Source organism: Oncorhynchus clarkii, chromosome 12 (genome assembly GCF_045791955.1).
Source record: "Oncorhynchus clarkii lewisi isolate Uvic-CL-2024 chromosome 12, UVic_Ocla_1.0, whole genome shotgun sequence".
NCBI classification, from domain to species: Eukaryota; Metazoa; Chordata; class Actinopteri; order Salmoniformes; family Salmonidae; genus Oncorhynchus; species Oncorhynchus clarkii.
In genome coordinates this window covers 51,388,296-51,676,653 of record NC_092158.1, presented here as the reverse complement: position 1 = coordinate 51,676,653, position 288,358 = coordinate 51,388,296, and the positions used below count along the sequence as shown (strand labels likewise).

General features: G+C 42.1%; 1 protein-coding gene across 1 annotated transcript; it reads right to left on the bottom strand.

Moving 5' to 3' along the window:
- Positions 1–52,167: 52,167 nt before the first annotated feature.
- LOC139420788 (follistatin-like 4) lies at positions 52,168–268,507 on the bottom strand. Its single transcript, XM_071171055.1, has 16 exons — positions 268,330–268,507; positions 260,836–260,980; positions 231,562–231,595; positions 172,395–172,637; positions 113,197–113,387; positions 110,570–110,690; positions 80,701–80,867; positions 77,052–77,172; positions 75,729–75,890; positions 72,304–72,438; positions 70,918–70,944; positions 69,850–69,968; positions 67,852–68,001; positions 66,703–66,810; positions 56,710–56,819; positions 52,168–56,541 (listed from the first exon to the last, which is right to left on the bottom strand). The coding sequence occupies exons 2-16, from the start codon at positions 260,977–260,979 to the stop codon at positions 55,833–55,835; spliced, it is 2,541 nt and encodes an 846-aa protein (XP_071027156.1). The 5' UTR covers position 260,980; positions 268,330–268,507; the 3' UTR covers positions 52,168–55,832.
- Positions 268,508–288,358: the final 19,851 nt, after the last annotated feature.

Genomic DNA, 288,358 nt, shown 5'->3' with positions numbered 1-288,358 from the left:
GGCTACCCGGATAAAGCACTAAATAAACTTCAGTTAGAGCTAAATACGGCTGCTAGAATCCTGACTAGAACCAAAAAATGTGATCATATTACTCCAGTGCTAGCATCCCTACACTGGCTTCCTATTAAGGCAAGGGCTGGTTTCAAGGTTTTACTGCTACCCTACAAAGCATTACATGGGCTTGCTCCTACCGATCTTTCCAATTTGGTCCTGCCGTACATACCTACACATATGCTATGGTCACAAGACGCAGGCCTCCTAATTGTCCCTAGAATTTCTAAGCAAACAGCTGGAGGCAGGGCTTTCTTCTATAGAGCTCCATTTTTATGGAATGGTCTGCCTACCCATGTGAGAGACGCAGACTCGGTCTCAACCTTTAAGTCTTTACTGAAGACTCATCTCTTCAGTAGGTCATATGATTGAGTGTAGTCTGGCCCAGGGGTGTGAAGGTGAACGGAAATGCTCTGGAGCAATGAACCGCCCTTGTTGTCTCTGCCTGGCCGATTCCCCTCTCTCCACTGGGATTCTCTGCCTCTAACCCTATTACAGTCACTGGCTTACTGGTGCTCTTCCATGCCGTCCTTAGGATGGGTGCGTCACTTGAGTGGGTTGAGTTAGGACCATGCCTCAGGGACTACCTGGCGTGATGACTCCTTGCTGTCCCCAGTCCACCTGGCCGTGCTGCTGCTCCAGTTTCAACTGTTCTGCCTGTGGCTATGGAACCCTGACCTGTTCACCGGACGTGCTAGTTGTCTCAGACCTGCTGTTTTCAACTCTCTAGAGACAGCAGGAGCGGTAGAGATACTCTTAATGACATTTGACATTTACTCCTGAGGTGCTGACTTGCTGCACCCTCGACAACTACTGTGATTATTATTTTTTGACCATGCTGGTCATTTATGAACATTTGAACATCTTGGCCATGTTCTGTTATAATCTCCACCTGGAACAGCCTTAAGAGAACTGGCCACCCCCCCATAGCCTGGTTCCTCTCTAGGTTTCTTCCTAGGTTTTGGCCTTTCTAGGGTGTTTTTCCTAGCCACCGTGCTTCTACACCTGCATTGCTTGCTGTTTCGGGTTTTAGGCTGGATTTCTGTACAGCACTTTGAGATATCAGCTGATGTAAGAAGGGCTATATAAATACATTTGATTTGATTTGAATCCTATAGAACATTTGTGGGCAGAACTGAAGAAAGTGTGTGTGAGCAAGGAGGCCTTCATACCTGACTCAGTTACACCAGCTCTGTCAGGAGGAATCGGCCAAAACATATTGTGGGGATCTTGTGGAAGTCTACCCAAAATGTATGACCCAAGTTAAACAATTTAAAGGCAATGCTATCAAATACTAATTGATTGTATATCAACTTCTGACCCAATGGGAATGTGATGAAAGAAATAAAAGCTGAAATTAATCATTCTATCTACTATTATCCTGACATTTCACCATCTTAAAATAAAGTGGTGATCCTAACTGACCTAAGACAGGGAATTTTTACTTGGATTAAATGTCAAGAATTGTGAAATACTGAGTGTAAATGTATTTGGCTAAGGTGTATGTCAACTTCTGACTTCAACTGTACATACAGTGCATTCGGAAAGTATTCAGACCCCTTCCCCTTTTCCACATGTTGTTACGTTACAGCCTTATTCAAATCAAATCAAATCAAATTTTATTTGTCATGGCACTATGGTAAATGGCATCCAAAGGTTTGAAATTAGTAGCAGCTTCGCTTTGATAAATATTGTCACCATAATCAAGAACAGATAAATAGGTTGACTGAACAATCTGCTTCCTTTCTACTGCTAATTTATCTGAAAGGCACTTAACCAGCTCATCTATAAAACTTCAAATCCGTATCAATCCAAATGCCTCAGTATTTATATGCGGGAACACATTCGATTGGAGAACCATCTAATGATTGAACATGTAGTGCACCGGAAACATTCTTACCAAGCGTTTAAAAACATGTATTTCATTTTGCTGGTATTAAGCACCAGTTTAAAATCCGTCAGGGATTCCTGCGTACATGGTGCTGAGGGTACTGCAGCACCCCCTGAAAAATCAGAATATTTTTGGGTTTGTTTTGTTCGTAGTGTACTGGGACTTTACTGGTCCTGTATAAGCGCACCAATATAGATATAGCCATCTGTAGTGCGTATATAATCATATCATCCGCATATAGGTTCACTTTACAATATTAAACAGATTGACCAATGGCGTTTATATAAATAGTGAAGAGAACTAAAAAAATCAACTCCTTTGGTACACCTTTATGTACGTCAAGAAATTCAGACTAAAAACCCATCAATCACGATGGCTTGAGTTCTGTCACTAAGATAATCATGAACAGGTGTCAGAGCTCAGGCCTATCGAGGACAACTTATTCAATAAAATAGCATGATCAACAGTATCAAAAGCTTTTGACAGGTTCTCAAACAAAGCAGCACATTTCATTTTAGTGTCTAAGGAATTGACAAGATCATTAACAACTAGCAATCATTAACAATTAGCAACAAGTGGTTGCTGTGATAGTGCTATGCCCAGGCCTAAACTCTGACTGGTTTACATTCAAAATACATTTCTCAGATAAAAAATATCAAAGTTGTACATTTACCAAGGACTCAAGAATCTTAGCTAGATTAGGATGCCTTGAAATGAGGCGGTAATTATTTTGACCACTACTATCTACTAAAGAAAGGCTTCAACTCTCATTTATCTGATCATTCAGCAAGTTTCCCATATCAGCATCAAGCCCAATATCATTGTGAATAGGTTTAGAAGTTCTTTCAAAGTTGTTTCAATTACATATTTTTTTTCTGTAATGAGGCCAATGTCTGAATTAATTTGTTGTGGCAGAGAGGAGGAAGTAGAACCCTTCAGGCATTTGACAGTTTTCCAGAATGTAGTCATATACCCAATACAATCCGAAAGAGCAGTTACATAATAATCAGATTCAGCCTTTCTGATTTGTTTTACACGATGATTCCTCAATTGCTTAAAAGCTTACCAGTCCGGGCCTAAGCCAGTGTTCCTGGCCTTAACCCAAGCATGATCTCTTTTATGAATGACTTCTGATAATTTTGGAGTGCACCAAGGCTTTCAAACAATCTTTAACCCTTAATTTTTTGAAGGGAGCATGATTATCCACAATAGTATTGAAGACATCTGTAAAAGGGCTGAAAGCTACATCAGGTTCAGGGACAGCTGAAATACAATCAAGGTCACTAAAATAAAGATCGTGTGAAAAAGCCTGTTCACTGAAGTTTTTAAAGTTCCTCCTTGTGACGTCACTAGACTTAGATTTTTGTATTCTTACATCTCTTAACACAAAGAACTGGGCAATGGTAACTAATATCTCAGGGGGCGAAGACACTGGTAGAATAATATTTCTCTGGTGTATTCGTTAAAATAAGATCAATCAATCAGAGTTGACTTTGAAGGATAGTAGGCTTAGTCACCGGCTGGGTTAGGTTTAGATCATTACACATGGAATCATTTCTATTTATATATGTATGGTTTAAAAGCCCAACATGCGGTGGATGCTTGCTGTTGTATAATCCCTCCACCATTCACTGAGTACTTGTCCCAAATGTCACCCTACAGTATATGGGCCCTGGTCAACAGTAGTGCTCTATATAGGGAATAGGGGACCATTTGGGACGCATCCACTGTGTTTCTTACTGGGGAAGTTACTAGTCGAGTCTTTATCTGGTGATACGCTGAGGCTTCTTGTGCTGACCTAGCACTAATGGCCCACTGAGTGCATGTGTAGTCAATCTGTCAGGGTAAAACCTTATGTCGGACTGAGCTCAGCGCAAATGTCTATTTCTATCTCTATGTGTTTGCTTTAAAGCTACAGCATGCTAAGTACGCTATGAAAATGTGCATATTCAGAATACGCATGTTATCACGTCCTGATTAACAAGTGATTAACCACGTCCTAGTTTGTTTAAAAGTATAGACGAGGTGGGATATGAGGCAATATGCTGCACAACCCTGCAAGGTGCCCATGATACTGGAACTGTGAAAGTGTCTGGCTGTTGGCGAGACTAACTTCATGCTGTAACTTCCATTCTACACCGGAGGTAGGAATTACAGTACACACATTCTACATTCTAACCTTCCATTCTACACCGGAGGTATGAATTACAGTACACACATTCTACATTCTAACCTTCTATTCTACACCGGAGGTATGAACTACAGTACACACATTCTACATTCTAACCTTCCATTCTACACCGGAGGTATGAACTACAGTACACACATTCTACATTCTAACCTTCCATTCTACACCGGAGGTATGAACTACAGTACACACATTCTACATTCTAACCTTCCGTTCTACACCAGAGGTATGAATTACAGTACACACATTCTACACCGGAGGTATGAATTACAGTACACACATTCTACACCGGAGGTATGAATTACAGTACACACATTCTACACCCGAGGTATGAATTACAGTACACACATTCTACACCGGAGGTATGAATTACAGTACAAACATTCTACATTCTAACCTTCCATTCTACACTGTATGTTCCATTTATGATGATTGATGTCCAGGTTACAAGTCACTTTGAACTGATAGTTATTGTATTTCAACATGATTAGCGTTCACTAGACTTGGTAAATAGAAGTAAATAATCTTTGTTATAGCTCGACCTCTTTCCTGTCTCCACCCTACACAGTGGCCTGCAGTGTCCCTTCTGTTATTTTCGAGCTGGAGAGAGATCAGAGGTACCCGGCATCATCACAGACCCCTACTGAAAGCTAAGTGTGACTGCTGAGGCACACACCCAAATAAGACCATTACCTGGGAATCAAACCTCAATAAGATGATTGATGGCCAGAGCCTAGTGGAGAGCATGAGGCTGTAAAGCCTGCAGTTTTGGGGTCTTGTGTCATCCAGTGATTCTGGTACAGGGTTATTGAGCCCTCTGCAACAACATTAGGCTGGCACAGGCATGCATCACACACTCTCTTCTCAGCGCTGCAGGTGGAATTAGATCATGTGAATGTTTTGGAAAGGGGGAGGATTGAGGGCTCGGGGCAGTGCAGTGCAGAGATTGCCCAATACATCATATAGACTCCATCATAGGACATATGACCCATTAAAGGCTTTTATAATTGAGTTCTCCTATGTGTGTATGTGTGTGATGGTCCATCATCTCTATCTTTCATACCAAAACTATGAGGCAGTTGTTTGAAAAGAGACACATTTAAGATCAAACTAGTGCTAGGATTTCACAGTTGATCACACCGTACACACTTTCTTACACTATCAGAGAGGTTTCCAAGGTCTACTAGTGGAACAGAGTATGTACAAGCGTAAAGTAGACTTCCCCTGAATGTAAAAAAGAAAATAAATTGAATTCTATGCACAGCAGGGCCACTCCTGTAAGCACCGGTAGCGTGGCACGCTACAGCAGTTTCACACTAGGCGCTCTCAGTCTCGAATAGTTCCGCAATGGTGTCTGTCGCTCCCTCCTCCTGCTGCATATGGAGATGGAGTTCGGGAGGCAGATTGACTCCACTCCCAGGCTGCTGGAGCAGTGCGGCAGCACGGCAGATCGGCAGCAGATCTCGAAGCCTCGTCTCCCCGGAGTGTGCTGCCTGAGTGGAGGAGGTGGTGCTGTCGTCACAAATGGAAAACAATGACAGTCGCTGAGGAGTGCCAGGCTCGACTACAACACCTCACACTGCTCTAAACAGGAGAAATGGAGCAGTTTGTCAAGAGGGGCTTGAACAAATTGTAACCGATTATCTGTCTAGGAAAGGACTCAATGCATTATTTGGGGCGATGTGGTAGTGACAATTGAAGTTTCAAAGTTTCTCTCTGTCCTGCTCTAACTTGTGATCCCTAAAGAGAGGCTGTATTACTTTGAATGAACGGCAGGATTAGAGTTTTGGAGGATGCAAAAGACAACCATGTCCCTCACTCTCATCATCCATAGTCAGAATGGTCGTCGTCATGAAACCTTTTACAGGGAAGTCCAATTATGAAAGACTGTTCATTTGTATTCCTCTCGATGTAATATGTAGGCAATGCCTGAGGACAAAAACAGAGGCCTTTTGTGAAACCACGAGAGAGAGAGAGAGAGAGAGAGAGAGAGAGAGAGAGAGTGTGAGAGAAGGCTGGACAGAAGGAGTCTTTGTTTTTTCTCATCTTCCATTGCAGCCTTTCAAGTAGCCACTCCATCCACTTGGGATCTCATGGTCATTCTGCTTGTGTGTTTGATTGGCAGTCTCTGCCGCAGCAACATGAAGCCGGGCTATCTGTTCTTGACACATACCTAACAAACCAGTGACAACCAGCGTTTTAGGGATGAAAAATAGACAGCATGGGGTTCATAATGACCACTTCTACACTTGAATGACCTGAGTATGTGAAATACTGATCTAAAATGAAGACAGGAACTGAGTATACTGTATGTTTTTCTGTCTTTTCCCCTGGGACTCTCTTTCCTCTGTTTTCTCTCTGACCTGATGCGTGGGTGTTTGTTCACCTCTCGTCATTCAACACCTCCTTGATTTGAAAATCTTTTTTTTTTTCTCACCAGAAGTCGTCTTCATGTGATCATCTCCATCACCTTGAGAAAATGTACATTGGCAACATGAAAAGCTACAAATCAATACGTGTATAATGAAATGTAAATTTCACTCTCTCCCATGGTCTCGGGAGCACGGGAGGAGAAAAGTATGTTACAGTTGAAAGACCCAGAGGACTTGTCAGACAGAGATCGACCACCACCCCCTGTAAGACTATGCTTGGCTGAATAAAGTCTCAATGTACAATGTGTGGCTAACACAGTGATGATTGACAGAGCTTTCCCTGGTTTCATACTGCACATTTCATACAGGCAATAACCTTGGGCGTCAAACACATGACTGTTACGCTGGCTGCTGAGGTAAAACCAGTCATATAAAATGGGAGATTATGTTAATGTGAGGTGCTTGGATGATATGGTTTAGTTTATGGTGCATAAAATTGCTGTCAAAATATACTGGGGGCATTCTCAGCCTCAAAATCCTCATCAGCCAATTCAAATCGTTGGTGTAGTTCCCGTGATAAAACGCCACTTGTTCGCTTTTCCCATCAGATAACCTGGTAAACTTAACCCTATGCTAACAACACGGTTAGACGAAAAAACCTGCTTCATTTCTCATGTGGGCTAAACTTACACTGAGTACACCAAACATTAGGAACACCTTCCTACTACTGAGTTGCACCCCACCCTCTCGCTTGCCCTCAAAACAGTCGCAATTCGTCAGGGCATGAACTCTACAAGGTGTCGAAAGCGTTCCACAGGGATGCTGGCCCAGGTCGTCTACAATGCTTCCCACAGTTGTATCAAGTTGGCTGGATGTATCAAGCAACGCTGAATGGCTGGATGTCCATTTTTGGCTGGTGGCTGATGGCGGACCATTCTTGATACACACAGGAAACGGTTGAGCATGAACAACCCAGCAACGTTGCTGTTCTTGGCACAAACCAGTACGCCTGGCACCTACTACCATACTCTATTCAAAGGCGCTTCCAATTTTTTCTTGCACATTCCACTTTCTAAATGGCACACATACACAGTCTGTCTCAATTGTTTCAAGGCTTAGAAATCCCCCTTCAACCTGTCTCCTCCCCTTCATCTACACTGATTGAAGTGGATTTAACAAGTGACATCAATAGCTTTCACCTGGATTCACTTGGTCAGACTATGTAATGGAAAGAGCAGGTGTTCTTGATGTTTTGAAAACTCAGTGTAGATGTGCAACTCTTAGCATGCGTTATTATAATCATTCACTTTGTCACATATGCGTTTTGAATCGAGCATCAAGTACCAGCAGTGAACGCTTGATGCAAGGGGGCTCAAACCCAAGTCAACCACTTTAGCAGTGTGTGCCACCTTGAAGCAATGGTTATGACAAGTCCATAAGGCTCTTGATCTTTATAATAAATGTAATGACCTCATTTATATTTTTTTTACGGAAAAGCACATGGATGTGGGTGAAACAGATGAGCAAAAACGTGGGATTTTGTTATATATGCGAAAACGTGAACATTTTGTCTAATGTTAGTACTAGTAGCTCGTAGCTTAGTCAAGGATGTATCAATGCAATATTGGCACACAATGTTTTGTTATAGACCCACGGAACAAAAGTAAACCTTTGTTTAAAATATCCCTCTTGCGGCCAGGGTTGACCTATTTTAAATCTGCTGTATGTAATTTTGTGTGTGACCTGACCAAATTCACATAGTAATGTGAGTTGTAGATCTGTAATTCTCATTGAAAGCAAGTCTAAGAAGTGGCAGATATGTTCTATGTGTGCTATTTCTGTGCTTCCCATTCTTAAGTTTCATTTTTTTTCTTCTTTCAGCAACCAGGAAATGGCAGAACGATTTCTGCATATTGCACCTTTAAGAAATGCCATTGTTTGGTGGATATAAAGACTTTTTGATAGGCTGAGGCAAAAATCAATTGGTGAGGTTAAGTCTAATGTGCCAGGTTATCTGATGAGACCAGCTATAATGTAGCGTTCTATCACGTGCAGGTAAATTGATTGCGGAGACTGGAGCAGTGACTCTAAATCCTGTGATCTATTTTGTCTTACCTTATAATTCTATTTCTCTTTCCTCAGGACATTACATGGAATTCTCTACCCATATCAATCAAATGAACAGTAATCTGAGTCAAATGCTCCAGACCAGACAAGCATCAAACAAGCTCATCCCAGTGGACTGGGTCGATACCTGCCTTGTAAACATGCTGTTCATTCCACTCTGACAGAAAGGGTGTGTGAATCATGCTCCAAATCCACTTTGCCAACAACTAAATCACTCCCTTGACATCTTAACTGGAAAACAATGCTACGTTGTTACATGTTGCCATGTAAAGGCTTTGTCCGGATTCAACGTGACATTTAGGAAAAAAGGATTTTATAGAAAAGCTGGATTACACGGTTTTCTTCTTGGGCCTTATTTTCGACCAGGCACCAGCCTTCCCTCCCTGGATGCCCCCAGACTACTTTGTGTGCTCTGGGAAGGCATTAACATTCATAAAAAAAACGTGGGCTGTTGTGCGCCGGACGAAAATGGCTCTTTCTCCTAACTCCATTTCAAATGGAACAATGGGCTAAACAAGGTGAAACACACTGTGCTGTACATTCTCTTAGCCCCCAGAGCTACATACATCAACACAATTGCCTTCATTAGTCAAGGTCTCAGAATTTGTTGTTTTGCTTGTATTGCTTTGTTTCGTGTGTGTGTGTGTGATTGTGTCTCGCATTGGGGGGAATGGTGGGTATATGTCAAGCCTTCTTAAGCGACTCAAAGTCAATAGAAAATCCCAATCTCAAAGTCACAGACAATAAAACTTGAGAGCATGATAGGAGACGTGAAACAAATCCCTACAGGCCCGGGCCTCTTTAAATCTATCTGTTGCCACTAGGGTGCAGTCATAATCCCTATCAGGGCTTTCTTTCTCCACCCAGGGCCTGCTCTGCTCATTCTTCCCCTGGCCTGTAATGACTTAATCAGAGGAAAGGCTCAGTCTGCCTCCGCGTCTTTCAACAATGCCATCCAGAGAAGCTCCACACTGGCACAGGGACTTATTGCACCATGAGGAGAGGAGGGCGATAGCTGTGTGAGAGAGGCGAAGCCGGCTGAAGGCGAGCTGCTGGATGCTGGAGCGGTTGACTCAAGGCTTATAGGCTGCCTGCTTCCCTGATGCCGTGTTTCTCTTTATTTTGAGGGGAGTGATTGGCTGCAGATTTGATTCCCGAGCGCAGCCATGTGTTGAGAGAGATAAGGCTCACAATGTGACTCATACAACGGGCTACTGGGACAGGTAACGCTCAATTATGGCACATTTAGATCACGTTTACCATGAACGCCCAGCTCTTTTCTAATGCCGGGCCATCCTCCCGGCCCCTGCCATCCCAGCCTGTCCCTCCCATGTTTGTGCCTGTGAACTCTATCACCTGATCTGATCTCCTCATCGGCGGGCCTTTGTCTGCCCCCCCCTCGCCCCTCTGATTACTGGACTGAACTCCAACCAAAGAAGAACCCTGCAGATAAGCTATCAGGCGGTGGCATCACACAGGGAAGCCATCAAACCATGAAATGTGTGTCTGTCTGGGCTCTGTGTTAAGGAGGGAAGAAGGGGAGAAAGGAGAGAGGACGGCAGAGGAGAGGGGAGAGGAGAGAGGAAGGCTGTATGGGCAACACACTCAGTCTTCTGCTCTCTCTCTTTCCACAGGAGGATGCAATACCCTCTGAAGCCAGCTCTATTAGGAATACATGATGCCCCACAACCCCTCTGCTCCCTCTACCGCCTTTTCTCTCTCTCTCTCTCTCCCTCATCTTCTCTCTCTCTCTCTCCTCTCCCTCTTCCCCCACCCTATCCTCTCCTCTTTTCTTCTCCCGCTCCTCCTCCCTCTCACTTTGCAGAGCTTCTGAAATATGTTGAAAGCAGCCCTTGGAGGCTTTTAGAATTGGAAAACAAATGGCATAATTCAGGAGAAAGCTCTACAACTCCTGGCTGTTGGCCATCACAACATTTATTTATTTATTTAAAAAAAAAATGGGACGAGTTCTAAAACTTACCCTTTTGCCACTAGCTGAAAATGCCACTTACCACCAGCTGAAAATGAAAAGTTTTGATTGAGTTTTGTTTAATTAGATGTAGGTAGTTGTTGACTCTCTTTTTAATATATGTCTTTCTCCAAAGGCACCCGTGATAAACGACTTTCAAATGCTATTGCTTGTTTCTTCTTTCATATTGAAGTAGAGGGAGCGATTCAGGTCAATATGGGAATATACAGTGCCTTCAGAAAGTATGAATACCCACTCAGGAACATTCACTGTCACCTGTTGTATTCGGCGCACGTGACAGATAAACTTTGATATGACTTGGTAAGCAACTCCAGCGTAGATTTGGCCTCGTGTTTTAGGTTATTGTCCTGCTGAAAAGTGAATTAATCTCCCAGTGTCTGGTGCAAAGCAGAACGGACCAGGTTTTCCTCTAGGATTTTGTGTGTGCTTAGCTCAATTCCATTTCTTCTTCTTTTTTTTTATCTTGAAAAACTCCCCAGTCCAAATGATTACACGTATACCCATAACATGATGCAGCCAACGCTATTTGAAAATATGGAGAGTGGTACTCAGCAATGTGTTGTATTGGATTTGCACTTTGTATTCAAGACAAAAGTTAATTGCTTTGCCAATTTTCTTTGCAGTATTACTTTAGTTCATTGTTGCAAACAGGAGGCATGTTTTGGGAATATTTGCATTCTGAACAGATGTCCTTCTTTTCACTCTGTCAATTAGGTTAGTATTGTGGAGTAACTACAATGTTATTGATCCATCTTCAGTTTTCTCCTATCACAGCTATTCATCTTTAAGTGTTTTAAAGTCACTATTGGCCTCATAGTGAAATTCCTAAGCGGTTTCCTTTCTGTTTCCGGACAGAGGTTAGGAAGGATGCTTGCATCTTTGTAGTGAATGAGTGTATTGATACACCATCCAATGTGAAATTAATAACTTCACCGTGCTCAAAGGGATATTCAGTATTATGCGACTTGTTAAGTATATTTTCACTCCTGAGCTTATTTAGGCTTGCCATAACCAAGGGGTTGAATACTTAATGATTCAAGGTATTTCATCTTTCAATTTTGTATTAATTTGTAAAAAAAAAATATAATAAAAAAAAAAAAACATAATTCCACTTTGACATTATAGGGTGTTGTGTTTTAGCCAGTGACAAAGCATCTAAATTGAATACATTTTAAATTCAGGTTGGAACACAACAAAATTAGGACAAAGTAAGGAATCAGTATTTAATACCTTGCAGTCCAACCCATGTGCAATAATTGAGAAAATATTTGTTACGTGAGAGGTAGGCTATGTAGCCACTCTTGGAGTGATGATAGCTCACACATTAAAGTTATAGGTTGTCATTCCATTTCATTTTCTAATGTTTATGTTGGTAATTAACTGTCTTATCTGCACACGGACCTGGCATGTAAAAGCTACATCGAATTTGTTTGACAGCCTGCTGCCATAGCAACAGTTCTTTATATCCGTAATTTGTGAATCAAACCACGAATCGGTTTAATCTCTGTGCACCACTGTTTCCTGATCATCAAAATGCATAATAGAGTAACAGTATGTACTGTATTTTTTAAATATACTGCAGTCACAATGCTCCTCACATCTGGCTCTCATAATTGAGTTATGTCTGAATCTGTGTTTAGACAGTATAGTAGATGGTACTTGACTTGTATGTAAGCGGTGTTCTGCCTCGCCACTTCATAGGAAAGGAGAACTGGTAATTGTTTGTCAGTATGCTGAATTGCCCATCGACTGCTCTGCTCGTCGGACCCTACCCTCCTTCCTTCCTTCCTTCCTTCCTTCCTTCCTTCCTTCCTTCCTTCCTTCCTTCCTTCCTTCCTTCCTTCCTTCCTTCCTTCCTTCCTTCCTTCCTTCCTTCCTTCCTTCCTTCCTTCCTTCCTTCCTCCCTCCCTCCCTCCCTCCCTCCCTCCCTCCCTCCCTCCCTCCCGCCCTCCCTCTGTTGATCTGGCATTTCCCTCCAAAAGGCCATAGATGGAACGTCTGTTGGTTGACACTGGGTGTGGGAAGATTCCACAATTGATGGTATTTCAATCAATCGTAAAATGAGACTTCTATAGGGTCGCTCTGTTTTCCACTCTGTGTTTTGGTTTTAGTGTACTCCAAAAAATGATTTATTAGTGTCCGCAGATTATCTGAGATGACCAGGTCTTATATTGATTCACATAAACTGCAGAGGAAATGATTCATTTACACTCTTTTTCATGGTCCTTTGAGAAAGAAGTGGGGGAAAAAAACATTCTCAAAAACAAATCGTTGCGAAATACAATTGGGATTCAAGATAGAATAGGGATCCAATATTCAATAGGGATTCAAGATAGAATAGGGATCCAATATTCAATAGGGATCCAAGATAGAATAGGGATCCAAGATAGAATTTGGATCCAAGATAGAATAGGGCTTCTGAGGGTTAGCAAGTTTGTTTACATTTTCTATACTTTTGACCATTTCTGTTTAGTTTGAAAGAAGCTCACAACTCAATATGTGTGGGGAATATCATCTCAATATCCCATGAGTGTTATTTATCCCCCGACCTAAAATCTGTGTCAATACAATTTCATCTGAGACCAATCCCATTCTCTGGGATGAAAGTGCATCTGCTCTGTGCTCTGGCCTGGTCTTCACTGTCTTCCCTCAGTCAGAGACTAATGTCCAGAGATACCCAGGTGGACCTGGGCAGAGGGAGACCAGGGCAGTGTCCCAAATGGCACCCTATTCCCTATGTAGTGCAATACTTTGGTCAAAAGTAGAGCACAATATAGGGAATAGGGTGCCATTTGGGGGACGGCCCAGGACAATGCTAGCCGGGGCCTCGTGTCTCCCCATTCCTCTGTCTCTGTCAGTCTGGACCTTAGCTGCCTGGCTGGGAGACTGGCACAAAGCAGAGGGCATGGCTGCGGCCTGCCTGCCTGTGGGTTTAGATCAGCTTCTCCATCCTTCACCACTAATCTCCTGGAGGCGGGACAATTGGCCACAGAGCGATGACATCTTACACAGAGTGGGTGCCTGACTCAGTTTGGCGACGAGTCGCATTTGGAGGGATGCGAGTGCTGCACACACTGCACATGATCTGGCTTTTGCGTCAGATCGCTCAATCCCGTTGCCACTCGTTGTTGTTTTCGGGAACACTGACTGAACAGACTGACCTAGAAAAAGGTCTCATTTTTATCCATGCACTTCTCATATGCTTGTTCTCTATACCTGAGGAGAAAATCACCATATACTTTAGCACAGCAGTAGAAACAATAACCAAGCAATTCCCCGCCGCTGTTTTGGTCAAAAGTTGAGGGATGGGGCTGGAGAAATCTGATCCATCTCAAATCCATAAACAGAGCTATCGATGCAAGGTCTGAGCATCCATGATCTCAAAATTATAGTTTTAACCATGTCTTGAGGCTATACAGTGTTTGTCAGAACAGCCTCAATTCGTTAGGGCATGGACTCTACAAGGTTGTAGCAACTGCTGATTGCCCCTTTGAGTATCACTCTATGCCTGTGGCTTTGGGATAGTGAAAGAGTAAAAATTCAAAAAGGCACTCGCACATCTGAGCTCTCTTTGTTGCAGGTGCATGGTAACAGTTGAATAAGATAAGAAAGAAAGAAGAAACCCGCACACTGCTCTTGCGAGTATCACTGCTCATTTTTAAGCTTTTACGTGTCGGCCTCAAGGCCTTCGTCAGAGCTTTTGTGAGTGTTCACAACCTGTGCCCTTATGTAGACACTGAGTACCAGAAGAAAGATAGCAAGTTCTTAATTGGCATAAGATGTTAACTGAACAGACGTCAAGCAATAAGGATCAGGAAGCTAACTGACACGACAGAGATCATACAGTGCAGAAGATCAAGGATGACATCCTCTCATTGAAACCTCAGAGTAGCAAAACAAACGGAAGATGCCTTCTGGCTAAATCTTTACAGATGTTTCCCTCACTCTCTTCAGAGTATTGTAGTTTCTGATCCTGCTCATTAATCCAAGCAAGGTTTTTCTTACAGTCTAAAACTAGAAAATCGACAGATGGGTGCTATCAGTGACGCTGTTCAATGTACTCGCTATTGTTGTAGTCACCATTGTGCCCCTGAACGGTGGAAAGACAATACAACCTGTTCCATTTCCTCTTGAGTTGAGGGAAGTGTGACTGTTTCATTAGTGGGAGGTAGTAGAGCAGGATCTACAGCTGACTGCTCATGCTTCAACAGATATGTCAGATCCAGAGAGATGTGTCAAGCTACACAGACAAGTTGGGAGGGAAGGTGAGAGTGTGTGTTCTCTCTCTCTCTCTCTCTCTCTCTCTCTCTCTCTCTCTCTCTCTCTCTCTCTCTCCTACTTTTACCCTATGATTTTGCTGTTAGATGTTCAACGTTCCTTTTGAAAAAAGGTATAAAGCAATTATAGTTTCACCATATTAAAATGAGAGTTCTGTTCATGTAACAGGGTTGACCTTAATAAAATGAGGGACAGGTTTTTTATTACCTTAAAATGAATCACTAATCACATGAAATAAATAATAATCTCTAGGAAATTACTTTGTCGAAGGAACAAAATATCCAAGGCTTTACAATGATGGTGAAAACTGTTTGGGGTTAAGTGGGTTAAAATCCTCCTATAAGTCACAGAGAATGCTTAATTTTCGCACTTTAGCAAATCCTTATTCATATTAAAAAGGCTGATTGAATTTTACATGTGATCTTTATTAAAGGGCACTTTTTTAAAAAATATAACAGGCTTTTAAAATTCCATATTGGTGCACAATTTCTACTTAAAATATCAAAGGGACACAAAAAGGACTCATTTTGTGGATGACCCATTAGCTTCCCGCTTGGGACACACACACTGGTTGAATCAACATTGTTTCCACATCATTTCAATGAAATCCCCCTGAACCAACGTAGAATAGATGTTAAATCGACGTCTGTGTCCAGTTCGTTGTCTTCGCAACATTTTAAGAATACAGAGATTGCTGAGAAGCAGCCTTGGCATACATCATTCAGAAGCCATATTAAAGCCCAAAGAAGCCATCACCGAAATGAAATCAGATAACAGGCAGAAAGGTCTGTATATCATGTTCCCCCAGGCAAGCCAGATGACACCCATATTCATCCTTGGTAGTGGATTAGCTCTTGCTACTTATAATTCATGGGCTCAAACACATTTCTTCAACAAAGACAAAATAAATTGTTGATGAAAATGTGCGTTAGGAAGACTTATTTTCGCCATATTTTTATATACAGGTAAATGCAAACAAGTGCCTCATCTTCAAACACTGCAAAGGAAGCAAGCACTTTCAAATGTTAGCGATTATTTCAATGCAAAGTTTTTTTGTCACATGAAGTAAGCAGTACTAGCACACTGATTCTGTTTGTACTTCACTCAGACACCTGTGATTCTCTCCTACTCCGGTGTGTGTTTGGTTTCTCTTAAGAGCAGGATGTGAGAGGCTTAAGGGTAAGGCCTCAAATACAGATGAAAGAGTAGTCCCTCTCTACTCTCTGCACTAGCCTGAGTGCTTCCTGTACTGACTGTGGGCTATGAGGATTTCAAAGCAATACAGTCTAAGTTATATAACAGAATTCTGTGAGTCAGACAATGATCAACATAACTCCATGTAATTTACATTTTTGCAAACATATTAAAAATAAAAAACAGAAATACCTTATTTACATAAGTATTCAGACCATTTGATATGAGACTCAAAATTGAGCTCTGGTGCATCCTGTTTCCATTGATCATCCTTGATTGGACTCCACCAGTGGTAAATTCAATTGATTGGACATGATTTGGAAAGGCACACACCTGTCTATATAATGTCCCACAGTTGACATTGGATGTCAGAGCAAAAACCAAGCCATGAGGTCGAAGGAATTGTCCGTAGAGCTCCGAGACAGGATTGTGTCGAGGCGCAGATCTGGGGAATGGTACCAAAACATTTCTGCAGCATTGAAGGTCCCCAAGAACAAAGTGGTCTCCATCATTCTTAAATGGAAGAGGTATTTATGGTAGAGTGGCCAGACGGAAGCCACTCCTCAGTAAAGGCACATGACAGCCCGCTTGAAGTTTGCCAAAAGGCACCTAAACGACTTTCAGACCATGAGAAACAAGATTCTCTGGTCTGATGAAACCAAGATTGAGCACTTTGGCCTGAATGCTACACGTCACGTTTGGAAGAAACCTGGCACCATCTCTACGGTGAAGCATGGTGGTGGCAGAATCATGCTGTGGGGATGTTTTTTAGCTGCAGGGACTGAGAGACTAGTCTAGATCAAGGGAAAGATGAACAGAGCAAAATCCTTGAAAACCTGCTCCAGAGTGCTCAGGACCTCAGGACAACAACCCTAAACACACAGCCAAGACAAGTGGCTTCGGGACAAGTCTCTGAATGTCCTTGAGTGGCCCAGCCAGAGCCCGGACTTGAACCCGATTGAACATCTCTGGAGAGACCTGAAAATAGTTGTACAGCAATGCTCCCAATCCAAACTAACAGAGCTTGAGAGGATCTGAAGAGAAGAATGGGAGAAACTCCTCAAATACAGGTGTGCCAAGCTTGTAGCGTCATACCCAAGAAGACTGGAGGCTGTAATCCCTGCCAAAGGTACTTCAACAAAGTACTGAGTAAGGGGTCTGAATACTTATGTAAATGTGATATTTCATTTTTTTTTTGTATATACATTTGCTAAAATAAAAAACAAACAGTTTTTTGCATCATCATTATGGGGTATTGTGTGTAGATTGAGGGTGAAAAACTATTTCATCCATTTTAGTATAATGCTGTAAAGTAAAAGAAATGTGGAAAAGGTGAAGGGGTCTGAGTACTTGCCGAATGCACTTTGTGTGTATTGAGCGATCAGAGAAGTTCTCAGTCCTGTGGTTGCACAGCCAGACTGGTAATTGGAAAATCAACGAGGAAAATGAGAAATTAACATAATGTGGCGATGTGATAAAGTCAGACATTTTGGAAGGTGACTGATGAAGCAGCTTAATTTATAGCAATGTATAAATTAAGAGTTCTTCTGAGGACAGTTCCTGTAAGTCTATTTCTGAATACTTTTTACATGTATTTCTATCTATCTATCTATCTATCTATCTATCTATCTATCTATCTATCTATCTATCTATCTATCTATCTATCTATCTATCTATCAAAATCTTTATTTTTGTCAGTGGGATCATATTATAGAGTATGTACATAGTTATGTGTACAATGCCCCATACATTGGGTCTGTTATGTTAACTGTAAGATAACTATTATGCTTCTTTACTCTGCAGGTCCCATTTGAACAACATCTTCCAGGATTGTCCCAAGGCTGCCAATGTCACTAGCCACTGTGGCCAGCTAATCCTAAAGTCTGAGACACACCTGGCGGTCTGAGGTAAGTTTCTGGTTTCCGTGGTTACAGATGCATAAGTATCTTTTTGTTGAGTAAAACGAAGGTACAGCACTGCGTACAGACCCCTCTGCGCACTCAGTGCATGCGTTGTGTAGTACTTTGAATTTCCCTGTATTTGGGTGGGAAACAGCTGTGAAGGAGCTGTAGCCTATTGCGTGTTTGTGTTTGAGTCTGTTGTTAAAGAATGTGATGTGAAACAATGTTATGTCTATTTGGTGCTTTTCATTAAATCATGCTGTTTCTTAGGCTATGGGATAGGAAAAAAAATGTGTTCATTTTTGCAGAATATTATGCTTAGATATAGGCCAATAGCCTGCAGAAATTTGATCAGTTAAGGAAACATACAGTTCATGTGAAAATATTCTTATCTGGTAAAAGGCTGACATTTTTTCTATAAGAATGTGACTATTTGTCAGACGACTATGTAAATGGCGGCATTGTGATTTTAGAGACACAAAGTAACAATAGCCTATCATTAAAGGGGCTGCAGTCAATTTGTTACTGGGCTCACATCCTCATCATCATCATCATTAGGCTATTCACATAATTCTAATTCAATCAAGTCACATGCACAATTCGATCGCCTACCATTTTCCCCATTTACATCAGTGAGGAGAGACACATTGGGTCTAACAACATATATCTAGGGCTATAATTGAATGTTTCTTTTTCATGAAATGGCATTCTAAATGTCCAGAATGAATATTAGAAAATATTGTTGGGTGTTGTGCGATAGCCCATACACAATTGCGCACAGTGGATGTTAACTCATTACTTAGAATTTTTCTCACAAGATCCTTCTATACATAAAGCAGACAATAGCACTTTTAATCACTTGACTGTCATTCAGAAAATGATTTACTGAATCAGCTGATGACTAAACAGCTGGCCACCAACTGAATAATTATTATAAGAACCACATGCATGGGAAGTTGGTTTTAGTAAGATGTACTGACCGAAAAAAAATTACCTTTATAATAAAGCATTTCATGCCTCTATGCAGACTAACAATACAATTCCTAATGTGATAAGTATCCTAAGCATAGGACACGATCCGGTAACAGTATTACTGCAGCCTAATTTAATTTAACTCATGGCTGTTTGCAAAAAAGGTCTTAATACACAGCGTGCACATTTCTTTGTAGCCTACTGCATATTACAAAGGGTGTGTGAGAGAGAGTGTGAGAGAGAGTGTGTGAGAGAGAGTGTGAGAGAGAGAGTGTGAGAGAGAGAGTGTGAGAGAGAGAGTGTGAGAGAGAGAGTGTGAGAGAGAGTGTGTGAGAGAGAGAGTGTGAGAGAGAGAGTGTGAGAGAGAGTGCGAGAGAGTGCGAGAGAGAGTGCGAGAGAAAACGAGAGGGGTGTTGTAACTAAATAAGTAAAGAAGAGAAGTACAGAAGATGAAACTGAGCACAAAAATAAATGGTTTGAGGACCTTGGACAGCGATGGTAGCCATCGCAGAGAAAAGAGTTCACCTCTATTCAGCAGCGGCAGGGCCACGCCCTGTGTTGCGTGCTAGTGGGCTAGCTACAACTAGCTCTCACAGTCTCACATCAGAATTAGGTGTTTATCTTTGACACTCAAATGTAAAATTTCTAAGTTGTACCAAACGTCAAATTTCAAAGTGTTTAAGGTTAAATTTAAGCATTATCTCCAAACTTTTCGGAGTTATTACCTAACCTTAAGATTTTTGCGTTTTAACCCTTTTAAAGTTTGGGTTAAAACCCCAAAATCTTAAGGTTAGGTAATAACTCCGAATGGTTACGGTAAGGGTTAAGATTTGGGAAAGGCTTAAAAACAAAAATCTCAAAAACAACTTTGTATGGCTGGATTCAAACACGCAAAAGTCAAGAGCATTCGCTGTCATAAGCATCCAATAAATTGGTCTGCACCGCACCACTCGTAGTGATTTAGGGCTGATCTCTACAGCCGTCTAGTTACAAGCAACTGGCTAAACGAAAAGACAAGACCTTACCTCCCTGAGATTATGGAGTCTGTTTCCCGGTGCTTGACATAGGAGCTCAGCCAAGATAGCATGAAGTAAAAAGACTACACCGTTTTCCCACCTGCATCTCCATCCCAAATCTCCCCATTGCCCCCCAGAAAAAATGTACCTACATTTAGGCTATTGTTTATATGAGTATTCCACAATATGTTGAGGTGCTCTGAATTTGCATGTGCAAGCCAAGCGCCATGTTCAGTAGCATTGTCAAAGCCCTAAAAAAAAGTCTACAAACAATGGCCATGATGTGTTTACAGTACTGCGTTGTTAATAAACCGTCATTTGTTTGACTGAATGGTGATCCTGTTGCTTCTGCCAGCCAGCCACATCCCAGGCAATTTCACCTGATTCATTCTAGCTAGTAAAAACACAGAATAATAATCAAGAATTTTGTCAACATCCATGACAGCTTGGAATCTGGAGGTAAGCTGTCTCCACATATTAAGTTGACTTTGGTTTGCAGAATGACAGCTTTGTTACAGATGATATTAGCAGCTTCTGGGGTATCTAGCTAGGTTTAGCTTGGTACCTACAGTAGCTAGCCTAGCACCAATGCAACCAGCCTGAAAACCATGACCAGAAACTGCAATCATTATCAATATTCTTTGCACTAATTTAGGAATCCATGTGACTGAGTATGATCTAGGCAGACACTTGTTGTTCTCCTATTGAAATGGAACTTCAGTTCATGAAAATAACTAGCTACCTACGTAGGTAGGTAGCATAGTTAAAGATTAAGATTAAAAAATATATATACAAAATTGTGACCTATCCCTGTTGCCCCCAGCTAGCTTCATCTGGCTAGTATGGCTTGACCGAACCGGTCAACCATCATCCAATACATTAACAATGCATTAATATGACATTTTGTAACACAGAAAAAACTATTAATACGTCCCCAAAATGCATTGAATAAAGAATATGAAATAAATCTTATTAAACCATTGGTCTTACCGCATGCTGCAGGGCCAGGTGCACCGGCAGTCATAAAACAATAAAAGTGACCTTGTGCTCCAGGATGCCGCTGATGAAGGACCTCATCAGGGCATGTAGGTCCTATGTGTCCAGAATTTCTCAGTGAACTTGGATAAGGGTCAGGTGTTTCAGCCTTTTCTGACTCATTGTGCTGTGTATCCACGTATTTAGGGTTGCAAAAGTCCTCTCCTAGGACATGACAGAGATCGGAAGACAGAGGCACAGTTTGATTAGGGTTTCTCCTTCTCTGATGAGACCTCTCGTTTGTGGGTGAACTTTGGCCAGAGTTGAAGTAACCTCTGGGACAGCTGCATGGGGTATTTTTTGTGATGTCTCCCAACATGTGGAGTTGGCGCAGCAGGCGGCTTGTGTCTAGCTACATGGGGAGGTGGAGGAAGTCAAGGGAATGCATCCAGTTGAAATGTGCTTCCTTTTGCTGCATCTTGCTGATATCCTCGAATCGTCTCTCCCCTTCTAATTGCACTGGCAGCTTCATTAAATAGTACCCGCAAAACACCAGTCTCAACGTCAACAGTGAACTCCGGGATGCTGGCCTTCTTGGCAGAGTTGCAAAAAGCCATATCTCATACTGGTCAATAAAAATAAACGATTAAGATGGGCAACATAGCAAAGACACTGGAGAGAGGAACTCTGCCTTGAAGGGCAGCATCCCAGAGTCGCCCTTCATTGTTGACATTGAGACGGGTGTTTTGCGAGTACTATTTAATGAAGCTCCCAGTTGAGGAATGGTGAGGCGTCTGTTTCTCAAACTAGACACTCTAATGTACTATTCTGGTTAGAGCCAGTTTGCGCTGTTCTGTGAAGGAAGTAGTACACAGCATTGTACGAGATCTTCAGTTTCTTGGCAATTTCTCGCATGGAATAGCCTTCATTTCTCAGAAAAATAATAAACTGATGAGTTTCAGAAGAAAGTTAATTGTTTCTGGCCATTTTGAGTATGTAATCTAACCCACAAATGCTGATGCTCCAGATACTCAACTAGTCCAAAGAAGGCCAGTTTTATTGCTTCAGCTTTCAGCTGAGCTTACATACAGTTGAAGTCAGAAGTTTATGTACACCTTAGCCAAATACATAAAACTAACTATACATTAAACTCGGTTTGTCACAAGTCCTGACATTTAATCCTAGTAAATATTCCCTGAATTAAGTCAGTTAGGATCACCACTTTAGTTTAAGAATGTGAAATGTCAGAATAATAGTAGAGATAATGATTTATTTCAGCTTTTATTTCTTTCATCACATTCCCAGTGGGTCAGAAGTTTACATATACTCAATTAGTGTTTGGTAGCATTGCCTTTAAATTGTTTAACTTGGGTCAAACGTTTTGGGAAGCCTTCCACAAGCTTCCCACGATAAGTTGGGTGAATTTTGGCCCATTCCTCCTGACAGAGATGGTGTAACTGAGTCAGATTTGTACAAGCACAAGCTTTTTCAGTTCTGCCCACACATTTTCTATGGGATTGAGGTTAGTGCTTTGTGATGGCCACTCCAATACCTTGCCTTTGTTGTCCTTAAGCAATTTTGCCTCAACTTTGGAAGTAGGCTTGAAGTCATTGTCCATTTGGAAGACCCATTTGCGACCAAGCTTTAACTTCCTGACTGATGTCTTGAGATGTTGCTTCAATATATCCACATCATTTTCCATCCTCATGATGTCATCTATTTTGTGAAGTGCACCAGTCCATCCTACAGCAAAGCACCCCCACAACATGATGCAGCCACCCCCGTGCTTTACGGTTAGGATGGTGTCCTTTGGCTTGCAAGCCTCCCCCTTTTTCCTCCGAACATAACGATGGTCATTATGGCCAAACAGTTCTATTTTTGTTTCATCAGACCAGAGGACATTTCTCCCAAAAGTATGATCTTTGTCCCCATGTGCAGTTGCAAACCGTTGTCTGGCTTTTTTATGGCGGTTTTGGAGCAGTGGCTTCTTCCTTGCTGAGCGGCCTTTCAGGTTATGTCGATATAGGACTCGTGGATATAGATCATTTTGTACCTGTTTCCTCCAACATCTTCACGAGGTCCTTTGCTGTTGTTCTGGGATTGATTTGCACTTTTCGCACCATCTCTAGGAGATAGAATGCATCTCCTTCTTGAGCGCTATAATGGCTGCGTGGTCCCATGGTGTTTATACTTGCGTACTATTGTTTGTACAGATGAACGTGGTACTTTCAGGCATTTGCCCCCAAGGATGAACCAGACTTGTGGAGGACTACAATTTTTTTCTGAGGTCTTGGTTGATTTCTTTTTAGTTTCCCATGATGTCAAGCAAAGAGGTACTGAGTTTGAAGGTAGCCCTTGAAATACATCAACAGGTACACCTCCAATTGACTCAAATGATGTCAATTAGCCTATCAGAAGCTTCTAAAGCAATAACATCATTTTCTGGAATTTTCCAAGCTGTTAAAAGGCACAGTCAACTTAGTGTTTGTTATCTTCTGACGCACTGGAATTGTGAATTAGAAGTTAAATAATCTGTCTGTAAACAATTGTTGGAAAAATTACTCGTGTCACGCACAAAGTAGATGTCCTAACCGACTTGCCAAAACTATAGTTTGTCAACAAGAAATTTGTGGAGTGGTTGAAAAACTAGTTTTAATGACTCCAACCTAAGTGTATGTAAACTTCTGACTTCGGCTGTAATTGCAAAAGGGGTTTCCAATGATCATTTAGCCTTTTAAAATGATAAACTTGGATTAGCTAACACAACGTGCCATTGGAACAAAGGAGTGATGGTTGCTGACAATGGGCCTCTGTACGCCTATGTAGATATTCCATAAACAATCTGCCATTTCCGGCTACAATAGTCATTTACAACATTAACAATGTCTACACTCTATTTATGATCAATTTGATGTTATTTTAATGAACAAACAATGAGCTTTTCTTTTGAAAACAAGGACGTTTCTAAGTGACCCCAAACTTTTGAACGGTAGTGTTTGTCTTGAACGTTTTTTAACCTTGTGTGGTGTATGTGTGTCATTCGTTTAATGAAATTGTTTTTATTACGAACGTTGGCCATTATCTCCTCCACAACGTGGTCATCTCTCAATGCCCTGACCCGTTCCCTAAGCACATTGGCACATTCGAGGGCGCCGTGGGCACTCGCCTTGGTGCTCTGTAGGGTCTTGGCCACTGTCTCACAGGGCCCGAACAGTGTGCCGAAGTTGGTTCTTCCATTGAGTGCATATTTGTGCAGTCCCCTGGTTTTTGCTCTTGTTTTCTACATGACACTCTTTTCACCCTTCAGGTCCTAGATGCAGCAGGCCCAGGGTTTTCAACCGTTTGGGCTGCTGTTCCCCCTCCCCCTTAATCCTTATATTAAGCCAGCCAGACAGCACAATGTTCTTTAAAAAAAAAAATATGGATAGCCAGGGGCACACTCCAACACTCAGACATAATTTACAAACAAAGCCTCTGTGTCTAGTGAGTCCGCCAGTTTAGATGCAGTAGAGATGACCTAGGATTTTCTCTTTAAGTCTGTGAACATTTTTCCTGTCCTGCTAAGCATTCAAAAAGTAATCAGCACTTTTGGGTGTCAGGGGAAATGTATGGAGTAGAAAGTACATTATTTTCTTTAGGAATGTAGTGGAGTAAAAGTAAATGTAGTCAAAAATATAATTAGTAAAGTAAAGTACAAATAATCCAACAAACTATTGAAGTTGTACTTCCAAGTATTTTTAAGTACTTACACCCCTGCCGATGGGCTTCTTATTGTGTTCTGATGATTGATTAGAATTAAGCTTACAGAACATTCACTTCTATTTTTAGAAAGTAGATATGGCCTTTACATACAGTGCGTTCGAAAAGTATTCAGACCCCTTGACTTTTTCCACATTAGATCATTATTCTAAAATGAATAAAACAACTGAAATATCACATTTACAAAAGTATTCAGAACCTTTGCTCAGTACTTTGTTGAAGCACCTTTGGTAGCGATTACAGCCTCAAGTATTCTTGGGTGTGACGCTACAAGCTTGGCACACCTACTTGGGGAGTATCTCCTGTTCTTCTCTGCAGATCCTCTCAAGCTCTGTCAGGTAGGATGGGGAGCGTCGCTGCACAGCTACTTTCAGTTCCCTTCAGAGATGTTAGATTGGGTTCAAGTCTGGGCTCTGGCTGGGCCATTCAAGGACATTCAGAAACTCCTGCGTTGTCTTGGCTGTGTGCTTAGGGTTGTTGTCCTGTTGGAAGGTGAACCTTCACCCCAGTCTAAGGTCCTGAGCACTCTGGAGCAGGTTTTCATCAAGGATCTCTCTGAACTATGCTCTGTTCTTTTTTCCTTGCTACAAACTAGTCTCCAAGTCCCTGCCGCTGAAAAACATCCCCACAGCATGATGCTGTCACCACCATGCCTTACCGTAGGGATGGTGCCAGGTTTCCTCCCAACATGGAACTTGGTATTCAGGCCAGAAAGTTCAATCTTGATTTCATCAGACCAGAGAATCTTGTTTCTCATGGTCTGAGAGTCCTTTAGGTGCCGTTTGGCAAACTCCAAGCTGGCTGTCATGTGCCTTTTACTGAGGAGTGGCTTCCGTCTGGCCACTATACCATAAAGGCCTGATTGGGCGAGTGCTGCAGAGATGTGAGAACCTTCCAGAAGGAAAACCATCTCCACAGAGGAACTCTGGAGCTCTGTCATAGTGACCATCGGGTTCTTTGTCACCTCCTGACCAAGGCCCTTCTTCCCCTATTGCTCAGTTGTACGGGTGGCCAGCTCTTGGAGGAGTCTTGGTGGTTCCAAACTTCTTCCATTTAATTATGGAATGCTCGACACAATCCTGTCTCAGAGCTCTACGGACAATTCCTTCGACCTCATGGCTTGGTTTTCGCTCTGATATGCACTGTCAACTGTGGGAGTCTGTGGTGGTGAGTCTTTCCAAGTCATGTCCAATCAATTGAATTTACCACAGGTGGACTCCAATCAAGGGTCTGAATACTTCTAAAAACCTGTTTTCACATTTTCATTATGTAGATTGATGAGGAAATGTTTTTATTTAATCCATTTAAGAACAAGGTTGTAATGTAACAACACGTGGAAAAAGTCAAGTGGTCTGTTTTTGTTGATAAAATGAAAATACATTATCATAATAAAGCCAGCAGCCATTTCACCAAAACAAAAATACATCTTAGAATGTTTGTATTTTACTAGATCGCCTTTTACTGGATAGCTTTCATATAGCCAACAGATGTTTCTCGGCGTTTTCACACGCGGTGGTGAGAGTGCGCACTGGATGAGATTGTTGTGGCAGTAGAGTTCTTGCAGAAAATGTAGCGCTGCGCTGTACTGCTTCATTTACAGATGATTGCCTCTTTGTTTTTGTGCGCTGCTGTAGCTGATGACTTATTGATCACAGCCTCGGTGGTGAATGGCCTAAAAAGTGCTACAACGTTTAGTCTGGAAACTCCAAGTCTCAGCGCCGTCTCTAATTGAAAAGTAAAATGCACAGCCATATTGTCTCAGCTTTAATTCATTTCCACAGGGAAAAAAGGGGTGAAAAGGCATCCTAGACAGGTTTCCTATGTGGGTGCCATCACTCAATATTATCTGTGCACTCAAGTTCTCAGGGTGTATTGTCTTGTTTTCCAATCCTTTCACCTTCTCTCCCCGACTATTTGTCCTAGCATTGATAAACCGATATCGGAGAGTCGTTTCTCATTTTTTTTCCACTCAGCCTTGGACTGAATATGGTGCATGTCCCTTGTCAAACTAGTGACAGCGTCATGTGAGAGAATTTAAAGGATTAAGCATATTATGTTTTTGTCCAGACAAGGAATACCATGAGAGAATACATGTAGTACTTTTATATTCATTTGAAAAAACAAGGGTATCTCTCTGAAATGTTAAATGTATTTTATAGCTAAGGACGCGAAATTTCATCACTCTGGTCAGAGTGGTTGAACAACCTACGTGAACGTGTCTGGCAGGCAAATAGATAGCCTAGATGATAAATGGAGAAAAGTCAGAGACAAGAAATCACGAGCTTGCATCACAGAACACTTTCTGCGATTTCCTAACAGAACACAAGAGTATCTTAAGTGTGAGGGACAAGTTGTTTCTGTCAATGAGCAAACAAATACCTGCCTGTCTGACTGCCCTGATAATGAACAGGCTGAGGAGCCTTTTCATAACATATTCACTGAGACACGATCCATTCTGCCTGCATGCTGTCAACAAGGCTGTATCCTGCACCTATTAGCACCTTCGACTTAACATGCCCGATTACATTTGGCTTTCTAAATGCGACCTGTGAAAGCACCCGTGTTAACACCTTGTATAGGGTACTCAGGTGTTAATGTGTCTCCATATGAGATACGTTGACATCATTTGGAAAGCGGGTAACTGCCAAAATAAAGGAAACACTTGAGTAAATGAGGGACACAAAGTATATTGAATGCAGGTGTTTCCACACAGGTGTGGTTCCTGAGTTAATTAAGCAATTAAAACATCCCATCATGCTTAGGGTCATGAATAAAAATGCCCAGTTGCACATTATTTTGGCTATAGGGTGTGTCTGTGTGTCTCAGTCACCAGATCTCAACCCAGTTGATTCTGGAGTGGCACCTGAGACCGTGTTTCCATCCCCATCAACAAAACACCAAATGGTGGAATTTCTCGTGGAAGAATGGTGTCGCATCATTCCAAAAGAGATCCAGACACTTGTAGAATCTATGGAAGGTGCATTGAAAATGTTCTGGCAGCTCGTGGTGGCCCAACGCCCTATTAAGACCCGTTATGTTGGTGCTTCCTTTGTTTTGGCAGTTACTTGTAGGTCTAAATGGGTTTAGAATAACAATTAAGTACAATTGATCTCATAACACTGTTTTCATATAAATGCTCACGTTTGCTGTATTTCTGACGGCTACATTTAATCTGGACCGTGGAAGATCTGCATTAGAGCGCAATATACATTTAAAGATATTTTCTGATTAAGCCGATATATGCAGCATTCGCAGTGAATGCGGTCTCCGCGAATGTGGGAACCTTCCCTTGAAATGTTGATTGAGCTACGACGCCGATCATCCGTGGTCCCGATTGAATCTAGGCCTACGTGTCTTTGTTTTAAGATCTGCAGGGACAGATCCTCGAATCCCTTCGGCTCCGCGCTTTCCCCATATGGAAGACCCAGCACCGTTCAAAATGCTCTGCTCCATGCCATCCTAGCTACCCTGTCGTGACCATTTTTAGAGTCGAGCAGAGAGTTCCTGCCTCTTTTTGATACTTTCAAGGAAACATAGTTAGCTGATGAACTTTGTGGTTGTCTCTGTTTCCCCTTTCCCGTTACTTTCAAGTCCTACCCGGCATTCCAAAGAAGACTGGCTGCCAGCTCTGAGGGGTAATTGGGGGAGGATTTTCTTTGAAGATGACACCTGCTCATGCAGCATTGTCTGTCGAGCTGAAATACACGGTTGAACCGCGAGCCGATCCGGACGCACAAAAGCAGCTGCCGCAGCCGCAGCGCCGCAGCGGAGAGATGGAATTAAGTTTTCAACGATTTGGCAGGTGCTTTTGTAGGAACACATCTGACAAACTCTGCGGCACTTTAACACCTCTTTATCCCCGTTTTAGAGCAGGTTGTTCCAGCTGCACGAGAGCTACCCTGTCAGAAAACAAGAGCCCTCATCAATTATCTACAGCTTCTCAGAAAATATTTCGGTGAGGATTTTTAGCTTCAGAGTACAGTAGCTTCTTGGGTTTTTTTTCCAACTCCTTTGAGGAATTACTCACATAGTTGTACTTTTGACTGTATTATGATTAACCACAGCGTGAAAAGGATAATATGTCAGTCCTTCAAAGGATTTGTGATTCAATGGATTTATTTCAAATTGTGAGAATACAATTAACTCCTGACCTGGAATGCACTAATCCAGAAAAGTCTGATATCCAGAACAAATATAACCGCATTTTCCAGTTTACTCTTTCACACAATTGTATCAGGTCAATTAGATGAGGAAAGAAAGGAAATAGGGAACAATGACTTCATTACGTACATTTATATCACCCACTGGTGTAATTAACATGCAATTACATATCTATTACACTTCTATTACACTGTACTCACTTACCTCCAGCTTTATTGTGTCCTCATTTGCTCCCTTTCTTCCTCCCCCAATACCCAAATGAATTGGTGATGACAATAAGTGGCTGTCAGTTCAAAGTCCATCCACTTTAGCTTAAACTTCCCTTTCATTTTCTCTTTTGGCGGCATTCATGCATCAAGTCAATGCACTGTGACTCGGCACTGGCAGAGTGGAATCAAGGGTCAAGGTTTTCAATCTTTGGCTGCCCCCTTCGGGATGACTCAATGCAACACCTCAGCAGCTCCAAAATGGGATTCTGTTCACTAAATCCATCAATGAACCCCCCCTCCTATTAGTGCCTCTACCCTCCTGCTCGCTCAACACCCCTCCCCTTCCCTTTATTCACCAGGCCAGGCACAGCTGGGTAAATGCCATGCTGTCAGCGCTGCGGCAAAACATTATTTTCATTAGGCCCCATTATATTACCACAGCCAGCCTTGTTAAAATTTGATTTACAAATTTCTCTCAATACTAATTTCCGTTCCGTCTCTCCTTCATAAGGATTAACGTGGTGTTTATTGGGGAGTGTCAGATAATGAGCTCTGACTTGATTAGCGTATGACAGCCGGTGAAGGAGGGGCCAGGAGAGAATCCTTCTCTGCTCATTGATCACTTACCCCATGGCAGCCATATCTGACAGTTGCATCAATAAAACATATGCAGGGGAAAACAACAACGGAAATTAAGTTTGTTGATATTACAGTGTTCATTCTCGGCTCAGCCTCACTCAACTGAAGAATGAAGTCTTCTCGAACTTAGTCACTTTAGAACTCATTTACACAAACCGATTTGAATAGCAATATGCAACGGGGGCTGTAATACTTATTAAATTCTATAACTCAAAGATATAATTGAGTAGAAAAGAGAACATGAATCTGTTCATTAAACATTTAAGCCATCTGTTAAAAAATAAAGTCATAATATAGTTCTTGATGATGACATTAGCAGCAAGACCATGGATTAAAACGTCATAATATCTAGAATTGCATGTTTTATGTGGGGTACATTGACGGGGACGGGGACGGGGACGGGGACGGGGACGGGGACGGGTTAGTACCCCTTTTGGCCTCTAGCCATGCTATAGCCCAGAGAAACGCATTGAATAACACATTCATAAATGGCAAAAAGACAGTCATAAGAAACTTTTAGGAATATATATATATATATATATATATATATATATATATATATATACTAAACAAAAATATAAGTGCAGCATGCAACAATTTCAACAATATTACTGAGTTACAGTTCATATAAGGAAATCCGTCAGTTGAAGTAAATTAAATAGACCCCCATCTATGGATTTCACATGACTGGGCAACAAAGACCCACCCACTGTGGAGCCAGGCCCAGCCAATCAGAATGAGTTTTTCCCCACAAAAGGGCAATATTACAGACACCTGTCCGGGTGGCTGATCTCAGCTTCTTAATATGCTACTCCTGTCAGGTGGATTGATGATCTTTGCAAAGGAGAAACGTGAACTAACATGGAGGTAAACAAATTTGTGCACAAATTGTAACATTTCTCAGATCTTTTATTTCAGCTCATGTAACATGGGACCAGCACTTTACATGTTGTGTTTATCTTTTTGCTCAGCATACTGTATATATTTTTTTTTTGTGTAGCATGTGTAGCTTTAAAAAAAGAAGTAATTTGTAAAAATGTCAAAAAACATAATTCCATTTTGACATTATGGGGTATTGTGTGTAGGCCAGTGACCAAACATCTCAATTTAGTAAATGTTAAATTCATGCTGTATTACAAAAAAAATGGAAACAGTCAAGGGTTATGAATACATTCTGAAGGCCCTGTATACCTAATACTCTGGCTGAATACAATCTAATGTCTAAGCAGTTGTAATTAGACAGTTTTAGCTCCTCCAATCCCACATGCAGAGCGGTGCTGGTTTGTAATGGCTAGTCCCTGGATGATTGCCTGTTGAAGGGGAAGAAGCCAAACCGCTCAGCAACTCACAATGATTCTGTATCAGAGCCACAGCTAAGGACATCGCTGGGGCTGCTATACTGTCTGTTTTAATATGGCTGCTCTTTTACTGGTTTGAACTGATATTTCCAGTATTGGTTAAAATATGACCTTATGTTCTTTTTATGGTCTACACCACAGGGGTATTCAATTCTTACCCTACGAGGTCCGGAACCTGCTGGTTTTCTGTTCTACCTGATAATAAATTGCACATACCTGGTGTAACAGGTCTAAATCAGCCCTGGTTAGTGGGGAACCATGAAAAAAGGCAGTAGAATGGGCTTTGAGGTCCAGAGTTGAGATCGAACATTGCTTGTTGATTAACATTGAGCCTTTTTGTGGCCAACTTATTGACAGCTACAGTAGCGTAGCACATTGCAATCTGATTTTGTTGCTTGCTCTAAGAGATTAGGTGACTTGTTTTGTTATCACAGTCATTTACCACGTATAATGGCATTAGTGTTAATACATCGATTGGTCCTCCTCTATTTCCTTTTAAGAATAACATAAGAGTAATGCTGTCTGCAGAACTACTTAGAGGGCTTGAGCTTATGTTGATGTTAGTCCTGGTTGTCTATGGAAATGGGGACATCCATATACTCTTCTATGGTCCTAATGAAGATATAATATGTCATTAGGTAGCATGCTGCTTTACTGCTGCTCGGAAGCCTACAGCTAGCACTCGTTCCTTAGTTCTCTGATATTTCCAGGAAAATGCGTCCATTGTCCTTCAGAAACAGAGCATGATTCCAAACAAATAAAACCAGTGGACTCAGTGGAGAAGAAAACAAATCTTGAGGATGCGTTTGCTCTGATGTTTTGAGCAATACTCCATGTCAACGTCACAGGTTTAGTCTTCATCCAATTCACTTGACCTCAGCATGAAATAGTTACCTTAGAATGAAGTATGGTTGGTGTCTTCAAAAGCCAGATCAAGGGTCCTTCAGCAGACTTGGAGAGGAATACAGGCACACTGTTCTAACGCTGCCCAGCTGGGTGTTTCTAAACTCAGAAGTATATGACATATACAACATACACATTAAAGAGGACCTTGCTTGTCCTGAATATAATGGAGAGGCAGCATCATTCTCATTCTGACTTGTTTGTGATTGCTGTCTGCTTATTGTCAGAAAGAGACACAGAGAGAGAGACAGAGAAAGACAGCGACAGAGACAGACAGAGAGAGACAGAGAGACAGACAGAAAGAAAGAGAGCGAGATACAGAGAGACACCGAAATACAGAGAGTGAGACCGAGAGGGACAGAGAGAAAGACATAGACAGAGAGAGACAGAGAGTGAGACAAAGACAGACACAGACAGCGAAAGACAGAGAGAGACCGAGAGGGACAGAGAGAGAGAGACATAGACAGACAGAGAGAGAGACCACTGTTGCTGCCTGCTATCGACCCCCCTCCGCTCCCAGCTGTGCCCTGGACACCATTTGTGAATTGATCGCCCCCCATCTAGCTTCAGAATTCGTTCTGTTAGGTGACCTAAACTGGGATATGCTAACACCCCGGCAGTCCTACAATCTAATCTAGATGCCCTCAATCTCACACAAATCATCAAGGAACCCACCAGGTACAACCCTAAATCCGTAAACATGGGCACCCTCATAGACCTGATCCTGACCAACTTGCCCTCCAAATACACCTCCGCTGTTTTCAATCAAGATCTCAGCGATCACTGCCTCATTGCCTGTATCCGCTATGGTTCCGCGGTCAAACGACCACCCCTCATCCTTGTCAAACGCTCCCTAAAACACTTCTGTGAGCAGGCCTTTCTAATCGACCTGGCCCGGGTATCCTGGAAGGATATTGACCTCATCCCGTCAGTCGAGGATGCCTGGTCAATCTTTAAAGGTAATTTCCTCACCATCTTAGATAAGCATGCCCCTTTCAAAAAATGCAGAACTAAGAACAGCCCTTGGTTCACTCCATATCTGACTGCCATTGATCAGCAGCACAAAAACATCCTGTGGCGGACTGCAATAGCATCGAATAGTCCCCGCGATATGCAACTGTTCAGGGAAGTCAGGAACCAATACACACAGTCAGTCAGGAAAGCAAAGGCTAGCTTTTTCAAGCAGAAATTCGCATCCTGTAGCTCTAACTCCAAAAAGTTTTGGGACACTGTAAAGTCCATGGAGAACAAGAGCACCTCCTTCCAGCTTCCCACTGCACTGAGGCTAGCTAACACGGTCACCACTGATAAATCCATGATAATCGAAAATTTCAATAATCATTTCTCAACGGCTGGCCCCCTGCAGCTACTCGCCCAAGCCTCCCCAGCTTCTCCTTCACCCAAATCCAGACAGCAAATGTTCTGAAACAGCTGCAAAACCTGGACCTGTACAAACCAGCTGGGCTAGACAATCTGGACCCTCTCTTTCTAAAACTATCCACCGCCATTGTTGCAACCCCTATTACCAGCCTGTTCAAACTCTCTTTTGTATCGCCCGAGATCCCTAAAGATTGGAAAGCTGCCGCAGTCATCCCCATCTGCAAAGGGGGCGACACCCTAGACCCAAACTGTTACAGACCTATATCCTTTCTGCCCTGCCTATCTAAAGTCTTCGAAAGCCAAGTTAATAAACAGATCACTGACCATTTTCAATCCCACCGGACCTTCTCCGCTGTGCAATCCGGTTTCCGAGCCGGTCACGGTGCACCTCATCCACGCTCAAGGTACTGAATGATATCATAACCGCCATCAATAAAAGACAGTACTGTGCAGCCGTCTTCATCGACCTGGCCAAGGCTTTTGACTCTGTCAATCACCGTATTCTTATCGGCAGACTCAATAGCCTTGGTTTTTTCTAATGACTGCCTCACCTGGTTCACCAACTACTTTGCAGACAGAGTTCAGTATGTCATCGGAGGGCATGTTGTCCGGACCTCTGGCAGTCTCTATGGGGGTACCACAGGGTTCAATTCTCGGGCCGACTCTTTTCTCTGTATATATCAAGGATGTCGCTCTTGCTGTGAGCGATTCCCTGATCCACCTCTACATTGATGACACCATTCTGTACACTTCTGGCCCTTCCTTGGACACTGTGCTAACTAACCTTAAAACGATATTCAATGCCATACAACGTTCCTTCCGTGGCCTCCAACTGCTCTTAAACGCTAGTAAAACCAAATGCATGCTTTTCAACCGTTCGCTGCCCGCACCCGCCCGCCGGACTAGCATCACCACCCTGGACGGTTCCTAAAATATGTGGACAACTACAAATACCTAGGTGTCTGGTTAGACTGTAGGCCGTCATTGAAAATAAGAATTTGTTCTTAACTGACTTGCCTAGTTAAATAAAGACTCTCCTAAACTCTCCTTCCAGACTCATATTAAACATCTCCAATCCAAAATCAAATCTAGAATCGGCTTTCTATTTCGCAACAAAGCCTCTTTCACTCACGCCGCCAAACTTACCCTCGTAAAACGGACTATCCTACCGATCCTCGACTTTGGCTATCTCATCTACAAAATAGATTCCAATACTCTATTCAGCAAACTGGATGCAGTCTATCACAGTGCCATCCGTTTTGTTACCAAAGCACCTTATACCACCCACCACTTCCACCTTTATGCTTTAGTCGGCTGGCCCTCGCTACATATTCGTCACCAGACCCACTGGTTCCAGGTCATCTATAAGTCTATGCTAGGTAAAGCTCCGCCTTATCTCAGTTCACTGTGTCACTGACTTGTTTATTGTGTTATTGGCTTGTTTATTGTTTACTCCAGGTGTAACTCTGTGTTGTCTGTCACACTGCTTTGCTTTATCTTGGCCAGGTCGCAGTTGTAAATGAGAAATTGTTCTCAACTAGCCTACCTGGTTAAATAAAGGTAAAATAAAAATGAACAATAAAAATTAATTAAGAGAGAGAGACCGAGAGAGATAAACAGAGAGGCAGAGAAAGATAGAGACAGACAAAGACAAAGACCGAGAGAGACAGAGAAAGACAGAGAGACAGACAGAAAGGGAGACCTATTTAATTCTGGCTGTATTCTCAGAAAACATGGCCGTCTAATCTTATCCCTCACCATGACCCGAAAGCAAGAGAGAGAGGCAACAACGGCCGCAGTAATGATCAGATCCGAACTAGGTGCAGCTCTAGGTTTCTCCTCTAATAAGCACAATTTGTTTTCAGCCACACGAGAGCAGAGAGGTTGCTGGAATCAAACCATTTTATGTCATGGAACATAACGTACCGTTATGATTATACCGTTCCCTGAAAAACGTACCTCGGTGGAAGCCTTGCCTTTCAAGGTCATAACCCTGAGGATTGGATTCATTCCTTAAATTCAGTACCGCTCTTCACCAAGCCCAGAACCGAGCAGCGCGGGTCCAAACAGGTGTTGTACCTCGTTTTCCTCTTTCAGGGAACTTTAGTTATACTCATACCAGTATGTTCCCTTTCAGTCGGTACTCTCGGTTAAACACATCACTCTTGGCCCAAAGCCGACCCCAACAGATACCAAATGAAATGGTCCATGGCAGACTGCCCAGACCTCCAACCCGCAAAAAAGGGGTAGCATTGGTATTGCGCAAACTGCGTGATGCCTAATGACAGTCTCCTGTTACTTGTCCGCCTGCCGCTAACTCTAGCAGGCTTGTAACCGCTCATGCATGTCACACGTGGCTAGTTGAACAGGGCAAACTCTTCATTGAGGCAATGCTGAAACATCAATCCTTGGGCAAGTCAGTGCCAGATTTTCATTTCTGTCGAAATCCAAATAAAAGCTAATGATCTGATGGACATAGCCAGGACTTTTGGGGCATAAGGTTGCCATAAGACGCAATGTCAACTATGGGTCTCCAGGGGTGAACTGAGTGGAGGAAGGGTGTTACGGATAATGAGTGGAGGTCCCCAACATGTTTAGCCATGGCCAAAGCCACGAGCAGGGATGTCTTGTAGGAGAGGATCTTCAGATCCACAGCCTCCAGTGTTTCAAAGGGGGCCTCACACAGAACATCCAAAACCAAAGCTAAATCGCAAGAGGGAGCAATAGAGTTAGAAACTGGCTCATGAGGCCCTGGAGTGGTGCCTTAAATTCCCCCTCTGAAATAGCCGCCATGTACACTTTCAAAGTGGAGAATGAATGTCCCTGCTCGAAAAGCTCCTGTAGGAACATGAAAATGTCTCCCAGAGAACCTATTTTGGCACCACAACTTGCATGCCTGCCACTTATGTGCCCTTGTGGACTGAGTAGTAGCAATCCCCTCGAGCCATCAGATTGGACCTTCCAGGGCTAAGCCCACTGATCCCAAATCTCTGGCCGAGGGTGCCAAACCATGCCTGGGACAACAGATCCCAGCGCAGTGGGAGTTGGCTCCAGGATCCATCTGTATGTTGCCTGCAGCTATGATATATAATAGGAAGGAGATGGTGGAGCGATGGAATTCGTATTTCTCTGCTTTGACGAACAGCTGGTTCTCCAGAAGAAGCTGGAGGACTTGTCGGACATGTCGGACATGTTCTTGAGCGAGGATGTCATCGAGGTAGACGAACACGAACCGGTTCAACATGTCACAGAGAATGTCTTTAACCAGGGCCTGGAACACACCAGGAGTTTCAGTCTGAATGGCATCAGCAAGTATTCGTAGTTCCGTCTAGCCGTCTCAATGGCGGTCTTCCACTTGTCCCCTTCCCGTATCTGTACAAGATGGTAGGCGTTCCAGAGGTCCAACTTGGAGAAGATGGTAGCCCACTGGAGAGGCTCAAAAGCCGAGGCGATGAGTGGAAGCGGGTAACGGTTTTTAACCGTAATGTCATTCAGGCCCTGGTAGTTGACACACGGGCACAGGGTTTTGTCCTTCACCCCCGCTGGCAGATAGATACCCAAATGCAGTCAGGGAGTCTCCATCGTCTTGGTCTCCGGACCCGACAGGGAATAAAGCCGCCCCCGCGGTAGTGTAGTTCCCGGGAGAAGGTCGATGGCGCAGTCGTAGGACCGATGCGGAGGAAGCGAGGTGACACAGACCTTGCTGAAAACCTCACAGAGGTCCTAGTATTCTGCGGGGACGGTGGAGAGGCTTTTCCCAAGCCCGCAAGAAGACGTCCCGGGCAGGCTGTGCCGACTTCAGGCAATGAGCGTGGTAGAACGTGCTCCAGGCCTTGAAACTCACAGTCCAGTCAATAAGGGGATTGTGTGTCTGGAGACATGAAAACACCACGTGTAACTGAGGGGATTCGATAAGTAGAAACTGGATCGACTCGCTGTGGTTGTCTGACACTCGCAGATTGATACGAACCGTATTGTAGACTCTGCCAAATGATCGCCCATCCAGCACTCTGACGTCCATGGGAATGGAGAGGGGTTGAGTGGGGATTCCCAGCTCAGCCACAGGGTAGCGTCCATAAAACTCTTGTCGGCCCCAGAGTCAATGAGCACCCGGAGAGATTTGGACCAGTCACCCCACAGCAGGATGACATGGAGAGGGGTACGGGTACATTCTCTGTAATGCCCATCAGCGTACTCGCAGCTCCTGATGAACCAGGTCTTTTTACAGGACAGGTAGAAATGTAATGACCTGTAGTCCCACAATACACACAGCTGTTGGTGTTCAGTCTGTGTAACTGTTCGACAGGAGGCAATCTAGTTCTGCCAAGTTGCATAGGCTCCGGAGGTGGTGAGTCAGCAGACCTCTGTGATTCCCGGGGGAACTCGGGTAACCTTGGATTCTCTCGGCAATATAGACACCGAGGACTTCCGGGATTCCTCGGAAGGTGATTTGGGATCCATGGACGAGCGAGGGGGAGTGGGAACAGACCTCTTCTCTCTCCTATGTTCCTGTAGTCGCCCATCGATCCGAATTGTCAAAGCGATGAGAGAGTCGAGATCGAAGGACAGCTCCTGAGCTGCGAGCTCGTCTTTCACCTCCTCCGATAACCTGTGAAGGAATGTGTCGAGCAGGGCTTCCGGGTTCCAGGCACTCTCGGCGGCCAACGTGAGGAAATCGACCGCATAGTCTTCCACACTACGGGAGTCTTGGCGTAGCCGGAGTAGCTTTCCGAGCAGCCTCTCTCTCTGACAACAGATAATTAAGCACTTTCTTCACCACCGCCATAAACTCCTCTAGACTGAAACACATGGTGGCTTGTTGCTGCCACACCGCCATAGCCCAGACAAGAGCCCTCCTGGACATCAGTGTTATAAGTTACGCTACCTTAGAGCAGTCCGAGGGAAAAGAAGAGGACTGTAGCTCAAAGATGAGGGAGCACTGGTCGAAAAATGCCCGACAGGTCCCTGAATCTCTAGCAAAGTATTCCGGAGGAGGTAAGCAGGGTTCTCGGGAAGCCGGGGTGGGTTATGGGGATACGCTGCTGACAGTGGGGTTACTGAGAGGCTGGGAGGTTACGATAGTGGCTGGCTGTCTAATAGACAATCCGCGGACTCGCTCCAGCAATGTATTTAAAGCACAGTCGTGGCATTCCGTAAAGGTCTGGAATCCTTCCATAAGACCTCAAAGTAACTCGCTGTGTCTCTCAATGGTGGCTACTTGGGAGGAGACTGCGTTGCCGAGCTGGTCTGAGTCTGCTTGGTACTTATGGCTAGTTCGTACTATCACGACTCATGATAAGACCCAGATGCAGACAGTTCGAATTACAGATGTTTATTGTCCAAACGGCGGGGCGGACAAAAGACAGGTCAAGGGCAGTCAGAGGTCCGTAATCCAGGGCAGAGTCAGTAAGGTACAGAACGGCAGTCAGGCTCAGGGTCAGAGCAGGCAAAGGTCAGTAATCCAGGGCAGTGTCAGACAGGTACAGAACGGCTGGAAAAACACTGGAAAAACTAGAAAACAAGCGCTAGAGCGAAACAGTACGGGAAAAACACGCTGGTAGGCTTTACGAGACAACTCGAACTAGCAACAGACAAACAGAAAACACAGGTATAAATGCACATGGGATAATGGGGAAAATGGATGACACCTGGAGGGGGGTGGAGACAAGCACAAGACAGGTGAAACAGATCAGAGAATATGACTTGGTGAAAAACAGTTTTTTGGATCTAAGATGCTTACCACTTTTTCCATGTGGTTTCTTCCTTCACAGAAATGATGACCTCTTCCTAAATATTTGGTCAAATTATTAATTTTGTGTATGGTTTCCTCAAAACAAGGGGTGACTCAACTAACCCTTTGGCTCAACTTACCCCACTCTCCCCTACCAAGAGTAGGAACGACTGAAAGGGAACTTCAAATAGCCTGGGCGCCCTGTCTGTTTTTGCTTTAGAAAACAAATATATTGTTTGTTGTCAGTCCATATAGTCACAAATGCTATAGATATGGTGACCAGGCTACAAATGTATAGGAGTGATGATGTGTAGGAGTGATGGATACTGTGGTTTAGAGAGGCAACATAATGATCTACCCAATCAAAACTGTATGTGAAGATATGAGGGTGAGTGAAATTGCATTTCAATCATAAGTGAAGAGACTTGAAGTGAGGTGCATACCTCTCATTTGGAAAGAATTCTATGTACTGTACAGTGTGTCTTTGTACATTGTCAGAATTACATCACACCATATTATCATGTTCTCAAACAACTCATTATAATGAAGTATATTAAGTATATTAATATGAAACTACTGTACAAAATGCCATGCAGACAAAAACATATTGAAAATGTTCTGCATAACTATCCCTACCTACCACTCACACATAATTGGAGCTTTGCCAATCATCCACTACAAATCCAGTATTTCCACATATTTTCTTCACACCATCTCAAAGTTCTTATTGTGATGAAACATTTACTTATTTTTCCCTGGGACCATCACAATCTCATTGCCAACTTTTCCCAGGAGAGCCTGGAAGACTGCATGATGGATCGAAGAGTTCTATCCTGGTGATGTTTGGAATCCTGGGAGATGGTGGCGGGATGCGCCCCAAATGGAACCCTATTTCCTATATAGTGCACGACTTCGACCCTGCCCTTGTCAAATGTACTGCACTATATTGGGAGTAGGGTGCTATTTGGGACGCTAGGGATGTGAATAGGGTGGTAATTGGCCGTGTGATCAGATTCACATGCTCTGTGGTTTGAGCCGACACACTGATCCGGTCGGCTCTGCCTGGGAAGGGAATGAGTGTCCTGGGAAACCTGATGCTGACGGAGAGGATATTGACAGCGTCCCTCACAAGCACATTGGTATGAGTAATGGACATGGATCGGAGACCATGTTGAGCACTGAAGCCTATATATAATGTGAACTTCCACAGGAGTGAAGGCCATCTGCCAGCCAGCCACCTCAGCAGTGGTCTGAAACTATGAATGACCGAGAGGGACAGAGAGGGACAGAGAGAAAGACATAGACAGAGAGAGACAGAGAGTGAGACAAAGACAGACACAGACAGCGAAAGAGAAAGAGAAATTGTTCTCAACTAGCCTACCTGGTTAAATAAAGGTAAAATAAAAATGAACAATAAAAATTAATTAAGAGAGAGAGACCGAGAGAGATAAACAGAGAGGCAGAGAAAGATAGAGACAGACAAAGACAAAGACCGAGAGAGACAGAGAAAGACAGAGAGACAGACAGAAAGGGAGACCTATTTAATTCTGGCTGTATTCTCAGAAAACATGGCCGTCTAATCTTATCCCTCACCATGACCCGAAAGCAAGAGAGAGAGGCAACAACGGCCGCAGTAATGATCAGATCCGAACTAGGTGCAGCTCTAGGTTTCTCCTCTAATAAGCACAATTTGTTTTCAGCCACACGAGAGCAGAGAGGTTGCTGGAATCAAACCATTTTATGTCATGGAACATAACGTACCGTTATGATTATACCGTTCCCTGAAAAACGTACCTCGGTGGAAGCCTTGCCTTTCAAGGTCATAACCCTGAGGATTGGATTCATTCCTTAAATTCAGTACCGCTCTTCACCAAGCCCAGAACCGAGCAGCGCGGGTCCAAACAGGTGTTGTACCTCGTTTTCCTCTTTCAGGGAACTTTAGTTATACTCATACCAGTATGTTCCCTTTCAGTCGGTACTCTCGGTTAAACACATCACTCTTGGCCCAAAGCCGACCCCAACAGATACCAAATGAAATGGTCCATGGCAGACTGCCCAGACCTCCAACCCGCAAAAAAGGGGTAGCATTGGTATTGCGCAAACTGCGTGATGCCTAATGACAGTCTCCTGTTACTTGTCCGCCTGCCGCTAACTCTAGCAGGCTTGTAACCGCTCATGCATGTCACACGTGGCTAGTTGAACAGGGCAAACTCTTCATTGAGGCAATGCTGAAACATCAATCCTTGGGCAAGTCAGTGCCAGATTTTCATTTCTGTCGAAATCCAAATAAAAGCTAATGATCTGATGGACATAGCCAGGACTTTTGGGGCATAAGGTTGCCATAAGACGCAATGTCAACTATGGGTCTCCAGGGGTGAACTGAGTGGAGGAAGGGTGTTACGGATAATGAGTGGAGGTCCCCAACATGTTTAGCCATGGCCAAAGCCACGAGCAGGGATGTCTTGTAGGAGAGGATCTTCAGATCCACAGCCTCCAGTGTTTCAAAGGGGGCCTCACACAGAACATCCAAAACCAAAGCTAAATCGCAAGAGGGAGCAATAGAGTTAGAAACTGGCTCATGAGGCCCTGGAGTGGTGCCTTAAATTCCCCCTCTGAAATAGCCGCCATGTACACTTTCAAAGTGGAGAATGAATGTCCCTGCTCGAAAAGCTCCTGTAGGAACATGAAAATGTCTCCCAGAGAACCTATTTTGGCACCACAACTTGCATGCCTGCCACTTATGTGCCCTTGTGGACTGAGTAGTAGCAATCCCCTCGAGCCATCAGATTGGACCTTCCAGGGCTAAGCCCACTGATCCCAAATCTCTGGCCGAGGGTGCCAAACCATGCCTGGGACAACAGATCCCAGCGCAGTGGGAGTTGGCTCCAGGATCCATCTGTATGTTGCCTGCAGCTATGATATATAATAGGAAGGAGATGGTGGAGCGATGGAATTCGTATTTCTCTGCTTTGACGAACAGCTGGTTCTCCAGAAGAAGCTGGAGGACTTGTCGGACATGTCGGACATGTTCTTGAGCGAGGATGTCATCGAGGTAGACGAACACGAACCGGTTCAACATGTCACAGAGAATGTCTTTAACCAGGGCCTGGAACACACCAGGAGTTTCAGTCTGAATGGCATCAGCAAGTATTCGTAGTTCCGTCTAGCCGTCTCAATGGCGGTCTTCCACTTGTCCCCTTCCCGTATCTGTACAAGATGGTAGGCGTTCCAGAGGTCCAACTTGGAGAAGATGGTAGCCCACTGGAGAGGCTCAAAAGCCGAGGCGATGAGTGGAAGCGGGTAACGGTTTTTAACCGTGATGTCATTCAGGCCCTGGTAGTTGACACACGGGCACAGGGTTTTGTCCTTCACCCCCGCTGGCAGATAGATACCCAAATGCAGTCAGGGAGTCTCCATCGTCTTGGTCTCCGGACCCGACAGGGAATAAAGCCGCCCCCGCGGTAGTGTAGTTCCCGGGAGAAGGTCGATGGCGCAGTCGTAGGACCGATGCGGAGGAAGCGAGGTGACACAGACCTTGCTGAAAACCTCACAGAGGTCCTAGTATTCTGCGGGGACGGTGGAGAGGCTTTTCCCAAGCCCGCAAGAAGACGTCCCGGGCAGGCTGTGCCGACTTCAGGCAATGAGCGTGGTAGAACGTGCTCCAGGCCTTGAAACTCACAGTCCAGTCAATAAGGGGATTGTGTGTCTGGAGACATGAAAACACCACGTGTAACTGAGGGGATTCGATAAGTAGAAACTGGATCGACTCGCTGTGGTTGTCTGACACTCGCAGATTGATACGAACCGTATTGTAGACTCTGCCAAATGATCGCCCATCCAGCACTCTGACGTCCATGGGAATGGAGAGGGGTTGAGTGGGGATTCCCAGCTCAGCCACAGGGTAGCGTCCATAAAACTCTTGTCGGCCCCAGAGTCAATGAGCACCCGGAGAGATTTGGACCAGTCACCCCACAGCAGGATGACATGGAGAGGGGTACGGGTACATTCTCTGTAATGCCCATCAGCGTACTCGCAGCTCCTGATGAACCAGGTCTTTTTACAGGACAGGTAGAAATGTAATGACCTGTAGTCCCACAATACACACAGCTGTTGGTGTTCAGTCTGTGTAACTGTTCGACAGGAGGCAATCTAGTTCTGCCAAGTTGCATAGGCTCCGGAGGTGGTGAGTCAGCAGACCTCTGTGATTCCCGGGGGAACTCGGGTAACCTTGGATTCTCTCGGCAATATAGACACCGAGGACTTCCGGGATTCCTCGGAAGGTGATTTGGGATCCATGGACGAGCGAGGGGGAGTGGGAACAGACCTCTTCTCTCTCCTATGTTCCTGTAGTCGCCCATCGATCCGAATTGTCAAAGCGATGAGAGAGTCGAGATCGAAGGACAGCTCCTGAGCTGCGAGCTCGTCTTTCACCTCCTCCGATAACCTGTGAAGGAATGTGTCGAGCAGGGCTTCCGGGTTCCAGGCACTCTCGGCGGCCAACGTGAGGAAATCGACCGCATAGTCTTCCACACTACGGGAGTCTTGGCGTAGCCGGAGTAGCTTTCCGAGCAGCCTCTCTCTCTGACAACAGATAATTAAGCACTTTCTTCACCACCGCCATAAACTCCTCTAGACTGAAACACATGGTGGCTTGTTGCTGCCACACCGCCATAGCCCAGACAAGAGCCCTCCTGGACATCAGTGTTATAAGTTACGCTACCTTAGAGCAGTCCGAGGGAAAAGAAGAGGACTGTAGCTCAAAGATGAGGGAGCACTGGTCGAAAAATGCCCGACAGGTCCCTGAATCTCTAGCAAAGTATTCCGGAGGAGGTAAGCAGGGTTCTCGGGAAGCCGGGGTGGGTTATGGGGATACGCTGCTGACAGTGGGGTTACTGAGAGGCTGGGAGGTTACGATAGTGGCTGGCTGTCTAATAGACAATCCGCGGACTCGCTCCAGCAATGTATTTAAAGCACAGTCGTGGCATTCCGTAAAGGTCTGGAATCCTTCCATAAGACCTCAAAGTAACTCGCTGTGTCTCTCAATGGTGGCTACTTGGGAGGAGACTGCGTTGCCGAGCTGGTCTGAGTCTGCTTGGTACTTATGGCTAGTTCGTACTATCACGACTCATGATAAGACCCAGATGCAGACAGTTCGAATTACAGATGTTTATTGTCCAAACGGCGGGGCGGACAAAAGACAGGTCAAGGGCAGTCAGAGGTCCGTAATCCAGGGCAGAGTCAGTAAGGTACAGAACGGCAGTCAGGCTCAGGGTCAGAGCAGGCAAAGGTCAGTAATCCAGGGCAGTGTCAGACAGGTACAGAACGGCTGGAAAAACACTGGAAAAACTAGAAAACAAGCGCTAGAGCGAAACAGTACGGGAAAAACACGCTGGTAGGCTTTACGAGACAACTCGAACTAGCAACAGACAAACAGAAAACACAGGTATAAATGCACATGGGATAATGGGGAAAATGGATGACACCTGGAGGGGGGTGGAGACAAGCACAAGACAGGTGAAACAGATCAGAGAATATGACTTGGTGAAAAACAGTTTTTTGGATCTAAGATGCTTACCACTTTTTCCATGTGGTTTCTTCCTTCACAGAAATGATGACCTCTTCCTAAATATTTGGTCAAATTATGAATTTTGTGTATGGTTTCCTCAAAACAAGGGGTGACTCAACTAACCCTTTGGCTCAACTTACCCCACTCTCCCCTACCAAGAGTAGGAACGACTGAAAGGGAACTTCAAATAGCCTGGGCGCCCTGTCTGTTTTTGCTTTAGAAAACAAATATATTGTTTGTTGTCAGTCCATATAGTCACAAATGCTATAGATATGGTGACCAGGCTACAAATGTATAGGAGTGATGATGTGTAGGAGTGATGGATACTGTGGTTTAGAGAGGCAACATAATGATCTACCCAATCAAAACTGTATGTGAAGATATGAGGGTGAGTGAAATTGCATTTCAATCATAAGTGAAGAGACTTGAAGTGAGGTGCATACCTCTCATTTGGAAAGAATTCTATGTACTGTACAGTGTGTCTTTGTACATTGTCAGAATTACATCACACCATATTATCATGTTCTCAAACAACTCATTATAATGAAGTATATTAAGTATATTAATATGAAACTACTGTACAAAATGCCATGCAGACAAAAACATATTGAAAATGTTCTGCATAACTATCCCTACCTACCACTCACACATAATTGGAGCTTTGCCAATCATCCACTACAAATCCAGTATTTCCACATATTTTCTTCACACCATCTCAAAGTTCTTATTGTGATGAAACATTTACTTATTTTTCCCTGGGACCATCACAATCTCATTGCCAACTTTTCCCAGGAGAGCCTGGAAGACTGCATGATGGATCGAAGAGTTCTATCCTGGTGATGTTTGGAATCCTGGGAGATGGTGGCGGGATGCGCCCCAAATGGAACCCTATTTCCTATATAGTGCACGACTTCGACCCTGCCCTTGTCAAATGTACTGCACTATATTGGGAGTAGGGTGCTATTTGGGACGCTAGGGATGTGAATAGGGTGGTAATTGGCCGTGTGATCAGATTCACATGCTCTGTGGTTTGAGCCGACACACTGATCCGGTCGGCTCTGCCTGGGAAGGGAATGAGTGTCCTGGGAAACCTGATGCTGACGGAGAGGATATTGACAGCGTCCCTCACAAGCACATTGGTATGAGTAATGGACATGGATCGGAGACCATGTTGAGCACTGAAGCCTATATATAATGTGAACTTCCACAGGAGTGAAGGCCATCTGCCAGCCAGCCACCTCAGCAGTGGTCTGAAACTATGAATGACAATGGCCTAGAGAGGGACAGGGACGGAGCTTCTGCAGAAGGGGTCATCAGGTAATTGACTAGTGGCCTGTGATTCATCAAGATTGTCACATACTCAGAGTGTGAGTTAGACCATTACATTCGGGTGGTCTCTATTGAGTGAATGTGTTCATGCAAATTCTTTTAAAGACCTAATTTAACTTCTTATGGCTGAGATCCCGCTAACGGGATCGATATGACAACAGCCAGTGAAAGTGCAGGGCGCCAAATTCAAAACACCAGAAATTCCATAATTAATATTCCTCAAACATACAAGTATTTCACACCATTTTAAAGATACACGTCTTGTTAATCCCACCACAGTGTCCGATTTCAAATAGGCTTTACGGCAAAAGCACCACAAACGATTATGTTAGGTCAGAGCCAAGTCACAGAAAAACACAGCCATTTTTACAGCCAAAGAGAGGAGTCACACAAATCAGAAATAGAGATAGAATTAATCACTAACCTTTGATGATCTTCATCAGATGACACTCATAGGACTTAATGTTACACAATACATGTATGTTTTGTTGAATAAAGTTAATATTTATATAAAAAAATCTCTGTATACATTGGCGCGTTATGTTCAGTAGTTCCAAAAACATCTGGTGATTTTGCAGAGAGCCACATCAATTTACAGAAATACTCATAAATGTTGATGAAAATTCAAGTGTTATACATGAAACATTAGATACACTTCTCCTTAATGCAACCGCTGTGTCAGATTTCAAAAAAGCTTTACGGAAAAAGCAAACCATGCAATAATCTGAGTACGGCGCTCAGAGACCAAAACAGCCAAACAGATATCCGCCATATTGTGCAGTCAACAGAAGTCAGAAATAACATTATAAATATTTACTTACATTTGATGATCTTCATCAGAATGCACTCCCAGGAATCCCAGTTCCACAATAAATGTTTGTTTTGTTCAATAATGTCCATAATTTATGTCCAAATACCTCCTTTTGTTAGCACGTTCAGTTCACAAATCAAAATTCATGATGCGCGTTCACTAGGAGCAGACGAAAAGTGAAAAAGTTACGTTACAGTCCGTAGAAACATGTCAAACGAAGTATAGAATCAATCTTTAGGATGTTTTTAACATAAATCTTCAATAATGTTCCAACCTTTGTCTTTAGAAATGCAATGGAACAGAGCCCCCCTCTCACGTGAACGAGCGTCACGAGCTAATGGCATTCTGGCAGACCTCTGACTCATTCCCCTCTCATTCGCCCCCACTTCACAGTAGAAGCATCAAACAAGGTTCTAAAGACTGTTGACATCCAGTGGAATCCTTAGGAAGTGCAACATGACCAATATCCCACTGTATCATCGATAGGGGCTGAGTTGAAAATCGACCAACCTCAGATTTCCCACTTCCAGGTTGGATTTTTTTCTCAGGGACTGAGTAGCAGGCAGTTTACTCTTGGCACCTCTGGGCACCTTATTCATCCAAGCTACTCAATATTGCCCCCAGCCATAAGAAGTTTTAAAAGGTAAAAATGTATTACCTTTAACGTAGCATGAACACAACCAGTAATAATATTTCCATCTGATTGTCAAACAAATCACATCAAAAGTCGGCTACCTGTGCATGTTCGTCCACTCCAAGTAATTCCAGCCTACAAACTGTATATATACTCGCGTCACTTGATTAATGGGAATAGACATCTGCTACAAAATACCAGAAGGTGTGCCTAATAACATTCAGTGATTGCCATTGATTAGGCCTCTATTAATTGATGTATCTTGCTGACAAATGTACCATTTTTGTACCCTAAAAAGTTGGGACACCTGAAATGGGGCTGAAACTGTCCCAGGAAAAACGGGATGGTCACCCTAACACACACAGTCAAGTTACTAGACTAGGCCACAATGCGTATTTCAATTATCTTCAAATAGGCCAACCGGTATTTGTATTTATTACAGAATCCCATTACTCGGATCCCCAGCTACTGTTCCTGGGGTCCACCAAAATGAACCCTCCTGTTGTGTTCGTTTCATGTTAATTAATTCTGTGTTCCCGGTCCAAAATGATCACCCCCATTATAGCGGACTATAAATCCATAATAATACATATACAGTGCCTTGCGAAAGTATTCGGCCCCCTTGAACTTTGCGACCTTTTGCCACATTTCAGGCTTCAATCATAAAGATATAAAACTGTATTTTTTTGTGAAGAATCAACAACAAGTGGGACACAATCATAAAGTGGAATGACATTTATTGGATATTTCAAACTTTTTTAACAAATCAAAAACTGAAAAATTGGGCGTGCAAAATTATTCAGCCCCTTTACTTTCAGTGCAGCAAACTCTCTCCAGAAGTTCAGTGAGGATCTCTGAATGATCCAATGTTGACCTAAATGACTAATGATGATAAATACAATCCACCTGTGTGTAATCAAGTCTCCGTATAAATGCACCTGCACTGTGATAGTCTCAGAGGTCCGTTAAAAGCGCAGAGAGCATCATGAAGAACATGGAACACACCAGGCAGGTCCGAGATACTGTTGTGAAGAAGTTTAAAGCCGGATTTGGATACAAAAATATTTCCCAAGCTTTAAACATCCCAAGGAGCACTGTGCAAGCGATAATATTGAAATGGAAGGAGTATCAGACCACAGCAAATCTACCAAGACCTGGCCGTCCCTCTAAACTTTCAGCTCATACAAGGAGAAGACTGATCAGAGATGCAGCCAAGAGGCCCATGATCACTCTGGATGAACTGCAGAGATCTACAGCTGAGGTGGGAGACTCTGTCCATAGGACAACAATCAGTCGTATATTGCACAAATCTGGCCTTTATGGAAGAGTGGCAAGAAGAAAGCTATTTCTTAAAGATATCCATTTAAAGTTTGCCACAAGCCACCTGGGAGACACACCAAACATGTGGAAGAAGGTGCTCTGGTCAGATGAAACCAAAATTGAACTTTTTGGCAACAATGCAAAATGTTATGTTTGGCGTAAAAGCAACACAGCTGAACACACCATCCCCACTGTCAATCATGGTGGTGGCAGCATCATGGTTTGGGCCTGCTTTTCTTCAGCAGGGACAGGGAAGATGGTTAAAATTGATGGGAAGATGGATGGAGCCAAATACAGGACCATTCTGGAAGAAAACCTGATGGAGTCTGCAAAAGACCTGAGACTGGGACGGAGATTTGTCTTCCAACAAGACAATGATCCAAAACATAAAGCAAAATCTACAATGGAATGGTTCAAAAATAAACATATCCAGGTGTTAGAATGGCCAAGTCAAAGTCCAGACCTGAATCCAATCGAGAATCTGTGGAAAGAACTGAAAACTGCTGTTCACAAATGCTCTCCATCCAACCTCACTGAGCTCAAGCTGTTTTGCAAGGAGGAATGGGAAAAAATGTCAGTCTCTCGATGTGCAAAACTGATATAGACATACCCCAAGCGACTTACAGCTGTAATCGCAGCAAAAGGTGGCGCTACAAAGTATTAACTTAAGGGGGCTGAATAATTTTGCACGCCCAATTTTTCAGTTTTTGATTTGTTAAAAAGGTTTGAAATATCCAATAAATGTCGTTCCACTTCATGATTGTGTCCCACTTGTTGTTGATTCTTCACAAAAAAATACAGTTTTATATCTTTATGTTTGAAGCCTGAAATGTGGCAAAAGGTCGCAAAGTTCAAGGGGGCCGAATACTTTCGCAAGGCACTGTAGGTGGGTATACTCTGATTGCCGGTCACGGTGAAAAAGTAACGCTCATTAAACTTTCAGTACATTTTTCAGAAAAAGGTGGGTAAACCCAGAACAGGTAGCTTACCTTCAGTATAATGCATGAGTTGAATCAAAACATGTTTAACACGAGTTATCCATAATTCATGAGTTAATGCTTGGAGTCTTCACAGATTGTGTGACATAAAACACTACCTTTCCTTACGTTAATGATATTTATGACAGTGTTATTTGTAATTATTAAGCATTTAACATTTGTGTAATTCAATTGTTGAATGCTTACAGTAATAATGACAAATAACACATTGAACTTAACCCTGTACGAATCATGGATCTTGGAGATCTCTGAAAATTCACTGTCATTGTAACTATACCTACGTAACATTTCACTATGTTTTACCGTGAAAACAGTTCTCATGGGCACACAAATCCAAATAACGTAGGCATATTACATTGCGAAATCGAATGCTTCTAATCGAAAGGGTCAACTATAGGCCTACTGTCAATAACGTACTTGTGGGATGGATTGGATGTGCATTCGTGTCTAGCTGTAGGCTAGTTGTCTGGTGATATTGTCGACCATCATCAGCTGATCCAGGAAAGAAAACAGGCATTGATAGAAAATCATAAAGCTAAATAAATGGTCTACTACTTCGCGCCACAGACGAAACGGAGAACACCAGCGCACCTGAAAAACAAAGCACTGAGTGCTCTAATCAGCTGACTGACAAAAGAAAACAATGACAAATCAACAGATAAACATAAGGCATTGGAATAAAGGCATAGGCTATTTCTATCAAGGGCTCATGGCAAACAACTGTCGAAAATGAGGAAGTACAAAGGGAAATCGATGAGTAAAGGAGCTCAGCTTAGGCCAAAATGATGCACTACTGAGTGGACTGCTCAGCCACATAGAAATACATGGTTTACATCATGATAGAGCAACCTGTTCTCAGAGCATTTCATACTATTCTGTATGTACATCCGAGATACTCCATCAGTATGATATGTTAGGTTTTATATGGTATGTATTCATTTGTGGATGTCCATTACCCATTTTGTATGATATGTTATGAATGACATTTCTAAGCTAGCTACAAAATATGTTGACACTTGCTCGTTGAACAGCTCATTCCAAAATCATGGGCATTAATATGGAGTTGGTCCCCCATTTGCTGCTATAACAGCCAAGGACAGTAAGGATTTCCACTAGAGGTTAGAACATTGCTGCAGGGACTTGCTTCCATTCAGCCACAAAAGCATTAGTGAGGTTGGGCGTTTAGGCCTGGCTCGCAGTCGACATTCCAATTCATCCCAAAGCTGCTCGATGGGGTTGAGGTCAGCGCACTGTGCAGGTCAGTCAAGTTTTTCCTCACCTATCTCAACAAACCATTTCTGTATGGACCTCGCTGTGTGCATGGGGGCATTATCATGCTGAAACAAGAAAGGGCCTTCCCCAAACTGTTGCCACAAAGTTGGAAGCAGAGAATCGTCTAGACTGTTATTGTATGCTTTAGTGTTAAGATGTCCCTTCACTGGAATTAAGGGGCCTAGCCCGAACCATGAAAAACAGCCCAGACCAGTATTCCTCCTCCACCAGACTTTACAGTTGGCACTTTGCATTGGGGCAGGTAGTGTTCTCCTGGCATCCGCCAAACCTAGATTAGTCCGTCGGACTGCCAGATGGTGAATCGTGATTCATTGCTGCAGAGAATGTGTTTCCTCTGCTCCAGAGTCCAATGGCGGTGTTGATGGGCAACCTTTGGGTTTCTAGACGTTTGCGTTATACACCCACCCATCCACTTAGAGCAACCACCTTTCGTTTCTGCCTTAAGTAACCATCTGTCTTATATAACCATACTAAACGTAACATATCATCCTAAATGGAGTGTCCCAGATTTATATACAGAATAATACAAAATGCTCTGAGATGGTTACTGGTTGGACAGAGGTTTAATATTGAAGCTTTTATTTTAATATTTACCACTGTAAAACATATCTGCCACTGCATTTTAAAGACATAGAAGAATGGTTAAATGAGCATTTAGTGACCACCTAAAGTTTGAGTTTTGTTGCATTTAGGGGAGCTGAGCCCCCCCGACTCCCCCGCAATTCACACCTTGCACAGACTCCTTGTCGTCCATGCAATTTAAAGGCAAAGTGATGTGAGATTGTGGAATCAGGTTACCTTTGGTCAACCATGTTTCATATTCAAATTTTTACTTAAGAGGCAATGCATCTTCACAACCGAAACAATCTTTGCGTGTTCTCTTTTGTCCTCTGTTTTGGCATCCATAGATTGGGTGATGAAATAAATAGCATCTAATGAGAATTTGGTTCCATTATCATTATTTGCCAATTCTGTAGCATGTTCCTAAAAAAACGGAATGGTTAGAAGAAAATAGGCGTCTTAGTAAATAGTCCATTTTATATTTTATTGAAAAACTGGGGGGAAAGAAAAATTACATCCCAGGCAACACAATACAGTATACAGTACAGTATGTCACATCCTTACAGTCAATGCTAATTCAAATACATCACTGGTGAGCTGGGTCTTGTCTGTGGGTAGATAATATGAGGTATAGACACTAGTTCCATACATTTCAGTTCAGATGAAGCAACTCAAAAATATATTAAAAAAATCTCAGAATATTTTAATATATTATTGTACAGAGGCAATTGTTAGGTGGGGGGAAAAAAGCATAGGAGTCATTAAAGGGAGACTCCACTCAAATTATATTTTGGTGTTTTTGTTCATTAATCCACTGTCGATACAGTCCCAAAATGTTTTGCATGCCAGCAGTCAAGTTTTCAAGATAAAGGATTTTCAAGAAGCAAAGTGTCACATGTCACATCATCATGATGTTTCGAAACGCATCACCAAGTGGACAAATGAAAAAAAAAAAGTTTTGTGTGAAGTTTCCCTTTAACAATTGGAGGAGAAGTAATACATTTATACACCCAGACTGTTTTAACATCTTAGGAAAAATCTACTCACAAAACACATACATCATACAACAGTTATTGCCTTAACAATGAGAATGTGTTGCATAGAGATAAACCAGCATGGATACAGCTACAAGCCTTTAAGGTGGCCAAAGATCTTAGAACAGCACACATTTATCCTCTAATTTAGGCCTCTTGTGTTGTTGATATTTATATAACATTTGACATATCTGCTGATTTGAATACTCTTAGTTGAGCCTATATGAATTCATATCTGATAACTACGTGGTTTTTAGTGCTTAAAGAACTGTGTAGCTCTGTTAACAATGTGAGATTTAGAGGCAGGCGTATCTTGCCGTTACTTAGCCAGTTACTGAGAGATGGTTAACACAAGCCCCATTTATACCTGGTGCTAACATGCATCATTTGTCCTGTTCACATTCTGATTGAGCCCACAATTTTAGGCAGCAGTAGACGATTAAAAGATGCTTTGTGATCTGATTGTTATCAGATCTTATAAATGTAAACAGACAAGATAAGGACAAGATCAGGACAAGATCAGAACGAAGGATGCATGTTAGAGCAAAGTGTAAACAGTGATAAAAATGTACGTTTCAGCCACGTATCAGCACAATGCTAATATATTGTTAGTGTTTAGTCAAAGTCATAGTTTCGTCCTAATAGTAAAGAATGTCTGCTGACTGGATGGGTTCTTTTCTCAGTCATAATACTGTCGCTCTAGTTAGCAAGAAGTCCCCCGTTGAGACTGGTCATTGTCGTAACTGCTGAAGAAGAGCTAGTATGTTGTCCTGGGGCAACCCAAAACCCATTACCACTGGACACATCCTGACTCAACCCAACAGAAAAAAAACTAAGTGATGCTGTGTTCGCCATTGGCGGGTCTGGGCCACTCTTCTGAGCATTACAAATGGTACTCCTCCTTTTAGAAACTACTCTTGCCTGGTTTCAGACAGAAAGCTACACTGGATCGATTGGGCTTTGGATGGAAGAAGAGTATTGTAAAGAGAGTCAGGTGTGACAAAGGGATGTCTGCAACGTTTTCAGACCTGTGCTGTCCAGATGTCAGGATGACGTACTGTATGAGAAACTGCTGCACAAAAGAGCCAAATCCAGAGGCCCAGATATCAACAAACTCATAACAATTTGATGTAACTGTAGCTCTAACAACTTGATGTAATGAACGTTGAAATACATATACAGCATCAGTTTGGGGTTATATACCATAGTTTGTCCTCACGTTGGCAACAAACATATGTGTTTGGTGAAATTTGTCCCTGAATATTCACATATTTTATGTTCAAAGTAATTTATAATGTGACACAGCTGCACGTTTTTTTTTTTGTTGTCATTTTATTAGATATTATTTTACAAACCATTTCCCTCATAAACAAGAACACACCAAATGCATAAAGAAAACTGGACTCGTTTGAATGTGTTCTAAACAAGAACAATTTATATCTACAACAGTGTCTCTAATGTCAATATCATACCAAGAGGTTCAGGTTTGCAGCCATGGTCTTGGTTAGAGACCAGGTATGTAATATATGTGACATTTTCACCAGCAACTGTACTGTTTGTGATCCTGTGTACTTGAAGGCCGGGATTCAATCAGAGGCACATTGATGATAAGCACATTGCACTAGTGGCAATGTACCTTTTAAAGGCAATTTTCCTGACGATTGTGGATGTTGCATTCACTGTAAATGCTGCAGAAATTACCTTGTCGACAAGCAGAAATGACCTTGTTGATAACGCGCCTTTGATTGAATCCCAGCCGAAATGCTCTTAAACAATATTAGTGAGATGAGCCTCAACTCTCAGTGCATGCATATGGAACACTCAGTTCTGATGATGCCTTTGGTGGTGACTCACATGAATTATTCTGAAGTTACTCTGTAATGGTGGCAAAATAAGTACTTTGGTCTGAGTGCCTGATGCTTTTTGATGGCAATTACGGAAACGTTTTTTTTTTCCGTGACCGCAAAATAATTGGGCTTCAAATTGGGCTTTTTGAATATATATTACACATCTCTGCCTCACTCCTGGAACACACACATATTTCTCTCTCGATACAACAGTGTTCTAAGAAATGTCATCAAGCCTTTGCTTCTGTGTCAGATTGAGCCAAGGCAGTTACCGTAGCAACACATATCTAAATCGCAAACATGAGCAACACATCTGTTCATCTTGGTTTGTGTCTTTTTTTTAATAACAGGCGTGTTTTGCTATTACTTGCTCGTCACATACAGTACTAGCCAACATTAGGGTAACAGGCACAGCTACTCCTTATGAGGGGAAGCTGTATTTCAGTTGTGGAGCAGTTGAAGAATGGAAACTAAGCTATAGGGAAACTGGATACACAGGACTTACAATACCTCCATGCTGATGAACAAGACCCTTACAATGCTAGACTTAGTGGACAGAGGACTAGGAGGTCACTGGATCAAAACTGGAAGTAGGCTTACTGTGTGAGAGAGGGTGGGGGACATACTATACCATATATATTCTTTGTACAATAACATGTTATCCAATGATGGGTTTTCTACTGTATGCTATTAGATACTGTTCTTAGCTAATCGATGGGAAAGTATTCTCTTTGGAAAGTAACAGGTCTTGACTAATACGGTACAACATGTTTCAAGCCAACCTGCATGTTGTTGGTCAGCATGAGAGCTTTTACAGAAAGCGTACAATAACATGGACGAGGACAAAGGCGAGTAACAGGGTGCTGTGGTTTTGAAAAGGACCGCTAACACATGTATACACTAGAGGCAGACAGACATCTTGTTGGGACTATTTGCAGTACTGGTGAACGACAAACATCTCGAAACCAAAAAGCGTTAGTTTAAAAAAAAGTGAGCGTTGTGCATAGTTACATTTTCAAAATGTCATCATTATATCCCTCCTGTTATCTGCAGTGTTACAAGGAAGTGCAATGTACAACTCCTCTTTAGTTAAGTACACATAGATCACAGTTGCACTAAAGGAACTCACCACCCACCTTCTCCCCGTAAAAATACCATAATATGATTTTCTAAATATTTTTTTAAATTATTATTTTTTGTGTACTTTTGTTACAATAACCCAGGCGTGTGTTCCTCGCACTCAGTCCCATGGTTGAGTCCACTTATGTCCATATATATCTTAATTAAGTGTTTTGGCCTGATCTCTCCCTCTCTTTCTCTCCCTCTCCCCTTCTTCCCACTCTCTCATACCTCTCCCACCCACACCACTGTGTTCCCTCTCTTGATGTCTGACACCTCACAGTGGGGTGTGTTCAGTTTGCCGTTCAACACAAAGAGAGATTCCGCTGAGGGAGTGACCAAGTACTGGCCAAACAGTCCGCTGGACACCACCACCCTGTTGGGCCCCCCCCAGGGCCAGGTGTGGTGTGACAGGGGCTCCTTGAGGCTTCTGAGGACCTCAATGTGCCCTGTTGCCAGGTCAGAGAAGAGCAGGTCTGTGCCTGAGCCAGAGGCAGCTACCACAGTGTACTGGTTGGACTTAGTGAATGAGGGCTGGAAGATCAGGTCGGACACAACGAGAGAGGTGTCCAGCTCCCGGCTCAAACCCAGCACCCCTTGGAAGGACACTGTTTGAACTCTGACCTTGCCGCGCTGCTGGTCAGGGGTGATGATGTAGCGGCCATCCGGGGACACATAGGGCTGGCCCGTGATGTTGAGGTTGGGACCAATGACAGTGTCGGTGACACTGTCGATGAGGAGCTGTGGCTGGGCTGACGAGGGGTCCCTGCTCTGAGACTGGCACTGAATGAAGTAAAAGCCACTCAGGTGTGTGTAGGCCATGCTGACGGGCACACAGCTGTAGTTCTTCAGGCTGATGGTTTTGACTCGGTGGAAGGTCTCCAAGTCAATCTTATGCACCGCAGGTTCAGATTTGAGGAAGACGAAGCCAAACCTAAGACGACAAAGTTCAAGGGAAAGGTTAATGGTCTTTTTTGGGTGATTACGGTGTGGTTAGGATTCTCATTAAATTATAATTTGCTCTTTTCTCCTCCATTTGAGAGAGATCATGAAGATGAGGTGGTGAGGTCACCAGTGTTAAAGGTTAACGGGCCTTCTGTACCTGACGTGTGTGATAATGAGGTTGGTTGGGGGGATGAAGAAGTCATCAACCCTCTGGAAGGGGGTGCGGATGGTGTGGTGCACCTCTCCAACACTGGCCTGGGGAATCACCTAGAACAGAGCAGTCAAAGGAGAACATGAGAACAGGAATTATACAAATACAAGTGTCACTTATCTGGCAAGAGAACATAAAAAGAGAGCATGGGTTGGAGCGTTTACTTAAACATAGCAGCGAAACACTTCGAAGGCAATGTTGCCATATACTCTGAACTCCAAAAGTACTGGGAAAGTGACAGACTGTCAGCTTTAATTTGAAGGTATTTTCATCCATATCAGGTGAACCATTTAGAAATGACAGTACTTTTTGTACATTTTAGGGGACCAAAGATATTGGGACAGATTCACTTATACAGTGCCAGTCAAAAGTTTAGACACACCTACTCCTTCCAGGGCTGTTATTTATTTTTACTATTTTCTACATTTTTGAATAATAGTGAAGACATCAACAATATGAAATAACACATACAGTTGAAGTCGGAAGTTTACATACACCTTAGCCAAATACATTTAAACTCAGTTTTTCACAATTCCTGACATTTAATCCTAGTACAAATTCCCCGTTTTAGGTCAGTTAGGATCACCACTGTATGTTAAGAATGTGAAATGTCAGAATAATGGTACAGAGAATGATTTATTTCAGCTTTTATTTCTTCCATCACATTCCCAGTGGGTCAGAAGTAAACATACATTAATTTAGTATTTGGTAGCATTGCCTTTAAATTGTATTACTTTGGTCAAACGTTTCGGGTAGCCTTCCACAAGCTTCCCACAATAAGTTGGGTGAATTTTGGCCCATTCCTCCTGACAGAGCTGGTGTAACTGAGTCAGGTTTGTAAGGCACCTTGCTCGCACACACTTCTTCAGTTCTGCCCACACATTTTCTATAGGATTGAGGTCAGGGCTTTGTGATGGCCACTCCAATACCTTAGCTTTGTTGTCTTTAAGCCAAAGTACATTCATCTCTAGGAGACAGAATGCGTCTCACTTTCCTGAGCGGTATGACGGCTGCGTGGTCCCATGGTGTTTATACTTGCGTACTATTGTTGGTACAGAAGGACGTGGTACCTGCAGGCGTTTGGAAATTGCTCCCAAGGATGAACCAGACTTGTGGGGGTCTACATTTTCTTTTCTGCGGTATCGGCTGATTCCTTTTGATTTTCCCATGATGTCAAGCAAAGAGGCATTGAAGGTAGGCCTTGAAATACATCCACAGGTACACCTCCAATTGACTCAAATGATGTCAATTAGCCTATCAGAAGCTTCTAAAGCCATGACATAATAAGCTGTTTGATGGCACAGTCAACTTACTGTATGTAAACTTCTGACCCACTGGAATTGTGATACAGTGAATTATAAGTGAAAAAATCTGTCTGTAAACAATTGTTGGAAAAATGACTTGTGTCATGCACAAAGTAGATGTCCTAACCGACTTGCCAAAACTATAGTTTGTTAACAGGACATTTGTGGAGTGGTTGAAAAATGAGTTTTAATGACTCCGACCTAAATGTATGTAAACTTCTGACTTCAACTGTATGGAATCATGTAGTATCCCAAAAAATTTTAAACAAATGAAAATATATTTTATATTTGAGATTCTTCAAAGTAGCCACCCTTTCTTTGCCTTGATGACAGCTTTGCACACTATTAGCATTCTCTCAACCAGCTTCATGAGGTAGTCACCAGGAATGCATTTCAATTAACAGGTATGCTTTGTTAAAAGTACATTTCTGGAACTTCTTCTTGAATCTATGGTAGCATTATTTCATTATTGGATAAAAAAACGTGCCCGTTTTAAGCACAATATTTTGTCACGAAAAGATGCTTGACTATGCATATAATAAGAAAACACTCTAACGTTTCCAAATCTGCAAAGATATTGCCTGTGAGTGTCCCAGAACTGATGCTACAGGCGAAACCAAGATGAAACTTCAAACAGGAAGTGAACAACATTTCTGAGGCGCTGTTTTCCATTGTCTCCTTATATGGCTGTGAATGCGCCAGGAACGAGCCTACACTTTCTGCCGTTTCCCTAAGGTGTCTGCAGCATTGTGACGTATTTGTAGGCATATCATTGGAAGATTGGCCATAAGAGACTACATTTACCAGGTGTCCGCCCGGTGTCCTTTGTCGAAATTGGTGCGTAACCTTAGCTGCAAGCATTCTTCCATGGGATTCAGAGGAGAGAGCAGACTTCCACGAACGTTATATCATCGAAGAGATATGTGAAAAACACCTTGAGGATTGATTCTAAACAACGTTTGCCATGTTTCAGTCGATATTATGGAGTTAATTTGGAAAAAAGTTCGGCGTTTTGATGACTGAACTTTCATTTTTTTTTTTTTTTCCGTTTTTGAACAAAACGGAGCGATTTCTCATACACAAAGAATATTTTTGGAAAAACTGAACATTTGCTATCTAACTGAGAGTCTCCTCATTGAAAACATCTGAAGTTCTTCAAAGGTAAATTATTTTATTTGAATGCTTTTCTTGTTTTTGTGAAAATGTTGCCCGCTCAATGCTACGCTAAATGCTACGCTAGCTATCAACACTTACACAAATGCTTGTTTTGCTATGGTTGAAAAGCATATTTTGAAAATCTGAGATGACAGTGTTGTTAACAAAAGGCTAAGCTTGAGAGCTAGCATATTTATTTCATTTCATTTGCGATTTTCATGAATAGTTAACGTTGCGTTATGGTAATGAGCTTGATCCCGGATCCGGGATGGCTAGTATCAAGAGGTTTTAATTAATGCATTTCAGCCAATCAGTTGTGTTGTGAGAAGGTAGGGGTGGTATACAGATAATAGCCCTATTTGGTAAAAGACCAAGTCAATATTATGGCCAGAACAGCTCAAATAAGCAAAGAGAAATTACAGTACATCATTACTTTAAGACATGAAGGTCAGTCAATGTGGAATATTTCAAGATCTTTGAAAGTTTCTTCACGTGCAGTCGCAAAAACCATCAAGCGCTACCACAAAACTGGCACTCGTGAGGAACGCCACAGGAAAGGAAGACCCAGAGTTACCTCTGCTGCAGAGTATAAGTACATTAGAGTTAACTGCACCTCAGATTGCAGCCCAAATAAATGCTTTTCAGAATTCCAGTAACACACATCTCAACATCAACTGTTCAGAGGAGACTTCATGAATCAGGCCTTCATGGTCGAATTGCTGCAAAGAAACCACTACTCAAGGACACCAATAATAAGAAGAGACTTGTTTGGGACAAGAAACAGGAGCAATGGACATTAGACCGTCCTTTGCTCTGATGAGTCCAAATTTGAGATATTTGGTTTCAACCGTTGTGTCTGTGTGAGACACAGAGTAGGTGAACGGATGATCTCAGCATGTGTGGTTCCCACCGTGAAGCATGGAGGAGGAGGTGTGATGATGCTTTGCTGGTGACACTCTCTGTGATTTATTTAGAATTTAAGGCACATTTAACCAGCATGGCTACCACAGCATTCTGCAGCGATACGCCATCCCATCTGGTTTGCACTTAGTGGTACTATAATTTTTTTTTTAACAGGATAATGACCCAAAACACACCTCAAGGCTGTGCAAGGGCTTTTTGACCAAGAAGGAGAGTTATGGAGTGCGGCATCAGATGACCTGGCCTCCAAAATCACCCAACCTCAATCCAATTGAAATGGTTTGGGATGAGTTAGACGGCAAAGGGAAGGAAAAGCAGTGAACAAGTGCTCAGAATATGTGGGAACTCCTTCAAGGCTATTGGAAAATCATTCCTTAAGAAGCTGGTTGAGAGAATGCCAAGAGTGTGCAAAGCTGTAATCAAGGCTACTTCAAGCTTCAAGTAATCAAGCTGTAAAGGGTGGCTACTTAGAAGAATCTGAAATCTAAAATATATTTTCATTTGTTTAACACTTTTTTGGTTATTACATGATTCCATATGTATTATTTCATAGTGTTGATGTCTTCACTATTATTCTACAATGTAGAAATTAGTAAAAAATAATGAAAAACCCTTGAATGAGTAGGTGTGTCCAAACATTTAACTGGTACTGTATCTGTATTAAAGTAGTCAAAAGTTCAGTATTTGGTCCCATATGCCTAACACGCAATGATTACATCAGGTTTGTGACTCTGCAAACTTGTTGGATGCATTTGCTGTTTGCCCAATAGAAATGAATGGTAAATATTGTATTGTGTCGATTATTTCATCATATATTTAAAGTAAAAAATCTAAAACAAAATTGAAAACCATAATTTATCGAACCGAAACCGAACTGACTTCAAAAAGCACTAATCGCTCCGCAATAGCTTACAGTCTCCACTTTATCCTCATTGTATCATTTCAAATCCAAGGTGCTGGAGTACAGAGCCAAAACAAAAACAAATGTGTCAGTGTGCATTGGGAAGTATAGTTAAACTGATGATATACGGCCTCACCTCATGACATGATAGACGAATGTATTGGCTAATGGTTGCTTGAGAAGATACAAGTCACAAGTCAAAGGTGGTCGTCTGACTCATCCATTTCTCATTGGACGATCTATCCATCCACTTTATTGGCCCCACCCAGTATGTACATGACAAATGCTTCATCAGGTACCCTACATTAATCAGGTCACTGTCAAGGACTTGTGGGCTGTTTATGTGACCACTGCATAGCTTGGCTTGTTTAAGGAACCCCAGTAAATATTTCATGTAGAAGCTATTTGAATAAAATAGACACTAATAGACACTAAAGACACTGATCTGAAGTCTGTGCCATCCCTACTAAAGCTCTAAAGCCATCACATTGTCAGTGGGGGACCTGATTTTGTATTTTGCAGTCTTCCTATGAGCGAACTATACTGACAAATTAAAAAAATGTTTTAATGCAGCGCCCTTTGCCATTGCAGTCAACAGAGCTACAGAGCCCCGGATGTAACAAAACAGTTTTTTTTTTTAGAGAGAGAAACCTTGTTAATAAAGAAGGTCATTAGAAATGTTACATTGTTACAATGGTGAAGAGTTAATGAGATCACACGTCATATAAGTCGTGTCTAATTAGGAAGTTATGCTCTCACAGGCTCACATCATAGAAGTCATGTCTAATTAAGAAGTTATGCTCTCACAGGCTCACTTCTTAGAAGTCATGTCTAATTAGGAAGTTATGCTCTCACAGGCTCACATCATAGAAGTCGTGTCTAATTAGGAAGTTATGCTCTCACAGGCTCACATCATAGAAGTCATGTCTAATTAGGAAGTTATGCTCTCACAGGCTCACATAATAGAAGTCATGTCTAATTAGGAAGTTATGATCTCACAGGCTCACATCATAGAAGTCATGTCTAATTAGGAAGTTATGCTCTCACAGGCTCACATAATAGAAGTCATGTCTAATTAGGAAGTTATGATCTCACAGGCTCACATCATAGAAGTCATGTCTAATTAGGAAGTTATGATCTCACAGGCTCACATCATAGAAGTCATGTCTAATTAAGAAGTAATGCGCTCACATCATAGAAGTCATGTCTAATTAGGAAGTTATGATCTCACAGGCTCACATAATAGAAGTCATGTCTAATTACGAAGTTATGCTCTCACAGGCTCACATAATAGAAGTCATGTCTAATTAGGAAGTTATGATCTCACAGGCTCACATAATAGATGTCATGTCTAATTGGGAAGTAATGCTCTCACAGGCTCAGGATGCTGTAAACTTCACACCACCAACCTGGCACATATTGGTCATATGCACCATGTTACTGTATTTTACCTCAGCTATTATTTTCTCTCCTGTATTACACCTATTGGGTAGGTTTAACACTGAAGGGAAATTGGTTTGTACTGACTGAGTACCTTTTATATTGAACTGTACTTCCTTCAAGGCAGACTGGTGGATCTCAATGTTATTAAGAAATGCTTTATATATTCTATAATTGTAGGTCCCCACTTTACAAGAATATTACACTGTTCTTACACTATATTATGAGGGTAAAGTAATGTGAAATTGTACTATAAATCCAAGTTTATACTAATATCCAACTCCTGAGATAGACCTGTGTCCTCTCTAGGGGGTGTACTTGTACATCAAGCTTCCGAAACAGGAGATAGGATCGTACTTCTATGAGCCGTTCCGGCTCACACAAGCCAAGGCTCGTGCAAACCTACTTACTAATATCCAACTAGCCAATTCCATTATCCAAGTATCTATTACAGTTGCATCTTTTGATCATGCTGAGGTTTCAACATATTCCAGCGTCTTGCCACTGTTATATGTTGTAAGCTCAGGTCAACATGTTTCTAAACCCTAGTTTCATAGGCAATTATCTAATGATCCTGTAGCCAAATTTCAACATATATACTGAACAAAAATATAAATGCAAAATACAACAATTTCAACGATTTTACTGAGTTACAGCTCATATAAGGAAATCAGTCAATTGAAATAAATGAATTAGGCCCTAATCTATGGATTTCACATGACTGGGCAGGGGCACATTGAGTTTTTCTCAACAAAAGGTCTTTATTACAGACAGAAATATTCTTCATTTTCATCAGCTGTCCAGGTAGCTGGTCTCAGGTAATCCCACAGGTGAAGAAGCCGGATGTGGAGGTCCTGGGCTGGCGTGGTTACACATGGTCTGTGGTTGTGAGGCCGGTTGGACATACTGCCAAATTCTCTAAAACGAGGTTGGGGGAGGCTTATGGTAGAGAAATTAACATTACATTCTCTGACAACAGCTCAGGTGGACATTCCTTCAGTCAGAATGCCAATTGCACACTCCCTCAAAAATTCAGACATCTGTGGCATTGTGTTGAGTGGCAAAACTGCACATTTTAGAGTGGCCTTTTATTGTCCCCCAGTACAAGGTGCACCTGTGTAATGATCATGCTGTTTAATCAGCTGCTTGAGAGGCCACACCTGTCAGGTGTATGGATTATCTTGGCAAAGGAGAAAGGTTTACTAACAAGGATGTAAACAAATTTGTGCACAACATTTGAGAGAAATAAGCTTTTTGTGCGTATGGAAAAATTCTGGGATCTTTTATTTCAGCTCATGAAACATGTTGCGTTTATATTTTTGTTCAGTATATATTGTAGCCTAGGCCTTTATTTCCTGCAAAATCACACTCATCCCACTGTAAGCAAGCTTATAGCCTACTGCTGAAACAGAAGGCAAAGAGGGGTGGGCTGATCAGCTGATCATAGCGAATGTAGATGATGTAAATCAGCTAGTTAGCTATGCTGTTGAAACAATCTAACTAGTATTAATCTGTGGTTGGAGTTTGTTCGAGAAGGGTGCAGCTGCAGACCAATATGGCGACCGAAGTACGGGCGAGTGGGTGTGTCAAAAGGAAAGTAGTGGCCGTGAGGAAAGGAGTGGGTGTGTCAAAAGGAAAGTAGTGGGTGTGTGGAAATGAGTGGGTGTGTCAAAAGGAAAGTAGTGGGTGTGTGGAAAGGGGTGGGTGTGTCAAAAGGAAAGTAGTGGGTGTGTGGAAATGAGTGGGTGTGTCAAAAGGAAAGTAGTGGGCGTGTCAAAAGGAAAGTAGTGGGTGTGTCAAAAGGAAAGTAGTGGGTGTGTCAAAAGGAAAGTAGTGGGTGTGTGGAAATGAGTGGGTGTGTCAAAAGGAAAGTAGTGGGCGTGTGGAAAGGAAAGTAGTGGGTGTGTGGAAATGAGTGGGTGTGTCAAAAGGAAAGTAGTGGGCGTGTGGAAAGGAGTGGGTGTGTCAAAAATAAAGTAGTGGGTGTGTGGAAATGAGTGGGTGTGTCAAAAGGAAAGTAGTGGGCGTGTGGAAATGAGTGGGTGTGTCAAAAGCTACAGGTTAGACGGTTTTGACTGAGCTGTGTTTTTTTCTTACTGCGCAATTACTGTACATTGAGCTTCCCCGTACCACGAGAGTTTGGACTTCTGGTTTGAAGCCAGAGGATGAGTCTGAGTCGTATTTCACTGTTAGTTTTACACAAATAATTGTACATTTTCAGATATAAAACAGACCATTTTGTTTTTAATTAAAAGTACTGATGATGGATGTACCATTGTTTGTATGCCCGTGCTTACTGTGACTGCCACCCATGCCGTTGCTTGGCAAACGGTGTTGTTGTCATTCATGCCCTCCCAATTGAGTAGTAGACTGTATGTGTGTATCAAGGTGACACCTAGATGGTTATCAATATGAGTTATTTCTTGTGTAGGCTGTTATCCTAATTGAAATAAAATCATGGGAGGAGAAAAATGACCGTGTTAGCTGCCCAGTGGGAAGCAACTCTGTAAGGCATGCACATCGATACAACACTGATGCACTAGTCATTCGCACTGGCTTATCGACTTGTCGCGCATACCAATCAGCCACGCAAAACAGTCTTGATTGGCAACAAATCTGTCCATATTGGGCCTCAGCTACCCATACTTGGTTTGTTCTGCTGCTGACATCTACCTCTTAGGCCTACGAACAAACACTCAAATTGAAGCCTTTCCTGTTCCTGACAGTGAGATGACACATACAACTAGCTACTACACTAAACGTTTAGCACAGGTAGCTTCTGCCAGCAGGAATGAGTGCAATATGTGCTCGCATGGGGCCATTTTCCAAGATAGTTGTTTTGAAATGAGCTAGTTTGATGGGCAACTCCTTTTTTTTTTAAAAAACAAGAGAAAATAGACTTAAAGTGAAATAAAAATGTAACAACGAAACAAAGCCACCAATCTGAAAGGGGACTTTTCTCATAGGATGGGGGGGAAGAAAGAGCAGGTGCTCAGACACTCTTAGACCTCTATCGGTGCATCTGCTTGATACCGCACATTTCTCTCTCTGTGGTCCTCTGTGGCTTTAGTTGGTGGATCGTGGTGCTTGTGATGCCAGGACAGTGGGTTTGATTCCTTGGACCACCCATACGTAAGACGTAGGCACGCAGGACTGTAAGCCGCTTTGGATAAAAGCATCTGCTAATGCATTATTATATTACCTCTGCCTCAATCGCTGTCTCTGAATAGCCAGCATTGGCACATGCATACGTCGACAGTGAGACCCATCAGACAGTTGGAAAGGCTTTCCCTCCCGTTTCAACATCCCTGCGCCTTCATTTGTTTTTATCTAATAAATTGACAATCTCACTTGGACGTTTGCTTAGAGATATTGAGCTAGTAAAAAAAAGAGGTGTTTAAATGTTGAATTGGAGAACGGAGTACTGCCGGTGCTCAGGTCAATTACTTGCATTCCGAGTAATAATGACATTATCAAGCCATTTATCTGCCGTGTGATCCATATGCCCCACAGTCAGTTATGCAGATTGCCTGAAATTGAATTTTGGACCGAATGATTCAAGCCTCATTTTGTAATTATTCATTACTATTGAGCGACAACAGAACGCCAGGCGTGTTTGAGTAGTTCTGACAATTCACCTGAATGCTTATGCAGAGCCGTTTGAGAATTTACAACACTTTGAAGAATGAACGGAAAATCACTTTGTTTGAGATAGAAAAGTGCCTTTCAAAACTGCCTCGCCTCCTCTTTATTTGAGACCCATTGGGTCTCGGTTGGTAGTGAGAACATATTAGGATTTCACAATGAGCTCAAACTGACAAGTGCTCACATACTCTCCCTTGCTAATAAGGCTGTTAGCAAGGGAGAGTATTGGCTACTGACAGACAGACCACCTCACAAGATTTTAATAGAATTCCAAAGGAAGAGGAAAATAACAATAAACATTGCAAAATGACAATGTAGTCCCTCAGCAGTTGAAGTAAGCTGTGCTGCTGTCCTCAGTTACCTCAGCCCTATAAATACTACCCCTAGAGGGGGGCTGTAATCATCCCTGAAGGCACTGTCTACAGTGCCACAGCTGTAAATTGTAGTTTGCGAACATTGCGAAACATACATAGATTAAATACTCACACAAATAAGATACTTGCTCATACACACATGCACACACACACACACGAATGGACAAAAATACACAAGTGCACACCAATAACTCCTTACCTTTAAGGTTGGGTGGGACTTCTGCATGCTGCCCCAGCTTAGCACCCAGACCTGGTCATGTGACTTGTCATAGAGCAGCTTCACTGGGAAAGGATCTGTCTCTACCGTCTTGAGAGAGAGAGAGAGGGAGAGAGAGAGACACACAGAAGCGTGATCTGTTTCACCTGTCCTTGTGATTGTTTCTACCCCCTCCAGGTGTCGCTGATTTTCCCTTGTGCATTTACGCCCGTGTTTCCCGTCTCTTTGTGTCAGTTCGTCTCGTATGTTGAAGTCAACCAGCGTGTTTTATCCCGTGCTCCTGCTTTTCTATTCTCTTCGACTAGTCCTCCCGACCCCCCTCCCTTCCCCATCGCCACCCCCAGTGAAGCGCGACAGAGGCATGTGTTCAGTAATGGGAAGCCAGCCTATTTATTTTCCACTGGTCAGCTATGTGTCAACAGCACTCCCACTCCGAGACCCCTCAGAGGAGGAGGGGGACGCTGACGCTGCCACTCACATGTCAGAGAAGGGGAATGGAGGGGGGGGGGGGGGGAGCAGAGTGCACCAAACAATGAGACATACAGGCAAATGACCGCTCGCCACATCCCCCCGTATACTCCTAGTTTGTTACAGACACAGCTCACTGTTCTTTTACAGCCATTTTATTTTTACAGCATTTCTCCAGCTAAAGAGTTATATTACATTTTTTTTATAATGTTCAGTATCTAATATCATGCAGCGTGACAGTAAACGAAAATGACTTTGCTGTTGTTGCTGTTGTCGAGTCAACATATGAGCACAAGAAGGGTGCTCTTTCTGTCTCTTTCAAAAGACTCCCAGAAACGTCTCCGTAAAGAGTGGAGACGGCTGAGATAGAGGGTGAGGTACAGTAGGCAGAGAGAGATGGAGGGAGAGAGGAAAGGGATGATGCATTAACCCCCTGCCCTCACACACACCCGTGAGGGTATGGCGAAGTGTGACAAGAGTTTGGCGATTGGGAAAGCACTAGCTTGTCTGTTTTCAGCCCTCTTCTTTTTTCTCTCTCTCTACCTCTCTCTCTCTACCTCTCTCTCTCTACCTCTACCTATTGGTGACCTGTGTAAAAGCCTCAGGGGGGGGGGGGCGTGTTCTCTAAACAGCTCATAGAGAAGATTAATAATACCAACCAACCTGCACCACATTCTGGGCCTGGGTGTCGATGACCAGCAGGCGTTTCTGAAGGGGCTGGGTGACGTAGATGTATTTATCCCTCACACTGACCGCTGAGGACCACACACAGTGTTCCGGAGACACACCTTCACCTTTCGGGCACATCTCCTCCTGGAGAAAGAACGGGATGGAAGAAGAGATCGAATGGAGGAACGAAAGACGGGAAGAAGGGAGGAAGCAGAAGAAGACGATGACGAAGAAGAAGCAGAATAGAAGGGAGCGCGGCGAATCCACGGTTAATCACACACGGAATAGGGCCATCATGCAGCAGAGAAAATGCTGTTTACAGCAGCAATGGACTAACACATGCCTTATTACGTTTGTATTGATCTGTAATACAATTACCGCAATCTGTACAACTTAAATCCCTCAGAAAAACAAGCAACTCTCTCTCTAACTACCATTACTTTGGAAGAGCAATGTTCTCTAGTACAGTATATTACAGACGTGCAGGGTTACTGTGAGCTATTGACTTGGGGTCTTTGACTAATGGACATTCGTAATCCCATAACATTTAGTGAACGGAGGGCACAGATACTGGCAATGGGCTGTAGTGGAGTGTGTGTGTGTGTGTGTGGGGGGGGGGGGGGGGTACATCTATACAGTGCATTCGGGAAGTATTCAGACCCCTTCCCTTTTTCCACATTTTGTTACGTTACATCCTTTAAATGTGTTAAATTCCTTTCCCCCTCAATCTACACACAATACCCCATAATGTCAATGCGCGAAAACACGTTTTCCAGAAAGTTTTGTCTATGTATTAAAGTAAAAAACAGAAAAACCTTATTTACATAAGTATTCAGACCCTTTGCTATGAGACTCGAAAATGAGCTCAGGTGCATCCTGTTTCCATTGATCATCCTTGAGATGTTTCTACAACTTGATTGGAGTCCACCTGTGGTAAATTCAATTACTTGGACATGATTTGGAAAGGCACACACCTGTCTATTTAAGGTCCCACAGTTGACAGTCTATGTCAGAGCAAAAACCATAGAGCTTAGAGACAGGAGAGGGTACCAAAACATTTCTGCAGCACTGAAGGTCCCCAAGAACACAGTGGCCTCCAACATTCTTAAATGGAAGAAGTGTGGAACCACCAACACTCTTCCGAGAGCTGGCCACTCTTTGCCTGAATGCTAAGCATCAATTCTGGAGGAAACCTAGCACCATCCCTACGGTGAAGCATGGTGGTGGCAGCATTATGCTGTGGGGATGTTTTTCAGCGGCAGGGACTGGGAGACTAGTCAGGATTGAGGGAAAGATGAACGTAGCAAAGTACAGAGAGATCATTGATAAAAACCACCTCCAGAGTGCTCAGGACCTCAGACTGGGATGAAGGTTCACCTTCCAGCAGTACAACGACCCTAAGCACACAGCCAAGACAATGCAGGAGTGGCTTCGGGACAAATCTTTGAATGTCCTTGAGTGCCCAGCCAGAGCCTGGACTTGAACCCGATTGAACATCTGACATGAAAATAGCTGTGCATCAACGCTCCCCATCCAACCTGAGAGGATCTGCGGAGAAGAATGGGAGAAACTCCCCAAATACAGGTGTGCCAAGTTTGTAGCGTCATACCCAAGAAGACTCCAGGCTGTGTTCGCTGCCAAAGGTGCTTCAACAAAGTACTGAGTAAAGGGTCTGACTACCTATGTAAATATGATATTTCATTATTCTATATTTTTTTTAAACCTGTTTTTGCTTTGTCATTATGGGGTGTTGTGTGTAGATTGCGGAGGATTTCTATTTATTTAATACATTTTAGAATAAGGCTGTAACGTAACAAAATGTGGAAAAGTCAAGGGGTCTGAATACTTTCTGAATGAACTGTATATCTGTAAGAGTGAGGCTTATTCCCTCTGGATTAGTGTATATTTAATATCATCTCAAGTCATAAAAAGTCCACAAATACAAAGTCCAAAAAATCATTATCCTCTAAAACATGTACAGTATGTACTCACATAGCTGGCCATGATCCTCTCGGTGCACTTGATGTGTCTGCGTATCTCACACTTGCTGGGCTGCAGCACTGTGATGCCCTCATCAGAAAACACATAGAACATGTTCCCTACGCTCAACCCTGGGGAGATGGGACGTAAAAATTGGTTCAGCTAACATTCAAGAGCCTACCAGAGCCTACAGACCCTGTTAGCAACGCCTGAGCTGTTGAATGACTGGTGGTGTTGTCAGGCATTTTGACAGCACAGTCAGTCTCTGTAAACAGCATGTCTAGCGAGTGAATTGTGAGACTGTCTTCTCAAACTTGATAGCTGCTATGAGCGCAACAACATTTTGCGGGCCAGTTACCTGACCCTAAACAACAGCTGTTAACTAGACAACGGCTATTCATGCTTTGGAAAAGCACATTGAGTGGGGATGGATGGCAGGTTACATCATATTGAATGACGAGGTGAAATCAACACCGTGAGTGCTGCTGACACAGTCATGTTGTGACGTGCAGGCCAGTGGTGCAGTCTGCATCAGGATTCAAACGGGTGGGCCTCTCTCGTACTCTCTAATCAGCCAAAAGAGTTATTCTCATACACACGTTTTGGTGTCACAACTAGATTATACTGTTCTGAGGAAGAGTTACGTGTGCTGAAGTGTTGAGGCAGGCCTGTAACAAAACTGTTTTAATTGTGTGTATATTTTCATGGTTAAGTCTTTGTGAAATAATGTTTTCAGCAAGAACGCACACACACCAATCATTATTCAGGAAGATATCGTAAAACGATGGAAATTAGCGGTAAAGCTGCTAATTAGTAGCGTTACGTGGTGTTTTACAAATTATGTGTTACCCTTGTGGATTTGTATTCTACACAAGCATTTCGCTACACCCACAATAACATCTGCTAAACATATGTATGTGACAAACACAATTTGATTTGACATATACTAGCATATAATGAACCTATTCACCCTACAAGACATGGGCATTCAGAAGACTGTTGGTCAATTATAGAAGTTCATTTAAAAGAACAGAAAATAAGACATGGTGACAAGTGTTATACAACAGTAGATTTTAGTACCTTCCTCCCGCCACAGTATGTTTGCAACTGCAGCATCAGCATGACAGAAGAGCGACGGAGAGAGAGAGAGAGAGAGAGAGAGACCATGTCATATCAAGTCATTTCAGAAAAAGTGGGACAGAAACACATTTAGCAAGAGTGTTTCTTTACAGAGGCAGAGATTCTGTATTATCACAACATAAATGTGTTCTAGATTTTTTTAATTGCATTTGAGGTCTATCTAAATCCCAAAGGCTGTACAAATGTTATATATAGATATACTGTACATACAGATACCATCAGATACAAAGCATTATAATTTATTTGTTACAACTTCTGTTTCTGACACTTTCTACCAGAGGTGTGGACTCGAGTCACATGACCTGGACTCGAGTCAGAATCAAGTCGGTCACAAATATGATGACTTGCAACTCGACTTTGACTTTAACACCAATGACTCGTGATTTAACTTGGACTTGAGCCTTTTGACTCAAACTGACTTGATACCCTCCCCAAGCCCAAATATATAAAATTGTGCAGCGCATCAACTCTTCATTTAACGGATTACAGTTTGAATCGGACAGCAGCCAATCAAATTGTGCCAGCTGATAAAAAGTTGTGCGTGGCAGTGCAGAGGAACGTCGGTGGGTGAATTCAGACGGAGCCCTTGGAAAGATGATACCCCAAATTATTATTTTCGGATATAAAGACTACGATGTAGTCAACAACAAAAAACGGATTGCAACTTGCAAAACATGTGGGAAGAAAATTATAGATTGTGGCCCATAGCGGCCCATAGTCGATTGATATGCGGGGGGGACTTTCTCATGGCTACCCATGTATTTCCATGGAAATATAAAGTTTATTTGGAAAATAAAAAAATATATATACTTTTTAAATGCCTTCATGATTTGTGTAAATGTAATATACTAAGTATTATTATTGTTAAAAATATGAAATGGTATTACATTGAAGAGCACATTATGACTTGTGTAGGACTCGAAACTCAAAGTTTAGGACTTGAGATTTATTGGTCTGGACTTGAGACTTGATTCGGACTTTAAAAAAAAAAGATATATATATATATTTCACCTTTATTTAGCCAGGTAGGCCAGTTAAGAACAAGTTCTCATTTACAACTGCGACCTGGCCAAGATGAATCAAAGCAGTGCGGCAAAAAGAACAACAGAGTTGCCTGTCTTGACTTGGGACTTGAGTGATAAGACTTGAGACTTACTTGTGACTTGTGAAACAATGACTTGGTCCCACCTCTGCTTTCTACAGCCTACTATTTTCGTTAATTGTATTGTAATTGTAATTGCTAATTACTGTCTACATTTTCATTGCCAAAATTGGCTTTTGAAAATCCCAGAGACATTTTTCCATGTTCTACTCTCAGCCACTTACGTGTCTTTCTGGCTGAGTCCTCCACAAACAGAGACGATATGTCCTCGTCCACCCCCACCTCGTTCTTAGCAATGCAGGTGTAGGCGCCTGTGTCCTCATAGCGTACACTGCCAATGTGGAGCTCGCTCCCATTCGCTGTGTAAGAGATGAGCAGAAAAGGCAAGTGTTAGCTCAGCCCCACGTTTCTACACTGATACACATTTTCCATGGCTGTTTCATCCTCCCACCTAAAAATGCACACTCTGTCCTTTTCGAAAATGAATAAACAAAGATAATAAAAGTAGCCACCTACCTGCGCACCTACTTCTTACTAACAGAAGCCATTGACGCCAGAACCCTTTTGACGACATCACAACAACACTTTATCAAAATATACTTTGACTGAATCCTCTCTGTTCTGTTCACAGAGATCTAGAGTGTCAGGAGAAAAGGGATGTATCCCAGGACACAGTGAGTGCTATCATCAGAGCCATCCCTCTCTGACGGCATCACTAGTGTGTGTGTGTGTGTGTGTGTGTGTTAGATGTATCAGGTAAACGTGATGTATCCCAGGGCACAGTGCTATCATGAGAGGCAGCAGAGGGATTCCTAGCTCTCTGACACTAGTACTCAGCCTTTTTTGGATCTACGGCATGCTCTCACACTCACATCCCTCCCTCCCTCCTCATCCTCACGCTGCTGCTGTTGCTGCATTGATCACAAGGCAATCTTCTCAACGCCGCAGAAGGAGTGAAGGACGCCTGTGTCAGACAGCTGCTTTCGACACGCCGTGTCAAAGATCGTGTGCCAGTCTCTTTTCCACCTTCCTCCCCTCCCTCTCTGCCTCCCTCTTGCTGTCCTCTTTGATCACCCTCTCTTGAGCTCTCTCCATGTGTCTCCTAAATGTGGAGTGGCAGTGCAGAGGCAGTGGAGAACTTCTCAGTGCTACAAAAGACCTGACTGAGCCATGGCCTGAGACTAAAACCCTGGACTAATATAAACAAACAACTTCCACAGGACCCAATGCACAGATAATGCAATATACATGTATTTAACTAGGCAACTCAGTTAAAAACGCATTCTTATTTTCAATGGTGGCCTAGGAATAGTGGGTTAACTGTCTTGTTCAGAACGACATATTTTTACCTCGGGGGAATCGACCTTTCGGTTTCTAGTCCAACGCTCTAACCACTAGACTACATGGCGCCCCATTTAGAGCAACGTAGATAACAGAAGTTATACCACCTTATAAACAGTCATTTTTGTTACACTATACCTCACGTTATTGAAATGCACAGTTAAATGGATTATGTTTTTACAGTAGTTAGTGTTCAAATTCACTTTTCTATCTACTCTTTAGGGAGGAGAAACGTAATGATGTAAAGTGTGGGCCTCCCAACATTAAACACCAGACAGTGTCGTAATTGCCTGTTATCCATAATTATGCTTTGATCAATTTTAATGCATAACCACTCAATTAATCATTTGCCTATAGTTAGACATTGATTTCTCACTTAAAATGTTGTTTTTGTGTTGAATTAATAACAAGGGAACAGAGATATTATACTGTGATTTCAGACTTGTAGAACTGTGTGGCGCCAGGGGGTAAATGGAAGGTTTTAGTGAGTTGAGATGTTGAGAATGTGTCAGATAGAAATCAAATATACAGAGATGATATGTGTATATATATATATATATATATATATATATATATGTATCAATATTCCAAATGACAGAGGATGATGTTGGTTCTACATAATGCATTTCTATCTGATTTCAGCAGTGTTATGCCTTCCTAAATAACCCCCATGCAGCTGTCCATTCAGCACCATCAGTAGCACTAAGCAGTCATGAACCTTGGAGAGCACCTATTCCTAACAGCTGAGCCTCTTGAACACTCCCATTGTAAATGGAGGGGATCCTGGCAGCATAGTTAGGCAGTTAACCGAAAAAAGCTATGTAAAAAAAAAAAAAAAAATACACACAATTTTATTTTGTGTCGTGTAATGGACACTGCAGCTATAGGAGAAATGTTTTGTAAAGATCGACAGCATTTTTATCAGTTCAGTAAGGGGTGGATTTTTCTTTTGTCTAACTTTTCTTTTGTCTAACTTTCTTTATTGCGACAAACAGTGCTTGTCGAATAAATGATGATTGCCGAATCATTTTGAAGGGACGCGGGGCACGTGAACCTCCACTCCACATTTGTTTCTAAATGCATACTGCTCGTTAAATCTACTGTTCAACTATAAAAAAATAAAAATAAACGTTGCATTCTATCCATATTTGCCTTTTGCAGGCTACCTGATACATGACACAGATAGGTGGGAGGGCATACAGTCTATCGACAATTTATTCATGCGGAATTTACCTAAACTAATGAAGGAAACACTTCAACTACTTCATTTTTATTTGACATTCTAGATTTTTGGGATGTCATTAGCTCCAGCTGTTTTTATCGACACAAACGCACCGCAGCAGTCAATTGCCGCATCTATTTTCTTTGCAAACCTTCTAAATGTCAAGAAAAAAAATCACTGGACAACTTAATGGGAACGTAGCTAGTGAGCACTGTAGCCTCACCTTTACATTGGCAAGAAAGATTGCGAGCTCTAACATTAGCCTCCGAGTTGGAAATCAATTTACTGATGCAATGTTGAAAAAAAATCACGTGTAGAGTATCACTCTCTAAAACCACCGTGCTCTGTAGACTTTTGAGCACTCTGTTAAACCTTTACTAGGTATAAGACTACCACCAGATCTGATAACAATTAAATGGACATCCTAGAACCCAGCTCTAGACTGAGCTGTGAGAGTTGGCCGATCCGTGAAGCTGGGTTGCAGGACGTTAACGTATGTGTGAAGCTTTCAGAACCTCCCCTGTTTAAGCTGCAGCTGAAGCCTGAAAACAGGCTATTATCACAGGTAATGACCCACACACAGCCTATAAACTGCCATCTAACGAGGACGACTCCGTAAAAGACGATCACTTCTGTCCCCTCGGAAATTTAAACTTCCGTTTAACTCCCCCCCCCACATGGATGGCTGCTGTTGGATTTCATTTTCACACACTGTTGTTCCATCTATTTCTTTCATCTTCTAGGAATGGATATTTACTCTTCTGAAATCAGTGGCCTAAGCAATCAACCGACAAACTAACAATAGTCAAAACGGTCACCATAATCTTAGATTTGGCAACACAGGAAGGTGTGACACAGATTGGCACCTAGTATAGCAACACCTCCATGGTTCCCTGCATAGTGGTGTGTCTGGTAAACAGCAGCTGCTATGACGGTAATAACAGGGTGCGTCTCAAGTGGCACCCTGACCCTTATACGTTACCTATGGGCCCTAGTCAAAAGTAGTTCTCTATATAGGCAATAGGGTGTCATTTGGGATGCACTCCGTCTTGCCAGTGTGGGCAGGAAGGCAGCCTGGTGCCTTACCGATGAGGGAGAGCTGCTTGGAGGGTCTAGGCTGCAGGTCCATGCCGTTCTTCAGCCACATGATCTTAGGGTCTGGGATGCCGTCGGCGTGGCAGTGCAGGCTGGCAGACACACCAGGCTCCTGTGCCTGCGTCTCTGGGTAGACCAGGATCACTGGGGGAACTAGATACACAGAAACACGCACACATGCACAGACACACACGTGAAAAGAGAGAGACACACGCACACAGCCACAAGAGAGAGGAGTTAGGGAGGTATACTTACAAAGAAACATTGATAGGAGTGGCAGGATGGTATAGAAACACACACACACCAGGCACATCGGGCACACCAGGCAGAAAGGATTTAGTTTCACACCAGTACCACACGCATAGCTACATGCACTGCATTTACAACAGAGTCCAGCATGAGACATGCTTATAAGAGGCATGTTTATAAGACCAAATAAGATCACAATTGTGTACAAGGTAATTGTCTTCCAAGATAACCTGCCTTTCCAGGAAGAAAACTTTTTCAGCTTTTTCAGCTTTTCTCAGCTGAAGCCAGGTCTTAGATGCAGCTGTATCGTTTTTCAATTAGCCTAAATCCTGCCGTCCAACACAACACAATCACGCCCATTGTCCCTGTTAATTGAAAATCATTTCAGGCTATTTTTCCTCTGTTCATATCTGCGCATGCAATGAATCAAAGCTCCGAGAACGGCGATTATTATCTTTGATTTGATACGGCACAGACGGCTCTCCCAAGGTCCTCAATGAAGAGGCAGGCCCGGTAATCACACGTCATCTCAGCGAGAGAGAGGAAAAAAAAGACTTATGCAAACGAGTTTGTCGAGCAGTGTGCTTTGATAAATGCCTGCAGCATCTGCGCTGCTTGCTGCTGGCTAGTTGATGTACTGTAGCTACACACGGTTTACATGCTCAGGGTGGAATCAACTGAGTATGGTGAATAGAACGCCATGGTTACGGGCCTCATTGGCTTTCGATGATAGAACGTTGGACATGTTGGGATCAATGCCATTTTTTGCCGATGTGAACGCTGTTGCTGTCATTGGAGTCTGAGGCAGGGGTTACCACTCCTGACCCCGGAAGGCAACTCTGAAGGTCCCTCCTCCACAAAAGCATCTAACTTTATCAAAATGTTTGTTGTCGATTCAACAACAAAGCAACAACAGAAAAACGGAAACGTAACGTTGAACGCAGCAATGATCGCAAACTGCAACTACTACACGTTAAGTCAGGTCAACATTCTGGTGACCACGTGCCGAAACTCAAATCTGACCCTGAAAGGACAGTGAAATGTCAAGTATGTGCCATTACTAACCATTCACCTGCAGTACATGGGTCTGGTAGAGCTCTTCATATCCATACGCATGACAGCTGTAGTTCCCCATATGAATGGTTGTCACCTTGGTGATGTAGAGGGAGCCGTCATCACCAAAGTCCTATTGGGAGAAGAGGAAGGTGGCAGTGGAGGATGGTGAGGAAGGGAATAAGGGAGGGGAGTGAGGTGAGGGGGGGGCACACAACAGGGGAGCATGGAGTGATGGGAAGCATATTAGACAATGAATCAACGTGGTCCCTGGGTGTTGGGAGGGGCGTGGGGATTTGAGCCCCGTCGTCACGCTCACTCAGTCTGATAAATAGGAAGGGTTAAAAATACAAAGAACATTAGTGTGATTAATGGAGCCAGTTGTTGTTTTTCCGGATGCACAACTCACCTGGGGTTTTAGCAGGGGCTTAGGGAGGATTAAGAAACTAAATAGTGGTGTCCCGTATGTGGCGGACAGACTGTGTGCAAAGCTACCTACCTGGAAACAAATCTCTCTCTGGACACAGACTAAAGCCTTGGAGTTTCTTGCCACAAGCTATTGCCCACTACGTGATTTTAGATGGAAAATATTGCTTCTCTCTTAGCTAACGAGGTGGGAGTGGATGAGGACATATCATCTCTAGCGATGCTTTTAGGTGAGGAAAGGCAGAGGAAATACTTAGGACAGACTTAGCAAAACAGTAGAAACTGCTTTAGAAATAAATTACTGTATAGTACAGTACCTGTAGATCACAGGAGGTTGGTGGCACCTTTATTGGGGAGGGCATACTCATGGAAAAAGCTGGAGTGGAGTGAGTGGAATGGTATCAAATACATTGAACCCCTGGTTTCCATGTGTTTGATGCCATTCCATTTGCTCCGCCATTCTTACGAGCCGTCCTCCCCTCAGCAGCCTCCCCCTGTGAGGTAGATATTAAACAGTAGACATGTCTTTTCTATAGTATGTAGCCCTATAGAGGATATACTTAAACCAGTACAGGTTTATCTGAGATGCTTTGAATTACCTAGACATGTGTGTACAGTATGTGGGTGGACCTGAGACTATAAATGCAATACAATCCTCTCAAAGTTAAATTAAACAAGAGATGCTGAACACCTTGTTCACACCGCCATTTGGGTCTCAAATGATGGACCTTGTACAGGGAAATGTCTTATAATAAAAAAATGTAAAGATTTAATACAGTGAGCGGAATTGCTTTACACTTACACATAATTCATTAGTTCCGCCTTATTTTATAAAGAAGCTAAATCTTGTCTGATAAATGTTTCCTTTTGCTTTGTCTTTGAAATGCTAAACCAACCCCGATGCTTCCGTCTATCTCCCCTCCCCCTTTATAATACACTAATATTTGTCTATTGTAGCCATAATAGCGTTTGTGGATTTTTCACAGCATTCCCAAACGGGTGAGTTTGACATGCTAATTAACATATGATATAGCATAATTGTTTGAATAGAGAAAGCGCACTACTTCATTTCGTTGCCGAATGATCCCCTTGTGTTTCAGTAAAGGTTGGTCTGTCTGGAACTACTGGAGGTGATGAGTGAAACAAATTGTTTTCTTTCTCCGCAGTACATAGGCTGCTTTGACACAGGCAGTCCAATTCTGATCCTTTTCCACAAATTATTTGACCAATCAGATCAGCTCTTTTGCCAATAATTGGCCACAGGACCAGAACTGCGTAGCCTGTGTAAATGCAGCCGCATAGTGCCGCCCTCTCCTTGAAGACAATCAAAGCAGAGGGGAACAGATTTTATCTTTCCCAAAACACAACTCAATTACTTTGGAGAAAAGTAGCCATTCAATATGTAAAATGTCCCATTTACTAGTGGGGGGGTGGGGGAGGGGGGGAGAGAGAGAGAGCGAGAGACAGAGAGACAGAGAGACAGAGAGACAGAGAGAGAGAGACAGAGAGACAGAGAGAGAGAATAATACTGCTGTAGCAGAGTGCAGACAAATGGGTCTGACTCCAGCATGGGCAAATTGCCACTCAGCCAGCGAAACGTTTCATATGTCAGAGTGCCTTTTGGGTTGGAATTTCAATCACAGCTAAATGTAATATTTGTTTATTGATTGCAAAATGAGATCATTTTCATAGTACAACACGAACAACTCAAGTTGGCCTGTAAATGAATCTACTTTACGCTGACCCGAAGCGACAAGTCACACGGCAACCCAACGTAGCAGGCGTAGAAAGACGCCTGAACGGAGTTCCCGCTTCTGTTTTTTTTTTTCCCGGGGGGGAAACAGAAGTTGGGTTGAAAATACTGGATCCCTGAGAACCGGCAACATCCGCTCTCTGTCAACGCCGCTAGAGGGGCACACGCGGAGACCAAAGGCCTTCAATCAGTATGAATAATTTCCTTTGTTCTGAATTGAAATGCGGCGGTAGTGCCCAATAGGAGGTAACTCTTTCCCTTGCGGACTGTGTGCATTGTAAGAGCATAAAGCCGCCTAAGAATTACGTGGGAACACATGATGCGGAGTGGCACATTGCTTATTGTGCACACCTGCATGTTCTTGCGCATCAGACATTACTTTGTGAACATGAAGGCATGAAAAATAACCTCAAAGTGGTAACTGACAACTGTAATTATCGTCACACACTATTTACCACTGAATACTCCATGGCAACAGTAGCAGTAGCATGTAGCATGTTGCACAGAGGACCTTTTTTTCTCTCACTTCCTTGTCCTCCCCGTGACCCCGCTTATACACATGGCAGTTGACCTGCATGCCATTGTCTATTGTATCTCCATGGCAGCATATAACAAGGCCAATTCGTTAACATGCAAGTAGAGAATACTAATCAGCTGGTGGATTAACAGAGTCCCACACTGTCAGCTGTGAGCTAAACAACTCGCCGGCGCCGCCACTCCATAGTTCATTAACCGCATGTAGCCAATTCCCATGCTATGCTATGTTGGGATTTGCTAATATTTATTTTGAACATGGTTTGTGCTCTTTCAGATCAGCACGACGCCTGGCAGAGTGCCAATGAGACCCAAATCATTACATAATTTCTAATTTGAATAAATGTTAGCTAAAAAGTGAGGAAAAACACAGACCTGTTTTTAATTGGAAATGTAAAAAAACAAGCTGGGAAAATAAAATGAATTAATGGTGAATTAGTGGGAATTAGCATTTCTCATTTATTTTCCGTGAACCTTTATCTAAAGTTATTGATTATTCTTTGATTTCTTTCAACGTGAAGAGCCCCTGTTGAGAGACATTCTGAGGATAATAAAATATTAACCAACGCTCCAATTATATATATTTTTCCTAAAAACACACCACATCAAAGTTTACAATGTTGGACACTGGTTCAGTGTTTCACCTTGAAAGGCCCATAATGTTTAAAGACACTCTTACTCACATCGACAGTCTTGGAGTGAAAGCCTATGCAGTTTTGGGCTGTAGGACTAACCTGTTTCAACCCTGTTCCCTTAGACTCTGGCTCATACTAGCATGACTTACTTCATGTCGAAACATGATTTTTACAGGGTCCTATAACTTCCCAGAAATTCCCTGGTTTCCAGAAATCCTGGCTGGAGACGACTGGATTTCCTGCTTATTCCCTTCTTATTCTGGGAATCCTCCAACCAGGACAACTGAAACCCTCTGACTCAGCCGACACTCACATTGATGTCCTCCAGGTCCAGGAAGTTGAGTATGATTCCGTTCCTCTTCCAGATGATTGGCGGCCGCAGCGTTCCCTGGATGGCACAAGACAGCACGGTGCTGAGGCCCACTGTTACCGTGGAGACACTCACTCTCTGGTCCTCAGCCAGGCTCAGCTGAACAACCTCTGTAGTCGGGGTGCGGCGAGAGAGAGAGAGAGAGAGAGATAGATAGAGAGAGAGAGAAAGAAAGAAAGAAAGACAATAAAAGAGATGAGCTGGTGGAACTGAACCAAAGACAGACTTTATTCATCACAGAACACACAGTAGGGGATACAAACACAGCTGTGTGAGAGGGAACGGTGTCTGATCTGAGAACGAGAGCAGGACATTGTGGAAATATAATTTCTCTCATTAAGGAAGATTTACATTCAGCTGACTAGCAAGTCCAATTTGTTTCACCTTTAAGGAAAATCAAGAAGCACTGTTCCAGAGTGTCCCCGGGGCCCATATACAGGAAGGAAGAGAGAGGGATGAGAGAGGGATGGAAGAATGAGGGATGACAGGTAAGAATAATAAATACACTGAGTGTTCAAAACATTAGGAACACCTTCTCTTTCCATGACATAGACTGACCAGGTGATTCCAGGTGAAAACTATGATCCCTTATTGATGTCACTTGTTAAATCCACTTCAATCAGTGTAGATGAAGGGGAGGAGACCGGTTAAAGAATACTTTTTAAGCCTTGAGACAATTGAGACATGGCTTGTGTATGTGTGCCATTCAGAGGGTGAATGGGCAGACAAAAGGTTTAAGTGCATTTGAACGGGATATGGTAGTAGGTGCCAGGTGCACCGGTTTGAGTGTGTCAAAAACTGCCATGCGGCTGGGTTTTTCACACTCAACAGTTTCTCGTGTGTATCAAAAATGGTCCGCCACCCAAAGGACATCCAGCCGACTTTACACAACTGTGGGAAGCATTGGAGTCAACATGGGCCAGCATCCCTGTGGAACGCTTTCGACACCTTGCAGAGTCCATACCCAGACAAATTGAGCATGTTCTGAGGGCAAAAGAGGTTGCAACTCAATATTAGGAAAGTGTTCCTAATGTTTTGTACACTCAGTGTATGTCTGAATGACCCTGGGTCAAAATTGGTTGGGGTCTTTAGGAAGAGTATAAGTCATTCAATAAAACAAAGATTCCCAGACACCTAACAGATATCTAAACCGAGCCGACCATGCATGAACTCCTGAGCTGTTCCCCTGTTCCCTTGCCACTCTGAAATGGATTGGATGGAAACAGTTGGCTCTCTTCCCCCGTGTGACCTATATGAAATTACAATGTGCCATCCTCTACTGCTGGTCTATACTTTCCTTACAGTCGGTATTGCTACAGTACATGACTGTAACAAACACTACTGGATATGTAGGGGAATCCAATGGTGAGCAAATCCAGGTGATACAAATCAAATAGGTTTGACAGGTTTGAGACACACAATGTTGCTTCCTCTAGTCGACTCGCCCTGGTTCATGTTCAGACTAGAATACCTTGCATTTCGAAGGAGCTTGGCGAAGAGCTGCTCTGCTAGGCTAGTACATGCTTGTGACAAATCTCCCCTGCTTTTCTCGCAGAAGCAATTCACGATGTTCTGATCCACCTCTTATAAAGGCTTACGTAAACCCAATTCATCAGGCTCTGAAAGCAGAGAGCTAGCGGAGCACCGAACACAAACTGCTTGAGAGGGAAACATTTACTGTTGCCGTCTAATGATATCATTAAGTCAAGAACTACTTAGATTGCTACACTGCTTGCTGTTCCTTCGTTCAGTTACAAAACATACCAAAAAAGGCGAAACACTGAATTTATAGTAAAGTAACCAAGGGTTACTTATAGGATTAGTGAAACACTGAATTTATAGTAAAATAACCAAGGGTTACTTATAGGATTAGTGAAACACTGAATTTATAGTAAAATAACCAAGGGTTACTTATAGGATTAGTGAAACACTGAATTTATAGTAAAATAACCAAGGGTTACTTATAGGATTAGTGAAACACTGAATTTATAGTAAAATAACCAAGGGTAACTTATAGGATTAGTGAAACACTGAATTTATAGTAAAATAACCAAGGGTTACTTATAGGATTAGTGAAACACTGAATTTATAGTAAAATAACCAAGGGTTACTTATAGGATTAGTGAAACACTGAATTTATAGTAAAATAACCAAGGGTTACTTATAGGATTAGTGAAACACTGAATTTATAGTAAAATAAATAATAGATTTCGGCCTTCTAACTTCCATAATGTATACACTTTGACACGTATGAGCTGAATCAAATGTAAAATTCAGAGTGCACTAAGATGGAGGTTATTGCAGAGTCAACCTGGCAACTTTTCAAACACACTCCGTATAGAAATTCAGCCTACACTGTTTTGTCTGGCACAAAAGCAATACAAAAACACCCACACAAAAAAATGTCCATGTTAGAACGGTGGTGGTTTCATCTTTTGTTGGCTCTGAGCAATTCGATGTGAAATAAATCCTGATGCCAAATGGAGATTTTGACTCCAGCTTTGGAGATTGTTGTTCCCTGAGGAGAAGCCTCTCTCCGTCCAATTTTTTACCAGCCGACTACACAGGCAAAAGCTTCGTCTTCTGAAGAGCAGAGCGTGTGTGACAAAGGCAGACAAATTACATATCCACTGGCCATGCCTGCACGGTTCTCCCTGCTGGATAGGGTTGACATGACATTATCTCCTTAATGATTCCTAGGCTTTTAACCCATCCAAAAATTGCATGTGTACGAGTAACTTTCCTGCAATTCACAAACTATTGATCCATCAGTGGTAACTGCTAGCGCCTGCTATATGCGGTATAGCCATCATGGAGGATGCTCGTTTCTGGCCTCTGCTCCAAAAAACACACGCATAAATGTAAATGCAAAGTAGGAATGAGCTCTCCCTGGGAATAACTAATGTGGGCCTCTGAATGCAGCCCAGAAATCTTGTCCCCTTTCTCCTATACTACCTGAGGCCTCATGAGCTTTAATAAGACATCCCTGGAAACAAAACAGGGAGAAGAGAGCTTGGCTGTCTGCGAGGTGGGGGTACACAGGAATGAGAGTCGAGGAAGGAGCATTAGACTCGGTAAGAATTCGGCCTACATGTTTGATTGGTCTCCATAGCTCCACCTCCCAAGCTCTCTGATGCCTATGGCATTCTGATGAAGTTGTCAGTGTTGTGGCTAAGGCCATTTGTGACCAAGCTTTAATAACTTACTGACTGATGTCTTGAACTGTTGCTTCAATATATCCACATAATCTTCCTCCTCATGATGCCATCTATTTTGTGAAGTGCACCAGTCCCTCCTGCAGAAAAGCACCCCCACAACATGATGCTGCTACCCCCGTGCTTCACGGTTGGGATGGTGTTCTTTGGCTTGCAAGCCTGCCCCTATTCCTCCAAACATAACAATGGTCATTATGGCCAAACAGTTCTATTCTTGTTTCATCAGACCAGAGGACATTTCTCCAGAAGGTATGATCTTTGTCCCCATGTGCAGTTGCAAACCGTTGTCTGGCTTTTTATGGCATTTATGGAGCAGTGGCTTCATCCTTGCTGAGCAGCCTTTCAAGTTATGTCGATATAGGACTCGTTTTACTGTGGATATAGATACTTTTGGACCTGTTTCCTCCAGCATCTTCACAAGGTCCTTTGCTGTTGTTCTGGGATTGATTTGCACTTTTCGCACCAAAATATGTTAATCTCTAGGAGACAGAATGCATCTCCTTCCTGATCGGTATGATGGCTGCGTGGTCCTGTGGTCTTTATACTTGCGTACTATTGTTTGTACAGATGAACATGGTACCTTCAGGCATTTGGAAATTGCTCCAAAGGATGAATCAGACTTGTGGAGGTCTACAATTTTTCTGAGGTATTGGCGGATTTCTTTTGATTTTCCCATGATGTCAAGCAAAGAGGCACTGAGTTTGAAGGTAGGCCTTGAAATACATCCACAGGTACACCTTCAATTGACTCAAATTATGTCAATTAGCCTATCAGAAGCTTCTAAAGCCATGTCATAATTTTCTGTAATTTTCCGAGCTGTTTAAAGGCACAGTCAACTTAGTGTATGTAAACTTCTGACCCACTGGAATTGTGATACAGTGAATTATAAGTGAAATAATCTGTCTGTAAACAATTTTTGGAAAATTACTTGTGTCATGCACAAAGTAGATGTTCTAACCAACTTGCCAACACTATAGTTTGCTAACAAGAAATTTGTGGAGCGGCTGTAAAACGAGTTTTAATGACTCCAAACTAAGTGTATGTAAACTTGCGACTTCAACTGTATATACACTGCTCAAAAAAATTAAGGGAACACTTAAACAACACAATGTAACTCCAAGTCAATCACACTACTGTGAAATCAAACTGTCCACTTAGGAAGCAACACTGATTGACAATAAATGTCACATGCTGTTGTGCAAATGGAATAGACAACAGGTGGAAATTATAGGCAATTAGCAAGACACACCCGATAAAGGAGTGGTTCTGCAGGTGGGGACCACAGACCACTTCTCAGTTCCTATGCTTCCTGGCTGATGTTTTGGTCACTTTTGAATGCTGGTGGTGCTTTCACTCTAGTGGTAGCATGAGACGGAGTCTACAACCCACACAAGTGGCTCAGGTAGTGCAGCTCATCCAGGATGGCACATCAATGCGAGCTGTGGCAAGAAGGTTTGCTGTGTCTGTCAGCGTAGTGTCCAGAGCATGGAGGCGCTACCAGGAGACAGGCCAGTACATCAGGAGACGTGGAGGAGGCCGTAGGAGGGCAACAACCCAGCAGCAGGACCGCTACCTCCGCCTTTGTGCAAGGAGGAGCAGGAGGAGCACTGCCAGAGCCCTGCAAAATGACCTCCAGCAGGCCACAAATGTGCATGTGTCTGCTCAAACGGTCAGAAACAGACTACATGAGGGTGGTATGAGGGCCCGACGTCCACAGGTGGGGGTTGTGCTTACAGCCCAACACCATGCAGGACGTTTGGCATTTGCCAGAGAACACCAAGATTGGCAAATTCGCCAATGGCGCCCTGTGCTCTTCACAGATGAAAGCCGGTTGACACTGAGCACATGTGACAGACGTGACAGAGTCTGGAGACGCCGTGGAGAACGTTCTGCTGCCTGCAACATCCTCCAGCATGACCGGTTTAGCGGTGGGTCAGTCATAGTGTGGGGTGGCATTTCTTTGGGGGGCCGCACAGCCCTCCATGTGCTCTCCAGAGGTAGCCTGACTGCCATTAGGTACCGAGAAGAGATCCTCAGACCCTCTGTGAGACCATATGCTGGTGCGGTTGGCCCTGGGTTCCTCCTAATGCAAGACAATGCTAGACCTCATGTGGCTGGAGTGTGTCAGCAGTTCCTGCAAGAGGAAGGCATTGATGCTATGGACTGGCCCGCCCGTTCCCCAGACCTGAATCCAATTGAGCACATCTGGGACATCATGTCTCGCTCCATCCACCACAGACTGTCCAGGAGTTGGCGGATGCTTTAGTCCAGGTCTGGGAGGAGATCCCTCAGGAGACCATCCGCCACCTCATCAGGAGCATGCCCAGGCGTTGTAGGGAGGTCATACAGGCACGTGGAGGCCACACACACTACTGAGCTTCATTTTGACTTGTTTTAAGGACATTACATCAAAGTTGGATCTGGTTTTCCACTTTAATTATGAGTGTGACTCCAAATCCAGACCTCTATGGGTTGATACATTTGATTTCCATTGATAATTTTTGTGTGATTTTGTTGTCAGCACATTCAACTATGTAAAGAAAAAAATATTTCATAAGAATATTTCATTCATTCAGATCTAGGATGTGTTATTTTAGTGTTCCCTTTATTTTTTTGAGCAGTGTATATTGTAACGACCCTGGGTTTATAAGCGTGGATATTGACTCTGACGCTCGAGCATGCTTTTGCGGCACAGTTGATAGCGCGCTAGACTTCGGGCTAGAAGGTTGAGGGTTCGAGACCTGCTCCCTGCTGTTTCCTTACATTGGTGTCAGAAGTGATCGGACCCTGCATCCACGACAGTGCGTGTGCTTGGCCGGTGAGCGCGTTCCTATAAGACATTGAGTTGCGAGGACGTGCTCTTTGAAAGGAGGGAGTAGTGTAACGACCCTGGGTTTATAAGCGCGGATATCGACTCTGCCGCTCGAGCATGCTTTTGCAGCACAGTCGATAGCGAGCTGGACTTCGGGCTAGAAGGTCGAGGGTTCGAGACCTGCTCCATGCCTGTTTCATTCCAATTTACAGTGGGGCAAAAAAGTATTTAATCAGCCACCAATTGTGCAAGTCCTCCCACATAAAAAGATGAGAGAGGCCTGTAATTTTCATCATAGGTACACTTCAAATGTGCCAGACAAAATAAGGAAAAAAAATCCAGAAAATCACATTTTAGGATTTTTAATGTATTTATTTGCAAATTATGGTGGAAAATAAGTATTTGGTTACCTACAAACAAGCAAGATTTCTGGCTCTCACAGACCTGTAACTTCTTCTTTAAGAGGCTCCTCTGTCCTCCACTCGTTACCTGTATTAATGGCACCTGTTTGAACTTGTTATCAGTATAAAAGACACCTGTCCACAACCTCAAACAGTCACAGTTCAAACTCCACTATGGCCAATACCAAGGAGTTGTCAAAAGACACCAGAAACAAAATTGTAGACCTGCACCAGGCTGGGAAGACTGAATCTGCAATAGGTAAGCAGCTTGGTTTGAAGAAATCAACTGTGGGAGCAATTATTAGGAAATGGAAGACATACAAGACCACTGATAATCACAAGAACGGTGAGCAAAAATCCCAGAACCACACAGAGGGACCTAGTGAATGACCTGCAGAGAGCTGGGACCAAAGTAACAAAGCCTATCATCAGTAACACACTACGCTGCGAGGGACTCAAATCCTGCAGCGCCAGACGTGTCCCCTTGCTTAAGCCAGTACATGCCCAGGCCCGTCTGAAGTTTGCTAGAGAGCATTTGGATGATCCAGAAGAAGATTGGGGGAATGTCATATGGTCAGATGAAACTAAAATATAATTTTTTGGTAAAAACGCAACTTGTTGTGTTTGGAGGACAAAGAATGCTGAGTTGCATCCAAAGAACACCATACCTACTGTGAAGCATGGGGGTGAGCCTGTAATCGACCCCACAAATGCTGATGCTCCAGATAGTCAACTAGTCTAAAGAAGGCCAGTTGTGTTGCTTCTTTAATCAGTATAACAGTTTTCAGCTGTGCTAACATAATTGTAAAAGGGTTTTCTAATGATCAATTAGCCTTTTAAATTGATAAACTTGGATTAGCTAACACAATGTGCCATTGGAACTCAGGAGTGATGCTTGCGGATAATGGGCCTCTGTACGCCTACAGTATGTAGATATTCCATTAATAATCAGCTGTTTCCAGTTACAAAAGTAATTTACAACATTAAACATTAAACACTGTATTTCTGATCAATTTGATGTTATTTTAATGCACAAAATATGTGCTTTTCTTTAAGGTTACCCCAAACTTTTGAACGGTGGTGTATATCTTATTTTAACCTTTATTTAACTAGGCAAGTCAGTTAGGAACACATTATTATTTACAATGACTGCCTACCCCGGCCAAACCCTAACCCGGACAACGCTGGGCTTTTTGTGCGCCACCCTGTGGGACTCCCAATCACGGCCAGGGTCTGTAGTGACGCCTCTAGCACTGAGATGCTGTACCTTAGACCGCTGCACCACTCGGGAGCCCCACAATATTTATAGAGAGTCAGGATAGATCATTTCAGGTTATACAGAGTCAAGCTAGATCAGTTCAAGTTGTATAGAGTCAGGATAGATCATTTCAGGTTATAAAGTGTCAAGCTAGATCATTTCAGCTTGTATAGAGTCAAGATAGATCATTTCAGGTTATACAGTGTCAAGCTAGATCATTTCAGGTTATATAGAGTCAGGATAGATCATTTCAGGTTAGGTAGATAGATTAATTAATAGATTCAGGATATCAACACCTGAAAAGGAATTTGTTTATTTTGCCATTCTTGATACTTGCTACCTATTCTCCAATGTTGCCAAAGCTGCTTAGCAATGGGCTTTAAAGCAATTAGGTTTAAAACAGCTCTTAATTGGTGCTCTGTTTCCTCTTGCTGGGCCACATTCTTGTGACTGCATGGTTCCCTCAGTCCAATCCCTAACTGATAGCAATGTGCCACTACTGCAATATAACATCTGAAGAAAAGCAGCCACATTGGACCTAAAGTACAAACATGCATGCACACACACAAGCACGTGCACACACACACTTTAATGTGTCTTTTCAAAGCGGGGAGAGGCTCTATGCAGATATGCCTCCCCTGAGATCCCTCGGTGACTACAAACAATCCCTGATGTGTTGCTGTACATATAAGCCTGGGCTGTGCAGGTGGGAACTGATACATATGGTTGTTCTATTATCAATTAAAAACAGACCATATTTGCCACGTCCAGTAAAAGGACTTGCAAGGACTTATAAGGTCTTGTAATTTCACAACCAAGGCAAAGTGATAAAGTACATAAATACACCAGCTAATACATTTTTGGTTCCAGGAACGGTTGGGTTAGGTAGAATTTGTATTTATTAAGAATCCCCATTAGCTGCTGCCATGGCAGCTGCTACTCAGACCTGGGGTCCAGCAACATTACCTCTTATTCTGAGAGTGTTGCACACCGAAGCATCCCAGGAACAGTCTAACAAATTGTTAACTCCAACAAGTTCTAAAACGTTCTATGGAACATTAATTTATCTTAAAGCCATAGACATTAAAACCAGTAGATAGTGATAGTGCCGACGTCATCCACGTGTTCCCATGGAAAACTTGGCTCGTGAAGCCAGAAGTATTAGAATTTGAAGTGTGCCATATTGCTGAATGGGGCTGAATGGCACCCCCCAAAAATTGCTAAGGATCATGGTGAAAGTGTTCGTAACTAGAAAATGATGGTGGTCGATGTAGTCGTTTTCATCCTGCCTGAGAGAGTCAACCTTAATGTCTATGGAACCTCCTCGTAGCCTGCCGGGCCTGTGATTGGTCTATGTCAGCACGTGGTCCTGTGTGACGACAAATGTCATAATAATAATTTACATAGGCTCTCTAGGGCACTGCTAGGTTGCTACATGGTAGCTGACCAGCAAAGCTTGTGACTACACGCTCCAGACCGGACATTGGGGGCCTGCTTGAAACCCAATGGGACCCAGTAGAAAGAGGTCTCCACCTGTTCTGGTATGATATGTGAATAAAAATGTTTCCAGCACAACAACCTGAAGTTATTACCATTGGAATAAAACATTCACTTCTGTCTCTCTCGGTTTTTCTTTAGTGCTCTCCCTCTCTTTCATTCATTCTCTCTTTTTCTTTCATTCTCTTTCTCTCTCTCTCGTTCTTGAGTTCTCTCTCTCTTTCATTCTCATCTCTTATTCCCCTCTCTCATTCTCTATCTCTCTTTCTTTAGTTCTCTCTCTCTCATTTTATCTTTCTCTCTTTCTTTAGTTCTCTCTCTTTTATTCTCATCTCTTTAATTCCTTTCTCTCTTTCTCTCTCTCTCTTCAATTTGAGGGATCTGAATGTGTCAATTTGCGAGTGTGCTGGTAATTCATGGAGGGAAAGAGAAGATGAGCAATCAGCAGCCCACTCATTAATCACACACAATCCAGACCCTGAATCTCCTCCACAGGTAAAGATGAATCCCTCCATTGCCTCTCGCTCTACTTCTCCTGTCTCACTTTTATTCTACTTCTGTCTCTCTCTCTCTCTTTTGTATTTTTCTATCTTTCTCTCACCACTTCTCTCTTTGCCTCTCTCTTTACCTCTCCTCCTGTCTCTCCCTCTCTTTCTCTCTCTCTCTCTACCACTTTCTCTTTAAATGAGCCCCAGTGGCTCTAACAAAGCCAAGGTGGAGAGACTGACTGCGGCTCCCTGGCAGCCCTGAACTACAAGGAGAATGAAGCTTTTTATAATCACTAAGAATAGGAAAGGTCTGGATGATGAGAACAATCACATTGTTAAACTACATTTAAAAGTTTAGAAATAAGAAAAGATTTCATTGATTGGGCAGGACCTATATCTCTAAGTGAGCTCTGTAATATAGGCACAGGAGAATCTGCAATGTAAGGTCAATAACCTACTACATCGCTGCTAGTCTGCTTAGTGGTTTATTAATAAAAATATAAATGTACATTTACTTGTAAATCGGTATCTAAATGATAGCATGATGTTACTAGGTACTAATCTCTCACTTCGAATGCTCTCACTAGATTTCATGGAAAAATATAATTGTATGGAAAAATATGATACAGAATGTTCAGGCACATGCAATTTGACATTTACATTTTTCAGTCCATTATGCTGCTTGTGAAACGGAGATAAGAAAAGCTTTGTAATTTAGGGAACAGTATAAGTTACTGAGGATAACTGAGGAGAAATGCTATGTCACAGCCAATTGCCATTATTTGCTAAAGAAATCCATAAATCCTTATGGAACTCAATTTCCTGAACATTAAAAAAAAGCAATAGTTTCCAGTCACATATTGTTGAATGGACTGAACGTTTGACTGCGAATGGGTGTCTTTCTCATGTCATGTCATGTCACAATCTATAGTTAATGTAAAACTTACTCTATTACGTTATAGTAACCGAAAGATTGCAAGTTCAAACCCCCAAGCTGACATGGTACAAATCTGTCGTTCTGCCCCTGAACAGGCAGTTAACCCACTGTTCCTAGGCCGTCATTGAAAATAAGAATTTGTTCTTAACTGACTTGCCTAGTTAAATAAAGGTAAAATAAAGTATGTGATGGCAAATATTCAGCGGTCTAGAAACAAAAATAGGTTCAGATAATGCACTGAACAGTTGGCAAATTAATCCACTTGATAAACAGTACAGTTTTGTACCATTGGAATTTGCTTGTAGTGTGAAGGATACGTTTAACCTTGGACACAATGTCTTCATCTTACAATAGTTGAGGATAGGCTTGTTTCCTAAAATGGAATCTGAAATTCCATTGTAGGTCTTTTTTAGGGAGCTGGTCCATCTCAAGGCGTCCTTCTCAAGTTAGAAATATTTTCACGAGACCTTCTCCTTGTAAGGTACAAAAAAAAAAAAAATGTCCCCCTCATATACTTAACAAAAAATGACCACAAATAACGAACTGTAGCGACCCTGTGTTTATAAGCGTGGATATTGAATTTGCCACTTCAGCATGCTTTTGGGGCACAGTCGATGCCACGCAGGACTACGCGACAGAAAGTTGAGGGTTCGCCGAGCACCACGGATGAGCTAACTCTCCCTGACAGTTTCGTTAGACCTACTCTACGATCAGAGCCATCTGTAGACAATGATCAACTAGGTGAAAATCTGATTTTCAACATGTTTATGCAATATTTATAATTATCTAAAATATATGCAACAAATGTTCCACCAACAGGTTTCTGTGCCAATGCACCATAACCAATAAACAAAGCATACAGACTTTGGGCGCTTCAACACGGTTTGCGTTTTCAACGCTACAATCTGCACAGTTTGGCTGCTGGAATTATATTTTGGACGAATGTGCGCAGGTAGCCTACAGGATACGTTTGAAGTAGCCTATAATCAGATGAAAACTTTATGACTGGTTGTGTTAATGCCACAAATAAAAGATAATACATTGTAAAAGTGAAATGACAAAAGTTTAGGCTATAGGATATTGAAGCGTTATGAATTCTAGGTGCGCGAGGAATAGCCACTCGGATTGGAGAGAAGGCAGAGCTCATCATCCTGAATAACTGGGCTTGCTGGAAGCATATGTGGCCACATTATTATAGGATGACTTGGTGAGCGACAACTGACAGCGCATCTCAGCATCAGAACTTAAAATACAGTCAGACTGGCATGCTACTTTCTATACCGAATAAATTGTTAAGAGTAGAATGGAATGAAACATTCAAATCATGTTTGCGCTGTGATTCAAGTGACATTTTCGCTGAAGTTTACGGCCTAGAGTAGAACGTAGAAAACAATGCAATTATTCATTGCAATGGGGTGTTGGAGGCTAGTCTAGGTAGGATCATTGTAGTGTCCCTAAACAAGTTCAATAGGGCAACTTTTTGAGCTGCCTGTCTCATGTCTTCACTGTTCTTTCATGCACAATGATGCACCATGTCCTCTCCACTTATAATGAAAATTGGTGCAGCTTTGAATGATTTTATGTGTGGTATGATCGCTACTTAGGATATTGCAGATCTGGACAAACGATCCACCTACCGCTATTGTCACTATGAATGATGGATAGAAAGCAGGATAGACTGGTAGACTGGTAGACTATATATATAGACCTGTGTGGTATAGTTAGTGTGTGGAAAAACTTAGTGCATAAGGGAAGTACCAAAACACCCCGGTATAGGGAAGGTGCATGCAAGCAGAAGAGGACATTTGGCTAGGATGGAAGTAATGGTATAGTAAAACCTGCAAAAGGGCTAAAGTAAACCCTGGAGAAAAAACTCTACCCTCCCCTATGCCAAATAAAAACCACAGAACTCTCCCCAAAGCAACAAAAAAAAGATAGACAACCTTCACTTAATACTGACCTCCAAGCCTTTAGTGAGGAGCGACACATTCTCTGAAACTAATCTCCAACTTAATTTGGCTAGATCAAGTCTGATACATTAAAGGCCAACATGCAATCTGGATATTCTTTAATCTGTAAAGCAGACGCATTGCTGATTCTGTGATGTAAATGTAAAGGTAATTTACGATTGAGCCGACATGCAGCATTTACTGTGAATGCAGTCTTCACCAACACATGACATTGCCTTTAAATTTCAATCACGATGTAATGCTGAATTTCCACGATAACGGATTGAATAGAGCCTAAATCTTTTAAAAACAGCCAGCCAGAGGCATTTTCTTATTAAACAATGCTAAAGCCTTTGACAGGGGTAAATAGCTTTTCTTGTTTTAAAGCCTTAAGGGGGAGGTAAGAGGGATTAATTGCCTGCAGCATAAATCTTTTTTTATGGGTGCCACTGACTGACCTGACCTAGAGATGTTATTGGCACACACACACACACACACACACACACACACACACACACACACACAGCATCTCTTCTGCAGCTCATTAAATGGGGTGTGTTTGAAATGTCTTCCAAAGCATCAATGTTAGGCCTTGGTTCTTCTCAGAGTGTAGGAATCACCTTGCGCTAGACAGTGTTTGGGTTTCAACATGATTTGCAACTTTTGAATTGAATTTCATTCTGCGTGTTATTCATAAAGCTAGGGGCCCGATTCAGTCAGATCCGCTTTAGCCGACATCTTCATAGCTGATGATTTGATGTGTCGGAGGTGGAACTGCGTTAGAGCTGTCAAATCCACAATCGACTCACAGTATCATACCTAAAGCGGACATTGCCATTGGCTGCACAAAGACGCAATAAGAGAAATCCCATGCAGCCTTGTTTACACGTTCAAAAACTGAAATGTGAGATGTAATCTACACCTTGTTTAGGATGATTGAAATTCTCATTATTTTCATTTAATGAATTTCATTTGAATGTCATTATTTCTATATAGCCTACACTTTCTGGTTCTGAACTTCTAACACGAGTGGGACGGGTCTGGCTTCGTGACAAAGATCGCTTGAAAGCTCCAACGCAATTCCACCTCCGACACAGCCAAAACATCAGCAATGCGGGTGTCTGCTATCACCCGTTAACACCTGATCTGATTGAATCTAGGCCTAGAAAGGAGGATGGTGAAAGCGAAGTATGTGCAGTGAAATGGCTAAGTAAGCGTTGTGCAGTAATGTCACCATGAGCCTTGAAGTACTGTTGTTCTGCCTTGGCTTTTAACTGACAATGAATGGTATTGATGAGGACGTTATAGTGTGTTATAGTACTGGGAATACTGGTTCAAATTTGTGGTCCACTGTAACAGACTGTGGTAAAAGCCTAGTAAGAACGCACTACCATAATCACCAGACATCGATCTCCGATCAACATAAAAGAGTTACTCGTTTTTAAGGTCTGTTGCATTCAGGTGTAATACATGCTGTGCATGGCCAGCCCATAGATCTGTACACAGATACAATAATATACTTCTATGGGAGCTAGTGAATGCAGTATCACACTGTGACAAAGTGAGAGCACTTATCTTGCTTTAGGCTCAGGCAGCTTAACTTTTTTTTTTCAACGAAATACTGAGGGAGTTTAAGCAGTTTTGCTATAGGTAACAGAAAAAGAACAAACATGTGACACTGATATTGCTGTAAAAGGTGGTGTTTCAAATGAGCTGTTGCTACGCTAGCACATTAGCTAGCAAGTGTAAACATTACTTAGCATGTGTGAGAACATTCCATTCAATAGCACAACATGTGTGTCACTGCTTGCAATAACCTCAACCATTAGTGTAAGTCAGTAACCAACATAGGTGTCAGGCCCGAGTTCTTGTCATGTAGTAGGATGTCAGATCCCAGTGAGCTCGATAGAGACTTGGAGAGAGGCTGCGGTCACATGTCACTGGCCTTGGGGCAATTGTCACCCTCACCGCTCCATGGCGACACTTATCGTAGATGGCAGGGCAAGGGGGCAGACGGTGGGTGAATACACAGTCATAGGGACTCAGATTGGAGACAGTAAATGCGGGCTGACAATGCTCAGCTGTCCCAGTCCATGTGACTATGACTTTCCTCACCAATGGACATTTCTGTAATGCATGTCACTGCCATGGTCTGTGTGACACACTGATGGGGAGTCAGGTTGGATTTACGTGACAATTAATAATCAGTCATCCTACTGATATGACAGGAAGCCTGCATCCTGTCCCTAGCTGTTTCCTCTGTTGGAGGACAGAATGGAAGGAACAGAACATTCCATTTCCTCTCAAGCAATAATCGCAAAGTGCAGTTTGACCTTGTCTGAAGTGTTTTTTCAAGCGAAAAATGTTGGTAACATCCTTATTACAGTGTAATTACATATGTTATTACACTTTAATTACATATGCAATTACACTGTAACAATCATTGTAATTAATTGTAATAATTCATAGTTACACTGTAATAACTGGTGGTAATTGCAGTCTGTAATTACAGTGGTACGAACGCTAGTTACCATGCTTGTTACAAATGTTAAAGTTTCCAATAACATCCCAACACGCCATATTTCGGCCTGCACAAACCACGTGATAAGTGTTAGCCAATTGAAAACCGATCACTTCTGCAATAAATAGCTCTGGAGTATGATGCCCAGGACCAGTAGCAAAAACGAGTTCACAAACAGTTTACATCAAAAAATACTTTCAAATGTTAAACCATTTCACTTATTTTAATCATCAATTAAACATTTGTAAACACATTAATAAACAACTACGTTTAAAATTAGGATAGTCATTTGTGATTGCCAAGTTGTAAGCCTATTATTAAGCTTGGTTGAATAATGGTTTATAAATGCACTTAAAATGGTCATAAGACAAACTCTTATTCCATCATGTAACCTTGCAAGTGTTTCACCGTTGAGGAGCATTCTCACTTTTGGCTGGGCTGCATTGGTGCAATTATTTATTTATCGCAGGAAATTAAGGCCTCATGTCAAGCTCTGCCCATCTGCGCAAAAACCTAGAAATAATGGTGACCGCAAACGTGCCCAGATGTTGACATCGATATAATGTGAAAGTGTGCAAAGAACGCTTTCACATGAGGAAGGTTAGTGTGCAAGTCCAAACATGAAAGATTGCTACGAAAAAACAGTGTTGTAGGTCAAAAACATCAACACTGGAGAGCAAAAGTATGTTTTCCATGCAATTTATTTGCATTTTTGGATACATTAATTCTGCTGGATGATTTCGCATAGGTATCTAGCTAGCTATTCACTAGCTAAATAGCTAGCTAACATTAGCTGGGCTCGATGGTTGTATGTTCTCTTAACCTTTTCAGGGTATCCGTACTCAAGGGTATTACGTGAGACACACCCAGCATGTTAACGTTAGCTAGCTAGCTAGGGTAATTTACAGTGTCTATGCTACATTTTCATACATTCTTCTTTTCTACCAGAGATTCTCACAAGGTCACCGACACCAGGATGGGAAATGCTTACAAGAAAGAAACAGATGGAGACAGAGACAGTTGTCAATTTCCATTGCTTAAAGTGGAAAAAAAGACCATCTCAATTAGCTATCTAGGCTATTAACCATACTTTAGGCTACAGGTTTGAGTCACCACTTAAGGTTGAAGTCGGAAGTTTACATACACCTTAGCCAAATACATTTAAACTCAGTTTTTCACAATTCCTGACATTTAATCCTAGTAAAAATTCCCAGTCAGTTAGGATCACCACTTTATTTTAAGAATGTGAAATGTCAGAATAATAGTAGAGAGGATGATTTATTTCAGCTTTTATTTCTTCCATCACATTCCCAGTGGGTCAGAAGTTTACATGCACTCAATTAGTATTTGGTAGCATTGCCTTTAAAATGTTTTACTTGGGTCAAACGTTTCGGGTAGCCTTCCACAAGCTTCCCACAATAGGTTGGGTCAATTTTGGCCCATTCCTCCTGACAGAGCTGGTGTAACTGAGTCAGGTTTGCAAGGCCTCCTTGCTCGCACACACTTTTTCAGTGGGTTTATCCTCTCACTTGAATGGCAAAGAGGTTCAGGTTGTCATAATCGGTAAGCGGGCAAGTATTTTGTTTATATATCATATATTATATTATAAACTGGGATGTCATCTGTATGATTGACCCCAGTCAGTGAGGTTGACCTATATCTGTTGACCTGATCTGTTTTTGTAAACTCAACCAAGTTAACCCAGATGGTACACTTTTTAGGGGACAAGTGCTAGCAACAACATTGAATGGAGGTAATTGAGGGTAGCTAATTAGAGCCTATTATGCATCCAACCATTGTAATCTGGGACCTCCAGCACATCTGTCTACAAGAGATTACAACCTTGTGGTAGTTATTACTGAATTGGATGCAGCTGAGAAGAAACAAAACACTACATTTGTGAATTTTGTGGAAACTTGCCTACTTGCAACAAGCATGGAAACAATAATTTTTGCTACAGACTGCAATTTCCACCAGTCACGTGTTGTTAGTAGAGTGACTTGTTATAGTGTAATTACACATGTAGGACCCCTTAAGATGAAGTGTTACCGAAACGTTGTTTGTATTTCGGTAACATGTATTTGTATTTATTTTGTCATATAAAGTGATGCGATACATCTCTTTCTCTTCTCATGTTTTCTCTCTGTATTGGTGGGCAAGTGTATTTGAAAGTGGTATGGTAAGAGTTGCCAGGCGCACCAGTTTGAGTGTGTCAAGAACTGCAAAGCTGCTGGTTTTTTCACAATCAACAGTTTCCCGTGTGGATGTCCTTTGGTCCACCACCCAAAGGACATCCAGCCAACTTGACACAACTGTGGGAAGCATTGGAGTCAACATGGGCCAGCATCCCTGTGGAATGCTTTCGACACCTTGTAGAGTCCATGTCCACGAATTGAGGCTATTCTGAAGGCAAAAGGGGGAGCAAATCAATATTAGGAAGGTTTTCCAAGTGTTTTGTACACTCAGTGTACAAGTCTCTTTTAAATTTTGATATTTGGTTGTGTGGACAACCAAACACAATTCAATATCACTAATTATTATTACATTTGAAATCAACCAGAGCTTGGACTATTGTATTGTCTATTTTTAGTGTAATTCTGGATTGAATTGAAACAATAGCTGTTAATTACACGGGGCTTGATTAAAACCCTGAATGGGAGACCAAAGTGTATCTGTACATGAATCAATTCTCCAGTAGGAGGTGCTGCCCAGGCTATTGTTACTTTTTCTGATAGTTGATATAACATTGAAGATCTGACGTTGTTTTAAATGAACAAATTCAACTCTATTTTATACAACGTTGTCTATGTTGAAATTTGATTACCATGATGACATCATCCTGTGGTTGAAATTTCATCCTCAAAACAATAGTTTATATGCAGACTATTTTCAAATCCAATGCATTTTCCATGTAGATTCCACGTCACACTACATTGACAAATTATGTTAAAAAAAGTTGATTCAACCAGTTTGTGCCTAGTGGGATGGTTCTCCTTTTCAGAGCATTGTGGTACAGTGCAAAGAAGCTCAATTAGAGAACAATTGTCACGTACTGCAACTGTGTGACATGAAATAATAGCTTTAGTAATTAACCAAGCCATGAGAGCAAAGAGCAACATTCTGTCACGATGGGAAAGAAAGATAGTCAAAGGTTTCTAGAAAGATACTGATGAGTTGATTAAGTTGATTAATTGCTTTGGGATCTCTCCTTGGAGTCTTGGCTCCCACAGAAGGAAATCACGGGAGAAAAGGTCTAGAAGTCACAAGCCTGCCACGTTATTACATTGGTTCCGTCTGCTGGTGTATGCTAATTATCTGACCTAAACATTCTTAATATTCCTCTTATTTGAAAAATTATATTATTTTGACTTGAAAATGTGGAATTAATTTAAAAAAAAAAAAAAAATCTGTAATACCTGATTGTACCGTATAGAGATACCAACATTACCACTTTATCTCAAATAAAAATCAGTACACTGCCTTGCTGTTTCCACAGTTCACATAGAGGTAAGGACAACATTACAGCATGGGCTATGTTTAAACATTGGGAGTTCTGCAGGACTGCCTTGATGAACCACACAGCATTGGAAAGCTTGTCTCTTTGAGCTCTACCATTGAGCAAGCTAAATGCATGATTTCCTCAAGGCAAAACTATGTTGCTGGTAGTCTCTTAGCCAAGCAGGGATATACTGACATTGTCTCTGGAGGCCTGAGGATTTCAGCTGAGTTAGAGAAACAGCCAATTCTCTGGAGAATCCACCCAGACATTTTCTTTCTCTTTTTCCACCTGCATATTATACCCAGAGCGAGAACCAATGCGCTACAAAGAGTCTACAGTCTGTAAACAGGAAGCAACATCAGGTTAACATTCTGCTCTCTTTTCATTATGGTACCCTCCAGAACGGAGGCTGAGGCCCAAATGGCACCCTATTTCCTATATATAATGTACTACTATTGACCAGGGCCCATAGGGCTCTAGTCAAAAGTACTGCACTATAAAGGGAACAAGATGCCATTTGGGACGCAGACATTGACAGATCAGTGTTGTTTCCAGCAGATTACCGGTGCGTTGTGCAGGTCTGAGGCTGATCGATACACTGTTTAGCTCTGTAGACCTGGGAAACTCAACAACATGCAGCTGGGAGAGAGAGAGCTACAGTAGGCCTATGTACATGTGGATAGGACAAGCTGTGTAGGCTGCTGGCTAATGGCAGCAGAAACCATCTTTTGTTCCATTACCTCCATCCTGTTAAATTGCTACCAGCAGCAAATATCTATCTATCTATCTATCTATCTATCTATCTCTCGATATGAGCCAGGTGTAATGCGTTTGTCTGTTCAGCTCCTCATGCTCAGCCAAGGACACCAGGCAGTGAGGTTTCTCTGCAGAGTTGTAACAGACAGCCATTGTTTGATAGCTGGATCGGATCTTCCGGGATAGATGGAGGCCTGCCAGACGGCTAGTGACCAGTCTCCCAAAGGCAGCGATGTTAAGCTTATCATCTGTCCAGTGGAGGAACAGATCAATGCCGCCCGACTCATCGAGAACGAGATGTGATTCGCCTGGGATGCAGATAGGTTGCTGAAGTTTGATAGCAGGTCCTGCTTCTGCTGCAGCTGAGCTAACCACCAGAGAATCTCTTCCCGAGGCTGCTAGATTGTGCAGCCTGGGCTCATAGACTAGACGTAACATAATATGCAAAAATCTGCGACACTCAAATGTGTATGATATGTTATGTTTCGTATGGTTATTTAAGACGGAAGGTTAAGTAAGGCAAAAATGAAAGGAAGGAGGCTGGTCAGGGTGGATGGGTAGGTGTATAACAAAAATGTCTAGCAGCCCAAAGATTTCAATCAATCAATCAAATGTATTTATAAAGCCCTTTTTACATCAGCCGATGTCACATAGTGCTATACAGAAACCCAGCCTAAAACCCCAAACAGCAAGCAATGCAGATGTAGAAGCACGGTGGCTAGGGAAAACTCCCTAGAAAGGAAGGAACCTAGGAAGAAACCTAGAGAGGAACCTGGCTCTAAGGGGTGGCCAGTTCTTTTCTGGCTGTGCCGGGTGGAGATTATAACAGTACATGGCCAAGATGTTCAAACGTTCATAGATGACCAGCAAGGTCAAATGATAATAATCACATACCTTGTTCAAAGGCATTTACATATTTTGTCTTGCACATTCAGCCTCTGAATGGCACACATACACAATCCATGTCTCAATTGTCTCCGGGCTTAAAAATCTTTTTTTTTTAACCAGTCTCCCTCCCCTTACATGTTTGAGTCTCATCACGGACAACGTTAGCATTTTAGCTAATTAGCAGCTTTGCAACCACTACTTTTTAGCTACTTTACAACTACTTAACATGTCAGCTAACCCTAACCTTAACCCTAACATTAACCCCTAACCCTATCCCCTAGCCTAGCTAAAGTTAGCCATCTAGTTAACGTTAGCCACAACAAATTGCAATTCGTAACATATCATATGGTATAGTTACATAAGACAGAAAGTTACGCAAGGAAAATGTAAACGTCTAGTAACCCAAAGGTTGTGTGTTCAAATCTAATCATGGACAATTTTAGCTAATTAGCAACTTTGCAACTACTTACTACTTTACAACTACTTAGCATGTTAGCTAAACCTAACCGTAACCCCTAAACCCTAGCCTAGCTAACGTTAGCCACCTAGCTAACATTAGCATTAGCCAGATAGCCACCTTACTAACATTAGCCACAACAAATTGGAATTCATAACATATCATGCGTATTGCAAATTTGTAACTTATTGTATGAATTGCAATTTATAAAATCTAATGTGCATTGTAATTCAAAACATTTCATATGAATTGTAATTTGTAACATATCATACGAAATGAATGATGGACATCCACAAATCTTGCACCTATCGCATTTGGGCCCAGCCATAAATAAAAACACTGCTAGCCTTCTAGCCAGTAGGATCCAAGCTTGGGTCAGGTTGGAGAGGTCCCAGCCACAGGGGCTAATCGCGACATTCGCTTGTAAAATGGTGTGGATAAAAATGCTAATCCAAACTCTAATTTCTTTGTATAGTTTGGGATAAATTGCAGAAGATTACGCTGAAAACAGACAACAAAAAAAACAAAGAATTGACACGCTAAAGAAATGAAAAACACCTATACCACATTCCACAAAGAAAGTCCTGCAGGCTCTATTTTTATCTTAACCTGCAGCTGGCCCAGAACAGAGCAGCATGTCTTGTTCTTCATTGTAAATAGAGGGCTAATATTAATACTATCCAGTCTCTCTTCCGACACATGTTTTTATGAGAAACATTAATGTGTTGGAAATTCCAAATTGTTTGCATAGTCAACTTACACACAGCACTGACATACACACTTACCCCACCAGACATGCCACCAGGGGTATTTTCACAGTCTCCAGGTCCAGAACAAATTCAAGGAAACGTACAGTATTCTACAGAGCCATGAGTGCATGGAACTCCTTCCATCTTATGTAGTGAAAGTGAACAGAAAACCTGGTTTCAAAAAACAAATAAAGCAACACCTCACGGCACAACGCCTCTCTGCCATGTGACCTACTTTTTGTGTGTACACACTGCCATGTATGTGTAACTGATAGATGTGCGCGCACACACACACACACACTATCTGTTAATGTTTTTACATGTATGTAAAGTGTAAAGTATTTAATTTTGAATGTATTTTTTGTTACGTGTCGGACCCCTGTAAAACTAGCTGTCACCATTGGCGTTGGCTGATGGGGATCCTAATAAATAAAAATGTAACTGGACGTGACTTGTGAATGGATGAGTATTAGTATGAATAAGAAAAGTGTAATCACTCAGTGGAATTGGTTTTCTATCATAAGAGATTTTCCCTAATGAAAACAAGTCTTCATTGCAGTATCAAATACCAGGCCTGTGTTTTTGCCATCAAAAACTATTCCGATTCCAATTTAGGAAATTCCGTTTGTCTTAACCTCTACAGGATCCTGGGCTTGCACCTGGGCTGGAATGATACATTATGGCCTTTCTCTTGCATTTCAAAGATGATGGTACAAAAGAAATACAAAAAAATGATGTTTTTTTTTAAATTATCTTTTACCAGATCTACTGTGTTATATTGTCCTACATTCATTTCACATTTCCTCAAACTTCAAAGTGTTTCCTTTCAACATGGCCATTACTTTACTCAGTACTTTGTTGAAGCACCTTTGGCACTGATTACAGTTGCGAGTATTCTTAGGTATGATGCTACAAGCTACTCCTGCGTTGTCTTGGCCGTGTGCTTAATGTCCTGTTGGAAGGTGAACCTTTGACCCAGTCTGAGGTCCTGAGTGCTCTGGAGCAGGTTTTGATCAAGGATCTCACTGTACTTTGCCCCGTTCATCTTTCCCTTGATCCTGACACCCAGACTAGTCTCCCAGTCCCTGAAAAACATCCCCACAGCATGATGCTGCCACCACCATGCTTCACCGTAGGGATGGTGCCAGGTTTCCTCCAGACGTGATGCTTGGCATTCAGGCCAAAGAGTTCAATCTTGGTTTCATCAGACCAGAGAATTTTGTGTGGGCTGTCTTACTGAGGAGTGGCTTCCGTCTGGTCAATCTACCATAAAGGCCTGATTGGTGGATTGCTACAGCGATGGTTGTCCTTCTTGAAGGTTCTCCCATTTCCACAGAGGAACTCCAGAACCCTGTCAGAGTGACCATCGGGTTCTTGGTCACCTCATGGCTTGGTTTTTGCAACGAACGGGACCTTATATATAGTGTGTGCCTTTCCAAATCATGTCCAATCAATTGAATTGACCACAGGTGGACTCCAAACAAGTTGTAGAGACATCTCAAGGATGATTAATGGAAACAGGATGCACCTGAGCTCAATTTCGAGTCTGAATACTTATGTAAACAAAAAAATATTATTGAAATTTTTTTTTTGCAAACATTTCTATAAACCTGTTTTTTGCTTTGTCGTTATGGGGTATTGTTTGTAGATTGCTGAGGATTTAAAAAAATGTAATCCATTTCAAAATAAGGCTGTAACGTGAAATGTTTTGGAAAAAGTAATATTTTCCTCAGTATGTGAGGTCATTAGGCCTACTGACGGCCAATACTGATGGTGGATAATATTTAACATGATACAAATATGAAACAGAGAAAGTAGCCTATAAGTAAGATATTCGAGAGTGCCCATCCCTGCAAGTTAAAGGGCTGTACAATTCATATTTGGCATAATGGCACAGCATTTGATAAACTTTGATGTGGGAAAGTTGATATGCTGATATGCTTAAGTTGGCTGCCATATGATTGGTTTCACATTTGTCTACAGCAATATACAGTTGAAGTCGAAAGTTTACATATACCTTAGCCAACTACATTTAATCTCAGTTTTTCACAATTCCTGACATTTAATCCTCGTAAAGATTCCCTGAATTAAGTCAGTTAGGATCACCACTTTATTTTATGAATGTGCAATGTCAGAATAATAGTAGAGAGAATTATTTATTTCAGCTTTTATTTCTTTCATCACATTCCCAGTGGGTCAGAAGTTTACATACACTGAATTAGTATTTGGTAGAATAGCCTTTAAATTGTTTAACTTGGGTCAAATGTTTTGGGATACCTTCCACAAGCTTCCCACAATAAGTTGGGTGAATTTTGGCCCAATCCTCCTGACAGAGCTGGTGTAACTGAGTCAGGTTTGTAGGCCTCTTTGCTCGCACACGCTTTTTCAGCTCTGCCCACAGTCCCTCCCGCAGCAAAGCAACCCCAGAACATGATGCTGCCACCCCCGTGCTTCATGGTTGGGATGGTGTTCTTCGGCTTGCAAGCCTCCCCCTTTTCCCTCCACTCATAACGATGGACATTCTGGCTAAACAGTTATATTTTTGTTTCATCAGACCAGAGGACATTTCTCCAAAAAGTACCATCTTTGTCCCCATGTGCAGTTGCAAACCATAGGCTGGCTTTTTTTATGGCGATTTTGGAGCAGTGGCTTCTCCTTGCTGAGCAGCCTTTCAGGTTATGTCGATATAGGACTAATTTTACTGTGGATATAGATACTTTTGTACCTGTTTCCTCCAGCATCTTCACAAATCCTTTGCTGTTGTTCTGGGATTGATTTGCAATTTTCGCACCAAAGTACTTTCATCTCTCCTTCCTGAGCGTTATGACAGCTGCGTGGTCCCATGGTGTTTATACTTGGTACTATTGTTGGTACAGATGAACGTGGTACCTTCAGGCGTTTGGAAATTTATCCCAAGGCTGAACCTGACTTGTGGAGGTCCACAATTCTTTTTCTGAGGTATTGGCTGATTTATTTTTGATTTTCCCATGATGTCAAGCAAAGAGGCACTTAGTTTGAAGGTTGGCCTTGAAATACATCCACAGGTACACCTCCAATTGACTCAAATTATGTCAGTTAGCCTATCAGAAACTTCTAAAGCCATGACATCATTTTCTGGAATTTTCCAAGCTGTTTAAAGGCACAGTTTAAAGGCACAGTCACTGGAATTGTGATACAGTGAATTATAAGTGAAATAATCTGTCTGTAAACAATTGTTGGAAAAATTACTTGTGTCATGCACAAAGTAGATGTCCTAACTGACTTGACAAAACTATAGTTTGTTCACAAGAAATTTGTGGAGTGGTTAAAAAACTTCAACTGTATGTAAAACAAGTGTCATTTATATTTATAATTCCCTCTTCCAAATGGATTACTCATTTACCTAGCTCTTATCAATAGCTCTTATCAAGTTGTAAAGTACAGTGCATGAAGAATGGTGTTATTTCTATCGGAAAAAATAAAGTAGATGTTTTTTCCACTTGGAATCGGTAGGTTCGCTAGGTCTTATTCATTGTTCCCTCACATATAAAGGTGGTGGAATAATTCGGGAATTCAGTCAAGGTCAGAATACGGCGTTTCTGTAGACACACCTCCGCCACACCTTCATTTATTTGATCTCCACCTAAAACGAATAGCATGCTATTCTCATCCTTAAAAATTCAAGTGTAGAATACACCTAGAGGAAAAAAGTGCATAAAAAGGAAATTACAATCCAATTACCCGCTTAACTCAGTTCGGAATTGGGCCCTTACAGCGAACCCAGTGAAGCAGTAGAAGTACGATGAACACACTGCATCTTTGTTGTAGTCTTTGTTATCATACTCTTTCAAAAGGTGTTTTTTTCTAAGCTGTTTTTATGTTTCTTTGAGGCCCAGCTCTCCACAACAGTTTGGGCTGATCAGAGGAACACTCTTTCTGGGACAGACTCTCTTCTCCAGGGGAGGGGGGGGGGCTGGGGGACACACGCACTTGTTTTAAAGTTGCAGAGGGAGCAATGAGGCTCACAAAATGAATCAATCAATGGAGGCATGATAATGAATTATTTCCTTGCTGTAGCGAGAGTTGGAGGGAGAGATAAAAGAAGACCCCGTGCTGTGCTGCTAACAGCCGGGGGGCCTCAGTGTGTGAAAAACGGTGTGCCGGAGCCTGAGGACTGCTAGCGAAAATGTGATGGTGGAAAAACAACGAGGCGTTGTTGGAGAGGAGGATGGAGGAGTAGTGGAGTCTGTGTGTTCAGGGGTTAGAGGTCAGGCCGTGCTATTCCTGGGACACGACTCCGATAAATTAGAGAATAACTATTAAAGGGGTAAAATTAAAATTGATATTAGATGACTGGTAGCACAACGGCTCTCCAGCAAATGTTCACCTTTTAAATGATCAACTCACTGATGATTATGGAGATAGGAAATATTAGAGTTTTACATTAAGTTACAAGTGTTCTTTTATCACATCTTGTATTACATTTCCCCCGGTTAAGAGAGTCTTCTATTCAAACTCAAGGATTGGAGTTTGGATTGGAGAATATTAAGACTTTCAATTAAATAGTAAGTTCTCACGTATAAGAAAAGAAAGACAAACATCCTTTCTGTGAACTCTGCGGAAGTCGTTGTATTTCACAATTCTTTTGGCTGGCAAACAATGAGTTTCCAACATTTGCCTTTAATTGGTTACAGGCTGACAGGCAACTGCTGTAACACTAATGCGCTACTTTTTCATCCCATTTATAGATTTATATCACTGTCTATGTAAACAAGTGGATAAAGATTCTGTCAGCCTAACAGGGATATTGATTTTGTTAGCATTATACTGCTCTGCAATATCATTTGACATATGCTTGGATGTTTCTACTGTACAAAGAAAAAACCCTGTGGTATTTCACAATGTTGAAGATGTTGGCTCATATTTCTTATTTGGAATTTGATACTTATTGAAGTCTCTGGGTACGGAGATATTTTGCTTCGTCTTCCAGACACACATTGTACCTGTGCATTTTAGGCTCAGTGTATCAGGCAACTTAATGAGCGTAGACACATTCTTTCTGTACTGTCCTCCTCTTCTCTTCTCGCCTCTCTATAGGGAGATGGCGGCATTGTTAAATGTCTCACAAAATAGATTATTCCAAGATCAGAGGTACCTACAGTTGCCATGGAGACTCACTTTGCTTGTCTCACTGCGTTATGCAGAACAGAGGAATCCTCTGGCTTCTTGCCGTTCGCTGTCTTACCGTTGGCCATATTTAAGGGGCTGCCGAGGGAAACTGTAAAACGGTGGATGTGTGGAGGAAGAGATGTGATGACAGGACATCCTCTGTTTCTGTCACACTCAGGGACAGAGACGGTTATTAAGGGCTAACACAGCAAGCTGACAGAATGTAATTACCCCAGCACACAGCTGACACAACGAATGTGCCGGAAACCATACAAATACGGTATTGGCAATTAGCCGTGAAGGCCATGGCGTCGTCTAATGAGCCTTCAAAAAAAAAACACCAACGTGGAACAGAGAGGAGCTGGAAGAGAGGAGCCAACCTGAGGGGGAGGCAGGTGGAATAGACTTCAAGTACAGTTATCTTAAGTCACTCTCTACTATGTGCTTAACTACGGATATTTCACCACTCACTGCAGGCTACAACTTCATGGTTACTTGTTGGACAATGACATGCAGATATGATCGAGGTTGTCCACAGTGTCAGCTCATGATCTAAATTTAGGCTGTTTTTCACTTACTGGGAAAGTCAGAAAACCATGAAAAATGTGCTGCGACAGCTTTACGGTGACGGACAGAAGCTTTGTCTTTCAATGAGTGGGATTAATTGACTATGCCGTTGCTAATGTAGTAATTTGCATCCCTTGAAAAGCGGTGATCTCCTTGTGATAAGCATACCCTTCTGATGGCCTGTGTAATCTCCACCTGTGGAGGATAAGCATCACAGGCAGACAGGGGACTGGCGCGTGCCTCTCTTCCTGACCTACACCCAACACGGTCATTCATGCCCCTCCACCGCAAAGCCTGCCCCTCAGTACATTCCACCACACGCACACACGCACGCACACACACCGACCCCTTTTCCTAGTCAATTACACTTGTCTCCCTTTCTTTCCCTCTTTCTTCCTTCCCTCCTTCCCCCCTGACCACTCTCTCCCCCCTCTCTGCCACCACACTCTGTTTCAGCCACTTGATTAATTAAGCAGATCTGCTGACTGTGCCTGCCAGCTCAGCTCACCATGTCCTTATAATTCCACTATTAACGGCAGCCATGAAATACAAATAGACTCCCAGCGAAGGGAGCTCTGGGCACAATGCCCCCAACTCCAGCATTCCCCCTCTCCTCTCCCTTCCCTTATCCTCTTCACTCCGTCCCATATGGATGCCTCTTTTCCACTCCCCCGGGGCACTACAATGCATCCCTCCTGCAGTAGAAAAGGTTTACAATGTTAAAGGGAGTACTACCACAGTATGTACGTATCTGCAAGTCTGGACAAGCATCTGCTTCAATGGCTAAAACACATGTGGTCCATGAGGTTAATGTATCAGTTCCCTCTAATAACAGCCCATGTGTACCAGCCATTCTCTAGCACGATCTACCTTCACATTGGGTATTTTTTTGTATTTTTTATTGAACACGGTCATTCATGCCCCTCAGTAAATTCCACCACACGCACGCACACACACGGACCCCTTTTCCTAGCCAATTACACTTGTCTCCCTTTCTTTCCCTCTTTCTTCCTTTCCCTTCTTCCCCCTGACCACTCTGGGATAGATAAATACTACACTCTACCGACTGGGAACACATCGGTTGAGTCACTGTTGTTTCCATGTCTTCTCGACAAAATGACGCTGAAACAACGTGGAATAGACGTTGAATTGACATCTGTGCCCAGTGGGTAGGGCACACACAGAGCACATCTTAGAGTCATTATACCTTTATCTCAGCACCTCCGTAGGCACTGCGGCAGGGATGTGCGTTATTCAACGGCCATCACTTATTCTCCTTTGTGAAGAACGAGAGGTCTCTTCTTCCTTTGACTGAGTTGAGCTCTCCAAACTTTTCATCATTAGTCACGAATACTACTTTCCAACATTTCGTTAAATACTCATTAGGCAAAGATTCAAGTAGATCTTTTTTTCGGACTGTGATTACAGCTGTACAGTTAAGCCCTCCTGTACAGCAAAGCCATCCTGACAGACCAGGGCAAAGGATCAAGCAAGAAGATGTTGGAGAGAGAGCGAGAGAGAGAGAAAGGAAACAACAACGCTGTGCTGAACTGCCACTGTCAGACACCTAAGTAGATCACTGCAAATACTATCACTTCCTGAAGGGGGGTGTCTAGAGCCAAACTGAACTCCCAGCTTCGGAATGGAATTTGTCTGCCTGCTATGGAACAGAACACTCTCTCTACGCAACAGCATCTGCAGAACGGGGCTTAACATTGAGTATTGCTGCCCAGTGTATCTACCAAGCACGGCATCTACAGGGGGAGGTTGTGTAGAAACACCTGAGCTTCCTGGCATCTCAACTTCCATTTCCCTCAAGGGAGAACAACTCATCTCAGGAACATCCATCCATAGCACATAAGCCATAAACCTCCTCTTAATAAAACATTCCCCCTCCTTGTTTTAGTCTTATGCAGCACAACAGTTAACCTTGAACAATGTCTGATCAATCACATGTTTTATTAGTCCCAACCCTCTCCTTCACCTCCCTGTTAAACCCCTTACACCTTCCTCAAAACAGACCCACCGCCAGCCATTCTCACAGCCCATCTGGATGCTAAAAGGAAAGTAACTGTATAATGACAACAATGATTCCACTAAAACCCAGTCATTACTATGGTTAATGACTGTTGAGGCTTAATGGACCTGTGTTTTTGCCCCGATTGTGAAAGCCTTCAAAATGGTGCCATGCCGCCTACTGGTAATGGCCTGATTTATCGGCTTTGTCCAATTGGATGGACTGGCAATATAGGTCTGGGCTGTGCATTTTGGTGCGCAGGTCGCATATTGTGTTTCTAATCACAATGGCTGAAATGGATGGTGTATAGATATCCTCTCAAAGGTAAAGCAACCTCAGTGATAGGGGTTGCTCTGTCATCTTCCGTTCCAGCCCAAATCCAGTCTGCCATATTGGCTGTGCGATTATTCTTTATTAGGCCTGATGACCAGGTGCTCTCAACCATGGCTCACAGCTCAGAGGCCCATAATGATGCCTGGCCTGGCAAACAGGGCAGAGGATTGCAGGATTACTGGATTGCAGCGCAGCCTGAGTCAGGTTGATCTGGTCTGATCCGGTCTTATCCTGATGGGATGGGCTGAGAGAGGGAGGGAGGGAGAGAGGGAGAGAGAGAGAGACTGAGAGGGAGGTGGGGATTTTCAAGTAGGACTTACGAAAAGCGGTGTAGAACTCGTGCAGAGTGAGGTGTCCGTCGTTGTTGTAATCATCGTAGCGGAGCAGGTCCTGCATGGTACACTCCAGCAGACTGTCTTCTAGGTGCTCCTTCATAGAGATCTGGACAAGAGGATGGAAACCATAGACTGTATTACAATTACTGTATTACATTCTATGATTCACATTCTAGTTCTATGGATATAAACCATAGGACTAAGTCAGATAAAGTACAGCATAACAACTGTCTTCCTTCATTCACTTAACTGTCTTACATATTCTCTTAACCCTTATTTTAGCCTTGTTCTATCCTATATTTAATTCCCTTTGGAAAAAGCACAGGTGCAAACTATGCTTCTGGTGAGACTGGCCCCATTCTGTACATCTATAGAGGGAAGGAGAACCAATGTGTAGAGCTGGTCAAATACTGCTTAATTAACATATATATATATATATATATATATATATATATATATATATATATATATAACTGATCATGACATTTAGTGACATCTTATTTCTATTTCTTTGATTTCTCTGATCTTGGATCGATTTTTCTCCCTTAAAAAAATGTAAATGTCTCTTTAAAGATTTATTGGCTACGTGTCAACATTAATAATTGCGAACCATGATTTGATCAGATCTTCAATCAAATCTTCTAAACTGCTGAGATGTGAGAAATAGTTCATAATGTATTTCACATCGGTCCTGTCTCCTCAAAGTAGAAAGGTGCAAATTGTCTGTCCCAAATGACACTCTATTCCATATATAGATTTAAAAGTAGTGTATAGCGAATAGGGTGCCATTTGGATGTAGGCAAAGTATTTTATTTTAGTTTCATGAGACAAAGAGTTATGTCATTTAGCAACCTGTTCTGTAAGCTAATAAAACACGACAGCTATTTGTCACAACACTGCAAATAAATAATTGGAAGTATCTACATTCTAAAAAAAGATCACAAACCTAAACAGTGCTTTAATGCAGAAACAACACATTCCCAAGTTCTCGCATGTCACCCCACTCCTCCGCACACTCCCCTGGCTTCCATTTGGAGCTTGCATCCACAACAACACCGTGGTGCTTGCCTACGGAGCAACATGAGGAACTGTGCCTCTCTACCTTCAGACTGCCAGTGGAGGCTCCTAAGAGGAAGAAGGGGAGGACCATCCCCCTCAGTAAATTTCATAAACATTTTAATTATAAAACATTTAAAAAGTTTTCCTAAATATAATCACGTCACCAAATAAATGATTAAAACACACTATATTGCTAAGAAGGTCTACAGTAGCCTCAACAGCACTCTATAGGGAAGCACAACGGTGTAGCCGGAGGACAACTAGCTTCCGCCCTCCTCTGGGTACATTGACTTCAATACAAAACCGAGGAGGCTCATGGTTCTCACCCCTTCCATAGACTTACACAGTAATCATGACAACTTCTGGAGGACGTCCTCCAGACTATCAGAGCTCTTTCAGCATGAACTGACATGTTGTCCACCCAATCAAAGGATCAGAGAATGATCTAGTACTGAAAGCATAAGCTACAGCTAGCTAGAACTGCAGTGTATAAAATATGGTGATTAGTTGACTCAAAGAGAGAGAAAGAAAATTATTGAACATTGTTGAACAAAGATTGTCATTTTTTTTTCACTTAGCTAGCAAATTCAACTAGCTAGTTTAGCCTACTGAAACACCCTGCTCAAACACAGGGATGCTATGTTAGCTAGCTGGCTATGACTATCGAACACAACACTGGAACACTTCCAAGTCAAGGAAATATTTTGGTAATTACACATTTATTGTCACCGGGGCCCGCTGTTGTAACTGCTTACTGACTGTACACTGTAACTTTACTGCATGATTGTAGCGGGTTTACTAACACGTTAGTTATATTAGCTATGTTATCTATGGTGCCCATGATGTAGGCTGTGTGTAGCGGTTTGGCTTTGAAAGTTTTTTTTTTTCCGCCTGGTCACATACAGCTGATGTGTTGCGTTGAAGTCCACAAGTGAAGGGAAGAGCTGAGAGGAGGAGAGAGCATAGATGCAACAAGGAATTCTGTTGAAAAAGGTTTCTTAAATGGAAGCAAATGGAACAAAACAGGGATAAACATACCTGAATTTGTCCAATAGAAACTCTTGTTGGACTAATGATTACACCCTATATCAGCTAGATGTAGGCAAGAGTGTGCAAGGAGGTATTGAATGTCACTGTCAGTCCATGTGTCACTGTCTGTGACCTCAAATGTGCCTCTCGACCTGTGTGCACCTACGTTGTAAACTTTCATTCATAGGATAGGTTGTAGCAACCTCATGATGGGTATAGGGAGTATCATGTAGTAGCCTAAACCTATCGCTGTTACATTGATCTGGGTGAATGGAATATGAAAGAGTCATCCAAAACGCTGCAATAGAAATAAGGCCATGGCTCATGAACAATTTTTTTGTTGGCCCCCCCTCATCTTAAACGGCACTGACCGCCACTGAACCCTACACCCCAACCCCGAGCCCCTTCTGGCATAGGGCTAGTAGAAGTAGATCACCCATGGATGGAGATGCATCCAATTAACACCAGTTAGTGTGGCTCTGATGCCCACCTTAATCCAATTCTCGCCCCAGAGAAGTACCCACCTGTTCCAGCTCGTCGCTGCACAGACGGCCATCCCCGTCCATGTCCAGGTACTTAAACATGGTGTCCACCAGGGCTCTCTTCTGGTCCATGTCTCTCTTAATGTTCCTGTCCCCGCCATTCAGGCCTTTAGGCTGCATATCCAGCAGCATACTCTTCAGCTTGTTGTAATCTGCCATGGTGCACGTGTCTCCTATAACAACACAATACAGACTTTAAATTAACCTCAATTAGGTTATAATGACCTTACCGCTGCAGGACTAAATGATTTTGAAGGATGGTTAAGTGTGTAAGAGTGAGTGTATTAAATGTGTGTGTTTTTGTTTGCGTGTGTGCGTGCATGGGTTCTTGCTTGCTTGAGTGCGTGTGGCAGTGTGCGTATGTGTGTGCTTGCATAATGTGTTTTCGCGCAGGGGGTCCAATTAATTATGTATAATCCTCCAATCCACATGAAAACAAAAAGGTAAACAACCTCATTGAGATGCTTTAGACAGTTTTGTCCTCTTTCACTTGCTGAGGGATTAACACCCCATGTTTCAAACACAGCATCACATCCTGCCTGACTGCTCAGCACTCTGTCTCCCAGCCCGCTGATAAATATGTGCAGAGGAATGGAGGAGCCATGATTAATCAAGTGCAGCTGAGAGTGTGTTTATTCCTTACTTGAAATAAAATTGTGCAAACACAGGCCACCCGCTGTGGGCATCTTTAGGACTTGATGTGAATGGAGAGCATTGCTCCACTCCCCCTTCCTCCCCCTTCCTTCCACCAGCTGCCTGTGAGAGTTGACAGGAGGTGGGAGGGGTGCCTGTGTATCTCCGCCAAGTGATGAGCGCACCAAATATTAAAAGCTCATTGATATGAATAAGTCATTAGAAAATGTCTCCCGATCGCTGCGAAGAGCCATACCCCCTCCTGCGAGGACCGGGGCCTGATTGCAATGCCTAATTCAGAATAGACATCAACATCAATTACAGCAAATAAATAACACATAAAGACAACGTTGTACAAGATGCAGGCATCCAAAGCGTCCAACCTGCATCCCCCCCTGGTTCCCCCACCCCACTGTAGCACTGATGCCTCAATGTCCTATCCGTTCATCCTCATGTCACTCCTAAACTCAACAAGAGTTCTGTTAAGCCTCTAAAAGGGAGAAATGTCTCCTACATTACGTCACGTTTCGTTGCTTTTTGGTGAAGCATGCGGGCTTCCTGATGACTAAATTGGGTTCCTTTCTCTTCAGTGACAGGAGGGTTAACTGACATGCTACTTGAATTGTTAGCACCTCTCTTTGCAACACACGACCGAATCAAACAAACCAAACTTGAAAACACATTTACCAGCTCTATTTTGCCTACCCGCTGCATTGTCTGTATGCGCGAAACTTGTGTCGTTGCAAAGACCTGCCGCTGGCACTGCTCTATGTGTCATCCATTAGCATGACAAGGGGTCATTTCAATGCTCCAGCCCTTTCTCTCTGACTACATTCAGTGGCTGATCAATCATTGATCAACCTGCCACGAAGAAGGGGAGGGATTCAATTTTCGACTTTTCAAATCGGGTAATGAAGTACATCTATCAAGGCGACTTTGTGAGGAGAAAGGTCGACGGTGATATGGGTTAAGTTCTTATGACACGCTATTAATCCAAGATCCTGGCTTTTTTCGGGGTAAAGATCTTATGACCTTTCACAGACACACCCCACCATCCGCATCAGTCCGAGGCAATGTTATTCCTTCTGGGGGGACTGGAGTGTACCACTTGTTGAAATTAATGTCCTTATTTTCCCTCAATGATGTCCAACCACCAGTAAGTCTTTCTTATTCTGCTGAAGACAGCAGCTGAGCGGCTGAAATTCACAGTACTCCCTGTTTGAAATGTTAGCTGCTTAAAGATGCACTCCAGAGCTTTTGTAGTTTTGAAAGTGGTGCTCACTTTCAAAAGGGAGTAATGAATGATCTACCCGCCAACCTTTTGATACAGGATGCAGTGATGCGTATTAAAACTGTCACCTGTGATCAAGCGAAGAGCGCTATGGTAGACGGCATCCAAAGGTTTAAGAGTAGGGGCTGCTGCATTCAGATAAATGGTGTCACCATAGTCAAGACCTGGCAGGAAAGTTGACTGTACAATCTGCTTCCTGCTGTTTAGGGAGAGGCATGATCTATTTCTATAAAAGAAGCCTACTTTAAATCTCGAGCTTATGTTTTTTAAACATCAAATTATTGTTAAACCAAAAGCCCATAAAAATATAGGCGGGAACCTAACTGATTAAAGAATCATCCAATGCATAAAGGTGTAAGCCATCTGAAATACTTCTATGAGAATAACAAAATGGCATACATTTAGTATTTCCAGCATTATAAGTAACAATTTTACCCATGCGGGACACCTTTAGTAATATCAACATAACTTAACTGTTTACAGATATATTTTAGGGAACTAGTGAATTTTTTTTATTTTTTCTCCAACCTTTATTTAACTAGGTAAGTCAGATAAAACACAATAAATGTTCAAAGACATAACCCAAACTAAAGAATGGACTAACTATTAAAAAAAACGACTAAAAATAATCCAATTTAATTGAAAGAGTCGGTGTCTGAAAGCCTCTCATGAGCGGTTCTTAGCATCAGATCCAAGAGAGTAAAAGCTTGATCTAATACATCAAGTGTTGAAACCTTACTACAATCCCTCAAGGGTGTGAGCAGTGCTCCTGTTTGATTTATGATGGCTTGACCTCCATGGGCTGAGATGATTGGGTTATTTAAGCCATGCCATCTGTGTCCTGCTAATGGAAAAAGATTGACTTGCCTCTTAGGTAATTATGGAGATGATAGATCCTTTCCTCATACGTGAGGGACATCAGGTCGAAAGTAACTGTGAATCAAAGCATGGACCAGGGGTCCTTTGAGGGTTATCTGTTGCATGGACATTACCCTCATTGAGACATGAGCACATTAAATACTTGCCTGTTTAATTTAGACATAAGTCTTCACAGTGACAGCCTATAACTATGGCCCAGAGCTAACTAAAGTATCCTGCGATGCAGCAAATAACGGGAGCCACATACTGCATGAGAGAACTCTACTTCTGTTCTCAATCTGGCTGGGTAAATAAAGTGTACGCAGACAAAAGACAATCAACAACAGAGAGGCCATTTCAAAATCTCATCTCTCTTTTCAGCCCAACTCAGCAAATCGTAAATCTATGCTGTTACAAAGCTGCAAGAATTTGACTGTAGTGAAACTGGAATGTTTGTCGTAAGAGCTTTGCCAAGGGAACACTATAACATTTGTTTTGTGAAAATTGTTCTGATGGACAAAAAAAGACAATGGGTGTTTATCAGAAGAGCAAGCCAAAAGGAAAGGCAAGCTACATAAGAGAAGCAATCAATGTTCCAAACACGTTTTGAGATCCCAATGTTTGGTGGTGCCATGGTGTCATGCCTTAAGTATTGCTATTTGCAGAATAGCAATACTTAATTATATATGTTTACTTCTATTGGCATTTGTTTGATTAATCAATTCTCTGAAAAATCTATAATCTCCCAATAGCAATGCCATGTTGCGTAGCAAGTTGCACAGAAACTCTCAATTGGGACAGTTTGAGCTTTTGACAGAGCTCAGGAAAGTGTATTCCCAGCTAGCACATAACATTCTGGAAACCATATGTTTCTTAAAGCTTGGTGAGAGCGTGCTTGTCCTATGGTTATTTTGCATACAACCTTTCCACAACTTTCTGGAAATGGTGTAGGATAGTTGCTTGGCTTTGGAACATTCTCAGCACATTGAAAAATAATATTCATTACTTTAACACAGGCCTGCCCAACCCTATTCCTGGAGGTCTACTGTCCTGTAGGTGTTCAGCCCAACCCTAATTTAGCATATCTGATTCAGCTAGTTAAGGTCTTGTTGAGCAGCTATAAGTAGAATAGGTGTGTAAAATTAGGATGGGATTGAAAACTCACAGGACGGTAGAGCTCCAGGAAGAGGGTTGGGCAGCCCTGCTTTAACAGAAAGTTCAAACACGGTTACATTTAATTTCAATGTTGGTAATGTTCTAGGAATTTGTTCTGGTTTGACATTGGAAATGTTCTCAAATAGTTCAGAGAATGTAAAGAAACAAAAAAAATTGTGAAAATTTCAGTACTTCAGCATAACGTTTCCTACAGGTTCTCATGATTCTATTTAAAGTCATGTTCTCAAATTGTTCAGAGAACGTTAAGAAAACTTCCATATAAAAACACAAGAAAACTTTAATAACATTCAGAGAATATTCTAAGAATTGTATTTAAAAACACACATTTGTTCTCAGAACGAAAGAAAATGTCCATAAAAAAAACACAAGAACATTTTCAGAACGTTCAGAGAATGTTCTAAGAATGCTATTTAAAAACATATACATTCAGTTATAAGAATGAACAAAACGCCCTCTAAATGTTCACTTCTGTTCTCAGAACTTTAAAAAATGTAATCTGTTTTACCGGTCAGGAAACGTATGGCTTCGTTTCCACAACCAATGTGAAACCAAAAACTTAGGTACCCACAACTTCCAAGGAACCAAATGTGCTAGCTGGGTTATATCATATTATAATGTTTTCAGATCAATGCCATTGATTCGGAGGACAGTAGTTTGACAGCCATTGAGTAATCTCAAGTAAATCTCAATTGCTCTCCCAACATTTTAGTCATGTCTTACATTTCCAAATGATGCCATTAGATTAGCTGAGTAAAGACATCCAGTCTTCCCCCATATGTTCTGCCGTCAGGATGTGTGTGTGCTTGGCAAACCTTATCTGACTCACTGCACCTTGGGACAGGCTAAATGAGAACTCATTGCAACATGAGAGTTATTGGCAGAGCAGTGAAGGAGAAATACTATAGAGGACTGACTGCTGTGGAAACCTAAAGTGCTCAAACCGTGCATCGGTACTATATGTGACTCGTTTCAGGAAACTAGGCATATGTCACACATCACTACTTCACAGGAGAGGCATTTGAACGTAAACATTTTCTAAAATCAAAATGCCTTCTGGAACATGTGAACTTTCATGTGTCTTAATAACAAATTTGTATGCCATCTGTAAATACAAATAAAATGGTTAAATTGCGAGCCCAGTTGGTTTAGCCACGGAAAAAGACAGGAACCATCCCGATTGCCATGATTGGCTGAGATAATGGAAGAACTGGACATGCCGAGAGATGAGTTTGGATTGGTCTGCCATGAAGCACACTTCTGTCTACAACATGAACAGCTGAGTATGTGTAGGTACTCCTTTCTAACACCGTTTTTTTAAGAGATCGCGAAGAACTGCAAAAGTGTTGCTTATGCTCTCCATTTTCTGGAAGACTGAGTTTTGAATTCAGTGGAATGCCCGGTGGAAGCAGAGTACAATAACTAAGAGATAGAGACTGTTGAAGTGTTTGATTGCAAAAGCGGAGGGAGTCCAAAAGAGAACACAGAAGGTCTGTTGTATAAAACACCTGTCTCTGGATTACATCTTAAATCTAAGGGCAACCATGGCATCCATGACAGGGAGGGAGAAGCATTTATCCATGTATACGGGTAATAGAGTCTAGCTAGCTACATTTTCAGATATTATACATTTAGAATTTTGTCAAAAGTCATTTTCATTGCAAGTTAAAGCGTACTGAAGATGGCTAGCTAACGTTAGCTGGTTGGCTGGCTCACTAGCTCACATTATGTGTATGATCTGTGTAGTAATATTATTTGTATCTCAGAGCAATTTGTATTTCTAGTTATAGCATAATGTTAGCTAGCTAAAATTGAACCTAGTTGGTTTGCTACCTGTATCAAACCAACTAACATTGGGATCTCATGCAGGGTAGTAACATTATGAGTTGGGATTATGGTTCATTGTTTAGCTAGCTACTTCTATGAAAGCAACTATTTCACTGTACCATTTACACCTTCTGTATCCTGTGCATGTGACAAATAAACTTAGATTTTATTTGATATGGTGTGTGTTTACCAGAGATGGTAATGTGAGGAACAACATGACATGCACCAAAATCAAATTAGGATATAACATTAGGTCAACGAGACAGTGTCCAAGTTCTAATATTGTCTGGTAGAATGCTCTTTTTTATTTTGTCACACTCACAACCGCAAGCTATTTTCTGTAATTAGCTTGCAATTAATCTGTAAATAATGATCTTGTTGTGAGTTTAATTGTTAATTAATTTTTAAAACTAGATATAAAGTTTAGACATTGTCAGCTATATGATATCATCATTACTTGAACTGGCTAGCTAGCAAGTTGGAAACAAACCAAAACATTGTTTAGAAAGTTGCTTTTAGTTGCCTGGTTTGCTAGATTGACATGCACTTAGTTTTTAAATGGATGGGTTTATTGGTCTTAAAATACACTAGTTGTGCTATTTTGGACCACCAGGCTGCTGATGTCATGCAGCCTGTCGCTTTTGTGTTTATATTTTTCATAACGACAATGACAAGTTTGATGTCGGGTGACAATATAATGTTCATGATGTCCCTGTGACAATTGCGTACAGACATGTCGATCGAAGTAGCTTTTATTCTTGCAATCTTTGGTTGTTTGGTACACTACTGTACTCACTGTTTAGCACATGACCTCACATGTGAATCCTTAAAGAGATGGGTGGGGCTAAGACTTAAGATGGTGTGAACAACGCTGAATAGGTGTAGACAAAGAAGAGCTCTCCAGAAGGTGTACCAAAACATTCAAGGGCCATTTTCTCAAAAGTGGGGTAAGTTTATCAACTTTGAAACCAGAATTACTTTCCCATTGTTCCTCAACTATAATATATGATGTACCATTTTCTAGCTGAGTCTTTACTTTTGTGCAATGTAAAAAACACAATTTCAAATTTTGCTACATTGCTACATAGGACCGAATCGAGCCAGTCGGTCACATATGCTAGCTGCACCTCCCTCTCCGTCTCTACATTCTCCCAGTTTAAAATCCCAAGTATAAAATATTTTGTGGAGTCTGGATCAAATAGTTATCCAAGTAATAGCGCAGTTCAACTTCAAAGTACAAAACAAGGCTTTAGTGATATAAGACAGGGATACGTCTCAATTTCCAAATGGCTGAACACCAACACTTGGCAATCCTTAACATTTTTTTAAAATAAAATGAAATTAAAAAATTAAAAATACTTGGTAATCCTGAATTGGGCTGATCTAAAATGGAATGTGTAAACAAACACCTTACAGACAGACGTAAGTTAATAGCATTCAAAAGTAATCAAATGTACGCTGTTATGCAGGATGGCCCACATGAGAGGAAGGAGAAGAAAACATCTTGTGAAAAATGAAAAATATGGGCATTAGATTGTGTTTGCAGGTACAGAGTTAGAGAAGCAATTTAAAAAGGATCGCTTCACTAGCGTCATAACTGCACTGATTCCAACCTAAACAAATCCTTCTACTGTAATGAGATTGAATTCTTGAACTTGTTGTAGAAATCAGAACAGGAAAGTAGCCATCCCGATATACACATTACATTGCTACTTTCCCACAGGGCAGAAAAGTACAGTAATCACAAACTATTAAACACCTTTTTTCTACTTCACAGTCAAGTTCAATCATGGTCCATCGCGCCCCCCTTTGTGAGTGTTTATGACGCACTGCAGGTGTAATGTACAGTCTGGTAACTTTCACAGTCATTACTCCTTCCATGACCCCCTACACGACCTTACACTTTACCAATATGTTTCTCAAACCAGTTAAATCACCAACACAATCAAACCCAGAAATAAACCTGACCTGACGGTCCTTAAAAAGAGTTGCACTTGCCCCTGCCATCACTCCGCTTTTAGATTAGGAGTACAAGTGTAGGGTGTATATTAGATTTTTAGCATACTTTTTTTCCCCCACCATACCTTCAGTGTAAACTACAGTAATCTCCTGGCTTGTCCTGTCTGTTAGCTGAGCTGGGGCTGCAGACTGCCGTCTCAGGGGGAAAGAGGGTTTAAAATGCCTGGCTAGCTGCTTAGGACCGCAGCCTCAGCGAGACCCATCCACACTGAGACCGAGCACAAACAGCCATCATTAGCCTGCTCCGTCACACTGGTGACCTTCAGAGGCTTGAAAGGGAGATGGTAAAATGACTTGGGGAAAGGTACAGAAACTGTACTGTGTGCACTGTTGCTACTGTAAGCTGTATGTAAACAATCAAGGAGTGTAAAATCACATGTTTGAAATTAATATGGAAACCTAGCAACAAGATGAAAGATACAGAATTAACTGCAGAGGTGCTCATCAACTTGTGCCTGATTGCTTAGACTTGCTCAGTGTATAGCAGGGAGAGCGAGAAAGTTAATAACCAGTTGAGCTGACAGCCATTCTACAATATTTTGCTATGGTTTTTGTCATCAATCTAGCAAGAGGGCAATATTTTATTAATGTTGTATTTATACACGTTTAGGACGTTGTCATGGTCATAGGTAGGTCTGGATGGCTATCTTCTGCTTCTAAAATGGTGAAAAATCAATAAAATCTCTAATCTAAACACATACATATTTATTTAAGCAATTCTAGGGCCCGATTTCGGGGACTGTCAGCTTAAGAGGATCCATTGAATAAGAGACATTTACAGTACTTGGATGATACAGTTTAACTTTGGACAACAGAAAATAATTTTTGACTTTCAATAAATGAGTGCTAAAAAAAAAATGACAGTATAGGCTAACAAAACTACTCTTCAGCTGTTGACCAGGAGGTAAAATAACAAGGACAATGGGTTCCTCTCTCTTTGCTACAGCATGAGCAGGTACCTGACTCTGGAAAAGCATTATGTTCATTCACAATACAGTGGAATGGCAAAGCAGGAAGAAGACAAAATGAAGAAAAGAAAGTGAGATGGCAAAGAAAACATAAGGGAACAGCCCTTTCATTCTCTCACGACTTCCATAGTCAGAAAGAGAAATGGAGATGCTATGTCTCCCTTTCATCTCCGAGTTTTGTCTTTCAACTAAATTTTTATCTTTGACTGTTTCCCTTAAAGAGGAGTTTTCATCTTCTTTCTCCCTCGCTGCTGCACTGAGAGGACATTTTTCTCATGTAATTGTGGCAGCTTCAACAGCTAAGTAACTACCCCCATGCATATCCACCTGCCCGGAATGTGCAATGATGACACTTAAATGCAAAATCATTAATATACTTCAGTCATATGAGATTGATTTAAGACAGGGCTCTTTTTTAAAGGTGTGAGAAAAAAAATCTGGAAAACTTTTTTAACAGATGCTTAGATAACTTGCTTTAACACTTGAAAAGAGAATAATCACATTTCCATATATTTTTCGGGAAAGGAGGGTATGGGGATTAGGTGAGGCAATTGTCATAGCATCCATTTGTTTTACTTTTGTGAATAACTTTGTATAGATAGATATGCTTTGTTTAAAACACATTTGAGCTTCATTCAATTCAATTATGTAAGGGCCAAGATCAATGCTTGATCTGCAGTATAGTTCAAGCCAGTTGTTTATACTATATTATGTTTCAGCTCTAGGTTTGTTTCTTTGATTCAATTTTCCAAAGAAGGCAAAGTAGTTTGCTGTTTGATTTCCATGTTTCAATCCCCATATCTACACAATCATGTTCACTTTTACCACATTAAGTCATTATTGGAAGCTCATTTCAATTTGTGCTTTATGAAAAGCTGTACCTGTTCCTCTATTGCAGATCCATGCAATCATTGTTGTTCCAATTTACAGATGAACAATTACAGTGTGATAACGTTTGCTACAGAATAACTGCAATGTTTGGTAGCGACTTTAACAAAAAATACATTGTATAATTCTCATTCTACTTTTGATACTTCTTAACCTACCATGTCAGTATTTCATAAATACAATTTGTTCTCAGTTATCTACTTCAGTGAATGAAGGATACTGAAATACCCAATGATGGCATATCTATTTTTAACAACAAAGTCAATGTTGGAAAAGATAATGAAAAAGCATGCCAACTTTGTTTTATCAAAAACAGATCAACACAGTTAAATTGTGTGCTAATATGTCTACTCTTCACTTTCTGAAATAACCATACAGTACTTACCAAACTCAGACGCAGGGCCAAGTGCTATGCGAGTTTTCAGTGACCACCAGAGCTTCCATTAGACTAAAACATCTGCCAGTGAGCACCAACTCTCACTAATGCCATGGACTGCTATTGACCCATGAAACCATTACTCTCTGATGCAACCTTCAGGGGCAATTTTAGAATAAGCTGTTTGTATGACAGGATATATAAGTTGACTGCACAAACACCGCTGGGGAGGAGGTGCAATCTTTCCTCGAGCACAGTAGGCCTACACAGGTTACTGCATTCACACTGCTGGCTGATATGCAAGAATCCTTGTTTTAAATGGAACAAAAATGCCAGAATTTAGAAAAAAATTGCAATCACATCTCCTTCTGGCACTACATTAATAAGCAATATTTCCCTTGTCATAGATTGTCTCTATTTATTTGACGAGGAAAGACACCACCACCACCCCCAACTCCTATTGGTTGCCTGGAGGTGCGTTGCATTGGTACGCCGTGGATTGATGTCGAGTCATTAGTGGTTTACACTCGGAGCTCCTCAACCTCCTCCCTCTCTCTGCCAGCAGGTAGAAATAGTGTGAGGGAAAGTCATTAACCAGGGAACAGAACTAATGAAGGGATAAATTAACAAAACAACAAAGAAATACAGCATGGTTTACCTTGCCTGGCTCCTACCTGGCTGCAGGTTCGTTATACTATCTGGGTCAGAAATGTCTGCAATGGGGAAGAAATGCAAGAAACACATTTTTGCCGATGTCTCATTGACTATTAATAATGAGCTGACCTGGTTGAACACAGTGAGTGATTCAGACCACACCACCTCATCTATATATAGAAATGTGTGAATGTTGAACAGGCAAATGTATCATTGGCCTGGCCAGTTAAGCATGCACCACTTCAACCACAGTCCGTCCCTTCAGAGAATTGCCTCTAAAACTCTGTGACTTTTTAGTGGCTATGTGAAATTCTCTTTCACCCCCATGTTGTGAATCTATACCAGAATATGGATTCCCGCTGCTGGATGGATTTCCAACATTATAATCTCATAACTGTGAGAGTCACTCTTTTAGCGTGAGGTTGTCAGATAGAATGGCATGTTTCAAAGCAGGGGTCTGAAGTTATTAAAATACCCATTGGCTCCCTGTCCCCTCAAGATCACCAGTCGAGCCTCTATCCCACAAGCCTGTCACTCACACCAACACATTTAAGAGGGGGTAATCTCAGAGGTCCATGGAATTGACTTCTAAATGGAAGTAACACGATTCATTCTCTTATTTCTTTCCCTTTCCCCCACCTTTTCAGGGGCTTCGTCATTAGGCCCGGGCTTGACAACGCAGGCTAAATGAACAGGAGACTCAGACAGGGAGGAATGTGGGTCAGGATGATAATATGCAACACACAATGGCAGCAGAAGCACCGTTTCCCCCGGAGCTACAGCCTCTCCATCCCACAGCCCCCCTGATCATCCAAGTGACTAATTTGAGAACATGGAGCAAGAGGAGTCCAACGACAGATACCCTAATTAAAAAACCTGACAAAAGTGTGTAGGTCCTCTGCGCCCGTAATATATCTAGATTAAAGACTGTGTCTGTAATGAAAACAAACAGACACACTCCTTGGGGAAACAGCAGAGCAGAATGCAGTCTGATATTATTAGAGATTGTTGCAGTGTGGAAAGGCCTCATACTCAGCAGAAAAACAAGAATTGGCCTTCTATTCAATGTTCCCTTCAATGCTGAAATGTGATGGCCGATTCCTGTCCTTAAGAGACGATTAAAAGGCTCAGACCTGTGTTCAAATACTATTTAGGAGATGTCAATTATTTTCACAAACATTTTTTATTATGTTTTTGGATATTTTTCTTTAAAAATACCAGAGGTTGAATATTGGAATGTATTTCAAAATACACTAGGAAAGTATTGGCATGTATTTTCAAATACAAATATTTAAATACTCCATAAATATGAAATACTCCCAGGTCTGTTTGGTCCTAGGGGTATTTGAAATACTGTATTTGTAAATAAGTATTTGAAAATAGTTTCATAAAATTCAAAAAGAAGTAGCTGATTTGGCCTCATTAAGTGGAAATACTCAAATTCACAGAAAGTACATATTTAAATAAAAAAAATACTTAAATATGCATGGATTTGAACCCACATCTGTCTAGGCTACCCACAATATACTATTTTGATGTTTTGGGTCTTTTCAAAATGTGTTTGTGACGGGTTAAATGGGACATAGAATTCTAAGAAAGCTTATGAGAATTCTCATTAAAAACCATTAGCATCCTCATCATCAACCCATACTACTGTGTCCAGTCTTTGTTTGACCAACTTGTCATCATTCTGAGCAAGAAACCTTATCCCCTTCCAGCACTTGAGCTATGTTGTCTCTCTTGAGCCTTTTGATATTCTAAAATAATGAATCATTAGGGAAACGAACACGTTTAAAAAACAAAACCAATTACCAGCCCAAACATAGGATTAAGGCTACACTATCACTCAGCCTCTCTGGGGTACAGGGAGGTGGTACAAATTACTAGTTGTCAGATTAATAATTAATTAAAGCCAAGCAAAATAATCCACAGAGTCCCTGACCACAAGAGGGACTTTGATTAAAAAAGAAACCGTGGTAGTAGTCTAGTTTGACGTTTTGTAATACCTTACGCTGTAAAATCATGTCAGGTTGAATAAATCGCTTTGCTGCTTTGGTAAAAACATAAAATTACACTCAACACATGTATTAATTTGTTGTTGAACAAAAATGTGCTACCATTTGGAAATCCTTATCGGTTTCTGTAAAATACTGAAACAACGTGTACATCCAACCTGTAATGCAAATGTTTTATGTCTGTAAGGACTTTCTATTTAATGTCAGCCATCTTGATGATATTTTAATTAAGGAGAGATAATCGTATTAAGCCTGCCAGCCCAATTCTCTGATTAAATCTAGTCTGTCTCCTTTGTAGATAGACTCTAATAGATTGTATTCATCCAACAGTGGACTGCACTCATGTTCTCAAGAGTGTTCAAGATACCATTAGAGAAAGTGTTATCAGATAGTGTTCTATTGTTGGCGACAAGCCAACACATTTATCTTTGTTAGCATGACATGCATCATTCATTCCTTATGTATATGTACAGCACCAGTCAAACGTTTGGACACACCTACTCATTCAAGGGTTTTTCTTTATTTTTTACTATTTTCTACATTGTAGAATGATAGTGAAGACATCAAAACTATGAAATAACACATATGGAATCATGTAGTAACCAACAAAGTGTTAAACAAATCAAAATATATTTTATATTTGAGATTCTTCAAAGAAGCCACCCTGTGCCTTGATGAGAGCTTTGCACACTCTTGGCATTCTCTCAACCAGCATCATGAGGTAGTCATCTGGAATGAATTTAAATTAACAGGTGTGCCTTGTTAAAAGTTCATTTGTGGAATTTCTTTCCTTCTTAATGCATTTGAGACAATCAGTTGTGTTGTGACAAGGTAGGGGTATACAGACCAAGTCCATGTAGCTCAAATAAGCAAAGAGAAATGACAGACCATCAGACCATCATTAGTTTAAGACATGAAGGTCAATTAACCCAGAAAATGTCAAGAACCATGAAGCACTATGATGAAACTTGCTCTCATGAGGACTGCCACAGGAAAGGAAGACCCAGAGTTACCTTTGCTGCAGAGGATAAGTTCATTATCCTCAGATATCTGCAAACAACTGCACCTCAGATTGCACCTCATAGAGTTCAAGTAACAGACACATCTTAACATCAACTCTTCAGAGGTGACTGTGTAAATCAGGCCTTCATGGTTGAATTGCTGCAAAGAAACCACTACTAGAGGATACCAATAATAAGAAGAGACTTGCTTGGGCCAAGAAACACGAGCAATGGACATTAGACCGGTGGAAATCTGTCCTTTGTCTGATGAGTCCAAATTTGAGATTTTTGGTTCCAACCACAGTGTCTTTGTGAGATGCAGACTAGGTGAACGGATGATCTCCGCATCTGTGGTTCCCACCGTGAAGCATGGAGGAGGAGATGTGATGGTGTGGGGTGCTTTGCTGGTTGCACTGTCATGATTTCTTTTGAATTCAAGGTACACTTAACCAGCATGGCTACCACAGCATTCTGCAGCAATACACCATCCCATCTGGTTTGCGCTTAGTGGTACTATCATTTGTTTTTCAACAGGAAAATGACCCAACACACCTCCAGGCTGTGTAAGGGCTATTTGACCAAGAAGGAGAGTGATGGAGTGCTGCATCAGATTACCTGGCCTCCACAATCACCCAACCATAACCCTATTGAGTTGGTTCGGGATGAGTTGGACGGCAGAGGGAAGGAAAAGCCGCCAATGTGGGAACTCCTTCAAGATAACCTCCTTCAAAATAACCTTCATTACTGCTAGACGATTGCTGTTTATAACTCCAGACTGTTTGCATGATGAGAGTTTGCTGTCCTGAGGCACATCTCTGCCTGTTTAGATGCTGGCCGAAGAGAAAAAGGAGCAGGAGAGAGAAAAAGGAGAAAAGTTGTCAAGTTCAACTAAGTGAGAAAAGATTACTGCTTAAGACTGCTACAAATCTTGCTGATGCAGTCAAATTGTAATTGGCTGTACCAGAGCCATATTTTACATGAAATGTAATGTCAGATGTGTAATTTTGCTGTGAGGTCCCATTGGTGATACTCTCATCTGCTAAGTGAAGCGATGTGCAACATTAGGGGCTTAAATTAAAGAACAGTAAAGATAATTGAGGTTGTAGCATGGCATGACCGTATTAGATATGACATACTTTGGCCACAGATCAAAGACACTTCATATTGTCCCTGCCAACGAACAGGTGTTTCTAGGTAGGGGAGGTCAGGTCGGGACAACGGGTATGTGTCCCAAATGGCACCCTATTCCCTGTATACTGCACTACTTTTTGACAAGAACCCTATGGGGGCTTTGGTCAAAATTAGTGCACTAAATCGGGAATAGGGTGCAATTTGGTTAGCACACCTGCTCTTCTTCCTACAGTATCACAGGTGAACACAGATGTGCACACTCAAAGCTAGCATTTCAGATTAGTTATGGATTTTGAAGAGAATAAGACATTACCATGAGGAATTCACACCGTTCACACACATACACATGAATTCACATAAAGAGGCGAGCGTAAACATATGTTTTGTTAATACGGTAGACACCGGCTAGGACAGATTATGTATAGCTGCAATGTTATGCAGTACGGAAGAAATGACTTATTATGGCATCGGTGGCAGAGTATCACCTTATTATTAATAAACATAATAATAATAATAATAATAGCAATAATAATAGTCATATTAATATCACCACCATGCAGCAGAGTCAGAGACGTGAAGTGAAAACATCATGGCGCGTTGACCAGGAGGGAAGGAAGGGATACTGTAACTTTGGGTGTGTCCCAAATGGCACCCTATTCCCTGGTCAAAAGTAGTGTACCACATAAGGAATAGGGTACCATTTGGGACGTAGACACTGTGATCTGAGCGCCCCTGTTCCCCTGCTCTCCTTTCAGTACCACGACAAAGCTCATTCCCTTCTGCTCCAACAGCTGCAGCTCTCGGCCGTGACTCGGTACATGCCAGGGATCAGTCACTTCATGATTTAATAAGTCAAAAGACACTTTGACTTTGCCATTGTTTCTCAAAGCACCCCTCCGCCTCCTTCGCCCCCCACCCCCGCTCCTGCCCGTCATCGATGTGTGTAGTGAGTAAAGTAGGATGGCAGTCTTAACCTGGCCTGTAAATAATGCACATCTCACAAAGCCCTGGTTCGAACCTGCCGGGGGAATTACCCAGATGTCTGGGCACCTGGTAATAGAATTTAAATGCTGCCAGTTGTCATGCTTGCTCGCTTCAATTTACTGTTGAAGTAAACAGGTTTCAATTCCACTTTATTTTGGCCGTGTGTGAAATCAATCTTTGTTTAATTGTTCCCTGTTACTTCAGGGGCTCGTGCCATTTTGACTAATAGCCTTGTAGTGAAAACATTGAGGGACACAGGAAGAGGGCCAGTGTTGATAGGGTGAACTAGCCTTATGTTACTAGCTAGCTATAGCTCCTCTATGCCATGGCCATCACATGTTCTTATATGTCACATCTAAATTTCAAATGTGGTATATTGATTGATGAATGATGTTCATGAAGGTTCCCAGATGTGTCTGGAATTATCATAAAAGTGTGCTGAATATATGCAGATTGTTCTAACGCGACATCTTGAATCAGATACATAGCCAGACACAATAATAGCAAGTGTCATTAAACGGTGCTTTTGAAGCTAATTTCCATACACACTTACGCACATTTGGGCCCTTATTTGTCAGCTATTGCAGAAATTGGGATACCTTCCTTCTATTTTGAGGATCATAGGGATAAAGGTGAGGTTTTTAATCATTTCCGAGATGGTTGAAGTTGAACACTCTCTCCTCCTAATCTAATGTATTAGTCTCATGTAGTCAGTCTAAATGAAAAAGACAGCAGCAGCTGACATCTCAGTGAGACAGCTCCCCATCTCCATCCAGAAGACACCCACTCAACCAACCTGGGTCCCAGGGACACCCACCGAAGACACAAGTTGCATCACAAATGGCACCCTATTCCCTATATCGTGCACTGTTTTGACCAGAGCCCAGCGGCCCTACTTTAACTAGAGCTCTACTCAAAAGTAGTGCATTATATAGGGACTAGGTTGCCATTTGGTATGCACACAAACTCTCCACTCACCACCACCTGATCCAGGACGAACCAGATGACGGCAGCGTGTCTGACACCACAGGTGCTTTTGATGTTGTACAGATGCTCTGCTGAGCAAGAGGCACGTGAGTGACTGACAAGCTGACCACACGTCAGACGCTGCTGCCTGGGCTACGAGAGAAAACATGGCTGGCCTGACTGATGACGGGCGGCAGGAGAACTACAAGGAACCCTAATATGTAGGCCTGCGTCCTAAATGGCACTCTATTCCCTATTCCCTATTCCCTATTGACCAGGGCCCACAGGGATCCCTGGTCAAAAGTAGTGCACTATGTAGGGAAGAGGGTGGCATTTGGGACATGCCCAATAATACACTCACAGTGCTACACACAGAAAGGATACTGACATCAAAGCCATCCCGGCAGCTACTCTCAAAACAACCATGTCAGAAGTTCACATATAGTTGGTGATGGAGTAAATGACTGTATCTTCCTGGGGGAGAGAGTTGATGAATCAACGACGACACTCTTTAGATCCCTTTGTTGGTGTGTGTGCTGTATTGTGTGCTGTAGCCTTCTTCATGGTAGGCCAACCCCATGTTGAAATGATGACTGAAAGTCTAAACTCATCAGGCTACTCATTAAATGAAATTACAGGCGTGTTCTAATAATTATGACTGGTATTGTAGGGCAATGTTGAGCGTAAAGACCATATAACGCTGATGAGAAATCATTTCAACTGATTATGTAGTATCACATGCAATGGTTAACTACACATTTTTACAATCGCCTGATACCGCTACCATAGCAGAACAAGAATATCGCTTGGCAAACATTTCCAAAGTACACACTGGGTGTGCTGCTGCCAGCGGCCCTGATATGATGAACTGTGTTTGCATAGGGCAATATTTTGCTACCTGGAATGCCGTTGCTCTTTTACACAGCTCTGTCCTGGAGCCTGTCTTGCTCTTTGGAGGGATCATCATGCAATCTCTACCATATTGTCCTCGGGCACCTCCACTCAAGTGGAATCCTATTCATCAGCGCCCTTAATGAGCTCACAGCACTGTCCCTCCCCAGAACACACCCAGGCTGCATCCCGAATTGCACTCTATTCCCATTATAGAGCACTGCTTTTGACCACATTCCTATGAGTCCTGGTCAAAAGTAGTGCTCTATAAAAGGGAATACAGTGCCATTTGGGATGCAAACATTGTCCCTCCACACATACCCAGACCAGGGTAATGGAGACAGCAGCTCATCCTTAAATGATGCTTAGATGATGCCATCTGAACCCAGTAAGCTTAAAATAGGCTATACACTCCTTCGCGGGACATGGTGGCACCACAACAAAATGGATACAAAATGTATATTGTAACTAAATAATTAGGGACCCTTAACAGCAAGTAGGGAATGAAGTTCCTATACAGAATGTTTCCTGCACAGTTTCGTGGAATAGGTTATGATACATTGGCAAGTTAAGTGACTAATAAAGCTTTGACTTCAGGGAGCAGTTGAAATGACGCAATTGGTACCCAGGGAAAATGGGGGAGAGTCATGTTTTTTAATTACATGTTTCATTTAGTCCAGGGGAGGATCCTGTAATTGTAATCGATTTAAATGTCATATTGCTCAAAGTTTGATAATGAGTTGCTTATTTTATCTCGGTGTGCCTATACTATAGGCTACAGGCCTAGGCTTATACGACGAGCATGCTCGGAGAAGCACAGGGCAAAGTTATATTTCAAAGAAAATGTACCTCCTACTTGAGTTTTTGCACTGCTGGGATGGTGTATGTAAAACATTACACACTGCAATGGATAGCCTATCCCAATCATGAGCCCCGGCCTGCCCTGCTCTTGCTGATGTAAACCCTTTTGTGCTGCCTAACCAATGGCTGTTCTGTGTACGGTGGCACTTCAGGAGGCGAGTCAAAGACTTCTTCCGAAAATATTTGTTTTATTGGTCAAAAAACAAAATCAATATCTTTGCGTGCAGACTAGGACTACTGGTGTTCAGTTTGAGAGGGAGAGCGTGAAGATAAGGAAGACTACTTGCTAGTGCTATACTTGATTTTAATAAAAAACAATATGTTTCATTGACCATATTGAAGCTATTTATCAGAGTAATTGACCTTTTTTTATTTAACTTGTATTTAACTAGGCAAGTCAGTTAAGAACAAATTCTTGTTTACAATGACGACCTACTGGGGAAAAGTGGGTTAACTGCCTTGTTCAGGGGCAGAACAGGTTTTCACCTTGTCAGCTCGGGGATTCGATCCAGAAACCTTTCATTTACTGGTCCAATACTCTAACTACAAGGCTACCTGCCGCCCCAAAGAGCCATATTTGAGTAATTTACATAACGTACATTACTATAAAGAGGCAGCCATGGAGATAGACAGTGCATGGGTGCTGAAAGTAGGCTAAATCGAGAAGGCTTAATTTATTTAAACAGTTGTCATTTTAATTTTACTTCAGGCTACAATACAATAACAATAGGGCTTTGCCTATTTCTTCCTATTCAAGAAATAAGAGGTAGGCCCACCTGTTGACAGACTAAATTATAGTCTACTATCCAGGGCTCGAATTGAGGGGATATGTAAGGGTATGTGAGGGTATTGTGTTTTACGCTCAAGAAAATGGCTAAAAGCATAGGCCTACCACTTGTTAGCTTAAGATTTCGCAAAGAAAGGTAATAGACCCAATTATTTAAAGTGATCTATAACAACGTTTTATTCCTGAATAATTTATGCTAGAAAACAAGCTGTAAAATGCCGGGAAAACACGTGACTCACGTCACGTTGGCATAAATGATTCGGGAGACAGGCGCAGGAATGTGTAACAGGGTTTTTATCGCATCCAAATTACGACGTGCTGTGTAAAGGCACGGGGGCGAAGACCAAACAAACACGTAACAAAACACAGAGTTGAACCCCAAACAAGAGTGAGAAGTACATTGAATAAATAACACACGCGCACAAACATTAACACACGGGATGAGACCTGTAATCATCTGTGCAATCAACAATGGCACGAAAGCCAAAAACACACAGCACAGGTACTCACACGCACTAATGGACAGAGTAACAATAATCGACCGCCCAATGGAAACCAAAGGGCACATATACAAATACTAATCCGTGGGAATAGGGAATGTGTAATGAAAGTTCTGGAGGGATCCCCCCTGACGCTTAGCAGCGCAACGACACCGGCCTCGAGGGCGATCCCAGGAACGCAGTGGGGTTGATCAGGACCCGATGCAACTGCCGAAATTGCATCATTGTCGGACGGGCCAGTTGCCACTGCCGCAGTTGCGACGGCGTCGGATGGACCAGTTGCAGTGGCGTCGGACGGACCCATTGTGGCGGCGCCGGATGGACCAGTCGAGGTGTCGTCGGACGGGCCCCACTGTCTCTCTTAATGGTCGATTATTCTGTCACGTTGGCAGGAATGCGTAAAACGTTTTTTTTTTATTGCACCCAAATTATGGCGTGTCGTGTAAAGGCACGGAGACGAAGACCAAACAAACTGTATACAAAACACAGGGTTGAAACCAAAAATAAAAGAGCGAGGAGTACCTCGAATAAGTAACACAGGCGCACAATGATTAACACATGGGACGAGACCTGTAATCATCTGCGCAATCCACAATGGCACGAGAGCCAAAAACACACAGCACAGGTACTCACACGCACCAACGGACATAGTAACAATAATCGACCGCCCAATGGAAACCAAAGGACACATATATACAAATACTAATCAGTGGGAATAGGGGACAGGTGTGCATAATGAAAGTTCCGGAGGGATCCGTGACAGACTATGCATGTGGGATATCTTTGGTTTGGCTCTATGACATTCAGAGGCTGCGCTACAACTTTCTATAGCCGAGGAGAATGTGCAATTCTGTCACTATGAATTCACTTTCAACATTTCAACAGGCTATTAGTAAACAACAAACTAACTCTAAATAAGTCAGGAGCAAGCCAGGTAGCATAAGAATTATTTATTAATATATGTGACTTGTTTCAGGAAACTAGGCATGTCGCCCATCACTACTTCACAGGAGAGACATTTGAACGTACAGTAAACATACATTTTTTATTGTTTGGCAGAAATGCCTTTTGGAACATGTGAACTTTCATGTGCCTTAATAACAAAAGTGTATGCCATCTCTAAATACGTATAACATTTGTAAATTACGAGCCTAGTTGGTTTAGCCAAGATAATGGATGGGCTGGACATGTCGAGAGATTAGTTTGGATTGGTCTGTCTATAACATGAGCTGCTCAGTATGTGTAGGTAATCCTTTCTAACGCAGCTATTTCTGGAGGACTAACTTTTGAAATCAGTGGGAAGCCCACTGGAAGCAGAGTATGATATTTAAGGAGATGGAGGAAATTCTGGCGTTTGATTGCAAATATGTGGAGAGAGACGAAAAGAGAACACACAAAAGGCTGTTGTATAAAACACCTGCCTCCGCATTTCATCTTCAAATGAAGGGAAACAATGGCATCCGTATACATATATACATACACACATACACACAATGTACACTGAGTGTACAAAGCATTAGGAACACCTGAACTAATTTAGGCTTGCCTAAACATACTAAGCATACTTATGCAACAACTATATTTTATTTATTAACTCTCACATTTTTCATCCAAAATAAATGACCATTTTAATCGCACTTTGTAACACAATAAAATGTGAAGAAATCCAAGGGGTCTGAATAATTTTTGCAAGGCACTGTAAATGTATTCTATGCTCGCTTTGAGGCAAGCAACACCACAACCATGCACGAGAGCACCAGCAGTTCCGGACGACTTGCGACTAGCCGATTTGAGCAAGACCTTGAAAAAGGTTAACATTCACAAGGCCTCGGTGCCAGAAGGATTATCAGGACACGTAATCAGAGTATGCGCTGACCAGCTGGCAAGTGTCTTCACTGACATTTTCAAACTCTCCCAGGCCTAGTCTGTAATACTTACTGTGCATGTTTCAAACAGACCACCATAGTTCCTGTGTCCAATAACAACAAGGTAATATATTTAAATGGCTATCACTATGTAGCACTTACATCTGTTGCCATACAATGCTTTGAAAGGCTGGTCAGGGCTCACATCAACACGATCATGGACACCCTGGACCCACTCCAATTCACACACCTCCCTTTATTTTTTTATTTAACCTTTATCTAACCAGGAAAAGCCCATTGAGACCCAGAGTCTTTTTCTCAAGGGAGACCTGGCCAAGAAGGCAGCAACAATCAATACATACAGAATTAAAACATACAGCAATACAATACAACAACATGATCCAGCCTAAAAAAAAGCCCTAACAGATCCACAGATGATGCAATCTCTATTGCACTCCATACAGTGCTTTCCCACTTGAACAAGAGGAACACCTACGTGAGAATGCTGTTCATTAACTACAGCTAAATTCTTGGATATAGGGGGCGCTATTTACATTTTTGGATGAAAAACGTTCCCTTTTTAAACAAGATATTTTGTCAGGAAAAGATGCTCGACTATGCATATAATTGACAGCTTTGGAAAGAAAACACTCTGACGTTTCCAAAACTGCAAAGATATTGTCTGTGAGTGCCACAGAACTGATGTTACAGGCGAAACCCAGATAAAAATCAGGAAGTGCCGCATTTTTTGAAACCGCCTCATGCCAATGACTCCTTATATGGCTGTGAATGGGCCACGAATGAGCTTAGGCTTTCTGTCGCTTCCCCAAGGTGTCGACAGCATTGTGACGTATTTGTAGGCATATCATTGGAAGACTGACCATTAGAGACTACATCTACCAGGTGGTCGCTTGGTGTCCTCCGTTGCAATTATTGCGTAATCTCCAGCTGCAGTATTTTTCCGTTCGCTTCTGATGAGAAACCCACTGTCAGGACTGATATATTATCGAATAGATATGTGAAAAACACATTGAGGATTGATTCTAAACAATGTTTGCCATGTTTCTGTCGATATTATAGAGCTAATTTGGAAAAAAGTTTGGCGTTGTAGTGACTGCATTTTCCGGTCTTTTTCTTAGCCAAACGTGATGAACAAAACGCAGCTATTTCGCCAACACAAATAATATTTTGGGAAAAAATGAACATTTGCTATCTAACTGAGAGTCTCATCATTGAAATCATCCGAAGTTCTTCAAAGGTAAATGATTTTATTTGAATGCTTTTCTTGTTTTTGTGAAAATGTTGCCTGCTGAATGCTAGGCTTAATGCTATGCTAGGCTATCAATACTCTTACACAAATGCTTGTGTAGCTTTGGTTGAAAAGCATATTTTGAAAATCTGAGATGACAGTGTTGTTAACAAAAGGCTAAGCTTGTGTTTCAATATATTTATTTCATTTCATTTGCGATTTTCATGAATAGGAAACGTTGCGTTATGGTAATGCGCTTGAGGCTATGATTACGCTCCCGGATACGGGACTGCTCGTCGCTAGAGGTTAAGTTTACTGATGATACGACAGTGGTTGGCCTGGTCACTGACGACGATGAGACAGCCTATAAGGAGGAGGTCAGAGACCTGGCAGAGTGGTGCCAGGACAACAACATCTCACTCAACGTCAGCAAGACAAATGAGATTCATGGACTATAGGAAAAGGAGGGCTGAGTACGCACCCATCCACATTTTTTCTATTTTTGCTAATCACATATGCTGCTGCTACTGTTAATTATCTATCCTGTTGCTTAGTTACTTTATCCCTAGCTATATGTACATACAGTTGATGTCAGAAGTTTACATATACTTAGGTTGGTGTCATTAAAACTCCTTTTTCAACCACTCCACAAATTTATTGTTAACAAACTATAGTTTGACATCTAATTTGTGGATGACACAAGTCATTTTTCCAACAATTGATTACAGACAGATTATTTCACTTATCATTCTCTGTATCACAATTCCAGTGGGTCTGAAGTTTACATACACTATGTTGACTGTGCCTTTAAACAGCTTGGAAAATGATATCATAGCTTAAGAAGCTTCTGATAGGCTAGTTGACCTAATTTGAGTCAATTGGAGGTGTACCTGTGGATGTATTTCATGGCCTACCTTCAAACTCAGTGGCTCTTTGCTTGACATCATGAGAAAATCAAAAGAAATCAGTTTTAATTGTAGACCTCCACAAGTCTGATTCATCCTTGGGAGCAATTTCCAAATGCCTGAAGGTACAACATTCATCTGTACCAATAATAGTACGCAAGTATAAACACCATGGGACCACGCAGCCATCATACCGCTCAGGAAGGAGACGCGTTCTGTCTCCTAGAGATGAACGTACTTAGGTGCGAGAAGTGCAAATCTATCCCAGAACAACAGCAAAGGACCTTGTGAAGATGTTGGAGGAAACCGGTACAAAAGTATCTATATCCACAGTAAAACGAGTCCTATATCGACATAACCTGAAATGCCTCTCAGCAAGGAATAAGCCACTGCTCCAAAACCACCATAAAGAAGCCAGACTACGGTTTGCAACTGCACATGGGGACAAAGATCATACTTTTTGGAGAAATGTCCTCTGGTCTGATGAAACAAAAATAGAACTGTTTGGCCATAATGACCATCGTTATGTTTTGAGGAAAAAGGAGGAGGCTTGCAGCCGAAGGACACCATCCCAACCATGAAGCACAGGGGTGGCAGCATCATGTTGTGGGGGTGACTGGTGCACTTCACAAAATATATGGCTCATGAGGAAGGAAAATTACGTGGATATATTGAAGCAACATGTCAAGACATTAGTCAGGAAGTTAAAGCTTAGTCAGAAATGGGACTTCCAAATGGACAATGACCTCAAGCATACTTCCAAAGTTGTGGCAAAATGGCTTAAGGACAACAAAGTCAAGGTATTGGAGTGGCCATCACAAAGCCCTGACCTCAATTCTATAGAGAATCTGTGGGCAGAACTGAAAAAGCATGTGCGAGCAAGGAGGCCTACAAACCTGACTCAGTTACACCAGCTCTGTCAGGAGGAATGGGCCAAAATTCACCCAACTTATTGTGGGAAGGCTACCCGAAACGTTTGACCCAAGTGAAACAATTTAAAGGCAATGCTACCAAATACTAATTGAGTGTATGTAAACTTCTGTCCCACTGGGAATGTGATGAAAGAAATAAAAGCTGAAATAAATCATTCTCTCTACTATTATTCTGACATTTCACATTCTTAAAATAGAGTGGTGATCTTAACTGACCTAAAACAGGGCATTTTTACTAGGATTAAATGTCAGGAATGTCAGGAATTGTGAAAAACTGAGTTGAAATGTATTTGGCTAAGGTGTATGTAAACTTCAGACTTCAACTGTATCTACCTAAATTACCACGTACCCCTGCACATCGACCTGGTAATGGTATCCTGTGTACATAGTCAAGTTATCATTACTCATTGTGTATTTATTTTATTTATTTATGTCTTTACTATTTTTCTACTATTGATACTTTTTTCGCATTGTTGGGAAGGGCCGTCAGTAAGCATGTCACTGTTAGTCTACACCTGTTGTTTAAGAAGCATGAGACATATACAATTTCATTTGATCATCAATTCTTGATTTCTCTCGCTTTCCATGTTTTCATGGGCAGTTAGGAATACCTTCACTTGCACTGCTAAATGCAGTGCTAAATATAGTCTATTTGATCTACCGTTATTAGCGCAAGGCGTTTGCATGTCTTTCAAGCGGTTGCCTGGCTCCCAGTCCTCTGGTGGTCTTAATAAATCAGCCTTTTAAATGCAATCTTTCATACAATAATTTCCAGATTCAGAAATGATCATTCGTAAAGTAATGAATGACAAGGTTGGACTTAAGCAGTAATAGAGGCTTTGAGAAGAGCGTTTTCTCAAAATCAGACATATGGAGAAAAAAATTACTGGATATTAAAGTTGTGCATTACAGCATTAGGGAAAAGCGGACACATTGTTTATTTAAAAAGTGAGTTTGTAGCTGTTCATTTTGAGTTAAGTATCATGAAAAGGGAAATGTAAGCGCTGGTGAAACAAACACCTCTAAAGCAGTCGTATTGTGTAATCTAAACAAAGTGCTGAAATCGCAATCACTTTTATCACATGACCAGTAGACAATATATTTTCAAACCCGTAGCTATTCTTCTCTCTATTACAAAGCCCGAAAAGCAATAAGGTCTGCCATTGATTTATAGTATGTTGAGGCCTTGGGAGGCACCTGATTTATATTACAGTGATTTGTGTCGTTACTTGAGCTTTACTCTGCGTTTACTCCACATAGATTGATAAATAACTGTGAAATATCAGAAAGATTATGTTGACATAACACTACCTGGTGTGATCAATGAACTCTGCCAATGTCCTTTATTTCCCATGGAACTACACTTATTTAAATGTAGCATGCTAAACTGGTGGTATGAAGTGTACAAAGAAACCAAAGCCTACCATCTATAATTGAGGTGTCACCTAGCAAATGCGTAGAACTATAATACTACTATGCACAATATGCTTTACAATCTCACACAACTTCCTGGCAATCCAAGACTCATCCCCAAAAATGCTCATTGTGTGTAATGACTTCCATGACGTTGTCCTTACTTGCTCCTTGGCATTCCCCAAGCCCTACTCTGTGTTTAACCGATTCACAAATACAACTCCGAGTCTCCAAGGAATGCGCCCAGAACTATATCAGCTGGTACAAGCTCTCTTTCAAATGCAATTTCATCTCTGACAACATTTTACCACATTGTCTACAAATGCTGATGAAATTGTCTCTATTCATGCGTGAAACAATCAGAAAACGGCTGATGTCTGTCTCACCCCCGACTGGCACAATATTTGTGAACGGCAGCCCAAAATAACACTCTCGTCAAGACTCATGCCAAGTGTCTTTCCTTTCTGCTCTAGCTGTACCATATGGGGTGGAATGTGTGAATAGTTCTCAGTGAATCACTTTATAGTAATTAACATCTGTTCCCAAGGAAACTAAGCTGTTGTAGTAAAAGTGTAAAGGTTGAAAACGACAACCTGTTTGAACAGGTTGCTATTATCTTCTGTCTCGCTGTATAATAGAAATGCAAATACTGTGTCATATAACACGTAAGGTAAAAAAAATATATAATAATACTTGAACGCGAATTAGTCGAGGAAATACACTGTCTAACTGTCGAATCAAGCATACATTAGATGGGAGTAATGGGTTGCTCTTTAGGCGAGCCGATCAGCTATGTGCTTGAGTGTGAGCCGTGGTGGGTAGGGCACTAGACTGCTGTGAGGTGGGGATATGGCACTGCTACAGTATGCCTGTATCTCAAATGGCACCATACTCCCTGTATAGTGCACTACTTTTGACCAAGGCACATAGGGCTCTGGTTAAAAGTAGTGCATCTTACAGGGAATACGGTGCCATTTGAGAGGCAGACCATGTATCCTCCCTAAACCCAGTAGTCTTAATTCACCGGTGAGAAACGTGAAAGGTGAAAGGTGAAGAGGGGCAAACCCTTTGAAATTACAGTTGTTTGATTAGCGTTCATTGTGCAATAAGGTAAGCAGAGTGGTTACAATATGAAGTAAAACATTCACGTTTCGAACAGTTAAGTATACATTTTCAAAATGCATACTGCCACCGGCTCACATTGCAAGGTGGCGGGAGACATTCAAGTGCATAGCCTGCCTGCCGTTGCCTATGCACTTGAATGGCGAATGGGAGGCGCGCTTCGATTACCAGTTGAGAAATAAAAATAGTAGCTGATTTTAACACGCGATTGTATTCAGGATTGTTGCGCAACGGCAGGGCTTATAAAAGCACGTTTGACTCCAGCAGCAAAGAGCTGAGGAGCTGCAGCAGCAGCAGCTCTAGCATTGTCTGGCGAGATACTCCACTCAAAATAGGCTGTAGCTTGTCTGACAAGTATACACACGCCCCAATTGAATTAACCCACAGACGGATAAGCATGACGGTAAAAATGTTTTTCCATTGACTGATATTTCCATCAATTAATAAATAGCATTATTTTGCAAAGGGGATTGTTTTTTCTCCTGGTCAAATTGAACGGCAACATTTTTGCTTTCTTTTATTACAGGCTAACAGAAACCCTGGTATTTTGCGTGTTTGTGTTTTGTGTGCATGTGTGTGTGTGTATGTATGTATGTGTCAGTCCACAAGAACACATGGCAGCGTGTAGCAACTAGTTGGCTACATGCAACACTCCATCAATGTGAAAACCCTGGCTCACGTCTTTACATCCATTTCCCAAGTCATGTCGATCTCCTGCGATTTCTCAAGAGGCTCATAAAATATATTAGTCCGTAATGTGTTATGAATTGCTTTACGGCGGTCATTTATACCTCAACCACTGCCATAATGACAAAATGTCCTACGGAGTGATTCAGAATGGATAATTTATTAAGCTTGTCAGCTGTTGACATTTACTTCTGATGCCCTTACCTGCTTGTAAATTTGTAATTAACATTGTTGATCCTTGTGTGTTGCTAAATTCAATCACGGCGATCTAAGGGACGACTTGCTGCCGTTACTGATAATGGCCCTCAATTTACTGTGAACTCTTAAAGCGTCAAACTTGGCTCAGTGCGATGCACCTGTTAGACGAATTAAGCACTCAGACAATGTGCAGTGACATACACAATTATTCCACGGACTACAACCAGGAACAGGAGATCTTATTTACTCTGCTCATGATATAGTACTGTAGCTTATTTCAGCCGCAAAAAAAAAAAAAGAAAACTCGCTCTCAAACAAGCGTTGAATTCCATCAAGCACGAGACTATGTTCTATTATCGTGCCATATTCTCAGACACCTTTCTCATTTCTCTTTGAAGAACATCCGAGAACCTATTGTATGAGTGATTTTGGAATCATGTTGATCGTTTTTCCATTCTTTGCAGGAGTGGGCAAAGTCATGCAGTGGCCTGCTTCAACCGACTCACCAGGGATGGAAAATGACTCACTGTATTATACAGATTATTGCAGGCTCATTGAAGGGAAGATTGGGGTGTACCCGTGGGATAGTATTTCAGGTTGGTACATGGAGTCAGGGTACACTCTGTGCATCAAGAGGCCTGGGCCCTGAGGCCTGGAGGAGGGTAGGAGAGTGGAGAGAGCTAGCTGGGGCTCCAGGGACCAAGGAGGGAAGTGGCTCAGACGGTTTTGCCGCAGGGATCTCTGGTCCATTGCTCGATGTATGAGCACAGAGACGGGAGTCACCTCTGTCATCTCATGTCTAATGCGGGGAGAGGGGGGGGGGGGGGGGGGGAGTGTACCTCCTCTCATTGTACCTCCTCTCATTGTACCTCCTCTCTAATGACCAGTGCAGTGTTCCGTAGCAAATGACTCACTGGGCAAAAGAATGCTGTTGTTATTGTGTGTGTTCTTGACCCTATTTTCAAAAGCAATTTCTACTAATGCTATGAGTATTTTGTGAAAGTGACCCATGGCTATTAATGGTTTCATTTATAATGCTCATTGCACAGGTTTAGAGTGTGGCAAAAAAATGAATACAGAGAGAGAGCGAGAGGATGAGGTACACCTCATAAGTCAACCGCTGATAAGGCCAGTCCAGGCAGCAGCAGCACCAGCCTCAGCTCCCACAGCTACAACCACATCTGAGTATAGATAAGAGAATCATTAAAACAATACAAATGTTTGTGTAGAATCACTGTCACGTGCTGCTATTGCTATCCTTACCACAGGTAATAATGAACAAGGAAGAGGGAGGTGGAGAGGGGGAGGAAGGTATCTGTTATTCCACTCAATCATGCAAATGGGAAAGTTGTGCAATTTACTTCCAAATGAACTCAACACTCTTTCCACTAATAAGAATTGCAGATGAAGTAAAGCGGTCAAGATAATAATCAACTTCACAATCAGCACTCTATCGTGAGAGGGGATTATTATAGCTGAATAAAAAGACACGCAGGGGAAAGAAACCGTTAGATTGTTAATCACAGTAATATGTTTAACAAAAGGTCATTGGGTTGGCTGTGCAATTTTAAAAAAATCTTTCTTTAAAGTAAGTACTCATGTTTTATTGTATTATTGCATTTCTGGTAGGAATGTAGTACCTATGTTATATTAGAACTCCCATCAAGAAACTGAGTTGCAGTCCTGCCCTGGCACTTCTCTGAATATAGCCTTTATCAACATACCACTGCTATACATTATTGCTTCAATAGCGTGAGTAATACATAGGGTTGCTAAGGTAGGTTATATTACTGGAAACTTTAGAAGTTTACCAGTGAACTACCAGAATTTTGGTGTCTTTCAAAGATTTTATGTTCATGGTCTGTTGATATCTCTCTAGTGGTGTGGGGACTGTTCTTTGGCAAAATGTTTTTGGGTTATATCCTGCCTGGTTGGCCCTGTCTGGGGGTATCGTTGGACGGGGCCACAGTGTCCCCCCGACCCACCCCTGTCTCAGTCTCCAGTATCTATGCTGCAATAGTCTATGTACCGGGGGGCTAGGGTCAGTCTGTTACATCTGGTGTAATTCTCCTGTCTTATCTGGTGTCCTGTGTGAATTTAAGTATGCTCCCTCCCCTCCCAGAGGACCTGAGCCCTAGGATCATGCCTCAGGACTACTTGGCCTGATGACTCCTGGCTGTCCCCAGTCCACCTGGCCGTGCTGCTGCTCCAGTTTCAACTGTTCTGCCTGTGGCTAGGGAACCCTGACCTGTTCACAGGACACGCTACCTTGTCCCGGACCTGCTGTTTTCGATATCTCTCTCTACCGCACCTGCTGTCTCGACCTCTGAATGCTTGGCTATGAAAAGACAAATTACATTTACTCCTGAGGTACTGAACTGTTGCACCCACTACAACCATTGTGCTTATTATTTGACCCTGCTGGTCATCTATGAACGTTTGAACATCTTGAAGAACAATCTGGTCTTAAATGGCCATGTACTCTTATAATCTCCACCTGGCACAGCCAGAAGAGGACTGGCACCACTCAGAGCCTGGTCCCTCTAGGTTTATTTCTAGGTTCCTGCCTTTCAAGGGAATTTTTCCTAGCCACCGTTTTTCAACATCTGCATTGCTTGCTGTTTGGGATTTTAGGCTGAGTTTCTGTATAGCACTATGTGACATCTGCTGATGTAAAAAGGACTTTATAAATACATTTGACTGATTGACATGTAATCTATCACAAGACATCAAGTGGCCCTTTTGGATAATTCAGATTATCACAGACATCTGTATTTATCACTGGCCCTCTGTGATGCCTTATCAAAACAAATAGAATGACAAAGCTGATAAATATTATTCTAAATAGAAACCATTGACTTAGCTAATACCAATGGTGTTCAATATGAGGGTTTCTGCATGAAATATCCTTTATGAACATGGACACCATATACAGTGCCTTCGGAAAGTATTCAGACCTCTTGACTTTTTCCACATTTTGTTACGTTACACCCTTATTCTAAAATTTATAAAATAAAACCCTCAGCCATCTACACACATTACCCCATAAGGACAAAGCAAAAACAGCTTTTTAGAAAACAGAAATTAAAAAATTACTTATTTACTCTAATTATTTAGACCCTTTGCTATGAGACTCGAAATTGAGCTCAGATGCATTCAGTTTCCAATGATCATCCTTGAGATGTTTCTACAACTTCACTGAAGTCCACCTGTGGTAAATTCAATTAAGTGGACATTTGGAAAGGCACACACCTGTCTATATAAGGTCCCACAGTTGACAGTGCATGTCAGAGCAAAAACCAAGCCATGAGGTCAAAGGAATTGTTCGTAGAGATCCGAGACAGGATTGTGTCAGCACAGATCTGGGGAAGGGTACCAAACAATGTATGCAACATTTAAGGTCCCAAAGAACACAGTGGCCACCATCATTCTTAAATGGAAGACATTTGAAACTACCAAGACACTTCCTATAGTTGACCACCAGGCCCAAATGAGCAATCAGGGGAGAAGGGCCTTTGTGAGGGAGATAACCAAGAACCCGATGGTCATTCTGACAGAGCTCCAGAGTTCCTCTGTGGAGATGGGAGAAACTTCCAAAAGGACAACCATCTTTTCATCAGGCCTTTATGGTACAGTGGCCAGATGGAAGCCACTCCTCAGTAAAAGGCACATGACAGCCAGCTTGGAGTTTACCAAAAGGCACCTAAAGACTCTCAGACCATAAGGAACAAGATTATCTGGTCTGATGAAACGAACATTGAACTCTTTGGTCTGAATGCCAAGCGTCACGTTTGGAGAAAACCTGGCAGCATCCATACGGTGAAGCATGGTGGTGGCAGCATCATGCATTGAGGTTGTTTCTCAGTGGCAGGGACTACAAGACTAGTCAGGATCAAGGCAAAGATGAACAAGGCAAAGTACAGCGAGATCCTTGATGAAAACCTGCTCCAGAGCGCTCAGGATCTCAGACTGGGGCGAAGGTTCACCTTCCAACGGCCCTAAGCACACAGCCAAGACAATGCAGGAGTGGCTTTGGGACAAGTCTTTGAATATCTTTGAGTTGACCAGCCAGAGCCCGGACTTGAACCTGACCGAACATCTCTGGAGAGACCTGAAAATAGCTGTGCAGCGACGTTCTCCATTCAACCTGACAGAGCTTGAGAGGATCTGCAGAGAAGAATGGGAGAAACTCCCCAAATAGAGGTGTGACAAGCTTGTAGCGTCATACCCAAGAAGACTCAATGCTGTAATCACTGCCAAAGGTGCTTCAACAAAGTACTGAGTAGAGGGTCTAAATACTTCTATAAATGTGATATTTCAGTTAGTATTTATTTATATAAATCAGCAAAATTTCTAAACCTGTTTTTGCTTCATCATTATGGGGTATTGTGTGTAGATTGACAAGGGGGAAAAAACTATTTTATACATTTTCGAATAAGGCTGAAATGTAACAAAATGTGGAAAAAGTCAAAGGGTCTGAATACATTACGAAGGCACTGTATGTGGACACCCCTTCAAATTTGTGGATTTAGCTATTTAAGACACACCCATTGCTGACAGGTGTATAAAAATTAGCACACACGCATCTCCATAGTGATATTTCTGCACTGTCAGAGCTGCCCCGGTCCTCGGTTGCAACACTCACTACACTGAGTTCCAAACTGTCTCGGGAAGCAACCACAATAACTGTTCGTCGGGAGCTTCAGGACATGGGTTTCCAAGGCCAAACAGCTGCACACAAGCCTAAGAACACCATGCGCAATGCCAAGCGTCAGCTGGAGTGGTGTAAAGCTTGCCGCCATTGGACTCTGGAACAGTGGAAACGCATTCTCTGGAGTGATGAATCATGCTTCACAATCTGGCAGTCCAACGGATGCCAGGAGAACAATCTCTGCCCGAATGCATAGTGCCAACTGTAAGGTTTGGTGGAGGAGGAACAATGGTCTGGGGCTGTTTATGTCACGGGAAGTCTCAGTGAAAGGAAGTCTTAACGCTACAGCATACAATGACATTCTAGACAATTCTGTGCTTCTAACTTAGTGGCAGCAGTTTGGGTAAGGCCATTTCCTGTTTCAGCATGACAATGCCCCCTTCAACAAAGCGAGATCCATACAGAAATTGTTTGTTGAGATCGGTGTGGAGGAACTTGACTGGCCTGCACAGAGCCTTGAACTCATCCCCATCGAATGCCTTTGGGATGAACTGGAACGCTGATTTCGAGCCAAGCCTAATCGCCCAACCTCACTGATGCTCTTATGGCTGAATGTGAGCAAGTCCCCACAGCAATGTTCCAATATCTAGTGGAAAGCCTTTCCAGAACAGTGGAGGCTGTTATAGCAGCAAAGGTGGGACCAACTCCATTTTAATGCCCATTATTTTGGAATAAGATGTTCAATGAGCATGTGTCCATATACTTTTGTCCATGTAGTGTATATACCAATATGTATTTATGATACATTTTTTGGCATCAATCTGGTGGCAGTTGTGAAAAAAGTTAATAGTTGGAAGAGTAAATATAATGCCATTGCTGATTAGATTATTTTTTCATTAATTATGTTCTCTTGAACTATATGGTCTATCTACTGGAAACTCATCGACAACATGGACACAGATATAAAAAATGAATTCATTGTGCGTACCCCCAGGGTTATACGCAATGCCGTCAGGATAACGATGTGATTCAGATTTAAAATATACATATATTTAAAATAAAATAAAAATCTGAATCACATTGTTATCCCGACGGCATTAAGTGTACCAATATATATATATATATTTTTTCTCCACATATTCAACCAGTCCATTATTATTTTCCAACGTGGCTATACATTTGAGTACGTTTTTTTTCTTGCCTGAGTAGCCTTGTTTTACTGCAAAAAAAACAATTAAACCATCTGGTGTTCAGCGAAATAACAACACAATGTCAAATTTAGGTAGCCTAGTCAAATAATTAACATCCAATCACATTAACCGTTACTCTCTCGTGGGAATTCCACTAACGGTCGTATGTAGCCAAAAGTAGCTGCTACTCATGTTGGTATCTGTACTGATGGCGCAAAAGCCATCACAGGGAGACATACAGTAGTGGAGTGGTAACGCACGTGCAAGCAGTTGCTCCCGAAGCCACTTGGGTACACTGCAGCATCCACCGAGAGGCTCTTGCTGCCAAGGTAATGCCTGACAGCTTGAAAAACGTTTTGGACACTACAGTGAAAATGGTTAACTTTGTTAAACCATTTTAAACCATTAAACTCTTGTGTATTTTCTGCACTATACAATGATATGGGCAGCAACCATGTGACACGTTTACAACATACGCTGTTTATCAAGGGGCAAAGTATTGACACGTTTTTTTAAATTGAGAGACCGAGCTTAAAGGTTTCTTTACTGACCATCATTTTCACTTGTCTGACCGCTTGCAGGATGACAAGTTTCTCACACGACTGGCCTAACTGAGTGATGTTTTTTCTCACCTGAATTATCTGAATCTAGGACTACAGGGACTCTCCTCAACTATTTTCAATGTGCGGGACAAAATTGAGGCTATGATTAAGAAGTTGGAACTCTCATCATTGGAACTCTCTCATGGAACTCCTCATCTAAATTGCAACAAGCCGCTCTGGGAAAATGTATTTAATCAGAAGCCACCCGCCAGATTTCTGGATTGGGCTGCGCTCAGAGTATCTTGCCTTGGCAAATCGCATTGTTAAGACACTGATGACCTTTGCAACCACGTACCTATGTGAGAGTGGATTCTCGGCCCATCTCATGAGTTATTCACAATTTTCGATTAACAAATAAGGTTTCATATGTGAGATGGTTAAATAAAGAGCAACATTATTGATTAAATAATTTATTTGTGCCCTGGTCCTATAAGAGCTCTTTGTCACTTCCCACGAGCCAGGTTGTGACAAAAAGTCACACTCATACTTACGTATGTTGAATAAATGTTGTTGTAGGCTTACAATGATGGCAAAAAAACAACATTTGAGAGTGCGCTGACCCTGGTGCTAGAGGGGGTATGCAGTTGGAGGTTAAATGTTTGAAGGGGTATGAAATTATAAAAAGTTTGGGAACCACTGCATATATGAATACATTTTAAAAATGTATTCAAGTATAAATTACCAAAGTTACAATAGATTGCCATAGATGTACTGTTAATTACCATAATTACCAAAATATTCTGATAACTTTGGTAAATTACCGGTAGCTTTGCAACCTTAGTAATACCAGCCACCTTAACTTACCTCCTACTAGAAGAGAACAGTGGAGGCTAATGCATTTGGTAACACCACAATGTATCTGATTACTAAGAGGCTGCGCTGTGTGCCAAGTCAAGCCACGTGTTTTCATACAGTGTCCTATGGCTTGGTAAACAGAGTGTTACTGCACATCAATACACCATGCATGGAGAGTGATTAACAAAAAGGTCAGCAATGTTCCACCTCTTAGGTACATCTCTGTGGAAAGTATGTGGGAGCATGAAAACAATGACGTGCGCTGATAACTCCCCAAGGCTAGCCCCAACTCCCTTTGTGCCTCTGGATTAGGTCTCAACCTGTCTCGAAACTCAGTGATATACTTCGCTGACATAATGGAAAGTCTCTGCCGCTATAAAACACGCTGCTGGCTCGCCCTCCCTAATGAGAGCAAAGCCCACAGAGTCACTCCCTATTAGTGCTTATTTTGCTTTCTTGATAATTTTGCAGGGATGGAAACAAACAGGAAAATGTCACTCCTCCCAGAGGAGGATATTAGAATACCGTCTCCCAAGGCCTGACACTCCAGAAGAACTGTGGGACTCGACAGAGACAGAGGAGCAGCAAATCATTTTCAATTGAGTCAATCCAGGAAGTTAACCCAATTGTCTTAAATCTTTTCTATGACAAAACATTGTCAGGCAAATGTATAACTATTTATTTTTAAACCCCGCTCATTGTGTTCTGCACTCTAAAGTTACCTTGCAAGACTGAAAAGCTAGTCTTGGGTCCAGGGACAGGGTTGGAGAGAAACTGATTACACGTTGTCTGATTACAAAACAACTAACTGTAATCAGTTCTATTTCAAACACTAATTTCAATGTCTCACATTGGGATTCGCTCGGTGCATCACTGGGCTCGAAGAACCAATCACACATCGTATGTTGAAGACAGACACAGTGCCTTGCGAAAGTATTCGGCCCCCTTGAACTTTGCGACCTTTTGCCACATTTCAGGCTTCAAACATAAAGATATAAAACTGTATTTTTTTGTGAAGAATCAACAACAAGTGGGACACAATCATGAAGTGGAACGACATTTAGTGGATATTTCAAACTTTTTTAACAAATCAAAAACTGAAAAATTGGGCGTGCAAAATTATTCAGCCCCCTTAAGTTAATACTTTGTAGCGCCACCTTTTGCTGCGATTACAGCTGTAAGTCGCTTGGGGTATGTCTCTATCAGTTTTGCACATCGAGAGACTGACATTTTTTCCCATTCCTCCTTGCGAAACAGCTCGAGCTCAGTGAGGTTGGATGGAGAGCATTTGTGAACAGCAGTTTTCAGTTCTTTCCACAGACTCTCGATTGGAATCAGGTCTGGACTTTGACTTGGCCAGTCTAACACCTGGATATGTTTATTTTTGAACCATTCCATTGTAGATTTTGCTTTATGTTTTGGATCATTGTCTTGTTGGAAGACAAATCTCCGTCCCAGTCTCAGGTCTTTTGCAGACTCCATCAGGTTTTCTTCCAGAATGGTCCTGTATTTGGCTCCATCCATCTTCCCATCAATTTTAACCATCTTCCCTGTCCCTGCTGAAGAAAAGCAGGCCCAAACCATGATGCTGCCACCACCATGTTTGACAGTGGGGATGGTGTGTTCAGCTGTGTTGCTTTTACGCCAAACATAATGTTTTGCATTGTTGCCAAAAAGTTCAATTTTGGTTTCATCTGACCAGAGCACCTTCTTCCACATGTTTGGTGTGTCTCCCAGGTGGCTTGTGGCAAACTTTAAACAACACTTTTTATGGATATCTTTAAGAAATGGCTTTCTTCTTGCCACTCTTCCATAAAGGCCAGATTTGTGCAATATAAGACTGATTGTTATCCTATGGACAGAGTCTCCCACCTCAGCTGTAGATCTCTGCAGTTCATCCAGAGTGATCATGGGCCTCTTGGCTGCATCTCTGATCAGTCTTCTCCTTGTATGAGCTGAAAGTTTAGAGGGACGGCCAGGTCTTGGTAGATTTGCAGTGGTCTGATACTCCTTCCATTTCAATATTATCGCTTGCACAGTGCTCCTTGGGATGTTTAAAGCTTGGGAAATCTTTTTGTATCCAAATCCGGCTTTAAACTTCTTCACAACAGTATCTCGGACCTGCCTGGTGTGTTCCTTGTTCTTCATGATGCTCTCTGCGCTTTTAACGGACCTCTGAGACTATCACAGTGCAGGTGCATTTATACGGAGACTTGATTACACACAGGTGGATTGTATTTATCATCATTAGTCATTTAGGTCAACATTGGATCATTCAGAGATCCTCACTGAACTTCTGGAGAGAGTTTGCTGCACTGAAAGTAAAGGGGCTGAATAATTTTGGTTGAGTGGCGAATGAGGTTAGCCCCTTTCCTCATTATAAGGCACTACTGGCATACTGGTCACTCTCGCCTCTTCCTTGTGGAAGAGACTATGCTCACTGAAGCTCTCCTCATCACAACGATATCCCTGCCTTCCTACTGAACTGTTCTCAGGCGAACCACGAGGTTAACACTGCTAAATGTAGGACCTCGGCGTCTATCAATAGTGTTGAGGACTGACCGAACAGGAAAGGAAAGCTAACCACCTGCAACACAGTTATATTGCTAGCTCCCTTCTCTTGTCTAGTTTGTTTACTTGTTTGTGTCAACTAGAACGATTGGTTAGCGTCACGTCTCTACAGTCGTGGTAGAATACTTACCCGAAGTCTAACTGCCCTCGCAAGGTTATTTTCGGCTAACACTGGGGTAGCTACAGCGTGCCTGAGCCACGAGGTAGCTGCTAGCTAGCTAACCTATTACTAGCCTCGCGGCTGTAGCGTTCACGCTGTGCACATTAGCTGCAAGACTTCTACTAGCTAGTTTATGCCTATCTAAAGCCCAGGGCTTACACATTGTTTTTACAACCGGCGTCTCACCATCAGCTAGCTCTGTTCTATACAATGGGCTACTGCTTCCCCATCCCAAGATGAGCCGAGCAAAGCATTCAAACTCCCACGTTCTTGCACTTGTAGTTCCATGATTGTATAGTAGAAATTTGACCTTCTATGCATCAATTGCCCGAGAAGGGAACATGCTCAGGAAGCACTCGACAACCCCGAGTCCTATAAGGATTGTAAATTGCTGTCTAGTCGCTGATGTGAGTAAGACCTTTAAACAGGTTAACATTCACAATACAGATTACCAGGACACGTACTCATGCGCTGACCAGCTGGCAAGTGTCTTCACTAGGGCTGTTGCAGTGACCATATTATCTCCACATCAGCAGTTATGACCCCAGTAAAATTCCACGTGACCATTGAGTCACGGTAATCTCCTCTTATGCACCTGGACATGCATTGGTAGTGCCCAAACTCGCTAAAGACCATCAGGATGCTAATGGCCTAGTACTCAGTGCTCTATTGTCCTTGTAACCACACTGAAATCAACGCAAATGCAATCAAAAACCCTATCAAACACATCAATAAACAGTATGTTCTTTTAAAACTAACCTCACTGTGATTGATCAACATGAAGAAAGAAGTTCAACGACAGGTTGAAACTGAGTGTAAAACATGGTCGTTGTGGATGTTGTTTCAAAGCCTAAAACAACTAAATGGACAGCGCATTCTAAGGTGATGAATATTTCAAAACACCCATATGCATATTAGATATCATGCATGCACATAGGCCTATGTGAGCCCAAGCCAGACAAAAAACCTGAATTAAAATAATGATTGTGCCCTTATACAATACATTTTTCTACCGCATATTACACATGGCAGAAAAACACCCAAAAGATTAAACAAATTCTAGTAAGTGTGGATTGTATTGTTATGCGTACTGGATGGAGTGGTTAAGTTATGCTACATTCCAAATGTTCTATTCTCGAGTCTGGGAGAGAACGTATAGGCCTAGGCGATGCTGTTGGTTCATTGATTGTGCAGGTGGCTAAGCTTACAATTATAGTGAATTTATATTTTATTTTGAATAGCCTGGTAACCGGGCATTTTTATATTTTAATAATTAACAGAAACATTCTCCTCTTCTCTCTCCTTAATTATTTTCTCTAGCGCACAGACGGAGGAGGGCCTGTCAACGGTTTAATTAAATATGTTTTGTTGTGAAAACATGTTACTATTAATGTTCTCGAACAGATTTCACTAGGTTTCCTAAATTAAGGACTGGGTAAATGCAGGAACAGGGTTGGAGAGCCCAAGGCATTGGGCATAGCGACACAACATACAGTAGGCCAACTTATATTCTGTTCTTCTGAAATACATTTTCTTCATATCAAAGTGTTTATTTAGATCTGCCTAAAATAAATAATGGAGTATATTCAATTGATTTATTATAATTTTAAATTGTAGATATTACAAAGGTGTGCATCAGCGGCTTGTATGCATGGAGGCCTGGAGATTCTAAATGTGTTTATGTTAATTAACGGTCAATTACCGTGAGACCGGCAGTCTTTTGCATGGCAACAAGCGGCTGACAAAATTTCAGTTCTGACCATGCAGCAATATCTAACAAGTAATCTAACAATTTCACAACAACTACCTTTTACACACAAGTGTAAAGGAATGAATAAGAATATGTACATATAAATATATGGATGAGCGATTGCTGAACAGCATAGGCAAGATGCAGTAGATGGTATGGAGTACAGTATATACATATACTGTACTCTATACCTATGTTCATTGACTAAAGCTCAGCGTTCAACATCATAGTGCCCTCTAAGCTCATCACTAAGCTAAGGACCCTGGGACTAAACACCTCCATCTGCAACTGGATCCTGGACTTCCTGACAGGCCATCCCCAGTTGGTGATAGGAGGTAATAAAACATCCGCCACGCTAACCCTCAACACGGGGGCCCCTTGGGTGCGTGCTTAGTCCCCTCCTGTACTTCCTGTTCACCCACAACTGTATAGCACTGCATGGCTGTTCACGACTCCAACACCATCATTAAGTTTGCGGACAACACGACAGAAGGTAGCTCTATTTGTGAAAAGACCAAGTCCGTACTGTATTATGGCAAGAACGGCTCAAAAAAGCAAAGAGAAATGACAGTCTATCATTACTTTAAGACATGACGATCAGTCAATCTGGAAATTTCAGACACATAACATCAACTGTTCAAATGAGACTGTGTGAATCAGGCCTTCATTGAATTGCTGCAATGAAACCATTTTTAAAAAACACCAATAAGAAGAAAAGACTTGCTTGGGCCAAGAAACATGAACAATGGACATTAAACCGGTGGAAATTTGTCCTTTGGTCTGGAGTCCAAATTGGAGATTTTTGGTTCCAACCGCCGTGTTTTTGTGAGACACGGTGTGGGTGAACGGATGATCTCTGCATGTGTATTTCCCACCATAAAGCATGGAGGAGGAGGTGTGATGGTGTGGGGGTGCTTTGCTGGTGACACTGTGATGATTTATTTAGAATTCAAGGCACACTTAACCAGCATGGCTACCACAGCATTCTGAAGCGATACACCATCCCATCTGGTTTGGGCTTAGTCGGACAATGACCCAACATAACAGGACAATGACCCAACACACTTCCAGGCTGTGTAAGGGCTATCTTACCAAGAAGTAGAGTGATGGAGCGCTGCATCAGTTGACATGGCCTCCACAATCCCCCGATCTCAACCCAACTGAGATGGTTTGGGATGAGTCGGACCACAGAGTGAAGGAAAAGCAGCCAACAAGTGCTCAGCATGTGGGTACTCCTTCAAGACTGTTGGAAAAGCATTCCAGGTGAAGCTGGTTGAGAGAATGCCAAGAGTGTGCAAAGCTGTCATCAAGGCAAATGGTGGCTACTTCGAAGAATCTCAAATATGAAATATATTTAGATTTGTTTAACACTTTTTTTGGTTCCTACATTATTCCATTTGTGTTATTTCTTAGTTTTGATGTCTTCACTATTGCTATTTTGACCGGTAGCATATATATAAAGAGTGCATTCGGAAACTATTCCGACCCCTTGACTTTCCACATTTATAGAATTATTTGTATTATTTACATTTATATACATGTATATTTTAATGTTCTTGAACTTCTTTAACTCTGGGAATTGACCCGTAAGTAAGCATTTTACTGTTAATCTACACCTGAATAACATTTTTATTTGATTTTCATAGCGGGTTTGAGTAGGAGGATAAAACACTCCTCTATCTCTACCCCCTCGCTCACCTCTTAGTCACCGACGAGGTTGAGGCTCAGTCCCCCACAACTGAGCCCAGCTGGGGTGAGGTTATGGTTAGCCTCTATTACCTCCCCTCACTGTCTAAGGACGTAGTGTCAGGGGAAGGCCGCTAGGGGATGACGAGGATGATGACAGGATGGATCTCGTGGGTCTCTTTGAGACTTAGACAGAGGGCAAAGACACCGCTCTTACCTTCTCTCAAGTCCTACCTCTCCAATAAGTCACATTTCTGCCCGGCTGGGGCTGCCCTGGTCATCTGTAAGTGCTGTTATTGTGAAGTGGAAAAGTCTAGGTGCAACAATGGCTCAGCTGCGAAGTGGTAGGCCACACAAGCTCTCAGAACGGGGCCGCTGAGTGCTGGAGCGGGTTGCGCGTAAAAAATTGTCTGTCCTCGGTTGCAACACTCACTACCAAGTTCCAAACTGCCTCTGGAAGCAATGTCAGCACAATAACTGGTCATCAGGAGCATCATGAAATGGGTTTCCATGGCCTAGCAGCCGCACACAAGCCTAAGATCACCATGTGCAATGCCAAGCGTTGGCTGGAGTGGTGTAAAGCTCGCATTTATTGGACTCTAGAGCAGTGGAAACGCATTCTCTAGAGTGATGAATCATGCTTCACCCTCTGGCAGTCCGACAGATGAATGTTGGTTTGGAGGATGCTAGGAGAACGCTACCTGCCCAATGCATAGTGCCAACTGTAAAGTTTGGTGAAGGATAAATAATGGTCTGGGGATGTTTTTCATGGTTCGGGCTAGGCCCCTTGGTTCCAGTGAAGGGAAATCTTAATGCTATAGTATAAATTTACATTCTAGACGATTCTGTAGATGAAGCAATTCCCCTGCAGCAATGTTCCAACATCTAGTGGAAAGCCTTCCCAGAAGAGTGGAGGATGTTATAGCAGCAAAGTTGGGACCAACTCCATATTAATGCCCCTAATTTTGCAGTGAGATATTTGACAAGCAAGTTCCACATACCTTTGTTCTAGGCTTTATTAAAAGTTTACTACTATACTTATAACAAAACAAAAATATAATGAACACTGTTTACTAGGCAGTCATTTCACACAGCAGTTTTTAGTATCCTCAAAAGTGAACATCATTAGCCATACAATCGTTAATTTGTCTTTGTGATGCCTCCATTCAAGTTGAATAAAAACCTCTTGTGAAACGGGAAGCTTGTTTTATGACACATGGACAATATAACGTATAGCATAGATGTCGGACCTTCACCAGATAGTAGAGCACCAGTATTTGTTGTATTCAAAAAGTTAGATGCTTAAAGTTTAAAGATTTTATCAGAGCTCAGTTTTAGGGATTAGGGATTCGTTCTGCTGTTGCTGATAACCCTCAACATATGAGTTAAGGAACTGGACTTTGGGGATGCAGGCTGCAGACACCTGGGGCAATACAGGGTTACCTCTGAGAAATCCAGTGATTGTATTGGTTCAGTTGCCAATCTAAAGCTCTGCCCCGTGGTCACACATCTCAGTGCAGGCAGAGTGGAAATATTTAATCTGACAGATCACATTTCACAGGATGGCCATGTGTGTATTTATCCAACCCAGCAAGGTCAGGGAGAGGCAGAGGGATAGCGGAGAACTGGGTCGTTAAACGGCCCTGTATGTTCCCAATTTTACTCTAAACTCTGAGGATGATCAAGTGTAATTAAACTTGACACCCATAGATTTAATGTGCGTGGGGGGGCACAATGGCATAACATTTGTTCTTTTTGTAAAAAGCCCAGATGTGTCAATGATTTGTCCTTAAGAAGTTCTGATTACAAAATGTACACAATGAATGTGTGGCACCATTCAAAAAGGTTACAGTGCCTTCAGAAAGTATTCATAACTCTTGACTTATCCACATTTTGTTGTGTTACAGCCTAAATTCTAATTTGATGATTTTTTTTTTCTCACCGATCTACACACAATACCCCATAATGACAAAGTGAAAACATGTTTCTAGAAATTTTGCAAATGTATTGAAAATTGAATACAGAAATATATAATTCACGTAAGTATTCACACCCTTTTGCTATGACGCTCCAAATCGAGCTCAGGTGCGTCCCATTTCCTTTGATCATTCTTGAGCCGTCACTACAACTTGATTGGAGTCCACCTGTGGCCAATTCAATTGTTTGGACATGATTTAGAAAGAAACAAACCTGGTACCACATAGTGCATGACAGAGCAGCATCTAAGGAACTGTCCGTAGATCTCCGAGATAGAATTGTGATGAGGCATAATACCGTGCCTTCAGAAAGTATTCACACACCTTCACTTTTTCCACATTTTGTTGTTACACATGTTTTCAACAATCTACATAAAAAAATATTATGTCAAAGTGGAAGAAAAATTTGAACACTTAAAAAAAAAAGTTATATATCTTGATTAGATGAGTATTCAATCCCCAGAGTCAATATATGTTAGAATCAACTTTAGCAGCAATTACAACTGTGAGTCTTCTTGGTAAGTCACTAAGAGCTTTGCACACCTGGATTGTACAATAATTGACCATTATTCTTCTTTAAACTCTTCAAGCTCTGTCAAGTTGAATGTCATTGATAGACAACCATTTTCACGTCTTACCATAGAGTTTTGACTTAAAGCGGCTTGAAAAGCTAACGAGACCACTCAGGGACATTCAATGTTGTCTTGGTAAGTTTGTCCTTGGGTCTTAGATTGTTGTCCTGCTGAAAGTTGAATGTGTCTTCCAGTGTCTGTTGGAAAGCAGACTGACCCAGGTATTCCTCTAGGATTTTGCTTGTTTTTTTACTGCCTAGTCCATGCTGATGACGAGCATATCCAGAACATAATGCAGCCACCACCATGTTTGAAAATATTAAGATTGGTACTCAGTGATGTGTTGTAGATTTGCCTCAAACATAACACTTTGTATTCAGAACAAAAAGTACTTTTTTTGCCACATTTTTTGCATCATTACTTTAGTTCCTTATTGCAAACAGGGTGCATGTTCTGGAATATTTTTATTCTTTAAAGACTTTCTTCTTTTCACTCTGAAATGTTTGTTATTATTGTGGAGCAACTACAATGTTGTTGATCCATCCTCAGTTTTCTCCTATCACAGCCATTAAACTCTGCAACGGTTTTAAAGTTACCAATCACCTCATGGTGAAATCCCTAAACGGTTTCCTTCCTCTCCAGCAACTGAGATAGGAAGGACTCCTGTATCTTTGTAGTGACTAGATGTTGCATCCAAAGCGTAATAAATAACTGCGATGACATGATTTGGCTTGGAAAGGTTTTTTCGCCTGGTCACATACAGCTGATGTGTTGTTCATTGAAGTTGATATAGAAAGGGAAAAGGTAAGAGGAGGAGAGTGCATAGAGGCGAGAAGGAATACAATGTGGCTGCTATGAAAGTGAACTGTATTTATCCATCATAATGGGTGTATTCATTCTGTTGATTCTGTTGAAAACCTTTTTATTTATTTTTTATTTTTTTTAACCTTTATTTTACTAGGCAAGTCAGTTAAGAACAAATTCTTATTTTCAATGACGGCCATTGCAATTTATTGCCCTGGTCACATCTGCATTCCTCATGCCTCCTTGCAGCATGCCTAAGGCACGTTCATGCAGATGAGCAAGGACCCTGGGCATCTTTCTTTTGGTGTTTTTCAGAGTCAGTAGAAAGGCCTCTTTAGTGTCCTATGTTTTCATAACTGTGACCTTAATTGGCTACCGTCTGTAAGATGTTAGTGTCTTAACAACCATTCCACAGGTGCATGTTCATTACTTGTTTATGTTTCATTGAACAAGCATGGGAAACAGTGTTTAAACCCTTTACAATGAAGACCTGTGAAGTTATTTGGATTTTTATGAATTATCTTTGAAAGACAAGGTTTAGTAGCCTTAACCTATCACTGTTACATTGAACTGGGTGAATCAAATATGAATGACCTCATTCAACATGCTGTAATAGAAATAAGGCCTTGCTCTTGAAAAAAAATGTGTCCCCCCTCATTATAAACGTCACTGACTGCCACTGCTCTGTAGCGCCATCGAGGGCATTACTGTTGCCATTCCAAGCAGAGATGCAGCCAGTCAAGATGCTCTCATTGGTGCAGCTGTATTACTTTTTGAGGATTTGAGGGCCTATGCCATCCTCCTGAGTGGGACGAGGTGTTGTTGCGCCTTTTTCACGACTGTGCACCGACCATTTTAAGTCCTTAGTGATTTGGACCCCTGAGGAACTTGAAGCTATCGAACCCGCTCCACTGCAACCTTGTCGATGTGGTTGAGACCGTGCTGGCCGCTCGTTTCCTGTAGTCCACGATCAGCTTCTTGGTCTTACTGAGATTGAGGGAGAGGTTATTGTTCCGGCATCACACTGCTAGGTCACTGACCTTCTCCCTGTAGGATGACCTCCTCCCCCTGAGTCAGGTTAGTGTTGTGGAGTAACTACAATGTTGTTTATCCTTCTTCAGTTCTCATATCACAGCCATTAAACTTTTTTAATGTTACCATTGGCCTCATGATGAAATCCCTGAGCCTTTTCCTTCCTCTCCGGCAACTGAGTTAGGAAGGACGCCTGTATCTTTGTAGTGATTGGATGTAACATCAAAAACATAATTAATTACTTCACCATGCTCAAAGGGATATTCAGTGTCATAGGTGCCCTTCATTACGAGGCATTGGACAACCTCCCTGGTTTTTGTGGTTGAATCTGTGTTTGAAATTCACTACTCGGCTGAGGGACCTTACATGTAATTGTGTGGATGGGTTACAGAGATGAGGTAGTCATTCAAAAATTATTTTAAACAATATTAGAGTTAGAGTTAGCCCATGCAACTTATTATGTGACTTGTTAAGCAAATTGTTACTCCTTAACTTATTTAGGCTTGCCATAACAAAGGGGTCAAATACTTGACTCAAGACATTTCAGCTTTTATTTTTGTATTAATTTGTAATAATTTTGAAAAACATAATTCCACTTCGACAGGACAGGTATTGTGTGCAGGCCAGTGATAAAAACATCAACATTGAATCCATTTCAAATTCAGGCTGTAACACAAAATCTGGAAAAAGTCAAGGGGTGTGAATACTTTCTGAAGGTATATACACAAATCTACCTCAGGTCACTTGGCCTGTAGCTAATGTTTCTTTTTTCCCCCTGGTTCTCATTTTAGCTAAGCTCTGAAACAATTTCACACAGACCAGGAGATGTCGAGGGAAGCTTGACAGAGTTGCTAAAATGCCTGTCTACACATCATTTGGAGAGTAAGAGAGATGAGAGAGAGAAAGAGAGAGAGAGAGAGGAGAGAAGGGAGAGGTATTTCCGCTGCTGATAAAATAAGTTACTCACTAATATAAGGGATGCTGGCACACAGTGACTGCATTACCAGATTGCAGTCTACAACACAACAGAGTTGTGAGACATTAATCATTTGTTTACCCTCTGCTCATAATTGAATGGAGGGTCTGACAGGAATGTCATATTCCAGTAAGCTATATGTTTAAAAAGGGTTATATCAAACATCATTTTGCTATTTTATTTTGAATTTTAAGACCACTTGAAGTTTCAAAACAATATATTATTTACAAAATATTGTTTATGAAAAAGTTTATTTGGCCTTACTGCATATATACTTACTGCATACTGCATTTATACAAAAACATTGAATAACACATTCACTACATGGAACAACAGAAAGTCCCCCCAAAAGATCTAAAATAACTTTGTTCTGAAGTGTCTGTCCTATACCTGAGAGATATAAAATCAGGAAACATTTGTACTTGTTTTAACATATATTTAACCCCGTATTGTTGGCACTAAACACTGTCAATATATACAGTCAAACGTTTGGACACACCTACTCATTCAAGGATTTTTCTTTATTTTCACTATTTTCTACATTGCAGAATAATAGTGAAGACATCAACACTATGAAATAACACATATGGAATCATGTAGTAACCAATAAAGTGTTATTAAACAAATCTAAATATATTTTATATTTGAGATTCTTCAAAGAAGCCACCCTGTGCCTTGATGAGAGCTTTGCACACTCTTGGCATTCTCTCAACCTGCATCATGAGGTAGTCACCTGGAATGAATTTCAATTAACAGGTGTGCCTTGTTAAAAGTTCATTTGTGGAATTTTCTTCCTTCTCAATCAGTTGTGTTGTAAAAAAGTAGGGTTGGTATACAGAAGGTAAAATACCAAGTCCATACTGTATTATGGCAAGAACGGCTCAAAAAAGCAAAGAGAAATGACAGTCTATCATTACTTTAAGACATGAAGATCAGTTAATCTGGAAAATTGCAGACACATCTCAACATCAACTGTTCAGAGGAGACAGCGTAAATCAGGACTTCATGTTTGAATTGCTGCAAAGAAACCACTACTAAAGGACACAAATAAAAATAAGAGACTTGATTTGGCCAAGAAACACGTGCAATGGACATTAGACCGGTGGAAATATGTCCTTTGGTCTGAAGTCAAATTTGAGATGTTTGGTTCCAACCGTCGTGTCTTTGTGAGATGTGAGATGGATGATCTCCGCATGTGTGGTTCCAAGCATGGAGAAGGAGGTGTGATGTTGTGGGGATGCTTTGCTGGTGACACTGTGATGATTTATTTAGAATTCAAGGCACACTTAACCAGCATGGCTACCACAGCATTCTGCAGTGATACACCATCCCATCTCGTTTGGGCTCATTTTTCAACAGGACAATGATACAACACACCATCAGGCTCTGTAAGGGCTATTTTACCAATGAGGAGAGTGATGGAGTGCTGCATCAGATGACCTGGCCTCCACAATCCCCTGACCTCAACCCAATTGAGATCGTTTTGGATGAGTTGGACCGCAGAGTGAAGGAAAAGCAGCCCAAAAGTGCTCAGCATATGTGGGAACTCCTTCAATACTGTTGGAAAAGCATTCCAGGCGAAGCTGGTTGAGAGAATGCCAAGAGCATGCAAAGCTGTAATCAAGGCAAAGGGTGGCTATTTGTTTAACACTTTTTTGGTACTGTATTTCCATTAATTTCTTTAAACTGGTACCTGGGGACCTTCAGACGAGTCTTGTGAGGCCTAGTGAAAAACATCTAACATGTACAGTATGTGTTCATGAGAGTATTGTTAGTGTGTAGCCCAAACTGTTTGCTCGCTACAGACAGAAGTTGGCAGATCTGCTGTACCGACTTCAGATTAGTCCCAATATTATTGTGGGGGTTGTAGAGCAAAACGGAGAGCACCATTGTATTCGTGAGAGTCTCACCATTACGTTCGCGAGAGTCTCTCCACTCTAAGGGGTTATTAAGCAAAGTTTTAAAAGTTGTGCCCTGCCATTTGTTTCTATACTGCCATTAAACTGATGAGCGAAATGAAGGGGATGGGCCAAATTAATGAATTTGTCACTTCTAGCTTGTTCTGAGGTGTTTGCCAAGAAGTTGTAAAGAAGTGCATTATGAAAAGATGTAAAGAGGAATAGATAGTCACTATGACTTAGTGAGAGAGAGAGAGTGAGAGAGAGAGCGAGAGAGAGACTGCCTATGGAGAGTGCACACTGCAATGTACACACTGCCTATGGGGTTAAAACTTGGGGTACTTTGACATTGCAAGAGCACATTAGTTTCAATTAAACACGCCTGATCTCTGACACATTAGAAGCCTCTTCTGTGCTGGCAGAAATAAGAAGGCATTATTACACTCACACTGAAAGAGATTGAATTCAGAGCAACATTACTGTTTTTCAGTTTACCATACATATCTCGAATTCCAACTACAGCGGCGTATATGAAGGCCAACAGGCAATTGAAAGCAAAACACGGCTAGCTCTATTGTGCTGGAAAGGAGAGTTGAATGAAAAAGCAAAGCAGACGAGCGATACCAGTATCTTAACCATGAACACACAGCACACTCGATTTTCAAAAAGGATTATTTTGTTTTTCCCAGTGATCACGAGGGCATGTGTATGGAGTGACAGACAAGGATTAACAGATCTTTGAGGGAGAGAGGGCAAGGAGGATGGCTCCAGAGCTCCAGGGTCTTGGCATGAGGGGAACCAGTGGCAGCCTGTTTCGGGGAGACGCCAGGGGAAAACACCAGGGATGCTTCCCAAATGGCACCCTATTGCCTGTATAATGCATTACTAGCCCACATGGTTCGGTTCAAAAGTAGTGCACTATAAAGGGAACATGATGCCATTTGGGACACAATACTGGGTCTGGTGTGAACAGTATGTGGGCTAGTGACTGCCTCATAGTCACTGAGAGGGGTTTTAACATTAGGCTTGGGCAATATCCAAATGTAATATCATCATACTGTCCTTCTCTCATCCCGGGATTTACGGTATTAATGGCAAAGCAAACAAGGGGGCGCTAAAAACTCTACTCCCAGAATGTTAACAAAATGAGTACAAACTAATAGCGAAAGCACATAGGCGTAAGCTAAATGCTTACGAGCGAAAACGATGATGAACTAATTGCAAAGACAGGCAAATCCAGCTCATAAAGTTATACAAGTATAGCTAGTAGATACCAAATATCATTTTTGGTGAGTTTGGACATTTACACGCGAAAGTGAACAAGATAAATTGTGCAACTGATCAAAGTTGTGATGCATGCTTTTCTGAAGGAAGAGCAGCATTTGAACAAGGAGCAGATGGGAGAAGAACGAAGGAGAAAATAACTAGTAGGAAGCACAAGGAAAAAAATGGCAGCTGTACAGATAACTCACCCATAGCTCTTTGACATCTGGCAGGATGCCATTATAAGATGTCTGATGTCAAACAAGTATAACTTCATCACCTCATGTGCAGGACAACAGAGGCTTGCCAATAGAATGCAATAGATATAAAAGCTCCTGCTTTTTCTCCTGTTGTGCTATTTACAAAACAAACATATGACTGGCTCAATCGTTCTGGAGAATTAAGCTTCATAATGTAAAATAATGACAGGTGAAATGAAGATTGCAATATGCTTTATCTCTTAATGTATTGCAGGTATTAACTTAAAAAGTAGCTACACATATCCAAATTTATTGAAAAACTAGTTTTGACGGTATTGAAAAACCATTGATGTTACAAACAGAAAGATGGCACAATGTCCCATAAAAGCAGGCTCTTATAGCCTTAAAAGCACCATGCACTGCAAAGCTGTCCCAAGACATCCCTGTTGACCCATAACACTACAATACCACAGCACAGCCATTTTGTCTAAATGGTGACTGTAAGCGCATTCCGTTCTCCATCTACGGCAGCATACGCAGAAGAGCGAGTAAGATATCTGGGCTGGGAACGGAGCAGGCAGGGACCAATGGGCTGTAGTGGCTCTCTAGTCACAGTATACGTGCATTTTTACCAGCATGTACTGCAGTCAAAAGACCTTTCTATTTTCATAGGGGAGAGTGATGTTTATGAGGCACTCCACTAATGGAGGAGCTGGGGACATTTCTATCTGGGACAGGGCAACCATTTTCACACAGAAAATACTACTTTCATATAATGAATCTGTGGGGAGGAATCAACTTAATGAGGTGGGCATGTGTTCGTGATGCGGTTTTCAGATGAAGTGGGCACGTGTCCGTGGGGGACTGGAGGTGTTCAGAGGAGAACTGAGAAGGATGGGAATTGTTAGAAGGCTCGTTAATAACAAAACGGTAACAAATAAAGTGCTGTCAAGGGAGGCCTGGGGCATGGCCACATCACACCTGGCTAGCAAAACACTTAACAGTCCGGCCCTGATTAAGAATAAGTTGGGATGGAACTTTCTCAGGCTGTTGGACGTGCCCTGCACAACTTTACAGCGTCAGTGGCATGGTTGGCTTAATATTTGTAAGTCACATGACATTGTTTTACGTCCCAAATGGCACTCTGCTCCCTATGTAGTGCACTACATTTGATGAGGGGCCCATAGGTCAATCAAATTTCTGTCAAAAGTATTGCACTACATAGGGAATAGGTGTGCCATTTGTGACGCAGATGGGATTGTCCTCATATGGGGCACCATTAATGTAGGGGGTCATAGTGTTGGTTATATTCAAAATGGTTCAATATGACATTAAAACACAGTTACAAGCTTGAAAGTAAAAAAACTACAGACAAATACAATATATAAAATGTCAGGTTTGCGTGTATAAACCAAGATGAACCAAGATGATGTAGGTATAAAATTACATTATGTGAAGTATAGTCAGTGGTGATTTTAGCAAGTAAATCTTGGTGGGTAAAACTAAAAAAAATATATATTTTTAGATGCATGCCAGCAAAGCCACTACACTATACAACACTAAACAATACATTAATTGCACTATAACGGCGACAAGCGGTGCCCACAAACTGTTAGGGCCTACATAAAGCTGTCCCAACAGCAGAGCTTTCTTTCCAACACAATGGAGTGAATCCTTACCACCGCTACACCTGGCTGCAGATAATCAGCCTCAAACAGATAATTCAGCCTCATTTACTGCTTTAAAAAAAATACAGCTGACATGGCTAGCCATATATCCCTGGCATATTACATAATTTATTCAGCAGCATATAAGACATTTTTGGACTCACCTTGTTGTGCGCGGCGATCCTTCATTGTCAAATTTTGTCATCAAAGAAAAAGATTTACAATTCCGGGTTGGTTGACCTTTCAAAACGTATTTCCCCAGTCTGAATTCCCAGCTGCAATGCCTGCGGTTAGCCACTGTCACCGATTCCTTCCAAACAACTCATTGTTGAATTTGTGATTTCCAACTTGTTGTGTGATGTTTATGTCCAATGGTTGATGTGCACCGATACGTTTTATCTATAATGTATCTTCATATGACAAGGATTAAAAAGGATTTGCCAGTAGATTGTCTACTTGATTTATGATGATGACTGCTAGCTAATATTTTGAAAGTAAGATGTTGACATGATCAGTCCAATTAAAGCTACTGTAGATATAACGTGATTTAACATAATTTTATCTGTGTCCAATGACCTTGAACCTTCTTTGAAGGGCACTTCTAATGTAACTCTATGGCAGCACCCAAAGGGCTCACATTCTTGATGTTTAACCTTACGAAAGTCGGGTGACATAGTGTCCCCATGAGTGACAGAACACTGAGCCAATCACAGTGCAATGCTGAGGCCAATCATGGTGCAATGCTCCTATTTTCTGCTGGCCTGCCCCACCACCACAGAAAGCATTGAGCTAGGTTGAAACAATTCCATTTTGGAGCTGCCTGTTTGTATGCGGCTTTATTAACTCAATGATATATATATATATATATATATATATATATATTTACAATGTTTGCAAACTGCTATGTGACACGTATTAATGCCAAAATAACATGCAAAACAGGCAAGCCCCCCACCAAAAAAACTTTCATATATATATATATATATACAGTGCCTTGCGAAAGTATTCGGCCCCCTTGAACTTTGCGACCTTTTGCCACATTTCAGACTTCAAACATAAAGATATAAAACTGTATTTTTTTGTGAAGAATCAACAACAAGTGGGACACAATCATGAAGTGGAACGACATTTATTGGATATTTCACATTTTTTTAACAAATCAAAAACTGAAAAATTGGGCGTGCAAAATTATTCAGCCCCTTTACTTTCAGTGCAGCAAACTCTCTCCAGAAGTTCAGTGAGGATCTCTGAATGATCCAATGTTGACCTAAAGGACTAATGATGATAAATACAATCCACCTGTGTGTAATCAAGTCTCCGTATAAATGCACCTGCACTGTGATAGTCTCAGAGGTCCGTCAAAAGCGCAGAGAGCATCATGAAGAACAAGGAACACACCAGGCAGGTCCGAGATACTGTTGTGAAGAAGTTTAAAGCCGGATTTGAATACACAAATATTTCCCAAGCTTTAAACATCCCAAGGAGCACTGTGCAAGCGATAATATTGAAATGGAAGGAGTATCAGACCACTGCAAATCTACCAAGACCTGGCCGTCCCTCTAAACTTTCAGCTCATACAAGGAGAAGACTGATCAGAGATGCAGCCAAGTGGCCCATGATCACTCTGGATGAACTGCAGAGATCTACAGCTGAGGTGGGAGACTCTGTCCATAGGACAACAATCAGTCGTATATTGCACAAATCTGGCCTTTATGGAAGAGTGGCAAGAAGATTCCATAAAAAGTGTCGTTTAAAGTTTGCCACAAGCCACCTGGGAGACACACCAAACATGTGGAAGAAGGTGCTCTGGTCAGATGAAACCAAAATTGAACTTTTTGGCAACAATGCAAAACGTTATGTTTGGGATAAAAGCAACACAGCTGAACACACCATCCCCACTGTCAAATATGGTGGTGGCAGCATCATGGTTTGGGCCTGCTTTTCTTCAGCAGGGACAGGGAAGATGGTTAAAATTGATGGGAAGATGGATGGAGCCAAATACAGGACCATTCTGGAAGAAAACCTGATGGAGTCTGCAAAAGACCTGAGACTGGGACGGAGATTTGTCTTCCAACAAGACAATGATCCAAAACATAAAGCAAAATCTACAATGGAATGGTTCAAAAATAAACATATCCAGGTGTTAGAATGGCCAAGTCAAAGTCCAGACCTGAATCCAATCGAGAATCTGTGGAAAGAACTGAAAACTGCTGTTCACAAATGCTCTCCATCCAACCTCACTGAGCTCGAGCTGTTTTGCAAGGAGGAATGGGAAAAAATGTCAGTCTCTCGATGTGCAAAACTGATAGAGACATACCCCAAGCGACTTACAGCTGTAATCGCAGCAAAAGGTGGCGCTACAAAGTATTAACTTAAGGGGGCTGAATAATTTTGCACGCCCAATTTTTCAGTTTTTGATTTGTTAAAAAAGTTTTAAATATCCAATAAATGTCGTTCCACTTCATGATTGTGTCCCACTTGTTGTTGATTCTTCACAAAAAAATACAGTTTTATATCTTTATGTTTGAAGCCTGAAATGTGGCAAAAGGTTGCAAAGTTCAAGGGGGCCGAATACTTTCGCAAGGCACTGTATATATATATATATATATATATATATATTTAATTAAATGTATTTTTTGGCAAAAAATGTGGGGCTTAAAACAGGTGGGGCTCTGCCCTGAAGGACGGGTCACCACTGAGTATAGTGCATTTGAGCCATATACTTCAAAGTACTTCAGCATCATGTACATTAATGGCTGTGTACAGTGTAAGGAGTATTTTAGACCTCTACTTCCCGCTGTGGACCTGGGTGGCCCTGCAAGTGGCTGGCTGAGGTTTACAGGGCGTGAACAGTGCCTGAAATCTCCTCCTCCAAAGCCAAGTGTTTCTGTAACTGAGCTAATGGCCTCAGACACAAGGGGCCAAAGATCAGCGGTCAATACGACAGACACTGAAGGAAAGAGTGTCCACACTCTGGGCACAGTGTACAGTGAAAAAAGCAGCTTTGATGGCTAATGCAATAACCACAGCCAGACATCAAACCAAGCGGAACGATAAGAGCATTCAGATACTGAAAGCTCCGGGACTGAGAGAAGATGAAAAGAGGAGGAGAAGTTTAACTTCCATCCAACGCCGGCTGCCCTAATTTGTCTGATGTGTGACGTGTCCGATTGATCATTATCAGGAATCGCGAGGAGCGGCGATGGCCCCTCAATTCTGCTTGACCCTGGGCGAGTCATTTTTAAATGCAATCTACAGTTTATATCTGGGGACCAAAATAGCACCCTATTCCCTATGTAGTGCACTACTTTTGACCAGGGCCCATATCAATGTAGGGAGGATGGTGCATTTTTGGGTCGCACCCTGTGGGTTAGTTGTAACGTCACTTCGTCTGGGTTGGAAGTCCTGCGAGCATCGGATTGGGCTGGCTGAATGTGAACAAGCACTATGTCGGTCAGCCTAGCAGCTTCAGAGACCTCCCACTGGGCTGCAGGAGAACATGCTGTGCTTTGTTGTGCTTGCCACTTTGCAGTCAGTCAGGGGATGAAAGCTATTCAAATAATTAGCCATGTTAGTTATGTTTGGAGTGTTCTAGAATAATCAGCCATGTTAGTTATATTAGTTCTGTTTGGAGTGTTTTAGCGAGTGTTGTTCTAATCAAAGGATAGATCAGGAAATGAGCCTGACCCGGGATGTTGTTCGATGTTAATCAGAAGTGAGGACAAGGGAAAACAAAGTTGTTATCTTGTTTGTATCAATTTCAAAACCAGCAAAGGGGTTGTGCTATAGGGTAGTTTGCCGACCAGTTTTTTAATTGTGTAATGGCTCTGTGGGTAGTCTGCTTGTGGATCTACTCACAGGTGTACATGTGTTTAGTGTGCCTGGACGTGTTTGGAGGGAAAGGAGATTGCTGATGTTTTATTGTATTCCCATCAGCTACAGTATTCGTTGATGTACTCAAGTAAAGTCACAACGGAATTGAACAAAAGTCTTAGCCAGGATTCCATAGGCATTTCTAGAGCCCTCCACAATCGTATCTCCAGCTTGTCGCAGGCCATGAACCAACAGCCAAAGGCTTACATCAATACTATTGAGTGGATTGTAGGCTGCAATCTCTTCCTATTGACATCAAAGGTGGGTTGAAAATGGGTTGAAAGAGTATTTCTGTGTGTGGGGGGGGGACAGCAGAATGAGGTGGTAAGAGGGGGAAGCCCTTAAGCTCTTTCCTATACCTCCTTCTCCATCTTTTCTCCATCCATAAGGAAAGCTATGGTAAAGCTACACGTGGGTTTGGTATAGTTTTCTATAGACAAGGGACTGTCATTCCAATCCCCTTCTCCCTAACTGATCTTGTCCATAATCAGTCTATCCAGGATTTTGCGATTCTGCCACTAAACTGACCGATCACCGCAGCACAAAAAAAGGGCTTTTAATTTCAACCAATCACCCCACATTTAATCACCCCACATCACCCCCTATCCACATCGACCAGACAGCAGTGGAGAAGGTGGAAAGTTTCAGTTCCTCAGCGTACATATCACTGAAATCTGAAATGGTCCACTCTGACAGTGTGGTAAGAAGGCTCAACAGCGCCTCTTCAACCTCAGGAGGCTGAAGAATTGTAGCTTGTCACCTAAAGCTCTCACACACTTTTACAGATGCACAATTGAGAGCATCCTGTCCTGATGTATCACAGCCTGGTACGGCAACTGCACCCCCCGCAGCCGCAGAGCTCTCCAGAGGGTGGTGCGGTCAACACAACGCATCACCAGGGGCAAACTACCTGCTCTCCAGGACACTTACAGCACCATGTCACAGGAACGCCAAAAAGATCATCAAGGACAACAACCACCCGAGCCACTGCCTGTTCACCCCGCTATCATCCAGAAGGTGAGGTCAGTACAGGTGCATCAAAGATGGGACCGAGAGGCGGAAAAAAAGCTTGTATATCAAGGCCATCAGACTGTTAAACAGCCATCACTAGCACAGAGAGGCTGTTGCCTGCATACAGACTTGAAATCATTGGCCACTTTAATAAATGGAACACTAGTCACCTTAATAATGTCTACATATCTTGCATTACTCATCTCTTATGTATATACTGTATTCTATACTATCTATTGCATCTTAGTCGATGCCGCTTTGGTCATCCACATATTTATATATTCTTATTCCATTCCTTTACCTGGATTGTGTGTATTAGGTATTGTTGTGAAATTATTAGATATTACTTGTTAGTTATTTCTGCACTGTCGGTGCTAGACGCACAAGCATTTCGCTACACTCTAAATAACATCTGCTAAACACGTGACCAATACAATTAGATTTGATTTGATTATTTACACCTTTTTTCCCCTTGTCAGCAAATTTGTGACAAAATATTGTTTATATTTTTTGCCTGCAAATATCAATGCCGCGAAGGGCATAATACTCAACCATATAAAAAAGGTTAATGGAGGACAGCTGGTTTCCAGTCATCATTTGATAGGGGAACACATTTTTGCCCTGTTTTCTGTCTGCAACTGAACCCTTCAACCCCATGCTGAATATTTTGTGGTAATTCAACAAATAAAAGCCTGAGTCTATTTCTGTGTGTTTAACTACTGGTAATTTGATAACAGTAGTCAAAGTTTGATAATGACCATTTGAGGTAATAATGCTGTATTAAAATACATGACCTAATTCAGCAGACTCTATAATATTCCCCCCACACCACACCACAATATTCCACACCACAACGGAAGACTTAAACAAATACGTCTTCACTGACATTTGAGCATGACTATTTATGTGAGCGTCTTCCGTTCCCGCTGGCTTGCGGTGAAATGGTGATCAAGTATAATGTGGCGATTGAACACCTGCCTAATTTGGATTAAGCATGCATGGCAGTGTCTGCCTGGGATCTCTGGCGCTCTAATGTGAGATGACAGAGCATTTCTACACATTCACTGCTCATGCATAAGCACCTCTCTTAACTAGCCCGGTCCCAGCATCGAATGACACCACCGTAAACGATGTACTGTACTCACTTCTATTTATATCAGCATAGGGCCAATAATTACTGCATATAACTGTCCCAGTCAACATTGGAAATTAACTTAAGAGTAAAGAGGGATGTCGCTCCCTCAGCCAGAGTCATGAACACATTTTTGTAGCTGGTAAGGACTGAATGAATGCTACGTATTGGTATTCAAGAGGAAATTCCTTTCACCACAAGAAGTTGTAAACAGCAAGACACAGCCTTCATCATTCCATATATACTTTGATTTGTATGGAAAGCAGTGAAGAGTATTAACAGGCAGTAGAGTGGCCCTTTTACCGACCTGTAGCTAGGACCTGATGGCAGGGGGTCGAAGCAGTGATGGAGTGGGTGGTCGGCTTTGTTGATAAAGTAGGCGTTTTGGTTGAATTGCACATTCGTTCAGGAGGGAGTCCAATGACTTTTGATGCAGTATTTGTAACCCGTGGTCGTTTGTTATGAATTGAAGCTGTTAGCAAACTGAAGTTGCAGATACTACTGTTTAGGTTTGACCGAAAATGGGTTGATGTCAGATGTTACTGGGACGCTTATGCAATACTTTAAATTACATATGACAGCTTAACATTGACTTCAAGAACATTTCTAAATGTACAAGTCTGTCATTTGGCTTACATCACTCTACCGTTGTTAATGATTCGGTGGGCTTTATTCAGTTTTAGAAATGTTCTCAATGCATAAATAAAAAAAGCATGCAGAAGCTGAAAATAACCTCAGAGACTGCTCCCATAACACGAGAGCCCACCTGTCAGTGAAATGATACGGTTCCCATGACAACCTTGACCCTGTGCCATAGCGCCAGGACACAGACAACATTATGAATGTCACACAAATGATTTCCCCTCTTTCATTTCTTTAATGCCCCATGTGTTTGACTCTGTCTCTATTGAACGGAATATTCCGGAATATTCCAGTCCAGTTTGTATTTCAGGGAGGAATTATGTGTCCTCAACTGACATAATTAGCACAACTTCCAGAGAATGTTCTAGTTTGTGACTCGCAGTCTCAGTTTGTGGATATGATTGTCTCCCAGCTTTGGGTTTTTAGACTTCCTTTGATTCATTAAGCAAAAAGGTATCTTTGCAATTTGACTTGTTTGATATCAGAACAAGATTTTCAATGACAACATCAGCACAGTGTGGAGATGTGGTTCTACCTTTGAAGAAGCAGTCCTTGCTGTGCACCACGTAGATCCGTCTCTTCTGCAGGCAGGCGGTGCGGTACACCTCACAGTGGTTCTCGTAGAACCTTCCATCGGAGCCGCACACCGGCACAAAGGTGGGTCGACACTTCTCCTGGCACACACACTCTGCCCGGCCCGTCGACTCCAGCAGCACACACTGGCGGCCCCTCCCGCAGTTTGTCCTCTTGCATGGCCCTCCATTTGACCCAGAGTGGACTGGAAGAAACACAGAGAGAGAGAAACCAGAGTTTAGGTTGGAAGAAACAGAGACAACCTGGGAAAAAAACATTCAAAAAGAAAGGTTTGTAAAATGCCAGTAGACTATCATACTAAGACAATCCAGTAAGAAAAGATAGGAAGGATGGTTGGATAGGTTGTGTTGGACAGAATATTAATCACTTCGAACACCTGTTGTCTGCTTTCTAAAAGGAAAGTGAAAAAACACATTGTTTATTGAAGGCGCTGTTTGCGCAAGGTTGGCTCTGAGTGTATATGGATGTCCATTACATTTCTCAAATGTCAGGTAAATTAAAATCTTCCCTGTCACGTTGTCAGGTGCCAATTTTTCCTAAAGGAAACTCTGAAATGAAATATTGTTTTTATTAAGATTTTGTGAAGGCATATTGTTTTTATAATTTTTTTTTGATTTTCCATCCAGGTGGACTCATGCTCTAAAGACTATCAGTAACATTTCAACTATCTACTAACCTTAACCCTAGCCATAACCCTAACCCTATTCTAACGCTAACCGTAACCTTAGCAAGCAGTTGCTTATCGACAGATAATACGACCATCTGTAGAGCATCTACAGTTGGAAAATCTAGACTATCCAAATAAAGTGTGACCCAATATTCCACACAAACACACTTAAACTTTGTGAGATCAACAGAGATTGTAACTTGCCCTTCCTCACACGTCCTTCCTAGCACCTGTCACTCCTGAACCCTTCACCGTGGAGATCCTCCGACTCTCTTCTGATTCAATCTATTTGCATTTAAAGCAGGGAAAAAGCTGCTGAGACTTGCAGCCACACCACCTTGGATTGATCTTGCTAGGCCCCAGGCCCTAGAAGGGACCACTCCTGGAGAGATCTGAGCTGGGATTTATGGGGCCTGGGTTTGGAGTATAGGTGGCCGCTAGATTGAGGTTAGGAGCTAGGCTGGGGGAGAGAGGGGAACTGGATTGGTTTTAGCAGCATGGCTGGGGGGAGAGAGGGGGGCTGTGCTGGAGATAGCAGCATTGCTGGGAGAGAGAGGGTAGCTGGTCTGGGTTAGCAGCTATAGGCTGGGGAGCATAGTCATAGACTGGACGTAACATAGTAAATGTAAATCGTGTACACTCAAATGAGTATAATATGTTATGTTTGGTATGTTTACATAAGACAGAAGGTAAGTGGGGTGGTTGGTTGGCGTGGATGGGTAGGCATAGAACATGAACGTCTAGAAACCCAAAGGTTGCGCTTTCAAATCTCATCATCTCAATCTAATAGCTAATTAGCAGCCTTGCAACTACTTATCATGATAGCTAACCCTTCCCCTTTCCAGCCTGAGCATTCTAATTTTGGATTAATAGTGATGATGGGTACAGTGGCTTGCGAAGGTATTCATCCCCTTGGCATTTTTCCCAATTTTGATGCCTTACAACCTGGAATGAAAATGGATATTCGGAGATGCAAAATATTTTCTATTGTGAAACAAGCAAGAAATAAGACACAAAAAAAAACAGAAAACTTGATTGTGCATAACTATTCACCCCCCCAAAGTCAATAGTTTGTAGAGCCACCTTTGGCAGCAATTACAGCTGCAAGTCTCTTGGGGTATGTCTCCATAAGCTTGGCACATCTAGCCACTGGTATTTTTGTCCATTCTTCAAGGCAAAACTGCTCCAGCTCCTTCAAGTTGGATGGGTTTTGCTGGTGTACAGCAATCTTTAAGTCATACCACAGATTCTCAATTGGATTGAGGTCTGGGCTTTGACTAGGCCATTCCAAGACATGTAAATGTTTCCCCTTAAACCACACGAGTGTTGCTTTAGCAGTATGCTTAGGGTCATTGTCCTGCTGAACGGTGAACCTCTGTCCCAGTCTCAACATTCTTGAAGACTGAAACAGGTTTCCATCAAGAATTTCCCTGTGTTTAGCGCCATCCATCATTCCTTCAATTCTGACCAGTTTCCCAGTCCCTGCTGATGAAAAACATATCCACAGCATAATGCTGCCACCACCATGCTTCACTGTTTGGATGGTGTTCTCAGGGTGATGAGAGGTGTTGTGTTTGCGCTAGACATAGCATTTTCCTTGAATGCCAAAAAGCAACATTTTTGTTTCATCTGACCAGAGTACCATCTTCCATATGTTTGGGCAGTCTCCCACATGCCTTTTGGCAAACACCAAACGTGTTTGCTTATTTTTTTCTTGAAGCAATGTTTTTTTTGTAAAGTCCAGCTCTGTGGGGTGTACAGCTTAAAGTGGTCCTATGGACAGATACTCCAATCTCCTCTGTGGAGCTTTGTAGCTCCTTCAGGGTTATCTTTGGTCTCTTTGCTGCCTCTCTGATTAATGCCCTCCTTGCCTGGTCTGTGAGTTTTGGTGGGTGGCCCTCACTTGGCAGGTTTGTTGTGGTGCCATTTCCTTTCCATTTTTAATAATGGATTTAATGGTGCTCCATGGGATGTTCAAAGTTTCTGATATTTTTTTTATAACCCAAGCCTGATCTGTACTTCTCCACAACTTTGTCCCTGACCTGTTTGGAGAGAGCCTTGATCTTCATGGTTCAGCTTGCTTGGTGGTGCCCCTTGCTTAGTGGTGTTGCAGACTCTGGGGCCTTTCAGAACACGTGTATATATACTGAGATCATGTGACAGATCATGTGACACTTAGATTGCACACAGGTGGACTTTATTTAAATAATTATGTGACTTCTGAAGGTAATTGCACCAGATCTTATTTCACTTCACCAATATGGACTATTTTGTGTATGTCCATTACATGAAATCCAAATAAAAATCCATTCAAATTACAGGTTGTAATGCAACAAAATAGAATAATTTTGCAAGGCAGTGAAAATGCCTTAATAACACTGCCGTCCAATCACCAACTTTATTTCTGAAAAATGCCATTTACACATGACAACATGAGCTAAAAATAAATATAATTGGTTTAGGACTTTATGTGCGGGAACTTTTATTTTTACTTCAATGAAAAATCTCTGAGCAAATCCTGCATTTGCCTCAGTGCCCTGGTAGATGACTGAAAGGAGAGTGGATCTCAAGTTCTATTTTGACAGCTTCAAAGTGGGAACCAGGTGGATCAATTGAGGTAAGAAAATTGTTAAATTATGACAATGTTTCATCAATAATGTCACTTAAATGACAAATAATTTAGTTAAAAAGTATATTTGCAGCGCTGAATAATGTTGGTTACAATGCTGCTTGAAGAAGCAGCAGCTTGCGTTATTAGCTATTGCTCTAGCTATCTATCCTCTCCCTCCATTTCTGAATGAATTTGTTTCTTTCTAGCTGGCAAAACAAGTGAACATCAGTTTCTTTGTGTACTGCCAAATGTCGATAACATAACTACATTTGCCACTGGTATGGGCTAGTAAATATCCTAAACCTAGCCAGCTAGACAGTGATAGATGCAAGCTAAAACCAGGGAAAGGGAAGGGGAAGAAACAATTTACTTTTTGTTTCATCTGCTGGAAGCTTGCTAATGTTCACTAAAATAGGTTTCTCCACATGTAATGGATGAAATTAGATTTTAATTCCATAAAGATTATAATTGTGTGAAGATTGTAGAAAAACCCTCTCTGAATATTGCTACCATGTAAAAGATGGCTAGCTATGCTCCAACTTCAGTCTATCAGCTTTTCTGACATGGTTTTCCTGCCTGGCAGATATAGTGTCCGTTTCTACTATTGTACTATTACTGTACTAAGGTAGATAGCTAGATAGATTACTAAAACTACTAAATCCTAATTTAGCTAGATAGGATAGCATATCTTGTGTTTGGTTCCACTATCACTGTCCTTCATCCACCACGCATTCATCCAGACACAAGCAAATTGTGATAGTGTTTGCTATAAATCAGATGATGTCATTCTGGTTAGTCCACAATCCTTTAGTAAGTCAATGTTTTTATGAGGGACAATCCCACCCTCACAGTCCGGTTGAGCACAATACGATAAACAAGAGTGACAGGACACACACACACACACACACACACACACACACACACACACACGGGACAGGCAGGTGAACATTGCCTGGCAGGGAATCGACATTCGGCCAGCCTGCTCACAGATCTGTTCATCCTATTGTATAATTGTTGTCATGCCATGGAAGTTGGCTACACATAGGAGTTGGCTATTTGGCACAATCTGATGAAAGTCCAAATCAAATCCAATTTTATTGGTCACATTCATGTGTTTAGCAAATGTTAATGCGGGAGCAGCGAAATGCTTGTGTTTCTAGTTCGGACAGTGCAGCAATATCTAACAAGTAATTTCGAACAATAGACACCATATACCCAATACACACAAATCTAAGTAAGGAATGGAATTAAGAATATATAAATATATGGACGAGCACTGTCAAAGTGGCATAAACTAAGATACAGTAGAAAATGATAGAATGCAGTATATACTGTACATATGAGACGGGTAATGCAAGATATGTAAACATTATTAAAGTGACATTATTAATGACCACACTAACAGAAAGAGTGAAACTTCAATGTACTGTAGGACTACTCTAGAAACCATCGGCTTTGTTACAGGAAAGATGGAAAGGAGAATAGGATGCGATAATGTTTGCGTAGCACCTGAATGTGAGGGCAAGCGGTTATGCACCGTAAGGGGCCGACACTGTTTTAGGTTGTGGCACTCCAGGTAGTGTGAATCATTTCGGACACAGTTACTTTTACTGGTGCCTATCAAAGATGCCTACACTGACACCCGTCTAGGGAATTTTGAACACAGCCCTGGCATTGAAAGATTAGAAACTATTGTTCCTCCTGTGCAGGGTGAACCTGGTGTTTGTCTACACTGAGCTGACAGAGGAGCTGGGTTCGTGGGAGAGGTATGGCTGTCTAACAGACTAATATCCTAAGGAAGGAATCTCACGAGCAGATGGTTCAGTATGTCCAAATACATGATGCGAAAATTAAAGATTATACTCCATGCTGATGTTGAACAGAATAGAATACCCTTGTTAAACCAGATTGACCACTGTGCACACGCTGGTTTCACAGAATGGGAGCTTGCAAGATCATGCTGGTTTAGGGAGGTTATAGGAATAGATCATGCTTGATGCCATGCCAACTGAAGATCCCACCACCCCCAGGTCTAAGACGCTGCCCAGTATCGCTCCCCGTCCTCCCAACGCCTCCACCCTCGCCTCTCCACTTCTTTCCCGCTCCTCACCGCATGGCTGCAGCATGGCTGGCGGTAGGAAAGGAGTGCTGTGCTGGTAGTTGCATGACTACTTTTCTGGAAGGAGCAGCACTGACTCTCAATCTTAACCTCAGAGATTCATTTTCCGAGAGAGGTGGGGAATTATTGTCGGGAATTGATTATGTTGGGTATCTGATTGGCATCACTCAGCATAACAGTTCATTCAGAATTATTCAGCATAATATGTCATTGTTTGCTGTTCATTGTGTTGATCTAAACATAGAGGGTCATGTATTAATTCCCTGTTATGAAACTGCTCTAGCTCATGACCACAGTTCCTACTATTATAATCAAACAGTTGAAAACACAAATTGAATCTGCCTTTAGTATAATTCTATCTAACTCTATGAAATATTTAATAACAAAGGTAAGGCTCCACAGTTGGAGGGTAAAAGTCCTTTAATCACATAAAGGAGACTCGCCCACCCCCCCCCTACCCCCCCACACACACACACACAGAGAAAAAGAGACCTGAAGGCTGACCTGGCTTTGCCGTATTGATGTGTGATCTATCATAATGAAGTGTGAGGTGCCAGCCAGGAAGGGAACAGGTACAGGACCCGAGGGGCGGGGCGGGGGGGACAACATGATGGCCTTGTATCCAGTTCACTAATTGTTCTGCATGTCTCGGCAAATCATCTGTGGGAATGCAAACACCCCGGCTCCCCAGTGACCTTGTTGTCAGTGTCAAGGTCAGGGACGATTACTGGATCGTTTGTATTCTCCAAGCAGCAAAGATTAAAGGCTCAGCACCGTCCGGCGCCACTGGTTGTTTTTCTTCTTCACCTCCCCCTGTCCTTTCCCCACTCTCTCCCTCACTGTCTCTGATTATCTTTGCAGAATAGGCCACAATAAAAACGAGAAAAGTTCTGGGGTTCTGGTGTTTAAAGTCTTGCGGGCACGCTGATCCATACAGTAAGCCTTTCTTCTCTACTCCCATGGGCCATGTAGCCTTCAGTTGTGACTAGCTTGAGAAGCTAAAGTGTCATTTGATAATCCTCTCTGTTAAGCTGCAGCACAATGGTTCTACAAGTTCAACCAAGCCTCTGTGCCAATGGCAGTCAGTACAGGCTGACTGACCAGCAGCGGCAGGGCCTCACATCTTTAGTCCCTGCATTCAATTTCCCCCTATGGTCATTCCCTTTTTCAATCTAATCTATTAGTCCCCCCTAGCTGAGCTCTAATGGGCTTAGGCAGAATCTAGACATTGTCCCTCATCATAATCATAGACTTCGAGAATTAATAATGAAGAATTAACATGTTTTTTTTTTACCAAAATATTATATTTACATAAGTATTCACACCCCTAAGTCATTACTTTGTAGAAGCACCTTTGGCTGCGATTACAGCTTTGAGTCATCTTGGGTATGTCAGCTTTGCACATTTGGATTTGGGGATTTTCTCCCATTCTTCCTTTCAGATTTGTTATGTTAGATGGGAAGCAGCAGTGAACGGCAATCTTCAATTCTTTCCACGTATTTTCAATGGGATTCAAGTGCGGGTTTTGGCTGGGCCACTCAAGGACCTTCACATTCTTGTTCTGAAGCCATTCCAGTGCTGTTTTGGCTGTATGCTTGTGTTCATTGTACTGTTGGAACTTAAAATCTTCGCCCCCAGTCTTAGGTTGTTTGCACTCTGAAGCAGGTTTTTATAAAGGATTTGTGTGTATTGTGTTCCATTCATTGTTTCCTCTGTCCTTACAAGTTCCTTCCAGTTCCTGCCGCTGAAAAATATCCCCATAACATGATGCTGCTACCACCATGCTTCACGGGAGGGATGGTGTTAGACAGGTGATGAGCTGTACCTGTTTTTCTCTAGAAATAGCACTTTGCATTCAGGCCAATGAGATACAATTTTGTATCATCAGACCACAGAATATTTTGCCTTATGCTCTCAGTCTTTCATGTGCCTTTTTGCAAACTCCAGGCATGCTGTCATGTGCCTTTTTGCAAACTCCAGGCATGCTGTCATGTGCCTTTTTCTCAAGAGTTGAATCCATCTGGCCACTCTCCCTTAAAGCCCAGATTGGTGAAGTGCTGTACAGACTGTCCTTCTGGCAGGTTCTGTCATCTTAGCCAATGAACTATTTAGTTCTGTCAGAGTGGTCATTGGTCACCTCCCTGACTAAGATCCTTTCTGCCCAGTTTGGTCAGACTGCAAACTTGAGGCAGTCTTGGTAGTTTCAGATTATTTTCCATTTTCCAATGATGGAGACCACTGTGCTCTTGGAAACATTTAACACTATTCTTTTATACCCTTTCCCAGATACAGTGGCAAGGAAAAGTAAGTGGGTTTGTGCATAAATTGGTCATAAAATTTGATCTGATCTTCGTCTAGGTCACAACAATAGACAGAAACAGTCTGCTTTAACGAATAACACAAACAATTATACGTTTCCATGTCTTTATTGAACACACTGTGTAAACATTCACAGTGCAGGGTGGGAAAAGTATGTGAACCCTTGGATTTAATAGCTGGTTGACCCTCCTTTGGCAGCAATAACCTCAACCAAACGCTTTCTGTAGTTGCGGATCAGACAGTCAGGAGGAATTTTGGAACATTCCTCTTTACAAAATTGTTTCAGTTCAGCAACATTCTTGAGATGTCTGGTGTGAACAGCTCGCTTGAGGTCATGCCACAGAATTTCAATCGGGTTAAGGTCAGGACTCTGACTGGGCCACTCCAGAAGGCATATTTTCTTCTGTTGAAGCCATTCTGTTGTTGATTTACTTCTGTGTTTTGGGTCGTTGTCCTGTTGCATCACTCAACTTCTGCTGAAACTCATTTGCTGGACATATAGCCTAACATTCTCCTGCAAATGGTCTTGCTAAACTTGGGAATTCATTTTTCCGTCGATGATAACACGCTGTCCAGGCCCTAGGCAGCAAAGCAGCCCAAAACCATGATGCTCCTTCCACCATACTTTACAGTTGGGATGAGGTTTTGATGTTGGTGTGCTGTGCCTTTTCTCTCCACACATAGAGTTGTGTGTCCCTTCCAAACAACTCAACTGTAGTTTCTTCTGACCACAGAATATTTTGCCAGTAGCGCTGTGGGAAATCCAGGTGCACTTTTGCAAACTTCAGACGGGCAGCAATGTTTTTTTTGGACCGCAGTGGCTTCTTCCGTGGTGTCCTCCCATTAACACCATTCTTGTTTAGTGATTTAGGTATTGTAGACTCGTCAGAGATGTAAACATGTTCCAGAGATTGCTATAAGTCTTTAGCTGACACTCAAGGATTATTTTTAACCTCACTGAGCATTCTGCACAGTGCTCTTGTAGTCATCTTTTCAGGACGGCCACTCCTAGGGAGAGTAGCAACAGAGCTGAAATTTCTCCATTATAGACAGTTTGTCTTACCGTGGACTGATCAGCATCAAGGCTTTTAGAGATCCTTGTGTAACCCTTTCCAGCTAGATGCAAGTCAACACTTGTCACGTTCGTCGTAATGATTGGACCAAGGCACAGCGTGCGTAGAGTTCCACATATCTTTAATTAAACGAAATTCACCAAACAAAACAAACAAGTACGAACGAAACGTGACGCTACTGGTGTTCACAAAGGCAACTTACTGTAGACAAGATCCCACAAATAACAATGGGGAAAATGGCTACCTAAATATGATCCCCAATCAGAGACAATGATAAACAGCTGCCTCTAATTGGGAACCATATCAGGCCACCATAGAAATAAAATTCACCTAGATGGCCCACCCTAGACACTATCACGCCCCAACCAACATAGAGAATAAACAGCTTTCTATGGTCAGGGCGTAACAACACTTTCTTTTATTTGAGGCATAGTTCAGATCAGGCAATGCTTCTTGTGAATAGCAAACTCAAATTTTGTGAGTGTTTTTATAGGGCAAGGCAGCTCTAACCAACATCTCCAATCTCATCTCATTGATTGGACTCCAGGTTAGCTGACTCCTGACTTCAATCAGCTTTTGGAGAAGTCATTAGCCTAGGGGTTCACATACTTTTTCCAACCTACACTGTGAATGTTTAAATGGTGTATTCAATATAAACAAGAAAAATACAATAATGTGTGTGTTATTAGTTTAAGCACACTGTGTTGGTCTATTGTTGTGACTTAGATGAAGATCAGATCAGATTTGATGACCAATTTATGCAGAAATCCAGGTAATTCCGAAGAAATCCAGGTACTTGCTACTGTATCACTCATCAACATTCTATCTCAGAGATCTATGGATAGTTCCTTGGACTTCATGGTTTGGTTTCTGCTATGACATGCACTGTCAACTGTAGGTTGACAGTGCAAATAAGTCCAAATAATTGAATTGGCCACAGGTGGACTCCAATCAAGTTGTAGTGACATCAAGGATGATCAACGGAAATTGGTACTGTATATTTCTGGATGTGCCTGATCTCAATTTGGAGCGTCATAGCAAAGGGGTGTGAATACTTATGTGAATGAGATATTTCTGTATTTAATTTTCAATAAAATTGCCAAGAGTTTCTAAAAACATGTTTTCACTTTGACATTATGGGGTATTGCGTTTAGATGGATGAGAGAAATATACAGTACCAGTCAAAAGTTGACACCTACTCATTCAATGATTTTTCTATATTTTTTTAAACTATTTTCTACATTGTAGAATAATAGTGAAGACATCAAAACTATGAAATAACACATATGGAATCATGTAGTAACCAAAATAGTTGGTGTCCTTCAGTAGTGGTTTCTTTGCAGCAATTCAACCATAAAGGACTGATTCATGCAGTCTCCTCTGAACATTTGATGTTGAGATGTGTCTGTTACTTGAAGTCTGTAAAGCATTTATTTGGGCTGCAATTTTCGAGGTTGGTATGTCTAATGGACTTATCTGTTTCATCATAGCGCTTGATGGTTTTTGCAACTGCACCTGAAGAAACTTTTTTGACTGACCTTCATGTCTTAAAGTAATGGACTGTCGTTTCTCTTTGCTTATTTGAGCTGTTCTTGCCATAATATGGGCAATCTTCTGTCACACCCTGATCTGTTTCACCTGTCTTTGTGATTATCTCCATCCCCCTCCTAGGTGTCACCCATCTTCCTCATTACCCCTTGTGTATTTATTTATACCTGTGTTTTCTGTCTGTCTATGCCAGTTCATCTTGTTTGTTCAAGCCAACCAGCGGTTTGTCTCAGCTCCTGCTTTTTCGCACCCTCCTGGTTTTGACCCTGCCTGTACTGTCTCTGAGCCCGCCTGCCTGACCACTCTGCCTGCCGTCCTGTACCTTTGCCCTACCTCGGGATTACCGACCTCTGCCTGACCTGACCCTGAGTTTGCCTGCCGTCCTGTACCTTTGCCCTACCTCGGGATTACCGACCTCTGCCTGACCCGACCCTGAGTTTGCCTGCCGTCCTGTACCTTTGCCCTACCTCGGGATTACCGACCTCTGCCTGACCTGACCCTGAGTTTGCCTGCCGTCCTGTACCTTTGCCCTACCTCGGGATTACCGACCTCTGCCTGACCCGACCCTGAGTTTGCCTGCCGTCCTGTACCTTTGCCCTACCTCGGGATTACCGATCTCTGCCTGACCCGACCCTGAGTTTGCCTGCCGTCCTGTACCTTTGCCCCACTTCTCTGGACTACTGGGATTATTAAACTATTGGTTATCTGACGTGGTCTGCATCTGGGTCTTACCTTCATGTCTCATAATCTTCTGTATACCACCCCTACCTTATCATAACACAACTGATTGGCTCAAATGCATTAAGAAGGAATTCAATTCCACCAATTAACTTTTAACAAGGCACACCTGTTAATTGAAATGCATTCCAGGTGACTACTACATGAAGCTGGTTGAGAGAATGCCAAGAATGTGCAAAGCTGTCATCAAGGCAAAGGGTGGCTACTTAGAAGAATCTCAAATATAAAATATATTTGGATTTGTTTAACAGTTTTTTGGTTACTACATGATGTGTGTGTGTATGTGTTATTTCGTAGTTTTGGTGTCTTCACTATTATTATACAATGTAGAAAATAGAACTAATAAACGGAAACAAGACTTCAGGCAAGCATCCATCAAACTCTTGACAGATTGACATTTGCTTTATTAATCCTTTTATGAAATAACAATCTTGTCATTTTGCTCCCTTCAGATGCATCATGCCACTGTAACGAAGGGGTATCTTCACCATCTATCTACAAACACAGTGCGTCAGTATACTCTAGAGGCAGACCACTTAAGGACACGCTCTGTATTCAGTCAAGAAAATACCTCTCTTTATTTGTACCTGAGTCTGATTAAAGCCCGTCAACATTTAAACATCAATCAAAACAAACTTTCCATCCACCCATCCCAAACCACAGAAGAATAGGTAGGGCTGAATCATTAAATGACACTTGGAGAGTGGGACACTGCCTGGCCTGCCAAACTGTTCTAATTAGAGAGGAAGTGCCACTGCTCTGGTGGTGTGGGACTTCCTGTCTGTCCACAGTAACAGAGTAATAACTGAGCCCCAATCCACAGAGCCTCCATCGCTTCCGTACTGCTAGTCACATGTCCTTAGGCTTAGGATATTGCAATTTCGTGGCTACAGTATGGACATTGTGGTTTCCAACTTGGCTTTTGGATTCAGTGCCTCGCGTCGACTGATCTCCCATATCATTCTATTTGGTTTAAATCAGATGAACATAATCACATTCAGAGACACGGTGTCAAACATCTTCCCCCTCTGTATGACACAGTCAAGCAAAATGATTCTGACGGACACACTGTTTTTTAATATCAATGGACAAGAGGCCAGAACTTGGGTGAGAGACTGTAGTGTATAAGATTAGTTTTCATGACTGTGACATTGTGTCTATCGACCCCAATGGTCATATCAATTCAAACAGAGCTAAGAAATGAGAGGGGGGGGGGGTGAAAACAGCCCAACTTGTAAGCCTCTACGACCTCCCAGGCGTGAGGATTTGGAATTAACTCAATGAAGTTTACTTGACTTTGTGGTATCTGTCTTGACACTGGTTGGGTAAGAATTGACCAATATAATATCCTGAAAACAGTTGTATAAAATGAATAATTCCATTTTAACGCTCTGTTTTTTTTACAGACCCTCAAAGGATAGAATACTGAGCATACATTGCCAGTGTTTTGAGAGCATTGTAGAGTAACTCTAAAAGGATGATTATGTTCAGTATGAATTGGAACTAAAAACCATTTGTCCAATTGCCCATAAACTGCGTGACGTTCATCGTTATAATATGTTATTCAATATCCTACGCTTCTCCACGGAGATGGAAATAGATATAAAACAAGCTAGACAGTGTGTATTCAAAACACAGTATCACTTTAAAAAGTATAACAAGTTCAAAAAGTCCTACAACTTTGGTAGACTTTTGTAGTACAACTAACGAGACAACTCCAGTGCAGATGACTTATAAGAACAGGACATAGTCGACAAATTATACAAGGCCTGTCTCAATATCCTGCATGTTATTAAAGGGAATGAACTTCCTCTCCCAGCATGATTATAAAGGTTGGATATGGAAAAGGTCATTAAGTGAGACTGTTAGCTGACTGCATGCTCTGTTTATGAGCTGCTGCTCCTCTGCCGCTGTCTCTGCAGATAGAACAACTTTAATTTATTCGTCCTGAAGAAAGGCCATTTACCTTGGGTTGGAAATTGACCATCAGATCATCTGTACTATTTTCAGATTCTCATCTGTTATATTCCAAGTGTGTGTGTGTGTGTGTGTGTACACTCACGTGTGTTAAAGTATAGTAGCTAGCAACGCTGATGATGGATCTGCAGGTTCAGAGATGTTGGTCCAGTGCTGTAATGTTATTTACTGCCATCCCAGAATCACGAGGCGTTGAGCATCAGTTCACACCAGGCTCCACTCTCATTTCTCCCTATTAATTGCCACCGGCCACAGTAGGCCAACACTGAATAAGCCACACAATGCATTTTCTGCACAATCCTCACCAACAGCAGAGGTGATAAAATATGGTGTATCATGAAAAAGCACAAGTCCAGTTCCATCTCAGGGGTGTATATTACACAAATAGATGGTGTTGTGAAAGCTAAGAAATGTCCCTCATCTGTCCCATACAGCTACAGCATCTCAGAAATAAATTAGCCCCATATTTAGTAGACTTAAATTAAACATTTCCTTTTATTGCCAAAATAATATGAATTGTATATTTACTGTAGGTGTGTCTGTGTGGGTTCTAGTTATACTATCTGTGTGAAAAACATGTTAATGTGTTATATGTAACGTGTTTTGTGCATTCTCATATTCAAAGGCGAAGTGTTAACTAGTTTTGACAGTAGGGTACATATCAGAAACATGTACTGTGCGTGTGTCTCAGCGTGTATACAGTACGCGTGTATACCTCTGTGTACATGCATGTCTATAATGCAATACGTCTTAATCTTATTGATCCCGGCTCTGTGCTGACACAACTCCTGCTCATCCCAGAGCTTTGGGAGATTGCCGGCCGCACTTGATGGCATCGCCCTCGCTCTAACATCACAGTGAGGGTAGAGAGAGACAGGGTCAAGGGTACCTCGCCTTTCACACAGCCAATCCCGACCTGGGTTTAAGCTAATTTGCTTCCCCTAGTCCGGAGATTTGCTCTGCAGAAAGTTATTAGTCTTGTTTAGTCTTTCCTGCAGTTAGAATAACAAAAAATCATGCCACTATCATGCCACCATTTTATAACTGTAACAGCTGTAATGCATGGGTCTCTTTTTGGGGCATTCCTTGAACTTTGAGTAAGTCCTCTGGGTCTATTTCAGTTCAGATACAGTTCAGATATTGGCCACGTCTCTCTCTCTCTCTCTCTCTCTCTCTCTCTCTCTCAAGCTTAGACCACCTGAGTCATATTATTTATGGCAGGTTAATAAGCATACTGTACTTTTAAATTACACTATATATATATATATATATAAAAAGTATGTGGACACCACTTTCTGCCTCACCTGTTAATGACAGGAGTATAAAATCGAGCACACCGCCATGCAATCTCCATAGACAAACATTAGCAGTAGAATGCCCTTACTGAAGAGCGCAGTGACTTTCAACGTGACACCGTCATAGGATGCCACCTTTCAAACAAGTCAGTTTGTCAAATTTCTGCTCTGCTAGAAATTCCCCGGGTCAACTGTAAGAGCTGTTATTGTGAAGTGGAAATGTCTAGGAGTAACAACGGCTCAGCAGCAAAGTGGTCGGCCACAAAAGTGCACAGAATGGGACCGCAGAGTACTGAAGAGCATAGCACATAAAAATCGTGTCCTCGGTTGCAACACTCACTACCGTGTTCCAAACCGCCTCTACTTACTTACTGACTTTATTATCCCCATGGGATAATAAACAAATTTTGTTTCAGTGTCATGTACACATTTAAACTAAATTTACCCATGGGGACAATAAAGCCAGTAAGTAAGTAGAGGCGGTTTGGAAGCAAAGTCAGCACAATAACTGTTTGTCGGGAGCTTCACGAAATGGGTTTCCATGGACGAGCAGCCACACACAAGCAGACCGAGCAGATCACCATGCGCAATGCCAAGCGTCGAATGGAGTGGTGTAAAGATCGCCGCCATTGGACTCTGGAGTAGTGGAAACGAGTTCTCTGGAGTGATCAATCATGTTTCACCATCTGGCAGTCCAAAATACAAATCTGGGTTCGGCGAATGCCAGGAGAGTGCTACCTGCCCCAATGCATAGTGGCAACTGTAAAGTTTGGTGGGGAATGAATAATGGTCTGGTAAAAGGTCGAACATCAACCCTTTTCAGGAGCCAGAATTAGAAATATTGAATAAAACATCAATATTTCTTTCTTCTGAGCTGTCAGATCTAATGTTGAAATTATGATTTGCCTCAAGGCATCATGGGAAATTCAAGATGGCCAGGAATAATTCTTATCGGATTACAATAACGGGAGAATGACAGAGTGACAGACAGAAGCTCATCACCAAACACAACCGGGGGGGGGGGAACAAAAAAAACTGTACGAAATAGCTTTGACCGCTCTTTCCAAAGCAGACAATGCACTACATTGTCCAGCTGGAACCGGCATTCATCTAGAGCTCCCGTCAGGCCCAGTCAGGTCTGTTCGGTGGGTGGGCGGTTCAGGCTGGATTGTGTTGACAGCAGCCTGTCATTGCTCAGGCGGTTGTGGGAGACGGGGGGCTGGCTGGCTGTGTGGAGGCCAAGCATCAGTGGGACCACCACAGAGAGTTCATCGCTGGATGTGTCTACTGTAAGAGGAGGAGGTGGACAAGGTGAAGCTATTGCTGGGGATTAGGGACTCTGGCTTGCAGGTAGGGAGGCTGTCTGTTTCTGATAGTCGGCTAAAAATATGCCTCCTCTCTGCGTATGTATGTAAGCTACTGTACTGTGAGTGTACAATATGTATTTTAGTTACAGTGAAATGGGTTATGAATGAGGCATAAACCCACCGTGACCCTAGCTAGGAACTTTGAGGGCATTGTTTAAAATGCTGTTTAAAATGTTTGACTCCACTAAACTTTGTCAGAATAACATATACCGAATGTCTTGAGGTTGTCTTTGGTTATGCATTAATATACCTTTTCAAACATTCAAATCATCAAAGCTACGTTATCTACTTTCCTCTCTCACGCACATGCATTTAATCACTCGGATATCACTTTTAAGTCAAATACCTCTCTTAAAATTGTGTTACGGGTGAATTTTGAATTTGAGGTCAGTCTGGATCAGTGTTTTTTTAAGCTAGTGCTCAAAAGGAGGGTTCATGAAGGGGCCAGAACGGAGAACACTCACTCTCAATCAGATCACAATACATAATAGATAGCCCCTGTGAATAAGTGATGAAGGACAGCTATGAGAAAATGACTTGCTGCTTAGGGACACAGGAAAAAAGCCACAAGCTCTTTACCAAGCACCAAAACATAGGCCAGCCTTCCAACACAATAAACTGAAACATAAAGGTATATGGTGCAGAAGTGGAGATATTTCATATGAACTAGCATCATCGTCACTTAAACAGTGCCTTCGGAAAGTATTCAGACAACTTGACTTTTTCCACGTTATGTTACGTTGTAGCCTTACTCTAAAATGGACTAAATAAAACATTTTCCTCGTCAATCTACAAACAATACCCCATAATTACAAAGCAAAAACAGGCTTTTAGACATTTTTGCAAATGTATTAAAAATAAAAACAGAAATACCTCATTTACATAAGTATTCAGACCCTATGCTATGAGACTCAAAATTGAGTGCATCCTGTTTCCATTGATCATCTTTGAGATGTTTCTACAACTTGATTGGAGTCCAACTGTGGTATATTCAATTGATTGGACATGGTTTGGAAAGGCACACACCTGTCTATATATGGTCCCACAGTTGACAGTGCATGTCAGAGTAAAAACCATTCCATGAGGTCGAAGGAATTGTCTGTAGAGGTACAGATCTGGGGAAGGGTACCAAAAAACTTCTGCAACATTGAAGGTCCCCAAGAACACAGTGGCCTTCATTATTCTTAAATGGAAGACGTTTTGAACCACCAAGACTCTTCGTAGAGCTGGCCGCCCGACCAAACTGAGCAATCAGGGGAGAAAGGTCAGGGAGTTGAACAAGAACCCAATGGTCACTCTAACAGACCTCTAGAGTTCCTCTGTGGAGATGGGAGAACCTTCTGGAAGGACAACCATCTCTGCAGCACTTCAAACAGAACAACAACCCTAAGCACAAAGCCAAAACAATGCAGGAGTGGCTTCGAGACAGGTCTCTGAATGTCCTTGAGTGGCCCAGCCAGAGCCTGGACCTGAAAATAGCTGTGTAGCAACGCTCCCCATCCAACCTGACAGAGCTTGAGAGGATTTGCAGAGAGGAATGGGAGAAACTCCCAAAATACAGGTGTGCCAAGCTTGTAGGGTCATACCCAAGAAGACTGGAGGCTGTAATCGCTGCCAAAGATGCTTTAACAAAGTACTGAGTAAAGGGTCTGAAAATTTAAATGTGATATTTCAGTTTTTAGTTTTTTTTAATACATTTGCAAAAATGTCAAAATGAGTTTTTGCTTTTCACTATGGGGTATTGTATGTAGATTGATGAGGGGGGGAAACAATGTAATCACTTTCAGCATAAGGCTTTAACGTAACAAAAAGTCAATGGGTCTGAATACTTTCCGAATGCACTGTATGGTGTGTTGTACGGCCCCGCTTTGTGTGTTTCAGATTTGAAATAGATTAGACATTAAAGCAATTAGCATGCATGTGTAAATATACAGCGCGTTGCTTTAATTATTTAAACCAGCTGTCCACACAAGGAACCATGCAATACAGACATACTGTATTCCTGCATAAAGTCTCAAAACGCAGTCGTTGAGTTGTTAATTTGCCCGAATTGCAATTAATCTTGGTTGCGTTATGTACTGCATGGGAAATGTTGACAGCTGTATTTGGCCTCTGCCAACAGTGTCTGGGTCATAGCCTACAGACCATCAGGGCTATTTGCTTTCCCTTGGCCTGCAAATGTCTACTGTACTGTACTGTACTGTACTGTAGGGAACCATCTTGAGGAGTCGCAGGGTAATACTTCCTGGCTATTACCCAAACAATCCTCCCCGCTGCCAATTAGTCACAGCTGTCTTTTAATCAAGCCATTTTCTCAGAGCGGTTGGAGTACAGTTTCAGCTTCTCATTATTTGTTTACGTGTGAGGAGGCAGGGCGGCAATTCTTGGTCAGCTCAGAGCATCTTCAACAGCAGACCAATTCTATGAAAAATGTGCCGATTAGCTGAACTTCACGGTGGTGTAATACCTGTCATCAAACACTAAAATGTCCCTTCTCTCCTCTCTGTCTTCATTCCAAATGACACCCTATTCCATTTCGGATGCATCCCCTGTCTTCAAATTACAGGACAGAACAGCCATGGGAGGAAGTAGACTGGAGAAATATCTGAGCTGATCTGAAACTATGACCTGAAGCCAAGGATTATTTCTAAAAACACCTCAAAACAAAGCAACGTAGAACATTCTAAAGATGCACACATGCAGAATAAATGAAGAATTTCATTCAAAAGCGTTATATATGTTTCCAGAAATTGGTAATTTAGCTTTTAATTGATTGAAGAAATGAAAGATATTGGTGTGTTTTTTCATCTAATCATGGCATGGGGTTGGTCATGTAGTGTAACAAATATCTATATTATTTATACATGTACAAATTATACATTTATGACATCAACATTTCAAAATCAATACATGAGATCTGTATGCAAAACATTTACATTTGAAATGGTATTTAGCAGATGCTCTTACCCAGAGCGACATACAGAAAGTGCATTCATCTTAAATTAGCTAGGTGTGACAACCACATATCACAGTAAAATATACAGGATACAAACATACATACCATTCCAGTTAAACAACGGGTGTGTAGTGTTTAGCAAAAAAACACATCTAAAATCTATCAATTAAAAACCTGAGAACAGTAATATCGTACACACCTAGCGTTTTGGAAATAGACTTTTCAAATGTACTCTCTCCCTCACACTTAAACACACATTCATGCTGTCTAACATGCATGCATTCAACCACATACACACACAGCCACTCAAATGCATTACTTGTGTGAAAGTTGTTTGTCGAGTTAGCCGAGAGAGTCTATTCTCTTCAAGTGATGATATTATAAGTGCAGATGCAGCGCTTAGCTCCACAGCGCACCACATGGGAATACTAAAAGCAAGTCCTGACCCTGTTGATCATTAATAATTCACAGGAAATCAGGGTTAAAATGAGTGCACCCTCGAGCAACACATAATTTATACACGGGCCGGGAGACGCTGGTCTCCAACATCATAAACTTTGAATAAGGCGCAGCCCTACTCCACCCAGCTCCTGTAGCTGTCCACGTGTTTCAACATTAGATCCATTACGCTGCAAGTCATCCTCCATTTGGATGCCGCCCTGGCTGGCTAAAACTGACTGGGTTCAACTGGAGCTGGCTGTCCTGCTAGCCGCCGTGGTGGGAATAGAGGCCCGTCATGGCCATGATGGTCTACATCCAGACTCATACAGTAGACCACAGCCACCATATTATACCACCACCACCACATCACGCATTCATCTTGATGAAGATAGAAGTCCACAGCATCTGAAAACTCTACAGTGGTTAGCTTCCTCGTACCCTTTCCTTGAACCTTTCCTTCATCTGCACTGACAGGAAATAAGCACATTTCCAGAGAGAATCAAACATGTTGTTTTCAACAATGCATTTTGATGTTGCAGGAGACACAACAGTCAATATAAGCGCTGGCGGTAGCGCTATAGGTCACGGCCGGAATTATGAGCACAATAGCTGTCGGTGGCACGGAAGGGCTGGGTTTTGATGAATGAACAAGTTGAAGGTGTGATGCGGGCTTGGCCAATGGCTGGTCAATCAACGCCTGTGTTTGTATCAAGTTCTGTAGGTTATTGACGGCCTTTGCATTGTCTTCAACTCCAATTCGGTATGTTCTAGTCCTGTTCCATTGTGGATTGATGCTACAGTTTATTAAATAGCATAAGCTACAGTGACGAGTAATAGCAAAAGTATTATCAAAAAAAGTATTTGCTGCGTTGGCAGTCAACATTGTTGCAATTGGCTTCAACAAACCTAGCATAGCCTACCTGTCTTGACGCATCTCAATAGAAGGCTCCGGTAAATTGCATTAAACTGTATGTGTGAGACAGGTTCTGAATTAACCAGATATAGCCCAGGCCTACCGTTGATACGGCATTATAGGAGCGAAACATTTCAAGACGTTCGGAGGAGTGCGTCTTTGGTAACAGGATGAGAGGTGTTTTTTGGAGACGGGGATGGACCAAGCTAAATGAAGTATTCAGGCAGACATACAGTTGAGGTCAGACATTTACATACAATTAGGTTGGAGTCAATAAAACTTGTTTTTCAACCACTCCATAAATTTCTTGTTATTAACAAACTATAGTTTTGGCAAATTGGTTAGGACATCTACTGTCATTTTTCTAACAATTCTAGCAGATTATTTCACTTATAATTCACTGTATCACAATTCCAGTGGGTCAGAAGTTTACATATATTAAGTTGACTGTGCCTTTAAACAGCTTGGAAAATTCCAGAAAAGTATGTCATGGCTTTAGAAGCTTCTGATAGGCTAATTGACATCATTTGAGTCAATTGGAGGCCTACCTTCAAACTCAGTGACATCATGGGAAAATCAAAAGAAATCCGCCAAGATCTCAGAAAAAAAATGTAGACCTCCACAAGTCTGGTTTATTCTTGGGAGCAATTTCCAAACGCCTGAAGGTACCACATCCTTCTGTACAAACAATAGTACGCTAGTACGCAAGTATAAACACCATGGGACCACGCAGCCGTCATACAGCTCTGGAAGGAGACGCATTCTGTCTCTTAGAGATGAACGTACTTTGGTGTGAAAAGTGCAAATCAATCCCAGAACAACAGCAAAGGACCTTGTGAAAAAGGACCTTGCAAAAGTATCTATATCCACAGTAAAACGTGTCCTTTATCAACATAACCTGAAAGGCTGCTCAGCAAGGAAGAAGACACTGCTCCAAACCACCATAGAAAACTGGTGCACTTCACAAAATAGATGGCATCATGAGGAAAATTGTGTTGATATATTGAAGCAACATCTCAAGTAATCAGTCAGGACGTTAAAGCTTGGTCGCAAATGGGTCTTCCAAATGGAAAATGACCCCAAGCATTCTTCCAAAGTTGGCTTAAGGACAACAAAGTCAAGGTATTGGAGTGGCCATCATAAAGCCCTGACCTCAATCCTATAGAAAATTTGTGGGCAGAACTGAAAAAGTGTGTGCGAACAATGAGGCCTACAAACCTGACTCAGTTACACCAGCTCTGTCAGGAGGAATGGGACAAAATTCACCCAATTTATTGTAGGAAGCTTGTGGAAGGCTACCCGAAACATTTGACCCAAGTTAAATAATTTAAAGGCAATGCTACCAAATACTAATTGAGTGTATGTTAACTTCTGACCCACTGAGAATGTGATGAAAGAAATAAAAGCTGAAATAAATAATTCTCTCTACTATTATTCTGACATTTCACATTCTTAAAATAAAGTGGTGATGCTAACTGACCTAAGGCAGGGCATTTTTACTCTGATTAAATTTCAGGAATTGTGAAAAACTGAGTTTAAATCTATTTGGCTAATGTGTTTGTAAACTTCCGACTTCAACTGTAAGTGTGTGCAATATATTTTCTATTCAAAGCACTCTGACGAATAGACCATTTAAAAACCTTTTATGGATAGGCTACTTTGCAAGGCCAGGATCAAAAAGACACAAAGCATGAATTGCTGTTGAAACAGCCTTCATTATAGTAGCCTATGGAGTGCTTGGTTTTTAATCATATGAAACAGAAAACAAGCAATCCGTTTTTTTAAAACAAATACAATATTTCTAAATGGGATGGGGTCAGAAGCATGATATCATAAATCGCTTCTCTCGTTCCATGGCACTGTATGCACACATGGGCCTAAATGTCTTTCCACATTAAAATGTGCACATCTATACAAAATACTAGGCTCCTGCGAGGCAGATTCTCAAAAAATCTGCCGTTGACATGGCATTATAGGACCGAGTAGTTTGGAGGAGCGTGTCTTTGGTAATCGAACGAGGGGAGCTCTTTGAAAATGGGGGTAGCCTACTTGAACAAGCGGAATTAAGTATGCAGGTACAGTATGTGAATTGTGAATAAGATTAAGGGGAGGGTTGGCGCTTGGTTTTGAATCAAAATTAAACAAAATGGGAGAAAACCAAACTTTGTTTTAGTGTTTCTAAATACGAGATTCACCGGGACAAGAACAGGCACATCTCTCCTTTCATGAGGACTGACTGTGTCATGGCTGGATAGGCTGCACTTCCTCTTTCAAATTGTATAACCGTTAGGACCCGCTTTACTTTTATGACCTGCTTTTTGTGGGTCTTAAAACTTTCCATTAGCGCTGAATGAAACTGTCACTTTTGCGCTTGTTTTTAAGGACACACCTCAAACATTTACACCCACCCCACGCCAGCACAAGTGAACTGATGTTCGACAGATAAATTGCCGGACCTGGTGCCAGATCACACATGCTATATTTACATTTTTATGGAGTTATTTTCCCTTTAACTCATTTCAATACGAAGTCTCACCTTGTAAGAGTACGTACTCAACAAACATAATTCTAAAAGTGAACCTGGACTTTCCCCATACATCTCAGAAATGGGGAAATGGGGGGGGGGGGGGGGGGTTGTATCACATGTTTCTACCACGTTGTTGTTGTTGTTGCTGCTTTAAAGCCATATCCAATGTTTTCATTTGTTGTTGAGGTTGGATGAGTGAATAGTGCTCACTACTTTAGGTGTACACACACAATCCTGTGCAGAGCGAAAATGAGAATGTGTTTACATGAGTAAAATATTATATTGATGTTATACTACTAGACAATTGGTCACTTTGAAAATGAAGCCATCAACACATCCATGCAGAACAGTTTTTAGATAATGCCTGCTCGCTAGCTGAAAGACACCTGCATCAGTTCATATTTTCCATTGCTGACATATTCTTCCTAATCACCTTGAATAATATTCACTAACATAACTCTGATGTTAACATAGCTCGAAAACTGACAGTGCGGAGTCTAGTTCAACTTTCTCGCTCAAATTCCTTCCACGTTTCAAATGTAATACCCCCCTGTCATTGTTATGGATCCATTATATTTTGGGGGAAAGCTTTCAAAGGAATGCCTGTCTAACTATGCAAATGATTCAGTACCGTATATCTGAAGACTCCAGAGTATTTGCATTTTGTAAATGCTGTCAGATATTTTTTAAGTGGCTTGTATCCTCCGCAAATCCCTTTAATATATTTTATACTCCCCTGTGTGCAAGAAAATACGCTGAAATATTGATTGATGACACAATGTAGACAACTTGCTTAGGCTGGGAAAGATGCAGCATAATGGATGAAAGGGTAAATAAACGCTTGAATAAATCAATATGGAGTTTGGGTGTTGAGCGAGGGGGTGAAGCCATTGTGCTGGGTAAGTGTGAGGGCTGGTTCTCGAAGGAGAGACCAAAACGCTTTACTTGACACAGGCGAGTCAGAGGGGTAAACACATTCCACTATTCTAAACGCACATAAACACGCATTGCCACACATGCACACTCATACACACACACACACACATAGTCTTCTCTCTCTTTTGCTCTCCCTCCCTTCTCTCTGACAGACCCCCCTGGCAGGCAGGCCTCCCCGGGTGACCAGTGTATGGGGATGAGGGGAGACAATTATACAACCACACGGCACATATAATAAGGCGCACGTGTTGCAATGACTCTCCAATGTCTCTGGGGCGTCAGGGATTTAGGGGTAAAGAAATTCCTGGAACGTTTTGTTCTTGGGACGTGTCCGTCTGCTCGCAATCTCATTGCTTCACCCGGCCGGTGGAGGAGCCAGCAGGAAAACAAGGCACGCAGTCAAGGAGAAAATGAACTGATCAGAGAGGGGAAATAGAGCACCAACAGGCCAAATAAATGACCCCAGAACACTCAGGCTTTGGCTCTCATAGAGTTACTGCTGTATGCAAACAAAGGACTTGCGTATTTATATTGTGAGATTTGTGTACATCATATCTAAGAGCTGCTAATTGGTGATGGCGTCTGTCTAAACCGCCCTTTTGATGAACGCGGCATGAATTGTGAAAAAGATGTGTGGACTGACAAGGAGAAGGTACAAAGATAGTTAGAGCCGGTGGGTACATTCGCTGTGATTTCATATGGTGGGGAGTGTACTGTATGTTTATACAATATGACATTTGGATCCTGTGTTTGGACCCTGCAATCAGGGTATGACCAAATTGAGTCTGATTTCAGAATACTGTAGTAAAGCCTCAGTATAGCCTTGTTATATCCTAAGATCGTTCTCTCACTCAACACTAATGCTGAGGAGAAACGGAGTAAACCAACTGTCAACCACAGTGCTGTGGGCAGTACATCTTATGACACAGCTGCTTTCAAATATCAGAACTGCAAACAGATGGACCCCCAAATAGCGCCGGCCATTCGTCTCCAAAAGCACAAATGAATAGAAGATCCATTCTACAACAGGAATAACCTTAAATCTGTTTCAAGTCCTTTCCTTATTGCCGCATTCGTCAAAAGGGCAGTTAGACAGACATGTTTTAGCCCCAGGACTCCGTCCCCGTGACAGATCCAGACCATAACTTATCATGCCATTGTGATTTCTCTTTCCCTCTTGCTTTTCTTCAATGGCCGACGCCAAGGAATAATGAAGTGACTCGCAGCACTTTTACTCCTCATAATGGCTAATCTAAAGATCATTAGTAACAGTAAACGCTTGACTTGTGTTATTTATTATGCTGTTCTGTTTCCTATTAAAACTTTGCTGGTCTTTGATTTATGCAAAGGTGCCTCCATGCATGTGCAGAGGCCCAGGCATCTTTAATAGATGCCGTGCGATTTCTTGCCAGTGAAGGATCTCAGTGGCGGATGAAATTGCTTTCATGTAGTGGGTTGCCATCATCATAGGCACATTAAAAACTCAAGGTTGATTTCAACCAGGGGAGCAAAAACAACATTTCTTCTCAAAGAAAACATTTATCCTGACTGCATGTTTATAGCTGTGAGTATGTGCTTTGTTTTGGTCAGACCTGGGCAAAAAAAAAGTTGTATTTTGTCATTTATTTACAAATACCAACATTTCAAAAACTCGAGGTAGTCAAAAATAGAAAATCAACTAAAACTTTAAAATCAATTATTTCCTTTTGATATTCAAATACAGGTCTCAGAAAAAAACTAATAAACTCAGCAACAAAAAAAAATGTCAACTTAGTTCATTTTCAGCAAACTTAACATGTGTAAATATTTGTATGAACATAACAAGATTCAACAACGGAGACATAAACTGAACAAGTTCCACAGACATGTGACTAACAGGAATGGAATAATGTGTCCCTGAGGGGGGGGTCAAAATCAAAAGTAACAGTCAGTATCTGGTGTGGCCACCAGCTGCATTAATTACTGCAGTGCATCTCCTCCTCATGGACTGCACCAGATTTGACAGTTATTGCTGTGTGATGTTACCCCACTCTTCCACCAAGGCACCTGCAAGTTCCCGGACATATCTGGGGGGAACGACCCTAGACCTCACCCTTCAATCCAACAGGTCCCAGAAGTGCTTAATGGGATTGAGATCCGGGCTCTACGCTGGCCATTATCTTGCCATTTTGCATTGAGGCATATAGCTGGATGTACACAACCGGCTTGGGACATGAACTTATGACAAGACACATTTTTAGGACCTGAAAACCTCCTGATCTTTGAGTAAACTGTCACTTTCAGGCACATGGACATATCTCAACATTAGAGTAGAACGCTTCTGCAGTTTCAAAATGACTGACAAATACCTTTTCATAATGAGTGAAAAGAGTCATGCAGTACCACCTGACATCAAGTTCTTATCCCTACGAAGTAACTTTGATACAATAGCAACATTGTTGCTACATAGGAATTTAGAGATTGCTTTATAATCACATAATAATGGAGTGATTACATAAGTGGAATAAGGAACAGTCACTATTCCTCTCGTGTAGAGTAGTTACAAAAACTCTCAACGTGTTGCTATGCAATTAAGTGGCAATTACCTACTTAATGCTAATAAATTGACGCTCCAAAGGTAATAACAGTGTTATTACACAGGCACAAGAACAGTTCGATGTTAAGTGTTACTGGGACTGCTAACAGTATCAAAATATGTATTTTAAGTGTTTAAGGGAACTAAATATCCCAAACACTGCATTCTTGAATCAACTACGGAGTTGTTATTTTGTAATTACGAAGGTCAAACCCACCGCTGGTGTGCGTGGCCAAAGACCTCTATTGTCATACGACCATGGCACCGGTTCCAATCCGTGTGCCAATGCCATTTATAAAACTCCAGGTGGTGCTCTGGCCAGGTGACATGAAAATACATCTCTTTGGCCACGAACAGCAATGATGGATTTGGCCTTTGAAAGAACAATTCATATGCAGAAAATCTCATTCCTACTGTAAAATATAGCAGTGGATCTTTGATGTAATGGGGCAATTTTGCTTCCACTGGCCCATTTCTGCCAAAGACCTGGTTGTCTCTGCCAGGAGGCTAAAACTTGGCTGCAAGTGGGTCTTCCAGCAAGACAACAACCCTAAGAACACATCAAAATCCATAAAGAAATGGTTAATTGACAACAAAATCCAAATTGTGCAATAGCCATCTAAGTCTCTGGACTTGAACCCCGTTGAAAACCTTTGAATTGACAAGGGCAGTCGATAAGTGCAGGAAAAATTCTGTATGGAGGAATGGTCTAAGATCCTTCCCAATGTCTTCTCCAATCACATAAAACATTTTAGAGGAAGGCTCAGTCTCATTATCCTCACAAGGGGAGGGTGCTGGAGTACTGAAAACAGGGGATCCTATCATTTTGACCCCTATCTTTTTTAGATTTTTTATTATTACTTGCTTAACAAAATCTCTTTCTCTGAGCAATTGTGTAATCACTTTTATTCACTATTTGTACTTATTGTATCTAGTTTTTTTTTTGCTCGTCTTTATCAGGGGGTCAATCATTTTGGACCCCACTGAGAGCATCGATGTATCCCTTAGTCATGTGTGTAAAATGCATTAAATCTCATGTCGATCAAAGTTGAATACACCTGTCATGGCTAGTATTCTAAAAAGGTCATTCTCTTTAATCCTCCTTCCTTTTGCTTTAATTTTCCGCTCCCCAGACAGGACGTCGTCACATTAAAAACAAACTTCCTGTGCGATAAGTAAAATAATAACAGCGACGCTCTTCAAAAGCTAATCACCAAGCAAATCACCATGACATTTTTGTCCCGATGGTCTTGTCTGTGATCCATATCGTAACCTATAAAAGCCAATGGAGACAGATGGGGCTGCCTGGCCCTGAACAATGCTCTGCTGACTGCAGTCAACCATGCAACTGGTGATAAAAGCAGATGTTATCACCATCACCCAGCCCTTACCCAGTCCCTGTCACAGGGGAGGACCCTTCACTAGGCTCTTCCTCCTGCTCGGCTCTCCAGTCTGCCCAGTTTGACTGGGATGAGTCCCAAATGGCATAATATTACCTATATTGTGCACTACATTTGACCAGAGTGCTATGGGACCAGCTTTCCTTTCCTTTTACTGCTATTGAGTGATATGATGTGTGTTGGTTGCTGAAATAGCCCTGGCATCACTAGTCGGGGTCAACACGTCTAATTTGAGTCACCTCGGTGAGCAGCTGTCCATTGTCTGAGCTGCATCTGCCTCCTTAGCTTCTAACGATATCAGTCAAACCTCTCATTTCAATGTGTGATGTCAGGCCAGGATCAATGGCAGGGATATAGAAATCTCTGAATTCTGAGCCACGTGGGAAGCAAAGCTGTATCATAGGACAGATAAGAGAATCTCTCCCTCTCCCCCTCTTTTTCTCTCTCTCTATCCTCCCTCCTTTCCTCCCTCCATAATTCTGCAGGCATTCATTGATGGGATTCATAATACACAGTACCCCGGAGCACTGGTTCCAAATGTTTGGATTCTCCTGGCTCCTTCTTCTTCCCAGACACGGTTAGTCACACACCTGATATTAAAGCCGCTGCCATGTGAAATGCTGTGTAAGCACACAGCGAGGGAGAAAAACAAATATGATCAGAGTTCAAATTGATTTCCAAGGAAAATGGTCTGTTCTCAAGCACCACTGGAGCTAAACATGCAGCAACATTATTGAGCTGAATTATAGATCAGATGTTACGAATCCACACATCCATCTAGTCACAAGTACATACCTAGAGGATAGTCTGGTAAGGATGCACACTCCATTGTGGCATGATAACTTAACATTTTAACCAAACCATCTATTACTAATATATTAACCTTATGATCACCATCAATTGTCTTTTGTTATGACATGATGTTGTAGTATAGCTTCATTCTAACAGTGGTCAGTTTAATGCTATGGTCAAGACTGGCTCTCGCAGTACTAAGGCGTGATAAACTACCCCCTTGCCATAGGAATCCAAGTCATACCATTAGTTGACCTTCTGCACATAAGCTCTCTTTGATCTTCAATCCCCTCCGATTGCTGTTGATTTGTACAAAAATCCGGCCAATCGACTGCACTCTGAAATCAGGGACCCATAGTCCCCTGTGACCCCTAAAAACTCTCCCTCTTACCTCCTGGAGAAGACACCACCATAGAGGAAGAGCACAGACTGGATATGGCAGATTAAAGTGTGTGTAGCGTCAAACCACCATGCATAATTTGTCCTTCAGGCCAGGCATAAGGAAAGGAGGGAAGGTGGCAATTAATGAAAACAAAACCCCCAATCCTCCCAGGACTGTAATTCACTGGCTCTCTCTCTCTCTCCTGATAACAGAGCCTGCCTGCCTGCCTGCATGTGTATGCATGTGAGATCCCCAGATGCTGTCACAGCTATAAATATCACTTATCAAGCTAACTGACTGTTCTCTGGGTGGAAAGCAGGGACTGAAAATACAGGCACAGGTATGATTGCTTGCCCAGACAAATGGCATCCATCAACTCTCACTAACTTTCATATTCATCCACAATTTGCCTCTGCCAATGCATAGCTATCAGGCTGGTCTTGTGTGCTGCTGTGTGACTGCCCTGCCTCCTCTCTGATTCTGCCTGCTCCTCACTGTGCTGAGGAAGACGTGGGAGATGGGGGAGATAGGAAGCGAGGTTGGAGAAAATAGATACCCTGGACTCCCAGATCTCCAGTTCCCGCTTCCAAAAAAGACTCTCTGCACACTCCCCATACACCCCACACGGCAGGCCTGACATTGCCACTAGGCCCGTAAGGGAAATCTCACAATACCGAGTCATGTAAACCCTCCTGTAAATCCGGCGTCGGTCCCTACACAACGGGGGGGTGAAGATTGAAAATATTGCAGCAGCTCCCTCGGCCGTTTTCTCCTCTGAACCCCCAGTCTTTACAGCTCACCTCATAGAATATGCCTGGCACTCCTCTGTGGCTTGATGGCACCCTGCGATCTCTCCCATCCCTTAGTCAAAATAATGGGTAGGAAGTCTAGGGTCCTGTGCTATTAATGACAGATTTTGGTAGGGGGGGAAAACTTTTTTAAAAGAAGCGTTCTGATGGCCCCCTACCAACTTTCTCCCTTTACTATCATCCACCATAAAAGACGAAGACACACTGAGAAAAAAAAAAGATAGAATGTGTTTAGTTCTCAGCTGGAGTCTTCCTGTGTCTTTGTGGAAGCCGCAACCCACTGTGCCTCAAACACACACGGAGAGAAATCTAAAGTATGAGACAAGAAAGAGAAAGGCTCATCTGGATTTGTGATTGCGACTGATGATTGCATGGTGACAATGTTCACATACTGCCAAAAGATAGCTACAGAACATTTATGAGCATGCATATACACTTTTTAAAGGGGCAGTCTGCAGTTGCTACATCCATTTTTGGACTTTTAAATTAATGATATGTACCAATTGATTCTTGAAGAATATATATCTTATTATTGCCTCATGAGCGTAGTTCAACTGCGGTGTCCCATCAGAACCCAAAATATAAGCTTTCTTGATTCTTTAAACAATTCAATTGTAAGCAAACACTGCATACCTCAAAACATGGTTAAAACAATCATTTTGATATCATGGATGGTCAGTCTTTGTATCTACAGCTCTGTATATGAATTTGAGAGTGATTACATTACTCCTGCCTCAGCCCGCGGCTTTTAACCGAAACAGGTGCGGGGACTTTGTTATTGTTTCAACTGCGGATTGCAGCTTTAAGATACAAAATAAATGTTCCTCTGCTTGCAGGCTGTGGCCTTTCCCAGAATGTACTGAATCATGAGCCTCAGATGTATCAATGCGTCCCGGTGAGATATGAATTCGGAAGTACACTATTTATTCCATTTTAAATTATACTGTCATATCAAAGACTATGTAGCCCAGTTTATAAACACATAAATATAATATATTCTGAATGAGGAAATATATTGTACAACACAACACTGCCAGTCTTGTAGAAGGTGATTGAAATGAGAACAGCATGGGACTGCAGTAGATACTGCGCAGTTGCTCAGCTCCAGTTGAGTCCTGTATTCTGTATTTTGCTGAACAGATACTGTACCTTGGTATGAACACACAATGCTAATGATATGCTAATCACATGGCACCGGGTATTGTGGTCGACTACAAAGCAGCTCCATCCAACACCCCACCACAGTTGTAGGATATTCATTTGCTCACCCTGTTGCAGAGAAGAACTTTCCTGCAATGCGGGACATTTAACGCTTGTGGTGTAATTTGCGGTCTTAAAAAAGCTTCTGACATTTCAGAATTGATTGTCCCATACGAGAAATGTATCAACCCCTACAAAAATATTTCCGAATGCATTGCGAAATCTGAGGAATTCTCAGTGTGCCAAATGATCAGCCTTTAGTGCAATCAGTTTCAAGTTTCAACGTTTATTTGTTAAGTGCACAGGATACAGCAAGTGTAAAACAGCACAGTGAAATGATTACTTGGCGAGCTCTTGCCCAACAATGCACTAATAAAAGCAACAATATTGATAAGAAAAATACGAGAAATTTGAGAGAAGAAAAAAACTGAAAACAAACGCAAGCGACATACAGGTCAGTGGCAGTGAAACAGTCCTGCTTCTGTTCCTCTGCTTGCCCCAACCTGGGCTCGAACCAGGGACCGTCTGAACACATTGACGACCGTCACCCTCGAAGCATCGTTACCCATCGCTCCACAAAAGCCCGCGGCCCTTACAAGGGAAACAACTACTTCAAAGGTCTCAGAACGAATGGCATCACTGATTGAAACGCTACTAGAGCACACCGCTACCTATCTTGCCATTTCACACCGGTTACACCAGTACCATTATTACAATGTGCAGGGCTACTGGAGTGATTGAGGTAGGTAACGCACATGTAAAGAGAGGAAAAAGTGACTGGTAACAGGATAAATACTAATGGTAATAATAAATCAATCAAACACCATTTGAATTGTCACATGCTTCGGAAACAACAGGTGTACACTAACAGTGAAACACAAACAAATTAAATAAGAAGAAGAAGAAAAAAAAGGTTTTACATGAGGAATATAATACACAATGAGCAATGATAGCTTGGCTATATACATGGGGTACCAGTACCGAGTCGATGTGCAGCGGTACGAGGGAATTGATGGATATGTAAATATAATAAATCAACATAGCAGCAGCGTCATGGAAATCGTAATCAATATACTCACTATAGCAGCAGCGTGTGTGTGTGTGTGTGTGTGTGTGTGTGTGTGTGTGTGTGTGTGTGTGTGTTTCAGTATAGTTGTGTGTGTGTGTTTCAGTATAGTTGTGTGTGTGTGTTTCAGTGTAGTTGTGTGTGTGTGTTTCAGTGTAGTTGTGTGTGTGTGTGTTTCAGTGTAGTTGTGTGTGTGTGTTTCAGTGTAGTTGTGTGTGTCTGAGTGGATAGAGACCTGTGGAGGAGCATAGAGTCATTGCAGTGCATTATGTTGAGACAATGGCACAGTATGCTAGTATGCTAGACTAAGGTCACATGGCTCTGGCCAAAGTAGCGCACAATATAGGGAATAGGGTGCCAATTGGGCTGAACTCATTGTCCACCGCCCAACCAATAAAACCAATTACTACACTGTTCCTCTCATCTATTCTCATAATCTACCTTTACTCCAGGTTCATACACCAAAGAGCATTTTAAGGAGGACTGAAAAATGATACCTACTTAGGGAGCGGTCAAAATTTACACAACTGTTACCCGGAGGATCATGCTTTTTCAATTTCAGTCAGAGGGAGGGTTTAGTATTTTTTTAATTTAGTCCAGGAGAGTGTCATGACATTTGTAACCAATTAAATGTCATATTGCTCATGGTTTGAGAATGAGTTACTTATTATAGTATCATGATGTGTGCCAGATTCTGCCCCTCATCCCTGACTCTCTGCTGGGTGCACAATATCAAGTGTGCCTAGTGTGGTCTCAATCAAATGATCCATAGCCTATACTATAGGCCTAGGCTATATGACGAGCATGCTCGGAGAAGCACAGGCCCAAGTTATATTTAGAAGAAAATACATTTCCTTCCCAAGTTTTTGCACTGCTGGGATGGCGTATATAAAACTAGGTTATACTGCACTACAAACGATAATGTATAGGCTTTCACAATCATGAGCTCCGGCCTGCCCTGCTCTTGCTGATGTAAAACCTTTTGTGCTGCCTAACCAATGGCTGTGCTGTGTACAGTTGCACTTCAGAAGGCGAGTTTTAAAAGCTTCTTCCAAAAATAATGTTTTATTAGTCCAAATGCAATATCTTTGTGCGTGGACTAGACCTACTCATGTCCTGGTTAGTTTGAGAGGGAGGGCGCGAAAATGAGACGAAGGACCGGAGGAAAGCTTGCTACTAATATAATAGATTTGAATAAAAACAATATGTTTCATTGCCCATAATGAAGCTATTTATCAGATTCGACGAATTTACCAAATTCGCGACATTTACATAATTTACATTACTATGAAGCGGCAACCCGGAGATGGACAATGCATGGGTACTGAGAGTAGGCTAATTCAAGAAGGCCTAACTCATTTAATTTGACTTTAGGCTACTAACAACAAGAAGGCTTTGTGTTCAAGCCTATTTCGTCCTGTTCAAGAAATAAGAAGCAGACCTACCTGTTTGACAGACGCAATTCTGGTCTATTATCCATAGATCTTGTCACCCAATTCCTTCAGTCACCATACGCTCCATAAATATCTCTGTGTCAGTGAAGAGCTTGGTGTGTTAACTTCTTCAGGGTCGGTGGGTCCCCTGCGAGACGGTTGAGCTAACGTAGGATAATGCGATCAGCACGCGGTTGTAAGTAACAAGAACATTTCCCAGGACATAGACACATCTGATATTGTCAGAAAGCTTCAATTCTTGTTAATCTAACTGCACTGTCCAGTTTAGAGTAGCTATGCCAATGAAAGAATACCATTCCATTGTTCGAGGAGAGTGCACCGTTTTGAACATGAAAAGTTGTTAACTTTTTAGGCACATTTGGGCAGTCTTGATACAACATTTTGAACAGAAATGCAATGGTTCATTGTATCAGTCTACATTGTATCACATACACTGTTGCCATCTAGTGGCCAAAATCTAAATTGTACCTGGGCTGGAATAATACATTATGGCCTTTCTCTTGCATTTCAAAGATGATGGTAAAAAAATACACAAAAAAAATGTTTTTTTCTTTGTATTATATTTTACCAGATCGAATGTGTTATATTCTTGTCACGCCCTGATCTGTTTCACCTATCCTGAATGTCTCCACCCCCTCCAGGTGTCACTTATTTTCCCTAGTGTATTTATCCCTGTGTTTCCTGTCTCCCTGTGCCAGTTCGTCTTGTATGTTCAAGTCAGCCAGCAAGTTTTTTCCCGTGATCCTGCTTTTCTATTCTGTTTTACTAGTCCTCCCGGTTTTGACCTTTGCCTGTTTTTCTTGTCTCCATTCCCGCCTGCCTGACCATTCTGCCTGCCCTGACCTCAAGCCTGCCTGCCATTTGGTACCTCTGGAACTCTGAACTGGTTTTGATCTTTTGCCTGTCCACGACTATTCCCTTGTCTACCCCTTTTGGATTGTTAATAAACATCTTGGACTCTAATCATCTGCCTGCTGTGTCTGCATCTGGGTCTCGCCTTGTGCCCTTTACAATTCTCCCTCATTCCTTTCCACAATCTTCAAAGTGTTTCCTTTGAAATTGCACCAAGAAAATGCATATCCTTGCTTCAGGGCCTGACCCACAGGCAGGTAGATTTGGGTATGTCATTTTAGGCGAAAATTGAAAAAGGGTCCAATCCTTAAGAGGTTTTAAGTTAAAACACGGGCTCGAATTGAGAGGGTATGTGAGGGTATGATGGCTTTTGTTAAAGAAAATGACTGAAAGCTTAGGCCTAGCCCGTTTTTTTTAAATGTACCTGATTATATAAAGTGATCTATAATGGCGCTGTACTCCGCAATGCTTTATGCTAGAAACAAGCTGTAAAATGCCGGGGAGGAAACGTGACTCCGATGCATATCAGATATCTTTGGTTTGTCTCCATGACATTCAGAAGCCTTCTATAGCCGAGTAGACAAAACATTTACTTTGCTTGGGAAGTAATGTGTGATTCTGTCACTGTCAATTGATGTTTGACATTTCAACAGGCTATTAAACAACGTACTAACTCTAATCAGTCAGGTGCAAGCCAGGTCGCCCAAGAAGGAAAGAAAATGTATTATTTACGGTGTATTATTATTATTCAAGGGTATAGCCTGCCATTTAAGAAATCAATTGTGAAGCATTTGTTACACACTACAGGCTGGCTAGAGCACATCAACAACAGCACTTCAAAAATACCTATACATTTTGTATTTAGGCTGTATAAATTGAAATGTAAAACAATAATTACACAAACAAAATGCCTCATTGGGCTATACGGTCGTTCTACAATGCCTTTGAATTCACTTTTAGAAACATGGCCAGTCTTTGGTTTGAGGATCATGTGGTAGGCTATGCATTCCTAGTTTGTTAAGAGCATCCGCTAGGCTAAATGATTTTCCCGTGCCCTAATCACGGCCAACACAGATATATTTTGTAACGACAACATCATCATGGATTAAAATAGAATAAATGACAAAATGATAGTTTCCCCAAATGAAAAAAGGTGCATACAGACCTACCTGATGTTATGCGGCTTCTGTGTTAAAACAACGAAGGGCTTTTTCTTGAATTCGTTGATGATCAGATACTTCGGTTGTAACCGGTTCTGTTGCACAACATTTTTACAGTTGATAGACAACTTTAACACTGTTCCAAACTTAGACTATCCTCTTTTTGAACAATATCCTGTATAGAAATCAAAACGTCTCCGGGGCTGCAGCATGCGCTCATTCGTTGTCATGCTCTGTTGTGGTATTAAAAAATATTCTGCTTGTTGCCAGTCATGTAAAATGACATAGAATTGCATGAAATGCATTTATAAAAAGGCAATGTTTTTGCAGATCGCAAATAAGATCATAGATTCATTCAGTGTTTTTATCATAATGAATATCTTTTCACCACTACCCTGGTCTGTGAATCCACAACCTTCTGGCTACTTTGCCATGTAATGCTTACAAAACAAAAAATGGTTTCCAAAACTGCATATCTAAGGCTCTGCTCTGTCCTAGGAGTGAGAGTAAACGGTAGGCATGTTCTCTGCTATCCACTTCTATGTTTTAATTATTATTCTGGGTAAAGGGGGGTCTCACTTGTTTTTTTGAGGAATTCAGGGAAATTGTAATTTCAGAGAGGTCCAATTTTCTCCTGGTATCCCTCATCATAAATAACGCACAGTCCCTTACTGGACCTGTGCTGAAGTTGCCTTTGGGCGCCAGCATCAGCTCATTCATTTCCACACGCTGGTGAAGTCACTAGAAACGTCAGAGAGACTTAAGGTGCCTTTGGGGTTAACCTCTAAGTTTAGCTACTGTGCACCGACCTAATCCAATAAAGATCAATATCTCCACCTTAGCACTAAAGTAGATGTGAGAGTTGGAGCTGGGAAGCTGCAAAGGGATGGAGTAACAAACAGGGAACAGCTATAGAGGCCAGTTGTGCATTGTTATTCCATAGGGTCAAATGCCAAATAGAAGCATTTACTATTTATGGTCATAATGTTGGTGGTCCATGTAAACAATGTTTTCGGTGTACTGTATGTGTGCACAGGGGCGCAACTTTCACTTGGAACAGGCAGTTGCCCTGCCCCACATTCTGAAATGAAATGTTTGTCTCCCCCTGTTATGTCATTGCACTGTGATACAAAAAGCAGTATCAGTGTGCTTTAGGACGATGAAGATGCCTCAGAGTGGTCGGGTAAGCTGTTTGGTGGTGTCAGCCGGCTGGATTTAGGACCATGCCGACAGGCTGTGTGAAGGCAAAACTTCTGAAATGCTGGCTTAGGACCGGCATGGGAGAGTTGAACAGAGGCAGGTGCTGTCAGTGTGTATGTGTTGCGTTTCTTCTTTCTCTGAGTTGTAAAAGCAAGCAGAGCATAAACTGGCTACTCTTTAGTTGACTGATGTAGCTAGCAAGGTAACTGCTGTTTGACTTAACAGAAAAAAATAAGTGTTTATTCCCAGTGCTGAGCTAGAAAGTGTAACTGACATGTTAGCTAAGGTTTTATCCCCTCTTGACTGAGGGGATTGAATTAGCTAGCTAATAGTAGCTACCACAACCAGTTCAGCTCTAGCCTCTAGTGTTGCGAAGTGGCTATATTATAGCACTATCTAACAGATGTTGTATGGAAATGTTTTGTAGCCTTTGTTTTGTCCCGTTTCAACAGAGGTAAATTAACTTGGTTAGAGAGAGAGCTAGCCAAAAGTTGTCTAACTTTAGCTATTATTTTGTCTCAACTACACTTACATTAAACCTGAATCAAACAATGAAACTAGCAGCAAAGCGATTGAAGACTCTGAAGATTCTGATGTTTTAATTTTGCACAATGTAAGATATTATAGTCAGTAGAGCAATGTATAGTCAGTTTCCCTAGCTAATTCCCTACTTTTCACACAAACACAGTAGTGGAGCAGGTTGAGAGCTTCAAGTTCCTTGGTGTCCACATCACCAACAAACTAACATGGTCCAAGCACACCAAGTCGTGAAGAGGGCACAACAAAACCTATTCCCCCTCAGGAGACTTGGCATGGGTGCTCAGATCCTCAAAAGGTTCTACAACTGCACCATCGAGAGCATCCAACTGCTCGGCCTCTGACCGCAAGGCACTACAGAGGGTAGTGCGTACTGCCCAGTACATTGCCGGGGCCTGCCATCCAGGACCTCTATACCAGGCGTGTCAGAGGAAGGCCCTAAAAATTGTCAAAGGCTCCAGTCACCCTAGTCATTGACTGTTCTCTCTGCTACCGCACGGCAAGCGGTACCGGAGCGCCAAGTCTAGGTCCAAGAGGCTTCTAAACAGCTTCTACCCCTAAGCCATAAGACTCCAGAACATCTAGTCAAATGGCTACCCAGACTATTTGCATTACCCCCCTCCTCTTTTACACCGATGCTACTCTCTGTTGCTATCATCTATGTGTAGTCCTTTTATTTAGATATTTTTTTAAACTGCATTGTTGGTTAGGGGCTCGTAAGCAAGCATTTCACTGTAAGGTCTACTACACCTGTTGTATTCGGCACATGTGACTAATAACATTTTATTTTATTTAAAAATCTCTACAGGCATCACAGTCATGGTGCACAGTCAATGCACAACACTATGCTCATGTCTTAGCTGGATCAGATGGTGACCCTGTCCCAGCAGGGTCAGACAGCCAGGGAAGACCTGTCTACGGAGCTCAGGTGAATTTTTCAGTAGGCCTATATTATAACAAAATCAGTGACTGTATACAAAGTTCCATCTTGAGTTGATGGGTAGGCCTATAGATGCTACATCACAGGGGGTTACATTTAAAACTACAGTCTGGAATCTGGGAATAACCGTCATTTCAATTATTTAACCATTGATTTTATTATTGGATAATATAATGTATAAATGTACACCAAGGTCATTCTTTGTCATGCCTCATCTTAACAAGATCAGATGGTGACAGGGGTCTCAGCAGCATCAAGCAGACAGGGAAGACAGACTATTTTAAAGCAGTCTGACAAACCTCTAAAGTTGATTCAAGGGTTGATAGAGGCTTTTCACGATGACACAAAACACGTCAAACTAAAATGTGATGAATGAATACGTTTGAATGCCCAGTCATGTTCATATGGTCTCATAGATAAATGTCTTCAGTTTAAGACCACCTATAGAGCGTACTATACGCCAGTAAAACCAAATAACATGCACTCAGAAATGTTATTAGTCTGCTAGAGGTGTAAAACATGTTACACTCCCCATCAAGAAAAACAAAAACTGTCACCGAAACAGAAAGGGGAACTAAAAAAGTAACTGACAACAACAAAAATGAAACAAGTTGGGTTTTAGGAGGGGTGTCCACTGAAAGTTGACTAGCAAGAACTGGAACCTTAAAGACACCCACCATGAGCACCCACTAAATTTACCCAAGAAAAGCAAACAAAATAAATACCCACACCAAACTTAAAGACAGGAAGCAAACCAAAAAAAAGTAGCAAAACAAAAACAGGGATGATCAGATTAAGGATAGCCTGTCCAGAAATCAAATAGGGAGAGACTGAACAGCTACCATTTTTTGTAAATATACAGTACCAGTCAAAAGTTTGGACACACCTACTCATACAAGGGTTTTTCTTTATTTTACTATTTTCTACATTGTAGAATAATAGTGAAGACATCAAACTATAAAATAACACACATGGAATCATGTAGTAACCAAAAAAGTGTTAAACAAATCAAAATATATTTTAGATTTTAGATTCTTCAAAGTAGCCTCCCTTTGCCATGATGACAGCTTTGAACACTATTGGCATATGTTTTGTTATTTTCTTTCTATAACTGCCTAAAGCTGAAGTTTTGAGAAATGGGTTAAATCACATACTTTTCTATAACTCCCATCCCCTTGGAACGAGCCCAACCAAAACAAAATTCATCCAAAACTACAAAGTGCGCAGTCAAAATAAATTGTGAGCCAGGGCTACACACTGGCTAAATGCAAAACACAAAGCTTATTGACTGCCCAACCTTGAAAGCCAATCAGCAACCAAGTTGTCTGTACCACGGACATGTCTGATAGTTATGGTCGTGTGAAGGTTGGCTGAAATCTGGCAAAGAGTATGTTGTTTTATCTCAGCATGTCTACAGATTCTCCCTTCTCCCTGTTTTTGTTTGCTTGGAAATATTGATACTGGAGACTTATTAGAAGAAACTGTGTAACGTAGCATTTATAGCGGCTAAGAAATGCATTGCCATTAATTGGATGGTTGGTTATCCTCCCACAATGTCACAATGGATGGCAGAAATTTCAATTTATATATCACTAGATTTGAATTATTACTAGATTAAGGATAAACGTGGCAACTTCATAAGGTCTGAATGCCTTATATGGAATACAGTACAACAAAAGGAGTCTGCATTGAAAACATTCCCAAGTCATATTTTTAATAGCTACTGGGTCCTGGCCAGGCCATCCTGTGGGTTGTCACTCTGGCCTTGGCCTAACACACCTGCAAAAAATAATGAATGTTTCACTAAGATCCTAAAGCTGAGTTGGGTGTTTTGAGTTGGGGTGCTGCAAGGCGGTGGACCCCTAGTGGCAGGACGGGGCTACCCAGCTATTTAAAAAAAGCTTGACAGTACTATTTGGCCATATAACATTAATTATGTGGAGCAGGTAATCCCAAACTGGGGTACATGTAATGCCGTCAAGGGTTCGCCAAATAAAAATGTGTGTCACATTTTTTTCTTCACATTTTCAAACAGTTCATTTATGTTTTCCAACGGGGCTATACATTTGGGTGAGGTTTTTTTCTCGCCTGAGTAGCCTCGTTTCACTGCCAAAAAAGCGAAATAACAACACAATGTCAAATACAGGTAGGCTAGTCAAATAATTAACATCCAATCACATTAACCGTTACTCTGTCACGGGAATTCCACTAACGGTCTGTATGTAGACAAACGTAGCTGCTGCTCATGTTGGTATCTGTACTGATAGCGCAAAAGCCATGACAGGGAGACATAGTGGACTGGTAACGCGCGTGCAAGCAGTTGTTCCAGATGCCACTTGGGTATACTGCAGCATCCACCAAGAGGCTCATGCTGCCAAGGGAATGGCTGACAGCTTGAAAGATGTTTTGGACACTACAGTGAAACTTGTTAACTTTGTTAAAGCAAGACCCCTGAACAAGACCCCTGTATTTTCTGCACTATGCAATGATATGGGCATGTAACGCTTTTACAATATACAGAAGTGCGCTGGTTATCAAGAGGCAAAGTATTGACACATTTTTTCTAAATTGCGAGACGAGCTTAAAGTTTCCTTTACTGACCATAATTTTCACTTGTCTGACTGCTTGCATGATGACGAGTTTCTCACACGACTGGCCTATCTGGGTGATGTTTTTTCTCGCCTGAATATTCTGAATCTAGGATTTACAGGGACTCTCCGCAACTATTATCAATGTGCGGGACAAAATTGAGCCTGTGATTAAGAAGTTGGAGCTCTTCTCTGTCTGCATTATTAACAAAGACAACACACAGGTCTTTCCATCAGTGTATGATTTTTTTGTGTGAAAATGAACTCAAGCTTACGGACAATGTCAAATGCGATATAGCGAAGCACCTGAGTGAGTTGGGTGCACAATTACGCAGGTACTTTCCCGAAACGGATGACACAAACAACTGGATTCGTTGTCCCTTTCATGCCCTGCTTCCAGTCCACTTACCGATATCTGAACAAGAGAGTCTAATCGAAATTGTAACAAGCGGTTCTGTGAAAAAGTAATTTAATCAGAAGCCACTGCCAGATTTCTGGATTGGGCTGCACTCAGAGTATCCTGCCTTGGCAAATTGCACTGTTAAGACACTGATGCCCTTTGCAACCACATTCCTATGTGAGAATGGATTCTTGGCCCTCACTAGCATGAAAACTAAATACAGGCACAGACTGTGCGTGGAAAATGATTTAAGAATGAGACTCTCTCCAACACAACCCAACATTGCAGAGTTATGTGAATCCTTTCAAGCACACCCTTCTCATTAACCTGTGGTGAGTTATTCACCATTTTCGATGAACAAATATGGTTTCATATGTAAGATGGTTAAATAAAGAGCAAAATTATTGATTATTGTTATATTATTATTTGTGCCCTGGTCCTATGAGAGCTCTTTGTCACTTCCCACAAGCCAGGTTGTGACAAAAACTCACATTAATTATTATGTTTAATAAATGTATTGTATAGTGTGTGTGGCAGGCTTACAATGAGGGCAAAAAACAACATTTGAGTGTGCGCTGACCCTGGTGCTAGAGGGGGTACGCAGCTGGAGGTTGAATGTTTGAAGGGGTACGGGACTATAAAAAGTTTGGGAACCACTGATATGGAGAATGTGCTGTTTCTGTTTATATGTGTAGGTGTTTCCAAACCTTCCCCTTGTGGAATGTTTCTTTTTTTTAATAAGGTGGGAAGGAAGTTGTGTCGGAGAGAGAGTTGAGTAATTGAATGGTGGTGGTCGGGGGTGCAGGCGACTCGGGCTTGCTGGGCGGTCTGGCTGAAATTTGATATAGAGGATATCTTCATAGAGACAATCAAAAGTTAAGCTCATTTTTTATTAAAGAGTTGTTCATTTCTTAGGTTATTGGTTAAAGGCACAACACAATGTTGATTATTGAATTATCTTTGATCTAGTTCAGTCTTATCAATCACTTAAACATATATTTAATAATGATCTCTTCCCTAGCTTGATGACTGGGGGCATTTTCCCTTACTTTGTGTTGTTCTAAATAGAGACGGCCATGGGTCATATGAGATTGTGTAGAAATGCAGAAATCGACCTCTAGACCCCATTCCATGTTATGTCCTCTCCTCTTCTCTTCTAAAACCAAAGTTGCGCCCCTGTGAGTGCATCCCAAATGGCACCCTATTCCCTGTATAGCTCTATTGGCCTTGGTCAAATGTAGTGCACAATATCGAGAATAGGGTGTCAATTGGGAGGTAGCCTATTCCATGTCGAACTATAAAAGGTAGAGGTGACAATGATTGGTGAATCCATGAAAGGGTCATAGACTTAACAGTCCTTATGTGTATACTAAGCATTTCCATCCCATCAAGTTGCTATTTCAACATGGACCTATTCCTCAAGCCAAGCTAAGACTGAGTCACTTCCCCTTTAATGCAAATAACAATGAAAAAATAGTGTGAAATTATCTGCTCTTCCTCATTAACTTGCCATCTTTCTGTAGTCAAATATTTTAAATATTTAAAACTTGATTGAAAAATGATGCGTTTGGAATGATGTGTGATTTATCTGTCTGACAGCCCAATATAAATCCACGATTCTCTGTCCCTGGCTGACTAAATAATATTGAGATTTGATATCAATTATATATGAATGTAATTACGCATTGTACATTATTCCCTCTAATAAGACAAAGTGATGGGATAGTGGGACTCAACAGACTTTTTATTAGTATGTGAGCAGCATGTCCATCTTCGCTATGCCGTATTATTGCGAAAAGTTAAATTCCTATCAATTTAGTCTCATGTTAATAAATTGCTTCAAATGCTTTCTCCCTTTTTAATAGAGGTCAGAGTCATTTTTATGTGTCATTCTGCTGAAAGCGAGGGAGCGATAGAGAGAGTCTTTATTAAGACATTTAACTTTCTGTCACACTCAGTTAACATGCAGGCCATTGGATCTCAGAGCCTCACTACTCTCCAATGGAGGGAATTAGACACAGTAGCAAGCATTTACATGACTTAATTCGTCCTATACAGATAAATGCTAAATTCATATTCACATATTTTGCAGTTTCCCGAAAATGTTTGTTTCTCCCCTTTAAACAAGGTTGCTACAAGTCCTCTCGTAGTAAATATGGACAAGTTTGTTTCCCCCTGTAAAAACTACAATCCAGTCATCGCCTGGTCACTGACATTCTCAGAACACGGCCAATGAACATCAAGGACAAAGGAACCAAGGAACACTAAAACATGCAAAAGGCATGTCTTTGGTCACAGGTTTTTTTCCCCCTCTCTCTTCTACTTGACAGACCTGACTGCTAACATCATCCCTGATATTCCTTTAAACACTTCAGCGACAACTTCAGAGACTTGTGTATTTTTCATCAACTAAACCCCCCTCTCCTACACATATAGCACAGGATAATGACATGGCCCACAATTAAACATCCCACACAGAGTAAGGGAAAGAGGAGAGGACTGCAACAGAGCTAACTCCAGCGTTAAAATATTCACAGACAGCATTATTAATATTTAATTTTCTACTAAATCTGCTTTATTGTTACCAAGCTAAGCAGTACATAAATCAGATTCTCTCAGCAGCCGAAAAGAAAAGGGGGATAGATGGAAAAGAGAAAGAGAGAGCAAGAGATTGTGTGTGGATTGTGTGTGTACGTGTAAGAGAGAGCGGGAAAGAGAGAGAGAGAAACTGCTTCTATACTATTATGAATGCATATGCTGTCATCAATGTCATGTTGGTAAATTGCAATTAGACAGAGGCCCTGCCACGTGCACTCAGATTAATAAAGCCAGAGTAATGAGGGCAGATCTCAGATCTGTAGAGGGAAATGGCCGGTCTTTAACTGGCCCGCACACACACTCACAAACACGGAGAGAAAGAGAGAGACCTGACCTCTGTCTCTACAGCTACCCACTAAACACACCTCACACACAATAACCAGGAATGTACTGTATAACTATATATCCCAATTACTGAAGTGACAGTAATGATTACAAACAGGCATAGTTGCAGAGAAGTCATGGTAATGCCTGTGTTTATGATATAAAACCGTAATCCAATGAATATAATATGAGGATACATTGTATATGAAATAGTGTGCTAGAAAAGCAATAGTAAACTGCACAGCTTGACCTCTGTGTTGTTTACTAACCCAGTGACATACTAGACAGTATAGGAGGGCTTTAGAAGGCATTATAGTTGATTCGTTTATCTGCGGCATATGCTCCTATAGATAAGCTAAATGACTTTAGCTTATTGCAATTGCCATTTACACTATGACAGTTGATGTGAAAGTCAACATACATGTAGGATCTTAATTTGACCATTATTGTCGTAGCGAAATAATCCTGCAGCAACAGGATTTTCACGTTTCGTCCATTATGTCACTGCTAGTAGTGGTTAGGCTAGTAGCTGGACAAAAGTAGGCTGCATGAAAAGTACTATAATATATCAGTGTGTTAGTGCAGGTTTTCAGTGAATTTATGTAAATCACGAAGCTCATCTGCAATTCTCAGGAACAGAAAGAGTGATCCTACATCTGTGTATGTGGCATATAATTGTCAGTGCTATATCTGATTTCACACTATCCTTATCCTATGCATGCATGCCTGCAGAAATGTCATTTTTTCCTTTCCCTTACAGATGCCCTTACCCAATGACACGCCTAATTCATTCTCTGGCCTATTTCTGCGGATGGGATTCTTAACTGACGGTTTCACACCTGGGATGCATCCTGTCCACTGTTACGCATGCTATTTGCACAAATTGCTCCATTTGTGTTTGAATATGAAATACATTTGCCAAAAGGAATGAAGGCTCTCCTCTGAGAGGGTTGAGATGGGAGTGGCATTATTCTTCACTGCATTTTTAGCTGGATGGGTAGGAAGGATATAATGCATGTAATTGTGTGAAAAAAAAATGCAATCTCGATTGCTACTGTATATCTTAAGCACTTTTTCGAGTCATACGATGTGATTCGTAAATGATTATGTAGCGTTTGTTTTGAGGATTAAATACAGTGGGTGTTTCTCAATATGCATTCTACCGTGCTCCGGGCACACAAATTGGAGTACGGAACAGTCTGAGTATGAGTCCAAATCAAAGTATGCAAAACGGAGCATGGAGGGAAGTTTTGAAACATGCATCGATGCAGGCTTCAACTGAAATTCCCAGGATTGTTGGCGTAATGTGACGCAACCAAGTAACGGCACAAAAAGTATTGAAAACAATGGCGGCTGGTTCAGTGCTGAAGCAAGAAAGTGAACTCAGACTTCGGATTGAAATGTAGTCCATTCACATCTCATAGTATGTTGCCTGACTACAATATGTGACCCACCACCTCGATTCGGTTGCACATAGCAACATTTGAAATTGTGTTTTTTTACATTGCATACAAGTAGATACTCAGCGCTAGCAAATGGTATATCATACACTGCAGTTGAGGAACAATGGGAAGGTAATTCTGCTTTGAAAGTTGATACATTTTTAACCCCACTTTTGAGAAAATGGCCTGTGAATGTTTTGGTGCACCTACTGGAGAGCTCTTCTTTGTCTACACCCATTCAGCATTGTTGACACCCTCTTAATCCTTAGCTCCACCAATCTCTTTAAGGGCTCACATGTGAGGCCATATGCTAAACAAAGTGAGTGAGTTAGTGGAGAAAACAACCAAAAATTTCAAGACAAAAAAATGTGAAAGTAGTAGCAAAAAGTAGTAGTAAAAATACACTATCTAGTCCTTGGCCCATATCCTTATCTGACTTTCGTGCAGGTCATGTTGTTTTTCACATTACTGTCTCTGCTAAACACACACTATATAAAATACAAATCTATTGTCACATGCACAGGATACAGAAGGTGTAAATGGTGCAGTGAAAAGTTTACTTTCATAGTGGAGTGATTTGTTTAGACATGAACAATTAACCATAATCCCAACCAATACTAACATGCGCAATGCATGAATCTGCATTTAGCTAAAGCTAACAAACGAAGGCTAACTGACGAGGAACTCAAAGCTAGCTAGCATTAGCTACCCACAAATAATTCATACCTAACATTGGCCTTCTACATTGGATAACAACATTTGTTTTAGACTGTATTTTAAATGTAAAACTTGCTGGCTAGGCAGATTATTATAATTCACGTGTAGATAGGTGATATTTATGAAGTAAAACGTTTAATTTGTGTATATCTTGTTTAGTCTCTAATTGGCATTGTCCTGGCTGGAAGTAGGTTCAGTGAATGGGGGTGCAGCATGAGGTAATAAGGTAGGGGGAGTGTGAGTGCTTCTCAAGTGTAATATTTTATGCGTGCTCCAACACTCCTGTCCTCACAAGAGCATACTCAAAATAACTTGTTTTAGCATACTTGTCTCCGGAGGAAAAGGGTGACATTGTTGCACTGCTTTTAGAATATCAGGCTTTATTCTCAGATGTACCAACTCAGGCAAATCTACTAGAGCATGACATTGACATTGGGGACTCTGCCCCAATCAAACAATATGCCTATTGAGTGAATCCTGAAAAGGAAGGGAATCTCCGCAGTGAGGTGGAGTGAATGCTTGAGCTCGGGATTACACAACATGGGAACAGTCCGTGGAGTTCGCCCTGTATATTAGCATCTCAGATGGGTCTCTGCAGTTTTGTTCTGATTTTCGGAAACTCAAAGTCGAACCCAAACCCTTTGCCCCCGGGGTCGACGATTGTGTGGACCGTGTTGGCGCTGCTAAGTGTTCCAAAGACTCGTATGCTATTGTCACTCCTGATGGTTTATTCTCCTACCTTTTGTCTTCCGTCCGGGTTAGCCTCCTACAGAATAGAGAAATACAAAGACAGTTTTGGTCTCTGCACCGGTGCCAGCTGCTCCAGATTTTCCGTCGTACCATATGCTTTGTACACCGATGCCAGAGATGTAGGAGCAGAGGCTGTGCTCCTACAGAAAGACGATAACAATGTTGAGCACCCTGTGGGGTATTTTTTTAAAGAAATTGGTCTGAAATCAAAAACACTCTTTGACTATCGAGAAGGAGATGCTCAATTTGGTACTGGCTCTTCAACACATCAAGGTTTATGTATCGGCCTTTCTATACCGATCATAACCCTCTCGTTTACCCATATCCTGCAGAAATTGAGCTCCACCAAACACCGTCTCATTTGCTGGAGTCTCATATTGCAGGATTTTTTCCTTGAAATCCACATGTTCGTGGTAAGGCCAATTAGTTTATTCCATTGATATTTCTAGGTTGGACGTTAGTATGTGGGGCGCACCGATTGGTGTCACCTGGTTAGTCAGTATGTGTGACACCATCTTGTTAGTCGGAAGGTGTTTCACCTGTGCTGGCACAAGTGATATTTAAGAGTGGCTGGCCCAGTGCTCCAGTTGTCTTTAGAGGTGTAGAAGGTTGGCACCTTTAGTTTGCTTTCCCTATTTGATTTTTAGAAAAACAATCCTTTATCTGATCTTCAGGGTTTTTATTTTATTCGCCTCTTCTTGGGCAAGTGTTTTTCTTGCTGGGGAATGTAACAGATCTATCCTCCTAGATGTATCCACTGCCTTCAACACCGTGAACCATCAGATCCTCCTCCACCCTCTCAGGGCTGGGCGTCTCAGGCTCTGCACACTCTCGGATTGCATCCTACCTGGCAGGCTGCTCCTACTAGGTAACGCGGAGAGGATCTGTGTCTGCACCACGTACTCTCACTAATGGTGTCTGCCAGGGCTCGGTTCTAGGCCCTCGCCGCTTCTCTCTATACACCAAGTCACTCAGCTCCCTCGTATCTTCACATGGTCTCAACTACTTTTCTCCATTCTCCCCTTCTGACACCCAGGTGGCAAAACGCATCTCTGCGTGCCTGGCAGATACTTCAAGCTCAACCTGAACAAGACTGAGCTGCTCTTCCTCCCGGGGAAGGCCTGCCTGCTCCAAGACCTCTCCATCACGGTTGAGAACTCCACAGTGTATTCCCCTCCCTGAACACCCTGTCGTTCTCTGCAAACATCAAAGCAGTAACTTGCTCCTGCAGGTTCATGCTCTACGACATCCATAGAGCATGACCATACCTTACACAGGAAGCAGCACAGGTCCTAATCCAGGCACTTGTCATCTCCCGTCTGGACTACTGCAACTTGATGTTAGCTGGGCTCCCTGCTTGTGCCAACAAACCCCTGCAACTTATCCAGAACATTGCAGCCAGCCTAGTGTTCAACCTTCCCCAGTTATCCTATGTCACCCTGCTCCTTCGCACAGTCCACTGGCTTCCAGTCGAAGCTCGCATTCACTAAAAGATCATGGTGCTTGCCTATCGAGCAGCAAGAGGAACTGCCCCACCCCACCTTTAGGCTACGCTCAAACCCTCCACCACAACCCGAGCACTCCGTTCTGCCACCTCTGTTCCCTTGGCCCTCCCGCTCAGCTCAGTCCAAGCTCATCTCTGTCCTGGCACCCCAATGGTGGAACCAGCTTCCACATGAAGCTAGGTCAGCAGAGTCCCTGCCCATATTCCAAAAACATCTGAAACACTAATCCCACAGCACCCTCTCCTGCCTTTTGTAAACTAACACTCACACTTGACTCCCCACCCCCCTTACTAGCTCTGACTTTGCTGAAAAATTAACTTACCATGACTGTGATATGGTGTTGTCCCACCTAGCTATCTTGAGATGAATGCACGAACTGTAAATTGCTCTGGATAAGAGTATCTGCTAAATGACTAAAATGAAATGAAATGTCAAAGAAGACCAGATTGATGACACAAACATACACCTTGTGAGCTAAGTCAACATATAATCAATTAACATTTCATCACTATAAAGGAACAAAGGGTGCCATTTGAAACACCAGACCACATTGACACAAACCACTGGCAAGGGATGCTTTGTAACATCTCCACTCCACCGAAATGACAATACATGTTTCCCCATTTTCTTTAAATACCTTGGGTTGTCACGTAAGGCACTAAAGCTGATCTTACCAGCAATATTATTTTACGACTATGGTCTAATGGTAAAGGAGCGATGGGTAGGTAGAGGTAGGTATATGGAGTTAGTCAAGATGGGAAGAGAACTTCAGGGGAAATATTTGAAGTCATCATACAGACATATTTCTTCATCATCCCTGACAATATGATCCCTCCTCTGAGAAGATATTTAGTCCTCAAAAATAATTATTTAAAGCGCAAATAACTCTAAAACACTATACGAAACTCTGTGCTTAAAGATAATCACAAGACTGTATAAAAATATCAAAAGACAGAATTGTCAAATGACAATTAGGAGACTCAGAAGAAAAAGGCATTCCTTGCTAGCATGGCTGTGTAGCTAGAGTGTTGCCACAGTGAGGATTGAGCATGGTAACAACCAGCCCTGAAACTTAAGTCTGTGTGGGCGGGAGGATGGGAGGGAGAGTTTGACACTGATTGTGCTGACTGGCATTCTCTCACTTACAGCCACTAACACTCGGACTGACCAAGACAAGAATCGGATTGATAATGTGCCTTTTCCTGCCTATTTTTGGTTCCAAACACCATTCTCCGAGACTATAATAATATTATGTGAACGCATAACTCACACAGAGGACTTCCATGTCAATCAGTCAGAGCGAGAGAGGGAGACTAAGACATTTGGCATTCTGTCACACTCTTACCATGCAGGCCACTGGATCTCAGAGCCTCAATGCTCTCCCATAGAGGGAATTTGATACTGTAGCAAGCATTTACATGCATGACTTCCCTCGTCCTATATTGTTAAATGCTAAATCCATATTCACAACTGCAGTTTACGAAAGTACGAGAGTGTGAGAGAGAGTCATCGCCCAAATCACCTGGACCAGTGTCAAAATGACATAATGGGACCATGTAACATGTGATCATCATTTTATATCATACACTGTGTGTAGAAAACATTAAGAACACCTTCCTAATATTGAGTACCCCCTTTTGCCCTCAGAACAGGCACAATTCGTTGGGGCGTGGACTCTAAAAGGTGTCGAAAGCGTTCCACAGGGATGCTGGCCCATGATGACTTCAATACTTCCCACAGTTGTGTCAAATTAGCTGGATGTCCTTTGGGTGGTGGACCATTCTTGATACAACGGAAAACTGTTGAGCGTGAAAATCCAGCAGCGTTGCAGTTCTTGACACACTCAAACCGGTGCCCCTGGCATACCCCGTTCAAAGGCACTTAACTCGTTTGTCTTGTCACCCTCTGAATGGCACACATACACAATCCATGTCTCAATTGTCTCAAGGCTTAAAAACCCTTCTTTAACCTGTCTCCTCCCCTTCATCTACACTGATTGAAGTGGATTTAACAGGTGACATCAATAAGGGATCATAGCTTTCACTTGGATTCACCTAGTCAGTCTATGCCATGGAAAGAGCAGGTGTTCATAATGTTTTGTGAACTCAGTGTAGAGGGCAAAAGGCATTGATATGCCACCAATATGGCATTACCACTCTGAACACTGCTGTGTGTTTTAGGAGGGAGGAAATGAGCTGAGAGATTCCAAGTGCATCATCGGCTAATGAGAATTTCCTTACGTTCATTCAGCATGCTTCTATAATTCTCTTCTAAAACACAGGCAGAATTCATACTCTCTGTATGCTCTCTGTTAGCCCACACAGTTTTCAAAACAAACAGGGCATGCTTCCCAAACGGCACACTGTTTCCTATATAGTGCTCTACTTTCAAAAGTAGTGCACTATATAGGGAATAGCTTGCTATTTGGGATGTAACCAGGGAAACAGTCTTTTTTATTCGTTATTGTCGCTAGTGCTGTGGGTGTTCTCTCTCCCTGCTACCTACCTGAAACGTTTGTTGAGTTATAAATAATTCAGTGTTTTAATTCCAAAGACACTCACAGATATTCTCAAAAGGAGCTACCCATCCACTGGTATAGCTCTATAGCTGGTTATTATTCCATACCAGGATTCACATCCCGAAGGTTCTACGAACAGTAAATATGGACACTATACAAATGCAGTACCATAGCAAGGATCCAACACAGACGGTATTGTTTTATGTTATGGTGTTATTTTAGGACGAATCTCAGTAGAATATTTGCATCGCTTGCTAAGATCAGACTGTCTGTCAGAAGCACCAGGGTGCTTTTATGCTATGACTTGCCAAGAACACAAAAGGAGAGGACGTAGCTAAAGAGCTTCAGAGACGCACAAATTGCGTATTGAATTTGAAAAGCACACATTCAAAGCTGCATCTTGGCAAGCTCATATCCTCCCAGACTGCCAAAATGAAGACACTGGTAATTGCTTGTCATATTTAGAAAATGATGTAGATAATACAAACACTGTATTAAAACCGTTCAAATTCTATTATTTGCCTCGTTTAACTCATTTTCACCTCACATAAGCACAATTCAGTGGTTTTGAGTTTGTGATTTTCAATCACTAAGCCTTAAGCCATCAGCCTGAGGCACGTCTGTCTGTCCCCCTGTGAACAAAAGAATGCACTCTGTGTGGATATCTCTGAGTGGGAGTGCTCGGCAAAGTCACTCTCTTTGTCTTTGCAAAGTGCAATGACTTAAAAGAAAATAAAAAATTCTGAACACTCTTCAAAGTGCAACATAGACAACGTCTTCGTCAACACCGTTTATACGCCTATCTTCTCTGACTCGACCTGCAATCGACAGCTGGGGGTTGTAGAAGGTTTGGTCACATATGGAATTTACGCTCTAGTTGAACTATGAAACTTTCCCAGAAAGACCATTTGAGATATATTTTCCTAGGAAACACCAGCAGCATCAGTCTCAGTCAAAACGTGAATGAAGACATCTGACAAAGAAAAAAACTCCCTCCGACTGTTTCAATAGCACTGTGTCTCTGACACCAAATGCATATGCAAGCATTGTGCAGAGAATGTGTTTACTGAGTCATATAACCCGACTTGACAGTATCTTATTAATATTTCCACTTCCCCTGAGGTATGCAAATATGCTTTGTCCTTTGCAGAGTGACAAAGTGCTTCTAAGGACCTTGCTGCCCGGATGAGATCCCCATCTCAATAACTTATTCTCAGAACTCAGGCAGGCAGAAAAGCAGGGAAGCAGGGAAGATAAGAGCACACACTGTAGGAATTCAAGGCAATCATTTATTTTCCCACCTCATAAAGCAGGGTGTGTGTTGATGCCAGGCAATACAGTTCAAGATAAAGGTAAAAGTGTACCTTCGGGGTAATGCCACCTAACTGCTCAGGCTGAAAACACTGTGTTGCTGTCCCTCCGGAGACAAGGCAGTGTGAGTCAATGCAAATCTAATCACAACCTGTCTCATCTGTGAACACCTCACAGATGGCTCAAGTCACACAGGCTATTGTGTTTATATTCACTTCCACATTAATTCAATTACCTACTTCATATGATCACAGATCACATATACAGCAGTGGAGGCTCCTCCGAGAAGGAAGGGGAGGACCATCCTCCTCAGTGAATTTCATTTAAAAAAGAATAGTGAAACATAAAAAATGATCCTTTGTAGATACATATGATAATAAATACAGTAGGTCTACAGTAGCCTCAGCAGCACCATGGTGTAGCCGGAGGACAACTAGCTCCTGTCATCCTGTGGTACATTGACTTCAATACAAAACAAAACTTGGGAGGTTCATGGTTCTGAGAAACAAAAGAGAGGGAGTGAAAGAGAGAGAGAGAGCTAGCTATAATTTGTAGTATATATTTTTTTACTTAGCTAGCATTGAATGCACTTAGCTAGTTTGCCTACTCAAACACCTGCCTCAAACAAAAAGGGATGCTATGTTAGCTAGCTGACTGTGGCTATCCAACACTAACTCTTCCAAGTCAAGGTAAGCTTTTGGTTTGATTAATTTATTGCCTACCGGTGTAACTGCTTACTGTTGACTGTAGACTATACTGCATGATTGTAGCGGGTTTATTAATGCATTAGTTCTAGTAGCTATGATGACTATGACATGACAACGATGTAGGCTATGTGTAGCGGTTAGCGGTCATGATATGACGGTTGGGCTTGGAAAGGTTTCTTCTCCTGGTCAAAGGCAGTTGATGTTTTTTGCACTGAAGTCCACAAGCAAAGGGAAAAGGTGAGAGCAGGAGAGAGCGTAGATAGATGCGAGAAGGAAAGTGAAAGGGGTGTATTCATTGCGCCAATTCTGTTGGAAAACGCTTCTTAAACTGAAGCAAATGGAACAAAACGGGGATAAACATACCTGAATTTGTCCAATAGAAACTACTGTTTGCAAATGTTGGACTAATGATTACACCCTAGAACAGCTAGATGCAGGCAGGAGTGTGCAAGGCGGTATCGAATATGTCACTGTCGGCCACCTTGATTACTAAAAATTATCTCGCGTGCACCTACACTGTACACTTTCCTTCATAGGGTAGGTTGTAGCAACTTCATGATGGGTACAGGGAAAATTAGAGTATCATGTTGTTACATGTTGTTACGATGTTAAACTGAGCTGGGTGAATGGAATATGAATGACAGTCATCCAATATGCTGCAATAAAAATAAGGCCATGTTCATAAAAAAAAAAAATAATAATCCTCCATCATCTTAAATGGCACCAACCGCCACTGACATGCATAATGATGGTGTTATGATTTCAAAATATGTCATGGGATGATGACTTGTACTTGCAAACCTAACCTGTTGAATGAGATATTGTCGTCTTATCCTTATGTTAAGTATGCAAATAATGGCAGCGTTAGGTCTCTTTAGCCTTGTAAAGCAGAACAGAATTGTAATTCACAAGCTGCTTAGAGATCAAAGCCAAGTTGCAAGGTTGTTTTTAGCCCCCTTAAAATAACAGCCATCTTTATGTCATTTTTCCCACTGTTCCTTTCTGCGATCTTAGCGTGTTCTGTGTTAATATCTCCAGCCCAAACAGGCACTGCAGCGTTCCTTACAGTTCTCCCCAGTCAGAGGAAAGTGCTATTCAGAGTTTCACTGCCAATGTAAGGCTCTCCAAATCCCCAGAGAGTATGATGTGCCCTCCATAAGCCCTTCAACTGGATCTCAGGGCATTGCTAAGTACAGAGCTTACGCTTTTGGTACAACTCCCTTTGTCTTTAACTTTCTTACTTTAAGTCGAATCAAAGTAGTGTTACTGTACCTACTCAATTTGAGTATAGAGATGCTGGGGGAAAGCTTGTAATTCCTGGGCTTGATCAGAATGGACTTGGAAATCAGAACATTTATGGGGAAAATCACAACTCAGAAGCCATTCAGAGGGCTTCTAAGTGTATTTACCAAATCTATAAGGTGGAGGCATTTCACAAAAGGCTATTATATTTAACTATTTTGATTACGTTTCTGATGGAGTGATTTCTGTGCGGTATTTTATGAACTCTATGCTGAGTAATCTTTATTGTTCTTCAACATAATGAAATCATATTTCTTGAGATTTATGACGTGACTATCTGATAGTGACATAACCGTCAGTAGTGAAATGATCCATAGCGGCAGTTTTAATCATTAGAGATGACTCTCTGAAGTAGAACCTGAAAGTCTGTCTATCTGGATCATTCCCAAATCTTGCAGAGTTTAATTGAAGGCCACACAGAGAACGTGTGTTATTTGCAGGCAATGTAGCCGATTTCCAATGTTCACTGAGAACTTCTATACATTAAGTAAAAAGAGGGCTGTAACAGCAGGACTGTTTTGGAGCAATAACACTTCACATGTATTTTGAATTTGAATTAGTTTAATGTGTTAAGACCTCGAAGGAGAATATCTGTGGAATTGAAACAGAGATGGGTTATCTGGCTCGGTGGTTTAATGACAAAACACTCACACCTTGGTACCTGTGAGGATAGCCTCCTCCCCTCTACTCTCCTCTCCTCCTGCCCCTACCTTTCCAGTCATTTCCAGCTTGTTAGAGAGTCCCTCTGTCTCCCTTGCCCTATCTAATTCCCACCCAATTACCGTCTAAATGAACCACAGGGCTGCTTAACTTGGTTTGCCTCTTCCCATTGTTTAATTTGTGATGGTAACGAACCCTGATTAATCCTCAGTAAAAGGTTCATAAATTAAGCACTCAAGGCCAAATGAATCACCACCTATTCATAAGCTAAATGGACAATATAAATGTAGCATATGACCTAAACAATAGAGATAAAACGTCTGGGGATCACGTTACATTTCATTCTGCTTCTGTTCTCTGTACAGCCTGACCTTTTCCGTTGCTTGTTGTGTGCTGCTAGCCAGTGAAATGTCATTTATTTATGACTCCTGTCTGAGCCGACAGAAGACCACCACGCCATGTTTGCACCACCACAATTTTCCCAGGTAATGTTGTCGTCTCTCAAGCAAAACCCGGGGCAATTTGATTAATGCCGTCATCTCCAAGTGAGTAGCACAGACACGACAATAAAAACCTCGCCATGCAGAGAGAGAGGGTGAGAGAGAATGAGAGGAGAGACCAAGGCAGCAGTTAGCCAAAGGTTGAAAGAGAGAGATCTGCAGTTATTCCCTTACAAGGAATAAAGGACAAGACATGCTTTTTTGAAGGCGGGGAAGTTTAGCATACAAATAGATAGTGAATAATTAGTCCCAGGAGACGGATGGATCACCACACCATGTGAATAATTCCAACACATTCTAACACTGTTGGTATGTCCTTAAATGGCAATGAAGAATATTGTCACCCGGGAGGTGTTGTTTCCTTAACTTAAGCCATTTGCCATTTGTTCTACTCTCTCTAAGGTCAGAAACACAGCCTATGTGCTATAATACACAAAAGGGTTGCTGTGAGGGCAAAAAAACTATACATCGACTGTACAGGAAAACACACGTTGAATACTACATTCCAACGGACATTTGAATATAACATTCCAATGCACACTAAGATTGGCTGTGATCTTGAAACTATACTGAACAAAAATAAAAACAACATGTAACAATTTCAAAGGTTTTACAGTTCATACAAGGAACCCAGCCAATTAAAATAAATACATTTTACCCTAATTGATGGATTTCACATGACAGGGAATACAGATATGCATCTGTTGGTCACAGATACCTTTAAAAAAAAAGTAGGGGCGTGGACAGTGGTGTAAAGTACTTAAGTAAAAATACTTTAAAGTACTACTTAAGTTGTTTTTTTTCGGGTATCTGTACTTTACTATTTATATTTTTGACAACTTTTTACTCCATACATTTTCCCTGACACCCAAAAGTACTCCTTGCATGCTGACCACACTGCTCCCGTCGCAAAATAAATTTAAACATACAGTACATGTTATTCAATTATTGCATTCACACTGCTCGTGCGCGCCAACGAGCGTCTGCATTGCCAAGCTCTAAAATAGAAGTCAGTTCTATTTATGATGCTGAACGCGGTGCAAGTCCTGCCTCTCCCATCTCCTCATTGGTTTATAGAAGCAGATACACACATGCCATCTCCTCATTGGTTATACCCACGTGGGTGATTGAAAGATGAACTGAGTTTGGTTGGTCGTTGTGGTAACTATGAAAGTTAGATGCCAATCGCCATATAAAGTCCAAAGAAGAAAAAGCCTGGAAGGAGGAGAGATGACTAGAAACGATTCGGTTGACCGTTGTATGTGTGGATTAACTGTCGGGAGTAGAGGACCTTGTGCATTTCAAGTTTAAAAAAAACAACTCAACGTTTGTATCGCAGGACATATTAGCTAGCAACAGCAAGCTAGCTAAATAGGACAAATTAGCCAGCAACTGCAAGCTAGCTAGCTAAATTGCCATAAATGTTTAAAGCTTTTCAACCTGTCTCCAAATTAATATAATTGGTTCAGAGTTTGTTTTGATATTTCAACCTGCGTGTCATGATCGCGTTTGGTGTGGGGGGACAAAATCAATTTGCACATGATGATGCACGCGCCCGGCCGGTTTGGGTATGGTGTTATATTTTGAATGCTTAGCAGGACAGGAAAGTGGTTCAATTCGAACACTAATCAAGAGAACATCCCTGCTGCCTCTTATCTGGCGGACTCACAAAACACAAATGCTTTGTTTGTAAATTATGTCTGAGTGTTGGAGCATGCCCCTGGCTATCCGTACACTAAAAAAATAAAATCTGGCCATCTGGTTTGCTTAATATAAGGAATTTGAAATTATTTATACTTTTACTTTGTATATTTTAGCAATGCATTTACTTTTGATACATTTAAAACCAAATACTTTTAGACTTTTACTCAAGTAGTATTTTACTGGGTCCCTTTTCCTTGAGTCATTTTCTATGTAAGTATCCTTGCTTTTACTCAAGTATGACAATTGGGTATTTTTTTCCACCACTGGGCGTGCATTATCATGCTGAAACATGAGTTGATGGGAGTGGATGAATAGCACTACAATGGGCCTCAGAATTTTGTCACGGTATCTCTATGCATTCAAATTGCCATAGTTAAAATGCAATTGTGTTCGTTGTCCGTAGCTTATGCTTCCCATACCATAACCCCACCACCACGGGGCACTCTGTTCACAACGCTGACATCAGCAAACTGCTCGCCCACACAACGCCACACACGTGGTCTGCGGTTGTGAGGCCTGTTGGACGTACTGCCAAATTCTCTAAAATGACATTGGAGGTGGCTTATGGTAGAGAAATTAACATTAAATTCTCTGGCGACAGCTCTGGTGGACATTCCTGCAGTCAGCATGCCAATTGCGCGCTCCCTCAAAACTTGAGACATCTGTGGCAGTGTGTTGTGTGACAAAACTGCACATTTTAGAGTGGCCCTTTATTGTCCATGGCACAAGGTGCACCTATGTAATGATGACGCTGTTTAATCAGCTTCTTGATATGCCACACCTTTCAGGTGAATGGATTATCTTGGCAAAGGAGAAACGCTCACTAACAGAGACGTAAACAAATGTGTGCACAACATTTGAGACAAATAAGCTTTTGGGGCGTACGGAAAATGTCTGTGATCTTTTATTTCAGCTCATGAAACATGGGACCAACACTTGACATGTTGCATTTATATTTTTGTTTAGTGTATTGAGAGCATGACAATACGGAGACCTAGCACTGCATCTTCCTTATTCCACAGCTTGGAATCTACCAGTCAGTAATAGAACACCACCGCCGGCGTAGAACCCTGCAGTACCGACCACATCTCAGCAACGATGTGATTATAGCAGGATACCGTATAAATCATGATGAAAGCGGCCCATTTAGGCCTTTTTGTTGTTGTTGACCTATGCATCCCCCCTGTAAGACCCAGTGATCCAGACAATATACAGGTAACAACTTTGTGTCGTTATACTCCTAATAGTGTGCTCTAAAATACGGAGTATCGCCAGGTTCTGAAATACAATTTTACACATGAATTTATTCAACATTAAAATGATTCATATTAATATATAAAAGTACCCTTTTTTGACATATTGTTTTAAACAATATACATCACATTTCCAGAGTGGGCTCTCTGCTACTTTTAAAGTTATGATACATTTTTTCAGCACCACCAACACAGTGAATGGGAAAATAATTTCAAAGGGAACTCCCTCTGCTGGTGATTTACTGAATGTGCAATCCTACAGGAGGGCTGTGATTGGTTAATGACCTATAATGTCTATTTGTATGTGTAAATGTATAATTTCTTTTAGCAGAGAGCCTACTCTGAAAATGTTATGTGTTTGAAGAGTATATCAACAAAACAAATCTAATCACAGAAGGTACTTTTGAGAAAGGAATAATTATATTTTTAATGTTGGAATACATTCATGTGAATGTTCTTTCTTCAGAGTATAGTCACACTATATATTTTAGAGCACACCATAAGGACTACAATGACAGATGTTGTCTGTACCATGTACGGTTCACAGATCATAGGGTCTTACAGGAGGCATGTACTGTATAGGTCCAAAAAGCACCTGAATGGACACTTTCATTAGGATTCCCCCCACCCAGAAATGGTGATGCAAATGTAAAAAGCATGTTAAACATTCTTCCTCCCAATGAAGTTATGTAAATTGCCAGAACAATCTGCGATACCAAAAATATTTCCGGGCCACGCTGGTGTGGAATCGCCCAAATGTGATTTTAAATTATCATCTTTAACACAAGAGATGTGTCAGTGGTGTAGAAGTAGGTTTGATACTATGTAAAACCTTGAGTGCTTTCACCAAAGAGGGCTTCTATAGAATGTACTATCAATGCTTTTCACATAACCTGCACCAACATAAAAGATTTATGCCATCGATAAACATACTGTATTTAAGTGGTGCAGTTTGGTTGATTACAGGATACTTACATGGATCGGCAACTCCGTCAGCTTCTCCACTCTTCTGCAAAGAGAGAGAGCACAACACAAAGTGTTACTATGGGCCTCAGACAAGACCCTGGTGTGCTTCTCAGCAAAATATTGTGCCACGTGTAATGTGTGTTTTCCCCTCTGAGAAAAGACCAGTCGAATTGAGAAAGATTTCACACTGTTTCTGAGGTAAATCCATTCAGCCTCCTGCGAGATGACAGGTGTCATCCCAGTTTGCCTGGATATCTGTCAGGATGATGTAGAGCTCAAGAAGCAACATGCCTGTGAAGTTCATATTTATCCGCAGTGCAAGTAACAAAGACCACTTTGGGCTTCTCAGAGCAGCTGTTGGGATTATGTACATCCCCCACTGCCAGGCAAAGATATCTGCATAATTAAAGTGCCAAACACAATAAGAGCCGGGGAATTTAAATAGATGGAAATCACTCTGAAGGGTCACAGTAAGGAAGTCGAAATGAATCATTGCAGGCTGAGCGGGTTTAAAACAATAGAGAGCTGAAAGTAAAGCATGACACTGGGATCTTCTACTGTACCGTCGTCAAGTCAGTAGCTTTATGTAGATGACATTGCAAAAAGCCACAACAACCTGTGCATGCTGTAATCAGTGCGTAATAGGACTGTAATGCCAAGTACTCTTTCGGCGTTTTATAAATGACGTCTTGCTGCGTTTGACATGGTCATGCTGTTTTTAGCATCGGTGTAGAAATAGCAGGTCTCTGTTGCCAGTGCACAATACATTTGACCTCTGTTTTTGGAAACCATGTCATACAATATGCAACTTATGTATAGTAAGGAGGCAAACAGCATGTACTCACTGTATGTCCACACGCAGCCCATGAAACCAAAACAATGTCTCCTCTTACATCTTTGGATGCCAGCTGTTGTCCACCATATTTGACGTGATGCGTCCCTCACTCTAAATCGGGCTTGTAATGAGCTCGACAGATAAAGCATATGTGTCTGATAGCCTTCTTGGCAGCAGAAGCAGAGAGCCCTTGGTCCTTGGAGACTCTGTGAAGAGACACCGCTGCCTTTCAACAGAATGTGCTTCCGTGTGATTAGAGACTTGGGCCAAGTCAAACCCTCCTCTCATGCCATCTGCCTGTCTTAATTGCAGACGTGAATCCTCATCATCGCAGAGTAAAGCGTTTGCACTGATCAAGGGTTTTCCATAATTTCAAGAGGGTCCTGTTTATTCAGTTGATTAGAGGCTGTCACTGGTTTCAGAACCACTGAGGAAACTGTCCGCTCTTAGAGAGACACAAATATATGCTCTAGGTCTAGACTCAATCAGCTTGCCAATATCTGTGTATTTTCTGCAGTTTAACTTCCATTTAAACTCCCTAGCTAGATGTAATTGAACATCACACAGCACCCATGCACACATTTCTTTGGGGAGAGGCACAATTGTAACAGCAGGGCAATTCAGCCCAAGCTGTATCATTATGGATGCTGGTAGAATATATGCCTCTCGTATGCCTCTGTTCCTCCCCTATAAGGGTGCTGTGCAGCCAATCTCATTCATAGGTCCATATGCTTATCCACTCTCTTTAATTTAAGCCAACAGTGTGATTTAGCTACCTGTGCCAGATCAGCTCGCTAGACAGCACACACCCGACAGCAGACAGATGGCCGGCAACAATTAGACTCTGATAAGGAAGAGCAGACTGTACAATATAAACCTTAGTTGAATACCTGCAATTTCTGAAGATAAAATTGAAAATAACCTTTCAATTGCCAAGGGTATACATTTCCTTCAGAAAGTATTCATACCTTTTGACTTATTGTTGTGTTACAGCCTGAATTCAAAACCCCATAATGACAAAGTGAAAACATGTATTTAGAAAAGTTTGCAAATTTATTGAAAAAATAAATACAAAAAATATATAATTTACATAAGTATTCATACCCTATTGGCGGCGATTAGAGCTTTGAGTCATCTTGGGAATGTCTGTATCAGCTTTGCACACCTGGATTTGGGGATTTTCTCCCATTCTTCCTTGCATATTTTCTCAAGCGCTGTTAAGTTAGATGGGGAGCTGCAGTGAACAGCAATCTTCAAGTCTGGGCTTTGGCTGGGCCACTCAGGGACTTTCACATTCTTGATCTGAAGCCATTCCAGTGTTGCTTTGGTTGTATGCTTGGGGTCATTGTCCTGTTGGAACGTAATTTCCCCCCAGTCTAAGGTCATTTGCACTCTGAAGCAGGTTTTCTTCAAGGATTTGCCTGTATTTGGCTCCATCCATCCTTTACTAGTCTCCCAGTCCCTGCCTGTGAAAAACATACCCATGACATGATGCTGCCACCACCATGCTTCATGGTAGGGATGGTGTTAGACGGATGATGAGCTGTGCCTGGTCTTCTCCAGACATAGCGCTTTGCATTCAGGCCAAAGAGTAAACATTTTTTGGACACACCTACTAGTTCAAGGGTTTTTCTTTATTTTACTATGTTCTACATTGTAGAATAATAGTGAAGACATCACAACTATGAAATAACACATATGGAATCATGTACTAACCAACGTACTTGTACTAACCAAGTGTTAAACAAATCCAAATATATTTTATATTTGAGATTCTTCAAAGAAGCCACCCTTTGCATTGATGACAGCTTTGCACACTCTTAAAGTGGTTCCTCCTTTAAAAGTTGTGTCATACTGCGGGACATCTTGTGTGCTGCTGCAGCATTCTGTGGCACGTTATTTCATTCTCAGCCGGTTTTTCTGTTACTGCAAGTAATTGTTAGTTTGACCACCAGAGGGCATCTTTGCGAAGCATGTACCAGTCATTCTGTACTGGCATTCCCAGAGAATTTAAAACCTGTTTTGTAATTAACATAGTATATGGGATTGATTTTAAGAAATTTGGCTTAATTAATTGTATTAATATTATGGTGTTTCTATTCAGAGAAAAACTAAAAACGAAACCCTCAGGGGTTATGTTAGGACGGAATGGAAAATATGGCGATGTACAACATGACCGTTGGGAGTAGGCTACAGGATTGGAGGATTATAAATTGTTTGCCTTCATTGGACAACTTTGTTCCAATATTTCTGTAAATCACTGATATTTATTCCCATAGTAATTCGTTATGGATCCATAACTAAATCAAAATCTGCATTTTGAAAGAGTATTTTTTTATCATTATTTTATTAACAAAATGTGTTTATTTGTTTATTAGACTACTGTGCATTCTACAATACATACTGTAGTGAACATGGGGAAGTGCTTAATTCCTTACATAAGGGAGAGGAGGCCATGTCTGTACCACAGAATGCGGGGCACGTGGGAGAACGGGGTTCAAATCACCATCGAGGAGGAAGGTGTAGGCTGTCCTTGTAAATAGGAATTTCTACTGATTCCATATGTGATTTCATAGTTGTGATGTCTTCACTATTACTCTACAATGTAGAAAATAGTACAAATATAGAAAGATCCTGGAATGAGTGGGTGTGTCCAAACTTTTGACTGGTACTTGCTGGAACAGAAAATGGCGGTCGACAGTACAGTACTGGTCTATTTACGAGGAAGGAGTAGGCTGTCCTTGTAAATAAGAATTAGTTCATAACTGACTTCAGATAAAGGTTACACGAAAAGCATAACATTACTGCACCCTAATTTTCTAAGTCTTGTCTAACCAATACCCAAATGGAGATTAAGTCAATAATTCCATCCGTATTTGAATGTCCCTTTTTTCTCATTATTTTATTTTATTAATGAAAGCATGAAGACGAAATACTGTACTGCTGTTTTGAGTTAGAAATGTGACACTTTAGAGTACTTAAACACTGAATACATTGCAAGTTGAGGGATTTTCACAACAGTAGCCGGGTTATAAAAAGTCTATTGTCCTGCTAATAGAAAACATTTGCATGATGGTCTTCACCTGCTAGAGTTGTGAGGTCTTCACTATTATTCTACAATGTACAAATAGTAGAATAATTAACAGTATATCATTTTTAACAGTATACTGTCTCTACAAATATTTTTTTCAATGATGTCACTCTCCGCCAATAATCACATTTAGAGGATTGGAGGACTCTATATTAATATCTAAGGGGAATTTTTCGTTAGGATCTGTAAGGATATCTAAGGGGCTTTTATATCATTCTAAATTAATTAATAATAATCGCTTTGTTTAAAAAGTAATGATAGTTTGGAGATTTCGTTTCCATTAAACCTAGAGTGAGCGAGAAAAAGGCCATTCTTGAACATGGGGTGAGACATTCTCACTAATTTGTAAATAAAGCCAGTTAATAATTTAGAATTATTTATTTCTCGAGAAACCTAACTTGATTATTTAGCAGACATCACTTGCTTATATTCAGTCAACACATATATCTTAAGAATATCATGGAATATTTGAACATTTTCACTTCTCCACACTTGTATCAGAGAAGCGCTATGTATTCTGTGCCCACTCGTGGTATCTCTCTTCGGTTACACATCCTTGGAATAGCAGAACATCATGGTCCGGGCGGACCTTGCTGTGCCTGGTGAGCAGTTGGTCAAGTTCTGTTGTCATAAGAGGAACGGAAATGTCAGGGGGAACCGAAAACCTGACGAACATATGTTGACTCCAGAGCTCACAGGTGTGCCTGGCATGGACTGACGCCATCTCGTTCCTCGCCCTTTTCAAAGCGTGAGTGAGTCAAAGACTATTCAAGCCATTGACGAACTGATGAATGAAGATGATGAGCGATCGGCAAAGGCAATCTGTAATCTGCGGGCATCACGGCTTGGTAAGAAATGTTATATATAAATATACAGTTGAAGTCGGAAATTGACATACACCTTAGCCAAATACATTTACTCAGTTTTTCACAATTCCTGACACGTTATCCTAGTAAAAATTTCCTGTTTATGTCAGTTAGGATCACCACTTTATTTTAAGAATGTGAAATGTCAGAATAATAGTAGTACATACACTCAATTAGTATTTGGTAGCATTGCCTTTAAATTGTTTAACTTAGGTCAAACGTTTTGGGTAGCCTTCCACAAGCTTCCCACAATAAGTTGGGTGAATTTTGGCCCATTCCTCCTGACAGAGCTGGTGTAACAGAGTCAGGTTTGTAGGCCTCCTTGCTCACACACGCTTTTTCAGTTCTGCCCACAAATGTCCAACGGGATTGAGGTCAGGGCTTTGTGATGGCCACTCCAATACCTTTACTTTGTTGTCCTTAAGCCATTTTTCCACAACTTTATGGTATGCTTGGGGTCATTGTCCATTTGGAAGACCCATTTGCGACCAAGCTTTAACTTCCTGACTGATGTCTTGAGATGTTGCTTCAATATATCCACATAATATTCCTGCCTCATGATGCCAGCCATTTTGTGAAGCACACCAGTCCCTCATGCAGCAAGCACCCCCACAACATGATGCTGCCATCACCGTGCTTCACGGTTGGGATGGTGTTTTTCGGCTCGCAACCCTCCCCCTTTTTCCTCCAAACATAATGATGGTCATTATGGCAAAACAGTTCTATTTTTGTTTCATCAGACCAGAGGAAATTTCTCCAAAATGTAAGAACGTTGTCCAAATGTGCAGTTACAAACCGTAGTCTGGCTTTTTTATGGTGGCTTGGAGCAATGGCTTCTTCCTTGCTGTGTGGCTTTTGAGGTTATGTCGATATAGGACTCGTTTTACTGTGGATATTCAAAAGGCAATCGCACATCTCAAATCAAAATCAAATCAAATCCAATTTTATTTGTCACATACACATGGTTAGCAGATGTTAATGCGAGTGTAGCGAAATGCTTGTGCTTCTAGTTCCGACAATGCAGTAATAACCAACAAGTAATCTAACTAACAATTCCAAAACTACTGTCTTGTACACAGTGTGAGGGGATAAAGAATATGTACATAAGGATATATGAATGAGTGATGGTACAGAGCAGCATAGGCAGATACAGTAGATTGTATCGAGTACAGTATATACATATGAGATGAGTATGTAAACAAAGTGGCATAGTTAAAGTGGCTAGTGATACATGTATTACATAAGGATACAGTCGATGATATAGAGTACAGTATATACGTATGCCTATGAGATGAATAATGTAGGGTAAGTAACATTATATAAGGTAGCATTGTTTAAAGTGGCTAGTGATATATTTACATCATTTCCCATCAATTCCCATTATTAAAGTGGCTGGAGTTGAGTCAGTGTCAGTGTGTTGGCAGCAGCCACTCAATGTTAGTGGTGGCTGTTTAACAGTCTGATAGCCTTGAGATAGAAGCTGTTTTTCAGTCTCTCGGTCCCAGCTTTGATGCACCTGTACTGACCTCGCCTTCTGGATGATAGCGGGGTGAACAGGCAGTGGCTCGGGTGGTTGATGTCCTTGATGATCTTTATGGCCTTCCTGTGACATCGGGTGGTGTAGGTGTCCTGGAGGGCAGGTAGTTTGCCCCCGGTGATGCGTTGTGCAGACCTCACTACCCTCTGGAGAGCCTTACGGTTGAGGGCGGAGCAGTTGCCGTACCAGGCGGTGATACAGCCCGCCAGGATGCTCTCGATTGTGCATCTGTAGAAGTTTGTGAGTGCTTTTGGTGACAAGCCGAATTTCTTCAGCCTCCTGAGGTTGAAGAGGCGCTGCTGCGCCTTCTTCACAATGCTGTCTGTGTGAGTGGACCAATTCAGTTTGTCTGTGATGTGTATGCCGAGGAACTTAAAACTTGCTACCCTCTCCACTACTGTTCCATCGATGTGGATAGGGGGGTGTTCCCTCTGCTGTTTCCTGAAGTCCACAATCATCTCCTTAGTTTTTTGACGTTGAGTGTGAGGTTATTTTCCTGACACCACACTCCGAGGGCCCTCACCTCCTCCCTGTAGGCCGTCTCGTCATTGTTGGTAATCAAGCCTACCACTGTTGTGTCGTCCGCAAACTTGATGATTGAGTTGGAGGCGTGCGTGGCCACGCAGTCGTGGGTGAACAGGGAGTACAGGAGAGGGCTCAGAACGCACCCTTGTGGGGCCCCAGTGTTGAGGATCAGCGGGAAGGAGATGTTGTTGCCTACCCTCACCACCTGGGGGCGGCCCGTCAGGAAGTCCAGTACCCAGTTGCACAGGGCGGGGTCGTGACCCAGGGTCTCGAGCTTGATGACGAGCTTGGAGGGTACTATGGTGTTGAATGCCGAGCTGTAGTCAATGAACAGCATTCTCACATAGGTATTCCTCTTGTCCAGATGGGTTAGGGCAGTGTGCAGTGTGGTTGAGATTGCATCGTCTGTGGACCTATTTGGGCGGTAAGCAAATTGGAGTGGGTCTAGGGTGTCAGGTAGGGTGGAGGTGATATGGTCCTTGACTAGTCTCTCAAAGCACTTCATGATGACGGAAGTGAGTGCTACGGGGCGGTAGTCGTTTAGCTCAGTTACCTTAGCTTTCTTGGGAACAGGAACAATGGTGGCCCTCTTGAAGCATGTGGGAACAGCAGACTGGTATAGGGATTGATTGAATATGTCCGTAAACACACCGGCCAGCTGGTCTGCGCATGCTCTGAGGGCGCGGCTGGGGATGCCGTCTGGGCCTGCAGCCTTGCGAGGGTTAACACGTTTAAATGTCTTACTCACCTCGGCTGCAGTGAAGGAGAGACCGCAAGTTTTCGTTGCAGGCCGTGTCAGTGGCACTGTATTGTCCTCAAAGCGGGCAAAAAAGTTATTTAGTCTGCCTGGGAGCAGGACATCCTGGTCCGTGACTGGGCTGGATTTCTTCCTGTAGTCCGTGATTGACTGTAGACCCTGCACATGCCTCTTGTGTCTGAGCCGTTGAATTGAGATTCTACTTTGTCTCTGTACTGACGCTTAGCTTGTTTGATAGCCTTGCGGAGGGAATAGCTGCACTGTTTGTATTCGGTCATGTTACCAGACACCTTGCCCTGATTAAAAGCAGTGGTTCGCGCTTTCAGTTTCACACGAATGCTGCCATCAATCCACGGTTTCTGGTTAGGGAATGTTTTAATCGTTGCTATGGGAACGACATCTTCAACGCACGTTCTAATGAACTCGCACACCGAATCAGCGTATTCGTCAATGTTGTTGTCTGACGCAATACGAAACATGTCCCAGTCCACGTGATGGAAGCAGTCTTGGAGTGTGGAGTCAGCTTGGTCGGACCAGCGTTGGACAGACCTCAGCGTGGGAGCCTCTTGTTTTAGTTTCTGTCTGTAGGCAGGGATCAACAAAATGGAGTCGTGGTCAGCTTTTCCGAAAGGGGGGCGGGGCAGGGCCTTATATGCGTCGCGGAAGTTAGAGTAACAATGATCCAAGGTCTTTCCACCCCTGGTTGCGCAATCGATATGCTGATAAAATTTGGGGAGTCTTGTTTTCAGATTAGCCTTGTTAAAATCCCCAGCTACAATGAATGCAGCCTCCGGATAAATGGTTTCCAGTTTGCAAAGAGTCAAATAAAGTTCATTCAGAGCCAACGATGTGTCTGCTTGGGGGGGGATATATACGGCTGTGATTATAATCGAAGAGAATTCTCTTGGTAGATAATGCGGTCTACATTTGATTGTGAGGAATTCTAAATCAGGTGAACAGAAGGATTTGAGTTCCTGTATGTTTCTTTCATCACACCATGTCACGTTAGTCATAAGGCATACGCCCCCGCCCCTCTTTTTACCAGAAATATGTTTTTTCCTGTCTGCGCGATGCGTGGAGAAACCTGTTGGCTGCACCGCTTCGGATAGCGTCTCTCCAGTAAGCCACGTTTCCGTGAAGCAAAGAACGTTACAGTCTCTGATGTCCCTCTGGAATGCTACCCTTGCTCGGATTTCATCAACCTTGTTGTCAAGAGACTGGACATTGGCAAGAAGAATGCTAGGGAATGGTGCACGATGTGCCCGTCTCCGGAGTCTGACCAGAAGACCGCCTCGTTTCCCTCTTTTTTGGAGTTGTTTTTTTGGGTCGCTGCATGGGATCCACTCCGTTGTCCTGTTTGTAAGGCAGAGCACAGGATCCGCGTCGCGAAAAGCGTATTCTTGGTCGTACTGATGGTGAGTTGACGCTGATCTTATATTCAGTAGTTCTTCTCGACTGTATGTGATGAAACCTAAGATGACCTGGGGTACTAATGTAAGAAATAACACGTAAAAAAACAAAAAACTGCATAGTTTCCTAGGAACGCGAAGCGAGGCGGCCATCTCTGTCGGCGCCGGAAGTTCTTCTGAGCTATCTTTTTTGCAGGTGCATGGCAACAGCCGGATAAGATGAGGAAAAAGCAGGAACCCGCACACTGCTCTTGATCGTATCACGTATAATCTTTAATAAGCTTTACGTATCAGCCTCACGGCCTTCGTCAGAGCTTTTGTGAGTTTTTTTAATTAGCACCCTTATATAGACCACACCCACATTCGTTCCACGCATCGAAAGGGGTTGGAGGCGAAGGAGAAACCTGTGCGCATCGCCACTGCTGGGGGGGTTCACACCTAGATCAAGATGGGGAGGACAATTATTTTGTAAAGGTTGAATAGTCTATTGTTCAGCTAATAGCCCACCCTGCTATGCCTGTGAAAAACTAATAATAATAGTTTTTCCCCTTTCCACGTTAAAGATTCCAATTGATACGTGTTTTTAGCCACAATTGGCCCCAACCCCAATTAATACATTTGGGCACAGTCGATAGCGTGCTGGACTTCAGGCTAGAATGTTGGTTCGAAACCTGCTCCCTGCTTGCTATAATGAATGAGTTTGATACACCTGGTATTGGATATGGCTGATAAAAAAAAAACAAGCTAAATAACAATTTTCGTAAATTAACTTTATGACAAAAAAATATGCACGTTGGTCTCTACATTAACATATTCCTCTCAATTGTACGTTTATTGCTTGACTCGTTATGACGTTATAACTACATACATTTGCTTCCCTGTTATGTTTTGTCGGCCATCTTTGCTGAAGTCACCAGGGACGGGTGGCCCGCATCAAATTCGTCATTGGAACCACTTGATATGATTGGTCATATAAAAACCTTGGGACCGAAATGCATAATGAGTGCTCTATCTCCCCCTTGTGGTGGTCTGGAGCAATGAAGCCGTGACGCTGGGTACCTCTAAGTCCTGCAGCGTAGGCTTGCAACTTTAAAAAAAAATATATATATATATATTTTTAATTTTACCCCCTTTTCTCCCCAATTTCGTGGTATTCAATTGTTAGTAGTTACTATTTTGTCTCATCGCTACAACTCCCGTACGGGCTCGAGAGAGCCGAAGGTCAAAAGCCATGCGTCCTCCGAAACACAACCCAACCAAGCTGCACTGCTTCTTAACACAGCGTGCATCCAACCCGGAAGCCAGCCGCACCAATGTGTCGGAGGAAACACTGTGCACCTGGCGACCTGGTTAGCGTACACTGCGCCCGGCCCGCCACAGGAGTCACTAGTGCGCGATGAGACAAGGATATCCCTACCGGCCAAACCCTCCCTAACCCGGACGACGCTAGGCCAATTGTGCGTCGCCCCACGGACCTCCCGGTCGCGGCCGGCTGCGACAGAGCCTGGGCGCAAACCTGACAGAGCCAGGGCGCGAAACAAGCTCGCAACTTTTAAAGGAGGAACCACTATAGGTGAGTCCAAACTTTTGACTGCAACTGTATACAAATTAGATGTCTGTATTTAATTTACAATATATGTGCAAACATTTCTAAAGTCATGTTTTCACTTTGCCATTACGGGGTATTGTGTGTAGATGAATGAGAGATAAATATATTTAAGCAATTGTGAATTCAGGCTGTAAGACAACAACATGTGGAACAATTAAAATGGGTATGAATACTTTATGAATACGTTAACCCACTGTTCCCCGGGTGCTGAAGACGTGGATGTCGATTAAGGCAGCCCTCCGCACTTCTCTAATTCAGAGGGGTTGGGTTAAATGCGGACGACAATTTTCAGTTGAATGCATTCAGTTGTACAACTGACTAGGTATCGCCATTTCCCTTTCCGTAAGGAAGTCCTTACTATGACAAATAATAAAGTAACAAGCTTTCTGGCAGCAGAAAATTCTGGAAAAGCTCAACTGACAAATTACTTTCCCCTGAATTCTAAGTTCCCCCTGCATTCCATTTGTGTCATTAGTGGGAGAGTTGGGCATCGTTGCTGCATGCTTTCCCTGATATTTACAGGCATGATTTGTCCTCTAAGTGTTCCTATTAATTGTAATTACAGTGCCATACTTCCTGAAGATGGAGGGAGACAAAAGAGTTCCACTGAGTTTTTAAGAGCTTCTTGCATGCCCAGATATTTCCCTAATTAAAGTGCTAATCGCTTTCCTATGGGAGGGCAAGACAGGTCAGGGTAAGAGAGGATGCAAGCTCACTGCTAATATGGAGCCACGTGCCCAGGCTACTCCACTCATGGAGTGGACAACTTTCCCCCAGACTGCCGCGGACGTGCCCCGTCCATGTCATTGCCTGCCTAGTAGTAACCTGGAAACACCTCAAGTCTGAGATCTACTTAATATATTAGCTCTGGGCAGTGTTGTAGTCGAGTCACTAAACCTTGAGTCCGAGTCTAGTCACAAGTCCCCCGTGCTCGAGTCAGAGTTGAATCATGAGTCCCTATGGCTAAGTTCATGTCAAGTCGAGTCATCAATGTTCGAGTCAGAGTTGAGTCATGAGTCCCTATGGCTAAGTTCATGTCAAGTCCGAGTCTGAATCACTGGATCTGAGTTTTGAAGTTCGACGTGGTTCCGGTCTTTTATTCTATTTTTCTATTACATATTTGACATTGTGCCACACTCTTTGCACACTGCTGAAAAAAAATTTTTTAAAGCAAAACTATGATTCAGGGTTCTGTAGACATATTGTTACTGCAGTTATTTCACTCTTACTGCCAGCTTGCCGGTGTTGAGCCGAAAATCTCGAGTTCTTCATTGCTGCGACTTGCTTGCCAGTTGAGATTTCTGCTCTTCACTCCATTGTCAGTTTAGCCTACATTTCACTGATCTTAGTAGCAGAAAGTTTTTTGGTTTGGGTATTTGTTTCAAGTGTATGTGGCGTTTCTAGCTTGTATGGCGCCCTGGGCGAACCACCCCCTTCAGCACCCACGCCCGCCCGCACCCGGGGGCGCCCCGTGCCACCCCCGGCAAGATGCCGCCCTGGGCGGCTGCCCATGTCGCCTGTACCTAAATCCACTACTGATTTGTATTACTCTATAAATAAATCTCTTTGCCAAAATTCGTCATCTCTCCCATGTCTTCTTTGACTAATATTTTTGAAAGTGTAAGGATAATAATTCAGCCATAACTGTTCTGAAATGTTTATTGCTTGCCAACATTTTACTCCATCCTCTATGTTTAATATAACACACATACATTCGTTATTAATTTTGGTTGCCTAACCTGATGTATACAACAGAAGTATTTGACTCTAGCCACAAAATTACGGAAATTAGAAGGGGGGCAGGAGGGAGATTTTCGGCACAACACCTGAGCAGAGCCTGCCTGTCTGCCTAGAATCCTCGCTGCTCTGCGCACCCAGTGCTGATAATATTATGTTTATCATAGTAGCCCATCCAGTCCAAATGAAAATACACATCACGAGCAATGTTCCATCTAAACTGCGCGCAGCTACCCGGGAATACCGCAGATGAAATATAAGCATGAGCAGAGAAGCACAAGATTGAGTTTTCCCTTTACTGTGGGAATTGTGATCGAATCAACGCAATATTAGCCACTTTCAGTGCAACATACCGAAACAAAATTAACTATGAAAGATATTTTGTTGTGGGCAGAACGCATCAGGGTAGGACATGATTTCTTTGACAATAGGCCCGTACTCTACACAGACCGGTGTGCCATAACCAATCTGAGCTGCAGTAGGCCTACATGCAAATGTTTTATTATTTTTTTTACAATACGAGCGGTCAAGAGTGGATGTGCTTGTTTTGAGATCATCCTTAGCCCTCAATTTAAGTGGACACTTCTGATTACGTTTCATGACGTCTGACGAGTTGACACTTGCACGGCAACGGGCAAAGGGAATAATGAATGCATTTTAAAATGTGCCGCTACTTTACTTTACTATTTATATTTTTGACAACTTTTACTTTTCCTTCACTACATTCCTTAAGAAAATATTGTACTTTTTACTCCATACATTTTCCTTGACACACAAAGGAACGTGTTACATTTTGAGTGCTTAGGACAATAGTCCAATTGACGCACTTATCAACCAAACATCCCTGGTCATCTTTACTGCCTCTGATCTGGCGGAGTCACTAAACACACATGCTTCCTTTGTAAATGATGACTGAATGTTGGAGCGTTCCCCTGGCAACCCATAAATAAAAAAAATAAAAAATAAAATGGTGGTGTCTGGTTTGCTTAATATAAGGAATTTGATTTGATTTATGCCTTTACTTTTACTTTTGATACTTAAGTACATTTTAGCAGTTACATTTACTTTTGATACTTAAGTATATTTTAAACCAATTTTTTAAAACTTTTACTCAATTGTGATTTTACTTTTAATTGAGTCATTTTCTATTAAGGTATCTTTACTTTACTCAAGTATGACAGTTGGGTACTTTTTCCACCACTGCATAATTTGTCTGATTCTCTGTAATAATGGTATGGGAATAATTATGCATTTTATTTTACAGTAAATGCCCGCTGGAAGTTCCACTGAATTTTCACTATGTTCAAGTTAGCAGATCTCAGCAGATCTGAAATTTCCTCATTGATTAAAAAAGGGAACATTGGTCACGAGAAGGCGAATACGAGTCACCAATGGTTGAGTCCAAGTCGAGTCACAAGTCCTTGACTCGAGTACAATATGGCTATAGGTTTAAAAAGTCATTGGGGGCCATACTTGCAAACATTAGAATAAGTTAAAGTTTTAGTTTAAGTTTAAGCATCAGCCAATTAAAATCGTTGACAATGTAGCACGTTATCAATAGCTACATATTAGCTGCTCCCATTAGATACCCTGGCACATTCAGCCCTATGCTAACCTAACCAGGTGGCCGTAATTATTTCCTGTAACAAATTCCACACCAGCCTATCACATATCTTAAACGTTTTATCTTCCAACCAATGGAATTTCTTAAAATAGGTCAACTTGGCCACCAGAGGTATATATTATATTTAAACCTCCTGTTTCAAGGTTTAATTTTGTTCCCCTTCACTTGGTCTGTCTCAAGTGCAGAGTGACAATATCACATCCTTGACTAGGCTACTTACCAACATTACCCTAGACAAAATTCATCAGGTTTGTTTTTGCATATATGACTAAATCCCACGTTTTTCCTTATCCATATCACATACAGTACGAGTCAAAAGTTTGGACATACCTACTCATTCAAGGGTTTTTCTTTATTTGTACGATAGAATAATAGTGAAGATATCAAAATATTTTAGATTATTCAAAGTAGCCACCCTTTGCATTGATGACAGCTTTGCACAATCTTGAAATTCTCTCAACCAGCTTCACCTGGAATGCTTTTCCAACAGTCTTGAAGGAGTTCCCACATATGCTGAGCACTTGTTGGCTGCTTTTCCTTCACTCTGCGGTCCAAATCTTCCCAAACTATCTCAATTGGGTTGAGGTCAGATGATTGTGGAGACCAGGTCATCTGATGCAGCACTCCATCACTTCTTCATCTTGGTAAAATAGCCCTTACACAGCCTGGAGGTGTGTTTTGGGTCATTGTCCTGTTGAAAACAAATTATAGTCCCACTAAGCGCAAACCAGATGGGACGGAGTATAAGTGCAGAATGCTGTGGTAGCCTTGCTGGTTAAGTGTGCTTTGAATTCTAAATAAATCACAGACAGGGTCACCAGCAAAGCACCTCCACATCACCTCCTCCATGCTTCATGTTGGGATCCACACATGCGGAGATCATCCGTTCACTTACTCTGCATCTCACAAAGACACGACGGTTGCAACCAAATATTAATCAGACCAAAGGACAGATTTCCACCGGTCAAATGTCCATTGCTTATGTTTCTTGGCCCCAACAAGTCTCTTCTTATTATTGGTGTCCTTTAGTAGTGGTTTCTTTGCAGCAATTCGACCATGAAGGACGGGTTCACGCAGTCTCCTCTGAACAGTTGAAATGTGTCTGTTACTTGAACTCTGTGAAGGATTTATTTGGGATGTAATTTCTGAGGCTGGTAACTCTAATGATCTTATCCTCTGCAGCAGAGTTGACTCTGGGTCTTCCTTTCCTGTGGCGGTCCTCATGAGAGCCAGGTTCATCATAGTGCTTGATGGTTTTTGCGACTGCACTTAAAGAAACTTTCAAAGTTCTTGAAATGTTCCCGGATGTCTTAAAGTAATGATGCACTGTCGTTTCTCTTTGCTTATTTGAGCTGTTCTTGCCATAATATGAACTTTATCTTTTACCAAATAGGGCTATCGTCTGTATACCACCCCTACCTTGTCACAACACAACTGATTTGCTCAAAAGCATTAAGAAGGAAAGAAATTCCACAAATTAACCTTTAACAAGGCACACCTGTTAATTCAAATGCATTCCAGGTGACTACCTCATGAAGCTGGTTGAGAGAATGCCAAGAGTGTGCAAAGCTGTCATCAAGGCAAAGGGTGGCTACTTTGATGAATCTCAAATCTAAAATATATTTTGATTTAACACTTTGTTGTTTATTACATGATTCCATATGTGTTATTTCATAGTTTTGATGTCTTCAATATTATTATACAATGTAAAAAACAGCAAAAATAAAGAAAAACCCTTGAATGAGTAGGTGTGTTCAAATCTTTGACATGAACTGTACATCCATGTGCTTTTACCGACAAAAGGTAAAGCAGATCTATACAACATTGAAGTTCATCCAACGACATAACAAAAAGTCAAGGAATTTTGTGGACTTGTGAAATAGCTGTCATGTACTTTTACCATCATTACTTTCCTGGTGGCACACACTGCTAAAGTGGTTGACTCGAAAACAAATGTGCTCATTAACCGTGGGTTCGAGGCCCCTTCACTTCAAGCATTTCTGTGAAGGAAAACAATGTTACCTGCCGGTTGACACATGTGACAAAGTGGATGATTATAATAATGCATATTACATTGTACCCTTCATGTAGAAATGTAGCCTACACGTCTATGTAATGTAGCCTACAGTAGCGGTAATTATTTATGTAGCACCGTCAATAGTCTATGTGTCGGTCTGCGAGAGGGACTCCCAACAAGAATCTCCTCATTAAATGTATTCCTAATCTTCATTGACAATGTTTTGGCTGCACTTCTCTAAACGATATATGTAACTCCACATTTCAAAGATATTTTCTTTTAGCTCAGCTGGGATTTGAACTTTCCGCAGACGGCGAAAATCACCAGGAGCCAGGCTCGCAATACTGCGAGCTAATCATCCAATTTAACATTCATGTGTGCTTTAGTAACTGTTTGACTGATGTTAAGGACGCTCTTATGGAAAAGTGTTCTATCAGTTTAAGTACGTCAACGATTTCAATTGGCTGATATGGAATTTGAAACGGACATAATCACGGCCACCTGGTGAGGATAGCATAGTGGGCCAGGTTAGGTCATTGGAATAGCTAACATGTAGTCTTGGATCACGTGCAACCATGTCAACATATTTTATTGGCTGATGCTTAAACTTAATGACATGCTCCGAAACTTTGGTGACCACTAAACATTTTTTAAACCTCCCACTTTGGACTGGATGTGTCAATGTATAGTTCAAACATGCATAATCTATGAGCAGAATTACTGTCTTACTTCAATTAGCCATGACATCCCTAGTTTGAAAGGTACTTTTCTGGAAGCTGTGCTGTGCAATTTTCCCTTAATATTCCCCCAAGTGGACCAGCCCCCTAACGATTCAAGTTCTAGCCAATGAGCTTCAGCCCCTCCCCATTTGAGAGACAGCTAGCAACATGCACACACAGCAGAGAGAGAGAGAGACAACAATGACGTTGCGCACGTATTGGAACATACAGTTGAAGTCGGAAGTTAATATACACTTAGGTTGGAGTCACTAAAACTTGTTTTTCAACCACTCCACAAATTTCTTGTTAACAAACTATAGTTTTGGCAAGTCGGTTAGGACATCTACTTTGTGCGTGACACAAATAATTTTTCCAACAATTGTTTACAGACAGATTATTTCACTTATAATTCACTGTATCACAATTCCAGTGGGTCAGAAGTTTACATACACTATGTTGACTGTGCCTTTAAACAGCTTGAAGAATTCCAGAAAAGTATGTCATGTCTTTAGAAGCTGCTGATAGGCTAATTGCCATAATTTGAGTCAATTGGAGGTCTACCTGTGGGTGTATTTCAAGTCCTACCTTCAAACTCAGTGCCTCTTTGCTTGACATCATGGGAAAATCAAAAGAATCAGCCAAGACCTCAGAAAAAAATGTGTAGACCTCAACAATTCTGGTTCAACCTTGGGAGCAATTTCCAAACGCCTGAAGGTACCACATTCATCTGTACAAACAATAGTATGCAAGTATAAACACCATAGGATCACGCAGCTGTCACACAGCTCAGGAAGGAGACGCGTTCTGTCTCCTGGAGATGAATGTACTTTGGTGTGAAAAGTGCAAATCAATCCCAGAACAACAGCAAAGGACCTTGTGAAAAAGGACCTTGCAAAAGTATCTATATCCAAAGTAAAACGTGTCCTTTATCGACATAACCTGAAAGGCCGCTCTGCAAGGAAGAAGCCACTGCTCCAAACCGCCATAGAAAACTGGTGCACTTCACAAAATAGATGGCATCATGAGGCTGGAAAATTGTGTTGATATATTGTAGCAACATCTCAAGTAATCAGTCAGGAAGTTAAAGCTTGGTCGCAAATGGGTCTTCCAAATGGACAATGACCCCAAGCATTCTTCCAAAGTTGTTGCAAAGGACAACAAAGTCAAGGTATTTGAGTGGCCATCACAAAGCCCTGACCTCAATCCTATAAAAAATTTGTGGGCAGAACTGAAAAAGTGTGTGCAAACAATGAGGCCTACAAACCTGACTCAGTTACACCAGCTCTGTCAGGAGGAATGAGACAAATTTCACCCAAATTATTGTGGGAATCTTGTGGAAGGCTACCTGAAACGTTTGACCCAAGTTAAACCATTTAAAGGCAATGCTACCAAATACTAACTGAGTGTATGTAAACTTCTGACCCACTGGGAATGTGACAAAATAAATAAAAGTGTCACGTCCTGACCATAGTTCCTTTTTTATGTCTCTATTTTAGTTTGGTCATGGCGTGAGTTGGGGTGGGCATTCTATGTTTGGTTCTGTGTGTTAGATTTATATGTGTTTGGCCTGGTATGGTTCCCAATCAGAGGCAGCTGTCAATCGTTGTCTCTGATTGAGAACCATACTTAGGCAGCCTGTTTTCCCACTATGGGTTGTGGGTAGTTGTTTTCCGTTTTGTGTGTATTGCACCTTGCAGAACTGTTCGTTTGTCGTGTTGTTGTTTTTTGTTCAAATATTCGTATTTATTAAAAGTATTATGAATACTTACCACGCTGCGCTTTGGCCCTCTTCTCCTTCTCCCGACGACAATCGTTACACAAAGCTGAAATAAATAATTCTCTCTACTATTATTCTGACATTTCACATTCTTAAAATATAGTGGTGATTAAATGTCAGGAATTGTGAAAAACTGAGTTTAAATATATTTGGCTAAGGTGTATGTAAACTTCCGACTTCAACTGTATGTGACATGGTAGACAATCTTTGGCGACCACTTTTTTCTTATTTTTTTTTAGATCTTAAGTCTGCAGCATTCAAAAATACGGAGCTTCCCGAAGCTTCTGCACATGAGTATATTCTTTACTTTTACACGCAGACAACAGCCTACTCGGGCGAATGGTGCTTGTTTAATAAAGTTAGGTCAAAGATTAATCAGTGTCTGCAAGATTACATCAACATCAGAGTATTCTACATAACCGAACCAAATATAATAGTATAGTATAACATTACTTTAAAAACACTGCATTCAATTGTGCATGATAGTTTTACCGGTGAGACATCCATGCAGCATCATTCTGCATAGTAACCATTTAAACTCAATTCGTTTATGGAGTGAATGAATTTTAAAGCAGATGGTGTTAAAACACCCACACCGGAAGAGATTCACTTTCTTTAGCTGAAAGACGAAGACCAGAGCTTACCCAAGATGTTTCACAACGATTTAAGTATGTTATATTTAGGCTTGAAGTGACAAATCAAACTGCCCAGTGTGAATACAGTATATTTTCCTATGACATGATGTACAAATTATTTTCAGCCTACGTTTCATTTCAGGGCTGTTTTAAAAACAAATGTTACCACCCACCAGCATGGCATTATTAATTAATGAGAAACAGCTGCAAAGCTATTCCTCTTCGTGACTGAGATGAGCCAAGTGGCCTTGTGTCCACTTGACTGTCTGAGCCATGGAGAAAATCAAAATAGGGGGTGCAAACTTCTGTTTTTGCACCTCCACTTTTAATTACCTGAATATTATCATAATCCATTGGATATTTGATACATTTTCACTTATTCTTGAGCTAGTCTCTATTAAAATAATATCTAACCATTTTATGAATGGTACAAAACATTACTTTGGCCACCCCTGTGTATATTAAAGTTAAATAGTGTTTTTAAATAGTTGTAGCGATTTCAGATTTATCTAAGATACTGAAGTGAATTGTGGTGTCCTTCAGGTCTGGGGCCATGGCCTCTGTTAGGACCCTGTGTAGCCCTGCACTACTCCACCTACACAAGAATGCTCTGGGGCTATGTAGTGACTATAGGAATGGAGATCAGCTGATCTAACTACAGAGGAACCCAAGAAGGATCCTTTCTATCAGACGCCATACAGCGGAAAGGAATGACTCGGACCAATGTTGGCCTCCATATGATAGCATTTTGCAGGATGAATGGTTTTTACCACAACATTTTTGCTTTACTACACGCTTTGATTGGTGTAACATTAGCAAGAAACCACAAGTGTCTATCCAGATAATGAAGAGGCACACGTGATATAAAATTCAAGGAATATATAGTGACATGTCATTTGTGGCGTGCATCATGAGCAAAGTCATTGTAGCCTATCATTTCACTTCCCCTGTGAGAACCATGAGCACAGGCTGATTTGACTTTGCTGCCTGCCAGCAGCTTTATGGAAGATGACACAACTTTGGAGATAACAATGGATGGCAAAGTCAAAGATAGGCCAGTGGTTTCCATCTGTGGCTTAGTTTTCCCTAAATCAATGCTAATAACAAATCCAGAACCAGCAAAACAGCAAGCTGGTTAATCTTTAGAATACGGTGTAGTAAAGAAAATAACCAGCAATTACAGACAACATTAGCTAAGATAAGGTTAGCATGCTAACTAGGTACACTGACAGCTGTCAGTGTCCTATTTGTTGATGTTTATCAATTCCACATGGACATTCCCAATTCCGAAATTCCCCTCAATTCATATGTATAAGTAGCCTTCGTCATTCTTCAGAGGTGGAACCTAAATGAGCATTTTCTTTCTAGGACAGGAAATGACATTGAAATAGTGGTGGCAACTAGGCTTGGGCGGTATACTATATACCAGGGTATTTGGAAATAGCCACGGGAAATGTTTCAATACCGTCAATATCGTTGAACCAATTTCTTTGAAGTTTTGTTTTTACACATTTGAATATTTGTAGGTACTTTTTAAATAAATACTTGCAGTCAACTTGTGCAATACGTTAGGGAGATAAAGATTGCGTTCTTCATTTCACCTGTCATATAAGCTTCAGAATGAAAAATGAATAGTAGTCACCGTCACGTGGTGTTTGTTTACAAGCACACAACAATTAGAGACCGGAGCCTTGTGAGTCACTCACTGTTGTGCAGCACGCGCCAGATGATCCAGCTAGTTACATTATGGAATTCACAACTAAATGTTTGCCAGCTAGATATAATAGCTATTAAGTTAACTGTCTAAAATGTGCTAAATGCTATGCAATTGGATTTGGTTAGCTAATTTAGTAGCTAGTTAGCCATCTAGCTACCTAAAGCGTTAGCTTCTTCCAAAATAAAGCTTCACTTACAAACAACAGAGAATCCCCTCCTGGATCAAGAGCCATGCTGTCTAATATTTGTTTTGTGCATGCAGCAAACCGTGAGTAGAATTTTTTGTTTACTTGTATAACTTTGTCTGTCCTACAAATAATTTAGATCAGAGACCGTATAAAACTTTCGCAATCCGCTCATTAGCATTTTTGTTAGCATTCTCTTTGGAATTTTACATGTATTTGCTAGCATTGCTAACTTTCAGATTACAGAGGCCCAGTGGGGTTTAAAAATAGTACCCCTTGTGTTCAGTGCCGGTATTAGAGAATATCCCAGTATGGCACAAGATCTGTATGAAGGAACAGTATGACAATCTGGATACCGTAGCATAGCCTACCTGTGTATTTTTCTAGTGGCGCATGCTGTGGTGGTGCTTGTGTCTTACAAAAACGTTATACTTGGCTATTATATTCTGTTCTGTTATGTAGAATACTGTGATCATTATGTGATCTCACAGACATTGATTCAGCTTTGATATAACTTTATTAAATGAGCACCATGACTGTTTGCCTGAGTAGCCTGTTCTCTGCACATAGAGAATACACATGCAGAACGTGATCCGCACACGAGCATAAGCTTCAGGATGTGCAGTGGACTTTAGTGCATCACGAAAAAAGTTGGATCCTCACCCACTCTGTAAACTAAATAGTAAACTTTTTCTAATGTTCGCAAGTATGTCCACATTGTGTTTAAATGGAAGACCTACAAACAATTATTTGCATTAACAAGCAAAAATGCCTATTTGCATAATTTTATCTTACAGGTTCAGCAGTGTAGTTAGCTCTACTGGTGAGCAGGTGTTAGAAATGTGGATTGATGGTATAATGGAGCTGGAGGGGATGGCCACCATGTTACAGGCTCTTGCTATTTTATGCGCTGATCCTACATTTTTTTTGACATCATGTTTCGGCCGATCATATGATCGGAAAGAGCTTTTTTCTGGACATCAAAACAGCGATTACTAACCTCGATTTGAATGAGACGAAGGACATAATGCCTTTCCGAGACTAGGCCCAAATCCCCATCACTCAGAGGAGCCAAAGATGGTGCTATAGGAGTGGATAAGTTGCCATTACCCTCCATTCTATTGGCGAACGTGCAATCACTGGAAAACAAACTGGATGAGATCTGTTCAAGACTATCCTATCAACGGGACCTGACGAACTGTAATATCCTATGATTCACCGAGTTGTGGCTGAACAAGGACATGAAAAATATAAATGTAGATGAACCAGTCACCTTGATGCCTTGACGACTAGAGCCAGCAAGTTGGGTGTACACCTTCGGAACGTGAACGTTCTCAGAAAACTTTGAGGATCCGTTGCCTTGATGTCTCTCTGCTTTTGGTTTTGCGTAGAGCCTTTCTGCAGTCAATGACCAAAAGCACCCTCTTTGGCCTCATGTGTGGACTGTTATTAATATTTTCAGAATTTAATTACCTCAACCAAATTGAGATGGTTTGGTATGAATCGAACCACAGAGTGAAGGAAAAGCAGCCAACAAGTGCTCAGCATGTGTGTGAACTCCTTCAAGACAGTTGGAAAAGCATTCCAGGTGAAGCTGGTTAAAAGAATGCCAAGAGTGTGCAAAGCTGTCATCAAGGCAAAGGGTGGCTATTTGAAGAATCTGTTTAACACTCTTTTGGTTACTACATGATTCCATATGTGTTATTTCATAGTTTTGATGTCTTCACTATTATTCCACAATGTAAAGAATATAGTACAAAACAAGAAAACCCTTGAATGAGTAGGTGTTTTAAAACTTTTGACCGGTAGTGTATGTCAAACAGTTTTGTTATAGTTCAGTCTTCTGTGATGTATATAAAGTGTAGTATTGGGATGCAAACTCATTTCAACTTTACATCTGACATGTTGAAACTAAAACTCAGTTTAAAAAGGGTGGATTCAGAAGTTCTCAACTTTACCCAAACAGTTCCTTCAACACGACAGGAGCATTAAGTAAATATGCCTTTTCCTTGTCTGAGAGGCTGGACAAGTTGAGCCTCAGGGCCCTCTACCCACCACCACAAGGCTCATGGCGCACCCACAGCCTTAGATTGCAATTCTGGAGATTCGAAGGGTAAGATCTGTAATAACGAAGATCTCGTCCCATTGGTATTGGCTGGCTGTGCCTTTGACTAAGAGAGTGCTCAATTGGCCTGGCACACCAGCAGTAGGGACATTGCATTCAAGCCAGTACTGATCATGCCGCAGACACGTAAACCTTTCGAAATATAGTGAAGCGCTCCTTGTTCCCAGGGAGAGCAGTGGCAGTCATAGACGAGGCACTGGGCTTGAGGTGGCTAGCCAGTGATGGCTCAACCACCGGCGGCTTGCCATGGCCCATCTCCTCCATGCCAACAAAGTGCCTGGTTTGGGATTTGCTGGACAGGGGTTTGTTCCCAGTTATGTTTGGCTTATGCCACTCATGCTGGGACCGCTGGGAGGAGTTGTTTCCCCGGGATGGTGCGAGACCACTGGTGCGGGCTAGTCGATACCAAGTCTGGTCTCTGCCCAATTCCAGACATCAATAAATCTGATTTTTTTTGTTGGGTGCCGGTGGTGCCCTTTGTGTGGTTAGCTAGCCTTGCAGCTATCTAGCTAAGTTAGCTAAAGCCTTTAGATCAGTACTCAACTCTATCGACAGGACCGGAGGTCCTACGTTTGGCAGTGTCAACCTCACAGTTCGCCTAAGAACCGTTTAGTAGGAAGACAGGAATCTAGTCAGGCTGAGGAGAGATTTTAGAGAGCGCAGTTACTTCCGCAAGGAAGAGAGTCGACAATGACCAGTTGGCGGGCGAGTGGCTCCCTTTATTTAGGAGAGGGGCTCACCTCATTCGCCACTCGAGCTGTGTGTCTATAACAGAAACTGTGTGATTTGGATTCTTCGAGCTTGTTACCCACCCTAAGGTGTTTAACCACGTTTCAAGAGTGCTCAGGTTCTGTATGTAATCTGTTGAGTCAATTTGTTCTTGCTATTACACTTAACAAAAATATAAATGTGAATCCAAGATGGCGTAGCAGTCGGACGTGTATTTATCTTTGTCTTATCCTGTGTGTCTTGTCCCGTGTAAATAGCCAGGTTTTTTCATATATATTTTAATCTCACTTTCTATCTACGAACTAAATATACTTTCCTGCAACCTGCCTAACTGGAACCTCCATCAGGAGCTAGCCAGCTAACTAGCTACTAGTCTTTGTTATCCACGGCTCGTGCCCTTGGTTTCATGCATGTTACATCCACATTCACTGATTCAGCACACTCCGCCAACCCTGATGTCCTATCTGAATCCTGGATTAGGAAGGCCACCAAAAATTCTGAAATTTCCATCCCCAACTACAAACTTTTCCACCACGATAGAACTGCCAAAGGGGGAGGAGTTGCAATCTACTGCAGAAATAGTCTGCAGAGTTCTGTCATGCTATCCAGGTCTGTGCCCAAAATCCACCTTTCCAGAAATAAGTCTCACACTGTTGCCACTTGTTTTAGACTCCCCTCAGCCCGCAGCTGTGCCCTGGACACCATATGTGAACTGATTGTCCCCCATTTATCTTTAGAGTTTGTACTCTTCGGTGACCTAAACTGGGATATGCTTAACACCCCAGCCGTCCTAAGATATCATAACCGCCATTGATAAAAGACATTTCTGTGCAGCCGTCTTCATCGACCTGGCCAAGGCTTTCGACTCTGTCAATCACCGTATTCTTATCGGCAGACTCAACAGCCTTGGTTTTTCAACGGACTGCCTCGCCTGGTTCACCAACTACTTCTCAGATAGAGTTCAGTGTGTCAGATTTCAGTGTCTGGTATGACCAGAATTTGCCCAATTCACCTTCCAGTAATTATTTACAGATCCTTGCATGGGGCTGTGCATTATCATGCTGAAACATGAGGTGATGGTAGCGGATGAATGGCACCACAATGGGCCTCAGGATGTCATCATGGTATCTCTGTGAATTCAATTTGCCATCAATAAAATGCACTTGTTTTCATTGTCTGTAGCTTATGCCTGCCCATACCATAATGCCACCGCCAGTATGGGGCAGACTGTTCACAACGGTGACATCTGCAAAGCGCTCGCCCACACAACGCCATCTGCCAGGTACAGTTGAAACCGAGATTCATCCATGAAGAGCACACTTCTCCAGCACGCCAGTGCCCATCGAAGGTGAGATTTTTCCCACTGAAATCTGTTACAATGCTAAACTGCTGTCAGGTCAAGACCCTGGTGAGGACGATGAGCACTCAGATGAGCTTCCCTGAGACGCTTTCTGACAGTTTGCGCAGAAATTCTTTGTTTGTGCAAACCCACAGTTTCATCAGCTGTCCGGCTGGTTGGTCTTCAACGATACCCGTAGGTGAAAAAGCCGGATGTGGAGGTCCTGTACTGGGGTGGTGACACGTGGTCTGCGGTTGTGAGGCCGGTTGGACGTACTTCCAAATTCTATAAAACAGCATTGGAGCGGCTTAGGGTACAGAAATTAAAATGAGATTATCTTGCAACAGCTACTGACAGGAGTATAAAATCGAGCACGCAGCCGTGACAAACATTGTCAGCAGAAGGGCCTTACTAAAGAGCTCAGTGACTTTCAACGTAGCACCATCATAGGATAACACCTTACCAACAAGTCAGTTCGTCAAATTTCTGCCCTGCTAGAGCTGCCCCGTCACCTGCAAGTGCTGTTATTGTGAAGTGGAAACGTCTAGGAGCAACAACGGCTCAGTGGCGAAGTAATAAGACACACAAGCCCACAGAACGGGACCACGGAGTGCTGAAGTGTGCTGCATGTAAAAATCCTCTGTCCTCGGTTGCACCACTCACTACTGAGTTCCAAACTGACGTTGGAAGCAGCATCAGCACAAGAACTGTTTGTCTGGAGCTTCATTAAATGGGTTTCCATTGCCGAGCAGCCACACACAAGCCTAAGATCACCATGCGCAATGCCAAATGTCGGCTGGAGTGGTGTAAAGCTTGCCCCCATTGGACTCTGGAGCAGTGGAAACGCATTCTCTGGAGTGATGAATCACGCTTCACCACCTGGCTGTCCGACAGACAAATCTGGGTTTGGCGGATGTCAGGAGAATGTTACCTGCCTGAATGCATAGTGCCAACTGTACAGTTTGGTGCAGGAGGAATAATGGTCTGGTGATGTTTTTCATGGTTAGAGCTAGGCCTCTTAGTTCCAATGAAGGGAAATCTTAAAGCTACAGCATACAATGACATTCTAAACAATTTTGTGCTTCCAACTTTGTGGCACAGTTTTGGGAAGGCCCTTTCCTGTTTCAGCATGACAATGCCCCGTGCTCAAAATGAAGTCCATATAGAAATGGTTTGTCGATCGGTGTGAATGAACTTGACTAACCTGCACAGAGCCCTGACGCAACCCCATCGAACACCTTTGGGATGAATTGGAACTCAGACTGCGAGCCAGGCCTAAACGCCCAACATCAGTGCTTAACATCACTAATGCTCTCATGGCTGAATGGAAGCAAATCTACGCAGCAATGTTCCAACATCTAGTGGAAAGCCTTCCCATAAGAGTGGAGGCTGTTATATCAGCAAAGGGGTGACCAACTCCATATTAATCCCCATGATTTTGGAATGACGAGCGGGTGTCCACATACTTTTGGTCATGTAGCGTATATTGGCCTCTTCTGTATAGTATGTATGTCTGAGAAGCAACAAAGTGCATTTCATCATCTGTAAGTACTCCATGCAGATACCACTGGGAATGTCAAAATAGAGATGTCTTAGTGAATTCCCTGTAGGTCTCATGGCTTGATGTCTTGACTATAAGCTTGAGTGGGTTAAAAAAACAAGTTGCACTGTAGACTGCATCTGTATCATGCTAATCTCAAACATCACTGTTTCCCAAATTCACCCTCTCTCTTATCCATCCTAATCTTTCCCGTGTACCCTAAATACCATCTCAATCATATTTCCTTTTTTCCATACTCTCCTCAGTCTTATTGCTTATTCTCATCCCCTTCTCTGCTGAGCGGATCATGATTATAATCCAAAAGGTAAAATTTGAATTTGATTCTGAGATATAGCTTTGTGAGCTGCGAGGCTGTTATGTGAGGTCACATGAGAGAGAGAGGGCAGCTGATGCCTTATGGCTGACCTTACCAGAGCCAGGTGGCCTGATGACCTAGCATGGTGGCTTTTCTCCAGTAGCCCCAGGTGCTGTAACTGCACCAGGACAATGGAGGCTCTGCCTGGGATTTGTCAGCTCATTATTTACCCAACAATTACCTGAAAGAAGGCCCTAAGGAAACTGTAAATGTATCTCTAACTCAGTCTTTCACGTTTCATTTCAGGACTGCCAGTCAGAGTTGTTTCAGTGTCATATGTTTGCTTACATTTAGCATCGTTTCTGGTGTATACTGGCCGGGGAGGCTTCATTTTATTCACTTTTTCATTCCTGAAGGCTCCTGCTCTGTTGCATATTGATGCAGTCCAATCCACCACCACCATCACCCCAGGGATGACTTTAAACTCCTATGCCAATTGACTGCTTTTGAGTTCCCATTCCCTGGGATAGATGGGGATGCCAGGGAATGTGTTGTTTGCATTGAGGGATATAAGAGGACCGAACAGAACCGCCTGAGCGGTGACATTCCTCTGCTGGCTTCCAACTTGGCACGGTGGCACCCCACACGCCTGCCAGGCCAACTGCAAGAACAGACTAGGAGAGGTGCAGAATGCTTATTTTCACAAAGAATTGGGAGACAGGTGGGGCGTGGGGGGTGGTGGGGGTGGACAACACAATGTTTTCTAGATGCTCTGTGGGACAATTGATTCTGTGTTTTGGGGGAGGTAGGGCTTGTAATGATTTCACCTGTGTGATTAATGTGCAAATCTACAATAAAACTTCACACATCTCTACCAATAGCTCTGTTCATGCATCACAACCAGACATTGTCACTTCTCCTTTAAAGGTTCAATCCAGACCAGCATGAAAAATGAAAATTGGGGGAGACTGCTGGGAGGAAGCTAATGGGTTTTAGGGCTGGCTCATTGATATGATGTAATCCCATACCAGAGAAGTGATTGTCAGGCAAATGTGTGTACATGAAAAATATTCTGAACAAAATTTGAAAGAGACAAATGATAGCATGACAAAAGAGAGTCCTTGTGAATTTTTGTGCGGGGTAATTGATTAACACACTCTCTGCAACCAACTGAGCCTCCTCTCCTCGGGGGAGAGAGAGACAGGTAAGATGTATGACGCCTGTGATTGAAAGGTAACTAAGCAATCCTCTGTCAAGACCACCTGCAGAACCACATAAGGAGACAAACACTCAAATGCCCATATTGAGCAGGGAGAGTATTTCAATTCAATTACACAACAATTGTGCTATGTACAGGTAACTGCCAAAATAATGGAAGCACTTCAGTAAATGAGGGACACAAAGTATATTGAAAGCAGGATCTTCCACACAGATGTGGATCCTGTTAATTAAGCAATTAACTTCCCACCATGCTTAGGCGTAATTTATAAAAATGCTGGAAAGGCCATTATGTTGGCTACCATTGCTATGCCCCCATAGGATGACAATGCCCCCATCCACAGGGCTCGAGTGGTCACTGAATGGTTTGATTAGCATGAAAACAATGTAAATCATATGCCATGGCCGTCTCAGTCACCAGATCTCAACCCAATTGAACACTTATGGGAGATTCTGGAGCGGTGCCTGAGACAGCATCTTCCACCACCATTACCCAACTCCAAGTCATGGAATTTCTTGTGGAAGAATGGCGTTGCATCCCTCCAATAGAGTTCCAGACACTTGTAGAATCTATGCCAAGGTGCGTTGCAGCTGTTCTGGCGGCTCTGGCAGTTCGTGGTGGCCCAACGCCCTATTAAGACACTTTATGTTGGTATTTCCTATATTTAGGCAGTTACCTGTATATATTGATATAAGCTTTATTATGCAAAGCATACAATACTTTCTGGGGAGCCGGGGGGAAAGAGAAAGGAAGAGGAAGAGAGTCCGACAGATGCAAAGATAAAGGGGCTTCGAAAGACAGGCAGAGAGAAGAGTAAAAGACACAGGCAGAGAGATTGATTCAGAGGGACAGGCAGACAGAGCGTGGTTGAGGGTGACAGAGAGGTTAGAAAGAGACAGACAGAGAACGAGGGTGACAGAGAGAGTGACAGAAAGAGACAGGGATACACAGAGAGAGAAGCATGCGGTATGTTTACCCTTGCCTGTGGTCCCTGGGAGGTGCTCTCTGCTCTGTTTGCTGTGTCCATGCTCCTGCTCCCTTCAGCCAGCCAGCAGACAGAGGCAAAGGTTCCAAGCAGGACAGGAAGTGCCCAAACACACAGCCAACCCATCAGTTTCATCCTGTCAGGAAAAAGAGCAGGACAACAAATGTCACACCGCCGCACCAGACTGACTACTGCCCCTCACACACAGCATAGAACAGTGCAGCAATTTACAGCACAGCACAGTACAGAAAGGGGACAGTATAGCACTGTACAGTGCAGTACATCATAGCACAGTACAGCAGTATAGGACAGTACAGCAGTATAGCACAGGACAGCAGTATAGCGCAGTACAGCAGTATAGCACAGTACAACAGTGCAGAGCAGGTCCCTCTTTCACGGGCTGATAACTTAGAATCACATCAACTCTTAATCAGGATAAAAGGCACTAACTCAGAGCTCAGAGGAGCCCTCTGCTTAATTGGCTGGTAATGTGACTCTCTAAACAGTCATATTCCCGTGAAAAAGTATCTAGTTGCTTTGAGTGTTTTGAGAGTGTTTTTCTCTGTGGTAGCTGGATGGTTGAGGATTTTGCGGAGCAAAGTGTATTCATTCAGTGCGTTACAGGGTTGCATTGTAGAGTGACTCGATGTGTGGGCAGTTTCTGTATAAACAGTGTTTCCTGCAACCATAGGCCTATAATATGTAAACACATTGAGGCTGTAGAGCGTGGACAGATTCCAGCGCTGATGGGTTCTGGGAGAGGAGAGGAGAGGAGAGCTTGCCCTTGTGAAATGAGTCAACAAAAGAGATCTGCCTGTCAGTTTGTTAATGTGCTGCTGCACTCACGTCAGCTCCCCCAGAGATGATTGTAAAATGAAGAAGTCATTCATCACGAGAACAAACTTTGGGTGAAAGTAATTAAGCAAGCAGCATTGTTAAGAATACCTCAAAATGCTTAAAATGATTTTTTTTTTTTTATGTTTAATTGATATTTGACAAAACAACATTTCAACAAGTATTTGTATGCTTGACCTGGATTAGGGTAAAATACAAACAAGAATCAAAGTCCTTGACACCTCCAGTTTCCTACTCTACAATTCTCATTGTTAGAAATGCAGCATGGCTGTAAACCTTGCACAGGCATTGCCATCATATTGTATTTAGGGTGTACCTCCAGTACATTCAGTGTCGGTGAGTCCCTCCTCAATGCAAAACAGCCACTAACCTACCTCTACCTCTGCTGCTGCCTGCTCTGTTTTGATGTGTCCTGGTGAATATCTCCCCTGACAACAGTACGGACATGCAGCCCCAGAGGGCTTCCTATGCCAACTGATCCTGTCCACAGGCGGCAGATCATCTGCTACATTCATAGGCTCCTGTCATCATCACTTCCTATTTCTTCCCGCGGACGGCCGCCTCACTAGCTCACGTGCAGCTACAGTGGTCAGAGCCACCAACCAAGCAACAGAACATATGCAGACAATCAGGCAGTCTTAAGCAGTGCCGCAGCACTCTGGCATAATTATAAATGGCAAAGGCCTGTTGCAACAGTTCGTCTTCTTCCAGCGCCTTCCACCCTGCAAAGCACTTAAACAGGGGGAGGTCCAAAGAGAAACACCACTACGGTCACAGATGTAGTTTATGTCTGCTGCCCCAATGCAAACGAGAAGGGCTTTTTGTTTGTAATATAAACCAAGAGGCTAGCGGAGGAGAAATGTTTTCAGTCTGACGGTGCAGCAGCCACAGAAAGCCCCTTTAATGAAAGATGTCTTTATAGCACAGAGTAGGGCTACCAAGGGGATTGCCTCCCTGTGTTGTTTTTACAATGCTCGGATGGCTTGTGCATTTTCTTTGTGTTTCTGTGGGTCACAGCAGCAGATACATGGGGAGAGCAGGGGAATCAAACTGCCCATCAACAGGAGGCACGGGGGGGGGACAAAACATTTTTTACCCACTATTGTACTGACACCGGCTTCACAGGATAAATTCTTAAAGGAATTTTATATGACAAAGCAATGTGATAAATCGCCACCATTTTGAAGTGTATCTAAGGCGGATGTATACAACCTGTGGTTCACCAGGGAGGTAAGGTTATGAAGAGCTATTTAAACTAATGTAAAGGTTTAATATGCCAGTCACCTAAAACAGAGACTGACAGCAAACTGCCTCCACTAGCCTCTGAGTTTGTTGTGTTCATAACAAAACCCATTGATATTGTCAACCAACTTTTGTTGACAAGATTAGCAATCTTAGGCATGACATGCAAACAACAAACGCGGAGCTTTGATAGTCATGCATATTGGACCAAATAATGACAGACAAGCACTGTAGTTTTGAGTTCCGCAAAGTTGGTGTGGAAGAGGTGAATAAAAAATAAAAAAATGTTGCTATCTATAAATAAGTACCAGCCACCTGATACTGACAACCTGGATGGTAAATTACTGAGGTTGGTAGCGGAATACACTGCGACTCCTGTTTGCCACATCTTAAATTTAAGCCGAGAAGACGGTGTGTGTCCTCAGGCCTGGAGGGAGGCAAAGGTCATTCCGCTAAGCAAGAATAGCAAAGCACCCTTTAATGGTTTAAACAGCTGACCAATCAGCCTGTTACCAGTGCTTAGCAAACCTTTTGAAAAAAATGTATTCAAACAAATATGTTATTTTACAGAAAACAAATTGGAAATGGACTTTCAGCATGCTTACACGGAAGGGTGCTCAATATGCTCGGCACTGACACAAATTATTGATAATTGGCTGAAAGAAATTCATAATAAGAATATTATGGGAGCTTTTTTGTTTGACTTCAGAGCAGCTTTTGATATCACTTAAACAATGTAGATGATATGGATATACATCCTCTGCCTTTTCATGGATTGAGAGTTATCTAATAGAACACAGAGGGTTTTCTTTAATGGAAGCTTCTCTAACGCAAATTCGGTTGGGTGTGGTGTACCACAGAGCAGCCGGCTTGGGACATTATTGTTTGCTGTTTTTACGAATGACCTTCCACTGACCTTAAATAAAGCCTGTGTCTATTTACGCTGTCAACTCATCAGTATACACGTCGGCTATGACAGTAAAATAATGAACTGACACCCTTAACATAGAGCTCCAGTCAGTTTTAGAATGTGGAACTAGGAATAGGCCGGTGTTAAATATCTCAAACTAAACCTCATCTCGGTCTATTACTGACTTCTGTGGCAATTGAGCAAGTTGATGAGACTAAACTGCTGTATATAACCCTAGAAAGCAATCTGTTGTGGTCAAAACATATCGACTCAATGGGAGCTAAAATAAGAAGAGGTCTGTCCATCATAAGGTGTTGCTCTGCTTTCTTGACATCTCCTACAGGCCCTAGTTGTGTGGTCATGTGAGACAAGTAAGGGCATAGGCACATTGCAGTTGGTCCGGAACACAGCAGCACATATTGTGCTTAGATGCACACGGAGGGCTCTAAATTGAGGAGAAATTGACCCCATCACTAATGCTCTTTGTGCAAGGTGTTGAGGCGTTGAAGGTACCGAACTGTTCAAGCTGTTGGCACATAGTTCGAACACTCATCGGTACCACACAAGACACAAGACATGCAACCAGAGGTCTCTTCACAGTCCACAGAGGCTGGGAAATGCATAGTGCTAAATAGAGCCATGACTTCATGGAACTATCTGCCACCCCAGGTAACTCAAGCTAGTAATAAAACCAGATTCAAAAACCAGATGAAGGGCTGTGCCTGGTATATTGGCCATATATCACAAACCCAGGGGTGCCTTATTGCTATTATAAACTAGTTACCAACGTAATTAAATATTTTGTCATACTCGTGGTATACGGTCTGATATACCATGGCTGTCAGCCAATAGGCATTCAGGGCTCGAACCACCTAATTCATAATAATAATTTAGTGGGTGCTTATATTTGTCCTATGTGTTTTTTCCATATCCCAACTCCCCCTGAGACACCCTCGGAGAGTGGGGTTATGTCCAGGGTCAACCATTATCAACGATAGCCCTGTAGCAATTCAAGTTAAGTTCCTCGCTCAAGGGCACATCTACACATTTTTTCACCTTGTCGGCTCGGGGATTCACACCAGCGACCTTTCAGTTACTGGCCCAATGCTCTTACCGCTAGGCTGACTGCCTCCCTAATGGAGATTTCTCTCTGCCAGAGCCCCTATGACTGTATGCCGACAGGATTAAAACAACAGCTCTCAAGGTTGTATTGTTTTATTACTCAATATGCTGACTGAGAGAGAACATTTACAACAACACAAAAACTCAACACAGTTGTGAATGGATAAAACTCTTACCCAACACTAAAAGTCTGGTGAGAATATGTTTGAAAATTCTCCAAGTAACTCCATTTTCACATCTAACAGCACACAGATAACGACTAACGGCACACTTGCTTTCCAACACAATTTGAGAGTTTCAATAGGAACTAAGATCCTCCGAATCTAGCGAATAGCCTTTCTGGGAGACCTCACCAATAATTATTGTCTGATACTTTCTCTTCTCCTCGCTCCATCTCTATAGAAAAGAGTCTCAGAGCTCTACGGCCAAGTACATAAGACAGAGCTTAATACCATAGAAGACACCTGTCCTCTCTGCTGATATTGCCCTTCATTTTGACAAGATTCTGTGACCAGGTCTGTAGCCTAAGGGTGTTAAAGCTCACATAAACCTTGTCAGCTAGTGGGAGACACACACCGTGACTTGTTAATGCCAGAGAAGAAGAAAAAACAAAGAAGTGGATGAAAGGATATATGTCGGGAGTAAAGCAATAGCATACTACAGGGTGGTCTTGTCTTGCAGATCAAGTAGTGATCGTCTGAGAGTTGGAGGACTTTCTGATATCCTGATATGCCAGCGAAACTGGCATAGGAGACGCATGCCCCTCTCTCTAATACATAGATATTGAAGCAACCCATCACAACTCCTTTACTCGGCTCTCCTCAGTATAAGGCTGATTCTGTGATTCAGACAACTAGCCAGCCAGAGCTCTATTTGCTCTAAACAGTATAAGCGATGCACTGAGCTCAAGCAATTGGCTCTAAATGTGATACAGCAATAAAATATCATTCCAAAAGTTCAACGAAAGTGATTTCAAATGAATAACCATCCATTCAGTATACATTGGACGTGTGCGCTTAGGGATCTATATGAGTAATATTGGTCTCTGTTCTGTTCAGTGTCTTACTTATTAAATCCATAAAGTAATAAGAGTTAAGACACTACAGTCTCATTATGTTATAGCTTTCAATACAATGTCATACAGTAGCTAAGACATTAAGGTATTAAATAATTGTTAATAATGGCATTTCATAAGTTAAGTAAACAAGTCATAGTAGTTCTGCTAGTGCAGCGGTGGCTGGTGAGTCATGCTCATTATTACTCTCCGGTTTCTATATCGGTGCGTGAGTCAATATATTTGTAATATGAATTCATAATACAAACACATTTATTGCACATTAGCCAGGATCAAAGTGACTTGAATTATACATCAAGCAAATATTTATGTTTAGCACTTGAGCCTTAATTAAATGTGTTCCACTTTGTAAATTCAATTATTCAGGGCAATTATTTTTGCTATAATTTTACTTTTCAACTGAGGACAGTAGCATTAACCTAAATATATTGGATAATGACATTGATTGGATATTGATATTATCATGCTGATTACAATGGCAATCAAGTGAGGTAAATCCGTTTCAGCTCCAGCAGAATAGCAATTGCAAATAGCAAAGATAAGTGCCGCTACATTTGCATTCAAAAGGTACTCTCACTAATTGTGTGTAAAATTGTGTAAATCTGTCAAAGTGCTAGCAAAAACAGGGTACTACAAGAGCAGCGAACAGAGACAATGACTTTGTCAAAACAATTCCTAAAAATCATTGAGACTCTAAACTGTAACATCCACTCCCCATTTCAGCTTCTCAACATGCTACCAACCATGGTCAGTGAGAGAGCAGCAACCCTACTATTGCTATTTCTATTTCTAATCAAAGGCCCCCACTCCCTCTGCAGAACTTTAACACAAATATAATGGCCCACGTATTCCCCACTGGGATGAGAGAAGCCCTTTGAGGAAATCAGGGAGATAAAAGTATCTCTATGGAGTAAATGCCTGAAAACAAACTTAGCTTAAACTCCAACCATAGTGTTGGAGGAGAGGAATTTGACAGTGCATGAGTCACCATATCATATTTTCCCTAGAACTGCAACGGCAATAATCTGTGGACACGGAATAGTAATGTTTCTCGGGTTAATAAGGTATTGACGGGAATAGATTTTCAGCTGAAACAAACGTCAGCGAGTCACCTAGTAGTGCAGTTAAAGTTGTTCTATAGACTATGGATGATGAGAATAAAGATAAAAGTATATATGCTAAACCGTAGCCATCACCCCCCTTGCACGTTTTCTTCCCACGGCTTATGCATTGACTGAAAGAAGCCCATAGGCGTGAACGGACTTATTTCAGCACCACGGACAGCTCTATTGTTAACGCTATAAAGTGCGCAAAAGTCCTTGCTACACACCATACACGCTGGTGCACACTGTTCTCACAACTACCCAACTTCTAGCACAAGACACTGGGTAACTGTAAAATGACTATGGTTTTGGATAGTGTACAGAATGTATGGCCACATGGATTTGACGCTGCCTCGGTACACCTTTAAAAGTGCGAATGTCCCTTGTTACGTTTTCCCTGTACAATAATTGTACTATTATAATAGGCCTACATGTTTCATGAGGCACCTCACATTTAACACAAATACATTAGGGCTGAAGACTGTTTCAGGAGAGTCCCTCGTGCCCTGCCAAGGAGTCACACTATAGGGATCGAGAATGCCTAAATGTGGCTGATATAATTTTACTAGTACTATGCTGAGCACATCCAGAGAATCCCAACAGAATTCAGTGACAGAGGGAAAAGGTGCTAGTAACCTTTCCCGCCCGGGAATACGTTTCTGTTATACGATGTCAAGGTATATAAGATATTTCTCGATAGGCTACATTAACTAATAAATCCTTAAGAAAGTCCCTGGAGTAGGTGTATATCCGACATACTATAAGAATATAGCTTGGTAACATATACCCTTGTCAACGGTAAAACTAACGTATTATTAACCTTAAAAGCTGCGGTGTCAGGGAACAATAGTCTACCTCAACTTGTATAAATGTATAGTAGGCTACCATTACTGTAATTGACATCACACCGATGTGTTGATATTTAAATTAAAATGGTTTAAATCTAATGTTACGACAGTACATTTTGGAGTTGCCTGTACTGCATAATGAATGCATTTTTTTTATTATTCCGAAAACTGATTTCAATTTCCAGTCGCATTTGTCTTAGTACTTAGTACTCTTAATCAATTACCAGCAGATATTACAAAACGCCCAGATAAAATGCAACCTACAATGCATCACTAAACACCTAAAAAGTATTGTCCATGTCTTCCCTTCAAGCACAATTGCCTACTTACCAGTCGTATTCCACTAGTGATGGAAAAAAATATGCCGGCAAATATACCACCACAGGTGTATGATTCAGTTTAGGTGTCCAAACACTTTCTTAGTTCCAGCCTCCGCCGGGTTTCAGATTCGTCTCGTGTGCGACGGGATTTATTGAATTAGGCTCGCGAATAAGCATGCGTTGGATGTTCCCACTTCTAGCAGCGGCGCTCCATTCTCCAAGCTCTGAGTGGCTCTCACTACTGGCTTGCCCTATTTCAACGGCTTCAGTCTACACTTCTTTTGACGTCACTAGCTGCATACAAATATCTGCAGATTCTGCGCCATGAGCGACACCTGTGCCCACGTTTACGTGGCATGTTTGACCTGTGAACCTTGACCAGGCAGGTAGCCACCGAAATTGAACATGGTTGTTACCTAAATTAGGCAGGATTATTCTCCAAGGGATGATGATATGCCAACTCTTACAATTAATTATGATGCCATCATAAGAAATTATATATAAAGTTAAAGTTACCAATATGTTAGTCTACTGGATATCAGCAGTCTGGCGACATTAACTTGTTTTATTAGCTTGCCAAACAGTACTGGCATGGCATTGAATTGGCAGACATGCTCTGTCATGCTTTTTCCTCCACCTTGCCATAGCAGTGCCAAATCTGTCACAACACACAGATCCTTACTGAACTACTGCATCAATGACTAATCAACATCAGTGTATTAAGTTTGAAAAGCTATTAGATACAGTGCATTCATAAAGTATTCAGATCCCTTCCCTTTTTCCACATTTTGTTATGTTGCAGCCTTATTGTAAAATTTATTAAATACATTTTTCCTCATCAATCTACACACAATACCGCATGATGACAAAGGAAAATGTATTTTTATAAATGTTTGCAAATGTATGAAAAAAAAAGACCCTTTGCTATGAGACTCAAAATTGAGCTCTGCTGCATCCTGTTTCCATTGATCATCCTTGAGATGTTTTTTCAACAATTGATTGGTCATGATTTGGAAAGACACACACCTGTCTATATAAGGTCCCACAGCTGACAGTGCAAGTCAGAGCACAGATCTGGGGAAGGGTAACAAAAAATGTCTGCAGCATTGAAGGTCCCCAAAACCACAGTGGCCTCCATCATTCTTAAATGGAACACGTTTTGAACGACCAAGACTCTTCCTAGAGCTGGTTGCCCGGCCAAACTGAGCAATCGAGGGAGAAAGGCGTTGGTCAGGAAGGTGACCAAGTACCCAATGGTCACTCTGACAGAGCTCCAGAGTTCCTCTGTGAAAGAGAGATAACCATATCTGCAGCACTCCACCAATCAGGCCTTTATGGAAGAGTGTCCAGGTGGAGCCCCCTCAGTAAAAGGCACATGACAGCACGCATGGAGTTTGCCAAAAGGCACCTGAAGTATTCAGACCATGAGAAACCAGATTCTCTGGTCTGATGAAGCCAATATTGAACCCTTTGGCCTGAATGCCAAGCGACAAGCCTGGAGGAAATCTGGCACCATCCCTACGGTGAAGCATGGTGGTGGCAGCATCATGCTGTGAGGATGTTTTTCAGCGGCAGGGACTGGGAGACTAGTCAGGATCGAGGGAAAGATGAACGGAGCAAAGTACAGAGAGATCCTTGATGAAAACCTGCTCCAGAGCGCTCAGGACCTCAGACTGGGGCGAAGGTTCACCTTCCAACAGGACAACGACCCTAAGCACAGAGCCAAGACATAGCTGAGGTGGCTTTGGGACAATTCTCTGAATGTGCTTGAGTGGCCCAGCCATATTCCGGACTTGAACCTGATCGAACATCTCTGAAGAGACCTGCAAATAGCTCTACAGTGACGGTCCCCATCCAACCTGACAGAGCTTGAGAGGATCTGCAGAGAAGAATGGGAGAAACACCACATAAAATACAGGTGTGCCAAGCTTGTAGCGTCATACCCAAGAAGACTCAAGACTGTAATCGCTGCCAACGGTGCTTCAATAAAGTACTGAGTAAATGGTCTGAATACTTATGTAGATGTTACATTTTAGCTTTTTATTTTGTATAAAATTTGCAAACATTTCTAAAAACATAATTTTGCTTTGTCATTATGGGGTTTTGTGTGTAGAATGATGAGGGGGGGAATTGAATCCATTTTAGGGTAAGGTTGTAAACGTAACAAAATGTGGAAAAAGTCAAAGGGTTTGAATAGTTTCAGAATGCACTGTAACAATAATGAGGCTATATACAAGGAGTACCGGTGTCATGTAAAAATCTTCCCAGCCTGAAATAGCTCCCAATCGTTCTGATTTTGTTGTGATTGTGACGTCATGTTGTAAAATTCCTCCGAGCGTGAAAATGTTCCCATTTCAATAATTGCACGCACATCTCTTCATGTGAATGTCTGAGCTCGTGTGAATGTCTCTCACACCCTCCCTTGCTCTTGATTTAGCTAGCTAGCATAATTAGCTGTCAGTTGGTCAAGATGGCTTGTTCTCAGAGCTGTGCAGTTTTAGCTTGTTTGTATAACTAAATAAAATAATATAAAAGCTAGGTTTTAGTCAGAGTATAAACAACTGTTTCACATCTCCACTACTTACTTTTGATTACCAAATATATTGAGCTAGTTATCTGCCATTATGTGCGTCACATGATAGGGTACACTACCTAGCTAGCACAACTTGCTAGCTTATAACCTTTACCCACCATCTCTCACATTACCCAAAGCCAACAGTACAGTGGTAGCCTCTCTGCTGAAGCAATCTTTGAGTGGAAAGTAAATGGCAACACTGCTAATAAATGCAATGCATATTTGTGGTAAAGCCAAATCTACAGTCAACACCACTACCAAAGATTTATATAACTCACCCATGGTACTGCAATTTCTCAAAAATAATCTGTTTTTGCTGTCATTTGTCAATTCACTGGCCTCTAATGTCATAATGTGGAACTGAAGACTCGACTGTGTTGCGTGTGTGTCTTCCAAGTTTGTCGCCAAAATATTGCCAAGGAGAAAGAAAGTCCTTGATGTAATTTATGGCCATATGCTTAATTAGTAGGTTGATAACAGACATTGACAGTCCAAGATTTGAGTGAACATGTTTTATTTCAGGGTATGAGGGGAAGAGACATTACAGGCTATCCAAAAGACAACTATCATCCTCCCCCTGGCAGATATCAGACCAAAAGCATTAGATGTAAAACCTGCATAAACAAGTCACATCTCAGTGATCTGCTGTCTTAAAGCAGGTGTTTGACACTTTAAAAAGCAAATAAAATGAGTAGATATGATTGAGATGCTGACCAACAAAAACTAACTTGTACATCTCTGTATACTTCCAACCATTTGGATAATAGAATGAGGAAGGCCAATTCTGAACTATTGGCATAAACAATAAATTGGGCAAAATACCAATTAGCAAAAAAAATATCAGAATTGGGCTGCCTGTGTAAACTCAGCATTTGTGGCTTCCTCAACACTCCCTGAAGAAGGTGCTGAAATATAGGTTATTATTTCCATTAAATCCGGGGTGTCAAACTGATGCCATGAAGGGCCGAGTGTCTGCAGGTTTTCGCTCCTCCCTTGTACTTGATGAATTAAGCTCACTAATTAGTACGGAACTCCCCTCACCTGGTTGTCTAGGTCTCAGTTGAAGGGAAAAAACAAAAACCCGCAGACACTAGGCCGTCCATGGAATGAGTTTGACACCCCTGGCCTAGTGTCTGTAGGTTTTAGTTGTTCCTTTCAAATAAGACATAGACAACCAGGTGAGGGGAGTTCCTTACTAATTAGTGACCTTAATTCATTAATCAAGTACACTACATGACTAAAAGTATGTGGACACCTGCTCATCGAACATCTCATTCCAAAATCATGGGCATTAATATGGAGTTGGTCCCCCCTTTGCTGCTATAACAGCCTCCACTCTGCTGGGAAGGCTTTCTACTGGATGTTGGAACATTACTTGCTTCCATTCAGCCAATAGAGCATTATTGAGGTCGAGCTCTGATTTTGGCCGATTAGGCCTGGCTCGCAGTCGGTGTTCCAATTCATCCCAAAGGTGTTCGATGGGGTTGAGGTCAGGGCTCTGTGCAGACCAGTCAAGTTCTTCCACACCGATCTCAACAAACTATTGCTGTATGGACCTCGCTTTGTGCACGGGAGCATTGTCATGCTGAAACAGGAAAGGGCCTTCACCAAACTTTTGCAACAACGTTGGAAGCACAGAATCATCTAGAATGACATTGTATGCTGTAGCGTTAAGATTTCCCTTCACTGGACCTAAGGGGCCCTGCCCGAACCATGAAAAACAGCCCCATACCAGTATTCCTCCTCCACCAAACTTTATAGTTGGCACTACGCATTCAGGCAGGTTGGCGTTCTCCTGGCATCCGTCAAACCCAGATGGTGAATCGTGATTTATCACTCCAGAGAATGTTTCCACTGCTCGCTCCAGAGTCCAATGGCGGCAAGCTTTACAACACTCCAGTCGATGGCATTGCGCATGGTGATCTTAGGGTTGTGTGAGGCTGCTCGGCCATGGAAACCAATTTCATGAAGCTCCAGACGAACAGTTCTTGTGCTGACGTTGCATCCAGAGGCAGTTTAGAACTCGGTAGTGAGTGTTTCAACCGAGGATAGAGGATTTTTACGTACTACGCACATCATCACCCAGTGGTCCCATTCTGTGAGCTTGTGTGGCATAACACTTCGCGGCTGAGCAGTTGTTTCTCTTAGATGTTTCCACTTCACAATAACAGCACTTACAGTTGATCGGGGAAGCTTTAGCAGGTCAGAAATCCGATTGCAGAAGTCAGGGCATTCATATTTCTTGCAATTCACGAAGCAGCACCTTTGTGAAGGAAGTTGTCAAGGAAGTGTTAATACATGGTGCACGAGGGGAGATGTTTGCGTTAGACATTACATGAATTACTACACTTCTAATGCATTTGTATAATCACATCCTTCGTCTCCATTTTAGTTACTAGCTCTGTTTCTGCTTCTAGCTGGGCAAACCTTGTGACTATATATGGATCCGCTGAGCTGAAATAGAAAAAGTGACCAACATAGCACTTACATGGTTATGATTAGAAAGTGTTTCATGACCAATGTTTGACATCAGTGACAGTAAGACTACGTACATTGTTTGCAAACTCCCCTACACAGTCAGTGATGATGTTGTCCACAAGTCTAAAATCAAGAAGTTTGACTATTGAAGCAATCTCTGTTCCCTATTTGCTTAGGGCATACTGGTTGCCAGCCGCGGTTCTCTTCTCAAAAGGGCCTATGAGATCGATACCCAGGATAGAACATTCATTTAAGCCTTTCATTTCCATGCAACTTACGTGTGGAATGATCTACAATACACTTTCAAATAGGAGGAATTGGTGCCTCTAGGGCATTTCAGATGTTTTATTATAAAAAAATATCTGTTTTTTTATGCTTTTTTTTGCTTTTTGTGTATTGTTGTGCATAATAATGTGTATTTTATCGTGTAAATGAATTTGTAGTTTAATGTGTTTATTGTATTTTATTGTGTAATGTGGTGCTATACTGGACTCATCTGAAAAAGAGACCTTGGTCTCAGGAATAGGTACTGCGGGGCCCCAACAGTGGCAGTCCAGCTGGGTGATCTGATCCTAGATCTGTGGTTAGGGGCAATCTCAGACCACTTCCATCTCAGGCTAACCATCGTCACATTTGCCAATCTCTTTTTAAATCTCCATCTCTATCCACTCACTTCCTTTTTCCTTCTCACTTTCCCTCAATTAACCATTGTCTTTAAAATGGGGAAAGACAATGCATGACGCAATTACCTATCCTTACAAGATACCAGAATGGGGCCTCCATAAAAATTGCATACAGCTCTGAAATATTTATGCTCAATGTAACATTTATCAAGAAAAGAAAGAACTTTATTAGCAGTGCAAGCCTTTTGATTCCATGGACTGCTGCAGGCTGGATAAGAAGAGAGGGCCACCGTAAGGAGAGAGACACAGAGAGGAATAGAAGGACAAGGGAGGGAGAAACAGAGAGACAAGGGAGAGAGATCCAGAGAGAGAGAGAGAGAGAGAGGGCGAGAAAGAGAAAAAGAGATGGGGGAAAGAGAAAAGGATAGAGAGGGAGGGAGAGAGTTGGTGAAAGGGAGGGAGGGAGAGAGAAAGGGACAGTGTATTGCATTTCTAAATAGGTAATCGGGGAAGATATTTGAACCAGTACACAGTTATATCTGATTGGAGGGGAGTTAGCTAGCCTGGCTGACATGATTCACAGCGCAGGGAGAGTACTGCATTTACAACAGCCTCTTGTCCAGCCCAGTGTGTCACATGGTCTGGACAGGAGGCCGTTGTAAATGCAGTATTCGCTGAGCTGACACATTGATTGGTTCTCTCAAATGTTGTTGTTTTATTCCTGGGGGTTTAGACCTCTCGTTGTTTGGATTTGAAAATCCAATAGTTGTAATGGAAGGAGGCTGTATGTAGCTGTGAGTGAGGAACACACAGAGGAGAACCAACCAATAAAAGCACAGCTCCCTTCATTATCGACGCATCGTGCCGACAACATCAAAACAGCCTTTCCAGATTCTGAAGTCATGAGGACTTCAAGTTGTGTGTAGGCCAACCTAGGAGTTAACGCCCCTTGCTTGGGATTTTCATATGGATTTGCAGACAGCATTTCATGATTAGAATCCGTAGTTATAGCCTTCCATTGCCTGAAACAACTCAACAAAACCGACACTTTTAGTTACTGTAAAGCACAAACGTATTGTTTCAGATGTACAACGGCAATGATGATATAATAAATGTTTTCCCTAGAAGGTGGAAAAACAGTATCAATGAGTCTGTGTTGACCATATTCTTATCTAGGAAGTTCCAATGGACATATTTTGATGACTACCATTTGGCAGTGGAATTAAATCACACCTATCCTTCATTTACACGGCATCATTTGACGATGCATTGAGTATAAATCATTTGTAGCCCTTGGTAGGGAAAAGGGGGTTTAGAGCTCAATCAACTGGAATGGAGATGCTACCTTATATAATGACGCATCAGAAGTTGAGACACGAGACTCTCCATTATATAAATATGTTTATTAGAAATCCAGAGTTAAAAACATTGTGTGATGTTTTGGCCAGAGACCTACAGTACCAGTCAAAAGTTTGGACACACACCTACTCATTCCAAGGTTTTTCTTTATTTTGACTTTTTTCCACATTGCAGAATAATAGTGAAAACATCAAAACTATGAAATAACACATACAGAATCATGTAGAAACCAAAAAAAGTGTTATATATTTTATACTTGAGATTCCTCAAACTAGCCACCCTTTGCCTTGATGACTGCTTTGCACATTATTGGCATTCTCTAAACCAGCTTCATGGGGTAGTAACCTGAAATGCATTTGAATTAACAGGTGTGTGCCTTCTTATAAGTGACACACTTTGTGAGACACAGAGTAGGTGAACAGATGATCTCCGATCTGTGGTTCCCACCATGAAGCATGGAGGAGGTGTGATGGTGTGGGGATGCCTTGCTGGTGACACTGTAGGTGATTTCTTTAGAATTCAAGGCACACTTAACCAGCATGGCTACCACAGCATTCTGCAGCAATACGCCATCCCATCTGGTTAGCGCTTAGTGGGACTATAATTTGTTTTTCAACAGGACAATGACCCAACACACTTCCAGGCTGTGTAATGGCTATTTTACCAAGAAGGAGAGTGATGGAGTGCTGCATCAGATGACCTGGTCTCCACAATCCTCCGACCTCAACCCAACTGAGGTGGTTTGGGATGAATTGGACCCCAGAGTGAAGGAAAAGCAGCAAGTAACAAGCAACAAGTTCTCAGCATATGTGGGAACTCCTTCAAGGCTGTTGGAAAAGCAATCCAAGGGAAGCTGGTTGAGAGAATGCCAAGAGTGTGTAAAGCTGTCATCAAGGCAAAGGGTGGCTACTTTGAGGAATCTAAAATCTAAAATGTATTTTGATTTGTTTAACACTTGAATGAGTCGGTGTGTCCAACCTTTTGGCCGGCACTGTACACCAAACACTTTGGTAGTTATTCACAACTTGCATTGCCTCATAACAATTAGATCCACATTTCACTCACTCTATAGACTCCTTTTCCCCGACGACCCTCACAAAGCTGAGGTGTCAGGAGCGATTACCTTCTAGCGAAAAAAAATAGAAGCCTTGTTATTCCAAAGGACGGGGGGGGGCTGCTTTATTTGTCAACTGCTGTTCCTGCAGTAGTGATTCAAGCCTTTGATATGAAAGTCAAGTCTAACACAGTGTTTCCAAGTGAGACAGAAGCCTTTCTACATGCTCCAGATGTCTCCTTTGACACACTGCAGCTGGACCTGCCATCTTGACCTTGCCTGTTTAAACGGCTGCCCCCCTATAACCCAGGTCTGTCAGCTCTAAACGTAGTGCTAGAGATTCTAATGCGTTCGAACTGAACTGTGACTACCTCCAGAAGAAGATATCAGTGTTCAATTTGTTTGCCACTGATATCATGTATTCTGGTTTGTGATGTATGTCATATAGGATATTTCTGCACCACAACTGATCTAACAGTAAAGAGGGTTCGTAAGACCAGCGGGAAACACTTTATATTCATATAGTATTATAATATTTGATTATATAAGTAATGATAGTGGTGCAGATTTAGAACAGAGATTTTAGTCAGGCACGTTATGAACTGGCCCTCAGAACTAATGCAGAAATCCATTCTGTATTGGATCTGTCTTTTACTATGTTTTATACTGATAGCACTTTCAGAGAGAGAGAGAGAGATTCCTCTAAGGCCACTCTTTAACAGTCCCTGGCTATTACAATGCACACATATTTAATCCATAGCTATTGACGAACGCATATGGAATCTACTCATAAGGCCAACAGCACTCTGGAGTGAGTGGGAAATGATCAAATTAAATGGTACAAATAGGAATCGATCCTCAGAGCCTGTAAATACCTCAGCCCATACAGGTCAGACTGTTGATGACAGTATTCTCGCATATCAACTTGATGCGGCCCACTTATTTTTTACAAACATATTTATTTTTCACCCACCTCATTGCTTGTTTGGTTCCTGGTTACATTTGAACGCAAGTAATATAGACGTATTTCTTCAAGGCTTAGTGGCACTCAGACGGATAGCTGACAGAGGTCCCTCACACACTCCCACCGACAGAAGCAGCTAGCAGGCAGCACTAGTGGATAGAACCATATTTCTTCTTTATGCCCCCCTTCTCCTCCCCCACTACTTTACCTACCTGCACCCTGCTCTGGTTCTAGCTCTGCCCCCTCGCACCACTGTCTATTGAAAAGAGCTGTGCAAAACATGTGTGAGTCCCAAATGGTACCCAAATCCCTATATAGTGCACTACTTTTGACCAGAGACCTATGGGCCCTGTTAAAAATAAGTGACCAAAAATGGGAATAGGTTGCCATTCGGGACTCATCCCATGTGTCCTTTTCAATATTTCAGTAAAATGACCCCCTCCCCGTGAGTGGTGTAGTTAAAGTGCAGAGGCGCTCCTTTGTACCTCACGGCCAACACGTCTTCTGGACAAACCGGGGCATTGATTTGTTTCACAGCTGCAGTCTCCCCTTGATATTGGTCTATGTTTCTGCCTCTGCCTCCAATTTGTTGGCGGACGGCGGCACAAGGGCCCCAGATGACGACAATGAGATAGGGCTAACAGATGACAGCAGCGGCACGATGCTCACGGTAATGCTGCTGCAGCTCTTCCTTATGGCCCAAACGTCACCCTCAGGGTTGGGGAGTAACCGATTACATGTAATCTGATTACAATTTTTTTTAAATATGATGACGTTACCCAACTAAAATATTTTAATCAGATTACTGATAATTTTGAAAAATGTACAGTATTATAAATTCACAAAGGATGTTTGCAAAAAAAATACATTATGACACCTTTCTGTTTTGTCAATGGCATTCAATTCAGCATTGAAAAAAGGTGATCATGACATGCAGGCTAAAACATAAAACCAACTGTGAACCAACTACATTAAAATCTCATTTTATTTGTCAAGTGCCAAATACAACAGGTGTAGACTTTACCGTGAAACGCTTACATACGAGTCCTTTCCCAACAATATAGAGTTCAAAAGTAAGACAAATTAGTTTTTTAAAGAAAATAGTAACACATTAAAATAACAATAACGACACCATAAACTGTACAAGGAGCACCGGCACCGAGTGAATGTGCAGGGAGGGGTACAATGTACTGTAGTTGCGGTAATATGTACATGTAGGTAGGGGTAAATGTGACTGGGAAATCAGGATAATAAATAATAAACTGAGTAGCAGAAGTGCATGTGAAGAGTGTGAACGAATGTGAAAGTGTGTGTGAGTGTGTTCGTGTGTGTGTGTCTGTGTGTGTGTGCGGCGTCAATATGCATGTGTGAGTGTGTGTTCTGTGTTTGTGAGCGTATGCAGTGTGTATGTGTATTGGAGTGAGTGAGTAGAGTCCATAGTTAGCACGCCGATATCTCTTGCCATGCGGTAGCAGAGAGAACAGTCTATGACTTGGGTGGCTGGAGTCTTTGACAATTTTTAGGGCCTTCCTCCAAACACAACCTGGTATAGAGGTCCTGGATGGCAGGGAGCTCGGCCCCAGTGATTTACTGGGCCGTACTCACTACCCTCTGTAGCGCCGTGCAGTCGGATGCCAAACAGTTGCCCTACCAATCGGTGATGCAGCCAATGCTGTCGAACTTTGTGAGGACCTGAGGGCCCATGCCAAATCTTTTCAGCCTCCTGAGGGGTAAGAGGAATTGCCGTGCTCTCTTCATGACTGTGTTGGTGTGTTTTACCATGAAAGGTTCTTAGTGATGTGGAATACTTTGAGGCTCTCAACCCTCTCTACTACAGCCCTGTCGATATGAATGGGGGCGTATTCGGCCCTCCGTTTCCTGTACTCCATGATCAACTCTGTTGTCTTGTAGACGTTGAGGGAGAGGTTGTGGTCCTGACACCACACTGCCAGCTCCTACAGTGGCTTGCGAAAGTCCCTTGGCATTTTTCCTATTTTGTTGCCATACAACCTGGAATTAAAATTGATATTCGGGGGGGGGGGGTTATCATTTGATTTACACAACATGCCTACCACCTTGAAGATGCAAAATATTTTTTTATTGTGAAACAAACAAGAAATAAGACAAACAAATATTAAAACTTGAGCGTGCATAACTATTCACCCCCCCCCCCAAAGTCAATACTTTGTAGAGTCACCTTTTGCAGCAATAACAGCTGCAAGTCTCTTGGGGAATATCTCCATCAGCTTGGCACATCTAGCCACTGGGATTTTTGCCCATTCTTCAAGGCAAAACTGCTCCAGCTCCTTCAAGTTGGATGGGTTCCGCTGGTTTACAGCAATCTTTAAGTCATACCACAGATTCTCAATTGGATTGAGGTATGTGCTTTGACTAGGCCATTCCAAGACATTTAAATGTTTCCCCTTAAACCACTAGAGTGTTGCTTCAGCAGTATGCTTAGGGTCATTGTCCTACTGGAAGGTGAACCTCCTTTCCAGTCTTAAATCTCTTGAAGACTGAAACCGGTTCCACCTCAAGAATTTCCCTGTATTTAGCACCATCCAGCATTCCTTCAGTTCTGACCAGTTTCCCAGTCCCTGCTGATGAAAAACTGCTGCCACCACCATGCTTCACTGTGGGGATGTTGTTCTCCGGGTGATGAGAGTTGGTTTAGTGCCAGATGGCCAAAAAGCTCAATTTTAGTCTCATCTGACCAGAGTACCTTCTTCCACATGTTTGGGGAGTCTCCCACATGCCTTTTGGCAAACATCAAACGTGCTTTCTTGTTTTTTTCTTGAAGCAATGTTTTTTCTTCTGGCCACTCTTCCGTAAAGCCCAGCTCTCTGGAGTGTATGGCTGAAAGTGGTTCTATGGACAGATACTCCAATCTCCGCTGTGGACCTTTGCAGATCCTTCGGGGTTGTCTTTGGTCTCTATGTTTCCTCTCTGATTAATGCCCTCCTTGTCTGGTCCGTGAGTTTTGGTGGGCGGCACTCTCTTGGCAGGTTTGTTGTGGTGCCAAATTCTTTCCAATTTTTAATAATGGATTTAATGGTGCTCTGTGGGATGTTTAAAGTTTTGGATATTTTTTTATAACCCAACCCTGATCTGTACTTCTTCACAACTTTGTCACTGACCTGTTTGGAGAGCTCCTTGGTCTTCATGGTGTCACTTGCTTGGTGGTGCCTCTTGCTTAGTGGTGTTGCAGACTCTGGGGCCTTTCAGAACACGTGTATACATACTGAGATCATGTGACATTTCATGTGACACTTAAATAAAGTCCACCTGTGTGTAATCTAACTAATTATGTGACCTCTGAAGGTTATTGGTTGCACCAGATTTTATTTAGGGGCTTCATAGCAAAGGGGTGAATACTGTACATACAGTTGAAGTCAAAAGTTTACATACACTTAGGTTGGAGTCATTAAAACTTGTTTTTCAACCACTCCACAAAATTCTTGTTAACTAACTGTAGTTATGTTAGGACATCTACTTTGTGCATGACACAAGTCATTTTTCCAACAATTGTTTACAGACAGATTATTTCACTTATAATTCACTGTATCACAATTCTAGTGGGTCAGAAGTTTACATACACGAAGTTGACTGTGCCTTTAAACAGATTGGAAAATTCCAGAAAATGATGTAATGGCTTTAGAAGCTTCTGATAAGCTAATTGACATCATGTAGTCAATTGGAGGTGTACCTGTGGATGTATTTCAAGGCCTACCTTCAAACCCAGTGCCTCTTTGCTTGACATCATTCGAAAATAAACGATTAGCAGTCCCTGTTGCTGTCCTTACTTCCGGCGCCGACAGAGATGGCCGCCTCGCTTCGCGTTCCTAGGAAACTATGCAGTTTTTTGTTTTTTTACGTGTTATTTCTTACATTAGTACCCCAGGTCATCTTAGGTTTCATTACATACAGTCGAGAAGAACTACTGAATATAAGATCAGCATCAACTCACCATCAGTACGACCAAGAATATGTTTTTCGCGACGCGGATCCTGTGTTCTGCCTTACAAACAGGACAACGGAGTGGATCCTATGCAGCGACCCAAAAAAACGACTCCGAAAGAGAGGGAAACGAGGCGGTCTTCTGGTCAGACTCCGGAGACGGGCACAGCGCACACCACTCCCTAGCATTCTTCTTGCCAATGTCCAGTCTCTTGACAACAAGGTTGATGAAATCCGAGCAAGGGTAGCATTCCAGAGGGACATCAGAGACTGTAACGTTCTTTGCTTCACGGAAACGTGGCTTACTGGAGAGACGCAATCCGAAGCGGTGCAGCCAACAGGTTTCTCCACGCATCGCGCAGACAGGAAAAAACATCTTTCTGGTAAAAAGAGGGGCGGGGGCGTATGCCTTATGACTAACGTGACATGGTGCGATGAAAGAAACATACAGGAACTCAAATCCTTCTGTTCACCTGATTTAGAATTCCTCACAATCAAATGTAGACCGCATTATCTACCAAGAGAATTCTCTTCGATTATAATCACAGCCGTATATATCCCCCCCCAAGCAGACACATCGATGGCTCTGAACAAACTTTATTTAACTCTCTGCAAACTGGAAACAATTTATCCGGAGGCTGCATTCATTGTAGCTGGGGATTTTAACAAGGCTAATCTGAAAACAAGACTCCCCAAATTTTATCAGCATATCGATTGCGCAACCAGGGGAGGAAAGACCTTGGACCATTGTTACTCTAACTTCCGCGATGCATATAAGGCCCTGCCCCGCCCCCCTTTCGGAAAAGCTGACCACGACTCCATTTTGTTGATCCCTGCCTACAGACAGAAACTAAAACAAGAGGCTCCCACGCTGAGGTCTGTCCAACGCTGGTCCGACCAAGCTGACTCCACACTCCAAGACTGCTTCCATCACGTGGACTGGGAGATGTTTCGTATTGCGTCAGATAACAACATTGACGAATACGCTGATTCGGTGTGCGAGTTCATTAGAACGTGCGTTGAAGATGTCGTTCCCATAGCAACGATTAAAACATTCCCTAACCAGAAACCGTGGATTGATGGCAGCATTCGTGTGAAACTGAAAGCGCGAACCACTGCTTTTAATCAAGGCAAGGTGTCTGGTAACATGACCGAATACAAACAGTGCAGCTATTCCCTCCGCAAGGCTATCAAACAAGCTAAGCGCCAGTACAGAGACAAAGTAGAATCTCAATTCAACGGCTCAGACACAAGAGGCATGTGGCAGGGTCTACAGTCAATCACGGACTACAGGAAGAAACCCAGCCCAGTCACGGACCAGGATGTCTTGCTCCCAGGCAGACTAAATAACTTTTTTGCCCGCTTTGAGGACAATACAGTGCCACTGACACGGCCTGCAACGAAAACATGCGGTCTCTCCTTCACTGCAGCCGAGGTGAGTAAGACATTTAAACGTGTTAACCCTCGCAAGGCTGCAGGCCCAGATGGCATCCCCAGCCGCGCCCTCAGAGCATGCGCAGACCAGCTGGCCGGTGTGTTTACGGACATATTCAATCAATCCCTATACCAGTCTGCTGTTCCCACATGCTTCAAGAGGGCCACCATTGTTCCTGTTCCCAAGAAAGCTAAGGTAACTGAGCTAAATGACTACCGCCCCGTAGCACTCACATCCGTCATCATGAAGTGCTTTGAGAGACTAGTCAAGGACCATATCACCTCCACCCTACCTGACACCCTAGACCCACTCCAATTTGCTTACCGCCCAAATAGGTCCACAGACGATGCAATCTCAACCACACTGCACACTGCCCTAACCCACCTGGACAAGAGGAATACCTATGTGAGAATGCTGTTCATCGACTACAGCTCGGCATTCAACACCATAGTACCCTCCAAGCTCGTCATCAAGCTCGAGACCCTGGGTCTCGACCCCGCCCTGTGCAACTGGGTACTGGACTTCCTGACGAGCCGCCCCCAGGTGGTGAGGGTAGGCAACAACATCTCCTCCCCGCTGATCCTCAACACTGGGGCCCCACAAGGTTGCGTTCTGAGCCCTCTCCTGTACTCCCTGTTCACCCACGACTGCGTGGCCACGCACGCCTCCAACTCAATCATCAAGTTTGCGGACGACACAACAGTGGTAGGCTTGATTACCAACAACGATGAGACGGCCTACAGGGAGGAGGTGAGGGCCCTCGGAGTGTGGTGTCAGGAAAACAACCTCACACTCAACGTCAACAAAACTAAGGAGATGATTGTGGACTTCAGGAAACAGCAGAGGGAACACCCCCCTATCCACATCGATGGAACAGTAGTGGAGAGGGTAGCAAGTTTTAAGTTCCTCGGCATACACATCACAGACAAACTGAATTGGTCCACTCACACAGACAGCATCGTGAAGAAGGCGCAGCAGCGCCTCTTCAACCTCAGGAGGCTGAAGAAATTCGGCTTGTCACCAAAAGCACTCACAAACTTCTACAGATGCACAATCGAGAGCATCCTGGCGGGCTGTATCACCGCCTGGTATGGCAACTGCACCGCCCTCAACCGTAAGGCTCTCCAGAGGGTAGTGAGGTCTGCACAACGCATCACCGGGGGCAAACTACCTGCCCTCCAGGACACCTACACCACCCGATGTCACAGGAAGGCCATAAAGATCATCAAGGACATCAACCACCCGAGCCACTGCCTGTTCACCCCGCTATCATCCAGAAGGCGAGGTCAGTACAGGTGCATCAAAGCTGGGACCGAGAGACTGAAAAACAGCTTCTATCTCAAGGCCATCAGACTGTTAAACAGCCACCACTAACACTGAGTGGCTGCTGCCAACACACTGACACTGACTCAACTCCAGCCACTTTAATAATGGGAATTGATGGGAAATGATGTAAATATATCACTAGCCACTTTAAACAATGCTACCTTATATAAATGTTACTTACCCTACATTATTCATCTCATACGCATACGTATATACTGTACTCTATATCATCGACGGTATCCTTATGTAATACATGTATCACTAGCCACTTTATACTATACTATGCCACTTTGTTTACATACTCATCTCATTTGTACATACTGTACCCGATACCATCTACTGTATCTTGCCTATGCTGCTCTGTACCATCACTCATTCATATATCCTTATGTACATATTCTTTATCCCCTTACACTGTGTACAAGACAGTAGTTTTGGAATTGTTAGTTAGATTACTTGTTATTACTGCATTGTCGGAACTAGAAGCACAAGCATTTCGCTACACTCGCATTAACATCTGCTAACCATGTGTATGTGACAAATAAAATTTGATTTGATTTGATTTGAAATCAAAAGAAATCAGCCAAGACCTCAGAAAAAAATGTGTAGATCTCCACAAGTCTGGTTCATCCTTGGGAGCAATTTCCATACGCCTGAAGGTACCACATTCATCTGTACAAACAATAGTACGCAAGTATAAACACCAAAGGACCATGCAGCCATCATACCGCTCAGGAATGAGACGCGTTCTGTCTCCTAGAGATGAACGTACTTTGGTGCCAAAAGTGCAAATCAATCCCAGAACAACAGCAAAGGACCTTGTGAAGATGCTGGAGGAAACCGGTACACAAGTATCTATATCCACAGTAAAACGAGTCCTATATCGACATAACCTGAAAGGCCACTCAGCAAGGAAGAAGCCACTGCTCCAAAACCGCCATAAAGAGCCAGACTACGGTTTGCAACTGCACATGGGGACAAAGATTGTACTTTTTGGAGAAATGTCCTATGGTCTGATGAAACAAAAATAGAGCTGTTTAGCCATAATGACCATCATTATGTTTGGAGGAAAAAGGGGAGGCTTGCAAGCCGAAGAACACCATCCCAACCGTGAAGCACGGGGTGGCAGCATCATGTTGTGGGGGTGCTTTGCTGCAGGAGGGACTGGTGCACTTCACAAAATAGATGGCATAATGAGGAGGAAAACTATGTGGACATATTGAAGCAACATCTCAAGACATCAGTCAGGAAGTTAAAACCTGGTCTCAAATGGGTCTACCAAATGGACAATGACTCCAGCATACTATAAAGTTGTGGGAAAATGGCTTAAGGGCAACAAAGTCTTGGAGTGGCCATCACAAAGCCCTGACCTCAAACCTATAGAAAATGTGTGGGCAGAACTCAAAAAGCGTGTGCGAGCAAGGAGGCCTACAAACCTGACTCAGTTACACCAGTTCTGTCAGGAGGAATGGGAAAAAATTCATCCAGCTTGTGGAAGGCTACCCGAAACGCTTGACCCAAGTTAAACAATTTAAAGGCAATGCTACCAAATACCTATTGAGTATATGTAAACTTCTGAACCTCTGGGAATGTGATGAAAGAAATAAAAGCTGAAATAAATAATTTGCTGTACTATTATTCTGACATTTCACATTCTTAAAGAATTAAATGTCAGGAATTGTGAAAAACTGAGTTTAAATGTATTTGGCTAAGGTGTATGTAAACTTCCGACTTCAACTGTATGCACACACCACTTTTCCTTTTTTTATTTTTTTAAGTCATTTTTTTTATTTCACTTCCACAATTTGGACAATTTTGTGTATATCCATTACATGGAATCCAAATTAAAAATCCATACAGGTTGTAATGCAACAACATAGGAAAATTGCCAAGGAGGGTGAATACTTTTGCAAGGCACTGTATTAGCTGTCTCAACATTGTCGGTGATCAAGCCTACCACCATTGTGTTGTCAGCAAACTTGATGGTGTTGGAGTTGTACACGGACATGCAGTCGTGGGGGAACAAGGAGTACAGGAAGGGACTAAGCACGCACCCCTAAGGGGCCCCCGTGTTGAGGGTTAGTGTGGCAGGTGTGTTGTTGCCTACCCTCACCACCTGGGCATTGCCTGCCAGGAAGTCCAGGATCCATTTGCAGAGGGAGGTGTTCAGTCCCAGGGTCCTTAGCTTAGTGATCATCTTGGAGGGCACTATGGTGTTGAACACTGAGATGTACTCAATGAACAGCATTCTCACATAGATATTCCTTTTGTCCAAGTGGGAAAGGGGTGTGTGTAGTACAATAGAGATTGCATCAATTGTGGATCTATTGGGGTGTTATGCGAATTGGAGTGGGTTCAGGGTGTCTGAGATGGTGGTGTTGATGTGAGCCATGACCAGCCTTTCAAAGCATTTCACAGATGTGTCAGGGGGCAATAGTGATTTAGACCGGTTACTTTGGCGTTCTTGGCCACAGGGACTGTGGTGGTCTGCTTGAAACATGTAGGTATTACAGACTGGGCCTGGGAAAGGTTAAAAATGTCAGTGAAAACATTGGTAATCTGTATGGCCCTTCGGCCTTGTGAATGTTAACCTGTTTAAAGGTGTTACTCACATTGGCTACTGAGAGCGTGATCTCACAGTCAATCGGAACAGCTGGTGCTTTCATGCATGGTTCAGTGTTGTTAATCTCGAAGTGAGTATAGGAGGCATTTAGCTCATCTGATAGGCTTGTGTCATTGGGCAGCTCGTGGCTGAGTTTCCCTGTGTAATCCGTGATAGTTTGCAAGCCCTGCCACATCCGACCAACACCAGAACCAGTGTAGTAAGATTCGATCTTAGTCTAGTATTAAATCTTTGCCTGTTTGATGGTTCGTCGGAGGGCGTTGCTGCATTTCTTATAAGCTTTCGGAGATTAGTGTCCCGCTCCATGAAAGTGGTAGCTCTAGCGTTTAGCTCAGTGTGGATGTTGCCTGTAATACATGGCTTCTAGCTGGGATATGGTCACAGTTGGAACGATGCAGTCGATGCACTTATTAATGATACCGGTGACTGATGTGGTAAACTTCTCAATGCCACCGGATGAACCCCGGAACATATCCAGTCTGTGCTAGCGAAACAGCCCAGTCAACTTAGCATCCGCTTCATCGGACCACTTACATATTGAGCATGTCACTGATACTTCCTGTTTCAGTTTTTGCTTGTATACAGGAATCAGGAGAATAATGTTATGGTCAGATTATCCAAATGGAGGGAGAGCTTTGTATGCGTCTCTGTCTGTGAAGTAAAGGTGATCTAGAGTTTTTCCGCCTCTTGTTGCATAGGTGACATGCTGGTAGAAATGAGGTAAAACCAATTTCAGATTTGCTTCATTAAAATCAGCGGCCAATAGGAATGTTGCCTCTGGGTATCCATTTTCTTGTTTGCTTATGTTCCTATACAGCTCGTTGAGTATGGTCTTAGTGCCGGAATCATTTTGTGGTGGTAAGTAGACAGCTATGAAAACTATAGATGAAAGCTTTCTTGGTAAATAGTATGGTCTACAGCTTATCATGAGGTATTCTAACTCAGGGGAGCAGAACCTCGAGACTTTCTTAATATTAGAGATCTCACCAGCTGTTTTTAACAAAGAGACACACAAAACCTCTCCTGAGTTTGCTTGACACTGCCTTTCTGTCCTGCCAATGTACAGAAAAAACAGCTAGATGTATATTTTCCATGTCCTTGTTCAGCCACGACTCTGTATAGTGCACTGATTTTGACCAGGGCCCATAGGGCTCTGGCCAAAAGTCATGCACTATTTAGGGCAGGGTTTCCCAAACTCGTTTTGTTTTTGTTTTTTTGCTCTAGCGTTACACAGCTGATTCAAATAATCAACCAATCATTAAGTTTGGTTATTTTAATCAGCTGTGTAGTACTAGGGCAAAAGTTTGGGAAACGCTGATGTAAGGAATATGGTACCCTTTGGGATGTCAACCTCGCTGAAGTCATGCAGAAAATGAATACAGTATATGTTAAAATCCATAAGTCTACCAGGAAAGATCCATAACGAAGCTGAATCTAAAAATCCATAACAGTAAAATGAGTTTTGATTACCTCATTATTTGCCATTATGAATATGTATGAGTTATTATATAGTATCTTTCCAAATGTATTAGCCTGTTTTCCGATACTCTATTACGGTGTCTATTGCTGTGTCTCAAATGGCACCCTATTCCCTTTATAGCGGACTACTTTTGACCAGAGCTGGTCAAAAGTAGTGCATTACACA

Coding starts and splice junctions, on each gene's coding strand:
- LOC139420788 (XM_071171055.1), bottom strand. CDS start 260,979: ATGAAACTGATGGGTTGGCTGTGTGTTTGGGCACTTCCTGTCCTGCTT. Junction 77,173..80,700: donor TGGACCTGGAGGACATCAAT/GTGAGTGTCGGC, acceptor TTCTCCCAATAG/GACTTTGGTGATGACGGCTC. Junction 56,820..66,702: donor AGTCCCACCCAACCTTAAAG/GTAAGGAGTTAT, acceptor GCTCTGTTCTAG/GTGATTCCCCAGGCCAGTGT.